We start from the raw sequence: 288,358 nt of genomic DNA on the forward strand, positions 1-288,358 counted from the left end.
ACTCAGAAGGATAGGGCAAAACTCTTAAATGACAATAACTTCATCGTAAGTCTGAGACACAAGATTTGTGGAAAGGGCAGTCTGAGTGCTTGAGGAAAGGTCCAACTTTGGATATGAGAGGCCAGCTGAGGAGAATACAGGTGGTGAAGCATCCACCCATGGCTTTAAACTTCTGCTACCTCACAGTGAAAAGATATGCCAAGGAACTACTCCAACTTAAAAGCGATCACTGTGCAGCTGAACGGATCCTGATAAAATGTTAAAATGGATAATCCATAGTAATTGTGCATTTTTGTTGCAATAGATAAGCAAGTTCTGGGAACCACAGCACTAATGCCCAATCAAGGTAGAAACCCTTAAACTATATGGTGAGGCCGTGCACAGTACTGGGTTCTGATCAACCTGATTAAAGCTGATGTTCCTCATCTTCTTACATAGTGTGGCTTAAGAAATAAATTGCAAGTGTAGGGCAAAAGAGCTAAAGCATACTTGTCCTGATTTAGCCGATATGAGGAAAACTATTTGTGTGAGTTTCCTACCTTACATGTGGGTGTTGGTTTAGTGGATCCTATCCATCCCAAACCGGATAAATGAAACTGTACAAGACAAATAACTTTTGTTTCCTGAACTCAGGCACTTAGTCATTAATAAGTAATTACTGCAGGTAAATGAGCCAAAACACTTCATAAAGCAATATTTTTTTTGTTTCTCAGCTATTGCATCTGCTGCTTTTCCACAACCACCTTAATATTAAAATGCTTCTCTTGGCATTGTGCCAGTCATGGAAGAAACAAGCTGGTTGAAGTAACCACATGCCAATCACAGTCACAGGGTTGCTCTACACACATTGAAATGTCTGGTTTATGGGAATAAGCTACTGCAGCTCCTATCATCAGGCAGCCAAATCTGTCGTGATTTGTGTGCACCAAGACAATTCAAGGTTTGTGTGCATAAAAATCCTGTTAGGCAGAGATCGAGATCTAAGGCGGAAGGACTCTCTGCCAAAGGGAGATTTTTTTTCCTGTGGTATGAAAAATAAAAAAAAAAAACAAGTCATTTAATTAAATGTCTCAGTATGTGGGTCTGGGTTGATGCTTTTATTTGCAAATATCCTGGAAAACTATCTGTTAGTTTCTGTAGCTTGACTTTGGGACAATTCAAGCTGGTGTTTTGTTTTTGTGATGGCTTGTGTAGACAGTGGTTCAGAAAAGAAAGCAGAGAACAAACATGTGGCCCATTTTTTCAGACCTGTCTGGGATGCGTATATGTGCTGGATGTGCAGTTTGTGTTGTTCCTTATATTCTTCCCATCCCATTGCCTGCTGACTACCTGCTGAAATGGCTACTTAAATAGGAAGCACTGCAACAGACTCTGTGACTGCATGCCCAAGTGTTTGAGAAGTTAATGCTTGCCTTCCCTGGCAAAGTCAAATTTTGAGTCAACTCAATAGTTTAAGTCAAATTTCTTCATGTGAACATTATCCCTGAAGCTTCTTTCTCACCTTCTTTTCTCAACCTAACCAAAATAAAACACTGAAATGCCTTTTGCAGCATCTTCAGTAATGAATTTATTTCTTTTAACTGGGAAAAAAAAGGCCTGTTGGTTTTCCTGGCAGAGTCAAAGGAGGTGACAGCTGCCATGCTCACACAGGCAACTGCATTAATTCATTGCAAAGGTTAAAAAGTAAAACAAATACCTAAAGCCCTGGCACAGATTTAATCTGGTCCATAAAAGTGCCAGAGAGAAGCCTTGGTTTCTAGTGAAAACAGCCCACAGAAGCCTATACTGGACATTAATCTGAAGGAAAATGGAACCAGAAGGGTTCTCAGGAGGGTGTCTATTTTTCCTCCCTGTTTAAAATCTCTGTCAAAATCAACCCTGAGATACATATGCCTAAAACCCCAGAGGTTTGCCAACCCACCTCTAAAAGGGACCAGGGCTCAGAGGTGATGTGGCTATAGTGCCTGCATCTGCTCCTCCAGCACATGTGCAGGTCAGTGCTGCACCACAGCATCGTGCCAGTGCCAGGCTGCTCAAGAGCTGGGAGGTTGTTGCTGTTGTGGCCATCTCTGCTTTACCTACAGAGGTTGTTCCTGTAAGTAAATGGTCAGGGGCTGTTGCTGCAGTAGGGATAGGCTGGTGACTAAAGTGGTTATTGGTAGTGTGGGAGTGTGATGGGGTCCTGTGGGGTCCTTGTTCAGAGGGGTGAAGCTATTTGGTGGATGTTGTTATGGACAAAGGGTTTGCAGATGAAAATTTGAGGGAGCGAATAAGACAGGAGAGAGGTTAGGGATGAATTTATTGTGGGAGCACCTTCCTCCTCAAATGGTGTGCTGTGTTAGTAAAAATAGCTCCATGTAATTAAAGAGGATCATCACCGGAGGTTGTCTCTGTGTCACCTGATACTGCTGTCAGTGTTGATAGCGGCATCCACATGCGTGGGTTTAGGAAGCCCAGGTTTAGCCTGTTCTTAGACATCTCCAGTGACAGAGGGTCTTCTCCTGAAAGTCTTTTGGTGCTTCACTAGGACATATCCTTCACCTGTGCCTTGTTCAGGAGGCAATTAATAGCATGTTTTTGGATTAGTCCCCAAGTGATGTCCAGTCTGATTGCAGCAAGAGGATCTCTTTGCATGAATGTAGGAAACTGCATATACTACATCTGATAGAATAAAATATGAGTGGAGGATTGCCTATTTGCTTTGAACTATAGCATGCTTCAGTTTGGGGAAAGCAAGTGGAAAAGTGAAAAAGACCCATCTTTAAAAAACACTGAAAAATCAATGAAAATACAAGAGCGGGATGTGTTAAAATCAGCTGGCTGTAATCCAGCAGCAGTATCCAACAGTCAAATCTCAGGGACAGGCTGCTACTGCCTGTGCTGATCTTTATCTGGTTGATCTTTTCTGCAATAAAATGTGCATTTGGCTTTTCTGTTGGTTCTGCCCATGATGTGAGTCTGTGGTGGTACTCCTGATGTGGAGTACGATGACAGACCCACATCACCATAACTCCATCTGAAACTGGTGCACAGATCTGGAGGATCTACTCTAGCTAAAATAAATATAAGTTTCCCATCTCTGGCAAAAGCTGTCACCTAACCATAGCAAGGGCTAGGGGCTGCTTTGGATGGCAATTTGAAGCCCCAGTCTGCCTGAAGCAATTTTAAGCCTCAGTCCTGTTAACAAGTATTAGCTGGACTGCTTCAAATCTTGCTCCACAGTTACCACCATCTCTTAGCTTTCATCAAAGAAAGGGTGAAGAAGATACTCATGGGTTGAGGTCCAGCAAGGCTGCTGGAACTCCATCCCCTTGATCTCCTTTCTGCAGAGCTCAGCCTGGGCCTGTGCAAGCACAGAACTTCTCTGAGAGCTCTTTTAGTTGCACTCTGCATGGAAAGTCACAGTACCGAAGCCCCTGCAAAGCTCTACAAATGCTATTTTTTTCATGCCCTCTTTTTGGAGCATCCTCACTGTCCTATACAGTTGGTTGTGGTTCTGTGACCCAGGCAGTGCTGCATAATCCCCAGATTCCCCTGTACTTTGGTAAATTCTAGAAAATCATTGTATCTGAGCAATGAGATGTTTGCAGCTAGACTGCGAGGTCTACTGACATGTCTGCATTCCTGGGAAGTGAGCATTAGTTGTAGGGAGGACAGACAAATTTTGGGGAGCTCATGCTGGCTCTTGCCTTGTTTAGAGCTGTGCTCATGTAAGGACACCAAAAGATGATGCACCAGGAACACAGCTGTGCTGTGACACTGAACTCGTGCTATACCAACACCGTGAATCTTTGGATAAATGATGGTGTAATGACATCAGTCACACTAATCTTCTGCTCTGCTGTGTACACCAAGTCTTGACCCTTTGTGGGACTCCCTTCCCACTGTTCCTTCCACAGCCACAGCAGCCATGCTCCAAAAAAATTAAGTAAGGCTAGAGCAGGCCATGTCTTTCCCTGCCTTCCCTTCTCCATCTCCCCCAGGCAACTTGACTCCCCTTAGCTTGGTGCTCATACAGGGACATGCTAGTGAGAGTCCATGGACAAGCCAGAATTGCAGATGAGACATTTCAATTTTGACAGGGTGCCACTTTCCAATGGAGCAGCTTCCTAGTCAGTCCTGCCCTATGATGGAATGGCCGTGGGGCAGCTTTACAGCTGGGTCTTTAGCCCAGGAGTTCTGCACCTTTCTTGAGCTGACTGGGTAATATGTGCCATGGGGAAGGAGTATGTGAACAGAGGAACCAGCTGACAGCAGATCTGTTCTGATGCCTTTGATGGTAAAAGTGCTAGGGAGGTATGGATCTGCATGTCACTGTCAACAGAAAGCTGCTGCGATGTTTTCCTCCTTGGACTATTATGCATACATTGAATTTCTGAGTCATAGGCTGACATTCCAGCAGATCAACTCATTTGCCCAGTATTGGAATAAGCCAGTGTACAAGCCTGAAATGGTGAGCTGGTTCTGTTTGCTCAGCTGATGGAAGTGTAGCAGTTGCTAATTCCATTGCATCCTCTCAAAGAAATAAAGGAGAAAATGAAACAACCAATGAGAGAGAATACAGAGAGACTCTGTATTGCTCTTTCCACTAACTATGCCCAAATGCAGGCAGACAGCTCTCTCCCCTCACTTCCCTGAGTGCAGAGTGTTTGCTTTATCTGGTGATGTAACTGCTAAATAATAGACAAACCTGGGATGAACTCTCCTACTTATTTCTGCGCGGGTGCACATATGGAGGAATCTTTCTGCATTTCCACTGGATTTTAACAGATTTATAACTAGAAATATGCCACTGCCCTCTGCTGGAAAAGCAGGAGCCAGACAAGAAGAAAAAAAAAAACCAGAGCAGAATCTTGTAAATATTATTGCATTTACTGCACTTGGTGCTGGAAACCCGTGAAATGCAGCAGGACAGGGACAGTCGGAGTCCTCTGACCACTGGACAGAGCAGGATCGACTCCCCTACCATGGCTGCCTTTTCCCCTCACTTTGGAGGGCTCCCAGATTGGGAGAAACCTGGCAGCAAAAGAAAACATCAGACTAGAGTTAGCAGGAGTTGCTCTTTCTCCTACACTTAATGTATAGAATACAGTTTGGACATTTGAGAACACTTTTATATCTAAAGGTATGGTTTTTAAGAACGCCCACCAGGAATAGTTGGGATAAAAAGTGCCAAGTCCAGACGATCTGTTACAATCTAAATAATCAAACTGGCATTTATTTGTAAGGTAGATCACTCAGCACACCTTGAGAAAACTGTGTCACTCAAAGTGCTGTGGTTAAGCACAGATGGTTGTGATTAAGCAATCCATATGGACAGCACCATCATGTGCACTCCCCATGAGTACTAAAACTGTTCTCTAGTGAGAACAACAGCAGCATTTGCTTTGAGTGAGAAGATGCATCTGAGGAAGGGTCATCCACGAGATTTATTTAACTATTTCTGGTGTGGTGCTTATCAGTCTGATTTCTTATCATGAGAGGAATTAGCTTCTTCCTGAACTGCAGAAATATTATTCTAGGTTAATCTTCAAGCATGGAAATGCTGGAAGTGTTGCCTTTAAGAACTATGACAGATTTTCAACTTAAAGCTGGAGAGACAAAAACAGTAGTTTAAATTGACATATGCACAAACAGCCACGGTGGTGTGTCCTACCTACGCCAATGGCCTTGTCTCTATTTTTGGTCAGGGTGACACAACCTGGGGAAGAGGCAAGAAATCATGTAAAAAGCATAAGATGCAAAGCAGGCCTTGGCAACTACCTTTTCCCTTCTTTCATTTTCAGTTTCCCTTTCTCTTCTTTTTTTCCCCCTTTCCCTTTCTCTAGCACTATATTGTCCTGAGGATGGAAGTGTCATGATGGTTCCAGGACATCTGACAAAATAAATGGACAGAGTAACCAAAGACCGGCTAAGTGGAAGGTGAAGGGGAAAACCTCCTTGGCACAGCAGCAGCTGGAGTTCTGGGCATGAAAGGTCTGCTCCCCAGACTGGTTTGCATGATTGACTTCCCTGGCATTAACTTTCAAGCCCTTTGCCTAATTTGCTGACCCTTATGTGGGTTTATGTCTTTACATACAGCAAATGCATAAAAACATACATTAAAACTTTTCATAATGACTCCATGAATGACACATTGCTGCCCTGTAACTCGGTAGCTGTCCCTGAAGTTACATAGATGTGTCTGATTATAGCTCAGCCTTTCAAAAGTAATAAAATTAAGTGGCATTTTATGTAACTCAATGGGTTACAGTAGGAAGCTGTTAACAGTAGAGGATTAAAATAAAATTGTTCTTGGTATTTAAAAAGTGATGAAATGAGGAGAAAAATAAATCCGCCCCCAAGAGCTGCAAATCATTCCTTACAAGTTTGGCATCTGCCAAAATTCTACTTGGGAAAAAAACCCCTGGGCTTCTTCCCTCAGAGGGTCCTCCCACACTCTGAGGCATAAAGCCCAAGGGTAGTGTTCACTGTCCACAGGCACACACAGACAGACTGTTCACAGGTGCACCCAGCAGCCTCATTATTAAGTGCCACTTTTCCCACAGGGTTCTTTTTAATGCTTTCTAAAAGGTATCACTGCTAAATCCTCATATTCTGTGCATTTTCTGTGATAAGACTTAAATGCAGGGGAGCAAATCTGACACATTTCAGGATATTTCCATCTTCTTTACAGGTAAGCAAATAAAGGTAGGCCATTAGTGTGTGACATTTATTGTTTATACATTAGTGTGTATTAATCAAGTGATTGACTGAATGAAAATTTTCAGCAATGATCAAATGAAATTATTTATAATGAGGGACTACATTCAGCTGGAGAGAAACATATAGAAAGGAGTAACTCCTGAGTTTTAGATTATTCATTTGCATTACTTTAAAATATCATCCCAGCATATTGACTGTTGTAATGATTTTCTTTTAATTTTGTTATATGACTGCCACTGTAAATAAATGAGATTGCACAACTTCCAGGCCATTCACTGAATGTGGCATTAAGTAAATTACAAAAGGGAAAGGCATATTCTGCAAAATGTCTTCCCCTGATGAGATGGAGTTAGTCTTGCACATTTATTTCCAACATTTTGGCTAAGTGTGTACCTGTCTCAAGTAAAAAACCACAAGATTATTTTCCAGAATTCCACTGTGTAATTTTTGCCATTAAACACTAAAAAGGAAAAATAAAAGTCAACCAGTCACTATTAAAAGACTTTAATTATTTGGAACACTAACATAAAAAATGTTTACTTGAAAAGGTTTCTTTCCATTTTAGTCCATCTTCAAAGCTGTTACATTATATTTCACTGACTAGTATCACAAATTACACTGACAAGTTTCCTCAAAGTTGCAAAAGATAGAGCTACAGTAAATTGTTTCACAAGTTATTTAGAAAAAAACATGTAAGAAATTATTCTTTCCCTCTTTGTCTATGATGAAGCAGAAACTTAGCATTAAAGTAAAAAGAACAGTCATTACAGTGCTAAGTATATTTGACATATTTAACCTCACAAATAAATAAATATGTACAAGGGAGGTTACAGCATGTCAACTGCAAAACAGAAGCTTTACATTGTAGAATTGAGAGCATTCAAGAGCAGCTAAGTGACACAGACAGTTTAAGATTACTACATGGTAGTAAAAAAAGAGAAAAAAATCTTAATTCAGCAAAAATACAGGTAGATGTACATTAAACTTACAGGTTACAGCTCAGCTTCATTCAGGATACTGTGTTTTTTTTTTTTTATCTGTTATGTTTTATTGATTCCTCATTTTTTTAAGGAATGTTTGGTTTTCCTTCTCTTCACTTTTGAACATCTTAATCAGGTAGAAATCTCACAGTAAGCTGCTATGTGAACACTATTACCTACAGTAGTTAAGCAAATGGAAAGATAAAATATAAGTTCAGCAAATGATGTACATAATCTCTGCCTAAATGATTTCAATTATTGAAGATACCTGACAACACTCATCACTGTTATTAATTACAGTTTGAGTGAATGGGGCTGACTTCCATTCATAGACACAAACGTATTTGCAGCTGTGAGGCCGAGGTTTGGTTCAGGTCCATGTAGTGACAGCAGTGTTCCTCATGGAATACATGGGGACATCCTCCTCCCACCAGGTGTTTGCAGCCAGGGCAAATGTGCCATTTGTGCGGTCACAGCATTAAATGATCTCTGCACACAAAAGCACGTGCAAAGAGCAGGGAAAGCACAAACCCACATCCCTAATCACTGAGCATCCACCTGCTTGGCAACTGAAAAATCTCAGCACAATTTTATGCTCTCTGAATTCAAATAATTAAATATGTGGCTAAAAATATTTTGGTTAAAAAAAGGGGTAATTTAAAAAATTAAAACATTCTCCTCTGAATGCAGTGCTTGGAAAAAACTTTTATGTTTCAGCATATGCCTTCAGAAACGTGCAGCTACAATTTTTATGAAGTTTGTCATGGGGTGAAACACAATTCATGAGGAGAGATGACCTTTTGGCACTCAAGGTCACTTGCTAATATGTCACACATTTATAGAGAGTAAAACAAGTAACATTTTATGCTCTTGTCTGTTCTCTGTGCACACCTCCCCCCCTACCCCCCAGTGCTATTATGGACACAGTATAGCAATGTGAAATTCCTTAATATTACCTCAACACTATTTAAACTCTGTGCATCCAAAAACCTCAAATCATGTCATTGAACAGGGCAACAGAGGGATACTGATAACATTACGTGCCCAGAAAGACGTTTATTTTTGGTAAACATGTTCCAGATTATCCTAATGTTGCAATGCCATCTGATGGAGGTGTCTATACACACAGTATATGTGAAGTACAGAGACTGACAAACTCATGGGTTTACAAATAATTAATCTTGCATTTAAATATTTAAACTTAAGTTTTAGCACCGTCTGTAGTTTTTAGATTGTCTCTTGTATGCATTGTGATATTTACTGTGTGTGTTATTATAGAAATATGTGTAGAGAGAGTTCTAGGTACATATTTATATATCTATATATAGTTGAATGTCTTTTTGTTATTTTGTTTTGTGAAGAGAACATTAAACATAGACTCGAGATGGAAGACACTACATTTCATACATACCAATCAATAAATGTTGAAACACAACTCTGTGTAAACTGTTTTTCTATGTATATGGATACAAATTTGTCTGCATTTACAGCATATGCTGTTTTGGTGACTAAGTCTATCTGATCAGGTCTATTTAGGCAAAAATAGTTTAAAATAGCCCTTTAAGTGGTGCTAGGGTTTTACTAATTTATGAATAAAGAGCACTAGACATTCAAGAAGCAAGAATCTAACAAATGCCATAGGGAAAATCCATATTTTTCAAAACAAAAAGACCATCAGCAAACTGCTCAATAAAAGCTTGCCTATACTGCATGACATGTCTGCTATTTTCTCCAGGAGTCAAGACTTCTGTTTGGATTATATAATTTAAAGTTGCTCTTCAGTCTTAAAAGATATTTACACAGGATTACAATTAGCTGTCCAGGCATCATGCTGGCTGGCACACATTTAAAAACAGCTCAATACCATGGTAAAAAATTGTCGTTTCCCACAACAGTAAAAACTTAAAAAAATCAGTCCTGAAGTGGAAGCTGTTTGCAGGAGAACACTATAAACTGGGAAAAAATAACTGAATGGGTCATACTCTGTGACATCCAATATTCTCAATTCCAGGAAAAATTTTTGTATTCCTTTGATTTAAAAATAACTCAGTAAATCAGAAACCGAGTTAGAATTTTGTGCTGCGACTAAATGTGTCAGACATGATGATATTTTTATAGAAGTTGTCGGAGTGAGGATTGCAGTATCCTTTGACTTTGTCAATAACCTGGTGGACAGGGATGATTGATGTCTGTTCTCCATCCTCTTGGGCAAATTTTGAAGATGGCTTGTCAAGGAAAACATTCTCTAAGAGGAGGAAAAAGCAACAAGAAATAGTTAGGGCTTCTTAAGCAAATTCATAGTTTAAAAGATGTGTCACTCTCACATTGATATGCCTTCAATTGCCACTACTGCTGAACTAAATTATTGCCCTAAAAGTCAGCAAAAAACTTTTTGGCTTGAGATTGCTTCTTCTAAATTCTTTTGAGATACATGGTTTTGTGGGCAGACTTTTCAGGTATCTCTTTAAATTATCCCTCTATTATTTTGCCTGAAGTGTTACTGACTCCTATGACCTTTTAATATATTCATTTGCTGCTGATGCTCTGAATCTTACAAACCAAAAACATTTTGATAGCACTGGATCTCCATAAATAGCATCTCCACGTTAAAGTACTGTAGAATGACTGTGAAAAGAATTATTTCAACAGTGGATGTTTTGAGCTATGCACAGAAATAATATAATCTGTGCTGAATTTAGCAGAGGATGTCTTTCATCCTAAAGCAGATAACCAGAGCCAAAACTTTGTGCTTGCCTGGCCTCACCTTGTTTTTTCCATAATGTGGAGGGTGCAGACTGAAAAGTGTAGGGAGGAAAAGATGCAACAACTGGGCCTCCCTTCAGAGTCCACAAACTAGATGTCAAGGGTGAAGGTGAAGAGGTAAAGAAGCAAGGCAATTCCCAGCCAGACTGGGAAAGTCTGCTTCGGTGGCTCTCATTAGTGTCATTCAGAGAATGGTCAGTAGGTAGAGCTAACGTAGCGAGAAATAAGAAGGAGAGAGCTTGTATCTAATTTTCTTAAGTATGCTGTCCTAACCAAGCTCTCTTTCTTATCTGTTCCACTGCAGTGAAGCTGGAGTTAATTCCCTGAACCTGGGCAAGATCTGTACCACTGTAAGCCAGCAGTAAGGTGGAGCACCCTGGGAAGTAACGTTTCTATAAGTGACATTTTTGATGGCTGTTTACAAGACCTTGGTGAAGTCATCTCCGAAAATTCCTTGTTAAAGGATCATTTAAGAATGAAGCATACTACTTGAACCAAGATTTCATTAAAAACTTTTCTTAGAAATAAACCAACTAGAAATAAAAAGAATAGTAACCCATCCCAGGAAATGTCATGATATCAAGCCATAGAAGAGCACGAAGTGTTGCAAAAGATAAATGGATTGCAGACAGAGAAATCAAAACAGTTTCACTCGTTAAAACAGAAAAAGGCATGTTTGAGGCTTATCAGGATGATTTTTCAAAGCACGCAAGAATGTTCATTAATTGCAGTGAGTAACACCATGTCCAATGGTGGAGTACTGAGAGCCTTTCAAATGTATGCATCTACTAACCAATGGCTTCACATCTACATACAGGGTCAAAATCTTGTATCCCTGAAGTGTGATCTGTATGACCAAATTCTCTGCAGAGATAGTCTTAGTTTCTAATTCACTGAAGGGTTACAGAGGGCATTTAAGGACTTTCTACAAGTAGTTTGGTTTGGGATTGTAGACAGCTGGGGCACAAGTTGCCGTAGTGACCTTTTTTGTTCACCCATGAGGGTTCATCCAATATTTGTGTTGGTGCGTTCTGCATTCAAGCAGCAATTCATAGGTTGGCTTTAAGTAATATATAATTCACCAAGAATAATTTTGGGTGCTAATGGATATAAAAATCTCAATGTCTAGAAGACTGGTCCAGTAATGGCTGTAGACCCAATATAAATATATAAAATTTTCTGTAATAACTTTGATAAATACTAAACAATCTTCTGCAACTCAATCATATTGTTTTTGCTTTTTAATGTATGCTTTGTGTATGGGTGTTTCAAGATAATCTCCTTTACCCAGACTACTGTACACAGGCATTAATGTCAGGACATTAATGTCTGTTTTCTAAAATGGGATGTTCTAAATGCTGTGTGCCCCATGCAGAGTGCAGACACCCAGAGTTTGAAGCATGCTTGTCCTTTGATTCTGCATCAGTGGTGCAAGATGTAATAGAAATAAGCAGCATTTCTGATTAGCAAAATCCTCTGCGTCAATGAGGACATCATGCAAGAAGCATCCCTCCACCCTGTTCCAACCATGCATTCAACAAAATCAATTCTCACTTTACCTGTAATGCTCCACCACTGATGAGGAAAGGGCCTTAGAAGACATTATCTACACCACAAACACATGAATGCTTGTGTCAATTCCAGGGAGCACATTATAACTGTATCAACAAGACTTGCCAAGACATGTAGCAATGGCATTCTTTGCCTGCAATTTAGCTAAATTGGCAAACTGGGAAGTTCAGCTGTATTAACAATCAGAATCTGAATATTATATTTTATTACTTTTATTATTTGTACACATGAGAAGATATGTCAGTATTTAAAAACCTAGTGTTATCAAAAATTCCTGTGGAGTATCACAGTAAGATGTGTATTTTGGAGAACAAAGTCAAATGTATTGAAATTACAAAAAATAAAAAGAACACTGTTGTATTCCCTTAATGTCCAAAAACCCTTCATATTAAAAACTTCAATTACATTAAGAACTGCAATCCTTTTTAGGAATAATTTATGCATGGGATTAAACTAATAATTTTTGAAGAATATATATGAGCGAGTTTCTTTTAACTTTACTACTTCTTTTCTGGAACAGTTTCTTTGTTTAACTTCAAGAACACTTTGCAAAAACTCTAGCACTATGTCTTCTTAATTGATAGTCTGATATTAAAGATGCTGTTTGTGGAAGACTGCTGGCAGAAGTGTTCCTGCAGGGAAGAGATGAATGAGCAGGGCAGCTGGGCACACTGCACACTGAACCTGGCAGCAGGGACTGGCAGCCCAGGGAGGCAGGCACTCGCCGTGTGCTCCCAGTGCAGTTGTGAATAGCAGCCCTGAGAGCAAGCTCAGGTGCTATCAGCCATCAGGAATGTCTAAGATACTTCTCATTTTTACTGTATTCAAAGCAGATGTACTTCCTGTATGTTCTCAACAAACAATAAAGTTTTAAACTATTAAAATGCCTGAAACACAATCCCTCATGCTAATGGACGCACTGAATCTTGGTCAGTGAGAAAACAACAGTGTAATTAATTTAAAAAAATGAGTGTTTGTGCCAAACTGAAGTAGGTAATGATCACAAATTAAAATAATAGAAAGTATTTCCTAGAAACTATGCCATGCATCAAGAAAGGTGAGTGTCCCATCATAACTGAGACACTGGGGGCTTAATGAAAATAATTAATACTTAAGAAACAACATAACTTTCCTTCTAATGAAATCATCTACTTCATATCTAAACATTTTTTCTGATAAATATTTTAAAACAAGTAAACACACCTCTGAGTTAAATATGTGCGCAGATTTTATTTCCACTATATTTATAAAAGAGTATTTATAATAATGCTATGTGACTTTACACAGGACAAAAACATGCACTCACAAAACCAGAGTAACAAAAAAATCTGAACTATATGAGTGACTTTCTGAAATATTATCTCAGACACAACCAAACTTGCAAATCATTCCAGCTGCTCTCTTTCTTTGCTCCCTTAAAGTCTTCTTAAAATGAGCATATTTTTATGTTATGAGTGGAATACAGATGATGCCTTTTATTACATATACCATTGATATCTAAATAAATAAGCAGTAGATATGGCTATTTGTAGAAATGCAAGACAATGCATACTCTGGGAACACAGTATCCATTTCGGAGTAGGCTCCATTTGTCGTTTCACTCACAAATGTTTTACAGTTAGATGAAAGGAGTTTAACCAAGACAATCAGCTGTGGACTTGGACACTGAAGACTTGATTCCTATTTCCAGCTGTACTGCCAGCTTTCATGTTACCTTGGGTGAAGAACGTCATCTCTCTGTGCTTTGGCTACCCTGTGTTTACAATAGGATAATAAGCAAAATTTGCTTTCATCAAGCCTATTTCATTCAGTATGGCAACATATGGAGATCAGATCTATATACTGGATGTACTGCACGTTGGGTAATGGTTCTTATTAAACAGTAACATATATTTTAAAAATACTGGCACTATATGAATTGATGACATTTTCTCTCTTTAACCTTGGGGTAGAAACACTTGCTGTGCCTTTAACACAAACCTATGTGCTCACAGATGCACTCAGTTGTAGTGTCAGAACTCACCTGTGTGGCTGTTTCGTTTGCAATATGTATTCGTCGTGGATTTTGATTTGGATGTTAGGTAGGTTGAATTGGAGCCGATGGAACTAGAGGATAAGGACTTCCCAAGATTATCGGAACTCTTCTTTATAATATTGGTTGCTGTTTTGCTCCAATCTAAAAATGATTGAGAAGTTTTACATAAATATCTATCATGATAAATGCCTAATTTGTTCAGTTATGATTACTTCAAATATCTGATGCATTTCCTAGTATTGCTTACAACAAATACCCCATCCTTTTCCTGTTAGGTATCTTCTTTGGTTCTTAAGAATGATAAAATTATTCTAATTTGATTCACTCTACTAAAACAATTGAAATTAGTGGCTCTAACATTATAACAATAGTTTGTCTGGACAGCAGAACTGCAAATATGACCTGGATTTCCAGAATGCAGAAGAGCAGAGAAGCTCTGTAGCAGTATATGGATACCAAACTTTCCTGACCTGAAGAACAATATCTAAAGGTGATAGGAAAGGGGTAGATAGGATCATTTACAGTGATCTTATCATCTGAGGGTTTGATCTGCTGCTGCTGCAGAAGAAGACAGTACATAATAACAGCTAGCTTGTTGTTTAGCATATTGGTGCACATTTTACATAATAAAGTTTATTCAGTAGTTCACATTTAAAGAATTTTGTCCAAACCATTAACACAACAGGCTCCTATGCTGGAACAACTTTCATAATTAAATGAAACAGCTAATACCAATAAACTGACTGAAGAAAAATAGCACTTAAAAATGCATCATAGGTGTCCCAATACCAGTAGAATAAAAGTATCTAACCACTTTTGTACCATACAATTGCATGTAAGTGCAGAAAGTTTCACAATTTAGTCATCTTGCTGTTATTCACCATACTTCAATGAAATTCACAAAATGGAAGTGAAGTCCAAGTCAAAGACATGTGGGCCACTTTAGTCTTGATTTAAATTAAGACACATACATCATACTAAATTATTGCTAGAGTGTTTAGGTAAGCAAATTCACATTTGACTTATATTTCACTGTTCTACCTGAAAACAGAACATGAGTTCTGGAGAGAACAGAGTTCATGCAGATTAAAACCAGCCCATGGAGATAAACTGGTTAATGCCAGACACAATGACATCACATTAACTATACCACTGAAATATTTAAATCCTTCATGTTTTTATTTCTACCATATTCACATCTACAAGCTGCCCAACAGCAGCATAAAAAAAAGGAAATAATTTGATCCATCTTTGTTTTTCAGTTCAGGAGTTACAGGATTAATCACATGGAAACTCAACATATGAAAAAATTTGGATGTCTGATCAGAATGAATATGATTTTCCTAGTTTGCATTAACCCTTTGAACTAATTGAAATAATTTCTTACTACAAAATGAAAGCTTATTGTAGAAAACAACAAGCTTATGCCATCTTACACCAGCTGTACATTTGAACACTGGTCATTGAACAAGAACCATATGAGAAAGAATTATATGGTCCAAATCACTACATCTGTCAGCAAAGGAAGAGATAGTTGCCTGAACAAAGCAGTTTCATGCCATCCAAGATGGCCAAAGGTGCAGGAAATTATACATATAGTGGCCTAAGCATTGGATTTTCCATGTGTCCAAACCAATGTCTCTCCATTCACTCTGACTGTTGCAGATGAAGGTGAACTTCAGTTCCAGAACCTAACTTGTTAAAGGAATTTTCTTTGTTTCCGAGTCTCTAAAATTCTCAGAATTCAATGGCAAAGGACAGGACAGTTTAAAAAAGCAAAGATAAAAGCAAAAGAAGTCATAAGATTCCTATGCAACTTTTTAGAATTGCTCCTACATCAGCTTAACAGTCCACACAATTAAAAGTCAACATATTTTAATATAGGGGAAAATGAGTAAGACTGGGTTCGGAATGACAAAGTTTGAATCTCTGGATTTTTTTTTTAATTTTTTTTTTTTTTTTTTTTAGGGTCTGATGGGCCTTCCAAAACCAGCATCCACATCTCTGGCTTACCTTGCATTATATTACAAGAACATATCAAGCTGTTTACCTGGACTTTTATAGACAACTGCAGCACCTAAGGAGGGGAGTTGTGAAGTGTCTTTACCTGAATTGTCTGCCAGTCGGAATCTGCCACAACAGAGGTGTCTCCTCCACTGTTTCTGCACATTTTCTTTCATAGCACAATGGAATACAAATATAAACAATCCTGTGACAAAAGCAAATAAACACCAAATGAAGCACGTATTTATAAACAGATTAACTGAAATTTGTAATCAGAAGACTATGAAGTACAAACAAAAAAATTAATTTTAATATTTTATTATTGTTATCCATGCATCATTTAAGAGGTATGGAAATTAACTAAAGTTTTCCCATCCTCTAGCTGCCATGTAAGTGTCTGGGATATGAGAATACAGAGATTAGTATGCCTTTTATTAGCATTGTTGATTTAGCTCAGTGTTCTTTTTTTTTTTTGTTGTTTTTTTTTTTTGTTTAGAGGAAAATGATTGAAAGGTCTTTGAAGCAAATGACTATTCTGCACTCAACAGGACTGCAAGAGAGAGACTGCAAAATAAATACCAACATTATTATATTTACAAGGAGATATTTTATCTCCTGTATGTACAGAACTATGGGCTGTATTCTTTTAAAACCAGACATCTTGTAAATGGCACTTAGGGGTATCCTAATATACTGGGTTGAGTGCTGGCCAAATGCTGAAAAAGCACACTTGGATTTTTGTGCATCACATGCATGTACTTGAATGATTATGGAAATGGTAAGAATACGCTCACATGTACTAATTAGGAGTCCAGCTGCTTACTTCCAAAGAAAACAAACAGATTTTCATATGCAATCGTAATAAATGTGTTTAAGAATGTTTTTGTAGGGTTGATTTTTCTCATGGAATTTTGAAGTTTTTATTTTTAAGACAGGAGACAAGTATCCTACTGTGTGATAAGGTAGGTCTTAGCAGATCATATATGTTCATCACCTATAGATGTACTTTGGAGCTGAATATAGTAGTTGCAAATACTCCTGAATCTTTTCAGGCTGTCACTGGCTGTGGAATCTTTTGTCGTTCTGTGGCTTAGCCTACTTCTTGTTTTACTTGTGCTGTTTTTGAGAGAGCCAACCTGAGGCAAAATGCTATTGCATGATTTTATCTTAGATGTGAATAAATGCTGCATAATGTGGGCAAACATGGTTAAGTGGCTTCGTCTAAAACCATTCCTTTATGATCATCCTGAATTGTTCTGTATACTAATGTCTACTATGTTTCAGCTGTCAGAAAACAATGGCAGGGTATAGCTTGGTTTATGTTTTGGATTATTATAATTATCTTCTCTCCTCCAAACTGCTGAGGTCTAATTTTGCACTAATGCATGTCATTGAACTGGACTTGTATTTGCTTATCAGGCCAGGTTGAGACCTCTGGAATCAGTTAACTTCAGGTAGGGACTGGGTCATGAGAGACAATCTTTCCAAAGTTTTTCAAGAGTTGATGGGGAAAAAAGGAAAAGCACATTTTAAAAAAGGCATGACCTTAATGCATCTCAAATGTAAACTCTCTTGGATTATGGTTACTGTATTTGCATTTGGTAAAATGTTTTTCTATGTGATTTTTTTAAAGCACAGAGGAAGTCCAATGCAACCTCTATCAGCTCTTACAGGACTGGAGATATGAAGTTGTTTGTGTCCTGAAATTCTTCTTGGGGCTTTTACACAGCTTACAAACTTGGTAAATTAATGCTAAATTAAAGTGCAGTGAATGTTCTGAATATTTAAAAAGAACATGCATATTCCACAGTAATGCAAAACAAATGTACTGCATTAAGTACTTTGCCTTTGCCCTGTCTGGGCTTGGTCTCCAGAATTTTTTTCTCTGTATTTCATTATTCATTAAGTTTACAATGTGCTTTTAGTAGTACAACTTTGGTTTTGGTTCCCAGAGACAAATCAGATTCTAGGCTTGGTTCTAACTTGGCTCTCACTTGAAAGTATTTGGCTTGTCCAGGCATATATATAAAATGAGCAGCCAAAAAAGAAATGTTCCCATATTTTTTACTCTGAGTGTCAAGGAGAGAGTGTCAAGAATTTCCTTTGTAGATGAAACAGCAAAGTACAGTAACACTAGCAGTTGCTGCAATTTGCTTTTTCATCACCAGTGCACAGAAAACTGCTGCTGGAAGCTGCTGGTATGGCTTGAAATACTACTCATGCAGCTTTCAAAAACATGAGAGAGAACAGATGTATTTACCAACATCTCCATAATTAAGCTGCAAATACTGATGAAAGACTTGCTATATTGAAATGCTTTTTGCTGCTAGGGAATGCTTTCTGATACAGATTTGCCCCATTCCATCTCCTTACTGCAACATGAACATTGCACCAGTTGTATAGGATTTTAAACATCCTCTTCCTTTATCCTTTAGCTTTGCCTAGCTCTTTCTGCCACAGCAAAAAGTACCTTCAGATAGAAGAGTTTTATCTCCAATTGCTTGATCTGACGTGACTGAGCATGACTGCATCATCATTGCTACCACAATCCATGAAAATCTCATCACTCTTCTTTCTACATTTACTTCTCATCTTTTTCAGTTTCATCTTCTGACTTAATTGCCTTCCAAATATTCATTTTCCATTAAAAAGTGCCATTACCCCACTTAGGCAGCATTGGTTAACCTTGTATGCACTCTGCACATACAAGCTTAATTGATTGCACTGGAAATTCTGGTTACAGAGAACTTGTTCAATTTGACCCTTGGCAAGGTTTTCAGAATTTAAGTTTTCTTCATGTTCTTCCCATACTTCTGATCTCTGTAGGCCTGTCTGAATATCTAACACAGACAAAATGCAGTAAATACTTCATTATGCTGCTAGGGGAGTATCAGAATCTATCCTTTGTAAAAAACAGTCTCTAGTAAAAACACCACATCCAAATGTTTTTTGTCATTTTGCTTAGCATTTTAAGTTGAAACTGACCCAAACAAAAACCCACAACATGATTCTCTTTCCATAAAAGCTCAATAAATCTTTCAGCACAGTAAATACATCTCAACTGTATCAGATAAAATCTGCACAGGGTGATATTAAGTACTTTTTCCGTAAAGAGAAGATATTTTGCTGACCGTAAGAAAATTTCATTTTTATCTCAATATTTGTATTGCATAATACACACTTCTTCAATGACATTCTTGAATTTGTTTTTTGAGTTTTTTTTTGTTGGTTTTTTTCCCCAGCAGATTTAATTTTTATGTCAATATGTGTGTGGCATAACACATGCGCTTTTAATGACCTTGGGGTTTTCTCTCCATTACATATTTAGTTGCTCTTTATAGGTGGATAAGGCAAGCACTGGTAGGGAATTTTATGGAAGTTGCAACATATGCAAATTTTAGCTCTGAGTTGAATATTTTTAAATGTCATCTATATCATTCTGTAATTTATAACGATTTGATTACAATTTACAGCATTTTTCAGAAAGATAAACTATGCTGGAAAAGTAAAATATCAAAATTTGAATAATGGAAAGAAAAATAAACTGACTGTAACAGTCATTGGATTTTTCTTAGGCAAAGAATATCCCATATGTCTCTGCTATCTCTCCACACTGACACAGGACTGAATTTTATTTTATGAGTTCCTCATGCCTTATATAAAATATTTATGAGTTTTACAGGTTCCCTACAGGAATAAAGTAAGGAAAAAGGCTTCCTATATTTGTTATAATCAGTGAAAGGAAATGCTGAAGGTCATACAGCGTGTATCTCAACAGAGAACACTGCAGAGTATTAGCCAGGAAGAGCTCTATTTATAATATAGTTAATTTTATGGAAAACGACATTGAAACTGTAATTAATTTACATAAGATATTCAAGTCACATGTAGTTGGTATTATTCCACATAAGGGGAAACTAATGATGGTTAAATATGAAAGGAGAACCTAGAGAGCTTGGATATGAGTTCCCCGGTCCAATCACCGGACATAGTATGCCTCAGAACAGTAACAGATCAAATACTGGTCGTTCGCAGAACAAAAATTCAGCTTACCTTGCAATGAATTGAAAATTGAGAAGAGGTACAGGAAAGCAAGAGTTAAAGGACCCCAGGCAAAAAATGCAAAGCCCCAGGTCATGCCCAGGAGGAAGGTCAGGCTGACCACGCTACGGAGGTTCCTCAGGATCTCTTCCTTCAGGCTCCGATTGGTTCTTTTCCCATTCCTCCCGCAGATTTGCACCATCACCACAATAAACATGGCGACATTCATTAGAAACATGATTCCAAAGTAGCCGGCACAAGTCACGTAAAAGACAACTTCGTTCTTGATCCAACAGCTGTAAAAAAATTAAAATAAAATAAAATAAAGGATCATTCTTGGTTAATGGCAACTATCCTCTAATTAATCATATGACTAAAGGAAAATGAGCCAATTTCTGATACCACTGATGCAGAAATATAATATAAAATGAAACATTTGTCCATCTTCTGTTTGGAAAAAGGATGAAGCCCAGAGGCATCTTAAGTGACTATGGCCTACAGTATGAGCATATGAGAAATCTGAGGACTGTACCAAATTTTATTCAAAACTAGTTAAAAAAGTAGGAAGTGGTGGGAACTGCATTCCCATAATGAAAAAAGCTCAGACTCAGTACAAAACATTTCACTGCTGTCATCTGTGTGAAGCATTGAGTGCTTTAGAAACAGAATGGGAAAACTTGGATCTTCAGTGTCAAAATCTCAAGTTTCTGCCACTGGAGCTGAAGAAGAACCTGAACATGACTGGAGAAGAAGCAGGACTTCTGAGGCAGCCTTTTGACAGTCAGCCATATGAGAGTTCTAACTAATTCCTCTTGCAGCAAATGGCCTGAATGCTCAGCATGATAATATAATAAAATTTTAAAAAATTAAAGTTTTATTTATCATAATGAGGCTTTGCCAGGAAAGGAAAAGAGCACTCACATAAAAAGTTTGGCATTTGGAGTTATTATCTGGACATCAAGAGAAGAACATAGAAGACTATTGAACTACATTGGCAAAAGGCTGCTTGATTTACAAAGGAAACTATTTTTATACAAATTCTTTCTTTGCTCTTACCTAGAAAATATACTTTTCATTTAAGACAAACCAAAACAAGTATTTTTATTTTATTTTTATGACAAAGCTTTTGCCAGAGGCATGTTTGTACGTGGCATTGGGTAATGCAGATTTCCCTCCAATTTTTCTAACAGACTTCTTCACATTACAGATTCTAATAATTCAGAGTTTTGCCTCTTTTTGCTTGTTTAATGCACCATTGACTTTTCCAAAACAACTATAAATGCTAAATTTTAAGAGATCAAAAGAAATACTCACAAGTCATCTCCTCCATGCCCGTTTATATCTCTGCCATATAACTGTTTGCCATAAACATGGCTTGCATTTGTATTAGCACTTGCAAAAACAATTGCTATCACCAGAGCTGGCAAACCTGTAACACAAGAAAACTTGTGAGCTATCAAATCTCCTAAAATTTCAAATTCACCATGCTAAGCTGAATTACTGATGTCTCCATCCCTATCACTTTAGTGCACAGCATCCTGAGAAAATTGCACTGAGAAGGTAGAAGGAAACAATTTTTCAAACAGTACAAATATGTAGAACTATCAAAGCAATTAACAGGCACTAATGAATAAGCCTTGTAAAGTTCTGTAAGGTAGAAGAAGTTTAGTATGTGATAAGGAAATTAAAGTAAAATAATAAACTAAAGTAAAATAATATCCCTTAATTTCCCAAAGTTAAATTTGCAGCTGCACAGAGGCTCTCATTATATAGTGAAAAGATTAATAAATTATTGTAAAAATCAGATCTACTGGAGGAATGGTATTAGGAATTTTTTGAGGGATTTTTTTAATGCTCATGTGAATTCATAAAGTTGTGTAACTGGGGTACATGAACTTAAACCTGAAATATCTCCACTGCTTCTCTCAACCACATTATATTATATACATCATATTATATTCTATATTATATAATATTATATACATCATATCATATTCTACAGCACTATACATATTATATGTGGTCCCTTTGCTTCCATAAAGCAAACTATGTATTTCTTAATAAAAAAGCAGAGTATCTGGAGAAAATAGACGACTATACAGAAGAAAACTCTGCAGAAAGGTACAGCTCACACAAAAGAAATGCATGTTTCCTGATATGCCTTATTTACATGTCTTATCCTTGCCATAACAGAACAGATTCAAAGGGGAAGAGGTTAATTTGCTTTTCCGACCACTCAGTCCTCGTCCTCTGCTGAGGTTGCCAAAGAGGATGCTAGTTGCCAATGGAAAGACATCAATTATCAGCTGTACTGAGGTCAGTGCTCTAGTCGTAAGGTTAATGGCTTTGCATTGTGTTGTATTATTTCAAACACAATATGCGCATTCAGGGAGAAACCACAGATTCCTGATACAGACAAAAATGAAGAATAAAAGTCTTGCTGCCTGAGCCTTGCAGTTATTTTTCAGTATTACTTTTTCCATTTCTGTCCTGCTGTGTACATTGCTTAGTGCAGCCAGGATCTCTTGGTGGTTTAAACACTGTGCTGAATCTCAAGAAAATTTTGGTTGTTTCTGATTACACAGTAGGCTTTGTGTTTGCTGGCAAGAAAATTCAAGCTGGAATTAAAGTTTTTGAAAGTCACTGCAAAACCTCCATAGGCTTTGCAGTAACTGCAAAAGTTTCTGCATTCATTGTGTGACACAGTTCTCCATCTCTGACATGACACTCACATTTCCCCTCTCCCACTCTGGCCTCTTTGGAAAACAAGACCAGTTTATCTGGTCTCTCTGCTTATTCTGGGGCTGGGAGCTGCCCTGGGTGGAGAGTGCCAGTGTATTTACACAGAATCACACAGGGGAACTCAGTGACAGAGAGGGCTGGCTGCATGCCGGCACTGCTGCAGGCTGGGGAAGGAAACCACACACTGATATAAATCCTACTCTGTATTTCTGATAGAGAGCTTTTATATAGCAGCATTTACAGAAAGCATTTTATACAGCAGCATACATCCTATGAAAATATTGCATCTACTGAACTCACCCCAGCCAATGATGCAAAACTTCAGTATGTATCGCCGTATATACGTGTTGAACACCTTCACTAGAGCAATGTACATGTGAACAGCTTCCAGTCCCATCCATGTAAAGGTGGCCAGAAGAAAAAAGTGCAAAAGTGCAGCTACAGCTATGCAGAGGCCGTCAATGTCAAAGGATGCAATCCAGCCATCAAGCAAAAAAATCAGGTTAAGAAAGAGCAGAGCTGTGCTCAGATTCATCAAGATTTTGGATGGATAATCTCTTCGTAGCTTCCTAGTGAGAGAAACATGTTACACATTATTAACTTGCTGCAATGACACAAACTACCTACTGCAGCTGGGTTTACCCCTTCACAAAGTCAATAAAAGCACAAGGGACTCCCTCCAGCTGGGTTTGTGCAGTAAGACATAGTGGTGTGTATTTCTGTGTGGGATTGCTGAAGGTTTCAGCTGCGTGTGGTGAGGGTAAACTACCAGTTCATTGGGTCCATAATGACCTAATGAGCTGCTGCAATATTTTAACAATGGACTTTTTTTATTTAAAAAACCCAACACCTTTCAAATAAAATATAAACAATATATATTATAATATAATATAAATAAATACGAACTATTTTAAATGAAAACAACAAAAAAAATATAGCTGACCAGAAGGTCCTCTGTGATCCTCTGTGATCTTTATATATATATATATATATATATATATACATGGCCTTATATGTTAGTTTTTGGAATATATTGTCCAGTGGATGTGGTTTTCTGTTTGTTTTTAAATAGGATCTTAGGAAGACTGAAGAACAAGTAATTTTTTTTAACTGATCCCCACTGAAATGTGGGTAATGAGGGGCAGCAAATAATTTCTACCAACTTTAACCAGAATACTATACCATAGGTAATGTAATAGGAATGCAATCATTGAAGATATTTAAAACTTGTAAAGTCCCTTCTTCAGCCCCCCCTTCCCCCTCCTGTCCCCAGAAAACTATGCTTTAGCAGCTACTATGTCCTATCCTGTTACTGGCAGAATGCTTTCTTTGTGTTGACATGACTTCATTTTCTCTTTTCACTGTTCACAGAACTGTACCACTTCAAAATTTTTGCTTTCTATTGAGCCACTTTCACATTTCAGCAGGACTTCTGTTGAAATTGTTGCAACACTTCACAATTTATTTTCATTTTATGTCTTTCCGCTTCTTTCTTAAGGGCTATAGAATGTAATTTCTCTAGTTGGAAATTTCTCTTTTTAAATTTGGAGTCTGTTATGCTCATGTAGGCAAGTTTTGGTTTGTTTTTATAAAAAGCCCGTTTGACAATTTAAAAATAATATCTATCTGTTCAAAATCTAGAGGATTCTGTCTTGCCAGAAGGACAATTTTGATACACATTCCCCTTATTCCCTGGTCTGAGCAGCACAATACATTAGAAACTGGAAGAAAGACTCTGAACTTATGTCTGCTTGAAAAAGTTTCCACTTTACAACACTTTGACGCTGATTTTGCAGGTTTGATTATTTTCAACTATAGACTTCTCCTCCTAGGCAAATAAACCACACTAACCACATAACTAACTTATTTTATTCTGCACACACAGGTACTTCTTTGTGATGTTCTTCACAGAATTAGTACTTACTCAAACGCAATGTATGTCAGAAGAGTTGCAGCTGAAAATATAGCAGATATTCCACAGCCTATGTAAGTGATAAAGGTCAGGACCTTGGTGTTCTGTGGGTCGATTTGCGTCACAGTTCTCTGAAGGTCCTGTGAGAGAGAAGAAAGAGACAACAGTTGTAGGCATCACTTTTGCTACGAGCACAGCACTCTTTCTTTCTTTCTTTCAGTCAAGTAAAACTGAAAAGCATTCTGGCAATACCACTGTAACCTTCACACTGGGGTTCATTTCGACTGTGTGTACTCAGTCTAGAGTTGTTACACCTCTCACTTCCTTCCCACAGCTCTTCAAAACATTGTGCTTTAAGTATTATAACTACTGGGAACAGCAGATAGAGCTGATTCTGATCCTTGTAATTCAGTACTGGGAATTAAAATGTCCTTCTCTGGAAAAGTGTCCAAACGTTTTAATTCTGTTGCTTGTATACAACTTTTTTCAGAAGATGTAATTTCTGGCCTTTTTGTTATTTACAGTCCATAGGAGTCAATGTAACTATTCATCTACAGGTGAAACAAAGGGCAAGATATTACATTTTGGATTTAGGGTCTGTTTTGACATAAGAACTACACTTTTAAATATAATTTGTCAGAAAAGTAGTGATAAAGACAACAGAAAAAAAAATTCAGAAATGAAGCAGGAACAGCCTATGGATTTTCTTTTTTTTCCCTGTCTGTAACTGTCACATGCTACCATCTGAGAATGAATGTCAGTGTTATTTCCTTTTTTTAAGGACAAGAAATTATGAGAATGTTCAGATTTATATTACTGTGGAGAAAATATGAGCAAGCACTAAGAGATGATTACGACAATTCTACAGTCATTTTCACTGTTGTCCCTAGCAAACCTAGCCAGCAAAAAGGAACATTAAATGCTACAAAACTTCGCATGCTTTGTAGGAAAAGGCAGGAGCAGTTTTTTCTTACTGTCCACACCAGCCTTATATGACAGTTTATTTATACATAAAGAGATTGTTCTTTGGAAATAACTTAGTATCTAAATTAAAGTCAGAAGAAATTATTATAATGCAAAAACAATTAGAATGGTCAAAACTATGTAAAAATCTATTGGAATGCAGCCCAAATTTAAAGACCTGCCTTATTTTCTACTGCCACTGAAGCATTCAGGGAAGAGAAGGGGCTCATTGAATATATCCTAAAGAAAGCCTTTTCTTAATCCCTCTGGGGATGAAAAGTGGAACAAGACCTTAATTTAACTTGCAAGAAGACACAAAGTTTGCGGCTTTTCCATATCTACGTCTCACATCTCAGCATGATGTGATGAGAGCAGTTCTATTAAGAAGGGTCTGGAAGGCCAAAGCTGAAAAAGTCAGCATTTGTGGCTCCCTTGTGTGGTTTAAGTCCTTTTTGACACTGCCACAAGTTACTTCAAACCCCAGATACTTCCACTTAGGAATTATTCCTGCTGTGACCAGAAGCCAACTGCAGCTATGTTTTACAGGCCAAAGAATGTTAATTTTAGCTGGAAAAAAAAATGTATCAGCCCATTGTTGAGCATAAAAAACGACCAAAAGTTCAGAAAAGATAGCACTATTCCATTTTTTTGTATTGGGAATTTTTTTCTCTGAAAAACACTTCACAAGTGCAAATTGCTGGAGGCAGCTGAAGGCTGGAGGCTATGCTGCTGAGGCTGAAGTGCCCCATATGGTTCCCTCTTTTATCTCCTGGACAGACACTTCTCTGCCAGCCACCCTGTCTGGAGACTTTGCTTAAGGCTCTGCCAGAGTATGGGCTACACGTTCTGTACCAGTGCTCCGTGAGCAGTCCTTTTCCCAGAGAAGGCCTGTAACATAAGGCATGCCCAAAACTGAGTAAAGCCAAGAAAGAAAACAGCCAATATGGGTTTACACATTGTGCAAAGGTGCCACTTCATAGTTTATGACATTAGATAAATATTGTCAAGGTTTGTGAACTAGAGTTGCAAGGGACAAGTCAGCCTTTTGACCTAAGGATGAAAGAGAATTTTTGTGCTCCCTTTACTTTTCATCCTCATTACTACTTCTGCTGTCTGGAGGATATTTTTCTTTCCCTGTTTTTCCCTACAATGAGTCTCTTTTCTTTTTGTTCTGAAAGCAGCATTTCTAACTATTTCTCATGCTTTTTTTTTTCTTTCTTTTTTATTTTTCTTTTTCCCCTGCAAGCAACTTCTTACTTTCTTAATCTGGACATTTCAAATAGACTTTCTTATTCACTTTCCTCTTGTTCCACACCTCCTTCCTCAGCTGCAGGTCACTTTTGGCAGATTATACTGTTAAGGGATATGTCAGAAATCCCCTGAAACTTAAGACTCATAAAGATCACTTTTTTTTCCTGTCTCTCTAGTGGAAATGGTAGTACTGGGCCTTGTTATATTAAGTTAGATAATATGCTATTTATATAATAATATACTATTTGTATTCTGGTATCACTCAGAAGTCTCAATCTCAGGTCTTTTGTGGCACAGTATTTTTAAAACATAGAAACATCTCATGGGTATGTTTTAATTATTTTAAAAATAATATTTATCAACTTTTAAAGAATTTAGTAATGATAATAATAATAAAAACAATAATATTCTTCCATTTCTAACTTTATTCATTATCTCATTCCTGAATCCTTATCATTAATACTTTGTTATGACAAGATAACTTTATGGTATTAAGGGGGAAATAATGTATTATTATTATTATTATAAATTATATCCAAAAGAAAGAATCCAAGTAACAAAAAATGAGAGTTGTCTTGACACCAGATAAAAGCTGTGTTCCTGTTCCTGGGAAAGGTAACTTGGTGAGTAGTGAGTTTTCCTACCATTAGGACCCCAAAATGTGTGAGGTGGTTGCATAAGCACACAGTTTCATTTTCATTGGATTCTGCATCCACCTGGCAGCCCGCAGGGTTCCAGCCACCACTGCCACCTGTGGAAATGAAACACGAAAAACTGGTGTCCAACAAACACGTCAACCTCTCTTTTAGCAGATTTCTCACTTCATCTTGTGCAGATGCAGAAGTGCTTTCTCAAATTGAATGAGCCAGCATTAAAAACAACTGCAAGAGAAGCAAGTGCAAGACTTCCTAGTTTATGCAAAGAATTTTCCCAGATGAGGAAAACTGGATGGAAATGGACTAGTAGTCCCAGAAATGGACTTCTGAGCAGAGGCAACAGATGGAGAAGTATAATAGAGGCAGGCAGCTTTTTGGTTAGTGAGTAAGATGTAGATCACGCATTAAGACACGCCTTAGTTTTACCCAATAATAAGATGGTTTTAGAACTACTTTATACCCCTCTGATGTGATGTCTACACCTGCCTGCTTCCCACTCATATATCCTCAGGCACATGAAAGCTTTTATGGCCCAGGAGCAGAGGGTCCCGCCCTTCCTCTCTGCAGCATGTAATGCAGAAGCTTAGAATGGGCAATCCCAATGATCTCTGGGGGCCTTACAAAAAAACATGAAGTGAGCTATTCCCAACCCACCTCACTTGAAAAGGCCATTATGAAAAACAAGTAGAATGATTTCAGTTTTAAAAAATCAATGTTAAAAAGTAAAATTTGTTTCTTTGTTCATTTTTTTCCCTGCCAAAATATTAGCTAGTTTTTTGAAATCATTCTTATTCTCTGACTCTTAATGACATTTTTCTCACAGCTCTTGAAAAAATCCAGGATAATTTTCTCTGTAACTTCAAGACAATAAAACACTCAAATTCAAGACATTCTCTAAAAAACTATGCAGAATACTGTGAAGATGTTCCAAAAACACTTAAAACTCTTCTCCACTCAAGCAGCCAGTGGGAATGGTTTCCTCCCCTCCCTGTGTGTTTCTCCTTTAATGTGATTATTGAGTTCAGCTTCCTAGTTTCCATGATTTTTTGCTTATTTTAATGGTCCTGAATTCTCCTCAGTTGGTCTGTCTCTATTTCCTAATTTGAAATACAAATTTGGATGTTAAACCTTTCTATCCAAAATCCTACAGGTCAATCTGTTTCATTGTAAGGAAGAGAAACATCTCAGCAGTGATCGCTGAAACAGAGACATCTGGAAATTCATCTCAGAGAACAACTTTGTGCAAAGGATTAAGAACCTGAGCAAAACATCACACACGAGTTTGGCAGTACTGACCATTCTTTGATGAAGAATGGTCTAAAATGTTGCTCTATTAATGTGTGTCTCCATATGTGACCATAAAAGCTTATAATCTGTAACAATCACCATCTTACACCTATATAACGCAGTTCTTAAAAAAAATGAACAGTTAAAAGTATGATTAAGAACCATTCATGTGTCAGAGTAGCATTATCATTTAATTTGCTCATATAGACCGAGAAGAGAAAAACTTCAGATACAAGAAAAAAATTGAAAAACTTAATTGAAAAATTTAAAATGTTAAAAACATTTACATTATAAACAAACTTTAAGAAGGACTATTTAAAATTTTCTGTTGCAAATAACTGTGCTACCCAGAAGAAATTATACACTTCATCAAGTGGACTTTATTGAATCCTGTAAGGATTGATTTGGAAGCAGAATAGACAATACTGTGACCAATTTTAAAACTCAGACATATTTATTCCCCTCATGAAAGAAATTACAGTATTTTCAAACTTACCATTTTTGTTCATATCCCAGAAGACACAAGTAGGTTTAGGATCTTCCTAAAAACAGATGTAAAAGTAGACTTTGTAAATCTCTTCAGACATACATCTCGCCAACATTTACAACACATGTTGCAATGCAAATATTTTCATTTAACGAGCAGAAGAATCCATATTGTTAGATTGTTGAAAATTTGTGTAATGTCAAATTAGAGGTTGTTTTCTGCTAGAAAGATGGATTTTTCCAAATTGCAAAACCTAGAGCACTGCTTCTATGTACTGTTCAACAGTTCCTTTTGCACATCCTCAGAATATGAAGTTTTCTTGTTACTGAAGTTATCCACAAATATGATGTCTTTATAGAATCTAAATACTTTTACCTGTTTACTTCCTTAGGGCTTCTCCATGAATCCTCTACATAAAGCTTGAAAATGTACAAATGCCTGCTGAACCCATGTGTAGGTTGTTTTTCCTCACCTTAAAATATTCATTGTAATGCAATGCAAGACAAAGTAATTGAACTGTGAAAATGACAAACCAGGTTTTCATTACATAAACAATTTACTTAGGTATTGCATTTTAACATTTTCTTTAATGTTTCAAGTGCTATTGCCTTTTTTGGATTATATACTGAGAACGGAGTCAAGCTCACACATTTTCTAACTGGAACAGTGTGTGCCAAAAGGTTGCATTTGGTCTATATTTCCCTAAATTTACTGTAGTCATCTTTTATTAATGTGTTTCTGTCCATTCCTCTGATGAAAACCACATAACAACAAAATAGTTCCGGGAACTATCAACAAAGCAAATAATGCTTAGTCAAAGAATTTAAGTAATTATGAAATTCCAGTGTAATAAATCATGTCCCTGGTCCCTGGTCATGAATATGGTCATCAACAAAGGTCTCACCTACAGTTATCTGCACAGAAATTACTTCTGAGGGGCAGAATCAATGGTTGTGCAGATAAATGTTAAGTCATAAATGGAGTGCAAATGTATGAGGATAGGAGAGATTATTTGCTTCTACTTTGTGCTTGCATGCTTTTGTTTGAGACTTCTTAATTTTGATTTGAGTTTGATTTTATTCAAAATCCATCTATATAAATCAGGCTATAATCTTAGCCTTTATCATATATAATCTGAATTTCTGTCCCTCTGAATAATCAGTCTTGTTTTACCTGAATTTTGGTATGCTTGATTGTAACCTTCACATAATCCTGAAGATCCTGAATGGTTAAGTTTCCAATACTGCATGCTACCACGAAACTGGTCAAATTGGCAGGATTTTCTGCATCCTTCAAGAGATTAAGAAAAATATAATAAGTGCTGACATGGCACTTAACATAAAAGCCAGAGTACACAGTTTCATTTTTTCAGCGTGCCAGAATAAGTAAGTTGTCAGCATTTCTGTACTTTTGATTGCACAGTATAAGAACATTATGTTTATAAAATCAAATTATGGGTTACCCTTATGGAAGCTTCCCTATTTTTCTTGTAGACATAAACATGCATAGACACAGTTATAGAGAGCAGTTAGAAGGCAAACAAAAAAATAACTCAAACAATGTGGCAGATAACAACCCATGATATGATTAGCTCATTTCTCTAAACAAGCATGAATGAGCTCACTTATCTTATTGTTGACACTGTCCTTTAGTAAAAGCAAAGGTTTTAGAGAATAAACCGTTTTCTGCATACAGTTGTTAAATCATCCTCAATCTTAAAATGAATGACTATGAAGTAGTAAACAAATTCAAAGCTGTTTCATACTGAAGGGTATAGCATTTTCTGTAAGGTCTTATTTGACAGGAATTCAAATAGAATTCTGACATTATCACTGACCAGTAGGATTTTTAACCTGCAGCTGACAATTTTCCAGAAGAGGTGGTTTCCTTGGAAACTAATTATTTATTGAAATGGAAGTGCATTAACAATGCTATTTTCTTTTGATAGGCTTCTATTGGAACCTGCATATTTAGATGCCTGGTTGGGAAGCTTGGTCACTGCCTGTGGCAGATCTTAAGTAAAGTAAATTCTTCTATTTCACTCACTTTCTCTCTCGAAATCTGGTCTGCCAAACTCCTGAACCCTTGATTCCTTCTGTTTAGGAGTTTTATTAACGTAACAAGACGTCAGGTTTCAGCTCATCACTGGGCTTGTGAGATCCCACCACTCATCAGAGATACAATAGCTTCCATTATTAGGTGGATATTATCCTGAGAAGAATATTTAATTTCCTAAGAACCATATCCATGAATTTTCAGAGACAGTATTTCAGATTATACTGAAACTTTGTAGCAAAATTTCCTAAAATCTTAAAAATTGAAGAGGAAAGAAAATGCAAATTTCTAGGCTGTTCTTAAGTATTCAGACAAGAAAAAGTCTCTTGGCTGCCACCTAAATTTGAACATCTGACAAAGTCTATGAAAGTCCTTGGACATATTTCCACAGGTTTCAGTAGATTCTGTCCATAGCAGAAAAGAAAAATGAGACACAGCTGGTTTCTTTAGTGAAGGCAGTTTAATATATTCTTATGTGTGCTTTAAAGTCAAATACAGATTACTACTTATTTAGCCATGAGGCTGTGCTCAGCTGAAGTTCAACAGTTCAGGCATAGATGTTTACAGTGAACACACCTGTGTTTGGTGAAGTGAATCCCACCCTGAACAGGTTTTATATAGTCCTCTAAATAATGGGACCGTCTTTAATGAATTACAAGCCAAAACCTACTGGAATTCTCTTAGCTGCAATACAATAACCCACCACCTCCAATGCTGCAAAGTATGTTTCACTGTTACATTGAATACTTTTAAGGAAGACAATTAATAGCATTCAGATATTTGTAATTGCACATGGAAGAAATATGAAATCCAATAAAAATAAAATACTCTTATACTAATGGATAAAGTTATTTGGTTTGAGATGGCATGTGGAGTTTATTTGTATGCCTTATTTTAATCCCCTTTTTCTTTAACTTTCTTTATTTTAAGACTTCCTAAAAATGTGAGGATTGTACATTTTTAATTCATTGTGTTAAACACATCACCCATGAAGAGTTTGAAAAACACACAAAAAATGAAAGGCATTTTAGATGTGAATTAAAGTGCAATTTTTATGGTTTTTGTTTTTCAATGGCTTATTAAGCACCAGTTAGAAACGCATTCTGGCACCATTAAGGGAAACATTCTAACTTAATATGATTTTATGCCATTATAACCAGCCTTCATGTGTATTCTTCTGGGTTTTTTTTAATTAAAGATATTCATCCTGTTTTTTCTCAAAAGCAGGCTTGAAACAAATAGAATTTAATATAAAAATACTTTGGGGTGTATTTCAGAAGGCAACTTTGGGTCATGGGTATTTTCTTGCCTAGATTATCTTAAGAATCTGGATACACTGCCAATAAAAACGATAATATAGGGACAATACAATACTATGGAGTTCTGCGGATGCACAAGAGCCAAAGGTCACTTGAAATTCTGATGGGAAAACAAACTCAAGTCTTCTGAGACACATTCTACAGTTCACCATGAAACAATGTTTCCTTCTTAATTAACTCCTTTTTTTTTTTTTTTTTTTTCCCCAAATAAGTGTGGTTTTGGTTTTCTTTTTCCAAGCTGCAAACTCTTCCTAATATTTTTGGCACCTACCATGCAGGAACTATTTACAATTACCATTTGATAAGACCCAAAAAATAAAACATCAAATTTACCCGAGCATGTTTAGGTTTCAGGTACAAGCATTGTTGTTCTTATTCCTATTAAAATATGGCATGCTTATGAGAACACAGGTATAAAGAATAGTGTATATATTTGAACAAAAGTTCACTGGCTGCTAACCATCAGCCCAGGGTTTCCAACTAAATATAAAGCAGTCAGCTGGATACGACTGCTAACCAGCTCTTAAAAGGAGAGTATTTGGCAGTGTGATATGCCAAATTACCTCCTGACATAAAAGAACCTGGCTCCACTAAAAATCAAGGAGTTATATTAATTAATTTTAACAGAATTAAAGGCTTTTTTAAAGGCTTTTGCTGCTTTCCTCTGATTTTAAGCAGTTGGGATACAGTTTTGCATAGATTACCCTGAGAAAAAGTTTATTTCACATGTGAGAGGAATTTGCAATTAAACCACTGACTTCAACTCAATTTGGGCACTTCAACTATTTTGCTGCTCTGAACATGAGTGTCTTTAGTGCCTACATTTGCTGTCATATTTTAATTCCTGTAACTCATGAAACAGGAAACTTTAAGCAGCTGGCTTTGATTTAATCTATCTGAAATTACTTCAAGCACATTAATGCTTACCTGAAAAAGACCATTTTTATTGAAGAAAGTAAACTGAGCCCTGGATATAACTTCAAACTCATCTTGACTTAAATTCTTCAGTAAACTTGGTGGCAGAACAACAGAAGCGATGGCACTTGTCTGATCCTTGTCAAAATCTATCTGTTAAATAAAAACAGCAGGAGAACATGTTCAAACTATAATAAAGAAACCACCTGTTGTCCACAACTGGGTTCACACTCTTAAACAGAAATATCTAGATATGGGACTAGAACCAAACAACAGTAAAATTCCTTGTGTCTATGTAAGAGTTGATACAATAAATAAGTTTTTTAAAGGCTAGAGAGGTTTGCCACTTTTCCAGCATGAGATCAGCCTTCTGCTACAAAAAGATATTAGAAAAAACCAACAAAAAAGCAAACTCCTCCACTGCTATAATGATGATTTGGAAATAATGAGATGGTAATTATGACAATCATAACCATTTTCAGTAACATTCAAGATGCTTTTCCTCATAGCAAACAATGCTGAGAATTAAAATATATGCTCTGAATCTTTCTTTGTTAAATTGTATTAGTTGACTTGATCTGTACATCTGAAATAATTTTTTTATGAGCCTTTATAGTTTCTCTGGAAAGGAGATTTAAAAATTATTAGTGTTGCTTTTCTGTATTTATTGTGCTATGTACCACAAAAGGGACACTTTCTGACATCCTATCAATTTAATCTTTATTCTCAATGTATCAGAAATCTAAAAGCCTTCTGTGGACCAGGAATATAACAAGTAAGTACAAATTAAAATAGGATGCAGACCTGCATTTTATTAGCAATTCTATGACCGATCACTTTCCTGCTGTGGACTACTCAAGGCGTGCCATCATATCCATTGAAGGAAGGGGAGCAAGCCACCTCACAGTGGCTCTATAGTAAAAACACTTCAGAATTTTACTGTGAGATATGGGAACTCCCACTACTGACTTCCCCAGAGGCATCCTGGCCATGTACTTATGCCTCTCATGGACAATTGTGTCATTCTAAAACCACCAATATCTAATAGAAAGTAAAAGTCATAGGCTATTGACAGATTTTTCATCCTTGGAAATCAGTAAGAAATAGCTCACTGACATCTCCTGACAGGGATAAATGTAGTTCAAACCCACGTTTTCAGAGGTTGATTCTGCCACAGTAAACAGAAAGTGTGTATGTGATAAAGATGTCCCATTAGGCACTGTCTGCAAATAGAGAAGAAGAGGTTTCCCCAAAGAAGCATGGATATATTACAGGAACAATTTAATAATATGAATCACCAAAACCTTAGTCAAAGGTTTGGCAAGAAACATAGACATAGGGGACTGAAATATAATCTTTCCATATTGCCATGGATAAATTTGCTTGATATCTACTTTAAGAAAAAAACACAAGGAAAAAAAAAAAATCTGGAAACATTCTGACATACAGCTTGAAGAGTTTAATGTTCCCTGACGAGCCTAGGATAGATCATCACATCACTGGTGAAAAACGTGGGCTTTCACAAGGGAATCTCCCTTCAGCAGGGATAGAAAGTATCTGACAGGCATGGAAAATATAAACGATGCCCACAGCTGCTATAACTTTCCTGGTAGGAAGGATGCTAAGTATTCTCAATCAGCTGTTGGAAATCTGAAAGTTTGAAAAGAAGCTCATGTTCCAATAGGAACATTATAAATAATTTGACCAAGTTTGGATTTTATGATTATTTAGACAGTGCTGTAATAAATGATTCCTGGACGAGAAAATTCCTGGATGTCCTCAAGCCACAGATGGTAATTCCTGTTCTATGTATGATCATCTAAAACCTGGCTTCAGAATTTTCCTTTCCTCTTTCCATAAATAAAGGATGAAAACTGCAGGAGAAACATTCCTTTGATAACAAAGAACTATTCAACTTCACAAACAGCTATTGAGCTTCATTAATATGAGAGCTAAAGAAAAGTAGATTTACAATCACCAAAAATTTATGATAAAATTGAGTGAAAGGAATTTTAGCTAAAATATCTAGGAATATAAATATGTGAAAACTCAAGTACATTAAATCTATTTTTATCTATTTAAACAAACATTTGAGTTTTGATCCAAAGTCTATATATATTCACAAGCCCTAAACCCTACTATATTAATTACTACTACTTTTTCTAGGAAGCAGACGTTTTTCTTCATTATTGTTTTGATTTTTACAGTATATAGTATCTTATAAAGTAATCAAACATTTATTAGGATTGTTGTGTTGCCAGCTTGCAGCAGGAATTAATTTGTTTCCATACAATACTTACACTCCAGTGATTAGTTTTTCACTGTTTTTATAATGTCATATTTTGTTTAATTCGGTTTTAGTTCCTTGGCCCAAATTATAGCAGATTTTTTCTCTTTCTGTGTAATATTTTCTGTGTGTTTCTCCAAGTAAGACTCACTGTGCTTAAATGGTTAAACACTCAGTAAATTGAGATTACATTACCTCTGTCACAGACTTTCTATGTAACTGAAAAAAGTTAAATTGCACTGCATTTTTAAAAGTATTTAGGTGCCTTAAGATGCAGACAGGCATGTAGTGAAATTTATAAATTTTTGGCACCTCATCACTACTGATTTCAAAAGAACCTTCGGAAAATCCTGTAGGTACTCATGTGCTTCTCAAGCAGTATTTCACATTTTAAGATGTCAGTTTTTTTCTATTTGTGGGAAAAAAACCTAAAGAAAATATTTTTGAGGTGATGATAAGTATCTTAGCTACAGTATCCTGTCTAGATACTGTAGCACTGTAAATTTTGTGTGATCTCTGTTCATTTTATTCTTAATGTCCAGGCTGGTCAAGCTCCACATGAATGACTTAAACTGCCTCTGATATCCTAAATGGTACAACCCAATCAACCTATATGTAGACAACTGGATTAGACTTAGGTTTCTTTTAGCACTAAATATTTTATCTGTACTGAAGAACTATTGTATCTGCAGCAATCTATATGTAGATACCTATATATAGGTATCTTATTTTAAGGCTTAAAGACATCAGAAGAGTTGTTAGATATTCTACAATGGTCAGTACCACAGATTGTTAAAGGTTATTTTCCTTTTTCACTAGAAAAAACCCCACAAAACTAAAAAAAGGTCAAGTGTGTTGTGGATTTATAAGTCAAATTACTTTTTATCTGCACGGAATGTGAGTTTATCTGTGTTTCCTGTCACTCAAGGAAATACTACATTAATCTGTTATCTGTTTGGATGATTGTAGGAAAAAGGAAATAGAAAGTAGGGGGAGAACTGGGAGTTGTAAGTGGATTTATAGGAACCACAGTAAACACACTTGGAACAACAGGCACATTTCACATTCAAGCACAGCTGATTGTTCTGTACCTGGAAATCAGATGCATTATTCTGTGGACTGACACTGAAAGCACCACCTTTGAATGAAGTTGAATTTATAGAAGACACTCCAAGTGCAAGATTCCGTGTTGAAATACTCATGGATGGTCCAGCAAAATGGATCTTTAAAGCCAAGGCATCAATTGTTTTTAGAGCTCTAAAAACAAAAATAAAAATTAGTCTGAAAATGGAATATAGAAAAACCCTCCACCTATGCTCTGAATGCTCTTCACATAACAAGATGATCCTCTTGTTACTGACAATGTTTCTATCACCCATCTGTGTATTCACACGGAGAGTGCTGGACTGTAAACTTATGCATGTCTCTTGAAAACAAAAGCTTTTGACTGACAGGAACTGTGTGATTACATATCACTGATCCTGAAATAATTTTCCAACAACACTTATATCTATGCTGTGTCTTGTATCAGAAGACTTCTTTTCCATCCAAATACTTTGTCATGCACACTAAAAGAAAAAATATTTATGTATCTATTTTGGAAAATTTTTTTTGATGGAAATCAGAAAATGTTGATTTTCTGGTTTGTCTATGTATGGAAGAATGAAACAGCCTTGCAGGTTGCTCTCAAAAGCTTTTCTCAATACTTACTCTGAAGATGAGGCTGCCAATACACTGTCTGAACTGGCTAGAATATTGGAAAAAATTGTCACCACGGTAGAACCCAGAGATTCATCGATTTCTTCATCATTCACAATTTTTTTGAGCTTCTGCACAACGTCATTTACTTTGTCTGAAGTCAGCTGCTGCCCCTCACCAGTGAGATTCAGAAGCTGATTAGCAATATCTGCTGCATTTTCTGTGAGCATACAGAATCAAGCAAAAAGAGAAAATAATGCATTAAAGTCCTGAAGTAATCAAGAAATACAAATTTTTATCATTGTTGAAAGCTAGGGTATGTTCTATGGTATTTGTAATGAATATAGAATTTCATAATTTTGTCAAATTTATAATTTTTTAAAAAAAGTATATGGAACCTGCTGATTATGTACTATCCTCATTGACTGTGTTGTGTCTTTGTTTTGATTTGAGTTTGTAAATCAGAACTACTATAGAAAGGGGTGATTAAATAAAAAAGAGAGGAATACAATGACTAGTATAGCTTTTTTTTCCCTCCTTATGCTATCCTTTTTTCTCACTGGGAAAAAGTTTCACTTTTGAAGTGAAACAAATGCATCCAAAGTCTCTATTACTGAAGTGTTCATTCTTTTAAGCTTTCTGAAGAAAGTCTGACCCACTTGCAAATGTTTCAGTTCTTTCAGAGGATGCTACTCTTACTTGTCAGAGGCCTGGAAAGCACAACACACAAGTAATTTTCATTGCAAGAATCTTCCTGATAACCAAAGTTTGATAGTGTGTCCAATGGCAAAACGTGTTAAACTCTAATTTTAATGCCACCTGGACAGAAAACTAATATAAGCACTAACCTTTAACAACATCAAAATATTTGAGATTTAATGGAATTTGCAAATAAGATTTTGAAAGATCAGCCTTCTTTAGTTTGCAACTAGTTGTGGGTTATTTTTTTATAATACAGTTTTATCATATATTTACTGTGGAATGTTCACTTTACATGACATGATGTTTCTCATATAATCTGACTACAAGTACCCAACTGACTGAATTAGGTAGCCAGGCTCCCCAGGACACCTCTATCAATGAAGAAAGAAAAAGAGGCTTCTCCAAGACAGCAATTCAGAACAAGAGCTTAGTGCAGGTGCTCTGCACATTATACATATGACTGCAGAATTCTCACCACTAGCTTTAGCACTAGAAAAGGTACCATAACATTGTTGTCATGTTATTTTATTACTCTTTCATGGCCAAAATTACATAAAAGGATAATTTAGAAACAGAGAATAAATCTGAAACTATCTGCTTGGAAGTCCAGTGAAGAAAGCAGGAGCCTTTCCCCTGGCAGCATTCAAAATATTTTAAAAATTGTCCTAAGAGGTAAGATACCACCTTCCTTTACTCTTGATTAAATTGCCTGAAGAGTTTGATTTAATTCAGCAATTGGTTTCCAGAGCTTTGAATGGGTGAGCTGAATTGAATTTGGGTGCACTTCCCCAGAGTTGAATTATCTACTTGGCACTGATTTTTCAGAAAGATTTTTAAACAACTTTGCATAAAGAGAAAATATATTCTTCCAAAGACATTAATATACCCACCTGTGCAATTTCTAAGATCAGGTTGACCCCAGTATGATGTATAATTCTGCAGACCCAAATAGCTAAAGAGGAAAAATTACAAAATTCACATGAAATATTGTTACAAAATTACATAAATATTTCATAATTCTTATGTAGGTGTCACAGTGGTCCACTCTTTTCAATTCCCAGTATTTGTAGCAACATGACCCCTAGCGAAACACAATAAATATACTTGACAGTGAAAGTAGATGATTGATTAAAAGATATTGCTGAGATAAATCCCAGTTTTTCAGCAGAAATTCTGGCCTTGTGTTTCAGGAAATACCAAAATATTGACACAAATGATTATGCCATTATTGTGGCCTAGTCACATGCTGTTTCTATAATTTCTCCTTGATATAAATGGCTTTGATCTAGCCAATAGCAAGACATACTACCTCTCTTAAGAACATGCACAGAAGCCATGTGAAATTATAGATTTATTCCACCAGTGAAAACTGGTAAATAACAGGGTAAATAACTATTGGATCCAAGTCCAAAGTTAGGGGCAGATATAAAGATTTTTTTTTTTTTTTTTTTTGCTTGTTTTTTAAAGCCTTACCATAGAAAAATACAGAATCACAGAATGGGTCAGGTTGGAAGAGACCACAGTGAATTTCTGGTCCAACTGCCCAACTCAAACAGGGTCATCCCAGAGCACATGGCACTGGATTGAGTCCAGACAGTTCTTGAGTAACTCCAGTGAGGGAGACTCCACACTCTCTCTGGGCAATCTAGTCTGGTGCTTGGTAACCCATGCAGTAAAGAAGTTCTTCCTCATAGTCAGGTGGGAATTCCTGTGCACCAGTTTCTGCTCACTGCCCCTTGTCCTATTGCCTGGCACCACTGAACAGAGCCTGGACCCATCCTCTTGACAGCCTCCCTTCAGATACTCATAGACATTGATGAGGTCCCCTCAGTCATCTCTTCTTAAGGCTGAACAGGCCCAGCTCCCTCAGCCTTTCCTTTTAGTAGAGATGCTTCAATCTCTTAATCGTATTTGTCACCCTGTAAAAATGGCTCCAAAATTAAACACACTTTTGCCTCAGTTTTCTTTAAAGACAATCATGTTGTCACAGCATGGACAAAAGGCAGGATGGTAAATGGGGAAAATTTACCCCTTTATTCATCATATGATAACATTATTCCTCAGCTGATCGCATTTATTGTAGCAGCACTGGTAATCACCTACTGTGGAATGCAGATGATTAGAAGAGACTTAGAAGAGTTTCCTCTTCTCTCCACACGAATCCCACCAGTGCTCCGTATTGGATAAGTTAGTGGAGGCAGAGGCAAGGAAGGCATAATACAGGGCAGAACACAGTAATTTGTTTTTATGGGAAGTGTTGTACACAATCAATGGTATAGTGTAGACCACAAATGAATAATAGAGATAAGCAATACTGAGACAGCAAAGCCAGAAACTTTAATTTTTTAATGATTCTGAGGTTCTGACATATAAACAATTTGATTTCTGCACTACCCTCTCTACAGCAAAAGTTGGTCAGTCAGATCAGTTCTTGTACAAGATTAGGAGTCTGAGGAAGTGAGTTATTTAAGTATAATGTGGGTTGCTTTCCTGTTTGGCACCAAAACTCAAAGCTGATTCATATCCATGTTACCATACTATTTGGAAAAATTAAGAGCTCTGGTCTTCTCAGAACATGTTCCAGATGCAATGTGGGTGGATAAGACTAATATATTGCATTTAATGGTAATCATCCTAAATACTGAAGGAATTAATTAATATTGCATCATCATAACCATGTTTAAGGCACTCAAAGGAGATCAAAGCCATAATGTTTGGGTAATATATAAACAGAAGTAATAATATTCCCACTTTACAAATAGGAAAAGGACATACAGAGTCAGTCTTTTGTAGATGTTTGCAAAAGAACCCTTACATTAGGGAAAATTTCTTAAACCTTAAAAACTCAAGTTCAAATCTTTAAGCAAAAGATTATCCCCACCTTCATTCTTTTACTTCTCCCCTAATGAGATGACATGCTTTGGATTAAACCAAATATACATCTCATCTTCATAGAGTTTTATTATACTTCTTACACAAGTCAGATAGCAGTGGTGGAGTGGTAGCAAATGTGAAGCTTTGAACACAGTAACACAAAGGTCATGGCCAAGTGCAAGGTCCTGAATGTGGGTCAGGGCAATTTCAAGTAAAAATAGAGGCTTGGGAGGAAAACAGATTGAAAGCAGCCCTGAAGAGAAGGACTCAGGAATGCTGGTGGAAGATGCAGCCCAGAAAGCCAATCATATGCTGGTTGCATTCAGCTGCATCCAGCTCTGGGGCCTGCAAGACAAGAAAAATGTGGACTTGCTGGATCAAGTCCAAAGCAGGCCCACAAAAATTATCAGAGGGCTGGAGAACCTCTCCTGTAAAGAAACTGAGAAAGTTGGGGTTATTCACCCTGGAGAAGAGAAAGCTCTGGGGAGTTTTCAGCATCTAAAGCGGGGTACAAGAGATCTGGAGGGACATTTTACAAGAGCATGTAGTGATAGGACAATGGCAAATGGTTTTAAATGGAAAGAGATTAGGTTCAGTTAGATATTAGAAAGAATTTTTTATTATTTTGAGGTTAGTGAGGCACAGGCACAGGTTGTCCAAGGAGGTTGTGGATGCCCCATCCTTGGAAGTGTTCTAGGCCAGGATGGATGGGGCTCTGACCAACTTGGTCTAGTGGGAAGTGTCCCTGCCCATGGCAGGGGGGTTTGGAACTAGATAATCTTTAGGTTCCCTTCCAACTCAAATCCATTCTATGATTCTATGACTTGAATAAAACAGTTTCATTCTGTCAGGAGATATTATTTTTATGGTCATGTTGAACATGTATTAATTGTGGGTCCCAATATGCCCTACAGAAGTGGTAGATGAGTTTTTTTTCTTATCAATGAAATACATACTATTACTGCTCCTACCTAATCTCTCACAGTATAGAAAAAGTCTTCCTGAAACAAAATACCAGCCAATGGCAACCATATATAACTAAATAATAACTATATAACCAGAAAGTTGCATCAGAAACAACTCAGCTTCTCAGATATTTGAACACCTACCAGGTTCTTGATGCAGTCTGAACTGAGCTCCCATGGCAAAATGTGAAGTTGGTCACAGTAGGCCTGGTATCTGGCCAAAAATAGTTTGGAGGGTTTTCTTCAGCTAAACATTTTTCTGTAAAAATGAGTATATCAGTGTTAATAGTAAATTTTGTCACCTAATCATCTTCCATTTGTTGTCCTCAGCTCATCAATCAACCTACAACACAAAATTTCCTTAAAATTAAATGCATGGTTGTTTGCAATAGAGGGATGCACAATGGGGGATTATCTATACTGCTGCTGCTCAAAGGCAAGACTTGAATGTGCATGCTGCATCCATCTGCACTCCAGCAGCCTCCTCCCTTCCAAAGGAAGGGCAATCTTTGGGAGAGGCTGAATGGGAAGAGATGAGAGCTAAAAGAAGATTGATTATGGGCAACTGTTGTCAGAAACACAAACACCATTGAGAAGTGGGAATGAGGGGCCTTGGAGGTCCAATATGTCTCACTTTATCTCTGGCTGTAAAGCATATTTTGTTATCCTCAAATCACCAGAGAAGCTTTCAGGAACTGTTCAAGCCTCTTTCAACCAGACAACAAGACACTGACTAAAGTGATTTGGACAACTTTTTGTTAAAAGAGCTATTTTGAGCATGGGTCTTTGAGATTAGTGGAACAACTAGGCTTATAGGGACAATTTAAAATCTGAAACCATCATACTGCTTGGAAATGTGTGATTATTTTAACACAGGAGATGCTTATTTATGAGTAAGTAAAAAAAAATATTGTTGTTTAACGAAGCTGAACACTACTTACCCACTGGATCAACATCCACAGTATGAAGTTGATACCCCTCTTCCATGGTTCTATTATTACTTATGAGCTTCTGTCGGATGTCTTCCTCTTCCAAATTGATGTTATTGGTAGAATTATAAACCAGAAGAGCCAAAGCACTAAAGCTGCAAAGAAAATTATCCAAGTGTTTCAGTCAGGAGAGCAGAGACCAAATGTGTGGAAATAAAAATATCTGACAAACTCTGGTTTTCTGCGTATGGAACACTGTCATGAAAACAGTGTTGCTCATTATCTGTAAATTAATATTTTTGTCTATATAAGGCCATGATGGCTGGGAAATTTAATCTTCTAGTTACCTTTAAAAAGCATATCATCAAAAGAGCTAAAAAATGTTTTCACAAGAGTTCAGAAGATGAAACGATAGAGTTGTGAGTTCTAAATGGTCCCTAATTAATTTTTAAAATCTGGTTGCTAACAGCTTAGGAACTTGAGAGTTGATTCATCCCACCTCACAAAACTTGTCAGGGTGGGTCAAGTCATCCTCCAGAGGATCCACCTCTACACTGACTACAGAGAAAGACTAGAAGATTAACAAAGAACAGATGCCTAACATTTAAATCTCTTAAGTTTTTTTATGGAGTGAAAAACACCCTGACATACTTCTGAAGCTTTTAGTCATAATTAGGAAAGTGGAGTTCCTCAGATGACTAATCGAAGTTTGAGCACTAGTTCTGTATTTTAGCCCACTGCTACTTTCTTGGACATCAGAAGTAGTTCAAAGTGCCCATGACTGTTTCCTGTGAATAAAATAAAACAGTCCCCACCCTTGTCCAAAAACATCGCTTTTTTGGAAGAGAAATTGTGAACAGCAAACCAGTTCTAGCAGGACACAGGAAATAAGCCCAGAGTGGAAGGCACAGAAATTTCCTCCTGGGACAAAAGGAAATGTTGGAGATGAGAATATGTCAGTACTCAAGAGCATTGCTTGGCTCTGGCTAGTAGGAGGTAAGCCACTAAAGCATGGAACATTGGATGTCCATGGAAGCCAAAATGTGGAAAAAAGGAGAAAGCAAACATGCTTTGGGCTGCCTTCATCTTAGCCTTGCCGTTGGATACCCATCAGCCTGAATAAAGACAGACCTTTGGAATGTGTGAGCTGTTCCTGGCAGCCTAGGCAGTGGTGGTGGCACTGCCAGCACACATACAGTGGGCAGGGCACACACCCATCAGGGGTGCTTTCACCTGTGGCCCCCTGTGCAAGAAAGCAACAGTGAGCCAAAAGGGCTTGTGGACTACAGGAGTAGCAGAAAAAATCTGTAGGGGTGCTGAAGAGGGCCAGCAGGGCTTTCAGGTATTCCATCCTAGAGACACCAGGACTTCAACTAAAAACATCTTTCAGAAAGACATCCCCATAATGACAGCTCAGAACTGCACTTTCCAGATGCGTCTAATTTTCTTGACATATTCACTGTTTTACTGGTAACATGTTGCTGGAGAAGAAAGATAAAAATGTGACCACCTGCAGGCTTGGCTTTCTCCTTTCCCTTGGATGTATTTTAACAGAGAAATTGCAGCTATCTTGGGCCAGGTCTCTCCTTCCCTGCTTCCAGAGATACTGAGTTCCTCCTAGCATTCCTTTGGTCTCTGTGGGGTGTTTAACATGTATATGGCAAATAGCCTCAGTAGGGTGGATATGCACTAGTAGGCTTTTGCTGTGTACCTCAGATATGTTACAAGCACAAACTTATTACGGCATTTATTTTTAGTAGAAGTAAGGAAATTGCCTACGGGATTGCCAATTCCTTCAGCCCTCCAGTACTTCATCCCCAGAGACTCCTGGCATTTAACCATCTTTCCTAAAAGATTCTGGCTTCATTAATCTACTCCCTTTACTTCAGAGGAGGAAAACTTAATATACTGATGCCACTCCCTACCTCAGCACTCTGGCTGCAGAACAGACATCCTGAACAGTCACCACTACTGCTTAGCTGCCTGTTTCAAGATTCCCAACTAACTGAAATTATATTTAATATCCATACCTGTGAGGAAGGACAATGCTGACAAAATAGAAGGGATAATGATAGATGAAGTAGAATTGGTTACAGTTACATTGAAAAATTACAGAGAAAAGTATTGATTATGAAGCACTGGCAAAAATAATCCCTTAAACCAATCTGTTGTTTTCTGAGAAACTCTTAAAACACAAGTCATGTATACTATATAATAAGAGCCTACTCCATAATATGATGAAAACAATTTCCACAAACTTTTCAGAATGACTCATGCTAGCTTCCCAGACTAAATAAATACCTTTTAACTTGACAGCTGACGCAATATGAAGTTCAGTGCTTCCCTTCCACTTTTGTCACACTCAGATCCCAGAGAGAAAATATTATAATAGTGAAGAGCAAATTGTCAATTTGGGAAACAGTAGGCCTGCACTCAAATAAATGGCAACACTGCCATGCTCTGCTGGTGTCATTGGATTTGCTACACCCAACTTTATATCTTTTATTGTGTGACATATAATGGAAGATAGATTCTCACAGCGGTAATCAATTACAAATTCCACATCATCTATAGTAACCTGTACTGCCAACATTACTGCCATCATTATAATTTAAAAAATGGGCAGTGGTGTAGGTAAACACAACAGGGATCAGTATGTTTCTCTTTTCTTTGACTGAAATGGTGACAGCTGGAGCAAGCAGGAAAGCTTGGGAAGACCAGTATCTATCCCACTTTGTCCTGGTCTGTTGAGCTAAGCTGGCTCAGAGAGGAATTGACAAAGCTGCATCCTCATCAGAGGCACAGGAGGCAGTGGTGGAGCCTGTGCTGCCATGGCCCGGACCACAAAGCCAGCTTTCTTCTCCAGCAGCGTGACTCAGAGCTATTCCAGGACAGTGTGCCTACACACAGGCTGTGGTCGCGCTGCTGCGCCCTGCGAGGAGCCCAGAGGAAGGATTAACAAACCACGCGAACCCTGCGGCACAGGCTGCCTTGCACCTGGAGAGATGCAGCTGGTAATTAGCAACGCACATTTCTCCTTTCTGTTGTACAGACAGGCAGAATTACTGAATTACTGTTGTTGTCAATAGTGATTTGTTTCACAAATCACTATTAGTTTGTTTCAGAGTTAGTGTAACTTGATTTAGAGAATATAAAGAACTATTTTTAAAGAACCTAAATACTTGCGGAATCTAAATTTCCACTAAAAGTCGCTAGGAATTTCAATGCTGACTACCCTGGCATATTTTAAATAGTTTTCAAGTGTCAACACTAAATTCTTTACTAATCTCACATTTATGTTGTCTCTGAAGATAAATGGTGATGGATAGCTATAACTGAAGACTGGCCGCACAGGTAGGACCACAGAGTCACTTGTGAAGTTTTAACTACTTCACATTAACTGGACATACAAAAAAGAGCTGACTGTTCCATAAATCACTCAGTGAAGATGCAACACAAAGAGCAGACAAAATCTGAGAAAACACGCAAAGACAGAAATAATTATGAAAGCAGAGGAAAACTAAAAGCATTCCACAGAAGCATCTGAGTTGTGAATAATCTTTTACTTGAGGTGATTTTGACTGCAATACATTAAAATGTTCAAAACAGAGAGCAAAAAAATATGACTTGCATAACAGACACATTTAAAGAAATGTCAAGGATGAAGAGTTTCCTTCCCCTGGAGAAGGTGATATTATAGTTAGAATATAAAATCTGAGACTTTATGACACAAAACTAAAAATTGAAGCTACTTTTTGGACTATTAAAAATAAAAGCATCCCAAGTCTTCCTTTTAAGTTAATGACCATTGTAGCAGAACAATTTTGCAAGCAGCATGGTCATGCCTCGTTCCTTGGCTTGTGTCTCTAGGTCTTGCTCCTCTGGTGTGGGAATACAATCAACTATGGCTTTTCAACATAAAGAACTTATAATATGTGCTAGTTTGGTATGAAGGCTATTCATTACTAGAGAATGTTGGAGAGTCAAACCAGAAAGGACTGGAATCCCTCACTTGGAACAGCCGGTCTTTGCTGAAATGAGTTTTTGGTTACACTTGCACTATGTTCTGGAATAATGAAGAAAATCCCCATTCCCTATTCCCCACTGCTTTTCTAAAAACAGCATCTAACAATGTCAGATCTATACTAAATCTAGTTAAAGTCAGTGGAAAGACAAAAGAAGTCACTGGAAGCTGGAAAAGGGCAGGAAGCTTCAGTAGGAGACTAAGAAGGGCTCATCCTTCAGTCACTCAAAAGGAAATCCCAAATTCTTCTATCTGTGATGAAGACTTTCTTCACAGGTCATGTCATCACAAGATGACAGCAGGGCATTGTGGAGAAACCTGAGAATTTTCACTTGGGATTTTTTTTTCGTTGGTTTTCCAAACAGAAATATTACACCTAATGTACATGTTACATGGCATTTTAAAATATTTCTTAGCCCTAGTAAAGGCTGTCCCTTACTACCTTTAGTAACACTGTGTGGACTAGAGGAGGGCCAGGTCCAAATCCTTCCTAAAGCCTCCCTGGTCAAAACCCAGAAAACTTTTGAAATAGAAACAGACATCACAGATATGTTAATTTATAACTAGAATAGAAAAGTTATTTCATAAATGTAATTTGAAGTAATCTACAAAGAATATAAAAGGCCTAATACTTTACTTAGGACTAGAAAAGCAAAATTATGCTGTTCTAGTGTTGCTAACTCTTGTCAAAACTATTACACAATCTAATTACCATTTTATCCAAGTGCATTACACTTTCCATTAAGCAAAACAACACCCAAGAACACAGCATGCAGGAGCCTGAATATGCCTCACTAACATTGGTGGCAAAACTCCCACAGACTTCAAAAGAGCAGGACTAGGCATGGGTAGCTCTGATTTCCTCCTTTCCTCTCTATTTTCATTCCCAATAAAAATGATTTCTGTTTAGGTTTAGTAGTTTTTAAGCCGCTGGCTACATGGCTACCACTGTGGTTTTTAATTTCGATGAGCTGTTTAACAGTACTAACATTAATATTATTTCCCATAGAAGGAGAAACTCAACACTGGAAATAGGCCAAAATTATGACAATCAAGCAGTGGAAGTTGGAACAAGCATAAACTTACTGTATGTTAAGCAGAGAAAAATTCATAAATTAATTAGGGCCTGAATTCTCAAAATTGCTTGCAAAATATGAGAAGAAAGGAGAAACAAGGGAGCTGAACTCTTTATTAAAGACCAATTCCCCTGCTGTGAGGCAGGTCTATGTAGTCATCTGACAAAATCTAGGATCAGTAGGACTTTTCTGAGAAAATCAGCAGCAGCAGTCACAGGAAGTTTTGACAAAGCTGCAGAGTCCTAAAGAGCAAAGAATTAATCATTCTTTATACACATTTTTAGTTTATCTACAAAATTGGTTCACTTGGATAAAATCCACAAATTAGTTTAATTTTCAAAGGTTTCTGCAAAAATAACGGGGACAAAGAAATAGCTATATCCATAGCTTATGCTATAGTCCTGTCTATTTTAAACAGCTGCCCTTTCTTGAAGAGGCAGAAACAGTAAAACCACAAGAAAAATTGAACACTGATATGAAGTCAAATATCTTTTATAAAACTCTGTCTATTAAAGTAGTTAATAATCTACCAAAGTATTAGCTTGATACATACTGCTGTCATGCAGAGATGTCACAGTATTAAAGGTGCTGATAATAATATGCACTTTTGGACTTGGCACTCTGTCTCTCATCGCTGGGTACATAAATGCCTAATAGGCAAGGTGTACTTTGGATTTCTGCAGCTCATACAACACAGCAATGAAAGAGCAACAATCCACTTCAATAATTTTGTTTTGTTTTGCTCTTCTTCAGAATGCAGTAGTTTAAAATATTTTTTGGAAAACACCTATTTTTAATGTGACAAAAAAAGCCAGCTTCCTACCTCCCACTTCCAGCTACTATTTCTTCTCTGAATCATTCTCTCTAATGATTCTTCCTCTTTCACATGCAAGAAGACTAGGTGGGGAGAGTGGCAGCTCAAGTTCCTTGATGAGAAAGCAGTGTGGTAAATAAGGGTAGAGAAAAGAGAAATGCATAGAACAGGTTTGTGGATGTTGTTTTGTTGCTTTTGGGTATTTTTTTAAACTGCTGTATATATAAAATACTAATCCAAAAGAAATGCAAAAAATATGTGATCTGAATTACAAGAATATTAATTAATGTAAAGAGAGGAAAAACCTTCTCCAACAACAATTTTAAGAATTATTATACTGTCTTGGAAATAGAAGGCTATGATCTTGTAGAAAATTCAGAAAAGAGAAATAAGGCTTAGTGAGTTAAGAGTTAGGACTAATATGTTCACTTCTGTAAAAGATAAAGTTAAGACCATAATACTTCTGTGTTAGGTCCTAAATTTTAACTGTGGAGTGAATTTCTGTTTAGATGAACATGAAGATAAATAGAACAAGAAATACTTAAAAACTAAGAGAAATAGTACAATGTCTAGGACTGCAACAGACTTATCCTTGACTATCCAAAATGAAGAAACAAGAAATATTTGGGCAGCTTTCCATAGGAATAATTTATAGGAAGATTAAATTAATATTAACTGCATGAAATCATACTGTGAGCAAGTTACATTGAAGAATTCAGACACAACATTTCAGTGAATCACCCAGGAAATTAGGAATTGCCATTATTTCCATCAGGTAGTAGTCTAAATAGATTTCTAAAATTTTAAATAGAATTCTAAATTCAATTTAGAATTTCTAACCTCTAAACTGCTAATTGTTTATACTCTCAAGTGTTACCCTAGCATCTTGCAGAATTTCCTAAGAATTCTATCCAGGAAAAATCTAAGGAAAGTCTAACAAAGAATCATGATAACAATTATCTGGAAGCAGTAGGAAAAGATGTTTGCTTTATGGATCTTCAAAAATTCAACAGATTTCTTCCCCACAAAATTCATAACAGATGTGTGAACCTCAAAGAAGTAAGGAACTGGTGACTAAACCCAGGAACACTGAAGACTGCTGGGAAGCTGATGCTTTTTTGGTTTCAGAATGGAGGGATGTACAATCATATATATATATACACACAGAAGACCTAAAGATGCTTCAACCTATTTTTTTTCCAATGTTTCTTCTGTAAGAGGTAAATGATGCATGAAAATGTATTCAATACATGAAAGCTACATGAAAAAAGGCAGAAAATCATGTGTATATATATTTCTATATATGTGTATGTACATAAACAGTGTGTAAAAAGCGTAATTTTTGCTAGTCAGATATCATGTAGGTCATGTAAATTTTTAATTATCCTTGCTTTATTTCATCTGGATTTCTATCTTGAGCAGGATCTTGACTTGTCTTTTTGTTTTGTTTTGTTTTGTTTTCTAAGAGAACATTCACAGCATGACACTCCTGATTATTTGGAGAACATTAAAATTTGGTGTGACGTGATCAGCATTTATACTAAATTATTCAGAATGATGAAAAAATGTAATTTGGCCTTGACACAAAATGCACTAAAGCCCACGAGAAGACTTGTTCCTCATTACATGAGGCCTTCCTTGAAAAATGACATATTATGAACATGTAATTCCATTGCCTCTGAAATTAAATATAATGAACAAAAGAAATAGAAATGGGGTTACTTCCCCATAAAAGTAATATGTCATGAGAAGTCATTTAGTGGCATATTCACTGTATGTCAAAAAGGAAGGGAAAGGAAAGGGAAATTACTAAAATAGTTTCTGCCTCTTCAACCTTTTTTTGAGTAGACTAGGAAGAAGAAAAAAAAAAAAAAACAGAGGGCAGGATGGTTGGAAGGATGGAAGGATGGATGGAACAAGAAGAAACTAGGTGTTCTTCTCAGCTGCTAGACTCATGAAAAGATACACGAATAAAGATGGAGAAAGCTTTATATTCCTCAGTAGGAATTGTTGGTAAGACCCAAGGTGCGGTCTCCACTTGAAAGGCGTTGCTGGCATAACCATATCATTTAGAAGTGTGAAAAAAAATCCTACCCACATCACTACACCCTACTGTAAATGTAGGTCAAGCAGCAAAATAGCCCATTCAGAGACTGGGCTTACAGTATAGCAGTTAAAAGGTTTTGCCAATAAAAACTGTCTTTCTGCTGTGGCTATGTGGGAAGGAGATACTACCTTTCCCCTTTCTGTAGATCTTTTCATGTCTAGGCAAACTCTTGAAAACTAGAGCACCACTAACTACTTCCTGATGGTAAATTGGGAATATTGGGCTCTAATATTAAAAAGCCCAACTTTTATTGCCATTATCATGGCAGTTCTCAAGAGTCAGCAGTTAAAATTCGTAACAGGACTTTTGCCTACACTGCAAACAGACACATCCCATAACCACTTATTGCCCCATCCTCAGAAGACTAATTATGTTTTCGTTTCCTCTTCTTAATTTGGTCCTAAGATTTCCTCCCTCTCCAGACATCCCTCAGAAATCAGCCTGCTGCTTTCAAAGAAGCTCATGGAGGCTATATTTTCAGGGGGCTGACCCATCTAACTTTCTCTGGTTGCCTTTGAGGTCGTTCCAACTCCAGCGCCTCCAAGCCCAGCAGTAGCCAGGAAATGAGAGCATATGGTAAATAGTTTAACTCACACTCCTTCAGCTTTCACTTCTTTTCAGTGTTTTCCATCTAGTAAGATGTCTATTAACTCAAGAGCGTCTGATTCAAGAGAACAAATGCAGAAACAGTGGACAGATACTAGTGTAGCTAAGCTTGCTGCTAAAGAAAGCTGGGTGTGTTGTACAACTTAAATATCCTTTATCTATTCAGTTTTGTGACAGATGAAATCTGAGTTCTGAAAAAATTATCTGTTAAGGTTTAAAGCATGATAGGTTTAAACCAAAACAAACATGACAACCAGTATTAGGTTTCTAAGAACATTCAGTACACTAAGATTGCTAGCAGTCATGTATTTACAGATCTGCAGCATATGCCAAATAATAGGCAACAAATCCAATAATAGACAATAAAGCCTGTTGTAAAGCCACTGGCAATAACAGCTGTTGCCTCTATTGAGAAAATGTCTTTCAAAATATTACCTTTTAATACTTCTTTTTTGTCTTGCTCCTTCTCTTATGGAGGAAGGGTGGATGCTATGAAAGAAACAGTCATTAATTAGAGTGGAATAATTCTCCAAAGGAATACAGCATAAATATCTCCCTCCTTAATTTACCTGATATTGACCACATACACAGTGTAATTCCAGTTCTGGAAAGTACGGTTCAGCTGAAAAACAGGAAGACATTGATCACATGAATGGCAAGATGTTAATGTGGCTCATTGTTGCTTAAAGCAGTATTAGAATTTCACCCTTTTGCCCTTTGAGAAATCCCCTTCAGCTCTGCAAAGCAAAGAGAACACTCTAATTTCAGTGAGGTGACTGTTGTACAACTGGTAGTGAGACATGTGGCTTTTTTGTGTGGCAGAAGGAAATCTGTATATGGTCATGACAGAGTGAACAGGTGAGTGCACAGGATCCTGACTTTTTCCTTTTCTCCCACTCTTCCACATCTTAAATACTAAGGTACACTTAGAATATATTTACTGAAAAAGCTAAAAAAATCGGCTAAATTTTCACCTGAAAGTCTTCAAACTTACGATGATCTTCTTTTCAGACCTTTGTGCCGAGCCACAACACCTTTGTACTCTTTATTCTGAGTGCTCAGTTTTCCTCCAAGAGACACCATTGCATACTCTTACACCTTTCTAGTTTCTTTGGCTCAGGCACCTATGTACTTTGCCTTGGTACTGCTGCTAAGGGAATAGCCTTGGCAGGTGTGGATGGCTGCAATTCTGTTTTGTAGATTACTATATATATATGTATATATTCATATATATTCTGGTTTAGGGATTCTTTAGCTTTTTAAATGAAAAAAAAAAAAAAAAACAACCCCAAAAAAAGAATAGTTGTTATAGTTCATTATATCATATTTTCACATAAATAGTTGGTATAAAGGTTTCACAAATTGTGTGAGAGGGACTAAGTGAACTGTCAAAAAGGACATAGAATATATTTATCCAGAAAAGAAGAACTTTTAGAGGCAAGAACTTCAAAAATCCCTCACCCAGAGAGGAGCTTATGTCTGCTAAAATGGGCTGAAAAACCACGGAGTACTAGAAACCTCAGGAGCTGACCTATGGCAGAAACCTTTTGAAGTAAGTGAACATTAAGATATATTGGAAAAGTTTATTGCCTCACACAAATCAACACAGCCTGGTGTTTCTATGATTTCTGCCACAATATAGCTTCAAAACCAAATTAGCACTTGGGAGAAAGTTTTTGTCCTGTATAATGATGTTGGAACTCAGACATGTACCTCTTTGGTGGACAATTCTGATTTCTCCAATACTTTCCAAAATCTCACTTACTATCTACATCTCTTAAGAAACAAGCTAGTATAGTGCAGACATTTCAAATTTTATCCATAGTGCTGAAGAGCGCCAGCTAGACCTCTATTTATTACTGCAAAAATAAATAAAAGAAAGATATTTTGAGAACCCATGTGAAGAGTTTTTTTGTTAGTCTCATTCTTTTTTTTCTGTTCCAACTCATAACAGTGATGGTACAGATTCATATATGCAATCACACAGGAAAGAAGATTTAACTTACCCATTCTGCAATGACATCATGTACTTTTGATACTGAGTTGGGGTTGGAACTAGAGACAACTATAGATATCCTGTAGAATAGCCCACCTGTTCATTAAAAACAGCATTATAATGTTAGAAACTGAGCAAATTTAGCTTATTAATAATGAGATTTTAGCTTCATTATTAATATAAAAACTGTGCTGAACCTCAGACAACATACATCTAAATAGTATTTTGCATATGCTTCTAATGTGGTGTGTAAAATCAAGTTCATGATGCTGTCAGGAATTTAAAAAATTATTATACTTAATGAAGTCTGCAAACACAGATAAATTCTGCTCCTAGACATATTGTTATAATATTGTTATAAATTCCAGAATTGAACCACTGCAGATTGGAGTTTAAATACTGTGAGAACAAATAAAGGTCATCAATTAATAGTAGCAAGGTAACTGAGGACAGAATTAGGTGTGAGAAGGGATATAGAGCTCTTGTTTCCAAAGTACAGGCTTGCTCTGAAGCCTGGCAGTGGCCAGACAGTAGAAGAACCCATATTAGCTTTACAAAACTGGCAGCTGAACAAACTACCTTTCAGTCACAAAATGTGTAACCCTTGGCTTGGTGCAATTTTATATTCAAAAAACTGTTTTGAAATGGCACTGGGTAAATATAAATTCTCCTTAAGCTCATGAGTGGGTAGGCAGCATTACAAGATTTCACATCTAATAAATAACGTCAATTCATTTCATAGTTATGCTCTGTGTTAAAAGTCTGTACTTTCCACAAGCCTATTTTTTTTCATTAAGCTACTCAACATTCTGTAAGCTCTAGCTGGGTAAAAATTCCCAGGATGTGGGGGAGATTTAAGAACTTCTGGATCAATTCACTTGCATTTATGTGTATTTGTGGCATTGCTTGGTTTTGGGCTGTTACCAAGGTTGTGGGTCTTGATCACAGATACATGCATTTATATAATCTTATGTAAATCTTACAGAGACACCACACAGGACAGAGCAGGACATGGCAATAATTATACAGAAATCCCTTTCTGTCTCTGATTGGAAAGGAATGGCTCTACCTTTCGGAATCTAAATAAAAGACCTTTTATTCTAAGTGGAGCAAATGTCATAATTTTACAACTTCATAGATAATTACTGTACAAGAGCTTGAAATAAAGGCACCTGGAAAAATATTTGAAGTCGGTATTTTCCAATTTAAGTATGCATGCATTGGTTACTATTCATGGAATGGTTGGAGTATTGTTCTTTCTTTACAATATGGAATTAATTATATGTATATTAAGATTGGTAAAAATATTCCTCTGCAATAAAACAGTAAAGAAGATGGTTTACTAGACACCTTCTTTGGTAAACTATAATAAAATTTTTGATATGAGCAGAATGAACTTTGTTTTGATGTACTGTCTTTTTTAACTCTCCTGAGGAGGCACACAAATTTGGTGCATAGTTTAATTGGAAAATGAGCTTTAGTTTATTATTACTGTGATAGTTTAAAAAAAGGATTAAAAATTAAGTCTTTGAAGAAGAAACTTGCACTTTGGGCAAATTGAAAACACTTGCAAGACCTAGATGTTCTTTGTATGTATATATCTCTGCATAAACATGTATTCAATTTTAAATCTATAATGTATCTTTTATATGTGCCCTACAGATACACACATACAGAAAGTGTGCATTAGATATACTCTCATAAACTCATATATAATTATAACCTTACTTAGAAAATTATGTATAGTGACAAAATCACCTTAACATAGGAATTTGCGAAATATTTTCAATATCATACACAGTAACTACAATCTAGGGGATAGCTTCAAGATCTCCACCAGATGGTGACGCAAAGCATGTTTTAATGAGGTAAAAAAAAAGAACAAGAACTAATCTGCATTTTAAAATACTCTCAGGAGACTGTAAATTAGATAGTAAAAACTAAAACTTAATCCCTCTTCAAATTAAACAGTTGAAATCCCACCTCAAAACGCTGAATGAAAAAAAAAAGAGTATAAATTTGGTGAAAAGTAGTCAAAGAAAATTTTAAAAAATGGAAAAAAATAACCTGGAAAACAATGCTCCCTACCCCTGCCACCTACTACAAAAATATAATGATCGATCAAATCTGAGTATATTTTAAAATTCTGTTTGGAAAGTTATCCAAACACTTAGTTTTGAAAAATCTTCTATTTTTGAAAATGAAACCCCCAAAAATGTGTCAGTAAAAAGCATTCATACACTCCCAAACAATAAACTGTCCTTAAATCATATAAAATACATGGAAACCAGTATCCTCACAGTCTCATGAGAGCTGTCTTAGAGAAGTACACAAATATGAGAAATCATACATTAATGACATTTACTATGACTAAGATGTTACAAATTCCCTTCTACTGTAATTGTATTATTATTCCAAAGCATGTTCATATGTTAAATGGTCCTACATCTAAAGGACAAAAGATAGCTACTTCTACATTTAGTCTACAAACTGAATATCTAATAGACAAGATGATCTGGGGTTTTTTCTACATCTAACTTAGTGGCTCGACATACTGTAGTGGAACTCAGGTCGACACAGGCAGCCCAGCTCAGTGGAGAAGTCACACAAACAAGGCAAAAGGACTGCAGCAGAGCTATCAAGTTGTTTCAGTGGTGGGTAAGAGGTGCTGTTTTGGCTTGTCCCAGATGGTAAATTGGCCAAGGAATTAACATGGGCTGAAACTGATGACTCATGGTACGTCACAGAAGAAGGTGATGTTTGGATCTGCATGAGAGAGTGATGGGTGGCTGCTGCAGCTGTTGTCAGAGTGCCTGTCGAGATGGTCTCTTTGTGTTGAATAAAAACTCGGCTATATGAAGATGGCAAAGGTACCACATAATTAATTATTGAACTTCTTGATGATTCCAGAACAGAAGAGATATTCGTAAGATGCCCATAATCAGCATTTTCAAAATCTGAGACATTAGCAGTAATGATAGATATTGCTTCTCTGTTCCTGCTAAAGGGTCCATGCACCTCCCCTTCGGAATTCCATTCAGAAAGCCTCGGTAGGTTTGTTGATGTCAGAACAGCAAAATCCCTTATGTCTTTATTATTGTCAATGATTTCTTGTTTTACTGCCCAAAGAGAGTATCTTGAACTATCCACTTGATTTTCAATGGAGTTTTGTCCTGAAACAGTTAGATAATTTCTTGGTGTTTCTGTTGTTGGCAAGTTTAACTCTTCTACATCCCACTGAGGGAGCAGGCTTGGATAAATTGTATCAAGGTGGTTCTGAAAACTTTGTGGGAGTGGAGGTGTGGAATAGCTGTTAGGGGCTACACTATCTCTGAATTTCGAGTCTGAATGAAGAAATTGCCTTAATTCCAAAGACACTGGAAAAAAGTCAGAACTCGTTGAACTGATGCTTTTTAAAAAAATACCTGCATCTTTTTGAACTTTACTTCTTGGTTTATCAATGGTATTTGTTATAGCATCATTCTCCAGAAGACTTTGAGACTGCAGTGTTCTGTGTGTTCTTGTACTGCTTATCAAACCGTTAACTATCCAAGTAATCTGAGTCCCAGGTGTACTAATCAAGATAGAAGCTCGGCTATTCCTTAAACCAGAAGGCTGAGTTCCTGAATATGTTGGAAATACAGAAACAGGCTGATGCTTATTGTTTAGGAAGGTCATGTCAGTTTGATCACTTACTATGTCAGTTTGAATTTGCATGTGCAAACTATCTGAGGAATTTTCAAGCACCTGATCAAAAGGGCTTACCTGTGCCCATATAGAGGACTGAATGTAAGGTGCTTCCAGGGAAGGAAAAGGAAAATCAAAATAAAATTCACTGTTGGAAGTCATAGATAGGTTTGCAAAGTTCATTGTTGACTGCAATTGTGGTATTGACTGGCCATTACTTTCTGAAATTCTCTTTGAAATGTGTGGAACAAATGAACTAAAGATTTGTGTTTCCAAAGTTGATACATGAGTAGAAAAATTAATTTCTTCAGCTCTGTGACCTAAAAATCTAATAGCAGGTGTTGGTTCAGAGATACTGTCAGACTTAACATATAAACTAATGGACAATCTCTCTGTTGGGGAAGAAAGAAGTTTATTAAATGAGAGACAGAAATTTTCTGATGGCTCCCCAGAAAACACTTGAGATGCTTCTTTTAAACGATGGGAAACAGTCCAGAAACTTGCTTTTAAAGAGGGGGATATATCTACGTATTTTGTTGGAAAATCCAAGTAATCTGAGTCCCAGGAGTCAGCAACTGGATTCATGTTCTCTGACTCTAATATGGAGAAAGCTGACTCTTCATTTTCATTACTACCATGAAATGCATTCAAATTATTCTCCAGTGCTCCATATCTGAGGGTCTCACTCGGATTTTGAAAGTATAATGAATGCTGTAAATAATGAGACCAGTAATTACTACTAGATATAAATATGCTATGACTTTTCAAATATGTGTCAGTCAACAGCTGTTGATAAACAGGCAGGGTTGTTACGACATGCTTATATGCTGAGCTTGTCCTGCCTGGTTCTACCAGAAATGATGAAAATGTTAATAGTTCTCTGCTGTGTCCTTGGACTGAATTTGTCACCTGTCTGTCATGCATAAATTTTGTGTATAATTTTTTCATGTTCTGAAAAACACTTGTTGGTTTTTCATGTAGAATCTCCACAGAGGTTAAATATGTAATGTCTCCTGAGTGATGCTCCTTAATGTGCACAGATTTTTTAAATTGAAATTCATTGTTTGCTGATAGTGTGGAAAATGTTTTTCTGTCAGCATTGCCTTCTATAATTTCCAAGTAAAAAATTTCAGGTACAAAGTCTAACAAATCTAACCTACTTTTTTGGAATGGCTTCTCATCTGGAGGTGATACTGACAAGCTAGAAAGAAAATTATGTCTGTCTTGTTGAATATCAGAAGTGATATGGTGATGAAATACAGGCTCATTCCACCAGTTCACAGGCTCCAAGACATTGCTTGTATGCATGAAATTGTTTGTGTCGCTGTTGGAGGATGAAATCCACAGAGTTTCTTTTTTGTGTTCGTACGCAGTGCCGCTGCTGCTGCCGCTAACAGGAGAGTGGAATGATGGCTCAGAGTCAGAAAGATGGAGCCTACTTGTCAAAGTCCTTGCTAGCTCTGTACAGGGATTTCTGCTGCAAAGAAGAGGAACTGCTGCATTCACAGGCGGCTCTGTAACTGCATCTGCTGCACCAGAAGTACCATGGAATGGACTTCTAGAATAATTCAAAATATTTTCATTTGGCAACTGATTCATTACAGTATTATCTAGGTTGATGTTTTCTGTAAAAGCAGACATGTTTTTGTTGCCGGTCTCCTCAGAAGAAGCTGGTATGGACAAAGTTGGAAGGAGCAAGCTGTATGGGTTTTTTCTCTCTGGGTTATCATCAGCTGAATTTTTATTGAAATGCAGAGGCCTTTGTTTCACTGGCCAAATAATTGGGGTTGAGATAATTCCTATTGTTTTGATCCCTTCTATCTTAGATTCTTGCTGCCTCTGTGGTCGTGAATGAGAAAATTCAGGTGAATGTCTCTTCATTCTGAAGATAACTGTAGCAGGAAGTCTGAATTCCTGCAGGTCTGTGTGTAGCAAGCCACATAGTTAATGGATTCAAGAAAATATATGTAACTTAACTCTCTGTTCTTGGTCTAAAAATCAACTTACCAAGAGTGGAAAATGATGCCTTTTAGCTGAGTGAAAGTTTAATTTGCTTCTAACCTAAGTGAACTTGGCTTATTTTCATAGTGTTTCTACCTTTTCTTGGGACTTTCAAAGCTAGAGAAAGGACTTCAATTGTCCCTTTTTTATTCATACTAATATTAATAAGATTAAGTTCATTCTGCCATCAAAAAAAAAAAAAAAAAAACCAGAGTTAACTGCTCATGGTGAACATTTTTGAGTGGCTCCACAAAAAAGAAGCAAACACTACTTGGAAGAAATTTTAAATATTTTCTTCTTACTTCTACAGCTTATTAAAACCAAACAGTCTGGATTCAGATAAATTCTTTCACATTATGCACTGTACTGCCTGATTGCCAATGTACAAGAAATATCTGCCAAGAGAAAAAATGCTCCAAGAGTTTAAAATCCTACAGTAAAAAATGATGAACTGGGGAAAAAAAACACCCAACCAAAAAAAAAAAAAAAAAGAAACCAAAAACCAAACCACAAACCCCACCCAGATTCTAATTTATTTCTGTGCAGTACACTGAAAAAATAAATCTTAAAAAAAATGTATACATTTAAGCCTATGATGAAAATTGGCAAAATCTATCTCTGTGTTTAACAACCAACTTTAACAATCTAATAAATATTTTAGCAGCACTTCACAAAATGATGCTCAGTCATTAGGAGACAGTGATATCACAGAATTTGAGAAAGCCTCAAAAGAAATCCTGGCTATATTCCTGTGCTAATAATAGGTTCTTTACTACCTTATTTTTTCCCTTAATCTTTCTAAATGAAAAGTAAACTATATCTGATACTGTCAACATTTTCCCTAGTAAAGTCTGATCCAGCTCTTCTTTAAGTCAGTGGAAAGATTTCTGTTGACTCAGTGGAAGTGGCTTTGCTCCATAGGAATGGTTCCACTTGGCTCCTGTGCCTGAGGAATGGCGAGGAACTAGTGAGGAACAGGCAATCCAAGCCTACTACCACTCTGGCTGTACAAGTGGGAGCTACACAACGTCTGACGATCTGCAGCCTTGAAATCCTTCAACAGCAGGGTTCTTTTCAGACCCTTTCTAAGCATCCCTCTCCCTTCCCTTTTTCTTTGCAATTCAATGGGTTACACACACCTTAAATACAATGGGTGACACAAAGTTAATCCCTTTCACAGAAGAGCCAGGCAAACATGAAACAAATAAACACTGAGTTTGGTTCTGTTCTCAGTTACACCATTCTGACATGGTCCAGAGAGCTAATCCTGACTTATTCAGTGTAAATGAGATCAGAACTGAGACATGACCTTTGACATTATGATGGTAGGAAAAACACACCTTAAAATACAACAAATTTGCTTTAGACACAGTACAAGGAAAAATGTAACACAGGATTTCTTACCATTGTTTGGCTTATCGTTTCTATTAGTATCGGGCATGTTAGTGGTGACAGTGGGTGGTGTAGGAGTAGTAGCATTTACAGTAGCTGGTAATAAAGATGAGAAAGAGGTGAACTTGAATGAAATATGAATGTTAATAAGGTAAGACAAAATGGGAACTATGCATGACAATGTAAAATGATACCATCTACACACAATGCCGCAAATGTTAAAAAAACACATTATTTTTTTCTGTACAAAGTGATGAATAGATATGAACTGAGGACCCAATCCTGCAATTCTCACTTGCACTGACTTCAGTGGGAATTTTGCCAGTGCAAATTTTGCACAGTCCTGCACTCTTTTCATAAACTCAAAATCCTCTCATGAGAGCCTTGGTTGTGTGAAGACCAGAAAATGGGTAAGTTCTAAGATGAGCGCACTTAGTATGTTGCTTGTGAAAAGAATCTTTGCCTCTCCTTAAATACTGAATATGACAAACAAATGAGAAACTAAAGCACTCATGCAAGGATTCACTTAACTCGACTGAACTCAAAACAAAGAAGAGAATTGAGATCAGGCTTGGAATAGTGAAGTAAAATATCTATTTTGAAAGCTTTATGAAGAAACTCAGCTGTACTGTTCCCATTAACACCAACAGGAGTCACTCCACAAAATCCTGGAGAACCAGCTGAATGCTTTTCAAAATTAGAAGGAGGAGCCAAACCTGAAAATTTCCCCCATGATGGACTGGGAGGGCATATGTGCCAGAAGAATTCAAAAATCATGCCACTGAATTTTCAAATAATGGTTTGGAAAATAATTTAGTTTTGTTCAGTAACTCCCAGAGAATGCAAATCCATTCACGGACAGATTTTTTCTTGAAAACCCTTATTTAAAATCTGAAGGTTGATATGGTAAAATCTCCCTGTGTTACATGGCTTTGGAAGATTTTGACCAAGAATCAACCTAGGAAGGTTAAGCAGTTATATTTTGGGCAAGAAATCACATTTTTTATGTTTTGCTAGGTTGATTTATCTAACCTTTTGAATTCAAAAGTCACAAACCTGTCACAGCTTAGGGAGCAGGTTCATGCTCAGGTTTCACTGAGACAAGAAAATTAGGGAAAGAGAAGAAAAAGTTGGGCATTGGAACAAACAGATTCTAACTGGGAAAGTGAGCATATAAAATGACACCTAGAAATAGAAAAAAAGCTCTTCCATGAAACTTCAGAGCAATATTGTCTGAGGAATAATTTACAAGGTTTCTTACATATTGGGTCTTAGCAGCCAATGCTGCTAAAGAAGGCATCTAATGAACAAAAATATTTACTAAGCATAATGGAAAAATCAGTTCTTTCATCAGACATAGCTGACATAACCTGGCATCCACAAACAATTTTACTGTTGTAATTGCACAACACCCAACAAACAAAGGAATTCAAACTGGCCTCTAAGTTTAGACAAAGCCTGTGGCATTGAGAGAAATAGACAAATAGACATATTTTTATAATTTTCATTATTATGACAATAATTATGATGGTGATGAGTGGGACAAAGCTGATTTGGCATCTTATTCCAAAGTGACAAGCTGAAACAAGGGACACTACCAAATACTTTTTTAAAGAAAGAGTATTACCTTCATGAAAATACTCATAGTCTTTATTGATGGTCTAAGAAGTTAAGAAGGCAAGTTTTAAAGGCAGCATCTTTTATCAGAGGCAATATCTACCAGACAAGTTAATAAAGCTGGGACAAAGGATGAGGTTTTCAGAAAAGCATGCTCGTTCAGCTGAAAGTGTGTCCATTTCTGCAGCCATATTATCTGATGTCATGAAAGACATTTTCTCCCTTCCATACCATGCCATTTTAAGGGAGGAAAACACTCAGAGATCTTCCAAAAGAATTGACAGTGATATATTTATACAGTGATACCCCTTACATATAAAAAGACTGACATTGAATAATTGTGGATGCATCATTTACCCAAACTATTTGAGGAGCAGTATTTAGATCATACTCTGCTTTCTGAATATCATGTCTGAAAATTACTGTTTAAAATCTGATTATGGACATTAATGGCATTTCACTTTCCCCATGGAGACTAGTACAATATGCTCCAAAAACTTGAACTAAATTTACCTCATGAACATCTGGGAAAAGCATACTGAAAACTGACATAGATCTCTTATTGCCTTTCCAAGTAGAGTGCATTTTACCTTTTATTTTTAAACTAAATCAAATTTACTTGAAAATATTTGTTTTGAAATAGTTTTGAGACTTCTTCTTTTCCTCTTATATTTTATTCACTCCTTCTTCCACCATTCATGTAGAAAGAGGTTACAAAGCTAGATATTTTTGCTGCAGTTGCTGCTGTAATTAAAGTTTAACATAGCATGCCAACACGTTGGAAGGCCTGGGTTCATGAAGGAAGGCATTGTGGAAACAGGTTAATGTTGCTCATCAAGCACTTTTTATGGAACTTCAGCATGTGAGCAGAACAGTACCAATTAACCATCCTTGCATGCCTATTGATTCATGTGACATGGAAATCTGTAGGGTTCACCCATTCCTTGCATTCAACTGAACTGACTTTTAAAAACACTTAATGAATTTTTATATGTGGTGATTTTTACATTATTAATCCATCACTAAGTGCCATAGCATGTGTTTCTTTCTCTAAAAGCTGCTGAATTTTGAAGTTTGATGGTACTTATTTTATACCTGCTAATCTCAAAGTACCTAGCCTCAAAATATCTTACTGAAAAAAAACCTGGATAAAAGCTAGCTTCTTTATTTACATCTGCTCTTTTTTTTTTTTTTTTTTTTTACATATTTACTTACTACTTATACTGGTTAATATTTTACTGTGAAAATGTACAGGAAGAAAAGAGGTGGACAAAGAAATAAAGGTAGTCAGCTAATTCAGCTTTGATATAACTGAGACTATTTGGAAAATTTATTATCAAGGGAGTGCTCACATTTTTTCCACATATTGTACGAACAGGACACCCACATGCTTGATGAGACTAAAGAATTCCTTTTCTTGCTATTTTTTATTGCTGCTCACCCTTTTATAAATGATAATAAAAAAGAAATGGAATAAAACCCTGAGGCAAATAAAGATTTCCCAAAGATGAACCTGTGAGAAGGATCTGGGTTTCTTACCTTGGCAAAGGCTTCCGAGGTTTGCACAACTGGTTGGTTCAATTGAAGAAGAGGGAATTAGATATGAGCCTTTAAAAGGAGAAATCAAATAATTTAGAAAGGGTTAGTTACTGGGCCTAAAACACATTATATTGCACAGTGACACATTCCTCTTTCTAATTTCTCTCGGGGCAAAACTGACACTGCCATTTGCCTATAAGACTTAAAAGTTTTCAGTTTCTGTTGCAGCTTGGGGATCCTTGAAAACCCTGCTGACTTGCAAGTTAGAGTCACTTACGTATCCTCCTGTGGTTTTCTTAGCTTTCACTAAATAACATCACATTACAGGAATTCAGCTTCTGTGTACTCTGTAAACTGGGTTTAAGCAAAGGGGTCAGTGTGGCCACGGGATTTATGTGATTTTTCATAACAACATGTGCCTTGGAGGAGTGACCACGCTCTGCTGCTGCAGCACTGGCTACCCAGCACACGCTTGTGAGTAATCTGCCTGGGACAGACACCAACCAGATAAAAGGTGATTAAACTTGCTTCTCTGCCCAGGGCAAGGGTGTGATTAATATGCTGGTATGCATGACTTATAAACAGATAATGTTATAAGTCTGTACCTCTACAGAATTATTCATAACAACAGGCATTACACTTTGATGATCTGGAGACAAAACCAAGGCACGTAAGAATGGCTACAGAAGAAGAATTGGTGCAACTGCATTAATTACACTTCATGTATCCCAGAGGTTCAGCTGAAGGTACAGCTGCCTTTGCACACTGTGTTGAACATAATGGGACCATAGAGCTCTGGCAAGATGTGAACCCACTAGGAGCTTTGCCCTTTTTTGTTTTGCTTTACCACTTCAGAATCATATTGACTCAATGAGGTTTTCTCATGAGACACACTATCCGTCCGTAAAATTAAGTAGCCACCACCCATCAGCTTGTAAAGATAGCTAAGAAAATATTTCCTGTGATGCAAGAACAAATGAAGCATGGAGCTTTGACACAGAAATTGTATCATGACACAGATACCTCTACCTGTATTGTCAACAAATATAGGGCGTAATTAAAACAACAAATATTAAATGATCCTCAACAAATATTAAATTTCACTGATTTTAAGAGATAGAGGCAAATTCACTTTCTTGGTACACTTCTTATGAACTCCAGGAAGGATGTTCTAAGTGAGTGTACTATCCCCTGCATGAGGTGGGCTTTTTCTCCCAAAAAAAATTCATTAATATTAAACAGTCAATATCTAAACTACTCTGTTTCATCCCTGTTGTGTAACATCAAAAGATGACCTGAGACTCGGCTGGAAATACTGTGGATGTTCATATTTTCTTCACTGAATATTTAAAACAAGATTGTGATTTTATTTGGTGAAACTAAAAAAAAAAAAATAAAATCCAAATTTACAAAACATTTAAGTCAGAAGACTACTGCATTGAGTTTACATGGCAAGTGTTTGGCAGCAAGGGGGTTACAGGAGTAGTTCTCTAAGAAGCCTCTCACAGAAGCTTTCCCTATGTCCAAAGGAGCCAATGCCAGCCAGCTCCAAGATGGATATGTTGGCCAAGGCTGAGCCTGTAAGCAGCAATGGTAGTGTCTCTGGGATAATGGATTTTAAAAGGGGGGAAAGTTACTGCACAGCAGCAATTGCAGCCAAGAGAGGAGCGAGAATGTGTGAGAGCAAAATTCCACAGACACCAAGGCCAGTGAGGAAGGAGGGGCAGGAGGTGCTCCAGGTGCCTGAGCTCAGATTCCCCTGTAGCCCGTGGTGCAGATCATGGTGAGGCAGCTGTGCCTCTGCAGCCCATGGAGGTCCATGGTGGAGCAGAGATCCACCTGCAGCCTGTGGAGGACCACATGCTATAACTGGTGGATGCCTGAAGGAGGCTGTTACCCCATGGAAAACTGGCACTGGAGAAGACTCCTGGCAGTAGCTGTGGACCAATGAAGACAGGAGCCCATTCTGGAGCAGGTTTGCTGACAGGACTTGTGACCCCATGAACCTATGTTACAGACACATTGTGTGTGATACATTTCCCATCAGATGTCTAAAACTCAGACATCAATATCTGCTTGTTATGCTAGAGGTTATAGTCAGTGGAGAGGAACAGACACTCCTACAGCAAAATAACTTTGACTTCACTGAGACATCTCTTCCAGGATGAAAAGCATTGACCTGTGGAATAGCCTTTTGATTCCACTATTCATAAACAGCACTGAGGGCAATTATCTTAGCCCGAATCATTGGCCAGCTGCCTATAAGGCAGACACATCCCACACTGAGTTAAATCTGAGAGTGAAATTAAGGATTCCTTTGGACTTGGGAATGAAGAACTCATTAAATGCACATGAGAAAAAAAACCAAAACAATTGCAGGCATGGACTGATATGTGGCCTTGTTACCCTTAAAATGAGTAGATCATATTCTGCCATAGCTGTAGCCAGTGGAGGCTTCAGAATCAGAATCAGAAATTGATTAAATGCTCCTAAATTTGCCTGCACTGAACTCTGAACTGGTGGGCAATAGCCATATTTCTATCATTACCTAGGTTACTTGTTTTAAAATAAGTCTGGATACCTAGGCTGTGAATGCATACCTTTACATGCAATCTGCACAAAGGTATGGCAATAAAAACAGAATTCTGTCAAGTCTTATGCAAACATCCCACCACAACTGTGCAGCTGTGGAAACATTAGTCTAAAGAATAAACTAACAAAAAGTAAAACCATGAAATGATTATCTGAAACAATTTGCTGGTGTTTTATGCCTCATAAATCTACTTGTAAAAGCTTTGTCTGAAAAACCATAAAAATAATACCCCTTGAAAATGTAAGCACTGTTCAGGCAAAGATATGTTGAGATCACTGCTAAATGCTTGGTTTGCTTTTTTTTAAAGTTACAGGCCACTTCCTGGTGAAGCATTATTGGAGCTGTGTGAAAAACTATTTTCTGCATAAATCCTTTCACTGCTGTTAAATGAAGCCTAATCAGAGTCAGCTCCCCAGTGTCAGTGGTTTATTCATGGTTGATAGCCTGACTCATCAACTCTCCTGTTGAAGGCTGATTTTACAAAGAAGGCTTTTACTTGAGAGGAGGAAGGGAAGACAATTCTAACAATTTAATCTCTGGGATTAGTAACCATCTCTGAAATGGCACTGCACCCAGAATTTTCTTTTAGGAATATTATGGCTCAGAAAAGCCTAGATCACAGAGGATGATTTCATGTCAAGGAAATAAAAAGACTGGCTAGTGAGTCAGTTTCCTCATAGGCTTATTTAGAGACAACAACATTTATATGTAGATATATTTTAAATTACTTGAATAGATACTGAGCCTGAAGTAGGAACACTAACATATTTTTTCTTAAACAATGTTCTGCTGCAGGAAAACTACTGATAACTCACATCCCAGGGAATAAACTTGTGGAATGAAAAAAATTCTATCTATAATATCACAGCTGTGTTATTATATTTATAACTTAGGATTGTACATTCTTTAGCAGAAAGAAGAACAAGACTCCTACTCCAGTCAAAATTAAATGAGATTGTAGCTTTTACAGAGATAGGTTGCTTGGTAAAAGTGTTATGGTAGACATCATGGTGTAACAGCGCAAGATTTGGTGTCCCAGCGATTTTTTGGGAAGTTATTCTCTACCATATCAGTTTATACTGATGAAATAGAAACAACTTTTTTGTCTAGAAAAAATGTTTTTGTTCATCACTTGTGGTCAGATCAGCCTTTTCTTTGTTCTGGTAGAAAGGTGAAGGTACTGAGGTGTTTGTGGTTTCATACAGGTGTTGCTTAATGTTTTTTTAGCAGAGGCATGTTGAGATCTTTCTCAGTAGTTCTAAGCTGTGAATGAATATACAATACTTTGATAAGAGTACAATAAAGTAGCAAAGCAACTTTTTTAGCCACCTTAATCCTTCAAGAACTATTAGATACAAAATAGAATGCCTTAGTGATGGCAGCTTCTCTTCTCATCTAAGGATTCTCAGAATGCTGACAGATGCTCTGTCAAATACACAAAAAAATACTCCAGGACATTTATGTAAATCAAGTGTCTGAGCCATAAAATAAGAATAGGTTGGTAAATGTATTGAAATTTATCTTCTGGAGTAATCTACAGGAAAAAACGCCTTCAGTAAGTACCAGTTAAAAAAAAAGGACGAATAATATGTCATTATGAAGAAAAAATATTATGATTTTGATCTCAAACTCTTCCTTCCTGTACACCTCTTTCAATTTAATATTTTATTCTAGTTTCCTGTCACCTATGCTTTTGTCATTGCTTTTGCTGGCTCTGCATATACAACATATGGGCTCCTCTGGCTAATCAAAGGGCCAAAGGGCAGGTACCAAAACATTTGGTAATTAATTAGCTAATATATATTTTCTTCTCCAGAGACCACAGTAATCTTATTTGAGGCTAGTAGGTACTTGCCATTATCCCCCTTTTGTATGAGCCAATAAGAGTGTTTAGGAAATTTTTGATCTGCAGATCTTTTCCAGCAGCAACTTAATACACTTAGGAGGCTTGTTCCTTTCCTTTAAGGAATCAACTCCATACCCTTTCAAAGCCTCTGTATAGTAAGAGTCAGGCTAAACTGTAATAAAGGTAATACCTTGCTGTTTTTCTTCCATGGGAGTGTTCTCATTTTTTTCCATCTTGGTATGTGGTATGTTCAGCACAATACAGAAGAGTGGGGGGGGGGAGAAAAAGCAAAAAAGTTTTGGCAAGGCATACTCACCGCAACTCAAATTGTTTTCTGCTTTCAGCGCTGAAGTTGGAATACTCCAGAATTCATTTTCCCAGTCTACAATGTTTCCTTTCACATCGCAGCTGAGGTTGGCCAGTGTTTGCGCATTCATGGTGAAATTCCAGAGGCGGAAGTTGTAAATGTCCCCATTTAGAGAGCTCACTTCATTGCTGCTAGAGCCCAGCACCAGCCTCCCATTTCCAGGGATAACTTTGTCAAAGACCTCTGGACAGTCCACCACATGATAGGTGCTTTTGGCATATATACCTATAGAGCCCGACAAGCTGTCCCATACAACACAGAGCTGTTGAAAGGTTCCTGTGAAAAACTCTGCATTTCGGGGCAATGCATTCTTAAGGATACACTGTGTGCCTGAGATAGACAGAAAATGGCCTTTTGTGGTCTTCCCAAAACTGAAGACCTCTCTCAACAATGCATCAGTGTAGGAGAAAACCTTCCAGTCATCGTTGTCATCACTGTTGCCCTTGGTTGCTTCAAAGCACAGTGTAAACTGTCTAAGCTCTGGCACTGAGATGGTCTCTGCCACAGACACAGCATCGATGTCAGGAACCTGGGGAATGATGACTTTCTGATTCCTCAGAGACACAGCAACTAGAACCAAGAGCAGATACATAAACTATTTTAAAAAATTTCATCATATAGGAATATAGGCAGACTGGCAGCAGGGGTTGAAGCAACATTCATTAAATCAAACATTCATCAGGTCATTTTTATCAATGTAATATACCAGCAGTGCACACCAAGGGGAATTTGACTTGGGAGTGCACTCAGCTGAAAATATGCAGCAATCTTTTCAATGCCATAGAGAATGCTGTGTGACACCCAGTTAACTCCCTAAGTTGCGTTAAGAGCAATATTAGGACATACTACCTACTGACCTCCAACTCTGCTTCAGCTCACTTAATGAAAATTACTTCTCATTCATCTAGTAAGGATGCATTAAGCAATGGAATAAACCAGTTATTTGAAAAACACAGTACAAAACTTGCTTTTAAGATATATTTTAATTACTTGTCTGTATGACTGCATTACACCAGTGAAGTTCAGGCCTTCCTTCTTTTAAATATTGCAACAGAAGAAAGACCCCATTACATTCCTTGGCAAACTGAAGCCTTTTGTTGCTGAATTCAGTGAATGGGTATTTCTCTACAGCATTAGGCATCATCTCATTTTGTCCCCAACAGCTTTCTGATCAAATACTGCAATCGTGTGCTCATGAATATTTCTATCCAAGCTGTTTCCTATTTACTAACAATTGGGTCAGCAGTTTTGGACTTCGCACAAGTATCCAGAAATTTCTAGTCCTACAGCAAATTATGTATTGCTGTAAGGGAATTTAGGCAGAATTGCTCTAATTGTTCCTAAGTATACTTATTTGCATGAGCAAAATGACAGCCATGAAATGAGAAAGTACCACATGATACATACTTTTTCCCCATGAGTACATGAATGACAATTCTGTTCACTGTATTTCGGAGAACATTATTTTTCAAAAGAGAATGTTAATATGCTCAGTTTTATTGTCACATATATGGCAGCACAATTCTTCCAGCAAATTTCTCCACAGAAAAGTTTCCGGCTACCAGACATGCAAAGGTGTCAGACTGCAACAGGCCTCGGTTTTACTTCTGGCTCCTCAGTTCTGCCTCAGACCCCTATCTCCCGCAAATGTCTGCTACCTCTTAAACATTTTCACAGTGTATATGCTGGAAGTGAAACTGTTTCTTGAAGAAGGTGAAGAATAACTGCCACAGTAGTTAATTCCCAGTCTCCGCTGGGATTTATCAGTGATGTCACAACACTTATACTAATACTACAACTATTCTCTTCTCAGATTTAAATAAAACCCTTTCAAACATGACAGTGTGAGACATGAGGGATGGGTGACTGTCACGCCATACCCAGGAAAGACACATATAGATGGTGTATAAGAATTCTGTATTGTCTGTGGTACTGCAAATTCCCTTTGCCAGCTGCTTGCAAAGACTCTGAGCTCCAAACTACCATATTTGGATATACACAAGAACATAATTCGACCAATGTATTACATAGTAAAATAACATAAAGCATTGCATATTATCTGCCAACCCAGCAACTGCATAATGGGAGGGAAGAGAGAAAAATACTGGGCTTTTATAGTTACTGGATATACTTCATAGATTTATTTTTTCTTCCCAAGGGAAAAAGCATGCTGTAACAATTTTATAGATAGAAAATGCGTTCAACTCTCCATTGAAAACAGGAGCATTTTTTTAGCGGGTTAATTATACTGTAAGCTCCTTTACGTAACATGGAAAGTGTTCCAGAAGAAGCATAAGGATGCATGACTCAAAAAAGAAGAAAGCTTATTCACATGAGTACTGTCCAGACCAGGTGGCCAGAAAAGTTATGGACCACCTGGTCCCATTTAAACAGTACAGAAATATAAATAAATGGAAAGGATTTTCCTCCTCTGCTGAAGAAGTCTACTCAGTTTTGCTCTATTCATCATACAGATTTAACCACTGGCATCTTTCCCATATACTGAAAACACAAAACTGACAAGTATTTTGTCCACATGGAGAAAACTGAATGCTGCCATCAATATTAAGTGCAGATTTCTTTCCTGGTTGCTGCTGCACAGTCAGTCACCACATTGATGAATTTAAATGTTAGTATCAGGAAAACTTATTCTCTGAGGAAGAATATACATATATTTTTGGAATACTCATCCAGGTGTTTCAGAATACTTTCAGAATGATGCTATTTTTTTTTCTTAGGAGGATCCTGAGATTAGCTCAGTTGGTTAGAAGATGGTGCAAATAATGCCAGGATTGTGGGTTTGATCCCTGTATGGGCCATTCACTCCATAGCTGAACTTCGTTATTCTTCTGGGTCCCTTCCAACTCAGACTGTTCTGTGATCACTGGATTTAAATGGGCTTGGGTTTTTTTTGACACATTTTCTTACAAAGAAGGCACAAACCTCTACCTTACCTGCGTCTCACTGTCTCATGTCTCATACACCCCTTCAAACATAAGCAAGCCAGGAGCCCTTAGGCTCTGTTTTCCAAGCCCTTTACAAGCAGGGCACACTGGTCTCCTGCCAGCTGATGGGCTTTTCAGTATAGTCTGGTGCTTAAGGAGTGCCTTATGCTGTTTCTAGCTCCCCTGCTTTCACCTTCCCTGTCACTGATGCTGGTAGAAATGTGTCAAAATTTAATGAGGTCCGCAAGTGTCCACATACCAAGTATGTTTGGCAGTGTTTTGTTACTACCTCAGTGAATTGTGCTTTTAATCTGGGCCACTTCAGTCCTGTTTAACTGTATGCTAAATTGCCTCAAGCACTGCTGTACTAACACAGGTCTGTTTGCTCTCCTTCCTCCCCTTTTGGGAACTGACTTCTACTGTCTGATGGAGTTATTACTTACAGTTAAGCATTACTAGGAAATTATTTACTATGACAGATCCTCAGCTGTGCAAATTGACATAATTCCCCTAAGACTGGCAAAACTAGATTGGTTTACTGCAGCTGAGGATATGGCCTGTCCATCTGCTATTGTGTGTTGTAGGAGGTGGCAGGCAGGAAACAAACATTTGTGTGGGTGGCCAATTTGATACGGACAACGGGACTCTGCAAAACTCAGTTTGAAACTTACATAAAACTGAGCAGTCACACAAAAGCTGTTCTATTCCCCTGCTAATTCTCTCCTACAACTCACTCTCTTATGTCTGTCTTTCCTCACATGTATTTTGTCTTGTGTACATACTGCATATTAGGATGCTTGTATCACTAATGTCTTTGTAAACTACATTTCTAGATAGTAAATTGTGTCTTTGAATGGCCTTTTACTTTCCAGTTTTGCATTACTTTGTGAAATTCAAAGTGGAACAATTTTATTATTATATAAAAAATATAATTTCTTAGAAATAGAAAAAATATAACAGCATCCCCCTATTTCTGGGAGAAATTAATGCTTTTGCTGCCGTATCACGTTGTTAGTAGTCAAAGATGGTGTCAGTTTGAACTACAAGCTTTGAAGCTTCATGTGAAGTGAGGGCGTGTGCAAATTTTCACACGACATGAAGTGAAGGGGCATGCAATCTTTTGGATGGCTTTGGAAACTCTTTGCAAGCATAGCAGAGCATAGTACAGGCATCTGACATGTGGATGTGTTGTCATTTCAGTGTGTGTGCATATTGATGTACTATTTTCCACATGCATTTATAACTTGAAAGGAAAGCAGTACATTTTGATACCTTTTCCCAGACCTTGCTCTGTATCCATTTCCAAGTTAAGTTTTATTATAATCTTGGTCTGTAACTATGATCTGAAAGTAACTCAATTGCACAACTATGAGCAATAAGTAAAAGATAGTAATAATTTTCCCTAGAAGAATGCAGACAGCTCTCCCAGCATCCACAGTCAAAATCAAGAGGTCAAGTGAAAGTTACACATGGAGTAATGAAACCAAATGAAGTCAGTCTCAAACTAGGTGCTTAACAGCACAGCTTAACACAGAGCTTCTGAACTAATATATATGCAAAATATTAAAATATAAGTCACTGGTGAATGTCTTCAATACTTTTACTCCTATTGGAGAATAGCCTTCTTTTTCAAAATAAAAGGCTGTCTTCCAAGACTATTTAATTTTGATGGTGCTATCCATGAGCATAATGTACTATTCAATTTGGAGGCAATACTCTTGCTTCCATTATAATACATATCTGTGGGTATATACACACAGTGTTCTCTGCCCATGTTCGTACACCTCTCCTTTCCTTATTGAACACAGCTGAGGTCAACATTTCATCTTTTAATTCCAATTGTAACTCATCTCTTACAGTGATACTTAAACATTAAAATATTAAATATTTTGCATAATTTGACTGTATATGATTTTTTGTGATCTATTTGATTTTCCAACGTCTTACAATACAGCAAGAGTTTTGTTAATTTCAAATAGAGAAGCCTTTCAGAAAATTTGCTTTGACTTTCATAAGAAAACAGATGTTCCTACAATTATTACTATATATTTTTGTCAGCATAAAAGGACCTCAGTAGAGAGAAGTATTTTTAGCTTCTCTGTGATGCTACCTTTTTTCTTTTCAGGACTGCAACAGATTTTGATGATGTAATCATGCCTACTATTGTCTTATGATTCCTGGGATGTACTATCTTAATTATTTTAAAATATATGAAATGCGTAATAAATATTTTAAAACAACCATGAGGAAGATGTACTTGTGACTAAAGACAGAACTGCCAAACTTCCCTGCTCTGTTTTTTATACCAAGCTAACCTGCAGAACATCACTGTACTACAACAATATAAAGATAAATGCAGTACTAGTATTCAGTTAAAGGTGTGCAACCACTATAAAAAGGAAGTCTACTGAGAGCATGCAACTGTAAGCTATAACCCTGAAGTGGAATGAATAGTGAGCCACACACGGGGCCTGTCAGTGACTGTCCTGAATGTCTTTCATTACCTCACTGCCTTTACTGTCTAATTAATTCTAATTAATGCTCTAATCAGAAATTATTTGTATGCTTACCTTCTAGGGAAAAAAGCATGAGCATCTTTTTAAAACCTTTAAAACCATTGTTATATATTTAGGGAAGGGAAAGAAAGGTCATGGAACTGGAATGACAGGTAGCCATTCTGCAGTATCAGCTCATCCCTGGGAGTTTGTTCCAGAGGCTGGATGAACTCTGAGAAGTTCTGCTTTCTGCAATAACTTCTCCCCACTGCTGGGAGTTACACTGGGCCAGAGGTCCAGGCTGACCTTTCTGGCTCAACTAAGTTGCCCCTCATGCTCTCCTTTAAGTTTCTATGTCCCTCTGCAGGTGTGCTGACCCAGAAGACACCTATCCTGCTTCTGAATCCTCCAGCAAAAATTGGCAGGGAGAGAATTGTTAGGCCTAAAATCTTTGCATGTAAAAAGTTTTTCTAACACACTTCTTGTCATGTCCTGGAATAAAAAAATTTTGATCCAAAGAAAAATAAATTAGCTAATAAAAGACACAAGATAACCCTGTAAAGTGCAGCCTCACTCATCCAGTCTCTTCTCATGGAGGACTTGGCTCCTTTGGGAAGTGTGATTATAATCCTTATAGGACATTTCCTTGTAACATCTATAAAGGGATGAAATGCTTTGGACTTACTTACTTCGTACATAGCTGGCATTAAAACCTTTCTTTTGGATACTGAAGTCGCTTTTAAATGACACAATCATCTCATTTCCAGTGGAATTATAGGATAATCCTTTGGCAGTGATGCCACAAAGGTTCATTGGGCTTTCTCCATTGTCTAATGTCAGTGAATCATAAATGCAGCCCGGAGCTTCTTCAATGTCGAAATCAATAAATGTTAGCTGTATGATAAATCCATGAGGTGCTCGGATGATCCACTTGCACGCTTGGCTGTTGGGATAGTCACTGGGGAAGCATGGTGAAGTGAAAACTCCAGAGGGGTCAGTTAGCACAGTCCTACAGTCATAGCATCCGTGAGCTGACAATGAAAACACAGAAAAGCTGGAGGTCAGGCAGAGACATAACTTAAGAATAAAGTAACAATCAGCACAAGAACTAAATGTACATCTATACAGGCAAATAGAGATGGGAGGAAGAAAGGCAGAAAAAGGCCTTGTTTCTTGTGGGGAAAATGTTGGAGGAGTAGGATAGCAAAAGCATATTTTATGTAAGAAATCCTATAGCAAAGAAATATAAATTATATTGCTAAACAATAATTTGTGCACATGATATACATATATATATTTACCATATATATTGGCCTGATAAAGTGAAAGCAATGTTTTTCAATTCAGAAAGGCAAATTGTAAAACTGCAACTTCCAAAAAGATGACTGGTATCATTCAGATTTTTTGGCTGCTGGTCTGATGCTGACTGTAGGTTCTCCCAACAGCTCTATGACATGCTGCTGTTTCCAGAGTAGTGTCCCTGGAAAGGAGCAACAAGAGTTGGCCTGAAGAGCAGCAGAAGCAGAAGTACCTGAAGGTTAGTCATCTTCATTTTCAGCTGATGCATTCCACAACACCCAGAAGGGTAGCAGTGAGCTACTGGCTTTTGATTCAACAGTAAATTACTGTGTCCTTCCCATGCTGACTCAGCTCCATTGCCATATTTGTGGCAGTCAGGCTTTAAGAAATTCTTACCCTATTTGTCATACTCCTTTGCTCACCTGCTGTGTTTACCCTTGAGAATTTCAAGCCCAGTTAGTCCCCAGGGTTGCATTTCTTATTTGGTTAACATTTGCTCATTTATCATATATTTGCTTAGTGTATTATATGATATAATTACTGTGAACTGCTTGCTGCTAAAATCTGTAACAATTTGCCAAAGCAGCACTGAACAAAATAGATGAGAACTGAATATCACCAAGAGATAACCAAAGAAACTAAATGGCCCATTTATGCTGAATTACTTTGCAAACATTTCATCAAGCCACAACCCTGTGTCAAATCTTACAAGGATGAAAAAACATGCATTACTAGTTGCCCAAACTAAAAACAACTTAAAAAGTTGTTGAGTGTAAATTACATACAGAACAGTTATAAAATAAGAATAAATGGAACTAATTCCTCCAAAGAGTCCTTGATGTTTCTTTGCAGACAGGGTCCTGATATTTTTCAGTTACATTTAAATGGTGTTTGGCCTGAACAAGTGAACACTGACTCTGTGAAGTTGAATGCCAAAAATGCAGTTTACATCTGCAGCTAGAATTGAGAGGTATATTTTACATAGTTTTTATAATTTTTATTTGCAAAGCACAAATTCATGTGTCCCCAGTGAGGTAAAGAGACTGTTTGGGCTCTCAGAGCCAAATGAAGGCTGGTTACACTTGGAAAGCTCAGTGGAGCATTTCTTTGTTCAAGTGAGAAAAAAAGATTGTCTGAAAGATTTGCAGGTAGCTTTGGGAAGCAGTGCTACTGGAATTCGAAAATTTGATCTGTGTAGTACAAACAAAACCCTGTCCATTTTTTATTTCCCTGCAAATCTTTACAGTCAAAGGACTATGCTCACCTGCACTGCAATCCTGGTGTTCCATTTATTAACCAGAGAGGGAATATTTACTTATTAGTGACATTATAAGACATTCCCAAACCAGAGAAAATATGCTACTTGTCAGTAAAAGTGTATGTCCCTAATTGGTAGAATATTACACTCAAGCCGAGACTGAAAAAGTCAAATTTGTCCATCTGAGCGAACTCTGAGGTTCTTTGTGTTTATTAATTCTATTGATCATCAGCAACCAAAAAACAGGACTCAACTTTTCTATTTATCTCTTTCTCTTGAGTATTTATCATTGTTTCTAGGCTGTGTAAAAAGAAAAAGCCAGTACATATAACAAAAAATACTCTTATCCCTGATTTCACTGTAAATATTAAAATATAAATGTTATTTATGATTTTTTAATAATATAATCTTTGCAGTAATGTATTCTCACTATTACATCCATATTGTTTCGTTGATTTTACAGAACTAATGCAAAAAAACTTAGCCCCTAAATTTAGGTTGGAAAATAAGTGCTTGAAACTTAGCATGCACAGAAGAAACAGATTTGGTAAGTAAAATAGTTGGGTTTTTGTTTTAAGTGGGTTGGGTCCATTTTGGTATAGCAGCTATTCTGTCCATGACTGCAATTTGAAGGAGAAATATCCTGTTTTCATGCAAATGTCCACAGTAGTAAGTAAAAAGAAAAGAAAACAAACAACAAAACTATATATAAACAGAATGGTTTTAAATGGAACGTTTTGCACAGCTTCTCATGAGACAGTTATTTTTCTATAAACATCACCTATTTTACTCATTAAAGAGAAAAATTGCTGTGGCAACGTTAGGCTGTCAGCCAAAGCTGACAGATATTTTGCAATCCCATTGGCCCAGAGCAGTACTGAACTGTGGAGAATGAATACTTGTTGCAATATACACCACAAACATTTCTAGAAGCAATCCAAGATATTTTGTTGATTTTAATGGGAATAAATTTAGCTATGATATTCCTGGTTAGGAGCCCCACATATCCAGAATCTGCCTGTCAAGTAAGTTTTACCACCACAGACCAAAGGAAATTCACTGTCTAAATTATAATATATGATAAAGGCCTTTCTCTCTCTCTCCCCCTCCATTCTTTCCCAAACCAAAATGAACACCTCTTTCAAATAGTGATACCACGGACTTAATTTCAATATTTCTTAAATTGAAAGCTTCACTGGGCAGTTAATTTGTTTCCATCATGAGAATACACTGCACTATGGTTTCCGTTTCATAATATTTTTTTTTCTGCATCATACTCATACCTGCTATAGTAAAGAATATTAAAGTATTTAGTGTGATACTTCAACTGAAAAGGGAAATTATTAAATTCCACTGGAGCTAGTTAGAGCTTTCACCAAAGTTATATGTGATTCAAAAATGTTGACTTCAGAAGTGGAATAGACTGTAGGGGAAATGGCTTTTTCCTATCATGGCATGGAGATAATGGGTAAAAATGGAAAAACTTTCCACAGATTTTTAGTGCTTCATCAATGAAATGAAACTTCTGATTTTCCTTAACTACTTTGTATTTGTACAGGGTTTTATATGCGCAAAGCACACTACCAATGACTTTAAACTGTAGCTGGGAGAGCGCTTTGACAATCTGGCCCACTGTAGAAAATCCAAAAATTAGTATATAGTGCCCAATGGAAAACTGTGGTCAAAGCAATTTGACCACTTTTAATAATAACTTATCAGTAAAAGCAGGAATAGAATCTCATTTTCACAGTTGCCAGTTTTCCTAACCATGAAACCATTTACTCTCTTCTAGGAATTTCCTGACTATTTTACATATATACCTTTTAACTTGTGCGAGGCAGAAAATACCCTATCCTACTCTTTCATACACAATGCTCAATCATCTGAAGACTGCCCTAAAACCAAGGGGCTAAGGAAAGCATATCAGACTCATTGAGTCCACCACACAATCAGTCATGTGTACATGCAAACCTCATATCTTATGAAACAAAATTAATTGTCCAGCTTGTTCTGTCCACTAATTTTGCCTCTTTAGAGTCCCAGCACTGAATTCCATCATATGAACTCATCAAGACAACTGTAAGTACCGAAATACACAATTTCAAAAGCAACTTTCATGAGTCATTTGTGGCAAGCTAAAGCCACAGCCAGACACAGAACTACAATGCCTAACTGCAGATTTGGGAAGGAAACATTCTCCATACATTCTTATCCCATATGTACATACTTCTCTTTTTAACTTTTTTTTCTAGAATGACTAATACACTCCAGCCTTTGCCTCCAGAATCTGTGCTAATAATCATATTTTCCTCTAATTTCTCTACTTCTCTCCATTGCCATTTTTTACCCATAAAACCTGTGTTTTGTCCTATTATACTCAGTATTTCTTTCTCAGGCATGAGTTTTGACCTCTACTTCTCCATGTGCTTTCATTTCTGCACTTATCCAACCTTGGTAACGTGCTGGACAACAAATTTTGTTCAGCCAAGAATTTTTACAAGAGTGCAAAAGCAATCCAGTTTGGAACACTGTCTATTTCATCCTTAAAGAGACAAATTTTTTGAAGGTTAGGATCAAATGAAAAGAAGGTCACTGTGGGGGAAAAAAGTCCTTATTTCAGTTTGTGCATTATCCAGGTTTTTTTCACACTAAGTTACGCTTTGCACTGGAACTTTCTTTTCACAGCTGAAGCATGCAGCATTTCCCACCCAACAGGAGTGTAAATGACTCCACATGCTTAGGCAGTAGCACAGGATACCAATGACAGCTGGGGTGGGTTGTAGTAACACTACCAGTATATTTTTTTTAATACATTAAAAGGTTCCCTCATAAAACAGAATGCTCCTGGGTTTCATTTTGGCATAAAATTTAAATCTACTTCTCTCTGTGGATGATACAATTTTTATATGAAAATATCCTGAAATAAATCTATGTAGCTCTGGAATTGAATTTTTAGAAAGAAAACCCAAATATTTTATGTTAACTCTAGTAATATTCAAGTGAACAAGAAAATCTGCCCTGCCCAACAGAATTAGGCCAATTCTAAACCACAGAAAATCTTAGCTAGAATGCCTAGCTCTTTAGACATAAAAAACCAGTACAGAATTAATTATAATTTGCTTTCATGTTGACATCCGATAACTTTTAAGCACTTTACATACATTTTAAAAGGCAGTATTAACAAACATGGTCACTTGAACTGGGCAAGCACAGGAGGTGACACAGCAGAGGCACTTGCAAGTGTGTGGTGATGCCCAAAATAAAAGAGAAAATTTACAATCATTTTGTGTCACAGCATAAAAAAAACATCTAGTTAGATGAACATTGGGTGGAAAAAAGTTTTGCTTTGTAAGAAGCAATTAATTGTTCAGGGTTTTTCTATTTCAAGGATATCACAACACTAATATGGCCAAACATTAGGTTAGATGTATTTATGACTGCAAATAGATGGGTGAATGAGGTCAGCAATGGGCACACCTGCAGACAAGCAGAAGGAAGGGCCAAACCACCAAGATGTGGGTGGGCTGGAATGGCTACAGAACAAACAAACCTGTGTTATTCCAGCAAGACACAAACACCAAACCAAAAACAGCTATCCTATGGCATAGGCCTGGACAGTAGCTTATCTTCACCTCAAAAATAATTTTGAATGTAAAGGCAATCTGTAGATCTAGAAAACTGTCCATATACAAAGTGGGAGCATATTAATTGCAAAGAAATGTCCCATCATTCACTCTGAACATAAAGTAGTACTCTCCTCTGCTTACATTTAAGCTAGTAATGAGATAAAACCTTTTAGATTTATTTATGCAAAACAGGAATCCTAGCACTCTTCTGAAGCCTCTGCAGACCAAACCATGTACTCTGCTCTCTGTGTAACCCACACTTTTGATTGAATTAGGTCTGGGAAAGTTCAAATGAGGAGATGTGGCAGGTTTATTTTTACTTTTTTATTTACTTTCCAAATTGTAGAAGCTGTATGATCTCTCAAAAAGATCTTTATTCTGCTACACTATGCTGATAAAAATTACTATGCACCATACCTAATTTAACGTTTGCAGATACTGTAATTATCAAATTAAACAGAGAATCCTAATTCTATTAAAACATTCAGATTTAAAAATAAAATAAAGGATTATTTCTGGAAAAAATAGAAAGGAAGTAAGACTCATTCTGATGTGTACAAAAGTTTGTCCCTTCACAAACAATGTTATTGGGTTGAGGTCTATTGCTTGGAAATATGACTGTGATTGCGTATAAATGCAGATATCCCTGGATTTGTCATCATCATATGGAACAATATCTACTTTGCCATTTCTACAACATCTCTGAAGTTTCTAAAAATTTCTCCAACAGCTATAAATTTCCTAAAGTGTTGAGCAAATCCTATAACCTCACAGATATGCTTTGAATTTAAGCATGGACTTAAAATTCAGCAACTGCTTAAAGTCCTTTCCTACACAATGGTGCCTTTGAGTTTGTATTTGAAGTTTTGCTGTCCTGTCTTCAGCCTTGCAGCCCCCTCAAGGCTGAACGGGAGAGCATGACTCCATAACTGCTGCTCTCTGAAAACCACACGTGTGCCATTCTCTCTAGGTCTGACCATTTTCTTTTCTCTTTCAATGAAAGGAGTAACAACTGGACCAACACTGGCAAACACCCATTCAGGGAGAGAGATCCACTCTCAAACACAGAGGATGCTAATGGAAATGTGGTTTCTATGTAATTAAGTAATGTGGATTGAATTTGGTGGGACAAGGAGATTGATTTTTTACACCAAACTGCAATGAAATAGTTCCTTCCAGACTTTGAATTTCTTCACCAAATTACTTTATGCCTAAAGACCAGGAAAGGTGAGGTTTAATTCTAAGTCAGCCATGAACTTCCTAAAAATATCCTTTTATTCCCTGGCCTCCCCACTTAAAAATATAAACTTTATTCCTCTGTGTAGGGTTCAAACCCATTCCACCACCCTTTGTTAGCAGGATGGTATGCTAACTTTCAGCTCTGCAAAGGCATCAGTAACAGGCTTTGATGATGGACATTTTGGGTGTGGAGAAATATATTTCAATTCACCCTTGAGTTTTCTTAAATTTCTCCAAACACTGAACAGTCAAACTGCAGGTCATAAAAACCCCAGGCAGTGTAGTGTGGGTCATCAAAAAATGGAACTTAATAAAATTTAAATAATTTTCTAAAATATTCCTAATTAAAAAAAAAATTATTAATAGCTATAGAATACAGAGATTTCCCAACAGGATAAGCATTACACATTTTTCTGTGAAATCACCTGCATAGACTCATCAGTAATATAACCAGCATATTTTATAAAATAAAATTTTATAAGCTTTATATGAGTGAAACTTTACATTATTCTTCTGCAACACATAATAAGATGTATTTTGCAGAGTACAAGAACAATAAAGTTGTAGTTAGCAAGAATCTTTTTTATCTGTGTTACTCTTAATTTGCAAATGTGACTCTTTTCATTGATTTGTGAGGAATCACTATTTTAAAAACTCAGTCCAGACTCTCATTCTGCATCATTCCCATTGCCTCATCTTCACAGTACTCCTTGTACCCAGCAAGAATTTAAAGCCTCCATATTCCTGACTGGAAATAGCACATAACCCTGGCAGAGTCTTTTATAATTCAATGAAAGACAAGATTGTGCTCTCACAAAATAATTCAACAATTTGGTTTTGGCCACTGAAGCCAGGAGACAAAGAGTGTACTATGCCCTGGCCAGTCCTATCAGCTTGCCTTGCATCATCATTTGCTGATGCATTAGGTCTTGTAACATGCTTTAAATGGATAAACTGGTTGGCATACCTAGGAATAATAAAATGTAAGGAAAAAAAAATCTCCTTACAGGCTAGTACAGAGACGTATATGAAAGTGTAATTGTTGACTATGAATTCACTTATTATTTCTGCTTCCTGTTGCTCTAGCCCATATTGCTTATCAGTTTATTAAAAAATTATATTTGTCATCACATTGAATTAGAACTGATTATTTTCTCTCTTTTGTAAGACAAGAACAAAGCACTTAATGAAATTATATGTGGCAAATTGAAAACTGATAAAAGACAATATTTTCTCTTACATAACAATGACAGCCTGTGAAACTCAAGCCGAAAACTATCAAAGCAGGGAACATAAAACTCAGAAATGCACAGACATTTTCCTAAGTATATAACAGGATCTCTGAATCCCTCCAGACATAAAATAATTGATGGGACATAACTGTAGACATTGTAAACTTCATGGCTTATGTTTAAAATTAATCTTAATCAACTGTCCAGGAACAGTATCAATAGCTCCACCTTGGTCATGGACACAATCCCAGTCTCCTGCCCATATGGCTGCGGCTCAAGGCCAGCCCAGACAGGTCTTCTCCAAACTCTTCCTGGGTACGGCTGCGCAGCCAGCACAGGTCAGAGCCCATTCCCAGCATGAAACCTGGATGCAGCTACCCCGGTTTTTGGAACTACGTGCACTTGAGACACAGCATGAGCTGCCTCTGAGGCAGACAGCAACCCTGGGCATATCCCATTTACTGGAGTAAAAGTGGCCATGGCACTGTGGGAGAGCAGACGAAGCCACGTGAGGCCGAACACAAGGCTCTATCTTGTGTATCTTTCATAGGAGCCAATTGAGCAGTTCTCATTAGTTTTGATGTTCCAACACTACACAGAAATCTGGGAGAAACAGGTGGTATTACATCCTGTTTCTAACACGATAATCAAAATTATCTTTCAGGATACACTTGAGATCAGTAGCAGTAATAATGTAACAAAAAAATCAGGAAGAGCGAAGTTTAATTTTCAGATCAGGTTAAGATTAGAAAAGCAGACATTAGAATAGTAAATTACTGACTTGGGAAGCATTTACCATGAACACAGGCAGTAACCAGCTACTACTAAATCCAGGAGCAGGTTTTTCACTAAAACCAGAGATCATCGGAAGCTGATTTGCGCTTCCTCTTGACACAACTGTGTGACATGGTCCGACACCGAGAGAGATTATGTTATTAATTTTTTCATAAAGAAATATATAAGCAACAGCTTGATTGCTGATCTTTTTATTAGGCACACAGATGGACTGGAACTGTACACAGGTTTAAGGTGCACCATTCATATGCAGGCTGTTGACACTTTGGATAGGACATTTCAGGGAACTGACATCTTGACTTCTCAAGATTAGCATCCTAGTCCTTAAAGGAGTCATCCAAGTACTGACATTATCAGTATTTGTAATGTGCTGGATCTCTACATCTTTATGATAGTCTTGGAAAGGTAGGAGCTGAAGCTGTTGAGTGGGATGCCAGCACAATACAGAGACCATTAGAGATTCAGTGTATTTCATGATATTCCCCTTTACCCCCAGACCTCATTTTATGCTGGAATTCAGTAGGTATTTATTTCTGTAGGGTTATCATTGCCAGTAAAAATGCTCTGACCCCTCTTGATCACTCTAGCACAGATATCCTACTCCCTGACAGCAACTGACTTTATCACAGCAGTGACTCCAGCAGGTTTTGATTGATCTGGGAAATTGAGGGAACCAGCTACAATAGAAGAAAATACGTTTAGAGCCAGGGTGGGGGCCCTCCACTGCCTGTTTCCCCTTAGTTGTTTGGGTTTGTGCCAATGAAAATGGAAGTGGAAACAAACACACTGACTGGGTAAATCAGCCCTGACCCATATGAGTGGAGTTCACAGTGTAGACAAAGTTATGGATTTCCCCCAGAGGGAGGGGGTAATGTGAAAATCCTGTGTTACACCCATTGTAACTTAAGAATATTTTCATTGGCATTCCTGTGATAATCTTATAAAAATAACAGAATTGACTTGCTAGTTTTGGCTTGAGTTGGACTTTTTTTTTTCCACAAAGAAGCAGAAGTTTGGGACAAAGAAAGGTATTGACAGTTCAGTTTAGATATGCTGGTTAAAAAGGCATTAACTAGTAAATATACAGGTGCATATATTAAGCACATAAACTAGCATACATGTAAATAAAAATAAATTAAGTCAGGGAAGGGATAGGGTGGGAACAGGTGAGAGGTTTTTTGTGAGGTTGCTGCATGTAATCTAATGTTTTTCAATCTGGGATCTATATTTCATGCTCCATCATGAATCATGCTAGGATTTACAGGAGGAATGGTCATCAAGAATGTTTTACTTTTGTCTGCTGCACTGGCTCCTAGCTGTTCTGCTGCTGCATTGTTACAATGAAGATCACATCCTCAGCTGGAGTAAACTGATGGGTGCAGTTAAATTCAATACCAGGCTACACAAACCAAAGAGCTGCATGGCTAAATACATTCCAAGGTATCACTTGTGCAAACACATGTCACACTTCTCTGGGAAGTAGTTAAAAAGAATGAGTGGGAAAAGAGCTGACAATCTTTTAATGAGGAAGAGTGGTTTGTAGAAGCGTGAGTTCCCACCAAACTGTACAGATATGGATTAAAACGAGATATGGGTTAAAATAATGTTACAGTTAGGCACAGGTTATCTTGGTAAACCCCAGTCATACAGAAGCACACATTTCTTCTACATATACATTGGAAACAGACAAAAGAATTTGTTAGGATTAAATTCTTGGGTAACAGAATATTCTGTTATTCTGTACAGTGAAAGGATAAAATACTGAATTTTTACCAGGTGCTTTACCCAGCGAATCCAACACACACCCAATATCCACAGCAGTTTACATTTGATCTATGATGCATTCAAAATATTTATTGTTTATAAGAGTTCAATTGCAGAGTTTTCTTTCCAAGGCTTCGATGTTGGAATCTCTTTTCTGGCTGCTACTATCAATATTCTGAATAGTCATAATTTCTAAGTCCTATGAAGACCTTTAGAAAACACAAGGCAGCAGGGCTTTTGTATGGTTTATCAATTATTCTTCAAGCTTTGTCTGTTTACAGGTCAAATTTTGTGTCTAGATATTCTTTTAGAATTTTTAGCTATTCCAGAAAATCTGGTATGGATTATGTGGATCTCTTGCAGTAGATGTTGAAACTACATTTTGCTGTTGTTTAACAAATTACAGAAATTATGAAAAATTAATTTACACTGGAATTCACTATTATAATAAAATACCAAGGCATTCTAGACATACTGGGAAGCATCAACTCAAAACTGATTTCACACAGAGCCTTTGAAACACTTTAAGCATTTTATTACTTGTCCTCTCTAAGAGTTTTTGAAGTAACTATTTCAGTATTATTTGGGCTACTTATATTTCAGTACTTTAGTGTTTTCTGGGTCCTTTTACTATATTATTAAAAATAGATACTGTTGTTAATATATTTGTTTCATTTGATCTGCAAGATGTAGCAATCTAAGTCAAAAAAACTGGGATTTTTTTAACATTACAAATTTATAGAGTTTTTTCTATTACACACATAAATATTCTATTCTCCCCATCACAGAAAATCAGCCATTCTTTCACCTTCCACAGACAATAACATTCAGACAATACCACAATGAGCTCTGTTCAGACCAAACTGAAAAGATGTCCTGAATAAGGATATCAGGTATTTTCTTGTACACTTTCAATGGAAGGGTGAGGAGACTGGAAAGGGTTAGAGCCTCTTTGCTAAGCCAAGATTTCAACTTTCCTACTTCATTTAGGCACTTTCTGCAAGCAGTCCAGCTACACAAGTAAAAGTGAGATCAGAAATGACTTCTCAGTAATTGAGAAGCAATTCTTTTTCACTGATGAGAACAGACTCAGAATAATGTCATGTACAATATGGCAGACTAATATCTATTGTAGGAGGGAAGTGTGTACATTTTGGACATTTAATGCTACTCTGATATCTCTAATGCTGTTTTTTTATCTATATTTACAAACAAGCCATTCATTGTAATTTTGAATAATTTCAGTTATACACCATCTAAAACTGCTTTCTTATCATATTGTTTTTATCAGATGTAAAGATGGAAGGGATTGGCATACCTAAGTCAAAACAGTAATTACTTCACTGATGTATTGTTAGTTTCCACCCCTGGTATGTTGGTGTATTTCTCCTCACATTACAGCTGAAAAGAAAACTTTGTGAACACAGACTGCAAAGTCTTGTGCTGAACAGCCAAGTGTCTCCTTATTGCTTCCATTAAGCTTACAATGACTGATCTTTGTGTGACTATACCCAAACCTTTTATTTTTCACCAGTCTGGGCTATGTGATTTATTTTTCTAACCTCCATCCAGTACTGCAACTGCTCTAGACACTGAACTCCCACTGCAATCAATCAAAAATTCTCCCCACACATTCCAGTGCTTTTTCCAACAGTAAAGCCTTTTTCTACAACTTCTTTGAAGAAAAATATTCCATGGATGAATGGATTTCAAAATTAGGAATTTGATCCTGATCAAACTACATATATTTAACTCCTTGAGTATGGATATTATGTGCCCCACTCCCTTTTTTTGCATCTTGCTTCCTTACTGAAAGAAACCCTCAAACTGACAGGGATCAGATCAGAAAAAAATTAACTGTGTCCTTTTTTTTCAACTATGACTAATTACCACATAAAACCTGAAAATATTCTCTCCTTAATCAAGAAAAACTATGACAAGCTTGACTAAGTTTGGCTTTAAAATCTCTCTATTAGATTCTAAAATGCTTTGTCTTCTTTTTAGAATTTGTCTACTCTAAATCTTAAAGAACAGGTTTACAGATATTGGTGTGATGTTTTTTAAACATGTCTCCAAAAGGTTAAACTGGTCTCTGTTAAAAACATATGCAGCACTTAGTTACACAATACTAGACAATTTAAATCTCAAATACCATGAGAAATCAATTCTTAACTGAAAGAGGAATTCTGAAAATAGACTTCTTGTTTGTTTGGGGAAACTTCTTGTTTCTCCAAATCAAAATCAGCAAGTTATTCAGCTTAATTTAAGAGGAAGAGTGCTTTCTTAGTCTCAGGAGAACTTGCTTCAAATGAAGGAATTTATTTTCTGTGATGGTTCTGCAGTCATCAGCATGATTTGAAAACAACATCTAGAGCACTTGCCATTTAATGGAAACTGCAGTTTTACAATTGACTTGCTCTGCAATTTCTGAAACCAAACCAAGCCAATCAAGCAAAGGAAACCTCTTTCATGAATCTGTTATTTACATATGAAGCAGACAGGAAAAAGGTATTTTGTTAGCTCTGGAGACACTGTTTAAGGAGGTTTTAAAAGATTAGGAAGTATAATGACAGGTGCACAGTGTTCCTTAATATGAGACGGGAAGTGAGTATGAGAAAATTTTATGGCATCATCCTTCTATAAAACTAAGTGAACAAAGTGTACTCTCTTAAAAATCACTATTCAGTCACATTTACAACCAAGTATTGTCCCTTCACTTGACCTTTAACACATTGTACTGCATTAATTGCCTTAACTATTCAATTAAAGAAAGCCAAGTACTGGGTTGCTCCCATATTCCTTCTGTGTGAGGTTATTTTTTAAAATATCTTCCCAAAATATTAAACTCTGCCATTGTTTTGTATTCAACAAAGCTCTGAAGTTCAAGCAAGCCAACATGTGTCATCATCTCAAAACCTGACATCCTCACTGTGCAACTTTTCAGCTAATCTTTCTAGCAAAATCTACCTCAGCATACACCAGTGACCACAGCACTCTCCTCAACACCATTTCCAACACCACTGTTTCCAACATTTCAACTGTTTTCAATGAAAGCCTATTTCAAAGCCACAATGAACAAGACATATTCTTATTTAGAGTTGGAGTCCATTTATCAATTTTCTCTGTCTCTGCACCCAAAATATGAAATAATACGAATATGAAAATAATTTGAGTATCTAGGCAGATTATCTGGACACCTCCAAGAACTGAAGCCCACTTTGATTTCAAGTTTTCTAGTGCTGAAATTCTCAAACCCACTAAGATTGACTCCTTGAGGATAATAAGCCCTGGGTCTTCCAGTGATGAAGCCTGGCAGAGATCAAAATTGAAATAGACCTAATAAAAGGAGTAAATATGGAAGAGACACTAATCAAATTCTAATATTGAAAATTTGACCATGAAGTTCCAAGAGAGCTTACAATTCCCACTGCTTTCACATTACTTACCTTTTACTATAGTTTTTAAGCACAATTACTCTGATTCTGCAGATATGGAAAATCTTAACATTTGCAATACTGTAATTTTTGAGCTATAATTTTTGGCAATAACAAAACTAAGAAGCAAACCGTTAAAAGTAAATATACTTTTACTCATGACCACAGGTTTATGATTATGAAGAGTTAACTGCAAGGTTTGAAGGGAGAATCAGAGAGAAATATCTCAGTGTTACAGAACAAAGTGATTAACAGAAAAGCAATTTTCCATGTATGACAATTAATAAAAATGCAGCAAAATATAAAGCATATGCCCATTGCTATGGTACATGCCATGTTACCAGTATGACTCTTCAAAATGCAGCAAGTAGAGCTGCAAGGTGTTTAAACTCACCTCCTGCAAGAATAGAATAAATGAGTGTTCTTGAGTTCTCTTTTTTTTTTTTTTTGCCTAATTTGTACACACTTGCTGTGTAAACTATTAAACTGCAAACTGTAAACTTGAGTTCATAAATGAACCCATTCATGACTTCTACCTCCGCTCTTTTAGTGGTTATCTCAGTGACCACTTCCATGCATTGAAGATTTACTTCTGGGGCTACTGAAGTGTATCAGTGCAGTGTTCAAAAGTAGTCTGAGGACACTGGTGGGAACAGTGGTTATCTCCCATATCTGCATCCTATCAGACTGTCAAGTAGAAAGTTACCATGAATGCCATTCACTGTTGTTCACCCAGATATTTTAGACATTTTATCAGAAGTGCAGAGGAACACTTAAAAATAGTAATTTGGGGTAATAAGTTTAAAAGTTTTGAAGAAGCAGGTTTGTTTAAACATATTAAACAAATAACACATCAAATATATCTGATTCTCTTTATTTCAGTTCAACATCTAATGCTAATTGAAAGCTTTTCTCCTTTCATTATCCTTGGCCAGACCATCTAGTTTTAGGCTTCATTCAAAACTCAACAGAAATGCTCTCACAGCAGGATTTGGCCTTTAGACTCACACATGAAAAACAATAATTGACAATAACAAAACCTCGTCAGGTGACCTGAGTGCTGGTATTACACAGTTTCTGTCATAGAAACAAACTACCGACCTTAGGATCCTCACACACAAAGTTCAGCAGAAATATAGAAGTTGTTTAAGGTGAACACCTAAAGCATGGGTTTAGCAAGTTTTTATATGAAAAGCATACTACCTATGAGTGACTACAATACCTGAGCAGAAAACAGCAGGCAACAGAGTGGAGAAAGCTGTTCTTAGTCCTTTGTATTAATAAATCTAGAGTGTTAATTTTAAATCATTCAAGGTGGTCCCTACCAGGCATACACAATGCAGAAAAAAATCTACAGAAACAAGAAGTAATCTGAAAATTGTTCCAGCATCAGTGCCCTATGTCCCTCTAACATATATTTGAATGTAGAAAGTAATAAAAACTGTAAGATAATGAAGGAGATCACAGTATTTTTATAGAGGGAGGGAAAAACATTAATACAAGGCCTCTTTTGGGCCATGTGCTACCTTTATAGCCATAGTGTTCAAAAAGGCAAGATGTGGTCTAAAAACATATAACTGTTGTTCAGTGTGTTTTGGCTCTAAAACAGAGTCCCAAAAGGAATACTACAGACACTGAAAAGAAGATAAGGCAGAGCAAAACACCACTTGCTAAGTCATTGTATCATGATACTCACAGAAGAATGGATCACAAAAAAAGGGAACAAAAGTGGACTTCTTTCCCTAGTGGGGAAAAAAGTGAGGGCTGTATCTGACTCTCTTTGTCTCCTAATAGTGTGTCCTTCTGAATATGATATACTATGTCCTGATAGGAATTAGGAAGAGGCATATTAATGTTGCACTGTGTAGGCTGGAACCTGCTTTATAGACCTGCTTAAACATATACTTAACAAGTTGGTTCCTTTGCCATACCATGAGATTTTTTTAGAGGGCTTATTTAACTCAATGAAGCAAGAGAAGAATGAGTCATGAGTGATTTCATAACAGCTCTGCAGAAATTAGTCCAACACCATGGCTGTAGGAGAGCTAAGCTGGACAGGCTGTGAAAGCACAGAGAAACAAGGAGAAAGAGTCATAAACTCACAAAGAGCCAGAAGCACAGAGTAAAAAGGATAAAGCCTGTATAAACAGGAAATAAAGGAAGTCTTGCATTTCAACCTGATCATGTTGTCTAACTCCTATGGATAAGAAAAACTGAAAAATTCCTTTCACACTATGTATGTGCATAACCAAATAGTCATTTTATTCTACAGTCATGTCCATCTAAATCCACCTTGCTATTGTCCTGTAATAGCATTATTTCTTCCACAAAAGCCAGTGACTAAGCCCAGAACTGTGGTAGACTCCCATGGCAAGATGGCAGAATTTTTAGGCAGGTCATCTGACTTTGGTCAGGAGCTCAGTCAATAAAACTTAGTGATTACTCTCTTCAGGGTTTTTCTATTAAGGATTCTCAGCTATTAGATCAATTAAACTACAGTCAATATAAAAAGCTCCTTAGGGAAAGTATTCCTTCTTATTCTCAATACTCTAGTTGACCCTAGAGCCAAGGTCTACAAAACTGCTGCTGGTCTAGAGTTAAAAATTTATTGTACCTACTTCCTTAAGAGACAGGCTATTCCAGATCGCCTAGTTCTTATGAAATCTATTAAATCTATTTTAGTAGCTGTGTGGTTGGCACTAGCATCAATCATTGCAAGTTTTTCAGCAGAAGTTGCTGAGCAGTGCGTGCAAACCAACAGGGAACACTTCAGTATGGTTCAGGATAGTTTCAGTACAGCTCTCCCACAGCCTGCATGGAAAAGCTGAGAAATGTTTTACATATCTGCAAGCGTTAAGCCTAATATGAACCTTACGAGCCTAGTCAGCTGATCCAGACATTAATTGGGTGCAGCAAATATTAAGTGAAATACTAAAAAAATGATAGGTGTAATCAGCCTTCTGAAAATAAGTAGTATAGGAATATTTAGATGGGAAGGGTTTTTTTTTAGGAAAAAAAAGGAAAAAAAGAAATCTCCTTCAAAAAATATTCTTCAAAGTAGTTTCTGATAAGTGTAAAAACATTTGATTGCTATTGCCTTTAAAACTTTTAGAAAGCCCTTTCTTAAATAATGAAGAAAATTCAAAACAATTACTTAAAATTTTGCTTTAATTTTCAGAGCAATTTTTTTCTCCATCATTAAAACACTTAAGCCAGAATTTTTATCCTTTTGCTTTTCTTTAAAATTAATATGCCTTCAAGTTTCAACAAAAACAATATATTTTGGGGAGAAAAATCAATCTTATTTAATAACAGCAACTCATCCAAAATAGCTTTCCAGTAACTCTGATATCTTCTTTCTCTTTGTAGTTTTCTTAAGTGTTATTATACAGCACATTCTGCGGTGAGACAGAGTGCTGGAGATCCATTTGTAGTATGAAAAGCTTTTGGGTGTGCTAGACAGCTCTCCTGTTTCTCTCATGACTGCTGGCTTTTCTCCATTCAGGCATTCGGATCACCTCCTGTAGTCAGACTCAAATCTATTCAGCCAGAACAGCCAAAACAGGCTCTGACAGTCTGCAGGACTAACAGCAATTACAACATTTTGTAGTGTGTGGTAATTGAGTCATTATGATCAGGCTGCAACATCTACATGAAGGAAAAGTTCTTATAATAGCTCTGATGGTAACTGCTTGCATATTTTCTTCAGTCTGGACCAGTTATGAAAGCTGCAGAGCAGTGCTTAATGGTCGGCTGGAATGTGTTCCTTCCAACAGAGTCACTCCAGTACCACTTGCATGTCTGCAATGCCATATAAACAAAAAGGTGATGTCAGCCTGCTCTAAATGCCCCTGAAACTGTGGTCACCTGTTCCACTATTGGAGATACCACACTGTGCTACAGAGTAGTAATGGTGGCAAGTCTTACAACTCTTTTCAGATCATCTGGTAAGTCTGCTTCAGCCTGAACTCTAAACATAACTACAACCTAGTGCCAGCAGCAATTTTAAGCAGTTTTTAATTATGGAAATGGCAGAGGGTTGTTTGTAAGTAATCAGACAACTCCTAGATTCTTCACCAACTATGACTTGCAAACACTTGCCAGAAATGAGTTCATTTATAACCAGACAGAGAATTGCACCTTTTCTTTCTAGCTTCCTGACTCTATGGAAGTGTTATATCTGAGGCAACTGATGAAACAAATGCAAAATAATAACAGAGGCATGAATATAAATAATTCAGCCTAAAAGAGCTGATCATACTAAACCTTCCAAGTGGGATAAATCAATACCACCATGCTGATATTCAAACCTTATCAATAGGGTAAGAATGGTCTTACTTTGCCTGTCTGTAGAAAAAGGGTTATGAGGAAGGCACTCCAGCAAAGTATAAGGGACAGAGTGGGCTGAGTGATACAGGCATGATGCAGAGTTATCATGAGAGGTCTGGAAAGCCAGCCTTGCAGCACCCACTGCTTTTATCACTACAAGGTGATAAAAGTGTCAACCATATGTTCACATCCCTTCCCTAATGGCAGCAAAGCAGCCCTACACCTTATGTAGCAGGAGTACATCAGGTCTGCTACCTACAGCAGAATTCTGCTCGATGCAACTGTCTGCTCTACCTGAAGCTAGTCCTTCTCCAAGGACTATATCCCTGACACTAACCAAAGGCCCAGTTTCATTTAAAAATTCAAAGTTGCAGCTACAATGGGAAACCACCTTATTGTGGTTGTAATCTGCAACTCTTAGCACAGATGCAATGCGAAATGTTATTACTTCATGAAAAATTATGACAATAAAAGTTCCCATTTCCAGTGCACAAATATTTAACTTTACTTTTTCTCATCATTAAATCTCCTTTAAGCCAATTTTGTTTATCCCTGCACATGAAAACCTTGCTACTTCATTTACAAGCAACAAGCTGCCCTGTTCTAAGAAAGCAATTACTTTACAGGAAGTAATAGCATCAGAAGTGTCTTGCCATTTGGATTACTGAAAAAACAAAACTAGCACAACAGTGTTATCTTCTGCTTAGAGCTGACGTCTGCATGGTCTTTCAAATAGAAGGGTCTAAAAATCTGATGTCTGAACCAGCTGATTGCTGACCTGCCTACCAATAAGAAATAATCTATGTGATCATATCTGAGTTGATACGAGGTTATGCCAAAGTGCTCTGTCCTTTTAGAGAGAGGTAGGACTACTAGTCCTACAGCTACGAGATCTGCACTGTGCAGAATGACAGGTTTTTTCCCTCATTTGTAAGGAAGAACTCATAGCACATATAGTGGATTGCAGACTATCTCGGTTCCTTCTGCACCACAGCTTCTTTCTGCCTCTTCTGCATTTCAGAAGAAAAAAAGAAATGAATCCATTCCTTCTGCAGTTTTCCCCCCTTCACAGTCTGAGGGAAAAACAGTCATTTGACACTTTCAACAGGGTGTGGGAGGGTGGTCTAGCTATTCGTTGAACTGAAAGGGTTGTTTTGCTAATGTTCACAGATGTGAGGAATTACCACTCGAGCCGCTTGAAGTTTTCATTACATTTTAATAGAGGACCTGAAGTACCACTCAGTCCTTTCCACTGCTTGTCAACATGATCAAACACATATTATTATTTTCAGGCCCATTTTTACCAGATGCAGTCTTAGTCTAGAGCAGGAGTGTAATTACAAGTCATACATCCTAAAGATTTGCTAATAACATTAACACCTGGACAGTTTGCTAGTAACAGGCAGTCAAGTAAAATTAGTTTACCACAATTTTTCCCTCTGACCAGACCAGTGCCTTGGCTACCACAAAGGATCTGTGGTACAAGAGATGCTAGAATTAGTGGACACCTGGATAAATAAAATCTATTTGGGGAGTCAACATGACTTCTGTAAAGTCACATTTTGTCTTATAAACTTCTTGGAGTTCTCTGCAGGCTTCAGTTGTGCTATGTGGGCTAATATGACCCAGTTGACATATTTCCCTTGAATATCCAGAAAATTTCTGGCGAAGAGTTTCACCATAAGCTTTAAAGGCCATTAAGAAGCCATTGTATAAAAAGCAAAGTTTTGGCATGGATAAGTACTTATGGATAAGTAACTGGTTAAGAAGTAGGGCATTGGAGCAAATGTGAAGGTGTAGAAACACAAAAAAATCACCAGCAGAATCCCACAGGCATCTTTGCAGGAATTCACACTAATTAGTGTATCCAGAAAGTATCTGGAAAAGCAGTAGAAGAGTACAGACAAAGTTTGCTGCTAAAGGAAAACTGCCACAGATGTTAGATACCTTGAAGGCAAACTGTAAAGAAGAGAAAAATGAGTCCCTTATAAGACAGTGACTAGGCAATAAAGTGACAAATAAAATTCAACATAGATAAGCATGACAATGCCCTAAGTGCACTAAAAGCCCTTAATTGGCTTTCAGTTCTTGCTGGATATATGCTGTAGGTATATCTGCCTCTGGCCTTTGTCTCTGGCTGCTCCTAACAAGACTCTCTGGATGCTCCCCAGACCTGCTTTTTTCCTCACCCTGTCTGTTAACCCAGCCCAGATATGGTGACACTGTGTCCAGTCAGCGAGGACCTTGTCTGTGCTGGGGTCAGCCTGGCTTCTAGATCCTTCTCCATCATGGGCAACTGAGCACCTGCAACTCCCAGCTAGGCGACAGCCCAGGGCACATGTGGATGTCCCAGCCTGGGTTTAATGAAGCTGTTGAGCCACAGGAGGAGGATGCGTGGGTGCGGGTCCTGAGTGGACATGGCCAGGGCAAAAAGGGAGGAGCCAGGTACTCTCAAGCTGGGAAAGAGACAATGTCACGGAGAACAAAAAAAGGTTTACAAAATCTCTGTAGGTGACAGGGAAAAGAGATAAGGAGTACCTGCTCACTGTCATCACTTAGTGACCCTTTGTTGTAGAAGCCAGTTTCAAAGGAGAACAAGGTGGTTCTCCATACCGTAGGAAATGGACACATGGCACTCCCTGCCTGAGGACCACTGTGGATGTTCAAAAGGAGCGGGCAACTAGTTGGCAGAAATCCACTGCAGACCAAACAGGCAAGCCATGCCAGCCTCAGTTAGATTTGCATTCCCAAAATGGAAAGAGTTGAAGACTGGGAGTTTTGTGGAGAAGTATCAAGTACATAGGCTTTGCTTTAACTCTTCTACTTCAGATGCCCAGATATGAACACTGGGCTGGTTTGACCCCATCTTAAAGTAACAGACCTGCATCTCTTCCAAGGGCAGATGGCCATCAAGACTTTATCCATAGTAATAGGAAAGAAATATTTCATGCAATCTGTAATCTGAAAACTGATACAGTTATTAAACATTTCATAATTTCTAGAAGACTCATTTGTCTTACTACTAGCTACATGTCTGGAGAGTAAGAAAAACAACCTCAGCTCTAAAGGAAATCCTTTTTGAATCTGGTGTCTTAAGAATTATGATCCTTGTTCTTTTTGAGGATGTTGGCACTGAAGGCACTAAGGAAGCAGGGGGTGCTTGGCACTGCATGCCAGTTCCAGTCTTTCATCTAGCAGACTATCTTGACATCAAAGATATCCTACCCTTTAATAACTGTATTTTGAATTTTACTTTATTTATTACTGAAGAAGTAGGAATCTCTCCACAAAGCTCTGGGCACCCTGCCATTACCACGGATATACAGAAAGATTGTATGCATTTCAGAGAACCCCATTTCCTAGAAAAATGCCACCTCCCCTCAAACACAGGACCTGCTTGTCCAGACAAAAACACTCCCAGGTGCTCGTTCAGAAGATAACACTGCAGAAGTAAAAGCCTTAACATCATTTCCCTAGATAGATATTCTCTTGCCACTCTTTTGCTAGCAGTAATATTGACTTCTCTATTCCTAATGCCCAGTGTTTTGTTTCCCATTTCCAAAAGGACAACACAAACCAATCTCCAATAAACTAAAATTGCATTGCCTTAAAAACAAACACAAAAAGCAAACAAGCAAGTTAAAACCTCCCCCAAACCCAAACCAAACTGCACCCATGCATTACTCTGGAGAAAATAGCAGAGAAGATAAAGAAATTATACTTTTAAGCCTGACCAGAAATTCCCCTGAAGATATACATAGAATAAAAAAATGAAGTGCAAAAAAATCTTTCAAGTGATAGGAGCATGCTGGAAAGACAACAGCAAAATATGTCTCTATTCTTTTTTTTCCTTTTTTATTATTAAGTCTGTGTTCTGGTTTTACATAGGTTGTACCAAAACATGCTGCAATTGTTCTGACTGCTGGATCATTCAAAGGCTGCAATAAATAATTAAATGAAAAAGAAAGTTCTAGTCCTAAGAAAATTGCTTCACAGGGAAGTAATTTGATTATTCCAATCACTGTCATCTTCAGCTTCTTAAAATGTCACAAAAATATAGTGGAGAACAACTTGATTAAGTGGGATGCATGAAACAAGAAAAATAAGTAAGTTACATTTTTTTAAGAGGACTTTCTTCTCTGCATATGGGATACATTAGCATTCTAACTACACATCTCTAAGAGTAATTATAGTTTTATCTACATATACACAGACATCTCAACAATATAAACCCCTCCCAGAAAAAGACACATTAGGGTTGCACAATCAAGGACGACTGAAGTTAGGAAATGCCAGAGTTAACCTTCCTCTGGCCCTTGTGCACAGATAATTGAAAAAAAAATCTTCAATTACATAATCACATACTACTGTTTTTGCAGGATCTCATTCAGTGCACAGGAAGGACAAACCCCATGAAATAAGCAACTTTGCAGTATCCTGCTTTACTTCTGTACTTCAGTGTGTTACCCTCAACCTTGAAGTGATTCCAGCTCTCTCCTGAGGCATTATCACTGACTTCCTCATGAGCTCTTCTGTGGTGTTCATTAGTATAACATTGGAACCTTCCTCCAACAATTATTTTATTAAATAAACTTATAATATGGCTGTGATGGAAGAATTATTCTTAAACTCATTTCACAGAAGGATATCTGGAGAATATCAAGTTCAGAGAAAATCTTCTGATGTTAGGAATCTCAGACATGCAAGATCTAACTTACTTGTGATTTGCAGTACTATATAGATGTTAATATAGTCAAACACAGCTCCTATTCACCTCAACAGCAATCAGAGACACAAATCATTCTGTAGGTTTAAATTAGAGACAGAAACTGGGACACATTAAAGACAGGCATGAAATTCATTTGCTGAGCCACCGACAACAGAAAATAGAGACAGAATTCAGTTTTCTAGCACAGCGTTCAGCCACTCTTGCCATGAGATCTCTTTGCAATCCAGTTCCTCATTCAGTGTGCATACTTTACCTCTGGCCACACTTTAAGCAAAGACCTTAAAAACTATGTTCATTTTCAGCCTCCTGGCATGTCTACTTTGTACAAAACTGAAGGCCAGTGAAAAAAAGCAGGTGGCTTTGTAAAACACCCTCCAAGATCACCATGGATATGAAAATGAAAAAATCCATAGGCAAGATGAATTCTTCAAATCTGTTATTTCCTAATTACCGTGTTGACAGCTTTCTAGACTTACTTTTATCTATTATATTAATAAAGTTTTATTCTAGTATTTACAATAAGTCAAATTTGAAAACTACACTTGTGTGACAATCAAAGGAAACCTTCCCCGCTGGTCTATCACACAGGTTTCTGACATATCAACTAAACTAGCAACTGCAGCTTCTAGATTATAATTCTCTATTTCACTAGCTGAATCCCAAGCTTTTCCTCACCTCCACATAAGACAGAAAATTACTGCAAAATACATTAATCTCTTACTCTTTGTCAGAATTGGTGTGATTAAAAGGTTGTGTTACTTTAAAGCAGTAACAGACAAGTAAGAGCCATTTAATAGCATGTGGGATTTCAGAAATAAACATACTGTGTTATAATTAGAAAAGATAGATTACAAGGATACGGCATTGCCCACCTATAATTGGGAGCCTGGATATTTACTCTCTTATTGCTGCTGATAAAGAGGTGCTCACAATGAAAGTAATTATTCATTCAAGTCTCATACAGATATAATTTTCCATGACCAAAACCTATACTAAATAACATAATTTACTTAAAGTGTGGACAAAGGCTTTGTGCTCTATGGCTTGATTTATAAATCTGTCAGTGCACACAGGAGATCCACCTGCACAATCCAAATAAACACAATACCATGTTTCTGTATGGACGTTTGTCCTTAAATTTATACGAAATGTTAGTTCAGCATTTGCTTCTGTTGAAGTTTAAGATGTATCATAAACATATAATGTTTTAGGATCATTTTTATCTGTCATTTTTGTAACTTATAGTAATTGCATTTTTTAAAGTAACATCAAAGGACAAGTCAAGTAGCTTTATTTATGGCAGTACACAAACACAGGGTAATGGTTGGTGCTACCTCCAGACTATGTATCTCCAGCAGTGATAATCCCAACCAGTACTTACTTATGAAAGCTCATGTTACATGGAGAAAAATAATAAAATACCACCATTATTATTTAATATTTATCTTATGAATTTTGCTGTCAATCCTCTTTGAGCTGCATTATAGCTTTAAAAACAAAACAGGCAGATTTTTAATCTTATTGAAAGCTTCATATGTGTAATGCATAGCATAACCCCAAGAAAGGTCCATAAGGGGACATAGGAATGTATTTCCCAGATCAGTGTTTAGACTGGGCATAATGGTCTTTAGCAGTTTTCATAATTGCTGACAAATTGGTAAGTATAGCCCAACAGTGGTAGATAACACTGCAGGATATCTCTCTGCTTCCCAAGTAACTGGTTCTTGAATGTATCTAGCACCCTGTATAGCACCTTGGCCATACAAAGTCTACTTGCGCAGCATTTGACTGTCATGTTTACTATCATCAGTATTTGTAGACACACTTCCATGTTTACACATTGACACCATAATTATTATGAGGAATGAAGAAAGAGGAATAAATGGGGACTGTTGTGAGGGCCAGTATAAAAAACTGAACCACAAACATACAGAGAATTAAATTATGACAAAATATAAAGAACAAATTGCAAGTACAACAGAAGAGCTTCCTGTCAAGGAAAAAAAAAATTAATCAACTGCTATTAAGTAATTTATGTTTGTGACTCACAATGGTCACGTTTTGATGACCAGAGTCTAATTTAAAACCTTTTTGTTATTACAGTACATAAGATTATTTTTCCATCTGCTGTCAGATTTCTTATATTGAATTCTGTGAAGGGAAACAAAATCAAAATCTAATGTCAAATACCACAAATTGCTAAAAGACCTGATTTCCCTTTTTTTTTTAATTTTTTTTAATTTTTTTTTTGGTAAGTTTGGCTTGATCTCTCCTAATAAAAGATGTTTCTTTGGATTTTCACATATTTCAAGTGAATAAACACAGTAGCTGATTAAGATAAGAAGCACTGTAGACCTCACCCTAAAGATTAAAACTCTGGCCAGGCTGAGCTGTCTTCTCACTAGAAACACACGCACTAAATTAAAATATGAGGAAAGCTCAAAATATCATGCCACTATAATCAAAAGTAATTCACTTAAAAAGGAAAAACACAGCTTTCCTCTGTGCACTAGGATTAAAAAAAAAAAAAGAGTGGATATCTGGATTCCTATGATATTTTAACTGACTCTGACAGTTACTGAAAAATCCTCAAACTGATGTAGTAAACCTTGCTGAAAAAGAGTGATAGAGCAAAAATGCTTGCTTTTCCTTGGCTCAGTTTTTGAGACTGCTGAGAATATTCATTTAACACTGAATCTCAGGGAATCTGAGGTGCTCTGACCCCCACAAACAGTACCATGTCCCCCCAAAAAAAGCAGAACAGTGCTGAAAGGAAAAGGCTTTCAGTATCAGTCTTTCCAGAAGAGTTTGTACATCTGAATTTTTTCTAGAGCTCAAGCCAATTCTTAAGTACCAAGAAAGGATTCACATGACATGGGGATTACACAGACAAAAAGCAGAATACAAAAACCTCTTCCATTTCACTGAGTGAGATCACAGTTATCTGCAGACAAAATCCACAAGTTACAACATGTAATCATTGCCAAGTGTACACAGCAACTCTTCTTTTGTTCTTTAAGCCTTTTTCCTTTCTGAACACTGAACAGTGATGCAGCACCATGCAAATTAAACCTTTTAAAGCCATGGGGCAGAACTTCAGCTTCCTCTGACACAGGAGCACTGCTTGGCCAAGACACAAACTTCCACATAGTTTCTGTTTGGACATTTGGGGAGGGATTTTCTGAAGAGCTCCACAGTGATGTAACTCTGCCCTGGACTGTGCCCTGCACTGACTTTGGTGGGACCCAGTAAAATGAATGTTATGCAATCCATGGAGGAGCCACCAGAATATACACAGCTGAACATCCACTTAAGAATTTTCTTATATTTTAGTCCAGAAGTTTTGTAAAAACTATTTGAAGATTAAAGTAGATTTGTCTCAATTTCCCCATTCCTAAGCATAAAAAAGGACAGGACACACCTTCTATGAAATTATTTCATTATTTTCTCAATTATGTTATTAGAAAGTTATTTTCATTTACTTTCTTGGAAAGAATACTTATTTAAGAAAATTAATGCTTTTAAGAGAGTATGGCAAAAAATTTAAATTAATCTTGTAATTTTCTCCTTCAGATTCAAAGTATTTATTACACCAGAAAAATTATTAGGATGATAAGGCAAGATAAATGTTTTGAAAACAATAGCTTTAAAAACTGGACTCTTCTCAGCTACATTTCTGGCATCTGCTACATTCCATTGCTATGATGTGCTATTCAGAAAAGATTTATGAAGCCAAGCATTTTTTTCCTAAGATCTTGAGTTCAGTTATTGATTCTATGATTAAATCGCCAGTAATTCAATTTTGTTAAGCTCTAAAAAAAAAGAACAACATCAAATACTTTTGTTGAAAGTAATAGCCAAAGGAGTCAGTAAGCACAGGAGTTGTGTACAACAGAATACTTATATCACACACATCAACATTGCCAATAAATAAGGAAAAACACCCACCCAAAACTAAAGACAACTATGCCAGATATTACTTGCAGGTAACTAGATCTTGGTCAGAGACTTAGAAACTTAACATTTGTTATTACCCACATAAAAAATATATGTATATTTTATTAGAGAGAGGGAGTGTATACATAGAAAGATGTTTGCCTTTTTAATCCTCAGTAGTATCTTTTGATTTACTATTCTACGAGTGCTACTTCTGCCTTTTTGAGTTCCACAGAGACCTTTCAGGAATGAAGAAGGGTTGAATACAATTCACTTGTATAGCAGTGAAATAATCACTTAATAGTGGAGCAATTCCTCATATGCAGAGATAGAGGGAAGGCCTGACTGGCAGCATTTCTGTATACAATGCCTTTGCCAGTTCCAGTGGCAAGATTTTAGCAGAAGCACAGCCAATTCAAAAAACGACCAAAACACTAGACATCACGGAAATGGTATAAGGCCAAAATCTGACTGGCCAAAGAAAAAAAAAGCCCCACACTTTATAAACCAGTTACATAATAAACTGTAACCAGAGCAGCTAGTGCACATCTGATGCACCAGGATTACCCCATGTGAGGGAGGAGGCCCATTGTTGGTATTGTTACGCTTCCTTTAAGCACCTTTATCGGTCAAACAATTTTTTTTAAAACCCCACAACTTCTAACCCATTGTACAAATGATGTAGTTTTTATTTTTATGTGTATATTACATATATACATGAAATATAACGATTCTTTAACTCAAAGTTAAAACCTAAGATAAGTTAACATTATATGGGTGATTTGCTATTCAAATCATTGGATAGGTGGGCACCCACACCCAGAATAAAATCTCTCTGTTATTTTAGATTTCATTACAAAATAAACACTACTGTTCCTTTTTGTAATTTTAACAACTCATCAAACAAGTGATTTCAGGATTTTTTGTATACTTTTAGTTTCTATAAAATGCAGTATAATATGTGAATATCATACTTTGGATATGGAAGATATTTAGACAGAATCAGAAGAAGAAAAAAATATTCAAAATTTAAACCCATTTATAGACTTTTCCTGTAAATTCAAGATAATGAGAAAAACCAGTTGCCCTCACACTTAAAAAAAGTCACAGAGGACTGGGTCACTTGTACAAATGACTCTGTGATAACTTCAACCATGAGGTCTTTCTCTCCACCTAAAAAGCAAGTTCTGATTAAAAAATGCCTTGAGTTTCATAGTATGGATTTGTCACTGCACAGTTCTTAATTAAAAGAGCTCTGAGAAGCCAGAGCATGCATCTGAACAAAACAAACTCTGTTTGAGACAGGGAGTTGCAGCTTTCTGTCTGACACCCATTAAGGAGCATATTCATCACTGAAAAAAGCTGGAACTAGGAAAAAATCTGATTGCATTTTATGCTTTCAAAAATTAAATTAGCTGTGTGAACATCTTTTCATGGATCTACCCTGTGTTCACGGATCTACCCTGCAAGCTCTTGCAGACACTCAGCTTTGGAAAAAACTGTTTTAGGAGTCAGTTGGACTGCTTTGGGTATATCCAGAAGAAAAATGGTTTCAAAAATAGGAACTTTTTGTCACTTTTTGAGTAAATTATTTTCCAATACATACTTTTTCAGTCTACAAGAACTTTTCAAACATTAATTTCTCAAAAATATGTCATACTGACACTTCGATACAATATTAACTGTCTTAACATCTTAATTAATACATCTGTAGTTTTAGAGGATTATGCAATCTGAGATACCACTGTGATGGCCTCTATTGTCAGTTTTGACTATTTTTTACACTGGAATTTGGACAAAACAGTAAATAACTGAAAATATGTTCAGAAATTTCTGAAAAGAAAATTCACAGAATGGGAATTGGTAAGTATCTTTGGGAGCTGAAATCTTGACAACAATTAGCAAAATCGTTTCCAAATAACAAATTGAAAACAGTCAACATACTGCTCAAGCAGCTGTAGCCCCAGAGAATAGGGGGAAAAAATAAACAAAAAACCTCTACAAAACCTACAACATGAAAGATCATAAAAGACAAGCACAAATTCATAGTGGTACCAAAAATACAGGACTAGAGTAGGGTTTAGAGCGTAAAGTGGCTTGATCTTTTCAGAGATGGCAATTAAAATTAACTTGTGTCAAAGACATTTGGAGGCCAGACTACATAGGCAGACTTCTAACTCTGAATTATGCACTTAATTTTCCTGTACTGAAGCAAGAGTTAGAGCTTAGTCTGTCATTTACAGGAACTGAGCAGACCAACAAGCACTGAACCCAGACAAAACAAGAGGAGCTTCTGGAAACTCTCCTTTCCTTTGATCTGCATGCTGATAGAATTATAAATGTCCTCATGGCTTTATTAAAATAAATCGTATTATCACATCTAGGGCAGGAAAAGTAGTTTGGTTCAAGATATCACAGCAAGGGATGTACTTCTCCAATGTAACTTATCACTATTACTTTAATATTTTTGTTAACTTTGTAGAAACTGTTCACAGTCTATAGCTAAAATACTTTATTTTCATCCCACAGCAGAGATACTTTTCTCTTCCATGATGAGAGAAAGAAATTCAGAAAGAGTAGCTGTGAATAATATAATCAGATGTTTTTCATACACAGTCACAATTCCCTCACTTTTTTTCCCTAATTTTTCAAAAATAAATGTAGTATTTTTTTTTCATTTTACTATTGTATATCTATCTCAGACATCTCTGTGTTGTGGTTGTGTGAAAATGTAAATTCTAACATTTCTTTATCACAAAGTGATAACTGAGGCCGTGATTTGGCAAGCATTACATGCTACACCTTGTGCAAAAAGCTTAAGCAATCCCACTAAGTAAACAAATACTATGTCCCAGCAAAAGTAATCATGGACATTAAAATAGGCATCTAAAATCTGCAAGATCAGCCCTTCTGATTAATTGAGAAATGCTAACTTTACAGTGGTAATTACTCACTTCTAAAACATCAACTAGGATATGAAATCAATAATTGTAATTACTCAGTATTAATTGTGATACCTATTGAAATGCACATCAAAAATTGCTAGACTTGTATGTTAGGAACTTTTACCTGGAAACTTCTATTTCTAGTTAAAACCTTCACTTCACCATACAATGCTTCTCACATTAGTAATCCACAGGAGAAAAAAGTGTCATTTGCAAAGTCTCCGTTTTTTAGTAAGAAAAAACCACATTTTGTTCTAAAATTTTCTTTCACTTTATTGAGAGAAGCTGACACATACAATCAAAAACTAATTTTTTCATATGATAACCTCTATCAGGGCAGCCTTTGCTAAAGCACAGTCCAGATGACCACAAGTCATTTGAGTCTATTTTCGGATATACTGCTAAGGTAAGTACTTTTATTATGTGTTGTGATAAATAGTATTGACAAATATTCAAGCTTGTCTTGGCTATGTTTTTTTTAATTTCTAACAGTAAACAGATAAAATGAGGTAAAAATAATTTACAAAGAGATTCTAAAATACTGTAGGTTGTAAAGATTGGGCCTTCTCTGACAGGTTGTTCTTTTTTTGAAGGTATACTCTTTATAGAAGGCACACTCTTTATAGAAGGCACATTATTTAACCTTTGTTCCAATAAAGGAGTGCAGAGACCCTGTACAATGAGGTCATATCCAGCTTAGAAATGCCTGAGCACATTCCATATCAGTTTGTCTGCAAGGACATATCAGAAAAGGGGGAAAAAAATCACTGTGCTTTTAAGGCAGTATTGTCATGGTTAATGCAAAGAGGTTGAAACATTTAAGGAAGGGAAAAGAATTATAAACACCATAAAAAGATTATAGCTAAAAAAAGTAAACAGAGGGAATGAAAGGTAGGTTCCTGTGAAATTCATTTTAACAGTAATTTACTTTTATATTAACAAACTGGCAACTAGGGAAAATACAAGAAAGCCGACTAGCAGCTTTTTCTCTGAAAGATTTGTATGAACAGAAATTCTGAACACATGCCTCAAGCCAGCAAAACTTTAGATATCAAACAGAACATAGAAGAGATAGCTTATGTTTTGTTTAAGCTAAATTAAAATATACATTAAAAAAACAACAACCTGACAGACAAAGAGGAAAGAATAAAAAAAACTTGGAGCAATTCATTAAATACATAAATTCCTTCTGACTAATCTCTCAGTTACTCATGATTTATGTATGCCTCTGTAAGGAAACACTGCCAGACTGAATATTTTTTCCAAACTTTTTAAATTTCTTGATGTTTTCCATAACTTTCAGAAATAAGAATTTCCATGACTGAGTCAGGGACAGAACTATCAGTCACATTTACCCTGCTCAGCAATAAATGCACACCCACTCCCACCCCTGGGATGCCATGAGAGGAGTTGGACAAAGCACCAATAACAACCTCATAAAACCACCCCCTGCTGTACGAGAGGATTGTGCCGACTGGCTGGGTTAATGCCTTGGCACTTGGGTTCTTGCTCTGCACATGGTAAGAAGGAGGAAGATAAGGGAATGTGCTGACATTCATTTCACCACTTGCCCAGTGATAGGATCTTTGGCCCCTGTCTGGCGTAGGCAGCTTGAGATCTGTGGAGGAAACCCACACTTCCTGACGTGGCTGTGCCAGATAAAGTCCAATCCATTTTCACTATGTCACTAACTCTTGCTGCTAGCGCTGGTGGCATGAGCAATACTTCCTACCATGCTGACTTCCCATCTCTTATTGGGCTTCTGAACCCACAGATTCACCCTGATATACTCCCATAAACAAGGGAGGACGTTAATCCCTCCCTTATCTACACAACACAATTAAGGAGCATAACAAAGATGATCTTATATTGTGGATCATCATCAGACGTGGGTGAAGGACCTGCCTTCTGATTATTTTTTTCTTGATGAATTAAATACAGCACAAAATTTTGCTTTGAATCAACACTAAAATTAAGATTTCAGGGGCTGTAACAGAATTGAAATATACACTTTGGTGAAATCTGGAGAATTGATTAAACTGCTCTAAAGACATGGAATGTGACTACAGACACCAGTGCACTTTACTGATGGATGACCAAAAGGACAAAGGTTCATTCTGGCATTAGCTACAGCTACAGTAATTTTGTGAGAACATCAACATGGAGCATAATGCAGAAATAGTGTAGTAATAATTACAGGTGCCCTTATGGCTTTATTAAAATAAATATTTTTCACATTCTGAATAAAACTAAATATGGTTGCACAGCAGTCAAAACTTAAAATATTTAATTACTCTTATGTAATTATAAGTCTACTAATGACATAAGAAGGTGAAAACTCTTATGAGGATGTTGCCATCTCCTCAAATGTTCAAGTGTTCAAAACTCTGAAAGTCCAGTGCTGACAAGACAATTGATAATTAGACTGGAAAATAATTATGCTAACTGCAATCTGCACTTAAAGTCACTGAGAAAACTCCAGCTCTGCTCCTGAGTTACCACAGGGAGCACAGACAACTCCAAAAGACAGCACAATATTGAAACAATAGACATTTTATTATGACAGCAGAAAAGCAAAAAAGCAAGGTGGGGACTAAATTGAATGTTTTTGTGAGGTTACACACGCCTGAAGCAACTGATTTTTCCTTTCCATACCGAACTGCTGCTTCTTTATGCCAGATAAATTGAAATTGTGACAGGACAAACACAAAATCAATTTTTTAGGCAAAGCAAAAGCGCTGTCATATTCCAAGATGTGCGATTTCCAGTGGGTCTTCTGATTTCCAGTGGGTCTTCTAATGTCCCAGATTTTAATCAAAATAGATTCTACAGGATAATGATTAAGAAGGAACTATAGATATTAGGAAAGTTTGGAAGTTATATAATGTATTTCTCAGCTCCAGGGAAAGAGGACTGTAGATTTAAGCAGTTTCTGGTAGATATTACTATATTCCCAGGAACTGAGATTTTCCAGTCTTTCTTGACATCTATCTCACTGCTACCTAAACCTTTTGATGAGATGTCCTCCCCTCATTTATCTTCCTGTAATTTAAGCCCATTTCTTTTTGACCTTTCAACTTGTAAATATCAGTCTATCCCTTCCCAATGCACCTACCTCCTTAAATATTCTCAGTTCTTATGCATTCCCCCTTTTGTCTATTATAGACCAAAAAATTTTAGTTCTTTCTGTCTGCCTTCATTAGTTACATTTTCTAGAACTCTGTTCACTCTATTTGTTCTCTCCTGGGCTTTCTGAAACAAATGAAATGTACATACAAACAAAAAGTTAGGAATATCTGAGTCTCCTATAAAAGCAGATTTAACTAATTCTGTTTAAAACACACCCATTCTAACATCTCAGCTCCCATGCAGCACTTTCACTGGAAGATAGGCAAGCTTTTTACAAGGGAGGCCAGACACACTCATCACAGGGAAATTGAGGCACAGCTAAATGAGCCACATAAGACCATCAGGGACATCTACCCCAGATAGGAGTGGGACTCTGACAAGTCACTAACTGAGCTGTGCAGTAACCTACCCCTGACCCACAACACATGGCCTGAAGCCAGTGTGCCCAAACCCTTATGACTGCTGAGATCTTAACTAAAGTACACACTACATTTTTATCGTTTTTTACCTCTTAATAATTTCTTTCCGTTTCAAGTGTCACAATCCATCCATTGATTCCTTTGAGGTATCAGACTTTTAGTTTTGGATTTCACTCCACTTGTGCACCTGCTTGTCAGTACCTTACCAATCTGTGGCTGAATATTCTTTCCGCAGACCATCTCACTCCTGTTCTAAGATTTCTGCTCTGTGACCCCTCTCCTAAGCTTTGCTTGTGAAAGCAGGCCCAGTACTGCAGTTTTACTCAAACCAAACTAAAAAATTATTACTTTTGCATTTTTTCATGTCACAGTGTGACTGATATCTTTATCTTTAAATAATCCATATAACCTGGACCTGATGATCTTAATCGCTTGCTTGTATGTAACCTCCTCTGGGCAAAGCTTAATAAGCACCAATAGCTTTCTAAGCTTACAGCTCACTAGAGAATCTGGATGAATGTCAGGCTTTTATGAGATTTCTACTGTAAATTCAATCAAGCTTAAGCTGCCAGAGAGATTATGAATACCATATGAATCCACAGCCAAAGTGACCAATACCTTTTAAGAACATGAAATAAAAAATGCAGGAGCAGCAGTGTTTCCTGCTTTGTCTGTCTTGCCCTATTAGAAAAGGCAGATAAAAAGACTCCATTTTGCAGCATAACCTATGCTTTTACATCAACATAAAAAGAAATATGAACCCTGAGGGTCTACAGGCAAGCACTGCCAAATGACAGGTTCCTGTAAAGGTAAATGTCTCATTTTCATTTCAGTCAATTATTAACAGCAGACTACCTATCATCTCCTTCACTACTGAACAGCAAATATCTTTGTATTGAACCTGGGCATTTCCAAAGTACCTTATTTGTCTACTTATCATTCAGGCAGACAGGGAAATATATTTTCCATTTATTACAAGTTTAGAAGATTTCAAATCTACTCCTATGGAGGCAAGAAAGGAAAAGCCCCCACAGAGACACACTTGAGGCTGGAACACTTAGGCTGCTTTTACCAATCCAATGGCACCAATCATTTTATTGCTGAAGAAGTTAGCCAGGGGCATATATGATTTTATAGAAGTGTATCTTGGAGTTTGGCACAGGGTTTTTGACCTTACTTGTTCAGCACCAGCACAGCTAGCCAAGGTGCAATTACCTGAATGCACGGGTGAGTTTGTGTTGGCTTTCCCTGTCCTCACAGCATACTGACTGGAACCTTCTGGCCCATGGGGCTTAGGTTGCTGTGTCACCTGCACTTTCAGTTATCAGTTATCTGTTATGAAGAGGAATTAGCAAAGGATAATAAATTTGGCATCCTGGTGTTCTAGTCACCAGGTAAAGCACAGAGCAGATGTAAATTAGAGGAGGTTTAGCTGATTTACTTTGTGCTAAGAATGGCAGCGGCATGGTCCAAGATCAAGTATGGACCAGGATCATGGGGACAAAAAATCAATCAGTCAATGGAGCCACAGGTGAGAGCAGATCCCAAATGCATTTCTGGCTACAGTTTAACAGAAATGGAAAACACCTATTAAAGTGACATGAATATGGAAAGTGCTACTGCACAGCGACAACATTGTTTTGTCTCTTAAAAAAAAGTGTAGGTTTTAAAAATTCAAAAAAAGCACTTTTATAAAATGGAAAAACATTACCAAAGAAGTTAGAAGCCCTTTCTATATATATAAACAATCTTTTTTTCCAAATGGCAAGCCTGCCAAAGCAAAACTACCCATCTGATACAGAATTAGCTGGGCACCACAAGCTGCTCCAAAATTTTCATATGCTCCAGAATAAACTCCAGACATCTTTTTTCCAGCAAAGCAGCTGGATCTCCTAAAATACTTTGCACTTCAGTGGTTAGGACATTTACTAAATGAAATCTCTCATTCATAAGTTTAAAGAAAACAGTCAGAATGTTACATTATTCTGTGCTGAAGTGTACAGATCAAGATGATGTCAAGTTTAAACTGATAGTTCTTTACAGTGTAGAGTTATCTTACATATAACTTGCATGTACTTTGCTGAAGAATGTTTCTATTATTTGAGTCATACAGGCTTTCTAAAATAATAAGCACACTCCAGGTATTTTACCACTTTGAAGTGCAGTGAAGGGTTATTAAATACAAAATCTGCAGGCACAAATAGTACTGTGGAAAATGGAAGAACTACATGATTGCCCACGGAATTTCAACAACCAGAAGAATTTCAAAAGAGGCAGGCAATAACAAGGTAAACATAAAGAAAGAATAAAATTAAAGAATTCAAAGAAAAAATTCAAAGGAAAGAAAATAGTAACAATTAATAACAGAAAAACTGTAAAAAATGGCAAGAAGAAAATTCAGCAGTAGCAACACAAGACCCAAACTATAAAATCACACATAGTGATCATAATGCATCACTTTCATCAAAGTGTTATATTGTACAGAATTCAGCCATACATAAGCATAATCCTTGGTCATTAAAACTTTGGTTCCCAGATCATTTATTTATGCAAGAAGATAAATTGCTGACTTACCTGCTTGCTGCATGCATATAATATATGTGGTAAGCAAGCAGAGACAGCGCTGCAGCTTCCATTTCCAGTGATAGCACCACATTTCACTTACATGGGACATCCTGTGGGAAAAAAGAAAAGCAAACAAGAATTCAGGGAGATTTATAAGACACTAAAATGAAGTAGACTTTGTTGTTAGTCAAACTAGTAACTTGCAGTAAATAAAGTAGTGAAAATTATGGATTGCCCCAATATTGCTTAAATAGAGACAAAAGTCTGCTAAAAAGGGTCAGAAATTATGTTGTCTTATTCTCAACAGACAGCAAAATGGAAGATTGGTCAGCACTGGGCTTCTAAGCAGATATATGTGGGTGGTATTTTAGTAAAAGAAATAAGAAGCACCGTCTGAAAGAGTTAAGGTATAGGAGTAAAGGTGATTTTTTAAAAATATATGAAATGTATTTTTTGAAATATGAAATTTTACACATATTAACACATTTATTCTATTTATTTATACATAATATATATTTGTTATTAACAAAATAAATATGGTAGATGATAATTTGCCTCTGCCCTTAACAAAGCTTTCCATTTTTCAGTTCTAATGTTTTGACAACTATGATATTTTCTGCTGACAACTTTTATGAAAATCCTGAAACCTTCCTTGCCAAAATCTAGGAGCTCACCTGTGCTGCCAGAGGAGTCAGGGACACCTTGATTATTTAATAAATTAAATGCAATTATAGAAAAGTCTCTACCAATTATAGCTTGAAGTTAAAGTTGCCTTTCCCTTGCAGCCTAGAGGATATTTAACGGCTAAACCAAAATGCTTCCTCCATTGTGGGCAGAGCAGGAAGCAAAACTCTTAATAAACTTCTTCATACCTTTAACCATGCATCCAAAATGAATGGTGCTCTACTACATTCACATCTCATTTTATTCAGCAAGTTAGCAGAAAGCAAAAGGAAGTAAAAAGTAACGAAATAAAACATGCATTATTTTGACCAACTTTCTTCTCCTATTTGGTGATGATAAATGGCTTTTGTTCAGTAAGATATTATCTACCTATACTGAGGAAGATAAAGACAAAACTCTTCCTTTTTCCTCACATATATTGTTGTGAACACACCAGCACCAGCTGAGCGCAAATATAAAACCTTTCCAGTGTAAGATTCTGTTTATTGCCAAAGTGGAAACCAATGCAGCAAGATAAACCACTGTAAAGGAACAAGTAATATTTCAGCTTTAAAAGTAGTAATTCATCAAAGCACTCCTGTGGGCTAGATGCCAATGGGCCCAGGTAAATGACACTTCAGCAGACTGCTGCGATCAGTTAGGCTTCCCTTGAGTGCACTGTTACACAGCACAGGTATCCGATTACAAAAGTAGTTCAGTTCTTTGTGGGTATTTGTATCAAATTAGGAATCTGAAGCAGATTTATTTTTTCTGAGATACTGTAAAGTCAAACTTAACAAGTGTTGAAGACAAGCTCAGAAAACATGGGGCTCCGAAGTACAAAAATCTCTTTGATTAAGCCAGACATACAAAATAACTGGATTATCAAACAATAGAATTATTGTCCTTCCACTTAGTGATCCAGAAATCCCTATTAAAATCTCAGACAACAGAAAGATGAGGTTTTGGAACTGTTACTTTTCAATGTATGTAATTCATAAATCCACAATAACTTTAATATTGATTTAGAAAATTGAATTTAAAAGAAGTTCTTTGAAGACATCAAAACAGTTACACACACACTCAAACATATAGGGCATACATATATACTCACAGAGTGGGAAAAAGGAAATGTTTGGGCTAACAGCATGACACACCAGAGGTACAAAAGAATTTTCCTGTTCCTACAGAAGAGTTTGCAGGTACTAATGAGATACATGGCATCCTGCTGCTTAATCTAGCAACACAAACCTGTAGAAGCAAGTTGCATTACTGGTTTTTGTTGCTGGTTTGTTTTGAGCAAGCACATTTAACGGTTATCAGACTAGGAAACAAAAAATTATTTATTAATTCAGAATAATTATGTGTTGATTTCCATCAAACTGATAAATGGTCTGTATCATCACTTTTGACATCTTTGTGAGCTCAGACAAAGGTTTTGCTCATTTAGTAACTGGAGAATCCAAAACACCATATTTAAGATACTCAGGGAAAAATAACACTACAAGCTTCTGCTACTTACTGGTGTGAATATATCCAGCCACATTTCCTCTAGTGCCTTTTTGAAAAAACGTGAAATTCTATGTTAGTCTGAAAGAGGTATTTAATTTGGCCAATTTCTATTTGTTACTGTTTACTTGCACTGCGGTAATGCTTACAAGCCAGTACTCTGTGGTACTCCAGAGTGATAGTTTATAGTCTGTTTCCTCACCCTCACCCATGTAAAAAGTGCTAGTCAAGAAAGATTTCAAGAACATGGATAAGCAACAACAGGGCAGAGGATAAATAAGTGCAAACAATAAGGCAGAAAGGCATAGCTATAAATAATTTTCCCCAGAGTAAAAAGGTAGATAATTGCTATTAAAAAATATACAGTTCTCCACCAAAATAAATAAACAAAACAAATATATAAAAAATATCAAACTGTCTTCTCCACTTCTCCACCATTGAAGGATAAAACAATTCTCTTTATACCATGTTGTCTCGGTTGACAAGAAAAAGGTTTATCAAACTCTGACAAAAATGAACACAGAAGCACACACTACCAAAACACACCACTAACATGCGTACCATGAGTCAGATCTGTTTCTTTTGGAGAGGATTGCTGAAAAACTGTTTTACAAAGCATAACCACTAGCTGAGTGCTATAAATTAGTGAGGAAATCAGTTATTTATATGTTCCTAGGATCTTGCAGAGCCAAAAAGTGAAAATTCAGAAAGCTGATTTCTCACAGCCTTACACTGTGATGTGTAACACTCCTGTTCACACAAGAAGTTGTCAGGGATGGAAGTCAGATAATTGCCAACAAAAAGGCTTTTTCCACAACAAAATCCATCCCTGATATTTTTATAATTTGACATTTCAGACAATTATGATAAGGTGTTGTAATAACTGATAAATACTTCCCAGGCTTTAAAAAACACAACTTAGTTGCAGATGTTATTCATCTCTTAGTAGCCACCATATTTATTTTAAGGTTCTTTTTACTAGTGTTAATCAACATCTAGAAGTAAATACAAACAGCATATGAATAATTCAACAGAAAAATCAGCAAACAGTTCTTAGATTGTTTATGCTTATCAAGGCCCCCTCACATATAGCTTATATGGCCTCCTGACAGCACTGATTTGATGGCCCAAGAGACCTCTTTGGTCTTGTGTTCTTATTTTAAATACAATTATAAAGATATGTTCTATCATTTAATATTCATTAACAGCACAGGGGATGGATATCAGAACAGCAATATAGTAAAACATACCAGGAGTTTAGGTAAGCAAAGGGATGGACCCTGTAACAAAGAGATGGATCTGTAAAAAAGGTCTCAGAAGAGATGGATTATTTCAGTCTTTGTGTTTGGTTACACAAACATTGCTGAACATAGTTCTTCTCTATTTTGTATCAGTTTAAAGGAAAAAACCCTGCTTTGTCACCAGCTGGTAACAGACTAGCAGCTCTGAAGAAATCACTCTAGATTGTCACAGAACAAAAACGTTTCACCCAACATATGTGGGAATTATTAGGACACCTATGGTAGGAGTATACTACATGTGGATACAGTCTAAAACCAGCAATCCCTCTTAACTTTTTGGGGGGGTTTTGAGGGTTTTGGCCTTCTGTGGAGTCTGATTCTTTTGAAGTCTGAAGTACTAATTTTCCTATGGATTTGCATTTCCCAGTACAGACACTGTGTGACATGACCATCTATGCACTCCAGATACCAATTCAGTACAGTCTAGTCCACAGCTACTTTCATTTCCTATAACATAGGGAGACAATGAGCTTATTCACAATTCATTTCAGAAGAGAAAAATAGACATGTAAATTATCTAAACCCTAAATGGGTAGTAACTTGACACAGTTCAAGATGGAATTACTGGGAATTTTGCTACATCCAGCTACTAAATCTTTTATTCTACATGTCAGCAGCCAGCTAGCAGACAAAATAGCATTGCCTTTTAGGGAATTTACAGTTCTGCAGGACAACATACATAAAATGTGAATAATGCTGGAGTATTTCATTTGTAGATCGTACCATCCCAAAACATGCAATACAAATTTGAATACACCATCTTCTGTGTTCAAAACTTTGTCAAAATTCCCTGGAGTAGGATGTGAATTCTGCCTCAGGCATGCTGACATGACTTTTTTTGTCTTTGACATGTCTAAAGCTATTAAGGAAAAATGTTGCTGACACTTTAAAATTAAAAGAAGGATAACATCAATTTCATATTTTTTTTCACACAGATTGTAAACAAAAATATTTTATTCTTAATCACTCCCAAGTTGAACTGCAAGTGAAAGATGATTGTAACTCACAGTTTAGTTCCCCAAGATTAATAGAGAAGTTGATTTTAACTTTGAAACTATTGCTTTAAACTGTACATGAATGTCTTGAAAGACTAATTACACAATACCCCTTAAAACTTTCATTTTGTTAAGCACTACTTGTTCCTAATTATTCTTACAGCCAGCTTTGAAAACACCCTCATGCTCATCAAAAGAGACACTGCCTTTTAATTTAAAAAGTATCAGCCCTATCAGATCCATCTAAGTCCCTTGGCTTTCCTTTCAAAGGGAACTTTTCCCAGTTGCAGGCAACAAATGGGCTGGCTGTTTCCAATCCGGTAGCACCGCAACACTAAATCCTTAGGAAAGCCTGATTTCTGCCATAACTTGACGGCGCAGTGTGAGAACCCCCTGCTCTTTTCACTTGTACTGACTCCATCCCCAGGTTCTCGCTTCCTGGCTGTGAACGCACCGAGGGAACGCCGAGCCCCAGACCTCAGTATCTCGCCTTACCTTCGGCGAGTGACAGCCGGTAGAGGAGAAATATCCCCGGGAAGGCGTGCGGAGGCCGGGGCACTGTCCGGCAGGAGGGGGAGCCCCCGCCCGCCCCTCGCCCGCCGAGAGTGGCGGAGCCCGGCGCTGCCCCCGCTCCGTGCGCTGCCGAGTCGCGCCGGGGATGCGAATGCTTTGTGAAGCCCGCCCTGCCCTCCCTCTCCCCTGCTTTTTCCCTAATTGCGCTGGCACTTCACCTGGAAGGCTGCCCGTGGTGCCAGGGCTCCTCGACGTGAGCGGCCGCGGCCCCGAGCCGAGGGGCCGGGGCCGGGAGGATGCGGGGGCACCGCCGCTCAGGGCAGGCGGCCAGCGGGGCCAAGTGTTTGGCTGCTAGTCCGCAAGCACGGGGAAATCCACCAGACCGGCGCTAAGGACGGTGTTAGGGCGCCCTGGAAAGGCAGCGGCCGCCCGGGAGCCGGCCGGGCGGCCGCCGACGGACACGGAGCCCGGACGGGGCAGAGCCTTGCCAGCCCTGCCCTCCGAGCTCCCGGCCTGAAGCCTCCCCGTTTCCCCATTCCTTCAGCCCTACCTAGCTGCACGGCTCAGCGCTGACATTACTCACCCCCTACCGTGGGTGGCGGGGAAGCCCTGCCCGGGCTCCTGGCCCCTCGATGCAGCCCGCGGGGCTATCGGCGCTGCCCCAGCGCCCCGGGCAGCCGCAGCCCTCGTCCCGGAGCTCGGAGAAGAGACTTACATGGTGACATTACGGGGCGGCTCTCCTCCGGGTCTCAGCAAGCATCCCCCCGCGCTGCCGCTCGCTCTGCCTCTGGCCCGCTCCCTCGCCGGCTCCCCGCAAAGGTCATCGCTCCTTGCCCACCTCTCTTCCACGCCCGCGCCGATCCGCCCCTCCTCCGCCGCGATGCTTCTCCCACCCCGCCGCGGCGGGACCTGCCTCTCTCTTTGCACCAGTCGGGGAAACTTCGGCGTGAGGGAAGCCGCCCCCGCGGAGGGCAGGGGCCGCCCCGCCCGCTCCCCGCGTCCCGCAGTCAGGTGGCGGCCCCGGCGCGGCCCCGCGGGCTGGCCCGGCCCGCCGCGCTCCGGGGCAGGACGGGCCCGGCCCGCCGCCGCCACCGGGGCCGAGCCCCTCGCCAGGAGCGGCTGCTGGGACCGGCGCGCCGCTCTGGGGAGAGGGATGCCCACCCCCGCCCGGGAAAGGCGCTCCGCGGGCGGCACCGCACGGCACCTTCCAGGCTGGCACGGCCGTGCAGCCACCCGGCTCACTGTTCGGGGGCTGGGCCGGGGGCGTGCAGTCCCCAGGGACCCCTCAGGAGATGCAGCCGCAAGCCCAAAGCCAAAGGACATGGGCAGCCTCAGAGAAGATTCCGTGCTGGGGGCACTGCCCTTGCCGCTCACAGCGCCCTGAGCGTGCAGCACCTCGCAGCACCCCGGTGGCAGCAGGGCCCCGGGGACAAGCACACCCTGCACGCCCACCACACTGCGCACTGCAGGGGAAACGCGCATAAGCCCACCTGCTCGCCTTAAGAAAAAAAACCTGTCCCATTGTGTCCCAGAGCTGCTGGCACAGACTCCGAGGCATTTAAAGTGTGTCAGTTTCCTCTGAAGCACCTTTGAAGCACACTAGGGACACAAGATGGGTGGGGTGGAGGTGCGCGGCTCTGACCCACTTTAAAGCGTCCGAGGCAGAGTGCTGCTCCCATAGAATGCTGGCCCACACCTCACTCCTGGGTAGCGTTCTTGGAGGATGGTAGTTTGCACCATTTGCTAATGATGCTGAGTTGCTTTGCTCAATTGAAATCTGTAGGACATGGAACTGCACTACAGGTAGACAGGAAAGCATTGAAAATATAGAAAGGGGAAAACAAAAGGTCATTAGAGAAATCCAAAATTTTCACAGTACTCCATGGATCTGAATAGGTAGGATTAGGAAGGATGGGGCAATAAAGGACCTGGCACAGCAAATCATTCAACGAAGTTATCAGCATGCAATGGCAGTAAAAAGCAAACAGTCCCCATAAAAAAAAAAAAAAAGAAAAAAAAAAAAAGAAAACATTGATAAATTTTTCATGAACTTTATACTGAACATTAATATTCACTTATTCTGGTCAATTTTCATTCTCTGTCCTTAAAACAAATCTATAGGCTTGTTTTCATTGTAAATTCCTGGCACTGAACATGGGCACAAGAACTGCTGGGACTGGCTTAGCCAAATCCACCTGGGCAATGGTGCAGGCTTGGACAATGCCAACCCACAAGTTCTTGCTGCTGGGTTCATTGTACACCTGCAGATTATTGCATTCACCTTATGTGCACAGCAAAGTCTGTGCTTCTAGAATGCACTGCACTCACTGTACATGAGCTCACTATCTCCCGGGCATATTGAACCCACCTGTATGAGATGTACACAGTAAATCAAGAGCATCTGGAAGAAATCAATCTGCCATTCATGCCCAGATTAGTGATACATGCGTAGCGTTTATCTGCTGGCGTTGGAAACTTACATCTTCCTTTCCTACTCGGAAGGCATTAGGGGTGACTGCAATTCCAGAACCTGGCAGTCAAGCTGGAAAAAAAAGACAAAAAAAAAGACAAAAAAAAAAAAAAAAGGATTTTTCCTGTCATGTTTTTGTTCAGCCATTCCTTGGTTAATTCTCCTGTTCTGATTTTGCTCTCATGCACTTTTGCAAACATCAATCTGCTTACCTCTCCACAGCAGGAGCACTGCTGCTTCTGGATCTCAAACTGAACACTGCCCAGCGAGAAATACCTGTGACGTCCAGTGGGAATAATGTACAGTGCAGATTTTCTGGACAATGAAGTAGCACGTTTCTGAAGACAGTTTCAGAGCTGCACAGCAGTGAAGGGAACCCAATCACTAAAGAGAAAATGCTGATCATTATCTGGCAGCAGCTCACTGTGCCACATCTGCCTTTAATCAATAGTGAAACAACTTGGCATGGAGTGGATAGTTGGAGAGGGCTGTATTTCTGGCTGCTGCTTAGCAAGTGAGAGTTTCTGTGTAGATCACAGTGATTTTAAGATCTGTGTCTCAGCATGAGAAGCCACAGGCTACATTACAACGCCCAACTCAGGTTAACATTGCAGGCTGTCTTTTGCATAATGTGATTAAGAAGGAAGAAATTACAGAAGTCTGGGAAGCAGTGCTTTAACTAGGATTCTTTATATTGATATCTAGTGAGCAGCACCTGCAGAAAGTCAAGCAGCTGTTTTTATTCTTTTCTTACCACATCTGTAGTCACAATGTTGCTTTACATTTATTTTTATTACACCTCAAGCAAGTGGGGTCTGAATATTCTTAGGTGCAGGGGTAGCATATTCAAATATTGCAGTGTTTAATGAATATTCTGAGATGATTAGTGAAATATTTTGCATGAATTTATGGGCCCTGATTTTTTATGGCTTTGTTCATGTGTTTCTCTAAACTTATGGCTGGCGTGATTTCCTAGTATTTTGTGCAACTTTGCATCAACTCATTGAAATATCTTATTAAAATGTTAAAGAATGTTTCATGAAATAATAGTATGAAATACCAATTTTATGTCTGGATACTTCATTTTAATATTTGAGACACATGATTTGCCAACGAGCTTTTGTTTTGAAAATCTCTTCTATGTTATAACAATTGCATTTAGGAAAATCTGTGTTTATTTTCTAGTGAAGTGCAAATACTGAGGCTTTATTGCTTGTAACAGTGTAAAAGAGAAAACAACCTGAAACAATAAAAAGGAAGCTGAAAATATTAGTGCATGACAAGTGCTATAAGCTCATGAAGAAAATTCAAGATCATATGCATTCTCAAAAATTCTAGGGAAAAAAAAATTGGGTTGCATTCTACAAGTATTACTGGCTTTCTGTCTGATCATTCTCATGTCTTGAAGAAAAATGTTACACAGCTGAGTCCAAAAGTTCAAAGGTGAGCTCCTAAATGCTGGTTTGAGGATAGAGGTTTGGGTATCAGTCTAAAAGGTAAAGTAGCAGAATTGATGTGAATTGTTGGTAACAACAGTTCGCATCAATTAAAGGATTCAAGAATTCACATCAATCCAATAATTACTTCAAACTTTTGACATATAGCTCTGTTTCACAATGCTTTTACATAAACTGATCTCATAAATTACATACAGTAATCTCTCTTGCAGCTTTTCCTTTTTGAGAATCTTTTGTCCCTCTAAAGACAACTCAACTAGCTCCCAGATTTCCCAGGAGAAATGAACCTTGTTCACCCCTTCCTGGGCCATTCTCACAGTCCGGAAGACAATCTGACCAAACCTCCTAGTTTTTCTACTTTCAGAAGGTCTCTAAGCATCTTATATCTCCTTATTTTCCCTTATCTGAGAGAGTAAGGGCCTTACCTTTCTGTTTCATGTGTAAACGCAGCACCAACAGGATCAGGAGTGTCTTTTTCTTTATTTGGTTTTGTTGGGGTTTTGGAGTAGGTTTTTTTGGGGGGGGTTTATTTTTGTTTTGTTTGTTTGTTTGTTTTTGTTTTTCTGGAGAGTTGTTTTCCTCCAGATTTAAAGTGCCATTCAGACAGGGCTCACTCCCATTAGTAAGATGCTGAAGAGGTGTCAAGTCAGTTTTCACTGTGGGCCTTAATGCAGTGGCTTCACCTAAGTGCTGGGCAGAGATGGCTGGATGCTGGGCGGGTAAGCATGTCTTAGAGGTTTCTAACCTAGTAGATAGGGTGAAATAGCACACAGTTTCTATGCTTAACCAAGTACAGAGCCAGAATGATTTCCAAGAACCTGGAAAGCAAGGGAGTTGTGATGACTGTATCAGCTAATGTCCTTAAGTGAAACTGCCTGCAAATGATTGCACTGACCTATATGTCCTTGAATTTAAGTATTTGTCTCCTGAAAACAAGCATAAAGTGAATTGTAACTCTAACATATTTCTACAATGCATGTGCAGGATTTCAAAGGCTAACATACACTCGTATGTTTATCTTATTTGGAACTTTCTCTATGTGCTTTCATGTGCAGAAAACTTATGCTATGAAATATTTCCTGTTAGGGAGGTTACCACCAGCTAAAATGCTGTGCTTTGTGCCAGATGAGATGTCTTTGATGAAGTGCTGAGAGCATGGCATATTCAGTGCCTGCACACACTGCACTCCATAAAATTCTGAAAAGTTTGTGACCTCAAACAAAGCAAGAGACACATCATGCAGCAAATTAATTTGGATAGTTTTCACAAAACATTTCATGTCTTTGATCACTGTCTTGTTTTCTGAGCCCATTTCTACTCCTTATTTCCAAGCACTCCAGGGGTCCTGAACCTTAGCCTGCTGGGGCATGCTGCCACTGGTGTTTTTCCACACATTTCTGATCTGTGGGGGTGGGAGGATGCTGGAAGTCCCTGCTTCCTGAGCTTTCATTTCTATAAAGGGGAAGAGGAACCTCATAACATTTTTGTAGCTTCAGATGAATGAACTTGGGAGTGGTGCTCACTTTGCATGGTGATGCACTCTTACTATAAAGGACTCTGTAGGTTGACTTTGTAATCTGTAAAGAGGAACCTGCAGCTGGTGTCTGGTGTTCAAACAGGAAGATAAATGTGGAAGAAAGAGCTTGTAGAATCAGAGGACATGCTAAGAGAATCTGTCATTCATGGTGTGATACAAAGCACAGTGGGTAAAGGCTCAGTGGTGAAAAGAAGGGCTTCAACAAGAGGTAATTCATCTCTGCCAGGTACACTTTGAGCTAAATAGATACCAACCAACAAATATAATTTTGTAAAATCACTTATCTATCAATTCTTTTGTCTAGAAATATGCCTCTGTGGCTACAAGTCATTTCAATGCTGTTCATCACCAGCTAAACTGCCCCATCTCCTCAGCAGATGAACTCTGAAATTAGAGCTATTTAGAAAAGGTAACACTGAGAGCTAGGATGTCTCCCAGAGTGTTGGTACTGGGAAGAAACACACTGATAATTCTGTACAAGACCATTTTCCCACCAAGATCTGTGTACAACCTACTCATAAATGAACAAATAATTGACTGTAATTAATACTCATCACTGAAAGATTCTAAAATGGCACCAAATTTAAGTTTTTCTCCACATATGTTATTTCATGAATAGCCAAATTCTAAGGAGTTTCAACTGAGCAGGCTATATTTTTATGGTATCAGCTGACTTAATTCATCTCTAATTCTGGATTCTTGATCTTTTTTTCAGTCATTCCTTGGCCAGTTTGGAGGAGTTAAAAAAAATCCATTCTTCACCTATTTTAAGAACCCAACTTTTCCTTTTATACAATTTCTGGGCAGGATTTATCACTTCCGTTTTCTGTCCAGATGTTAAAAATTTGGAACAACTGGAAGAAAAGCTGATCTCATGGTATTTCCATCAGGTTCCACTAATGGAACAACTGGAAACCTCATGAGGAAAGCCCTTCTCTTAAGTCTTCAGACTAGTTTTGCAGACTCAAGAGATTAGGAAACTTTGGATAAGTTTTGAGTAAGTATTGAAATATTTGGATGCTTATCAGAACAGAAGAACTGCACGAAATTCATTCATCATTTTTTATAATAATAGCACAAGTAAAAAAATCATAGGATCACATAGAAATTGAAAAAACTGTATGTAAATCATAATAAATTAATAATTTTCCATGTCATAAAAATAATATACATCCATGCAGAATGGAAATTAGATGTTAAATGTAATATTACATTCAAAGAAGGGTTCAAAGAGCTGAATTGTAGGGTGAAAGCAGAAAGCATTTTCATTTTGCATGAATTCATGAAGCATTTTCATTTAAGAAAATGAAAGAAAAAATGAGCCAGTAATGTTCATGATTAACTATCCACAGCTCTTTTGGAACCTATCACTGTGCTCAGGCTGAAACAGCAGGAATTTCACACCAATGTTTTAAAACATTACTGCAAAGTAATTTTTTTGGGGATATGATTAAAAGTCCTTGCAATTCCAGTTTTCAATAAATTATACAGCAAACCCAACCAAACAAAAATACCCAATATTTTTTCAGAAGTATGCGAAAATTTGACCTGCCTTCAGAATTTAAAATCCATTTCCTGTGCATATGCATTATGATAAATAACAGAAGCATGTACTATCTGTTCCACAAGATGAAGAAATGAGCCTGAAGAACATGATGGAGTGATACAGGTAACACTTTGTATCACAGACTTCAATTCCTCAAACTAAATGATTAGGAATTCTTTAAAGGCTGAACTAAGTAGGACAGACTCAGGTGTGAATTTGGAGTAGTGATTAAATCAATGCTTTGGACTCACAGGCTCCATCAGTATGAGAACAGTTAATTGAAATTAAGAAGTGCTTTCCATTAAAAGAATGATCTGAGAAAAACAGTCCAAACCCTGAAATTTTCAATGTACATTTTGAATTTCCTTCACCATTATATCTGAATGGTTGATTATACAGTATCCTTGAGTGAATACATGAATTTACTGTAATGTTCCGAGAAGGGAGCTGAAAGACAGAGATATTTAGGGCAGAATTACAGAAAAGTACCCCCATAATAAATGTTCATCCTAAAAGTCTTAGGGTAATATTTTCCCTTGTGGTTTTTGTGCTATATTTATCATATTTCTGAATTTTTAAAAATGCTTTCTTGTAGAGCTCAGTCTTTCTCATAGTAAAAATTAATAGGAAAGTGGAAGTGCATCAGTAGTGATTTTTTTTTTTCAATCTAAAACACTGCAGCAGCAGTAGGAACAAGTTTTTCATAACACTCTTAAAATGCTTTTTGTCTGCCTTCAGTTCCTTTCCCATGTGTTGGTTCCCTTTTCTCACTGGTTGCAGGTATTGCATGCAATGAAGAGGCATCTCAAATTCTAAAAATAATTGTGATTCTTGTAGGTGCATGTATAGACTCCTATCAGGGATCACAGCTGGAACCTGGAGAAGGCTGTGGTAGAACTGAAAAGTTATATATATTGTTATATGGCTACTTAACCATATCCAGCTCACTGAGCTACACTTGAAACTGGATCACCCACCTCCAGAACCTCCAGGTAAGCAGCCGTACCTTACTCCAAGCTGACCTGACACCAATACAACCTTCTGCAACTACAGAAGAAAAAGCTGTGAGGGAAAGCAGATAATCTGAAACAGGTTATAATTTATTTACTCAAAAGAATAACATTGAGATGAGCCAAAATGAGCTCAAAATCACTGGGTTAATGTTTATTTGTCTCACCCAAACACGAATTTTTCCATATGATGATGGAAAAAAAAAAAAAATCCACACCTCTGCTGACCTCCTGGCTATTTCTTCTTTGTGTCTTCTCTTTTCCTTTCACAAACAGATTATAATTGAAAACAAAGGTAAAAGTCAGTGAAAAACCCCTGAAAAGCAAAGGCACAACCTCATTAGGAGAGTGCTACTGGAACAGGAGTACGTTTTTGTGATTGTGGGGGATGAGAGCTATCAGTGGTTCCACAGACCAGCTGCAAAACAGGGAAAGGAAGTCAGCAGTGGAAAAACAAACACCAAAGCTTTATGGACAGCTTTAATTCAGAATTGTCATGGAAGACCTAGTCCAGCGTCTGAACATGTTCAAATCATTGTGAAAGCTGAGCTAGATACATGGTTTTGATTTATTTATTTTTAAACACTGCTGTAAGTCTCATCATAGAAACAAGACTTCCTCTATTTGTACTGCAGTGTCAATGTTCAGTCCCCTGAATTTTTCATTTAGTGAGGGGTAATGAAGACTATGTTTATAGGCTGTTCTTTTTACTTGTCATAGCCCAAGTCACACTTAATTTTCTTTTTAAATATTTTAAATCCTATGTGAAATTTTATGCATTTTCTTTAGTTTTTACTGTATAGTAAGACATAGTAAAAGATCATATAATATAGTCTCAGGAACAGAATTAATGTAATATTATAGTGTTATTTCTATTGGGCATGTGTTATATCAATACTTTTTTCCTTAATTTAAGAGAGAGTGCATGGGAAAAAGAATTGAGGTTCATGAGGAATATGTTTCTCATATTCCTATTTCTTCATGAGGAATGAATAAGCCCTGGAAAATTTTGTGGGGAAGGGGAAAGAAATAAAGAATATCTTCTTCCCTAACTCAAAATTAGGGCTTGACAAGTCACAGGAAAATATGTGAAGGGAAAAGGACATATTTTCCATTTAACCCTGTATGAAATTTTGGTGCTTTATTCTTACAACTATAATTTTTTTGAGCCCTTTTTCCCATTCTTTCTTTTCTACCCTGCTTCCCCCTCTTCCCTGACCCTTCTCACTGCATCTTTCCTCTACAAATAGTTAATCTTCAATTATAGATTCCAAAATAAATGCTATTCAACTTCACCCTATATTAAGACCTACTTAAATGAAAAAAAAAAAAATACAACATAGCTTTTAAATTATCAAAACCTGTATTTTGCATGTGTTTTGAAAAATAGTAAGATTAATATAAGTTTGAGGGGGGAAAAAAACCCAGAAAACACAAACTCCAAGCTTGTATTACCTAGGTATATTCAGTCATTTCCCTGAATTGTACTGAAACTTTCCAAACATCAGAGAAAGAACAAACTGTATTCTAGAACAGTCAGTCAAGTCCTCTATGTGAAAAAAAAAAAAAAAAAAAACCCAAAAAAAACCCTTGCTTCTAATTTTTTCTTATTTTTTAAGTGCTGTTTTTCCTTTGTTTGGAACAAGTTGTAGCCTCAGTAGAGGTGTCTCCTGTACTCTTTTCCTGGAACTGGGGAACGTTTATTTCCCTAAACATTTGGGATATATGGCAGTATTAGGGATTATATGGGCATACAAAATAATCCTGCTGGCTGTACCGTGACTGCCAGGAGGAGTTTAAGGGCAGATGTAGCTGGCAGTGTGACCCTCCCCACACCACATCCCTCTCCCCTGCACTGAGGTTAGAAAGGGACGGGACAGCCCTACCAGTGAAACAACTGGAGCAAGGGATGGTGGCTTTCCCAGAGCAAACTCCAGCCTGTGGCAAGAAGTCACCCATCACTTACTGAAGCCAGGAGCCAGCTTTGCTCACGGACCAGGACACTAGAGGAGAGGACAGATCCACAGCACAGGAACTGGGGACACTTCAGTGTTCCTGTGGCTTGCTTTGTATTTCAGATGTGAGGTCTAGCTAATCATGAGAGCTGCTATTTCTTATATGCTTCAAATCTTATATAATAGCACTTACTAGGGTTACTGTACTTCTAAGGTAAAAAGAAATGATCAAAATCTCTCTTAATAATATTAATTACTGATTACTTATGTACACTCTTAATCTCGGAAATCTATTACAAGGAACAGTGTGACAGAGAGAAACCACTACAAATAATGTAAATTTAGGTACAAGTGTAAATATTCAAGATTCACAAAGATAAAGGTGTTTGAACATCATTCCCATTTAGCTTTCTTATTGTGCTATTTTAAATTATTTTCATTAAAAGTAGGCAGTCATGAGAATGCAGAGGGTTAAAGAACAAATTCAAAAGAAATGTCTTGTATGAAACTATCTGAACTTTGTTTAATAATATTTTTTGATAATCCACAAAGATTAATTAAAAAACATACAGTAATTCTTTTGAAGTTCACCATTTTCATTATGATGTTGAAATGTCTTCCTGCAGCTAACCTTTGTCTAATGTATCCTGAACATACTTATTTATTTTTTCAAATTGAAAAGGAAATTCAGACAGTTGAATGGTAGTGCTGCTTATAAATTTCACAACACTAGTATAGACAGAAATTTATTAAACTAGAGGTATTTGGCATACCAGTTTGAGTTAATGATTCAGCAGCTCAAATATGTCCCTAAAGCAATGATTTCATATACAGGTTCTTTTATGTCCTAAGTTGTTGGAGTCCAGCTCTCAATGACTTGGTTTTACCATCATCACATCATAGCTCCAAACATCTGCCTTGAGATCTCTATTTAAAGTCTCAGTGGAGAGGTGAATGGGACTGCAGTAAGGGTCAACCTCCTTCCTATGGGAATCACACACCTTAGGGACAAGACATGTTAGCCCTATGACTGGGAAGGCACCAGTGTCTGCCCCAAACTCCTGCTTTGAAAAGGTCTGCAGTGCTGGAATCCCACTTTCAAATAACTGCCTTAGCACTTCAGATTTAAAGTAGTGTGCTAAATATATTAATACATTTGAAGAGTTATTCTGTGTATCACTACATGATCCTACCATAAAAAACTACTTCATTTAGATATTGAGAGTGGGTGCTGCCCTTCGTCTCCTCTTGTGAAAGATGCTCCCTCCCTGTCCCCTCTCTGCCCTTCCTTGTGCCTTTTTGGAGGATGAAAACGGAAGTGGCACTATATCCACAGAGCACACAGGGGCTTCCTAAAAATCCTTCTACCCACCAGCATGCAGCACTCCACCTTCTCCTTGCTCAATAATAGGCAACTGTTATTTGGCTCCACCCTGCACTGGAATTTCCCACAGATTCTTAGCAATTAAGGCACATGTAAATAAAGGAGTGCAAACCCCTAACCACTACTGAAGAAAAAGGGTGAGTGTATGAGGTGGCACAAGACAAACATCTAAGGGTGACTAAGAAGATACAGAAAATCTCAGGAGGTAGGAACTTCAGAGAGAAGATGCAGGGAAAATGGTAGGAGCACTGCAAATGGAAATACAGCTACAGGGTAAAAAGGCAAGGGACATTGCAGTGAGAAGAGAATGGCAGATGATTGAAGAATATACAGAAGGAGAATGCTAACTTAAACTGGAAAATCATAAAAACCTGAAAAATATGAAATAAACCTTGCATTTACTAAAATTAAAATTATAAGATCAAAATAAAAAGGGTGCGAAAAAGATGTGCAAAAACTTGGTCTTGGAGTTCATACACCACAAGCATTTTTGGAAATATTTTAACAATGTAACTGTAAATGCACTTTTCAGATCACTGTTCTTCAGTATCACACCTACTATGTGAGAATGTGTGTGTAGAGATAATGTCCAGTATAGTAACTATTGTAAAGATGAGCCATCTAAATCATGAAAAGCCATGAATTTACAATCATTACATCCTTCCTACATTTCTCATTCCTTTCTTTTTTATGAAATGGAGACATCCATTAAGCTCAAAATTGAGGAAAATTGAGCTGAATCTGTCTGGAATGACTCCTAACACCATGTAGTTCAATAGTCAGCAAGACATTAAGTGGGGCTTTTTTTAGAGTTTCCATAGATAGCCAGCTCAGATTCAGAAAGGTCTGAACACCCCAAATTCATATGAAGTCAGTAAGAAGAGTGTCTATTTAAGTTGCTCTCCATATCTTCCCCCTTTATCTTGTATCAGAACTTCCTCTATTGTTAAAAACAATCTCCAGCCAAAAATTAAGGTTTTTTTTTCCTGAGTTATAATAACTAAATAACTTTGTATTATTGACATAGACATTTCAAAAGACAAGAAGAATCATTATGATGTCTCCAGTGATGGTTATTGATGACAGTCTCTTGAAGCTGTAACATTGTTCTTAATTTCTTTGCTCTCAGTAATTTATCTGTTGGGGATTTTTTTCTGGCATCTGTTACTACTTAAGCTTCTGAAAGCACAGCTAAAAGAGCATAACAGAATCTTAAGATGTCATCAGCTTGGCTGTAACACTGGATCTCAGGACAGGTTACTGATTTCAAACAGTACTTATATTGCAATCAGCAATGGAAATAATTTGAAACTGCTCTGCCTACACAAGCAGAATGATTCCCCCTGAGGTTAAGGGAAAGGTTCCCACTGACTTCAACAGGCTTTGATTAAGCTGTGAATAAGGATCTGAACAGGGTAAATACTGGTGACAGAATCTGGGGCTCTGCCAGATAAACACAGAAAGAGATGGGGAATTTCAGAATGCTTTGTTCCTGGAAGAGAGGAGACTTTCTATCCTTTGTTTTTTAGCTCTAATTAACACCGTCCAAAAAAAAGGTCAGGAGAAAAGAAACAGGAGAAAAGACTGAATTTTCTTTTGCCCTCAAATGTTAAAGAGAATGTGAGTACACTTGTGAGAAATGTTTTGTTTTAAACACTCTTTACTAAAAGTGACAACAATCAAAATATAAGAAGGTATGACGTAGTCAGTGGTGTTAGAACCCATGGACAATTCTTATAAAAAAGGTTTTGGGTTGTATGAGAGATTGTACACTGGAGAATTCCATTCCCCATCAGCATCTAGTCTGTACATGTTTGGAAATATTCTGACAATAAGTTCTGGGACATCCTCTTCGATACAATAAGCAACATTACCCCTCCTTTTTATCCAGTTTGGGAATATTAAGGGCCAAGGAATATCCCTTTATTGAATGCTTCATTTTAATGAGATTAGAGTAAGACACCCTTCTAAAAGCTGATTTTGTGTGGGGGCACATAAAAAAATTGCAATTTATACTGACTAATGCTTCTCTTAATTTTCCATTGGTTTTCATCTTTTTGAATAATCTAATTGTTAATATTTTATGAATTATACTAGCTTAAAAAATTGTTACAAAGCACCTTGAAAGCAATTTCTATACTAGACCAGAATTAAACACACTGACTTATTTTCAAAAACATGGCGATGTGGGGACATGGTCTAGTGATGGGCATGGCTGTGCTGGTTTAACAGCTGACTTGATCTTAGAGGTCTTTTCCAACCAAAATGATTTTATGATTCTTTAGGCTGTCTATGTATTGAAACCATTATATTAGGAACTCCAAGCTCTTAAATATTGTATTCTTTAGACCATCAGTGAATTTTTGTCTTCAACCATTTTCTGCTCAAGCAATTTGCAGTAAAAACCAGCAAATGTGGCCACTGTATTAAATTTAAATTTATTATATTAATGTGACATACTGCTGTTTTTAAGAACTAACAAATATATAAATTTTGCCAGAAAACCAGGTTTCAACAAGAATTGGTACAGGGAAGCACGTTCCTATTGTTCAAGACTGTGAATTTTCAGTGCAGAGGAAGACATTTGTCCTTTTCAGAGCCAGAAAGCACATTCATCTTTCCCAGTGTCGGCAAATACATGCAATTTACACATTACTGTCTCAGCTTCTGAAAAAAATTTGGCCCTTGAGGCTTTCTTCTTCAGAAAATACAGTTAAGCTTTCCACTAACTTTTTTTTTTTTTCTTTTTAATATGGTGGGAATAACTTAAAAGCAGATAGGAACCACAATTTAAAAATCCCTTGACTGTAACCCAGTCACCACATCCCAAGACTTAGCAGGAAAATAATTTGGTAATACAGTAGGGTTGCCTTATCATGGCATGCCTAAAAAAGGTCTCTACAATTAGATTATTAAAGCTGGGGCCAAATTCAGTTCAATTTTAATTAATAATGCAGAAGTTGTTGCAGGTAAGTTGGATGCAAGTTTTTGTATTCTAATTGATGAAATGAGCCTTGATGACACTGAAGGTTCTCCGATTTGGGTTTTTTTAAGCATGGAATAAGTTTTTACTTTAAATGCATAGTAGATTTGCCTGAGCAAATGCCTGAGCTTTTGGGTTTATTTTCTCTTGAGGTAATAGCTCTTGGCAACTCACCAAGCCTTTTCTATTTGCTTTGCATAAGAAACAGCAAGACCATATGAGTATTCTATGTGTGTGTGTATAGGATATATCTGAATATATTTTGTTCATAAAACACATTTTCTCTGAGGAGAAGCTCATTTGTACTAACTACTCACACAAATATATATATACATAATATATATATATATGTGTGTGTGTGTGTGAGTAATAATTAATAATAATTACTTAATCCTTTTTCTGCATAGGGACTGAAAGAAACTGAGAACTCATAGATGCACACTATAAAAATAGTGCTGTATTCTAATAATTATGAGGAAAAACAATCATCTTGTTAATGTGGGTTGCTCAAGTAAAATATTACCTTAACAAAGGAGCTAAGAATCCACTGTGTCTGTAAAGATATAAATGCATTCTAGTTTATTATTTTAGTTCTAGCTTATGATGGAATTACTCATTTAAATTACAGATGTAATAAAAACTAGTCTTGCACAGCCCAGTCAATAAAATCACCAAGACAACTGTTAAAATACAGAATCCAAGTGAGAGTAATATTGTCTAACCAATAATCTATGTTCCCTCAGTTAATGGTTTATCTATGTATCTCTCCTTGTATTTCAAGCTGCCTGAACCATGGAAAATGTAGATTTTAATAATTCTTATCATAGCCATGAAGCACTAAAATTTCAAAATTGTCTTCTGTTTGACAGATGCAGGACTCGCTCCCCATGGTGTTGATACCCAACAATGAGAGAAATTACCTGGAAAATTTCTGATACCTACATTGGTAGGTAGTATGGTCTTATTTCCAACACTTCTCTTCACAAAACGTCTTCCTCCCATGACCCTCACTGTGCTGTGGAGACCCCAGTCCTGAAGCCTCCTTTACATCCCAATTAACAGCACTCTTCCCTGCAGTGCCTAGGGCAATGCAGCCTTAAATCCTCTCTTTTTTTCCCATTCTGCTTTCCTCTTTGTTGGAGCAAATGATTTCCCATACTGTTTTTTTTCAGACACCAGCATCTCTTTTCCTTCACACACTTTCTGTCCCAGCCTGCCTCACTGCCTCCTCAAACTCCGCAGGTAGATCTGTTAAACGCAGGAGGCAAGCTGGCAGAAGCCAGCTGAAAGAAAGACAGCTGACAGAACTTAACCAGTCTGTGGGCTGTTCTTAGAGGAGCTGTAGGAATCTGGTTTATTAAACCCACATTGACAACCCTTCATTCTGGCTCTGAATGAAACCTGTGGGGTAACCTATTTCACGCCAATGCAAGGGAGCATTCAGCACCCATACTCAGACATTTAAGAGCAGTAGGTGCTGGGCAAAGAAGGAACAGAGAAAGAAATAGAAGGGGATGTTGCCTGGGACATGGCTGGAGATACACTCTTGGGAGGAAGGGCTCCAGCAACGAAGTAGTTATGGCTTTGAAGGATTTCAGCTATGGGCAACCTATGTCAGAGCAGGGACACACCAGAAGGACTCGCACTGGGGCAGAGGACAGCAGGTGGAGTAGAGAAAAAAGAGTAAACAAGGAGTGTCAGAAAGTAACCATTATTCACCAGTGCCGATTTCATACAGTGCCTTGTTGTAGAGTCTGGGACAGTATCAGGTGGTCAAAATGAGGACAGTTGAAACCAGGAAGAGTAGAGAAATTATATTTGACTGAAGGTAAACCTAGGAAAGGGGAAGGAAAATCAATTGTTAAATCAATTATTAGAAGCTTATGTTGACAAGCAATAAAAAAAAAAAAAAAAAGAATCATTGAATGATTTGAGTTGGAAGAGACCTTAAAGAGCATGTAGTTCCAGCCCTGTTGCTATGGGTAGGAACACCTTCAACTAGATCAAGTTGCTCAAAACTCCATGTAGCCTGACCTTGGACACTTTGAGGGATGGGACATCCACAGCTTCTCTGGGCAACCTGGCCCAGTGCCTCACCATTCTTAAAGTAAAGAATTTCTTCCAAATATCTAACTTAAATCTGCCTGCTTTCAGTTTAAAGCCATCACCCCTTGTCCTATGCTCTTGTAAAACTTTCTCCATCTGGCTTTTAGGTATTTGAAGGTTGCTGTAAGGCCTCCCCAGAGCCTTCTCCAGGCAGAACAATCTCAACTCTCTCAGCGCTGAGCACCTTCATAGGAGAGGTTCTTCAGCTCCTTGGCTATCTTCATTGTGCTCCTTAGACCTGTGTCAACAGGTCCATGTTCTCCTTATGTTGAGGACCCCAGAGCTGGATGCAGCACTGCAGATGGGGTCTCACCAGAGCAGAACAGAGGAGCAGAATCCTCTCCCTCACTCTGCTGGCCACACTGCTTTGGATGCAGCCCAGGACACAATTGGTTTTCTGGGCTGCAAGTGCCCATTGCCGGGTCACATTGAGCTTCTCATCCACCAACAAAGCCCTTCTCAGAGAGGTTTTCAATTTGACACTGTTTTGTCTGCAACAGATTTGGAGTCCCCTTGTTTTATTTACCAGCCACTGTAAGCACTTTATTCCATCTTACCCTTCTACTTCTCATATGCAAGAATGTTCCTCCCTATTTCAAAATAAGCCCAAGCATTTTTCAAAAAGTTTCAGGTACAATTGTGAGCTTCACTAAATCTACTAAATAGAAATTCCAGCAGCGGCTAAATCACTGCTGATTTTGTTAACTGTGTGCATGCCACTAATAAACATGTTGAATTTCACATACTGAGAAAACACGGACAAAACCTTATTCCATGCAAACTGAGGCTTATTTTTATGAAAAGCCAGTTACATTTATATGTACACATATATAAAAACATCTAAACCCAAATTCCTATTATGCAACTGGCATTATCATGTTTATTGGCCATTTTTCAAAATAATGAGAAGCATTTTTATCCAGTATGGCACTTTAATATAACATGGTGAAATGTGAAGAGAATAATGAAATTCAGTACTAAAGAATTTGACATATAACTCTTGACATACCCTGTTATGAACTTTAAGATAGGAAAGTGCAATTTCCCTGTGTAAACTTATTTTAGGCTTAATCTAATCAGAATGATCGTAAACCAGTGATTCACAAGTTATGTGTGTACACCTTATGATTATATTGTTCTTAGTCATGGAGTTTATTGTTCTTAGAGTCACATAGTTCCTTTTACTCCAGGAGAAACTATTCTAAAGTAGTTGATAGTCTATGGTTTGCCCGTATTTCTTCAGAAGATCCTTTCAGTAGCCAGGGCAGTTTATGTTGTCTGCACAGAAACAGAGTAGACTTCCCTTAAATGGCCATCAAATGACTGAAGGAAAACCTTCTTGTAATGGTTGTCATGACCATTTATAATATTTGTTAGTTTTTCATCCACTTCTACTTTTTCCTTTAAAGAATGACCAAAAAAGAGAATAAATCACAACTTAATTCAATCACAGCAAGCAAAGGATGGAAACAGACCCCGCAGAATTGTTGTAGTTCTTTTCTCTCTTAAGAATGATACTGGCATCTAAACAAGGAAAATTTGAGGAGGAGAAAGAATCTGGCTTTCATTTTTTGGAGGTATAACAGTATGTCTACAGAGACAATAATACATCCATCTCCACAATGGCTTTGGCAGTCATCCTTTGGTCTCAATTTCCTGTTACACAGTTTCAAAATTCAAGGTACAAATGCTCTCTCTTCCTCTTTCAATCTCCCTTCCCCTCTTCCTGCCCAAAGAATGAATGAAGTTTCAGCCTTCAGGAACCCTATTCCCTGAAACAAGTTATGCATCATTCAGACCGGGCTCTCCTGGCTTCTTTCCCCTCACTGCTCCTAGGAATCCAAATGGTTTTCTGAGCTATTCTGTCACGATCAAACCCACTTGTTTTCACATTAGCACAGCATCAGTTCACTTTGATGCCAAGGAGGTTTTTATCCTATCCTTTATGGAATTATATCCACCTTCCTGACTAGAGTCTGCTGCTGCAATGACATGAGGCAAGGGCTGCAACAGAGCTTAACTCTTCACCTTACCTCTCTTTCTGATACCGAATCTCACTACCTCCTTCAGTTGGAATGTATATTGCTTAATCTTTCTCTCTAAAAAAAATGCCTTTGAACATGCTGGTTGTAGGTTCTTCACTGCATGCAGCAGTCCTGCCACATTTACTGAAAGCTGCATAGGACAATAGCTGTTAGATTCCATTACAGGATCTCAAGACAGCCCAAACCTTTGTGGTGGATCTGGGAGTGAGTGTACTGAACACCCAATAAGACCTTTTACCCATAGTGGCATTCACAAACACAGTCTATGACCTGGTGACTCTGAAGACAGGTTGTTGGATCTTGTAGATAAATTAGAAAAAGACTAAAGCATTTGAAAATTCTTTGCCCTTACTAAGGTTGTTTGCCTTGAGCAATCGTGCAACCTTCAATTTCTTCCTCCAGGTTTTCAGGCCTGAGACAGTCTGGTCAAGACAAGAAGTTAAGATGGTCTCTTTTCTGCCTTTGAGCTGCAGCCCCCTGAAGAAACCCCATGGCACAAAGCACTCTTGAGAAATCAGAGCAACTTTCTTTTACATATGCATCTGTATGATCAAAAATTCAGATTTTTTTTTGTTTTCAGTATCTGAAAGCATTAGTGGGACACTGTCTTTACTCTCCACAGATCTTTCCAGGAGAGTGGAATGGCAGACATTTGCATACAATCTTCCACTCTGTGGTTCAAGAAATTAGAGCTATTTTTTTTCAATGAAAGTCTGTATTACCCTTCCTTCTAGGCTAAAATATTGGTATTGTCTTTCTCTTGAGATAAATTTTCTTGGCTGTTGCTCCAGTTTAGGTGACTTGCGGAAGAGCTTCTAAAACTTTTGGGCTTCCTTCCAAAATCTTTTTTACTTTGTCGGATGACAAACTAGGACATGGGAACGGAAAATTTACTTGACTTTATCCTGTCAGTGTAAGAAATTATGTTTTTGGTTTTTTCTGTTGTGTGCCAAGATTCTGCCTTCTATCTGGATGTATTTGTCAGCAGGACCCAAAGTTTACAACACAATCCTCCCCTCATTATGAGTGACAAAATGCATCTGAGTGTGGTAGGGATGAGCATTTCTATCTTGTCTTTTACCAGACATATCAGCAAGAACTCTCCCTCCACCTTTAATTGGAAATAAATTAATGGTATAGTGGAGAAATATCTCAGGTTTCCATTATGCAAAGTGGTAGCCTGTTAATAATCAAGTTTCCAGCTGAAGGATGGTAGAACCAACACGCAAACGCTTAGAGACTACATTTTCCCACAGAGCAGATATACATCTAATAAAATGTGTGAAATACAGCAAGGATGAGATAGGAAGGTTTGCCTTGAGGCCTTTTTGAGGACTATACATTTGTAACACAAATAGTTTTCTCTGCAATAAATGTAAATACCACTGAAAGACAGGGTGAGAATATGCCAGAATAAACCTAATTGTTTTTGATAGATACTTCCAGACTGTTTAGTCTCTTCTGCGTTGTATTTCCAGCACACTTCTGGTAAGTTAAAGTCCTCAACTACCCCTCTGTTCATAAAATTAAAAAAAAAAAAGCCAATATATTACTGTTCAGATTTAGAATTTAAGTTTTTAATTCTCCCCTAAAATGGCCCTAAGTGATGGGCCATTTTTAATTTACCAACATTACAGAGTCATGTGAAACAATTGATAAAGTGTACTTCACTAGTCAAGAATCAAGCTTCTAAAGGTATTTCACTTTGCAATAGATTCAAATATATTTGTCAAATATAACTTTTGCAAGTAAGTAGCTATAATTTTCTGTCCATGTTTGGAGCCTCCCTTGACTTTCTTTCTCCTCATTGATCCAAGTCAATCCTTTCTCTTATTTGTGCTTCTTTCCCTGTTGCACATGAGAATTTTTCCACGACTGGGAATGCCTGGTGCAGTCTATTTCATAGATGCATGTACTGCTTGGCTTCCATTAGAAAAATAATTTATGGAGGATAGAGCAATATTTAATTATGTTATTGATTTAATTGCACTCCACTGGACACATGGGATCCACGTGCACATCTCGGTTTTCATTTAGTTCTTTGTTTTATTGCAAAAGACATTTATCTGGCTAGATGCAACTATCGATCTATATACCAGTTCATTTATTTGGTAACTGAAAATTTAAAATACTAGACAGTATTATTCATTAAGATTTGATGGAAAAAAAAGAGGGAAATTAAATATAAGGATAATTCCAGAAGTAAAGAACACTCAAAAGGAGGAGAAAAAAAAAGAAAAAAAGATTGTTGCATGTCCTCAACTGAGACAACAGGTGAATCATACCCTAGCACACACCTGCTAATGCTGAAATAGTGTACATCCACCTGGAGGGAAGGCTCCCTCCAGATGTTAGTAAAATGCCTACTGATGCTCCTAAAAGGTTATTGATGCAACTGCTTACATAGTTTTATCAAAACCAGAAATTGTACGCAGATGACACTAAGGTGTCACTGAATGCTATTATCAAATACTATCTGAACTACACAAATCAGCTACTGAATTACTGGATTTGATGTAGCAAGTAGTCAATAAATTCCAGAGCCAGGACAACAGATACACTGGTGTGTGTATCCTCCCAATATTAAACTGTATGTAAAGCAAGAATACTTGAAAGAGAAGGCTGTGCTATTGTCTGTCATTAACAAGGCTATGATTGTTAGAGACCTCAGCACTAAGATTTAATTAAATGAATACAAATACAGACTGAATACAGGCAGTTCCACAATAGGAAGAGACTTAGGGAGCAGCATAGAGGCAGTTATAAGGAAGGACTTACTTTTCTTGCCTAATTTACTATTTCCAGTTATTGCTTATAAATCTTTCATGTCAGAGCATTGCCATTAATGAAAGTATTTGTGTTTACTGCTTTTTACAGTTTCCTCGGAAACTAACACATTATTTATCTTCTCTAGAACTAATAACTATAGCACTAATATCCTGGTTATAAAGAGATGGCTGCAGTCTAGACAAAGCCAGTTTAAACTCAACTTTAGTTCAATCAACAACAAATAAAGGCTAAAAGTGCAATTAAGAGAATCAGACTATGCTGAAAAGTAAAGCATGTCTTTAAACACCCTTAACAAGTACAGCTGAGAAGTGTAAATGTAGCAGAAATATGGGCAGATTAATTTGTTTGTTTGGTTTGATTTGTTGGGGTGTTTATTTTGTTAAAATCTTCTATCTTCCCCATTTCTTCAGGTAACAGTCAAATTATTATCCAAATTATTATTAATTAAAATCCATCTTTTCTCACTTAAAAAAAAAAAAATATTTTGCACTAGAATTAATTACATTCTATGCCTAACAGGTATTCAGGCACCTCTTGCAGACTGCATACTGCTTCAGCAAAATTTCCAGATTCAAACTTCATTGCTGATGGCATGCACATTACCTGGGATGGAAGATTAGAAATGTGGTTCCAGAAATTTCTGGGATAAAGCTAGCTGTGACAGATATATGTTACTACCTCTATATAGAGATGAAAACTAGAAGGCAGTGAGGAAAATACAGTGCAGCTTGAGATGGGAATACATTGCATGAAATTTGCTACATAGGCTCACTGGCTTCAGTGAATCTGTGTAGAATTTCTGTTGCACAGTGTTTGAAAATTGTGTTTGCATTTAGCCATAGTGTATCTGTAGGATAAAAAAATTACATTTATTATAATTATTGGTTTAGCACAAGTTCCACATCAGTATTGAAATACAAAAGCTGATAAACTCTTTTCTTCCTTCAAGACACAGTTATTTTAAAAGAACCTTATCTAAAGTGCAGGAAATTCACAGGAATAATTTACTTTTAAAATACCTTAATTAAAAAAACCTACTTGTTACATTTCGGCTAGAGATCTACTACAGAAATACATCTGATACCAAATACTTCTCTACACAGGATTTGTTAAAAATGTTTTTGCACACACTCTTTGAAAAACAAGAAACATTTGGGCAGCTAAACTGGATTTGGTATGGCTCCAAAAGTGCTTCAGTGCACATTAGTTTCAAAACTGAACAATTACTGTGTAGCAGAAAAAATGCCATTTTGATCTAAGGGGAAGAAACAGAGCATGATCAGTGACTAAAGTTTATTTGCTAGTAGAAAATGCAGATTTAGTGTCACAGAAATAATATTCTTAAAATAAGCTTTTCTTCAGTAAAGGGCATCAACAAAATGCTTAATTTGGCAGACAAAGGAGTAATTGAGGACACTGTTACTTCACTGTTAAGAGAATCAGTCTAATTTACTGATTTAAGCATAATCTGAATACTTAAACAGTAACACACAGATAACAGCATTTTCATAAACCCTGGTCCAGGAAGCACCATAAACAACTTGCTGCAACCACTTGCAGTACTGCTGGCAGTGAGGCACCCCAACACAGGCTGCTGCTGCTGCTCTAACACTCATTAGCCCAGACCAGGAGAGATAACCAGCCATGCTGAAACCCAAGCTTCCAGTTTTGTGTTAGAAGTATTAAAGTAACTTAGACCATGGTTACTTTTGCTGCAATAATGCCCCTCACTTGAAGCTATTCAAAAATACCCTTGCTTTGCACATGGAAACAAAGCGCTCTCTTCTGGCTTTATCAGTTGGTCTAAATATTTGGGATTTCAACAGTCTGGGGAGTGGGAAAATGATATTTACACTACCCACCTTTAAGCACTTAATGTACTTCCTTCCCCCTCCTTGTCTCCAATGTCTGCCAGGTTTACATTTGCTGCAGCTATAGCACTTCTGTCTCCTCTGGGAACAGAACACCAGAAATGGAGTATCGCCTCTAGCTTTGTGATAAGTGGCAAGGAAACAGGATGTAAATTCACATGACAAGTACTCACTTAATAATTTCTCATAAATGATAGTCCTATTATACTTGATACTAAACAGGGAAAATGTGTGTACAAACAGAGCCATTAATCTATTTCAAGTCATCTGTAGAGAAATACTGTAAGGATCAGGTTCTCATTACTTAATTAATTTTTATTGTCCACACGCTTGTGCAAGATTATGGTGTAAGATGGCAACATCAACAATTCTGGTGAAACAACTGAAGAGGGATATCAGAGAATACCACTATACAAGGAATTTATCTACAGAAAGCTATCGGTGCCACCAAAACTATCACTGAGATAAGGAATGTTAATATCAAACCTGGAGACCTTTGGAATGGACAGTGTTTGATCAGTAAGTACAAAGACACCAAAGTTTACAAATACATTTCTTTCCCTAAATTCTACACACTTACAACTCCAGTTCTCATAGACCACACATAGTTGAAGCTTCCTCATTTTGTCTTAGGATCTGTAGAGGTACATGAGATTTGGTCCACGGAACAGCCTGGGCAGACAGGTAATTTAAACTGAACTGGTATCAGCCTGGTATTTTGTAAACGGAGAAGCTTTAATACTACATACCAGGGAAAGGCAAATATTTAGCTTCTCTGTGGGCATTTTAGAATGGATTATGATGATTCTAAAGTTTTATTCTATATTGTATCATACTTTCATATATGCAACAATTAACTCTTACTACTTGGATATAAGACGAGGTGGAAATATGAACTACGACAAAAATGAGTCTTTAATTCTTTATAGACGTTGGGTGAAAACATGCCATAAATTTCATACAGCCCCGTACTGTGTTCCACCAGCACAATTCACACTATGGCCTCACTATTTATCCTTTTCTTACACATCTAGTAAGTTTAATAGTCTGACCCTATGACATGTCACTAAAGCCAATTCTCTCCAGTGAAAATAATAATGAAATTTTCTAGTCATAGAAGAGAGAAACTGCTTGACAATTAAAACTCCCACTTATCTGGAGTGCTTTAAAGTTACTGTTACACTGCCTGTTTTCATTTTCAGATAATGTGTCAGTGTATCTCTCCAGAATTGGTGTGTTAAAAAGACACAATTTTAATAATGTCTTCTAGAGAGTTAAAGTATCATCTGAAATTCCTTATCTCACTTGGACAATTAATTGTTCCTATTCCACTCATTTACTTGTTTACACACTCTTTATTTTTCATTGTGATAATTTACACAGTGTATGGTAGTATACAGCCTTAATTTGTGTCAATGTGCTCAGCCAGGTCTAAAGCACAGCTAAAACTCAAAACAAGAGTAGAGTCGCAGTATGAAATTCGAAGAACAAACACTAATGAAGAGTTGGTTTAGGCTTTAAGAAATAATTATATTCATTTAATTCCAGGAATTGATAACTTGTTCTCTAATGCAGTTGTGCTAGATTTATTAAAAAAATAGATTTATAAAGCAACCTTTTAACTGGACACAGATCTCATGCTATGGTTGTTGCTCAAATGGTAAGGACATGGTTTAGCGATGGACTTGGCAGTGCTGGGTTAACAATTCTATGATCTGTGATTCTCTTCTTACATTTGGATAACTCAAATGCCATGAGGAACAAGCTGTGTGTGTTCTGTATAGTCCCCTAGAAATTATGAGTTTTTAGACATGTTTCTGTAATGTTTAGTATCCATGACAGGTTATGGAAAATAGAATTTACCCAGATATCCTGCCCTCAAATAACTCAAAGGAAATATATTGTTTCCAGTTTTTTCCTTCTTCACCACTGACATAATTTGTGTCTAAATTACTGCATTAGTATACTGGAGAATCAAAGGTTCTGCATTTATATAAAACACATATTAGAACATAAATATTTGTTCATGCTTAGTGAACAAACATTTTTCTGGAGACAAATGAACATAATCTTTTGTACACCAATGCCATGTTCCTATGGTAATACAGTAAGATATACTAGAACTTTACCATTAAAAAAATTTATGATTAATTAATTGTATCAGGTGAAGCAAGAAGCACTTGATTGTTGAATCTTTTATGAATTTGGTTCCTTTCAACAGAAACTTTTCTTGAAATTTACCAGTTTCATTAAGCTTGTGCTATAGAAAATAAAAAAAATGCTTAAGAGATGAAGGGTCAGTACTTGAATGAGAATTTACTGGTAAAATAAAATATAAACTTTAAATATTATAATATAGGTCCATCACAGAAACAAAGTAAAGTGTAGATTTTTTTATTTCCTCTTGCTGCTAGTTCCATGTTAGTGATCATTTGTAAAGTAATCACATAAAAACGCACAGGTCTGCCTTTAGAAGTTCAGATCCTTTATGAAGGCAGGAAAGTCAAAGCTCTGTCTGATCCTCTTCTCTGCATGCCTCCTAGTTTTGCCAAGGAAGCAGTACAGAATAACTGTTGACTCCAAATCGGCAAGGGTAGGAAGTCTAATTAGTCTGCAAAGGGATGGACATTCCTTTGTAGTCTGACAGTGGATACACTTCAACACAGTTGTACACTCAACATTTTTTAAAAAGGGAGCTTTGTAAAATTCTGGCATGCTTACATCCTGTTTCTTTTGCAATGCATCATACTGTGGCCAGAAGCACTGCTATTGTATATCCATCAGAGCAACTTCCAAGATTAAATTAATACATACTTAAATCTTATTTTGTTTTCAAAATAGCACACCATTTTGAAAGAAATTAGTCCAAACTAAAGATAAAAAAAACCCCAAAAATCCCAAAACATAAAAGCAACACACCTGTTTAATAGATAAACACTCTAGAAAGAAAGCTGCAGTTATGTAGGGGAATAACAGTCAGAGCTAAGCAAAACTCAGGGATGCTGCTTGATACAAAGGCCTGCTTTCAACTCCCTCTTTGGTTAATGAGGTTTGTAACATCAGGTTTTGCTATCCAAGAATCTTCTAAAAGAAAGCAAAACCCAATCAAAATGGAATCTGCACAACAAAATACCAATTCTTGCTCTTTCCCCTAAACTAGTCTTGGTTCACTGGAATGTCGTTTTGGTAAATTTAGTGAAGTTTCACATCCCAAACTGTAATTAGAGAAAATAAACAATTATATCTTAAGAAATAATATTCTCAAAATTACAGTGGAAGGAATAACTGAAAAAATAGTATTGGCCAATGTGGAATAAGGCTATATTAAGAAAAAAATTATAATCAGTGAAGCAATTTTCTCCTTGCAGTTTACCAATTGCCTGTTTTGTATAAGATGCTCAAGAAAAATACAGTAAAGAGAAAAACAGAAAAATCACCTTTGTTGACTTTTAATCACTCCAGCAAGAGCTAGGCTGCTTTGACTAAGAATGTCTGCCTGCAAAACAAAGTGAGTAGTGGAAACTTGTATCCAAATAAAATAAACCCAGGAAATTCTGGAGCATGCCAATGTCATGGCACTCTCCCAAGTGTCCAAATAGGGTTATGTCAACCCCTATCAATTACAACTTCCATTCTCAAGCAAATCTCAGAAATGGCAAATACAGGGATAGGTACAAACGTGACAGAGAAAAATACATAGTTCTTTTTATACCTTGTGGTCCACAGATACCAGACCCTGGTATTGTAAAGGGAATGGTCAAAATCATAACAATCATTGATGACATTTGTTCTTTCTATACTTTGAACCTGTCATCAAAGATTTGGAATCACAGTTTTATAGCTAAAGTTTTCACAACAAATTAAGTCTTGAAACTTTGAACTGATATTTCAGAGTATGTTTTTGTTCTAATAATTTTTGCTTCCACTTAAGCCAATCTGGATAGAAGTTCCCCAGCATCCTCAAAATATACCCCCCCATCCTTTTCCTCTCTTCTCTTTTACATGCTCTGAAATCACATATCACCAAAGAATATCTGTCCAGTCTCCATGAACCCACCGTTCCTGCAGCAGTTAACAGGGCTTCAAAGAAATCACACTTGCAGCTAGGCAAAATCCAACACAAATTTGTATGAATGTGCTCCACCTCAAGAGAATACACCAAATTATTCACCAGCCAACTCACACAATTGTTACAACACAATGTTAGTAAAAGAACCCCTACTGACAAGTCTGAAGTACCTGCCATTCCTGTTGCTGCACTGTAGGGGTGGGATTTGGTTGCTTTCAAATTGTTTGTGACTTGTTCATGACATATGGCAACAAACACGCTGGCTACATGCATGGAACAGTAATTTAAAGCAGTCAGACAGTGGTAAACAGAATAGGAAGAATAATTTTTATTCCATATAAATGCTCATTTTGCATAATCTCTGCAGAGAAGTCCATATACTTAGTGAAAGTCCTGATTTTGTCCCCTTGGAAGTGCTAATTTCATCATTTAAGTCAAAGATCCCTATGGCTCTAGATTTCTCCTCCCATATACAGAAAGTTTGACACCTAGACACTAAATTAGATATGACAGAATCAGACATTACTAAAACAGAGACCAATGTTCATACACTGAAATTTATTAGTTTTCTTTTCATTCAGAATTGGACCAAGTAATTTTCTTCTCTCCCTGCCTAGTTTAATGACACTAATCAAATTCTGTGCTGCCGGGAAAAGGAATCACTGAAGAAGTGCTTATCTGCATTTAATAGCTGAATGCTTGCAACAAATTCCAGTGTGATCATTGGCTTGTTTGTGAATGCCATAACACAGGTTATGAACCTGCATTTAGTGGCAAGTGTAGCATTTAAAGAAATGCCAGATAGAAATGGATGTACTATGTTTGAATGTTTATGAAGCAAATAACCAATCTGCATCAACACTTCCTAAATGTTTTACTTTGCCTCTACCTTAAAACACCAGTAATTAGTTGAGCACATTAACTTAGTAATGAATAAAAAACTGAATAATAAAGGCACGTGCAAATCTCTCATTCTGGACGATCAAATGAATCAACAGTGTAATCCACTATGAAAATTATTTGAAGAATGAGTGAATTGTGTTGGTATAGTTTCCCCTCCTACTTCCAGCCTCTCTTATATTCTACTACTGTGAGACTTCAAAAACATAAAACTTAGGTTTCAGCTAGACCTTGCCAGACAGAAATATTAATTACATTAAAAAACTCTTAAAATGAAGCACATATTCCCACACAGAATAAAACCAGAATCTCACAGTATTGAAACAAGCATACATGTCTCCCCAAATACTTACAGCAAAAAAGATATAGGCAGTTACATTTTTGACATATTTTTATTTTAGAATGTGGGCTAATTTTTCTTTTCTTCCATACACTTCTGTGTGGAAATTCTTGTGTGAGATGTGCTTTCCATATAAAGTCCTTTTACTGGGCCCTACCAGAGCATAGCTGGAAAAAAGGATGACTATGAGAAGTCCCCCTAAATTTTCTATCATTTTATATTTTGCAGGTACATTAAGTTTGTCATTTACATTGCATCTGCATGAACAGGATCTGCTGTAGTCATTTTAGTAATGACATATGATGAGCCACAGATTGCATTAGCAAGTTACAAGGGAATGGGAGTCTCGTGGAAGGAGTTCTAGCAGACAAACAAAAAACTGTTTTTTATTTTTAAACATATCTAAGGTTACCAGGTGTCAAACACTGGAGATAAATGGCACACAGAATTACATTAGATCAAAGTCACAACACGCAGAAAATAAACAACTGTTTAGTGAATCGCACTCAACAAAAAGATCAGATTTAGTATTATTTAGAGTGCAGGGAAGTCCTCTAGTTACAAGAAGTGTCAAGCAGCTATCCTTATTAAAATGACCACTTCATTATACAGATGCTAAAAATTCCTCACTGTGTGATAAAGTTTCTTCAGGAATTAGGATGCACAAAGAGTAGACATTAATGCATGTGCTCTGGTAATCTCCTGAGAAGCCCAAGGAATCGCATGAAAATTGCTTTGTGCCAAATTCCAGAAAAAATTATTTAGCGAGTCTTCAAATGTTACCAAGTCTTTGACAGGTCCTACTAAACAAAGCCACTCAGTTCAGCAGTAGACATGGTTCATGTCTGGTCACATGAACAAAATAAGCCTCTTTTGGAGTCTTTTGTACTTTTGGTTTAAATTCTTGGTTTTCTGAGTATTTTGAAGCTAGCCACCCAATGAGACCCAGTCAGCAGGACCTTTGCTTTGGAGTGATGATGAAGGAACCTACCAAGATACAGACTGATAAAACATACTATCCTTGCAAAGTACTTTTGCCTACTTCTGCCACTTGATGCCACAATTTTGAAAAACTACTTTAAATCTAAGCCTTAATAGAGAGTTTCAGAAAAATAGCTGAAAAAAAAAGTCAGTATAAAGATTATGAGATTAGAGCCTCCACTCTGGAGAGCTGTCAGCATATCACACCTGGATCCATTAATTCCATTGCTATTGTTCTCATATTTTACTCAACACAAGCAAAGCTTTCTGAACATAGCAAACACTTATGTACATGAGCACTCTTACTGCCTTACTAAGACCATTCCAATGGATAGAGTTACTCAGGCAAGTAAGTGTAGGATGAAGGCCAGATGTGTGTGGTTTCTGTTGCCAAAAGCTGTTGAGCTGAAGTGCAGCAGTTATGAGTACCTGCATGCCTCTTTTACAAACACAGAATTAGTATTGACACTGAATGAAGTATTTTTTTTCCCAAGACTGTGCAGATACACTTGATAAACTTCAGAACAAAAGAAATATTGTTTTTGACAACAGCGTACAGAGATTTCATTACGGGCTCCTTCCTACAAAGCTGAATTGAAACCAGGAGATATGGACTCTATCTTGAGCAGTGCCATTTCTTAACAATATGCTATACATAACAATCTTTGAAAAGCTTTTCATACTGCAAATTGGAAAGGTGTTTGCATTGAGAAGTATGCCAACTGTGGGTAGTCTTTCATAGTCACAAGCAAATGCACATTAGGTATTGAATTAATACAATCTATAAATATCTCCTCATTCTACCCACTGTTATCCATAAAAATACTTACAATCCATTGTAGCAAACATTAGTCCTAATACAGATAAAATTATGGGGAAAATATTTTCCCACTGCAAAACACTGGGAGAAATCAGGTCATCACGATGTCTCCAGTTCTGCAATACCTTTTTCAAAAGTAACATCTCCAGGTATTTTGGAAGATGGACCATTACTCAGGGTCTAGCAAAAGCCAGAAAAACCTTCCCAAAAGCCTTGACAAATCAAAAGTTTAACTCTAGAATAATTTCAGTCTTGCAATCCACAAGTTTATCAAGATGGCTTAAAATAAATGCTTTATCATTAACACCTTAAGAAAGCCATTCTGTACCCATGGTTAATCTTTTCTCAATTAACAAGATTTGTACCATCTCAGTAGCCCCACTTTGCATCTTGTACTGGTAAATAACTTTCATCAATAATGATCAGAATCAAACCCACCAAGTGACAATGTACTTTTTGTACTGATACAATCTCATCAAATGCATACTAAATTCACATTATGAACAGCGTTGTTTCTGTTTCCAGTATCCTAATTTTTGTTTAAAAAAACACAGTCTTGTAGAACCTAAGAAAATTTCATTGTGTTTTGTGTTTTCAGTTTCACTCCATTCTAATCCTTTAGTTAAAATCACAGAATTTTCCCCAGTTCTCTGCAGGTCTTGCAATACTTCCCCAACTTCATCTCATTCGCAAATTATGTCTGACTTAAATGGTGACCTCAACCTAAGTCACTGGTATGTGAAAGAGGATGTACCCCTAGACTGATCTCTCTCATTTAGATTCTGAAAATAATTTAGAATTTACTGCAATCTCTTTTTCCACCAGCTTTAATCTGTTTTTCAATTCTCATGTTAATGTTTAGAACAGAGGTTATTTTGGACTTCTGATAAATGCAACATTTTAAGATTTGCATTAGATGCTGCTATATATATTCCTGTCTGTCATTTACAACTGTAATGTTTCCATATCTCTAATCTTCTAACTTCTGCCCATGGTTTCCTAAATTATCCTATCAAATTTTTTTCCATTTCTTCTTCTAGTGGGTTGACCTTGGCAAGACATTAGGTGTCCACCAAGCCACTCTATCACTCCCCTTCCAGGAGAGAAGGGGAGAGAAAATAAGATCGAAAACAACTAGTGGGTTGAAATAAGGAAAAAAAAAACCCAACGAAACCAAACCAAGCAAAAAACCACCAGCTCTCTGCCTCACCTAGAAATTCTATTTATTTGGGGAACTTATTATAGTGATCAGCCCAGCTGTTCTCGTTACTTGTCAGAATTACAAAATCCTGACTATATTAACAAGTATTAAACCTAAATAATCTTATTTTGCAGATGGGCTATTTGAGGCAAAGGAAAGTTTATAATTGCATGAACTACTTAGATTCGTTTGTTGGGCTCTGACTTGTGAAATCGCTCTGAGTAGAGTTAATTTCCATATATCCTTCCTCAGATGTTGTAGTCATACTGCTGCCAAAGAGACTCTGAAGCTCTTCGAAGAAGGGAAGTACAATGACTACCTCTTTCTTTACAGCACATACCAGCTAAAACCCAGACCAGATAATCTTCGCAAATTACCCAAGAATGCCTAAACATGTGGGCTATCACTCAGACTTAGCATTGTATCAAACTACAGCAATCAGACTCACCATTGTATTAAACGACAGCAACCTCCTCCCAGCTATGGGAACACCACAGATTAAACAGACACTGAAAATGGGGAAGCAAATCAAAACAGGAAGAAAGCACAAAATCAGAAGATAGCATTTTAAGGCAGACATCTAGTTCTCTGCAGATACTAGGCATTAACTTATGCAATCTCCCAAGTTCTCCAAAAGGGCACATCAAGTCAATTTTAATTACTTAATAAATATTACATATTTAACAAGCACAGATTCTTAGGATGAGAGGATCTACTCTCCGTTTTCAGAATGCTGTCAACTTGTATTTTTTTTGCTTCCCTTTTGTAGCTAAGCTTAAGATTCTGCTATCATTTTGTCAACTAGGTTAACTTTCTCCTGTGCTGTAACTCATATTTGTTCGTCTGCATTTAAAAAAAGTTATGTTTTTTTCCTCTGTCATTCTAGTGCTCCTTCCCACCTCTCCTATCCCCCTGTAATCTTCTACCTTTAGATCCAGCACTTTTTCTCTTCACTTTCAAGTTTCTAAAGAGATCAGATAACCTCATTACAGTCACTGTCCTGCTCCCATTCCATGTGGGATTTTAAGTATTTCTTGTTTTCTTCTGCAATCACTTCAGTGCCCCCTCTCATTCTGTGAAGAATGCAATTTCTTTTTCTCCCCTGGCATATGCCTTCCCTCTTTCAAGTTTGTTTTCAATGCTTTTTTAAATAAGTTTCCTATTCTGAGATCATTTAGGGCATTACAACAGTGTCTATAATCAGACTATTCCAATACTCTTGTAAGCCAAGGAGAGCTCTGCTGGCAGCACTATACTCTTTTCTTGATTGATAGTGAAATATCTAATGGAAATTTGTGTTTTGTTAATACAGCTGTGCATTGAAAGGTGATGATGCAGTAAGAAAAAAGCATTGCTCCTTTTCCCAACAAACTTGGTTAAAATTCCAACATTTAAAAATAGATACTGAGGTGATTGTGAAAAACAGTTGCTGTCAGAACCAGGATGCTTTGGTGGTTTAGAAACTTGGCATAAACGCCTAGGTTTTCCTAGCCCAGATATCCTGGCTCAGGCTCTAATTCCATAAACCACCCAACAAAGGATATTGTAAAAGTACGCAAGAATTACACTTTATATAAGCATGGGCACTTTCCAATCTCAATCAAAACATTAGCACAAAGACTTTAAAATAACAGAAACTACATTTGAGCTTTTGTAAATTTAACTTCTTCTGAATTTGTGTTCTCATTCTTTTTGTACTGGGCTCCTATTTTACCCATGAAAAAAGAAATTGACATGAAAAGAAGTTGACATGAAAAAGAAGAAAAACAAAGATCATTCATTTGGAATACCACACAATTAAATGCTAACTTTTGGTCCTATGTATGCTAGTACATTTAAAACCTCACATTAAGAACAACATTTGTCAGCAGTATCTATATATATATTTGTATCTGACATTGTCCCAACACTAGTAAAGGAGGTAATAATAGTTTTTTTTGAATGGCATTCCTATGGCTCACCATTGAATTTACATGCATTACATAACACATGCACTGATGTCTGAACACAAACCACCTCTACCCCCCAGTTCTGCTTCAGGCAGGAAGTTTCTCTGCTATTAGTTTCTCATAGGTCAGTGTTACACAGTCTCAAATATTAAGTGTTACAATCACATTCTGGAATGTGATCATACTTAAGTCTGTGCTTCTGAAACTTTACTTACAAAGGACACTTAAATATTCCCCCTGAAATTACTTGAAAAATTTGAGAACACTGCTTTCAGTATTAGTCAATCCAATTCATTTGAAAAAACCTTCATGTTTCATAAAGGATGACCTCCTCCGCAAAGCATTTTTTAAAGACTTCTGTAGGAATCCTGAAGTATAATATGGAACTTTCCCTGGAGAGAAATGAAAATACAAAGAACTGCAAAAACATAAAGCCTTTTAAGCAACAGATACCGAACAGACTGACTAAAATTCTAGCTTGAATAAGCAGTAAAACTGAACATGGAATACCTGATAAAAATCTGACAGATGCCTTTCTCCTTTCTTAAGAAACACTAAGGACACTGAGAACTCACAATCCAAAGGAGAATGGCCAACAAATATGTAAGTGGCAGTCAGACTGAAAAGCAGAGTTGTTAACTGTAGCATGGAACAAAATCAGCACTCTGTTTAATGCTGTACTTCTTTGTATAGGGAAGCAGTTGAGAGAACCTATGTGTTTTTACTTTATCACTCAGAATGCCTGTAAAATGAACCAGTCAACACTTAAAAACTCACACAATATTTAACAATGGGGCCATAAATTTCAGTGCCTGCCACAAATTCCAATTTGGAATAGTTATAGCCTATGTACCTATATTCCCCTGACATTTTCAAATATATACACTATTTGAACTGTTCTGCAACACTGGTTTGTACTTTTGGGCTATCTGCTGTAGTTGAAGCTGTCCCAGAGGCTATACTTAATGGAATGGAAATGCTTTGCTATAATATACTTTAGGCATCAGTTTAGAGGAGAAATATTCAGCCTGTTACATCAAAAATCATCACCTTAAAGATGGGGTTTAAAACATGGTTTTGTGAGCTGTTACAAAACTTCCCAATTAATAAATAAATTATTACAGCAAAATTATTTTATGGAAAATAAATTCAATAGGTTATGTCAGACCACATAACCTATTGAATTTATTTTCCATAAAATGATGAAAAATAAAGGCAATAGGTTATGTGGTCTGAAAGTTGGTATTAGGATATGTTACATTTTACATGAAATTTTATATAGTAAGTCTTCTAAAATTTATTAATTTATTTCCAGAAAGAATGTCTTGCTAGCTTATCTAAGAAATTTTTAAACCTTTGTGTTACTGTTTTCATCTTCATTCCCCTTAGAAACACTTATTTTAATTTTTTTTCTAGGCAGAAGACAGCAGATGGGCAAATCATCAAACAAACTGCTTATGGGCTTATGGCTTTTGCATTGCTTATAACTTTTTTACTGATGATTCCCTGGTTTCCTAGAGGAACCAACAGATACAATATAATAATGACCAACAGAAAATATTTTATACCCTTTAAGAAATACTTACATTTTCATTTTCAAGCATAGTTATGTATTACATTTCAGATAATTCCATTGTAAAAAACCCCAACAACTTTAATTCAAAAGCTTCAAATCAATACAACATTATACCTTATTTATTTTTGCATGTAATACAAAAGCCCCAAAGTTCTTTTTTATTATTTTATAAATAGAAATAGGAAAACTAAACTTCTGGGGGTTGAAGCTGGTTTTAAAAATAGTAGTATGATCCTGAAATGAAAGAAACTTCTGACAATTTTATAGCAATGCTATATATACTTTATATCAATGCTACAGGGTAAACTGACAACTATATATGCAGAAGACTTTGCAGTAATTAATACTGAAGTGAGAGATCTATCTTTCATGAAACACCGTACAAAATACAGACTTACTGCTCAGGTCTGTACAGCATTACTGTCAAAAAACTTTCAGATAGTTTTATTCTAAATTTCCCCACGCGATTAAAATCTAACCCAAGTGACTGTCCAGATTAGCATGCTATACCACATCTGAAAGCAACACAAAAATTATCACATTTTATCTAGTAAGTCTCAGTCAACTACAGTGTTTAAGCATCGTTTAAGTTTCATATTATCCATGTGAAATCTGCTGTCAAAGACACTACACACGTTAAGGGATACAACCAGCTAAACTTTAATTCATGCTTGTTTTGTTTTCTTTTCCTCATCTTTTTGCTTTGAATATAAGACTTGTTTTAGTCACTCCAAAGCAGTGCAGCTATAAATAACATGGACTTGATCCAGCAGCTTGGAAAGACAGAGAGATCAGATAAAATGCCATTAAAATTATTATATATATCAGACATGCTTTATGGTGTACTCAATTATGTCATGTCAGTTAAAAGACTGCATATTCTTTCTTTTAAACAGGATGGGGGGATTTTTAACAATGAAGAGCTCTATAACTGCAGTGGTAGACCTCATGAAGACTCAAAATTCAGTTTCCAAGATATTTTAATTAAATCTCAAGTCCAAAAAGTTTTCACAACAAAGCAGACAGGAAAAATATTAGTTGGAAATACAAAGCTCTATGACACTAATACCAGAGATGAACCTATAGTGTTTTAGTGGCAGAAGAACAAGCATTTTTCCAGCCTCTTAAAAAGATGGAACAGTTTTGTTCTTTTAATAGGTCTTCCTGAAAGTTCAAATTATTTAGAATCTCTGCCTCCAGTTTTGGGATCATTGTTGGTAAATATTAGTATTTTCTCTTAATTACCCATACAGATACATAAAATTCTAAGTGTTCAGAAGGAGCAAGAACCCATAATAAAGAATACATGTAGTAGTCCATACACCTGTGGGGTATTAAATTGGAACACCATCAAAATTACTCCCTCTGAAGTATCAAGAGATGTTTTTTTCCAGCACATTTTCAAATGAAATACAAATGTCCTCAAGACTCCCTCAACTTAGACTTATGTCTCAGATCATACAAATACTGAAATAATTTATGTATAGAAAAGTCCTTCCCAATGTGGACTTGTCAACCTTCTCATATTAAGCCTCTAATTTCAGGAGGAAAGCACTCATCCATTTTAGTTACCATTTTAAAGCTATTATACCTATTAAATAATTGTTTGCAATAATAAACCGGGAGTAATAATTTTAACAGAACATCCTAATTCTCAAGTTTTTTACAGTGAGCATTTTCCAGTTCTGATAATCCAAATATTGCAAAATGAATTCTAACTCTTGAGTGGTGTTCACAGTACTTTCTTCAATATTTTGCATACATCAAGCCACTGCATTCATGTTTCAAGCTCCACTGTCTGTAAAATGAAAACAGAGATTTAGACTGTACCATTAATTGCTAATCTGATGCTGAAGCAGTGGTTTCATAGTCATGAGTGATGGGATTGACAATTTCTGTGTAACTCCACTTCCCTAACAGGTACAGTAATAAACTGTTAGTTCTTTAGGCGAAAGACATGAATCTGTTGGATTAAAGCTTCATTCTCTCCCTGTAATGAGTAACTTGAGGGCCTTCTGTAGATTTTGCACAGCAGTGCTCACATCTTCATACTGCAATGCACTGCCAGCATATTTGCAATATTTTTGAGCTCTGGCGAAGTCCTCTGGAGTCAAGCGGACTTCTCCTGCAAAAACATAAGTATTACAAAGTTACTACAAAGGAAATCTGACTTAAGTTTCCTTTTTTATGATTTTTATGTTTTACTGATGCTTGTGGCAATATTATGAAAACCAGGCTAATATTGTGGTAATATTATGAAGACCAAGCTACAGCATTTCTTCTGTTCTGCCCTGCTCTCTTTTCTTTCCATTCATATAAAGCTTAACTTCTTTGCTATTGAAAAATGTGAGGACCTTTCTAAAGACTGGTATTTGCATGACCCAGTGCCTTTCAAAAGTAAGCCAATACCTTTGAGAAAGATTTGTTCTTCATCTAAGACAGTAAAGGAGAGCTTTTATATGACATTAAGTTAGCTGTAATCATGTTACAACCTGCAAGAAACAAGGACAGTGCTTTTTGTGTTTACAGCATAATTACTCTGCTTTCTTTTACGAATAATTCCTTCTCAACTGGAATAACTTTTCAGAATATGGAAGCATTTCTCACTGGTGTGTTTTCACACATTTTATGTTTCTGTTATTCCAAATAATTTTTGTTTCCAATTTTATGAAAGATGAAAACAAGATTGAAGTCATGAAATGCACCCATTTTTGTAATACTGGAGAACACTAGCCAGAAATATTCCCATAATATAATATAAACCAAATATTACTTCTTAATCAGAGTATTTTCTTGCTGTAAATTAAAACTTTAGGAATTCTGTAGTACTCAAACACATGCATTAAGTCTTGGAGAAGACATAGCAGGGACTTAAGCTCTAACTGGGGGAAGATTTTATATGTGAATAGTTTCACTGATGTGGGTGCAAAATAAAGCAGAGCTATGGTACTGTACCTCCTACCACCCACAAATCCACTGGGAGTTTTAAAGCTAATCCCATGCCACTCCAATGATGGACAAATTTATATATGTCCAAATACGGACAAATTATAAAATCTTTACTCAGGTTCTTTCAAAACAAATTGTAAATGATGGATTTCTATGGGCAGAGATAAATAATTATATAAAACACTAAAGATTATGTATATATTTAATAACTTCCCACACAATCTGGTATAAGCACTGAATAGATTTCACAGATTGAGAGAAAATGTGCTTTTAAATGCACCACACATTTTACATAAAATTTAGTTAAACAAAGATTTAGCTCTTGAAGTACATTTTACTCTTAAGCAACTACATGAATTATATGAACATACTTAAAGTCATTTTTTATGGCGCAATTTCCATCAGCTGGATCCTTTCTTTCAAAATAGAACTGTTAGCAATACTGTGAGAATGTTTACTAAAGAATCTCTATTCTTATCAAAAAATGTCTATTATATTTGCTTTTCCTTCCCCCAGTCTTACTATTTAAGAACAGTTTTTGAACAAATAAAAAGGAAAACTGGGAATATTAAAAAATTAGCCTCGTCTGCTGGTTTTCAAAACAACCCTACCCAAGTAAAATCAGAAAGGTAAGCACTCTGAGGGTTAATTTCATAATTTTTAAAAATATGCTCTAGAACTCCACTTTCAATAAATAAATATAACCATTGAGGGACATAAAAACTTGGTGGGCTCATTATGATTGCAACGTATATTAGTTTTATGCTTAGTAAGTAAAGCCACATTAAATCCCTTAAAATACATACACATGTGAGTAAATACACACGAGGGAGTGCACAAACACAGACACACACCTTGGGTATTTTGTACCTCAGGAAAATCACAGACTAAAAGCATCTGGGGTCAATCTGTGACCACATTACTGAACATCTCTAAGAAATTAAAAAGACCAAGTTTCCCTCAAAGTAGCTTTATGCTATGATGCCAAAAGAAACTACAAAATCATTCTTTAAAAACTGGCCAAGGCATCAGTCCAGTATTCAAATAATTTATTGGAAGCAAGCCTAAATTCACCCGTCTAATCTTATTTTTACAGTATGAGCTCTATTAATGTTTTGCTGGCATAAAGCCTTATTTATTATGAAATCTACCTCAGATGCTATTATGACAAAATGTGAGGGGAAAAAAATTATTAGTTTCAAATTTATAAACCAAAGTTTATACAGTAAGAGGGTTGATCTTTTGATGTGCTCTGTAGCCTGAGCTCCTATTGAAGCCAATACCTCACAATGGAAAAGCAAAATAGAAACAAACCAGCTCTCTGTTCTGAAGTTTTACAAATAACATAAAACTTAACTGCAATGACTGTACTTACATCAAAGGTATAATCACAAGAGCTATTAACCTACTTCAATTTACATATTCAAAGGTCAAGCAGTTTAGGAGGAAATGCCCTGGGGGTCCTGGTGGGTACTGATCTGCCCATGAGCCAATAATCCGTCCTTGTGGCTAGAGTGCCAATGGCATCCTGTCCTGCATTAGGAAGAGTATTGCCAGCAGGCGGATGGAAATGATCCTGACACTTTCAGGTACATGTTGAGTGCCATGTCCAGTTCTGGGTTCCTCAGCACAAGAGAGACAGACTGACATCCTGGAGACAGTCCAGCAAAGGGCCACAAAGACGACTAAGGGCATGGAGCACGAGAAATGTCCAAGAAAGCTGGGACTGTTCAGCCTAGACAAGAGAGAGCTCAGGGGGATCTTGTATCAAGGATATAAATACCTGAATAGAGTGTATTAAAAGGACAGAGCCAGGCTTTTTTCAGTGATGCCCAGTGACAAGACCAGAGGCTGAAGCACAGGAGGATCCTGTCTCAACATCAGGAAATAGTTTTACTCTGAGGGTGACCAGGGTCTGGGACAGGTTGCCCAGAGAGGTTGTGCTGTCTGTCCCTAGAGAGATTCAAAACCTATTTTTCGAACTAGCAGTAACATTTTTTCTCAAACTCCTTCATGCAGGAAATTAAACCACAGGGAGAGTGCACAGGCAGGGGGAAACACAAAAGACATGGTCCCGAGTGACTGGTTGTACATGACCCTTCCTTGAGCAGAAGGGTTGGACCACGTCCTGAAGTCCTTTCCAACCTCAAGTATCCAGTGACTCTTTGCTCTAAAAAAGCCCAACAACACTGAGATACAAAAGGTACACTGTATTTATTCTGAAATAAACCTGCTTCCTCTGGTAATCTGAAATTTTTAGGACTGTAGTTATATTAGTGGAACATAACAGGGATATGGAATCTGTAACAACAAGCATGATTCTTTTAGTTTAAGAGAAACACAAAGTGAAACCGATTTGACAAGAGCTGCTGAAATAATTTTGGGAAAAAATAACAGTTTTAGAATAAAAGTAATGTGCATTTTACATAGATATATCTTTTCCCTTAAATAATTAAATAATCCTTTTCTACCATTCAGATATTTTTTCCTTTTCACAATGCCCAAATATAAGGCAGATGATTTAAGAACATTTCAGTCATACAAACTGATACATAAAAACAGTGATGGAAAAGGTAGCAAATGGTTTTTGAAACATGATACTCTTTTTACCATTAAATCACTTGAAATATTTGAAATGTATGTACTAAAGGATTTATTTTTAAGATCATGAAAACGCATTCAATGTCAAATTATTATTTCTACTTTGTGTGTAGAATATCAAACATTCTACATACAAATACAATGGACAAATGCCTTCTTTATACTATGCCACCTGTGAAAGGGACAATATGGCAACATAAGAAGATCTTGTAAAATCTGTATAGCACAACTGTGAATGCCTTTAGTGTTAGCAAAATCTAGGGGTAATAAATTTTTAAGACAACTATACCAGAGAAGTGCACACACATGTACACGAAGTTGCTGCATAATTCTACATTCTGTTGTCAGACACATTAACTCATGCTTACACGAAAAGGCTTTGACACTTTCAAAAGTCAGTGTTAAACTCTGAAACCTGTTCCCACAGGACAGGACAACTACTGAAAGATGTATGCTAACTAAAAATCAAAGAACACTATTCCTTTAACTTCCTTTGATAAAATATGCTACTCCTCTCTATCAAAAATTTTTCTCCCATAACAGCATTAATCAGGCTTCCCCCATGTTATGGGAAGCAAAGCATTTATCTTTAAAATATATATTTCACCTTACTATAAGAAAGAGTCTTGAAGGAATATGTGGAATATCCTGTTTGACTATGCCTATACTACCATATTCAACGTTGCCAAGAAAGGCGTCTCAGCACTCAAACTTGACTGTCTGCAGTGTCAAACTGCTGGAACAGATTCCAGTATGGTTTTGGCCCATGCAAACTAGCACTTTCCCAAACAATTCCTGGGCATGACTTGTGGTCAGAGCAAGCTACAGACCATTCAATATGAGCAGTCTTAACAAGCTACCTTGTTTAGGTTTAGAAGTTTAATAATATTAATGTGAGAGGTTCTGTGCCAGCTGTTCTCTGTGCCAAATATTTGTAAGCATGTATAACTTGGCTAGCATGGACACAGGCACTGTGTCTAAATCCTGGAACAAATCTATCTTGCACTTGCACTCTGTGGACCTACTGGATGGAGGGCAACATTGATCCCTCCTTCCCGTGCAAAGGAAACCTCAGTTGCACAGGAATGGTACACACCTCAATACACAGCAAGGATCTAGCCTAGATATGTCAGTAACAGGAAAGGGCTCATGGCTCCTATAGTTTTGTACATCCCCTAACAGATACAGGCATTTTTCCATCTAGTTATGGGTTAGAGAACAAAGCTGCTGTTAGCATAGAAAAGACCCCTCAGCAGCACAAGAAGAATGCACAAGACAGTGACAGGCAAGGACATTACTGTCACTCTCAAGCTTTTTAACTCCACACATGCAAAGAAAACTCTCACTGTACCTCTGCTGACACATCCCCTGCACCCTGCATAATTGACAGTGTTTTCTAAGCTTTCAAACCAAGAACCTGTATGACCTTTATCATCTCTTTGCATGCACTTCTGCAGCACTCCCTTATAAGAATGTAATACTTTGAGCTGTTACAAGACCCAAACTTGTAGAAACACAACAGATGTGCAGATGAGGAATGCAGGCATGCAAATACTCAGGTTAGATCAAGTTAAGAGATTTATCATGGTGCTTAGCAAGGGTCTTAATCTCTTAATTACACAATACTACTTATCAAGCATTCTCATAAACACAGTTAATTCCTTCTTATTTATGTACTTATTAAATCAACTTATCTCAGATAGGTGGTAAAAGGGAGCAATGCACTCACACAATTCAGATATTGAATAATAGAACGTCGTAAACTTAAAAAAAGTTTAAGTTTCAGTCAAAATTATGACATTTTGACATTATGACAACCAGAAGCAAACATTCAAACCAAGAAATGATGATTAAAATTTTCAGAGTAGTTACCATAAAACCTGGCACAATGACTGTCTAGAAGATCATGATAAGCTAGTTAAAAATGAAACCTTTTCTTCCTAACACCACAAAATTTGTCTTCCAACTAGCAATTACTATGACAAGGCTTAAGTAAAGCTTTGAGCCATTTCAGTTGAGGAGCTACCAAAACCCCTACAGCACTCCCCAAAACTCAGAAACTCTCACCAAGTTAGAATGTTACAGCTACAGGTCTGAGGTGTTGTTTACAATGAGTTACTGCCTCAGAGACATTAGTGCCAGCTCAGCTGGCCAGGGCATGGTGCTAAAAATGCCAAGGTTGTGGGGCTGATCCCTGCATGGGCCATTCACTTCACAGTTGGACTCAATCCTTCTGGGCCCCTTCCAGCTCGACTATCCTGTAATTCTGTGATTACAGTAATAAGCCAGAAAAACTGTAGCACCTATAGTATCATTTGCTCTTCAAGAGAATACTGAAGGTTAATATGTCTCTCAATGGCAAATTTTGCTATTTTTAAGACATCGTCTGTAAAAATGGCTAATATATTAGAATGGAAATATCCTTAAGCATTTTTTATGTCAGCAGATTAAAAACAAGTATTGAATTCCTCCTATAGCATTTGACTGAAGCAAAAATGCTTTTTCAGTAAAGCTATTTTAACAAAGACACAGTCTTCAATGACATAATAAAGTAACTGAGTATCTGTAAGTCATAAAATACAAGAACATACCTATCTAAACTTTGTAGTCATAACAGGCAATGTTTTACTGTTGTTAGTACTAGAACGTAATATAGCAATTATGTATAATATTGTATACTAATATATACTATCAGGTTTCCCTGATGAGGATAAACTGTAGGGGAGAATATGAACAGATTTTCTACCAGGACTCTTAGACCTCCTCCTCATTCAACATCCATGTTACACTGCCAACAAAAATTTGATTATTACAAACAGATGTAATGTAAGGGTTTTATTTTTTTACACTCTTTTCTCTTTTCCATGGACAGTAAAATTCTTAGAAAATAGCTAACTCTTTGTCCATATGTAGATGAGTGTTCAAATGAAAATCTAGGATGATTCCAGCTTTATTGTCAGTTACTATTCTTTCACAAGCCAGGGTTTCCCCCAGGTTAGCCCTTATGTGTATGTGTATACTTCAAAGCATGGAATATGAGAGCAGACATAAAATACATATGATATAGTTATCAGTGATTTCAACATCAAAGACAGATGACATCTTAGAAGATAAAAGCCTTGATTAAATGGTACATCAAAAAACATCATTAGCAGTACCTTACAAATTGATTGTTTCATTTAACACAAGTACTACTTCCAGTCAGGAAGCACACTATTATTCTGTACAAAAACATAATTTGAATGTTTTATGAATTATTTTATGAAATTAATAAGTAACTTACATCCTGAGCCCGTAGAATAAATTTTAAGTAAAGGGAATGTATATTAATTACAAATAATGCAATTTACGAATTCTATCAGGAATATAGGCTTTGCAAAATATGTAAGAACTGCACCCGAGAAGCAACAATATAAATAATAAAAAGCCTCATGCAATGCTAGGTCATTAGTTCAAAGCAGCCAGACAGACAACACTATATTGTAACAGCCTTCAGAAACTACTAACATCTTAGCAACAATGTTTAGATGTTGACCATTCCTTTTAAAATGGATTGTGTTCAGATAATAGTGACAATATTTCTCAAACTTCTTCCTTCAGGGCAGGGGAGACACAGAGGACACAGTATGTCCATGTACAACAATACAAATGCCACAAGCTTACCAGCAGACTGAGCACTGTAAAGGGAAGGATCAACCAGAGGAATATTCTGAGGAGCAGGCTGAATGGTGTTACTTGTCACTCCTGCAAACCAATACAAAAAAATGAACTTGGATTATTTTTATTTATTGACTTTAAAAGTAAGCAAAAAACCTTACCTGTTCTGTACACAGAACAGATACACCTTATGATTTTCAAATTAAACAGCTGATAGCATACTAATTCTGAAACTGTGTAACAAATAATTTAAATGCTTTCACTTCAAATATGACTGCTTTATAAAATAAAACAGAAGAATGTACAGACTGTCATCCATTTTACCAGTACAGGATTTCACAGAAATTTAATTTCAGGCATTAAAAAAGTAAGAAAATACTAGTCCAAGAGACGCTGGTTACCCAAAAGTATTGCAGAAAGCCTGCTAAACAAAAGTGTGAGTAACCCTTTATATTTCAAACTTAAATTCTACATTCTAATATCAGAACCAGTCTTTATTATTATATTTTAAAGCCCAGTGCCAGTCACCTCACACGTGCAAACGATCTCCTTCCTAATTCCTTTGAAAACAATCAGTGAGAATAAAAAAAGCTAAAAAGGGAAACAATGTTGCTAGAAGAAGAAACTGCACTTTATGCTGTGAAGCATTCTTGTACCTGCATTCTCATTTTAAGTACACTCATTTGCTTTGATCCAAAACTGTATTTCTGCAGTATGTCCATAACATACCAGACTAGCATAAAGTTAATTCTACAACATTGCTGTCTAGGAGGAAGGTATAATTACTTTTCTAAATCCCATCACTCCACTGAATGATTGGTGGGGTTAAAACTATGTAATGTACATTGGAATTCATATATTCCAACAAAGTATGCACTCCCTAATTTTCAGATCCTCCCACATCCAAAAAAACCCCCACCTATCTGAAGGATTTCCCTTTGATAAAGCTGAAAAAACCAGCATCCTGAACTCTTCATAGGGTGAAGCATTTTTAAAAAGAGAAAGTAAAAGAAAAGGAGGGATTGTGTGACAAAAAGTATCTTGTACATTTGAAATATAAAAATGTATCTGAATAATAAGTGATCACCAGGATTGAAAAAAAAATTAATTTTTAGTCTTATTAATCATTAATTAATAATTCTACTCTATGATTATTAAAAAAGGTCCCATAAGATAAAAAAGTTGTACTCACTAATCACTTAATTTTTTTTTTTAATTAATAAATACAGCATCTGAGAAGGAATTCCAGATGCTGTATTTAATTAATAAATACAGCATCTGGAATTCTGAAGAACTTGGTTTTTGGTCCAAATACTATACATAATAATACGAAGGATGTAGGAGCCAATACATTTAGCCAATGTTTAGCCATAGGGACAAATTCCCATTAATGATAACATCTGAAGTCAATCGCACTAAAGCACTGGGGAAAACAGGCAGAAGCCAAACCAAACCAGTATGATTGGTACATCAGCTATATTGCTATAGGGTTGTAGCAATTTCAACAATGTTGATAAGCTCTCGCATGAAGAACAGCAACCTATCGGCACAGGGAAAGCTACGTATGAAATGAAGTAATACAATTCCACCTACAAACTGAAAGACTCAAAATTGTGCTTTACAGTACAGACGTTGCAATACAACATCATTTTACTGATTTAAGAAAAGACAAATAAATTCTGTCTGCAGGAACAGTCACTACCTTGGTCCATATATGTCTTCTGTAAAAGTGCTCCAAACTATGACTGCCATATTTTAAGAAAACATTAAAAATATTTCCAGTGACATTTTTATGATTTTAGCTTATGAAGACGCTTTTGTCACACAATATTATGCTATTTTACTTTCTATGTGATGAATTAAAGTTTGGGCAAAAATTCATCTCCCATTAAAGGCATGGATTTCTCAGGTGTGATTTGGACATACCTGTGTTATGAGGTACTTCAGCTGGAGTGTTGGCTGGTGCATGGGCACCTGGTGGTATATGTATGCCAGTGTAATTACTAGTTGGTGTATTGTTAGATTCATATGTAGATGATGATGATGGAGCTGTTCCACTATGGACAGAAGACGACCCTGCTTCTTCCTTTTCAGCATCTGCTAAAATCATACAAAATAGGAATTACTGCAACTACTATGTATAAACACTTGAAAACTTTGGCTTTCCTTAACATCTCCTTTCAAATTTGTATTGGTAAAAAAATTGCCACCACACAGCATGATATAAAACATCAACCCAAAACCACAGAGGGTCGATTTGAAAAGCTAAAAAGCAACATATCAGACAACAAAGATCTAGAAATTCATACTTTCAAAGATCTCTTCTGTTCAACTTGAAGAATCATTTCCTTACCTGTCTGAATATAAGCTATCTCATTAGAACAATTGTTATACCGTCACGTTCTGGATCCATAGAAGCTGAACAAGTTATTACAAATATGCAGTAATCTACATTTTAACATATACATGAATCAGAATATGGAAAACAGTATTTGCTTTACAAACTCTTCATAAAAGGCTAGACAGTGCCAATTTTTTTAACCCAAATCAAACCACAAATAAGTAAGAACCAAGAGGAACTTTGGGAAAGTAATACCAAACAAGAAACTAAGTGCAGCTTAGCCAAGTCATAATTGCATCTAGAACAACTAGAATACATAATGAGCTATAAGAATAATAAGGTTCAATATATCCCACAGCATGTACAAAGATCATACGTATTTTTCAATCTAGTCATGTTTTTAAGGTTCTGATCTACTTTATTTAATACTGCTTTAAAGGCTAAGGATCCAGTCAATTCAGAATATATGGCTGATTCCTGCTTCTTCATTTGAATTAAGTTCAGTTAAAAGAACTGATGTCATTTACTGTGTATACATTCACCTGTATCAATAATGTCAGATGGAACAACTAGTAATTGCTTATTTAACAGCCAGTGCTTGAAAGGGAACAAAAAAATATGGGAGAACAGAACATATATGTGTGTAGAGCTAGCAAAAGAGATATTTTAAAAGAAATTCACATTGATCTTCAACTACACAAGACTATGAGTTATGCAAACACTTCCGCTGATTAATAATTAAATGGTCTACTATTAAAAATATTGCTATAATAAATATCAGAATTGTTTCCCATGTAAGTCTTTTTATCTCCCAGAAAAAAATTCACATGCTACCTTTAGGAAAAAAATGCCTAAATACCTTTTAATTAACAATACAATTTACTAATAAAAAAGGCTACAAAGCAGAGTAAAATCAAGTATTGTTATTAGAGCATTTTTACTGGACTTTAATAAATACACTCTGGTTTTATGGCACAATTTCTGACACATGCAAATGAACACCTGACAGGTTTTTGGAAGACAAAAAACATCTTAAGGTGCCAGATCTTTCTTTTGCTGTATTTCATGTTTGTAACTCATACTGCAATATTGTGTGGCTAATATGCATGGAAATAAAATTAAATGTGTGAAAACTGGTGAAAAGAAGGTGAGATTCAAGAGTAAACATTGCATATGCTATTGTTTAAATAATAATGATAGGAAACAAAAATGATAGGAAATAAACATGAAATAAAAATTATAGGAAACCATTGCTTGAATGCTGTATTTTTCACTGGTTTTGGTGTCAACCGAAAAAAAAAAAAAAACAGCTTCAGAAAAGAAAGTGAACAAAACCAGAAGTTTATTATACATAATATGAGTGAAATAGTTACGTACAACACTCATAATGCTGTCTGAAGGTGAGGCTGCCGAATATTACTTGTAACACTGTTACCAATTATTTGCAGCTTGGGCAAATTGTAGCCAAGCTAGGATTTTGGGAAAGCTGTTGTAAAAATTACTAAGCAACTTTTGATGATGAGGCAGTGAGGAAAATGTGTTTCCACTGTCCTTGGTATCTCAGCTGTGAGAAATTACTTGTAAATTCATGCCCATATTTAAGCCGTTAATGCATTTATTCCTTTATTCTGCCCCTTGCACTTTCCTGTTGCCCTCATCTGGTTCTCAAGGCACATTCAGATTTCCTTCTCTGCACTAGGATTACATGTCCGATATCTGCAACCCTTTGCCACATACTTGTGTCACTTGCACTGCTCCCATTTTCTCTCCAAGCCATTCCCAGTTTCAGCTTCTAACTTCCTCACTGCACAGTTCAGGGTCTCTACTTGCTCCTGTACCAGTGCAAAGCCGTGGTCAACACTGGCCACGGAAGACATGAACCCAAAGGGTTAAAGTCTGGCAATGTCAAAAACAACCCAAAAAAGTGTTAGGAGTGCTAACCACCAGTAATAGCAGTGCCTGCAAGAGGCAAATTCACAAATGAGGAATCCACTTTTAAATCAGGTATATGTATCAAAAGATTATGCTCAAATGTTTGATTTGCTCATTGTGCAACTGGCCAGTGTTAAAACTGTATTACACATAAAAGTAGTTTTGTTTAAGTTAACTCTCCTTAGGTCTTTAAAGTGCCCAAATATCATAAAAGCATTGTAACTATTCTTTTAGCAAAGCAAATATTTAAAATATTCTTTATCAAAGACTAAAGTATTAGAAACAGTTTAAGATATCCACTCTCAGTATTTGTGCATCGCTTTCAACAGTAGTGCCAGATAAAAGGATTTCAGCCTGCTATAAAAGAACATTTAAATCAACAGAGGTTTTAAATTCTATGGTTAGAATGTACATAATATAACTGAAAAAAAAATATTTTTGAGGGAATGGGAAAGAATGCTACAAAATTAATAAATTAAATAATTTTCTCATGCAGCGGTAATAACCTAGAATTCAAAATTCCTTACAATTTTCTTAAAAATGCTGAAACTAGGCTGTGAAACAGTGACACAATTGTTTTACATTTCATTTCAGCTCCAGCTGAGTTTCTTGGCTTGGAATCTCATCAGCTTTTGTACTGGAATCCCAGCATAATGAATTAACAAGCTCTTTAAATTTTCTGCAGAGCTACAGTATACCCAGATCACCTGTTTGTGGTTTTCAAAATTATTTATTTACTGAAGGTAAGATTTTGTGAAATAATCACCCCAGCCCCATAACTAACCATCCAAAGATACTTTTATATACACAGAGGATTCTCAAGGCTTGATGGCATTCCCTTTCCAGTGTAAGCAAGCACAGATCATGACTTAATTTCAGCAGCCAAGTGCAATAAATATAAAATTAGCAATTTTTTTTTTTAAGGAGCCCAGACTCCTCCAGTTCTCTGGAATCCTGTTTTTCATGAGTTCAGAGAATTATAATCTATCAATATATTTTTCTTCCCTTTGTCTCATTCTGCTGTGTTGTTTCTCTTTTGCTTGAGGTGCTGCTGAAAGATTCACAATGTCAGGTTCTATATGAACCTTGCTTTTAAAAAATGAAACCAAATATGTATTTTTTTTCCACAACATTGAGAAAAGAACTCAAAAATCCACCAACTTTTCCCATATTGTTCTTTTTACTAGTTGGAACTATTAAGGTTTTCTGAAATTCTGAAATAGAAATGTAGCCTACATATTATATATTGCAATGAAGGTGATTAAATTTAATGTATTTACTATGGTTATAATATGGCTATTTAGGAACTTTTTTCTATTTCCACTTTTTTTCCCAGTAGTTTAAAACTTTGTTGAATGACCTAGGGCTAATGCTAAGTAACCTCTATGTGTATTCTAGGACTTGTATTCCAACTGCATTAATAAATTAAGCATATAATTTTTAGGTTTCCATGGTGGCATCCTGACAAAAGCATCCATAAATCCAATAGCAGAACTGCAAAAAGCATGCCTATGTACTGTAAAAACATCTCCAAGAGTTACAGTATGGTTTTCAAGAATCACAAAAAAAAAAAAAAACACTCTGGAAAAAAATGGTAATTTGTCAAGCTACAGAGACCTAGTTTCACTCTGTTTAAACAGACTTTTTCCACATGCGAGGGGAGGAAGAAAATGAGCAAGCAGAAAGGAATGGGGAAGGTCCAGTCATACATTCAAACAATACTGCTTTTCTTCTTATGATGCACAAAGAGGAACTGAAACTCTTTTGTACTGATTCTTCTCATAAAAATTAATTTGCATAAAATTTTTGTCTTGATTATGAGAGACATCATGAACACCTACACCATGGAGCTAACCATAAAAAATAAACATCAACATGTATTTTTCATTTCATTTCTTAGAAAATTAGTAGTGTGAGAAATAATCTCTCTACATGAAATACAATTCAACAACAAAATAAACAAAGTATTGTCAAGTTACAAATCTTGCAAGCTCCCTATCAAAAAGGATGTTAAAATTTTGATTCACTCAGCATTTGCATCCCTTTTAAGCTGCATGTAAACATAACCTGGAAATTAAAGCAATTGTCTTTACCAATTCCCATTACCACCTGTAATGAACTGCAACGAATATCAAGGATTTGAGGAAAGCCTGAATTCTGCTTCCCTTCTTACAACAGTTTCTTTTGTTGCCTTGAGCAAGTCAGTCACTTCTGCGCATTAATAAAATGAAGAAAGAGTCTATTTGTTGCTCTGTTGAGAAATAATTAGCTTCTACAAATTGCACACATGGATTTTTAGCAGAAGTTTTGTAATGTTTACTTAGAAATTCTATTTTTGCACTTGTTTAAAATTCATAGTTCGCTTCACATACTCAGGTCAGCTTTACCACACTATGAGCCAGACCACTAAAAGAGCATTAATGTAAAGCTGAAAATATTTCATTGAACTATTCATTACATTCAATATAACAAGAGATTTTTCTCTCACATCTTGCATTCTCCATTAAATCATCAATCTGGTGTATTTTGACAAAGATGAAGAGATGTATGCAGTTGGAGTTGCATCATAAGTATCTCTGGCTACAGCTATGTAGCCAGAAAGTAGTACAGCTATGAAGCTATGGAAACTACCTTGGAAAAGACTGTATGTTGAAGAAGAAATTAGTTTGCTAATGCTTCACTTCAAATACAGCTGTGCCTAGACTGGAGCATATTTCAGTGGGTAAGATACCCATTCCAGTGTTTAAGTCTGTAGGGTGCCTTTAGGTTAGGAAAACATAATAACAAGAACAAACAAGTAGCTTGGAAATAAAACTATCATACTCAGTATTTGTTCACAAATATTTGAATTTACTTATGTTGCAGTGTTTCTGGAGCACTAATATAAATAGTATTTTATCCAGGAAATTGCAAATAAATTATATTTGGCACCCAGGCTCTTAGACGCTATAAAGATAATAATAAACTGAAACAGATATGTTTGGTACACATTCTCCTTAAAAAAAAAAAATCATGATTAATATCCTTTTTTTTTTTTTAATGTAACACTGTCCAGGACATATAAATTACAATGTGGAGATGCATCAAAATGTGTAACTGCATGATGAAAAGATTGAGAACCAGAAGATAAACTAGTTTTCTAATGTTTTGACATGTTTAAAATGAAAGTACTGAGTAGAAAATTACATGGCTACTCATAACTTATTAGAAGTAAATTAAAAGTTCAGACGTCAAAATTCACTCAATACTCAGGTATAGACCCCAAACACAAATGCATGCAAACAAACAAATAATTACTATTATGCGCATATACATTTACATTTCATGTGTGTGCACAAATATAAATACACTGGTCATCTATATTTATACATACATGCACAAACTATATGTAGCCAGCCCCATAAGGTGGCTCTACAGGTTAGATACATACTCTACAAGCTAGATCTCTTTTGCACTGTAGATTTGTTAATTGACCCTTTTTATTTGGAGTAATTTCTATTACTAAATCCAAGCTTAAGATATAAATTAACATTAACTTAATTGACAAGCCACAAAGTCTCATGTGCCAGCTCAGAAGAAAATTACAAACTGTTTGATGGCCTCAGTTGTTCCACTAGGTTTGCCAAGAATGATACACTGATGTTGTCATACAGAATTAATCTGTTTTAATCTGAATAGTGAAAATATCCATTCCAATGACATCCTATCTCTTAAGAGATCAACCTTTGAAATTTGTATTCAATCTGCATTGAGGTAAAAAGCAAAGAAACTGGTCACTACCAAAACCAATGAAACTGATCACTATCTAAAGCAAAACAACTTGTTCTGACACACATTGAGTTTGGTTAAGTGGATGTCCTTGGAAATTATGTCCTTAACTGTTAGATAAAGTGGGAACCTCACTGAATCCTGTACAGAGAACTCAGATAACCAGAGGAAGCAATTGAAAACATGAAGAAAAGGAAGATGAGTGAGAAAGAGGCAGAAAATCCAACTCAGTAAGAGTAGACCATAAACCTGTTTTGAAACTGACATTATTACACAGGGAGAAAGAGATGTCTCACAAGCAGGTCTTTGCTTTGAAGTTAAAATTCATTTGCCATCAGTCCATTTGTAACTCCTACTTAAATTCTGAGAGAGGATAAACTGGCAAAGGGACCCTAACTTTACAGAACAGATATAAATGAAGGACTGTGGTTAGTTTTAAAGAAATTTATGGTTCTGGCTCAAAGCTGACAATGTCTTCTTAGAGAGTAGCTGTATTTAAAGTAATAATCTCACTACAAGCAAGTATTTTATTAAATAAGTCAATCACACAGTAAGGTGCAATAAAAATAACAGCAAGAGAAGCTGAAAAGAAGGCAGCTCATTGTGAATGGAACATCAAGCTGGGAAGCTGTGCTTCCTGAGGGGTGCTCTCTGAAGAACTGTGCATACCACCAGTTCACCTTGGCACAGCCTTCCGCTCTCTTGAAGAAAAGGGAAACACGTACCAAAACTCTCTCCTTCCATTCCAATGGGGCCAGGCTGAGGAGTCTCTCCATTCTTTAAGCAGTTGTGAATGTAGGCTGCCTTCCACCTGGCATACTTTCTGTGCTGGGCATTCTGCGGGGAGGGAAAAGGCCAGCCATTTTAACCACTCACTTCTGCAAATTAATGCATTCAAAACAGAAATACAAACATCTTTTCCACTTTCTCTGCTGTCATTTGACACCCTTTTAAAGAAAAAAGTGCAAAATTAATATGTGAACTACAAAAAATAATTAAAATAACAGCTCTAACAAGATCTCAGCGTGAAAGGAAAGTGTTGAGATCTTCAATTAGTGCAGCATATCAGGAAAAGGAAATAAATTATACCAAGAACATCTCATATGAAAGACATAGCACTGTGTAGCAATTACTGACATGAAGTAATGAAGAAAGCTCCCCATCTCCATAAACTTTGATGATTATTTACTTTAGATTTAAATACTTGAAACTTAAAATGCTACTGCTGCTGATCAGAAAGATGAAATAATTTCTAATTATATTATTTTATAATTTAAAATTTTATTTAAAACCATGAATACAGAAAGGTTGATGTAACTGCAGATTAATGTGATTTGTTTGTAATATTCTATAACATTAAGATTTTCCATTTTGTTTTCTAAAATATACTTTACTGTTCCTAGGTACAACTTTTAACATGTCAGAACATGAAAGGAAGATTGGCCACTTTGTATCTCCTGGGAAAAAAGAAATCCAGGAAGAGCTATCAATTGAAAGATATATTAAACTGATTATGCAAATCAACTACTTTGCCAATAGTTGTATGGGAAACAACTAGTTCTGACAGTTATGAGGTAATATAAATCAAGGATCAAGGCTGAATATAAACATTAGAAATGTGGAAGGATGAGTGGAATAACTTGCCCAGATGCATAATTCAGGTTGAGACAGCATGCCTCACACCAACACCAGAATTTTAAAAATTCATTTTTTATTTAAAAAAATTAAAAATTATTTTGGAAATTAAATCCAAAGTTTATAAGAAATTAATAAACTGAAATTCAATACTGTACTTCATAAAGCGTATTGCACTGTCATCAGGGTAGAGAGACACAGTACAAAAGGTATCTCCAGCAAGCTCCCTTGCTCATATTTAATACATTGTATCACCCAGGACGCTCACACAGTCCAAGACAAACATCTGGCCTTCATTTTTGAAAACAAGGTGTTCTCCAGAAAAAAAAAAGCCTATTCTGATTACGTATTTATTAAAATGCATTCACTCTACGTCAAAATGAAAAGTGCAATTGGAAAATACGGCTTTCTGTTAAACTTTCTTTTAATAATAATTTCTGGTCAGTCTATGTTACAGATTAAATCCCTTCATTTTTTAACAAACACTCTAGAAGCCACAAAATGCAGAGAACACATACCCAGTGTATGCTACTTTTAGGAAAGATTATTACGGAATATTTAAGAGCCTGTACATCTCCCCTCTATTCTAATATGGCAATTATTTATTGACAAAGTGTGAAGATGCAGCTGTATCAGGGGCCCATGCCAGGTGCTGGCAGCTCAGCCTGGCAGGAGCTGTGTCTGTGAGGAGAGAGAGGCCAGGGCTGCCCCATGCTGGATAAAACCAGCCCCAGAGCACCCAGCTCGGGACACAGCTGAGTCCCTCGGCCATCTGGTGGTGCCCTTGGGAGAGCGTATTTAGGGACAGGCCAAGCACCCCCAACCCCTGCACGCAAGGATGGATGGAGTGAGGAGAATGGAACCAAGTGTTTCATGTCTGTCCTGCATCCTGACTGCAAAGCTTATCATTTCAGAACTGAGAAGTGAAATGCTGTTGGTTTTAGTTTGTTTTTAACATGCACTGCTGTCCCTTTCCAGAAGGCTGCCCTATTGAATTAATGTTACTACTGAGGTAAATGAAAAGAATGCTGCTATCCCAGAGCTTCCTACTGCTCTGATCTAAGCTGTGTCTTGTAAAACACATCTTCCAGAAAATCCTTTTGCCTAATTCTAATATGGAGATATAGAACAACCACTCTTCATCTGTGACACAATCCATTCATTCTATCCAATAATCAATCACCTGCCATTTAAAAACATACATATTATGCTCAACATCCATTCTCTAGGTGTCAAATATCTCCTTTCTGTGCCTTCTGCTGTTGCTTTAAAAACCTTTTAATAGTTGATAGTCCACATATGAAGGCAATTTCAATTACCCATTATAAAAATAAACAGGAGGTCTGAATATAGATGTCATACTCTATAACCAGGTGCCAGGCTGAATTTCATTTAGGCTGAAAAAAACTTCTACAAAAGTCTAAGACAGTCAGGTCATACTTCTCCCATCACCCCTTCACATGAGAATGGATAAGGAAACGGTTGAAATGTAATGATGCTATACAGGGGAGCAAATATTTTCTGTATTTCCTGTACATTCTCTTTTACCATTGGTGTTCATCAATTAAACAAAATGAGAAAATTCTGTTTCTTTCCAATTACAAAGCATTTCTGTCCTTTCAGCATCAACAATAAAAAAACCCAACATACAACAGAAAATGTACCACTGCTATTCTGCACTGACATTTGTAACAATTTCTTCCATCTTCAGAGCAGGATTGCTTCAGGTACTGAGGACTCAACTGATCAACACACTGTCCTATGCACTGAATTCCTACAGACTAAGATGGATTTTTTTCAGTCCAATTCAATGTGCAAATATGCATTCACCCTCTGGCTCTAAGAAATGTTATTGCTGGATCTAGTAAAGGATGTCAGGGTACAGAGAAGACAGTTTGAAGAGAATACATCAAAAAACAAACTTATTTCTGCTTCTCAATAAGATGAAAATTTTGTATTGGTAGAGTCTCAAGCTATGGAAGGTGGAGAATATTGCAGGAACTCTTCACCAAGCATTTCTCTTGGGTAAGACCTATCTTTAGCATCTACACTTACATCCTATAGTATTTCAGAGGTGCACCACTATCAAGTCCATGCTTTTACCTTCTTTCCAATATTTACAGATGAAAGTAGTCACAACAACTGCATTTTAAACTGAGCAAGTATGATTGCACTTTAGGCACACTTACCAGATTGGGGATTTACATACAGGATGCTAAGCCTGTGAATTTCAACCAGGACAAAGGAGGACAAAGCTAGGAACCTTGCATCATTTTTCCCCCTATATGCATTCTCACTTGCTCAATGCAATGCTTTGAGTTTCTAACTGATTCTTGTCATGAAGCATCTTCTAATAGATCTTCTACTATTTCATCTACAATTTATTTTAAATACTAAGCATGATTCTTTATGGCTTTCTAACAAGTATTTGGCTATACTGTTCTTTGACATTCCTATTCACGACATATAAAAGCAATGTCTGTGCTTGGAAAAACAATCAGATAATGCACTCATATGCCTGACACTTACCTCTTCAGAGAGCTCCCCAAATACTGTAAGAACATCTATCAGGAGACTTGCAGTATAAAAGGACTTTATCATGTTTCTGCAAAAAAGAAAGCATTTTGCTAACTTGGCTATGTCAGTCTCTCAAAATTACATTTTAGGCATTGTAATCTTAGGCCATACTGGCTTATTTCAAGCCAAATGTTGCTTTTTTTTTTCTTTTAATCTGATCTTACAGAAGCTGCTTCATAATATTTAAATCTAGCAATATTGATTAGTCTTCTAACTACTATGCAGAAAATATTCAGTGTTTTTTAAAACTGGTTACGTGTTCTGCACTTCATTTCTAGCTTGGAATTTGTAGGACATCAGAAATCCTGTATTAGCTTAGAAAATTGCTGTAAACCAAAAAAATTGTTGTAAACCAAAACATAATGGATCATCACAACTATTTTACTATCACTGGTCATTAGAAACTGTAACATGCTTGATAAAACAAAGCACAATATTAGCCTGTGGTTTTAGAAGGCTTGCCAATAGGTATGCCACTCCCTAAGGAACATAAGGAGGAGGATACCAGTTAATGTGTGAAGTTAGAGACCTAAAAGTAGTAACAAATTGAGTTTTCCAGAAGAGAAAAGAATGTATTAAAGTCTGATTCTTGCTTCCATTCAAATTAGAGTTTGGATATTCACATTCCCTGAGCAGTATCTTCAGATAAGAAAAAAAAAGATTTTCACCTACTTATGAAATTGCCCAGCTCTGTCTTCATTGTCTGCATACAAAAACATTTTCAAGGCATAATTCTCCACATGAGCAGAGCCAACAATTTCCTGAGTAATTGCTTCATTATCACCAAATTGCTTTTTCATCTGAAAAATGTTGGAAAAATACATTAATTACTTTATTAGACCTTAGCAATTCTGCAAACACAATAAGAACCTGCTGATTTAAACAAAGTCAAGTAAAATTTTAAAATAAACAACTTACACCTTGTTTTACAAATCTGCAGCTTCTAACATAACAAATTCTAAAAGCAGCATGTGAAAGAGACCGCACATTCTTTTGGAGACAGAAATATTATGAATAAGTAGCTCTGAATCTTTGGTCAAAAAATGCTTAGAAAAACCACCAACACCCCAATATTTTCTCCCCCAAGTTAAAAATAAACACAACTTCAATGCTGTGGAGGAACAGCTACAGATATTTTTCCCCTTAGTATCTGAAAGACCCGGCACCCTGAAGCCTGTGTCAAGATTCAACACAGTTCAACTGGTAATGCATGCTTTATAAAGGTGCTGTAGATCAGAGCCATCATATATCTCTTTTCTTGTAAGGTTATTTCACTGCAGTTCATTATATCTTTCAAAGTATCTGAGTCCTACCTCAACCGGTCTAGTGACCTATGGATTTACTGGAATTTTCAGTGTAAGCAGAGTATTTCAATTCAAAGAACGCTTTTCAAAAATATTAGAGTACCAGAAATCTCAGGTTTCCTAATAAAAATCAGTAAAGCAAACAACCCTCTAACAGTTACAACAGGTGGATTTACAGCTTCTGAATAGGCTTACTGTTTGCACATAAGGAAATCTCAGGTTATCCTTAGAGAACAAAAACAGGAACACTGCATGATACTAACCTGCAGCCTTTATTTTGCCAAAAGATTTAAAAACAATCTCTGAATGGCAGTTATTTTTTCACTGTGCGTGCGAAGAAAATTTTAATCATGCAGGCAGCATTTCCATAGTTTTTAGATTGCTGCCAACTTTCTAAGACATAGAATGTTGCCAGAAAAGTTACTTCACTTCAGTAATTAAACATAAGTTTCCCAAATAGAATTTTAAATTTAAAGGCTTTAATCAAACTACTATATGTGGTTTTCAAAAAGTATTTGTTTTATGAAGCGTAATTTTCTTGTGAAACTACCAAAATTCATGTGTTCAAATGAAACACTCAGACACTGAAACAAACTAAGGAAGAAAACTGCATACACATATATTTTCCTAACCTATCTGTATACCTCACTCAGAAAAGAACTGATTACTTGACCTGATGTTCGATTATTTCAAACACACAACTGACACTGTTACTTACACTTCTAAAAGTACTAAAGTTAACCAAGCTGTTTAATGTTGAAATTATCCTTTACACAATTCAATACAGTAGTACTGGTGTTTTAAACGCTGAAACAAAACTTCAACCTAAAACTCAAGGCATTTAGGCTTAAGCTTAAAAAACAGTTAAACCGCACCCCTCTGCGCCCCCTGGTGGTTACGGGCAGACTCGAAACAGCAGCTCCTAAATTACAGCAGGGGTCCAACTTTTCCATAAACCCCAACTTCCTGGCTCCAAAACTGCTCTGTTAGACTTGACTAGGAGTTCTCTCTCCATCCTTCAACCACCCGGATACATAGAATAATCTTCAATACCTGTGCGTGAGTTGTCATACAGACAATCTTACCAGTAACCAAAAGGTTAAACTACAGATTTTTGCTGCTGTTTTAGTCATTTCAATTTCAAAACAGAAGGGATAACTGAATGCAGATTAACTGCTGCAGTACCACAGGTAACCCAGCAAATCCCAACATTTCTTAGGAAATGAAGAGCAAAATCCTTTTGAGTTTTAATCTCACCTCTGCTGCTATCTGTCTCTTCCTTTGAACACGTAACCTAGTCCTATTAAAGACATCAAAATCCGATGAAATAACACACCAAGAAATCACTGTACACTGAATTTTCCATTGCAAAAAATCAGTGATAAAAAAGCAAGAAACACAAGGAAAAAAAAAAAAAAAAGACAAATGGTTCATATTTCATTTTTTTTCCAAAGACTCACAGAATGGTTTGGATTAGAAAGGACCTTAAGCGTCATCTAGTTCTAACTCCCCTGCTGTGAGCAGGAATGCCATTCACTAGAAGAGGTTGCTCAGGACCTATCCAACCTGGCCTGGAATACTTCTGTGGACGAGTGATCCATCTTTCATAACTGAAAGATGGGTCTTTCAAACTGAAACTCTTATACTAGTTCCACACAAACTCTTCAGGCACTGCTAGACTTTGGATGGAATCAGCAATACTGAACAAAAAAAGAACTGCTGCTTCATTTTTCAATACTACTTTCTCCTTCCAAATGAGCACTTAGATCTCAGAATCAAAAAACCTCTTCCTTTGAGAATGCTGAAAACTACAGGGTGTGAACATAAACAGCTCCTGGAACTTAAACTGACCATCTGTACAACTTTACCTTTCTTTGTTTAACTCTCTTTTATTTAAGGCTTTTTAATAGTATCAGATCTATTCAGAAGAGCGTGGCATAGCTATCCCTTACCCACACAGATCAGACTGTGCTCACAACAATTTATAAAATAAAATCTCCAATCTGTAACACAGGATACAATCAGAAGTATCTTTATCTGTTGAAGAATATTTTTTAAATCTCCCTGGATACAAGTCTAGGTTAGAGATTTCAAAAGCATCCATGGACTAAGTTATTAAGTCCTACAGCAGTTAAAATAACTAAACTTCAAGGAATCAAAGGCAAATCAATTAAAAAAAGTCTTCCAGAACACCTGCATTAACTTAATAATAAATTGATTTGTCATGGGAATATGTATAAATAAAGCATTGCAATTTATGCTATCTACACAAAATCTTATGGCAAAATTTTAATTATATTTGTGCATGTATACACGCATAGAGCTTTATCTCCTTCCAATCCTTCTGCAATTTATTACATACAACTCAGGCTCATGCAGTATGCTTGCATGTAGAATAGCTGCAGAGAAGAGACAGTATTTCCAGAAACTAAAATAAAAATTGTATTAGTATCATGATTATTTTTGAGGAAAGCAATAAATTCTACTTACAGCTTCCAATTGATCCATAAGTTTGCATAAAAATTTACGGCATTCTGGCGTTTTACTATCAATCTTCATCCCTGTCTGCATTGCATACAAACGACCTTGAAATGATACAAAACACACAAAAAACACTGAAAGTCATTATCTAAGGCAGAACCCTTAAGCAAACAATACAATGCCCCCCAACAAACCTGAAAGACAAACTCATGATTTAACCATATACTGACTCCAGTACTAGTGAACAGTGGCAGCAAAATATAAGGTTTGGCCTTGCAGGAGATAGTTTTGGGAGATTCATGTTTTATTTTTCCCCAATGACTATTACTACTCACTTTAAAGTAATGTTTGTGTCACTGTTTTGCAATATCAAGTGCTTTTATAAACTACCACCACCCTTACTTGCAACTTACCCAAATAGGAACTTCAAATTGATTTGAGAGAGCACACGGATATAAATGGAACTTCATCTAGCATGAGGCATTTATCCTTTAAACAGTTGAACAAATGGTATTAAGCACCTACTATCTCCATGTATATGCATACATAGCATCAAAACACTCAAGACACAAACCTGATCTTTACATCAGGCAAGACATTCTTTATTGAACTTCCCTTCCGAGTTGCCAGTTTTTAGTAAGATCTTGAACATGAATGATTAACATCTTCTGATTAAAAATTATCTTTTTACTACCAAAAAACTGTGAGTTTTAGATTTGCACATGGCAGAATTTATAGGCTTGATAAAACTGTGGGCAAATGTAAGCAAGCATTATTTGCTAGGATTAACACACACCGAGAAGGGAAAATAGCCAGAAACATACAGTAATCAAATGCAGAACATTTACCACAAAATATATTCCTCTAATTCTCACTTCTGACTCTCAAGGGAGTCCTACAAAACACTCTCAAATCCAGAGTTTAGGAATCAAAAGCTGTAACTCCACCAAATATTGTTATGAGGTAGTTATTATGGAATATCCCATGTCCTTCTTGCAGGACAGAGTTCTGCAAGCAATCATAACTTGCCTCACAGCTTTAGAATCTCGTTCCTCCCAAGCACCTCTTCATACACTAGAGAATCTTTTCCCTTCAAATTACCTCAGTAAACATGAATATAACACAACTGCTATCACATTGCACTTATCCTCATGCTTGCTGCAGAAGAAAACATATTACACTCACAGGCTTGTCTGCCTTTTCCATCTATTAGAAATTTGTCTCATAAGATTCAATCTCTTTCTACAAAACTTAAGATTCTGCTGGTGAGTGACATAATTTAACTAATTTTTCTGGATTTTAAAGTTTTATTTTCTATTTTACATACAACTGAGTGTTCAAACCAGACTAAGCATAGATAGCTTATTGGGGACCGCAAAGCTCCCTTATTTTTGAATGTTAAAGCTGCTGGGTTGCCTAACCATTTAAAGACATTCTCCCTGAAAAATAAAATACTTGTGCTCTCCAGGGCCTCTCTATTTTTACTATTACAATATATAGAAGGATCTAACATCTTCATATTCAAGTTTTCAGCAAAGAACAACCAAGTGGAAATCCTGAACAAGACTAAAGGAATTAGTAAAAACTTAAGAACAACTAGAATGCTTGAAAAATTTCTAGGTAGGTTTCATCAAGTGACAACATTACTATTAAGTTAATTAAGCCCACCAATATATCTTCAGGATGATGACATGTTAATGTTAAACATTACAAAACTAGCACATGTAAGGTTGAAATTAGATTTCAAAGACAGTCAAACACAGAGAGAGAAAGAATTGTATCCAAGGTACTAAAATTAATATGAAAAGCAATCATAAATTAAAATACCATCATTACACGACAAGGAGCTAATTCGCAGTCTTCAATTAAATTGATTTTTAAGTACATACTTGATTGTAAGCTCTCTTGAAACCACTTCAGGGTATAATTTAACAATATAAAACAAGAACTAATGTAAGGTTGCTAAACCTATGAGCCATCTAGATCACTTATTTCTTTTTGATGGATGCTAAGATCAGATATTTTCAGAGGCAAATAAATTAATTTTATACTGATATACATTAGGGTGACAAATTCAAAATACATTTGTTCATTATGGGATATAGATTTATCTTACTTGCTGAAGTATGCATCTTCAGATCTCATCCATAACTCATTTACATAAAAATAACTCTGTTTCCATATAAATGGATTTTGAAAATGTCTTTAGCCTTTATCAGTTTAAAAATTAAAATATCTTCTATGTTCTAACTTATCTGCATGTGGGTTTTTCCACTCTCAATGCAGATACATCCATTCAAATCACGAAAGCCAGATAATTTCTCCTTCACTAATATCCAAAGGGGTGTATTTACAGGACTGAGACATCTGTACACTTTGTATAAAGCCCTGAAAAAAACACTTCTCTCCCCAATTAGGATTTCAGTGGCTTAAAAAGACTAAGACTCCTTCAGGCACTCCAATGAACAAGTGCAGAACAACTCTCGAACACATAGAAATCACATGTCAGAGAACAACAGTTAGAGAAACAAGAAAATTGTTTTTCTTGTCTATATATAACTTTACACTGTGGGTGACACCAAGAAATCTTCCACACCAACACCTTCCTCCTAACAAAAGATTTTACGACCAAGGTACCCAAGGGTCGTAGGTTGTTAAAAATCAAATACTATTATCCAAAGCACAGACTGTCAAAGAGTGAAGGTGCTCTCACAGCAGCAGCTCTAAGATACCAGGAACAGAGACATCCTAGAGACAGACCATTAATGTCACCTGAGATAAGATTAAATGTGTTCCACCTGTCACAGCAATTATATTGCTGTACCACAGAACAGACCACAGTAGACAGTTACTACACGCAGCCCCCAAGTCCCACTTTGTATCACTGCCTATAGAAATTGTTAAAATTTCCTGAAAGATCTTATTAACTAGCAAAAGGTCAAAGCACACTTCAGTTACTGAATAAGAGAGTCAACTGTGATCTTTAAAAGTTTTTGAAGTCTGTAATTTTTGCATGCTCACTTCTTCACATACACTTACTCTGAAAGAAGAACTAACCTGGTGCAGACACATGCCTCTGATGAGGCTGTTGTTCCTATAAAGGCAAGCAAAAGCTACTCCTTTTTTTGTCAATTAAGTGGTCATCAAGAAAGAGCACAATGTCTGTGAAAACAACTATTGACAAAGCATCACTACCTAGTAGCATTCAGAGCCAAAAAAAGTCTTGACTCAGATATTATTGATAAAACACTGATAAAACTTGATTTCAATGAAAGATGAGGGAACCTTCAGGTCAGGAAATGCAAAGCAGACACCACCAGTCAAAATCTCCACAAACATCTGTTTCAGTTGATGAACTGAAGAAAGAAAAGAAAAGTACACTCTACCAGTTTGAATCTCATCTCAGTGACACACAGAATGTTAAACATGTTTAGGTACACTTACTACTTTACTCAGAGCTGCTCTAGTCAGAAGTAGGACTTTGGGATTGAAAACTCCTATCATTAAACTTACAAATCAAACAGAAGGTGAAATAATTGAAAAACTGAAAGAATTGGGGATTTCTAGAGAAAGAAAAAAATTTCTATGAAGAGAAGGAAATAAATTGGTATTTATCTTGAAAGACAATACTAAAATAAATATAATAACCTTTTAATGGTTTAAAATTTTGCTTTTGAAATTATCTGTATGAAGAGCAATATGGGAGTGAATCTGAAAGCAGTAAGCAATCCTTTGCCTTACTGCTGATGACAGGAAAAAGCATCTACTAGTTATACTTTTTCCATTTTTGAGTATTACTATATCATATTCAAAAGGAAAAAAATTTAATCTATTTCCAAATGCAAGTTCCTCCACATCTGTGTCTGCTGTTATCTTCTCTGCTCTAATTTTGAAATGTCCCAAGTATTCTACAAGAAGACTACCTGTAAGACTATTTTGAACTACCACCTTTGCCATTTAAGGTGTTCTCTTGCATATCTTTTGTGTGTGCTTGATCACACAAGTATTACTTATTGTAAAGATACATGATTGTAACTGAAAAATATGTTTTCATGTAGTGAAGGAAATCTATTAATGTCCCTTACCTGCCTAACTTGCAGCAAACGGGCAAATGCACCTCATTACTAAATTTTCAGCAGCAAGAGCAAAACATACCTTTCCTTTGTTAATATAATCAGTCAAATTTTAAACTAGCAATTAATGGTCAAAGAACTGTCCTCCATGTTTATGTTGACAAGTAATCTCAGTAGCAAATAACTCATGAATGAGAGGTCAAAAGTTTACTGCCTTCAAGATCTCCACTAAGAAAGTCAACAGTGACAGGAGTTCAGTTGCCCTCTTCCTCCACATCTAGAAGAAAACAAATTATTTACATTCCATGAAATACAGTTGTTCTTGTTTCTGCAATATTGCAAAAGCAATGGACATTATTATTACTATGCTTGCTAAATCACAAAACTTTTACTTTAATGGAAGTGGTTCAATTTCTAGTAAGTGTAAAGTGATCTCCTGAACAATACAGATGCCACGAAAGAAATCCTCAAAATGTTATTTATTACAAATGCACTGCTTTACCTTATAGAATACCACACTTGAAAGACCATTTTACATCAAAATAATTTTAGCTTTCTCTTCAGAACTTCTCTATATATTGAACAAAATGTTTAAAGTGCATGTCCCTAATGACCAGTAACACACGGTTAAAACTAAAGAACTTGACTTACAGGAGGCATTTGTTTAGGAACTTCTAATAAAAGAAAATCCTCTGTGAAGAGCCAAGCTTCTGAAAATGTTGATGTAAAAGAAAACTAAACCCATACAATGTAGCTGCAAAAAATTTAATGTTTTAAAGGCTAAATTTATATGAAGAATGTAAACAATCTTGGAATTAAGTGATCTGTATTTCTTATCTCTCTTCACTATTTATGATTATGATCTGGAATATCTGGGAACAGATGAATGAAGTTATTCCACCTTTTTGTTTTATGCACCCAGTTTTATAATAGATACAACTGGTTTTTGCCCCCTCTATTCAAACTAAGTAGCAAAAAAATAATTTTATGTGGCCAACAAAGTAGTACTGTATGTGCAGAAGTTAAAGTACTAAGGAGGTAAAGGAGGCTACAGAGAGCTAATGTTTAAATATTAAATAACATCAGAAGCAGAGCTAAAGTCACTTGTAATTTTGCACACAAAGACACAACTGTTTTGCCAATTATTAACTAAGAGAGTTTGCTCAGAGTTTGTAGACAGGACATTTATCTTCAAATTCATAAAGACTTGGCAAGTAATCATTCTCACAAAAATGTTTTGCCAAGACAACTACAAAATATACATCTTGATTTGCTGCCCTTAATCTTTGTTCAGTAAATACTAAGTGTGGGTGTGCTGGCTGGAATTATACAGTGAGTTTTACAGAAACTTCTCTGCCTTTATGTCACGTAATACCATGTTATTTTTCCTTTGCTAATACACAGCACAATTTCAGAGCAAGTATTTTGTCTCTAGTATGTGCCAGACATTCATTCCTCATACGCAGTAAGTTACTCCAGATTTATGTTTGGATAACAACTGAAACTCCCCTCGCTCCCATTTTAAACTAACTTTGTGCCAAGTAAAAAATACTGGAGAACAAAAGTTCCAGCCAACAAGTATGCACAATAGGTTGATTCTCTATCTTCTAAATTCTGTCCTACTACCCATCTTTCTTTTTCCTGGTCTAACAGGATCAAAAGATTATACTTTTTTCCTGTGTGTATTTAATTCTCTAGCATAGAAAATAAATTATTAGCAACTCTAATATTTTTGACATTTGATAGTAAAAAGTGACATAAAATAGTAACAAATAACATTGCAATAAATTTTAGCAATATTTTGATTCTGATTAAGGGATAAAACCTTTACCAGGCCATAATTTATTACTCATTCATATTCTACATCCCTTTGTCAAACCACTGACAGAAAAACACTTGTTAAATGCCCAGTACAGGAAGTCAACAGCTGGAATACAAATGTGGGATGCAAAGGCCACAAAGACATTAAATTGAATTCTACTCGAATCCAAAACTAATGGAAACATTTTTATATAAAAATGTATTACTCTTGTTCTCATAAACATGAATGTGTCATAAATATATTTCTATATGGCTAAGTCCAAGTTGCCTGAATTCAAAGATTCCAGAGAAACAAAATTAATTTCAAACACTTATTTTCAACTAGAATTAACTTGGGGAAATCTGTAATAAAAAAAAATATAATGCAAAAGTGGGGAAAACTAAGACTACAAAAATATAGTTAAGAAACTCAACAGAAGATAGACCCTCTTGTCCTCCCAGATCCTTCTATAGTATTCTAAATGTTACTGAAGAAAATGAGTGGATAACAGGATAGTATGTTACATGCTAGACAAATTTTATTAAGTCAAAACGATCTCAACTGCTCCTTAGAACTCCTGATGTTGGAGTAACTCCCCTTACAATTCACTAACTATAATAAGAAGAAATTATAGACATGCTAAATAGGTGAAACAGAATTTCCAATGACAAACACAACTGGTAACTATTAAGGTTAGATGACAAAACAAATAGTAATATCTATTATGAATCTCAGGAAATTATTGTATTCTACACTACCACACTTCAGTCTGGTTTAATGACTTATTTTGGTCTTGTAAGATTTGAGTAAGAGTATATAAGCTTTTCTACAATATTTAAACTACTCATATTTTTAAAAGCTGGTCTTTACAGCTATTTCCAATTAAAAATATTTCCAATTAAAACAGAAAAACTACATTAAATAGGATTTATAGCAATTGAGATCTCTAGAATGTGAATAGAAGGTAGCTACTCTGGATTAGTTGTGATCAAGTCATGAAGCTAAAACAGCTTTTAGTGATTAGAGCGCAAATCTCAAACACCCTCTTGTTTAAACTGGAAGAAGCCTATTTCATGTCTTTAAACTGCTCTGTGAGGTGAACCAAAGCACCCTCGGTGACCATGAGATAAGCTTCCAAAGTGTACTCCTGACCATACTGGCTACCAACATCCACAGCTGAATTAGGAGAAGTGCTGCCAGCAGGTTGAGGTAAGCGTTCTTTCTGTTCCGCTCAGCACTGGTGTGGCACACCTGCAGCCCAGGGCTCCCTGTACAAGACATGGGAAGAGCCACAAGGCTGATGAAAAACTAGGGGCATGTCACACCAGGAAAGGCAGAGAGCTCAGACTGTTTAAGTCTTGAAAAGCAAAGGATCAGAGGGTTTTATCACCATGTGTAAAATACCTGACTGAGAGGAGGGTGACAGCGGGGACTGAAGACAAAGCCAGACCCTTCTCAGTGGTGTCCAGTGACAGGACGAGAAGCAATGGCTCAAAATTAAATACAAGAAATCCTATTTAAAAATAAAAAAAATATTCTACTGTCCATGTAAAGCAGTCATGGAGACACCATCCCTGGGGATGTTCAAAAACTGCCTGCACATAATCCTGACCAACCTGCCCTAGTGATTATGCTCAGAGCAGGGCACTGCACAAGATGATGTACAAAATCCTCCAACCTCAGCAACTTTGTGATTCTGCAAATCAGAATGCTGATGTTGATGCATCCTTTCTTCAAAGACAGCAGCAAACCTCGGGCAGGAAAAGACAGTTGTTAATTCTACTTCCAGAGGTTCAAGTTGAGTAAATATATAGCAAAAAATGGTGAACTTTATGGTGGAAAAATGCAGCTTAGTATATTTACGCTATACAAGTGAAATTTAGGAGTTCAACACAAATACATGTAACTCAGAAAAGGTTTCACCCTCTGAAGTACACTTGTTCTCTATGTTCTCATTCCTATCTCTGTTAGAACAGATTATTTAAAAATATTACCTATGTAATCAAAGCAAAGCTGTTTAGGGCTTTGCTTTGATTACATAGGTAATCATCTTAAGTTAATATCATCTTAATTTAAGTTAATATCATCTTAATTTTTGCCACTACCTACAGTCTGCTTCAAGGATTGTGGGGTTTATGCAATTATCTTTGTTATTTCTACCACTCTTTTGGTAGGAATGTCTCCACAGACAAAGCAGTTTTAACAGCACAGTCTTCCCCAGTTACAAATCTTTGAAATAATCAGAGCAAGTAAACAGACTGACTGAAAGCAGAAAAAAAATAGAAAGCAAAGGGAAAAGTATAAATTGAGAAAAATATTTAGCTTGTACTCATAGCAGAATCAAAACAAGTGTCACAGTATACCATGAAATTGGTATTTACTTAAATATCCAACTTAAACATATTAACTTACCCTGAGTAAAGAACAGATTAAATCTATTCTTCTGTATGCAAGCTCTAATAAAAACCTTTAAAACATCTGTTGTATTAGTAGCCCACAAAAAAGTTTCCTGCCACCAGCAATATGAGAATATGGAAAATGTACTTTTACAAATGGACTATATAAAACTAGTACAAAAGACAAATATTTAAACTAGAAAGCTCAGATATTTGATCGTATTAGATATGGAATTCTACAAGTACATTTTTTTAGGCAGTTCAATTCCACAATGTCCCAATATAAATGAGGTCACTAAGTATGTCCTGAATATCTCCAAATACAGCAAATACCAGTTACTTTTAATTTTACTAATATTTCTTAATTACATGCATCTTCAAAATTAGTCATTCCAAATGCACAAAGATACAATAAAAATTGAATAATTGAAAAGCTTAATCAAAATATTTGACCATTATTAGTAATTTTCATCAAGAAGGACTAATTGGATTGGCAAAGGAAAAAATAATGGTATTTCAGTTGTAAAATTGCACAGTAACTATATTTCTCGAATTTTTAGTCTGGCCATAAACTTCACAGTCCTGTTCTTTCATAATAATGATACTAAAAAACTCTTATAATTTGTATGCAGAGAGAAGCTTGTTTCACAGGTGTCTGACTACACTTGAAAGTGACAAGCCAGTCACATTTAACAGGTGGATATTTCTGTTAAAAGCTGAATTATTTTTGGTTCAAGAGGTTGTCAACTAGATGTGGAATAAAAGCTGCCTTTTGCTTTTCTCTCTCACTTGATCTCACAAAACCACAAATGTTAAGAGTATGGAAGAGTACATACAAGAGTATGGAAGCATTTCTCTGATGCTTTTCCATCTCAAGAATTAAAAATTGAGTATTTTTTCATGCCTCTTTTATACAGATCATACCTACTGATACTACATTATTGTTTTCTGATGTTTAGTAGACTGTAAAGCAAAAATCACCACACTTTGCTTTTTGAAAGTTACTAGAAACATTATTTCTCACATGAATTTATTGACTATTCAAACACTGTTCATGAAACCTCAGTCCTTCTCTGGCAACTCATTGGCATTCTCTCAATACTTTTGAATTAGAACATCAATGTTCAGTAAGTACAGACTACTGCTTATCTTTGCAAAGAGATTAACAATGCAAAGAGAAGGTTGAAACAACAGTCATTAATGAAAATCTTGCTTTTAATTCTAAATTTGAAGTTTTTGGAAGATAGAGCTACCTCTCAAACCTTGCAATTTGTAAAATGAAAAATAAACAACTCATCAGTGCAACTTCTTATGCCAAAGCTGGAGACACGATTTCTTCAGTTATTACAGGCCAGAGATTTTTTTTATCAGAGCCTGCCTCCTTGTGTCTGCAAAATAACATTTCAAAGTAGTCAAACAGTTAGATTCAAGTAAATTTTTAACATAAGGAAGTTAAGAATGAACAATAAAGGATTACACAGGATTACCAACAATTAATCAGTTTTTCAATTTTTGCAATGTGGAAGTACCACAACAAGAAGTGTTGTGTTAGAGTGTACAAGAACACAAATGTTCAGCATTTTACTTGTCATGTGAAAAATTATGTGGCAGTTGAAAAAGACAAATAATCCCTGCTGTAGCTATTTATATTGTGTAAAACAGTTTAATGTTAATTAAATTAGTTTCTGTAAATCAACATACACCAGCAATACAAAAAATGGGAGTCCTGCCTTTGCTCCCAGCCACTGCGTCTTGTTTCTTTTCTTTGTCTGTATGGGAACACAGCTGTTTAAGCAGCACTAAGTTGGCCTGGCTGAAAAATAACTTATTATTGTCTTTCATCATACAATTAATTCAACATTCGCTTTTAAAGCAGTCTAGGGTTGGGAATGAGAGACCAGATAAGGACTACAGTATTTTCTTTGGGTGCTAGCTAATTTATGCTAGCTAATGTTCAAAATGTACTACAACACAAGAGGAAAAAAAAGGCAAATAAATAATGTAACTGTCACATAAATTCCCAGCTTTAAGAGTACACCTACAGCACCTATGATGAGAGACAAAAACATTAACAAGAACAGTAAGTAGTTTCTCTGAAAATTTTATTGCTAAGCTATAGAAAGCAATATTTTATCCTGCAAACACATCTTGCCAGAGATCACTTGCTTAATTTGTGTCACAGGTCTTATTATTAGACATATAAAAATGAAATTTAACAAAAATTAAGATATATCAAAACCTAGCATACATATGCCCATACTGCAAATTACTGTGCCATGGCAACATTAGTAATATTGTGACTGAAGCTTTTTCCGGGGTATGAACCACTTATGGCAACATTCCAAAGCTATAAACACATCACTGCTTAGACTGATGGTTACATCCACTAGCTAACCAAGGATCCCCTCACAGAGTGGCTGCGTAAGCAGCTTTGTGACAGAGCACTAAGCCCCTTCAGGGTGTGCTCTGCTGTGCCTCACCAGCCCCCTGGTTTTGGGACATGCAGGGTGCCAGGCAAGTGCCTGCAGATAAGCCTGGCGGGGAAGCACCAGCACAGAGAACACTGCACAGTAAGAGTTTTCTAGCACACACAGAGTATTCCTCACTCTGCTCCTTCCACACAATACATTATATAAAATGTACAGAGCTCCTCTGAAACCTATTTCAAAGGCTCCACAAAGAGATGCTCACGTTTTTCAGTGAACTTTTTTCAGTGAAGCATCTAATGAAAAGCGTTGCTTTAACCCTACATAAATCCACATGACTTTCAAAACATTATCTGAAATGAATCCTGAAATCTTTATGTATACCCTGCTCTACACTTCTAAAAAATCTATCTTTTTAGTAAAGCTTTCATTATTCATAGCGTGCTAGGAGTATGTACAGTACATTTTTTTTGACAGTAGCAATATTAATAATTAATATTTTGGGATTCCATGTAATTATGCCAAACCCATGATGTTAAAAATTAATGTTTCATAAACCTTACTTTTGCTTCAAAGCCAGAACCAAATGAAGAAAAAAACAACTACGGAACACGAGTACTGCATTTCTGTCAATCCAGACAAACTCATCCAACATGGGAGGAAATAAGTGTCATCAGTGGAATACAAGTGAAAACAAATTCTTCTCCTTTGTGTATTAAAAAAACCAAAGGAACGGAGCAAGACCTAAGTAAAAAAAGAGGTGTCAATGCATTTTACTTTATGTAATACTGTAATTAAACAGATACCGGTAGAATATAGTCTTTGCTATATTCAGTAATGAACCAGATGTTTTGAAGTAGCCATATGGAAAAAAAAAAAAAAATCACACTACTTAGGATAGAGAAGGCAAATCTACAGAAAATTGTAATTATCCAACACAGGCATTTTTTTCCTCTATACTAAGACCTAAGTTTCAGAATGTAAAAGACAAAGAAAAGTGGAGATCGTACACTGAAACATTTCTGGTTTAGAAGAGACTTATATTTTATCACCTACACTAATGCATGTCTTTCTCTTGTATAGCCAGACAATGCACTGCAGCTAACAGAAAAATCCAAAGAAATAATGAAAAATAAAATAAATCCCAGTGCAACTTGACCTAGCTGGTGCTTCCTGCCTCACAGTGTCACCTGTCCTGTGTTTTCCCAGTAAATAAAGAGCGAGTACTACTGAGAACACCCAGTGTTCTAATATGTGGCTACCTCACCTTCCGGGCTGCACTTTTCCACATTAGCACACTATTCCTGTGTAACACAGAAAAGGTAAAATTATTCTTCACAAATTATTCTCAGACAGCAGTTTTTTCAGAACTATCTGAAACCTGAATTTCACTAATTCATTCCTGTACAATAAGATCACCTTACGAGGAAAAAACTAGTTCTACAGCTATTTTTTATTTAATTCTTCTTGAAGACAAGCCAAGTAACCCCTCGAATGACCTCGTATCTCAATAAAAATACCAATCCTGTGATGACCAATCTTCCTTTTCCTTAAGGGTGACTGATCAACAACATAAACATATATTACTGGTGATCTGCTAGTCTTGGACCCCTTTACAAGTGTGGCTTAACTGTAACAGAAATTTAAGACTAACAGCAAGCTTGTATTTCTTAATTCACTACGCAAAATCTTTTAAAAAGGCTCACAGTCCATGCTGACAACCATTAGCTTAGAAACCACATCAGCTTGAAAAATCTACATATTAATTTGCAAGTTTTACAGTAAGGTTTTGCTGTGTTCATTTCAGCGAAGGAGCACACAAAAAAGCAAACCACTCCCTCCGAGAACTCCGAGAAAGTGACAAAGCCTCATCGGCAAGAAAATGAAAGCTTCTATCATCACTAAAGAGTCTCAAACTCAAAAATACTCATTCAGGGTTACACATGACAGAAGGGAGGTATTTTCAGGAGAACACAAAAACTCTGAGGAACTTGTTGAATGTTCTTTCCTGCCGTACTGGTTAGGAGTGTCCCATCAGGACCACTGTACACGGCGCCGTGCCCGCAGGCGGCCGGGCAGCCGGAACCGGCTGAACGCCGCAGGCACGGAGGGGCGGAAAGGCGGGCGGGGCCGCGGCGGCAGCCCAAGCACGCCGCGACCACCGCGCACCGCCCAGAGGTGGGGCCTTCCCCCGCCCCGCGCACCCACGGGCATGCCGGGCGGGCAGGGGAGGAGCGCCCCGCCCGGTGCGGCGGCGGCCGGGCCGGGCCCGGCGGGACGGCGCCGCGGCCGCCTCCTCACTCACAGTAGTACGCCACCACGGGCTCGCGCTTGTCCAGCTCCTGCGCGGTCCGCAGATGGTGCTGGATGCTCTTGAGCTGCGGCGGCAGCGGGGGCAGCGCCGGGGCCGCCATGGCGCGGGCGGCGGCGCGCGGGTCTCGCGGGTCTCGCTCCCGGGGCTGGCGCGCGCCGCTTCCGCTTCCGGCGCGGGCGCCGTGGGCGGGCGGGCGGCGGCGCGCGGGGAGCGCCCCCTGCCGGCCAGGAGGGGGCGGGCGGGGCTGTCCGTCCGTCTGTCCATTCGTCCGTCTGTCTGTGGGGACCTACAGCCTCAAACGCCACCTTCGCGGCCCCTTAGTGCTTGAAACGCGCCCTACAGCGGCCGTGAGGAAGGGCTGGGACTTGGGGGCGGTCGGGGCCGCTCCCTGGCTCACCGGCTGCCAGGGCTCAGCAGTGATGCCCTCCCCGTCCCTTCTGCCTCCCTTCCTCTGGCAGGACAGCCCAGAGAGCTGTGCAGACCTGGCCTTTGCAGGCACGCCTGCAAGTAAAATCCCTTCTCAGATTGAAACTCCTTCTCAATGGGCTGCGCCAAGGCTTGCTAAGGCCCGTGAGGCCCTTGGGGTCTGAGCTGTACCTTTACTTCTGGGCCTCTGCCTTCATCTCCAAAAACTCGTCTGCAAAAATTGGATTAGTTACCTGGTATGCAGCAAGACAATAAATACACACTCGAGATACTGATTGTTCATTTCAGAGTGGTGTGAGCCTGGATGTTTGGGGGTATTCCATAAATCAAGCACGCCAACTATCAGCACTTTACTATTTATACATTTTAGCAAACAGGCTGCTTTGTTTTTTAATAAGAGAGCAATAGTTCTCTTATTAGTTTTCTCTATTCTGTTAGTTAATGATTCTCTTGCTTCTTCTGCTGATTAGTGAGCATGTTAGGCTTTCTTATTTGAGTCACTCGGTTTCTTGGGTCACTGGTCCATGAGTTGGTGGCCAGGATTTCCCCCTGCCAGAATCACCTTTTACCCAGTCAGAGCTGATTGCAGCACAGTAGCTGAGCGGTCTAATTAGTTTCTTCCTTATTTTGTGAGTTCTGCCAAAGGCCCTGTGGCCTGTAAATTCTGCATTCCTTGTGTCAATTACCGGTGGGCATTCTTCTTCCCAAGCTTTGTTAACCTCCCCCAGGGTCTGAGATGGATGAAGGATGTCAAGCTCTAAACCTGGCAAACAATGTAAATCTGGTAAACAAGGCAATTCTACTACCAAGTGATTTGTTTTTCTAACACTTGGACATCGGTTAAAGCTTGCTTGTTAGCTGCTGTCTGTCTGTTTTCACAGATTAAATCTCCCTTGATTAAGCTTGAAAGTATTCGAAGATTAAACATCAAAGAAAATCCTTTCTTAAGAAAATGTAAATTATTCCACATTTTGCAATACTACCATGGCCTAGCTAATAGGACTGGGCTGCTTCCTGGCAGCTATCAGAAAGTCTGTCAGCCCTGGAACATGCATCTCATAGGATCACCACTTCCCAGATTAGTTTTCCTCAGAGGAACCGCCAGGGATTTCTGGTTTTGCAGAGAGGGGATAAGAACAGCACAAGAAATGTGAACTGTTGAAGCAAAATGGTTTCAAATGGATCTCAAAAGTTGCAATGTAAATTATTTTAGTGTCTATCACCTCATTCTGATGGCATAGTTAAAACTATTTTTACATTTCTTTTAGGTAGCCCTTTTGCCAAACCTCTTCTTGATCTCAAAGCATCTATTTGCGAAGGAAGAGAATGTCAGTGCTCCAGGGCATAAGGAAGGGTGCATGTTGGAGGGAGGCACAGTGTAGGAGAGGTGGCTGCATTGTCTCATTGCTGACATGGGAGTGTGCCAGAAAGGGAACAGAAGGGAAATGATGTCTGAACAGAAGAGAGGAATCCATGAAAGGAATAGAACAAGGAGTGGTTACAGGACTGGGATGCTGTGGTGCTATACTAGAAGCTGGTAGGAAGGTATAGCTGGCCCAGAGCAGCTATACCTTTGATGTAAATGCAATCACATCACAATTACAGCTCTTTGTTATGTGAGAAAGAAAATGGTCATGATGTCTGACTAGAGACAAAACTGACTGCAAACACATGAGCTGGGGATTGCTTTGAGTGCTCTCTGTGAAAATTAGGTGGCTAGAGTATGGTGGAAAACAATGAAAAAGTCAAAGAAGCACTTACAGTGTGAACCTGATATAAGCAACAAAATGCTTCCTCAGTGTTCTGGGAGACAGGACTTCATGTTCACTGTGTAAAGAAATAGAATTGAATCAAAGAATCCCCGGCTGTATTATAAATTCCTTTTTAATGGCAAAAACAAAACAAAACAAAAAAGCCTTATGATCGTCTCAAATACTTGCTAAGCCTTTGAGCAAAAATCAGCTCAACACTGAGAAATGCATGAAGGCATGTCAGTCTCGGAGGGAGTAAGAGTGGAAGGAAGCTGATAGAAAACTGTAAATGATGAAAGTGGTGGGAGTTTGGAAGACTAAGCAAAAGGAAAGTTTATACTCACTTGAGAACACAATGAGCACCAGGAAAACAAATGGCAAATATAGGAAAGAGAAGTGTTGACATCCATGGGGAAATGATTTCTTTACATGGACATAGTATCTCCATCAACGTGTTCCAGAAACTAATGGCAGAATCAGGCATAGAAAAACATTTGCAGTAAAAGGCAATAATGCACTTTTTTTTTTTTAATTAAAGAGTGAGGAATTTGACAATTTTAACTCCACAGGAAATGCAGAAAAAAAAATCAGTGTATCTGATTTAGAAGAAGGATAATTTTTAATATGTTCCAGAATTTGACCACAAAGAGAAAGGCCATGGTGGTGAGTAACGCAGCTCCTAAAGCACTCCAGGGATCCTCAGACAGTCCCATCCCAGTACTTGTTCTCCAAGGCTCTTGATGGTAACAAGAACTTAAAGTACTCCTGAGGGTTTGTGGGTTTTGGCACTCTTCTGACCCTTCTGAAGTGTTTGGAAATTTAAAGAAGAACTACAAGCAATGACATATTGAGCACCAGGGAAATACTGACAAGGTTGTGATTAAGTTATTTTATTATTATACAAATAACTGATGAAGTGTACCATTGGTAACAACTGTACCTAGCAAATGAAAGTAAATTATTTTTCTTAGTAGTTTGTATGTTTTTATAAATAATTTTTTTACCTGTTACAAGTTTCAATTTGAAAGAATAATTCCAGATGTATATTGACATATACAGTGAAAACAAACATGTATCAACCAAAGAACATGGCATATTATGCAAACAAGAAGTCAGCACAGTGATTTTTATTTCACTTGCAATGCTTGGAAATATAAAATAATTAGTTTAATATTGCATAAAGCTGATATCTTTGACTGGACATTTAAGATAACATATAACTTATTTCCATAGGGAAAAAATAATATTAATGCTTTAATATAGCAAATGTATTTAAATACTTCGTTTTGTTCTTCATCAGCATATATAGAAAACTACACGTCTAGTTGTAGCCCACTTTGTTTTAAATGGCACAGATTCAATCAAATCCAAAACACCTAAAACTTGCTGTTCCATTTATTTAGCAGGTTTACTTTTGTGGGTGAGAATTACAAGGCTATGATAATTCAACTGTGTTTGGGAGTTATTAACTATAACACTTCATGGTAAAACAGTTGGTAATAATTTTTCCAGAATTTTTAAAATATTTCTGAAATTGCCCAAATTATGTTATCAGGATCTCAGCTTTTTATGTTTGAAAAACAGATGGAAAATGTTTGATTGTTATTATAGCTATTTGTATAATTTTATACAGGAAACTACCTCCTCCTTTCTGATTCTGAAATCTATTTTCTTTCCTTTATTTCACTTCATCACAAGGAAATCACTTCTAAATTTAATATACTTATTAGACCTTAAGAAGAAGCTGTTGCACAAAAAAACATTTGATGCCTATAAAAAGTTTAAGTCCTAACCTAACCCAATACACTTACTTCATCAAATAATTTTAATATGCAGAATTCTTTTTTAACTGTTATTCCAGCAGCTTGCTATTGTTATTCCAACTGTTATTTCAGTCAGAGCAAGAAAAAGTTAGATGTGATACAAACAGCAGAAAATTCTGTGGGCCCAATTCTGCAGTCACACACAAGCAAAACGCATTGAAATCAAATTATGATTGGGCCTAGGAAATGCTTTCTCCAAGATTGACACTTTGAAGACGCTTATGCAAAATTGTTAAAATGCCCTTTTCCTCCTTCAAAATGTGATCAATACTAAATTGGTAAAAATCTTCTCCATGGTAAGCCAAAACACAATGAGGCGTTGCAGTCAGCACAATGAATACCATACTACTGTCTCACTTTTAAAAGGAGATTCTGAGCCAGCAGGTTACAGTAGCTGAGCATCTGCAAAGTAAGCTGGTATCCATGGATATGTTGTCACCACAGCCTGACCAAGAGTCTGCCCCTGGGGGCTGAGTTGCAGGCTGCATCTCAGTGGCACTTCTTGGGAAGATGTTTGAATGCTTGCTGGTACCCAGAGAGTATCCACTATTATTGTTCAAGTCTCAAGCCATAAGAACACGTAAAAAATTTGCAATTTTTCCTAGAAGGGCAATGGCCTTATTAACTCAGATGGCATGTGTTCAGAAAAGCTGCGAATAGAAGTGTGTTTATAAATAACCGTCTTCCTCAAACACAGACACTCCTCTGGAGGCAGAACTATCATAGGTGGCAGGTCATGAAAATATACTGCTCTTGGAGATTTTAGTGCCTTTGACCTTGAGATGGAAACAAAGATTATTTTCATAGTGTGCAAGTTTTTAGATGAGGAGTCTGTGTCAAGTGACTATTCTGTCTCAGTAATCATGAGTGTGGGTCTTTTCTGCAGCACTGCATAGAGGGCAGAAGATGTTTTTCTGCTGTGGTTTGAAATCATTGTTACAAAACTGCAGGTGGACAGAGCAGTAAATGAGTGTGAGTTGACATCACTGAGTTTTTAAGAAACCTAGCCTTCTACATGAGATCTCAAAAATTTCAGCAACACACAGGATCACTGTAATCACAGTAAATGTGTACATTGCAATAAGAAAGATTGTCTTTTCAAAGTGCTCTGGCACCATGCATCGGGTAATGTTAAACTTTTTATCCAGTGCTCCCACATCACACATGTAGATTGCATTCACTTTGAAACCAAAGAGCTGAATCTGAAGCCAAAAAGCCACAACTTCAAGGACAATCCTTAAGAAAACAGAGAAAATATAAAAACCAGTGTAGGATGACTTTTGGAGAATATCTTCCTGTTTGATGCTCTTACAAGCAGCATAAAGGTGAAAAATGGCTCCAGGTACCAGTACAATCACCAGCTGTAATGCCCAGAATACCTAAAATGTAGCAGAAATGTACCTGTCAGCTCATTTACAACTGCTTTGGAACAGCTAATACACATGCATATCATAACATTTTGCAAGTCTGTTTTTAATATATATCAAATGTATAAAAGCTTAGATGACAATAAAGGTAAAAAGCAGTGATATTTTGATTTGAAAAGTTTAGTTGGGTTCTGAAACATAAGTATCATTTTGGAAGGACAGGAAACACAGCTCCGTATTTAGTCACAGCTAAAGGGATATTAAAAGGAAAATACTAATGAAAAAAGCTAGTGATAATTAGCATAGTCAGTACTTATATGGAACAATTATGCTTTAGTTTTTGCAGTTTACTTGCTTCACATTGGATTTTTGCCATGAAAAAAAAAACAGAAAAATATAATTACCTGAGGAGTTATAGGTCTGAACTGGTTGTAGCAAAAAAGATTAACCTCTCTCTTGTCTGGGTCACAGCTGAAATGCAAGGCCTCATTTCCATAAACAGCAAAGCCCAAAACACCAAGGAAAAACATTCGAATTGAGCCAAAAAAAAGAGTGTGGAATTGTCCAATTACTGTTGGCGGCCTGAGCTGCAAATCAGAGGGTTCATTCGACATAAAAAACCAAAAATGAACAGTGTTATTGTTGGAGGTCTACTAGCTCTTTTTCATTATCCAGAATATTTATTTTATTCTACTTGCTTTAAAGAAGACAGTGTGCCTATGAAGGGTGCAGTAGCCCTCTAACAAAATAATATTCTTAATAATACAATGCTACGAACTTTACATAAACGTTAATTTCTCTAGCACTTGCCAGTTCATTTGTTTCAGTGCCTTCATCTGTATTCCACTGCTGCAGAAGGCGCCAGACGGAGCTGAGCGCTTCGACCCAAAGTCTATTCGTTTTGCTGTTGTACTGATTCATTCACATAACGTCAGGTGATGGCAAAGCACGGACCGCCGTGCCACCATCAAACCTAACTATGCTTAGAGCCGTACTTATTCCCGCAAATTAACAGTTCGGCTTCCCCAGAGGGGCAACTGCCTCCCCGCCCCGGCCGCCCGCCCCGCCGTGCCGGGCCGGGAGAGCAGGCGGGCGGGGGCCCCGCAGCCCGTGCGGGGCGGGGGCGCGGCGCGACCCCCGCGCGGTTTGGGGCCGGACCCAAAAGGGGTCGCGTACTCACACATCCCTCCGAGAAGCTCCGGATGTAGTTGGGGGACATGGCTGGGGAAGGTGCCCTGTGTGGGCGGCAGTGGCCGGAGCCGGAGCCCGCCCTGGCCCCGACCCCGACCCCGACCCCGGCCCCGGCTCGCTCCGCCCTTTGTCCCCGGGCGGGCCCCCGCGCTCGGGCCGGCAGCGGGCGCAGCAAAAGCGGGGCCGGCCGGCGCCCGCCGATAATCCCCGGGCAGCACCGTCAGCAGCGCCTGCCGCCACCGCCGCCCGCTGCGCACCTGCCCCTGCCCCGCTGGCCCACGCCGGCCTTCGCCGCCCCGGGGTACCCGCTGTACCGACCACCGCCCCCGCCCCGGCCCATCCCCGTCCCGGTTGAGGCCCTGGCGCAGCGCGCTCGGGGCTGCCGCTGGCGGGAAGAGCCGGGAGCCGGCTAGCTGGAGCGTCCAGAGCTCATCAACTTTAATATAACTTAAAGTCCCATAAAGATGCAGCAGGGCTTGGAACTGTAGATCCACGATTCTGAATTCAAACAAACAGAAATTGAATGAAAACAATATTAACCACTTCACAATTGCTATAAATAGCTTTATGGCAATAATCACTACTAAAAATTGGCCAGCATACTCAGTATGCAGAATTGAAGCAGCTCCAGAAGAGCTGTGCATGCGAGTCCACGCATGTGACAGACACTCCTGCTGGTAAACTGCCGCAAGGAAGTACTTCAACTCAGTGGTTTGAACCCAGTGGGAGTTCTGGGAGAAGATGGAGAGTGGAAGGATGGAGATAGGAAACCAGTAAAAGGGAAATGCTAATTTGTCATTCACTCAGTGTTACGCAGTAGTCTATTTGGCATGCACAGGAAAGTGAAATCAGGTCACAAAATCCAGAGAGGGGCAGTTATTCTTTTACCTCTAAACTCAAAAGACAGCCTCCCTTGTAACTGGCTGCAGCATGACTTCAAGCTGATGTATCAAAAAGCATTGTTTCCCGTGAGAGGTGTCCCTGCAGAAAGCAGTTCAGGAATGCCCTGGGAGACTGCAATTGTTTAAGGCAGGGCATTTTCCCAGAGCTCACTGCTCCCGCATGTAAATGAGTGTATGGCCATCATTTGTTGTAGTCTCCCCAGTTCCAGAAAGTTCTCTATTTTCAGTTCCCCCATTGGTTCCCTCAGAAAACTATTCCTTCCCTTCTCCCTCATTGGTCCTGTTCATGTCACCCCATCCCTGCTCCTCCCCTGAACCTTTCCGTCATTGGGCAGTTTATACCTTAACCGCGCCGATCTTTCCCCAGTTGAATACCTTGGCCCCTCCTTCCCCAGTTTCTCTTGTAGCCTTCCCCTTCATGTGAGGTTGTCTCCCTGTTCCTAGTTTCCCATCCTCTGCCTCTCCTTCACAGGGTCTTTGGCATACAAAGCAAAGATTGCCATATATTCCTTTGCTAGTACTTCTGCAGAGACTTTTTCATTTGGACACCACAATTTTCCATTTTTCTTACGTGTTGACCTGTCATTAATTAGGAGATCTTTCACAATGAAATTTGCAGCAACAGATTTCATTGGAGAAGCAAACTGGTCTGGAGCAAACATAGAAATATGACCCAAAGAGAACAAGGGAGTTAGAAGCTGTTCTGGTACATCAGCATTCAAACTTGTACTAAGAGGCTGAAAGATCTATGCAAGTTGTACTTCTTTATTTAAAAATATGCCATGTATACAGTGAACAGCTTGTTTTGCCTGATGAGGATTGCCTCTTTTTGCTTTCTGATGCAAAATCGGAATTAGTGTTTATCTTATGTATGGCACATCTGATTCTATTTTGTGACCCATCTTCCTGAAAATCTGTACGGCTACCTCAGCTACTGTATCATCTTCCATCCTAAGGTGCTGCAGTAGAGAGTCATAGGTCTCTGCAGAGTGGAATGAGGGATGTGTGAAGGACAGAACCTTGAGAATTTCAAGTCCTGCATGAATAGGAATATCAGAACTTACACCCTCTCTTCATCATCAGCTGTCCCCTCTATGGATTTATTCATTAATTTTGCTAGTGCACTAACGGCTTCTGAGTCAATATGTACAGGGGCAATTCTTTCCAAAAGAAATTTGACCATTTTCAGAAAAAGATTTGTTGGCTGCTTAGGATTTGCAAGTTTCCGGGCTATCTCCCTCACACAGACATTTACAAGAACATGTAGGGCTAATTAACAGTTCAAGCTGGGACCTAAGTTTCTCATCATTATCCAAAACTTGATTGAATTTCTCCACAAAATCTTTTTCTTTTCCAGGATCTGGAAGGTTTTTTGCTACGCTTTGGGACATTCAGCAGATCTGCGGAACCATCACGTGGATCGGACCTCTCCTGGGACTAACCACGGAGGAACCAGCACCACATTTTAATCTTCTGAGAGGAGATGGTGACCTGATCTCCCTGCGTGAATTAACACCGGACACCTGTGGAGCCCTAGAGAGAGTCGCTGATGCCCTGAAGTCCCGCCAAGCTCACCGCGTGGACAAGTCCCTCCCCTTGAAATCTGTATATTGGAGTGCATCTGGAAGAGCAATGGCCACACTGCTGACACCAGCCCTGGCGATACCATCTTAAGGCACTCCAGAGCACTTGGATTGCTGCCACCGTACTCATCATCTTTCTGTGGTTTCAAGCAGTAGAAGGATGGTTTGTTCCACAGCCCAAAGAAAACATCCGGATCAAACTTGCAAAGGCCCTCAAACAGGATAACTTCTGCATGGCCATGGGCAGTGTGGAGGACCTACTTTCTACATGTCTTGTGGGAGTTTCCCTGTCACAAGGGGACCACCCTTATGTAGGTAGGAAACCCAACCCTGTAGACTGCTGGGACAATTGGACGAGGATTTTGTCACATGGCACCACAGGAGCCCCAGGAATTGGACTTACTGGGCTCCTCAAGGGTGACATATTTAAATAAAAACCCTCACTCAAAGATTGGCAACAGCTACAAGGCTTTAGGAACAAAAATGTCTCACCCTACAACAAAACATATATGATCAAGTGGTGCAGTTACACCAGTGATATATTGTCCGAGTCCTCTTTGTTTCCCAGGGAGCTCCCCAAGGGAGTGTTTCTTATCTGCAATGACAGTGTATGGGCTGGGATCCCCTCTAAGATTGAAGGGCGTCCCTGTAGCCTTGGCCAGATTACTACTCTGACACCCAACAAGACCCAAATTCTTGATTGGAAGAGGGAGAGACAATTGGCACACAAAAAGAGATCCTACAGTCAATTTGAGCCCAATTGTGATCCCCAAATATATAATTGGGTTACGTCTAAGATGGTGGCTGCATCTATATTTCTGCCATGGTATGCAACAGTCAAGGCCCTCAGTGAGCTTTCTCACCTAGGTTGTTGGCTTAGTAAGCAGGCCAATGCCACATCCGCCGCCTTATCAGGTCTCTTGGTGGACGAGGAAACCACCAGGCATGCCACACTGCAAAACAGAGCCACCATCAATTTTTTATTACTAGCCCATGGCCACAGTTGTGAAGACTTTGAGGGACTATGTTGTTTTAACATCTCTTTGAAGAGCACATCCGGACACAAGTGGAAAACATCAAGACAGAAAGTCGGGCTATAGACATCATGAATAAAATGTTCACACAGTGGGGTGACTCTGGGTGGGTGGCCTCAATCCTTAAAGGATTGTTGTGGATCTTAAAATTTTCATAGTGTCCATCGCCCTGACGTTTTTTTTAAAAGGACCCTTGTAAAGACTTTGGGGGACGTTTATTTAATAAACAGAAAAGGGGGAGATGTGGGAGGTGCCCCTGGGGAGACCAATTCAGGAATGCCCTGGGAGACTGCAATTGTTTAAGGCAGGGCATTTTCCCAGAGCTCACTGCTCCCTCATGTAAATGAGTGTATGGCTATCATTTGTTGTAGTCTCCTCAATTCCAGAAAATTCCCTGTTTTTGGTTCCCCCATTGGTTCCCTCAGAAAACCATTCCTTCCCTTCTCCCTCATTGGTCCTGTTCATGTCACCCCATCCCTGCTCCTCCCCTGAACCTTTCCATCATTGGGCAGTTTATACCTTAAACAGGCCGATCTTTCCCCAGTTAAATACCCTGGCCCCTCCTTCCCCAGTTTCTCTTGTAGCCTTCCCCTTCATGTGAGGTTGTCTCCCTGTTCCTGTTCCCCTGTCCTCTGCCTCTCCTTCAATAAATCCATGTGGATCTTAACAGCTTGAGAGTCCTCTCGTCTTTGGTGGAGTTTCATTACTCTGTCTTGGCACCTGTTTACTAGCCAGCAGTGGGTCACCCTGTTGGACCTGGTCTGGGGCAGCCCGCAGTTCCTCTGTCATGGATGCTCATAGGCATGGAAGCATAGGCAGAAGGGAAATGATGGGAATCGGTGTTCATTGTATGCATAGATTTAGCTGTTGTATCTCTAAAAGGTGCCTCAATGACTGTATTAATGACATGGTCAAAATAACTGTTTTAAGACATCAGAACATCCTTTGTAAAGGGAACCCAACCTGCATCCACTGAAGTAGGTAAATTACAAAAAAGGTGAAAAGTACTCCAATAAGTGCATTTACAGTTAATTAATTAGTTGCTGATTAATATAATATAATATAATATAATATAATATAATATAATATAATATATAAATATAGTAATTAATAAGTTATTTAGAGCTCCTAGTTCAGGCAGTTAATTAAATGTGTCCCCTGGAGCACTGTAAAAGATGCTGTATTGGTAGCACTCAGACTGGGTTTCCAGATGTTTTTAATGCAATCTACTGCTCTGCTGCATAGAGAAAATGCTGAGGTTTGTGTATGTCAAATGAGCTAAAAGCAATAATGTCTCTCAGTGGTGTGTGATCTGCAGTAAAGTACTGTGGTTCTCATTGTGGTGACTAATTTTAACCAAAATGCAGTGATTTTGGTTACAGTGAATTGTTTTTCAATACATATGGAGCTTAATTATAATCCAAATGCAATTCTAGTGTTACGACAGTACTATGAAATGACTAAAAATTAGTTCAGCATGTTTAATACCAGTAATATTTCAATAATTTAATTATTTTTAAATGTGAACAATCAGCCTTAGTAACAGTATAGACACTTGAATCTCTGTCCTGTGATAAAGGTGCTAAAGAAGACTTAGCTGGCAATGCTCTGATTTTTTTTTTTTTTTCTATGAACATGTAAGGAATAAATAAAAAATAATTCTGGAGAGGTTGTCAGATGAACCAAATACAAACTCCATGGCTGTCTGCAGTAAATCTCCACTGAGTGTGATGAATGGGTCCACAATAATATTGTCACTTTCTTTGAAGTGGCTCCAGTGTCCTGTGAGCTCAAGCACAAGAATCCCATTATCTTTGCTAGGAGGAACTAATAGCAATGTTTTTCTTTTATCATGTGTGCTCAATAATGTGCTTAACACCATATTAGGAGAATAACTTGAGATGCAAATAGAGTAAGCTGGCATTGTGCAGTCCTTTTGAGTGCAGTCTGCCGAGGGAAGTCAAGCCATTTCTTGAGACTTCCTTGACAGAAAGTCATTATTTGTTTTGAATCTGTAGGAGCAGCTGTCTGTTAGTTTTCTATCATGGACAAATGGGATGGAAGATGTTGATATCACATTTGTTTCTAAGTGAGTCTGAAGCCTGGATTTTGACTCCAGTTTGCAGCTCAGCGGTTTGCTCTTTAATCTTTTAATGAGTTGAAGTCCTACTGAATGAATACAGTAAAACAAATGGAAGTTAAATGCATGCATAAAGCTGCAGTTGTGCGTAGAGGGATGACCTGCATGTTTAACATTAAGCACCCAATTAATTCCTTTATTAATGTGGTTAAATGTAACAGCACCTGTTACCCTTGTGCCATGAAAAAAATCAGCACCATGAAAATGGTACAAAAATTGAATTGGTATCAATAGGATAAGGTTTTTTTTCCCAAAAGAGAATTTGCATGAATATTGAAGAAATCCAGTTCTGCCAGCTTTCCAGCTTTGTCTAGTGCTAGAAGCACCTGAATTTCCATTTTGTTTTGCAGAGTTCCCTCCATCCAGATAAGAAAGCTTCTATTGAAATAACAAGAAAAAAACCCATGAGTTACTTTAGGCTATTGTACATTTGACTGCCTGGAAGAAGTCACTCTCTGCTACAATGCATGCCCACTTTCCAGCTGTACCTACTGGTGTGTGATACTACAAAATTTATTGAAGGTTTGGTTCCTAATGCTCAGTTTTTAGATTCAGGTAGTATTTGTTCCTTGGTTGTTGCTTTGTTTCTTTTAAAAATTTGACTGATTATCAGGCCTTCAAACATGATCACTTCAGGGCTCCATTGAACCCAGTTTTCATTTAATGTGCAAGTACACATACTTATCTAAAGTAGTTTTGGTGGCAGATATGCTTGGTTCTTCCTGGGATTACACGTGTTGTGATGTGCAAATCTGGAATTAGCTCTGGAATTATCAAGTGCCTTGAGCTGCATAAATGTGTGAAAAGAGTGTTTTTTCCTGTCTGACCCACTTCTCGGTAGAGGGCATTTTTGAGATATGTGCACATGAGTTCCTCATTCCTACATGAGCTGATTATGAATCCCTACATTTGGGAATTACTGATGAAGAAGTTTTTCCTCTCATGGTTCCAAGTGGTTGTGGTTTCTCCCCTATGGTGTTGCACTCCCACATGCACTCCATCTGTGGTGGCTGATTATGCCTGTGCAATTTCTTTCCCACTGGGAAGATTCACCTATGGCACTCTCTCCCTCACTCTTGTGCCAAATACTGTCAGAGCTGCACAATGAAATTATCTCTAGGCTGCAATCTGAAATAACATCTAGGCATGGGTAGTCTCTTGTTTGAAAAGAGAATGATGAACAGTTTGTATGTGGCGATCTGAATTCAACTGGTTTATGTCAGGCTCTGTGGATCTTCCCCACACACAGCTTTTTACCTCTGCAGGAAATTATATTTATACTGGTTGAATATAATAACTGGTTGATTCATATTCATACTGCAGTCTAAGCATTATCTAACTTTCTGGTTTCCCTGAGCTGGAGTCACTCTCTTCAAAGCTTATTTCCTTGCTGTTAGAGTTCTAAAAAATATAGAGTAGATAAAATCAAGTACTGATAAAAATCAGGAATGTAAATTTCTACTGAAAGTATTTCTATTTCTTCAACCTTAAGAATTCCATCCTGTGGACTAAAGGACAGATAAAATTCACTAGGATAGAAGAAATTCTCCTGAAAGGCAGCAGCAGGAGTGGTAGTGTTGTGAAACAAAAATCAGTGGGTCTCACCTCTCTCCATGCAAACTGAAATAAGTTTATATCAATAGAAGTTTTTAAAGTGCAAAAAGACTCAACTTCCCCCTGTCCCAAGAAAATCAATATTAACGACAAGTTGAATTTAAACTATTCTCCCAATGGGAATCATATTGTTTGCTGATATATAAACCTGTTTTCAAACAAATTAGCAAAAGGACTATACACAGAGTGTTAAACTTGGAGAGTTAAAGACTTATATTGGATCCAGCCAATGGGAACCAAAAAGAGAGATCTGGAGTGTTAACAGAAATGTGACTATCATGATCTTAGAAAATTTCACATATGCTCAACAAAATGGAGGGTCACAGCAATTTATATAAATATGTAAGCCATCAGTAAGGCTGCCTCAGAGGGAGCTGAATTTAAAACTGTGTGGAAGGAACTTGATCAGTAACAAGAATCACTTCCAGAGGAGCTCTGTGATGATTCTGATGAGCTGCTTAGTGGTAAAGTTTATCATCAGCTTATCTAGCCTGATTCTTTCTGAGGCCTAGCACTGTTTGGGTTCAAACAAATTACTCAGCATTATATGGATCAGTAATTTACACAACTTTAACATATATATTAAGGGATTTGAGAAGAGTGATAATGATCAATGAATAGATAGAGAAAAGTAAGTTTAAAGAAACATTCTTTTTTTATATAATCTTAGTAAAAGTTTGTTTACTACATAATTGCTGATTTAATTCCTACACTAGACAGCATGCCATAGACAGGCCATGCACATGTGACATGCTTTGCTTCTGATATTTCAGTGGTCAGATTCTCCATAGACCTGTCATAAACTCATAGAGCTTCAAGAGAACTGCTGTAGTAATATGAACAAGCTAGTTCTCCACAAGCTCATGAATACTCTCTTTTGAGAAAAAGAAATAAAGGAATCAGTCTGCAGAGCATGTTACTGGAAAATGCTGTTATTTTACCTTAACATTTTGTCTTGGAAACTTCAGTCCAACGGGTCTGCCTGTCTTCCAGCATATTTACATGACTACTTACATTCATGGCTTCTGCTGGAGACAGATGGACCTGTTTGGAAAGCCTATACATTTACAGGCCCTCGGAAGTAAAAGACATTACCTCACTGAAAAGCAAGAAACATTAGAGACAAATTCTACTCTTCAAAGAGGCAAACAAAATTCATTCTCCACTCTGCTATACCATTTGCAGAGTAAGTCATAGATAGAACACATCACCTGTCCCCCTTTCCATAGTCAAGACCACTGTGAAATGCAGCTTCACAAATCAAACCTTAAAACTTTAAACACAGCTGATGCCTTTAAGTAAGATCTATACACAACCCACAGCTGGATGTCAGGAATAAAATCTCTTCATTCTCACGCCCCTCGCTCCCTGCCACCCTGCGTTTCAAAGCACTGTGGTTTCACCTAAGATGCTGAAAGACGATGTTCCGGGGGCGATCCTGCGTTCTGTCCGACGTGTCGGACAGCTCCCCGGCTTGCCGGGCAGAGCCTGGCGGGGGCTGCTTTGGGTGGTCAGCGGCGGGGACACAGGCTTCCCTCTCCCCTCCCACTCACCGCGTCGTGCCCATCGCGCTCAGGGGCTCCCGCGGGACAACGGCGGCTCCGGGATCCGCCTCTGCCTTCCCGCAAGATCCACCTCGGTGGCGCGGGGCTGGGGCGAGGGCAGGAGGAGGGGCGGGGCGGGGCGGGGCGGGCGCTCCGCTGTCAGGTATAAGGCGGTGCAGCGGAGTGAGGAGCGGGCTCGCTCCGCGGCTCGCCGCTGCCCCGGTGCCGCGGCCGGGCAGCACCCGCGCCGCTGGACAGCGCGGGCGCTCCGCGGGGGCGGCGGCCGCACCGCGCCTTCGCCGCAGCGGCGCGGCCAGCGCGCTCCCGGGGCGGCTGTTCCCACCGCATTCTCTGCCCCCAGGCCCAGCATCTCCTGTCCCCCAGGAGAGGCTTGTCCGAAGAGCCGAGGGACAGCGCACGGGAGGTTTTGTTTCCTTCCCCGGCCACCGCACCGGCGGACATTCCTCTGCATTTCTTAAGGGAGAAAACTCGGCAAAGAAGGGGTAGGAAGAAAGGCAGTAGGGAATGGGGGGGGAAAGTTAATTGACTTACTTGCAGAGAGTTGAAGCTTTCCTTTGGCTCCCGCTGCACGTTGCACTGGAGACCTTCAGTCCACGCGAGGCTGTAGGATGGAGCCAGAGCCCCCGCCCGAGCTCGCAGCAATGCCCCTCGGGGAGAATGGGAGTGTCCGCCTGCTGCCCGACACAGCCCTGCTGTCCCCGGGGAGAGGCACGGCCATATTCATCATCCGCTGTGTGATCCCTTCTCTTTACCTGCTCATCATCACTGTCGGCTTGCTGGGCAACATCACTCTCGTGAAGATCTTCATTTCCAGCAGTGCCATGAGAAGTGTGCCCAACATCTTCATCTCCAGCCTCGCTGCTGGTGATCTGCTCCTGCTAGTGACCTGTGTGCCTGTGGATGCCTCCCGGTATTTCTCTGAAGAGTGGCTCTTTGGAGAAGTAGGATGCAAGCTCATCCCTGTCATCCAGCTGACCTCTGTTGGTGTCTCTGTCTTCACCCTCACCGCCCTCAGTGCTGACAGGTAGGAAAGTTGGGCTGCCACTTCAGCTCTCTGCAGCTTGGGCTAAGGCTGGATGAAAGGTAAAGCACCTCCCTAGATAAGGCATCTGTGGTTTGCAATCCCTTAATTCCGACCTGTGAGGTGCCCATGCTTCTTCCCTCACTGACTGATGGCAGGGGGCACTAACTGAAGTTAAAGGGTATCTGGAAATGGCTGTGCCTGGCCCTAGCTTGCAGGGTGTTGATTTTAGCCCTGTCTTCTGCACCTCTGGGATGGTCCTGTAACAGTCCATATATTGGAATTTTACTCATTGGAGTAAGGTTTTAGATGCCAAATAAGACCGTTGCCAAGTCACAGTGTTGTCCACACGCAGTGGGTGACTTAAACCAAGTTAGGCACAGATGTATTTTAAATCAGTTTATTTCTTTTTGCTGAGAAGGTGTACACGTGTGTGTATGTGTGTCTGTGCCTTAGTAGAGAGCAGGTTACCAGAGGTGACTGCCAGAACTAGCTTAGCTTTTGGGAATTCAGTGACACCAAATTGTTCTATTTTAATTATCAATCTTAAACTTTTGTTCAAACTATTCTTACGGTCTTCGGAACTTTTAGAAAAGAAGAAGAAAAAAAGGAAATACCCCCAAACAAACTTGAAAGTAACACTTTTTTCTCCAATACTTGTCAAATTAGGAAGAAACAAAGAGCTGGATCCCCAGTTTTTCCTCCCAATTTCTGTGAATGGGTACTTAAGGAATTTATAGACACTGAGTGGCTGTAGGACTATGCTTCAGGCTCTGAAAGACAAAACTTTGCAGTGTAATTGCAAATTTAAATTATATGAAATTATCTTTATTTTTTTTATATAAGTAATTTTTTTGGGCAGAAATGAAAACATTTAATTCCTTCTCCATAGAAATTCACCCATTTTCTTTTGTTGTGTTTTGAACTGAGCCCCTTCATTATATTGGTGCATGATGTAAAGAGTTGAGTTTAGAAATACATTTTCACACTTAGAGTAATGTTTAAGATGTTAATGTTAGTGTTTAAAACTTTTAATAATTTATTTTCTGTTGTTTTTTTTTTTTTCTTTTTTTTTCCTTAGCTAATCCAGTCCATTGCTTGATTTCACTTGAGTGTAGTCTTCAGTGAACATTCATTTCAGTTCTATTTGAATCAGGACCTAACATATTTGTCTGTAAAGACTGTAACTTGTGAAAATGGATTATGGTTTTGAAGAAGAGCTTGCAAAACATATCTTAAAATGAATACCTGTAACTCTCTGATTACCTCAGTTAAATAGTATTTCAAAATCTGTCCTTACAGATCCAAGGAAACCCTGCAATTCTCTTTCTGCTCTATTTCCACTCCTTAGTATCTTGTGGTGTACATCATATTTGTAAAGTGAAGAAGTTAGTGGAGATAATTTCTCTAGAGAAATGTAATGTGAGGGAATGCTAGTAATTGAATTTTTAAGGATTCATTCATTTGCTTTTTATATAGCTTTGGAATATTCACTGTTTGATTTTTCCAGATAATTTTAAAATCCCTCTTTTTATATCAGTGGAGTCAAGAATTTATAATACTGACTCTGCTTATGCTTAATGCATCTAGAATTGCACGTACTAAAAAACAGTTACAGTTTGTGTGCTGAGACCAAATAAGCTCATAATAAATACATTTCTCCAGCATTTTGGACTCCACAGTATATGCCAATATCATAAATGGTTATACTAGGAATTTGCAGTGTTTCTTTAAACTCGTAGTTTTACTTTAGGTCACTGAGAATAAAAAACTTTTATTTTCCTGTCAGATTATCTTCCACTGACTTCAGAGACCAATCTCCTAGGTCCCCGGAGACTGCTGAGTGAAGCTGGCTGAACTTTCAGTGGTGTCTGGGTTGGAGTCAGATCTACTCTTTGTACAACACTTTGTACAACACTTGTGCTGAACTAGAGGGGAGGCACTGGTGTGGAGGGGTTTCTGTGACACTAATCTGTAGCCAGATTCTAATGTGTGTTGTAACTACATCAGTTTTGGGTGGCTATGATGGCAGATGAGAAGTGTTGGCTGCATCCTGCACCCAAGAGGTGCTGAAGAGGTCAGGTCTGGCTGCAGGCAATGTTTTCTCCAGATAAATGAATCTAGGGTAGGATGTAAGCAGTTATGACACCAAGAGGGCTCCATTATAATCCAGTATTTGGTCTGGTACACAATGTCTTCTTAGTGGCCCTTTCTTTCACAAATAATGTTCAAAGTACATTAAAATGTACTTTCAATTAAAGCCGTTCCTGGTTTTTGCTTCTTGTAACCAGGAGACTGTATAGAATGCCAGACATTGATTACACTAAAGAACAGATTTAGGAATATGTAGGATTCTTTGGAGCATGCCTGTGTAAATTAGGATAAAGGAGGTTGTCTTGGTTTCCACAGATGAATTAATACTTATTGTTTATGTTGAAATTCTGCATAACAATTATTTCAGAAGTAGCTATGGAAGCTACAAACTCTGAATGATTGTTGCTAACAAATTGAAGGAAGAAAAAAGTAATACTTTTAGTAGTATTAAAAGTACTACTACTTTAGTAAAAGTAGTAGTATAAAATTGTATATATGTATTTTCTAAAGTTGCTGGATTTCATACAGATTTTTTTTTTTGTCACAGAAGTCCTTCTCAGCAATAATGTTTCAGTGTGACAAACATGCACCTTTTATTTGGAAAGCTTCATTACCTTGTATTGAGATTATTTGAGTTTTTGTTTGGGAGCTTTTGTGTGTGTGTGTACAAATGTAATATGTAATTTTTAACAATACTTTCCAGACTTCCCTTCCATGCAGATGGAATTTAGCAGCATATCTGCCTGAGGTTGCCCATCCCCATCTCAGGAATAGCAGCTGGTCCTTCCCAGCCCTGAGCTCCTGGAGGTCTGGCTGCCAGGTGTGGGGAGTGGTGCCCTGCTGCAGCCCCACATGTGTTAGGGTGGGAGGTCAGTGGTGCAGGTGGGGATGGTGGCAGCAGAGATGATGCAGTGATGGTGCTGGTGGCACAGGATTTTGGTATCAGAGCAGGATGCAATCTCCCTATCCTATGGCATGGAGAAGGCAGCACAGGAGATGTGCTGCTGAGCCAGCTGTCCCTTCTCACTGCCACACAGGATATGTAGGGACAGCAACCTAGCCCTCATGGCCACTAGTTTTCTTTATTGTGGAGAGACCAGGGCACCTTTACAAATCTTAATATTTCTCTTGTTTATAAAACCAAAGAAAAAAAAGAGGGTGGCAACAGAAAAAAAAAAAATAGACTGGATGACAAATGAGAAAGAGGAAGAGGGCTGAAAGACAAAAATGTGCCAAAAAAAGAGGAGAGCTAAAGGGACGCTCCCTTTTGCACTCAACACACCCTGAAAGTTCCCAGAGCTGGTGCATGATGGCCAGGGATGCACTTCCTAAAGATGTGGTGGGATAAGAATTGAAAAATGGGGCCTTGATGAACTTGTTTCTCCAGAGGCTATGGACTGCAGTTTTGGCAAGGGTTAGTGGATGTTGATGAGAAACTCTCAAGACTTGGTGTGTAGTCTTTGATAAGGAGGATAAAAATAAAGAAGTGAGAAGTGTTTGCCAGAGGGACTGCAGCATGACACACATGAAGAAAATATGTGCCAGCATCTCCTCACTGCAAAAACGGCAGAAGCCAGGGATGAACCTGACTTGAACCATCCAATGAACTTGCTTATTGCTGCATTGGTTCACAATGGACCATACATTTAGCTCAAAAGGCAAACTGGCCCAATAGGGCTCCTCATCTTATTCTCAGGTTGAGGGATCTTGCTGTTTTGTGCATGGGAAAGAGTCAAAGTAGGGCAAAAACTTAATCGGGGAGGCATGGAAAGGTATTTCCAGGTTTTTTCAGAGTTAGAGGTCTGGATGGCATTTTAACCTTGGTGTGAATTAAGACTGGGTGCTACAGTGTGCACCTCTGTAAATGTGTTAGCTCTAATGCAATTCTGCTGCACTCTAATGGAGACAGCAAAGCTGAACTCACCCTAATATAATTGGAATAGCATCGTATTTGCTTTCTTCCACAGTAATGTGACATAAAGACATATTTGATGAGACAAATACTTGATTAACAGGTAACAGTTTGAAAATTTAAATTCATATGTAAGTAGCTAAATATAGTGCCTGACATGCTTTAAATGTATTCTATAAATTTTCATAGCTAAGCTATTTGCTCCTTCTATTTTTTTTCCTTTATTGATTTGGAAGACTGCAATCTGTATTGTAAAACAATCTAAAATATTTTTTGAAAATTTGCACTCTGTGCTGACTTCTGATGACATCTGATAGCGAAATCTCTTTTGGCTCAGTTTATTGATCTATTATCTCCTTTCTTTTGGGAACTTTGAAAATGTTCTGATGTGTGAAAAGCTGCCCTAGTAACTGGGTTTTTAATTAGTAATATTACTTTAATGAAAACTTTTTATTTTTCTCATAATGTATTTTTAGTTTTTCTTTTATTATGGCAGATGCTGATTCAGGCTGAAATACAATGACTGTATTGAAAAATATAAATGAAAAAATATAAAATCCTCCTTTCTTATTGCATGTAGTAGAGCAGGTGAAGCAGGACAGTGGACATGATTTCCTTTTGAGCTCTAATCGTTGATATTCAGGAACTAAGGAGTCCTTATGAGGAAAATAGTATTAAATGATATATTGAAAATTACTTATAATTAACCAAAGAATAAAGAAAAAATATTCAAAGGTAAAATGGAAGATTATAAGTGAAAAACAATGCCTTAGCTGTACACAGTGGATAGGAAAACAAAAATACATGGACCAAGTAGAACTATGAGATTCTCTAAGTATATATTTTAGATATTGAATGAATAAATTAGTGAAGTACATTAAAATAAATGATGTTCCAGATGTTTCTCTCACTGTAGGCTGTAGCAGTATGGTTATAATTATGCAATAATGGACAATGCAAAAGAAATTTAAGAGAGGTTTGGCAAGCTTTATCTGTCACATTTTTTCAACTTGCCTTTTAGTTCTTATATGCAAACTTGACTCTCAAAATAAAGCTTCCCAGAAGATCTTTGTCAAATTAAACTATGAGGCCTGTCCCCACACAATAACTTCCCAATTAATTTATATCCATCTTATGCAGATAAAAGGAGTATGATGTAAAATATTCCAGGAAAACAGATGGTAGAACCACCCCCTCCCCAACAGTGCAGAAAGATTTTTATGTCTGGAGTAGATTAAGGTGTTAACTATTCTAGGATAATATTGCCCAAGCCGGGCAATTCAAATCAGCTGTTGGAGAAGTTCCTTTTGTGACTGTGTTTTCACAGCTGAAAAGGATTTCTCAGCATTTTCCTGCCGAGTTAGGCAACTGTTTCTCAAACTTCATACAGACACATACATCTGTTAAACTCCTGCCTTTGTACATGTCCCGTGTGTACTCTCCAACCCATACAGAAACAGCATAGATTGAGGATGGTGAAGGGAGAAATGGCTGTGGTGTTTATCCCAGTCAGTGATCAATGCAGTGCCTGTGTTGTGCTGGCAGAAGTCTCTTCATTTTAACTATTGCTGTTTAGATTGCCTTTTATAGGCTGCAGCCTAAACACAGAGAAACAGCTTCAAACCTCCCGTTTCCTGCTTTTTTGAGCTAGTCAGTAAAAGCTTGTGTCTGTGATTGACAAAATACCTGCTAAACAGCAGATCCAGCCCCATTCTTAATGAGCATGTATATCACCGTTAATTTATTTTATTTGTTTGCCCCTCAGCATCATGTGGTACATCCTTTCCTTATCTATTACACTGCAATTGGTTAATATGAATTGGAATGCTGGAATTCTCAAGTCAGCATTTAGCAGATCATCAGAAATTATGTCAAAGATCAAGTATGCTCTACCAATGCTTTGTCTAGGGAAAAGATTTCAGATGGTAAGTTTGTTAGAAAATAAATAATACATCTCTGTATATGTGTGCAGTGTGATATAACTCTTCAATATTTTCCTGAAAGGGATAATTTGAGTCCTAATTTTAAAATGTTTAATTACAGAAGAACTTGTATATTTATGATATGAGTTCTGCTGCAGAACCAGACTATATATTTCTGACACTAAATTATTTTATGGGTTTTTATATGTATTAATGAAACAAGGTATACGCAGTCACAATCCCTAGGTCTAAACATGTTCCACCAGCAACTTCTAAACCATGCTGAGATTCAGTATAATTTGACAGTGTAATTACAAATAGAAAGTAAGTTCTTACAAGTTTATTAAATTTGAAGAAATAAGATGAATGCTATTTGTTGTCTGTTGTAACGCGGGCAGCTTCTCTCGCCGCGATACCCAGAGCGGTGGCGTGCTGGGCGGCAGGAGGGAAGAGAACGGGCGACCGCTCCCCCTGCAAAACTCTGCAGTCCCAGTTGTCGGTGCGGGGACAGACGGAGGCAACACGGGACGTGGGGATGAACAGGATGGTTTTATTCTTTATCCAACACCCTCTGGGGAGGGCGAGCAAAGGTTTTATACAGGAACTTAGGAGGAGGGGTTTAGGAACAGCAACCAATGAGGGCAGGGCTGGGGAGGAGTCTAAGGAGGGACTAACATAGCACAAACCTATCAGGGGAAACAGGGGAGGGGAAACATAAAGTAACCAACAGGGTGTTGAGCCTCACGAAATAGACAGGGAATGCTCTGGAAGCAGGGGAGGAGGCTGAGAGGAATGACAGGGAATGTTCTGGGGAAAGGGGCAGGGAAAGGGAGGATTGACAACTTGGAGAGGAGGGGGTTAGGGAAGAGCTTGGGAAGATTGACAACTGGGGAAGGGAGGAGATTAAGGGGAGGTTGAACCTACACAGAACAAATATCAAATTAAAGAAAAACACACCACAACAGTTGTCTACTGAAGAGAAGCATATTTTGGAATTAAGATGACACAACTTTTCAGTTATCAGCAAAAATAACCCCAAGACAAACAGTCCACATAAGCTTTTCATAATTGTATCTGCTGCATGTAGATTTGTGTATTTCCAGCTTTGTATGAGCATATATCAAAATAAAATTGTGGTGTGTGTGCAAACAGGAGAGAAATGGGTTATTCTGATATGTTGTCATTATACCTCATATAATTTTGTTTTTTTTTCTTTCACATGATTATTCCACATATTGTTTCCTTTTTTCCCAACTGCTTTTCATAGTATTGTTTAAATAATAGTTTCATGCTTGTGTTTTGGCTCCAAATTTGTTTGATTAAATGTATATTAAGGATTACTACATTCACTTTTCCCTCTATAATGTTTTTATATTTCTTTTTTTAACCAGGGTGTGTACTTGTACTTTCCATCTATACTGATTCCAGGGCAGACGAAGATCAGAAGCTGCAAATAAAATTGAACTGGAAAGGTGTTTAAAAGTGAGAGAGTAGAGCTTTTAGATGATAATACTAGAGAAAATAAATGAATTTGATGATTTTTGAATTTAGAAATTAGAGATTTAGGGTCTAGATTCTCAAATGGGAAAACCTAAGTCTGTTCTAGATATATTAATAGGGGTTTGGTTATTTAATTCTTCCTGGCTTGTAACATTTCTAAAAATCACCTGACCATGTAATGTTCTTCACAACAGTGTGTTATCTGCTGTGGCGTGGGTTATAACTGAATTAATCAGTGAAATGGGAGAAATTGTTTTGTAACAACAAAAATTTTATAAACTGGCATTAAGCAAATTTTACACTTGGGATTTCTTCTTTCAGACACTCTAGTTTCTGTAACTGATATTTTTATTGACCTTCTGATTCAGCAGTGATGATTTTATGATATGTTTTTTATTCAAGTATATATAGATATTTTTGCTGAGAGACATGCAGTAAGCACATAGGAAATACGCAGACAGCATGTAACTCTGTCTCGTCAGCCTAAAGGTTAGGGTATCAATGGGATTTGGATCAAGCTTATTTGGAGAAATGGATTTCTTTTTTTCTCAAAGTCCTTAGACCCTTCAGGATTAAGACTGTAAGCCGTGAAAGAATTAAACAAGGTTAGTTGTGGTTTTCTAAGTTTTTTTAAAAGGAGAACAGATAACCAGGGGACAAAGCCAAAAAGTACCTAAGTGTGTCCAGGCTGCACATTGCAAGGCCTAATATCTAGCCTAGGTACTAACTTTCCTCATCCTATCCACTCCTTCTGAGCAGAATCCAAAATCCAGAATTCCAAATTAATGTTGGAATGTGATTAATCATCCAGAAAGGTGATAGCAGCCAAGAGAATACACATGCTAAGCTTCCTTATGCTTCCTCCTGGGAAATAGTATAGGCAGTTGCTTTTGTGATGCAGCGGGCTAAGAATAAAGTTCTCTTCTCACAGGTGAAATGTTAATTTTGAGCCACTGTCTAGCAGTGGGTTGGGATGGGCCAGCCCATCATGTCTTTTTTATGCACGTACATATATCTGTATATATCTATCTACATATGCACAAACCCTTATTCAACAGTAGCAGAGCATGGGACTGAGGACTGGCAGTCAGACACTTGTCAAAATGGTTATGTAAAGGTCCAAGATATGGTTTGACCTGGATCAATCAGTATTCTCTAAACAATTTCTAGGCATGATTCAGGATTAAACACAAGCCCAGTGGCCATTACCAACAGAAATGTGAACTGCCTAATTTGTTTGGATGTGGTGGTCTTGTAGTGGGCAATTAATGAAATTAATTAAATAGTCATGGATGTTTAGCCAATGGCACTTGGCCTCCAGGCCTAAATATATACTATGTCACTGTTTAGTTTGCTCATACAGATGTAGCTTATATGTATCTTTATTAGATTTGGTTCTCCTCTCTCCTCTCCTTCTTTTCACAGTAGAAACTTTGAGAAACTGCAACTCTAATGAAGACGTGTTAGTCTGTCTTAAGATGTGTTAAAACATGTTCATCAGTGACTTGAAATTATCAAACTTAAATATAAATTTACTGGAAATATTCAAATATATGAACTTTTCTGAATAACAGCTGCTGAAACAACTTACTAATCCTGATTTCAGGAGCAGAATTGAACAAATTAATTATGGTACCTTTAACTAGTGCTTTTAACTAGTGCAGATATAAATGAATAGCTTTGAAGAAGCAAAGTCCAGATTGCAGGCAATGAGCTGGCATTGCAGGATTTGCACAAGCTTGTAAGAAGCTAATGTGAGGCAAATAGCAAGTAGCAGAAGTAGAAATAGAGGAAAAAATTAAAAGGAAAGATAAAATTTCTCCTCTGAGATGCTGGGTGGACAGGACAGGTAATAGAATTCATGCAGAAAAATACCCTTCCACCATCCTGGGAAACTTCTGGTTTGATTCTTTTCAAGGTGGAGAAATCATCAACAAGTGTTGAACTGTTATTGATAGTTTTTGGCTCAGCAGAGTGTATTTTTACAGAGTGGAAAACTTTTTCCACTTAGGCAAATCTTAAGATTTTCCCCCTGAGAAACACAGAACACATGTCATTGACATTGACATTAAGTGTGTTTACACATGGTCTTCTAGTCTGCATTTCAAATACTGTTCATTATATTCACTATCAGACCTCAGAAATGCTCATTCCTGAGTGAATGCAATTCTCTGCTCTCCAGAGATAAGCACAGAATAAAAATATCGATATTACCCAAAAAAAGAGAGAAATGTACTTTACATTTCAAGAATTTTTTATAAAAATAAAAATAGAACAATGCACATCTCAAGTTAAATGATAAAATGATCCCACAATGTTTTCAGCTAGATAAATTGTTGTCCTCTTAATGATTCAGCTGGAGTTGAGCCAATTGAACTGCCCATACAAGGAAAAGGGTCCCATCCAAAATTTCATTTTACTGCAGTCGAGTGGACTTCAACTGGACATGATATGGGTATTTTTAACAAATACTGGTTATAGAAACAGGTTTCTTTTTCAGATATACTTATAAGCTCTTATGTTGTTAAAATTTTTGTGTTTGAAAGCACCATGCAGGGACACAATAAAAGACTACCATGTGAATGGTTTTGATAAATTACTCTAGTTTGCAGGAAATACAGTTGCACAACAACATCACTTTAGAAAGCTTATTTATAATGAGGCAAATAATACCAAGCCCTCCAGCTCCAGGATTAAAAGGAAAATTTAAAAAAAGTAATGTGAAACTTCCCTGCCTGAACCGTGTCTCTGCCTGGCTTCTGACACTTCATTATATTTATTTTCATTGTGAATTTCATGTAGGAAATTAGGTGATAAATCAGGGTCCTATTTGTGGTAGGTACTATATAAGCAGCAACAAGAAGGAAGTCCTTGACCTGAAGGACTTCTAAAAAACGACAAGACACCATGCAGAATCAAAAGAGCAAGGAGATATTGAGGCTAATCTAGTTAGAATGGTAGGCTATTTTCCAGTGACTACCTAAGTATTGACTAGTTGTTTGGGGGTTTTCTTTTTAGTTTTTTTAAGGTCATCACAACAAAGTACTCTAGAAAAAGTGGTAGGAAAGCAAAGGAAGGACAGCATAGGTCTAGTAAAGGAGCACCTTCTTTTGAAATCAGCTGTGTGGGAGGGAAACAGCATTGTGGATGCAGCAGAAACAGGAGTAGAGCTTTCCATTCTAATTTGGAGCTGAGAAATAACTTTTTGAAAACAAAGATTAGGAGAAGTAAATAAAATAGATTGGAGTTTAGAAGGTAGCAAAATGTTATATCTCTGGAGAAAGAGGATATTATTTTCATGAATTTATTTTGGGATTGTGTAGAAGGGAGGAGATTGCTTTTAAATGGAAAAGAACACTATACAAAAAAAAAATTTGCTGAAGGAGAGTGGGTAAGTTTGTGCTTGTGTCTGTTGGCAGAAACCGCAGCTCCAAAGATAGGAAGGGCTTTCTGAGTGGGGGTCCCTTCGTCAGCAGGGATAATGATAGAGGACATAGGAAGACAGAATTTACATGACAGCTTTTAATTAAAACCAAATGCATATTTATAATTATTTCCTGAACTTCTTGGCAACTTATAATGTGCTCTTTTTTCATCAGTGAAGTAAAAGAAAAGATGAATTTACTTACTAATTTGACTAATTTGCACAATTAGTCTAATTTACTGACATTGTTTTTATTGATGGAACATATGGTGTTTGTAATTTGAATGGTTGGTAGCATGTTTTAGCCTTACACTGGTTTTATACAAAGGAAGAGGTTGGTTTTTCACTTTGGGAACTTTTCATTACAATCAGTTTATGTTTTATTTTATCTGTAACCTGTTTCTTTTCACTCTACAGCTTTTAAAAGATATAAACAAGATGACAAGCTTTTTGTAAAACACAGTGCATTTTTCTTGACACTGAGTACTGTGAAAGGCTGAGTAGTAGGAAGAGTGCCACCTTGTAGTCAGTAAAGTAGCAAGTTGAATGAAAGAAGCTTTTTTTTTTTGCACTAAACTCAGCTGTTTTGTGAAAAAGGGCACTCTGCTTCAATGCCTTTCCACTTGGAGTATATTATGGGTCAGGGAAAAGCATACTATTTGCTGAAACATCAATATATGCTGAAGTACAAATGTATGTCACATCTTCTACTAATGTAAAGACTTCTGAAAAAGTCTTCCATTTAGAGATTAACTAGGCCAGTTTGCTGCTAAAACAATTATTTGTGACATGGTCATTTACTTGGGTCATAGGACTGTGGTCAAAATATTTTGAAGTGATGGAATGGAAAAGGAGAGGAAAAAAAGCTGTACTACAAAACTTAATTTTTACCCAATTTCCTTAACCTACCCCAAAATCCCCAAACCAGCTCTTCCCTAAGAAAGCAAACTTTTTAAAAAACGAGCAGATGTAAGGACTTGACATTTCCTCAAAAATAGAGGGTCTGTCTTTTTGTAATGAAATAAAGAGAGACAGCAATAGGAAGCAATTATTGAATAATAACGTCACAGTTTGTGCTGGGGAGTATTCATGCTTTGTGCAGAAACTTCTGTCCTTCCTGTGGCAATATAAAGACTTTCTTTACACCTTGGTGTCCAGGGAGTTTCTCACTGCGTCTTAGGAGAAATGGTAAATATAAATTAACAGAGACAGTTTGCTGTTTTGTTTTCTACTCCATGATAGGGGTGAAAATATAGTAAAAATTCTCTGAAATTCTGTGAATTTAGAGAGGATATGAACATTAATAGCCATTTTTTTTTAGTTATTTAATGATCAAACAATTTATCACACACCTGAGAAAGACAACTCCAAAGCACATTTTGACTCACATATTCTCTGAAGAAAAGGCTTCCTTGGGTACTGTTACAGTTCTCTGCTCCAGATGTTTTCATGGCATAGCCAGTTGCAGACATCTGCTTAAGTTGTTGAGGGGCTATGAACTACCTGTCAGGACCTGCAAATTAGCCCTAAGAGGTATATGGGATCACAGCGCCATTTATCAGCATTCCCTTCAGCAACCACATTATATTTGAGTATAAACTAATCCTTGGGAAGTATTTAGACAATTGCTCATACCCGTACATATTTGTGCATCATGTATATCTATCTACATACATGGATATAGAATTTTATCACAAAGTAGAGGCTTCTAACTTACTGTCCTCCTTAATCTAAGCTCATTATGTATCTAACAGAGAAAAAAACCAAGCCAACTAGAGGGTGATTTAATATACATAAAATCTGAATCACTTTTTGAAAGTGATTCATACTTCTCCAGAGACTACAAACACCTGAGGATGAACAAAGTTATGTACTTGGGAGTATGAATCTCTCCTGACTCCCCTTATCCTATTAAACTTTTTCTTGACTATTAAAGAAGATTAATTCTTTCAATTTCTCAAAATGTGCGCTCTTTCAGAAAAAATCACAGCCATCCCAAATCAAATTGAAAGTAGAAACAAAAAAATTAATGCACTTAAGAAAAATCTCATGAGCTCCCATATTGTCACAGCTTAGACAAAATGAAATGTTTTGTTTAAAATTTAGTTTTTAATAAAAACATTAAAGCATAATTTACTTACATTAAAAAAATTTAAATAAATTAAAAATCTAAGTGGAACTTTAAGGTATCCTTGAAATATTTTTCTCAAATTCTATTTGTTCTTATAACATTTTCTTGTGGAAAGTTTGACTTTATATCACCTTCTGCAGTGATTTTTTTTTTTTTTTAATAAAAGAATTCCTGACCAAAGTCTACTTCTATTAATTTATTTTATTTTACTCTAGATAGATATTTCCATTCTCCTCAATTCTTCCTGTTTCCATTGCAGGGGCTATGAAATTATCAGTTCCAGAAAGGTTTATATGCAGTCATATATTAGGAGACAGTTTTGCAAAATGCAGTGTATAGAGCAGCAGCTTCCAACTATTGATGTGGAAATGTTTACTTTATGTAAGCATTTAATACTTTCTGCACAGGTCCTTGCTTGACTTTACAAAGATGCAGATATTATTTGAGGGGGGCTGGGAGTGTCCTAGAGTGGGAAAGTTCTGGTGGAAGCAAGAGGGAGCCCTGGGCTTCAGGAGCTGAGGAAAGAAAGAAGGAAATACTAGGTGTCCATGTGCTGCTGTATGTGGAGTATGGAGGTAGATGCACACGTGGAGATTTGCTGAAGGTATTTGGAGAAGCAAAGAGCCATGGCTGATTCACTTTCACCACACTGGCACAGAATGCACACCTACAGGCACAGGTTGTATCCAGGTCTCCTTCTCCCTCCTCTGATGAATGTATACAAAAAAAGGTGGAGATTTAGAGAGTGCAAGTTAGATTACCAGCCCCTTGACATTTCAAATAAGAAAAAAAATGACATTATTTTAATCAAAGATGTGAAGTATGCTTGTGAATTGCATGTTGAATTTGAATAACTTTTAATTTGTATCTGCATTTTGGTCAATTTCAGGTATAAAGCAATTGTAAATCCCATGGATATCCAGACCTCCAGTGCAGTGCTATGGACCTGTCTCAAAGCCACTGCCATCTGGGTAATCTCCATGCTCCTGGCAATTCCTGAAGCAGTGTTCTCCGAACTGGCTCACATCAATGACACAGATAATGCCACTTTCACAGCATGCATACCATACCCCATGACAGATGACATGCATCCGAAGATCCACTCTGTGCTGCTTTTCCTTGTGTATTTCCTTGTCCCTCTTGTAATTATCAGTATCTACTACTATCATATTGCAAAGAGTTTAATAAAAAGTGCTCACAACATCCCTGGGGAGCAGAGTGAACATTCCAAAAGACAGGTAAGTAATTTGCTTTTTACATCCTGGTAAAAGATCTGTGTGCTGTGTACACTTCTAAATGAAAGTAAAGGAATTATAGCATCCAAATTGTTGGATTTTGCAGAGTATTAGTTCAGTTTCCACATGAAATAAACCAAGGATTATCTCAAGATTTTCCTTGTTTTCATGCTTACTCAATATTAAGCCCAGTATGTAAATGAATATGAACAAGGAAAATTATAAATCCACTGCCATGAATGCACATTTCTAACAGCAAATGAGATTAGTATATATGTTTGTATGTGCTGTTACTGTCACATTACTTGTATTCTTACTGAGAACTGATGTTTTCATAGTTAGTGATGGTGGCTTCACCTGTCTCTATAGGCAGTCATTTTAGGAAAGAAACCTTACATGAATGTTTTGAGAATTGTCCTTTTGTGCTTGGAAATGAGAATACTTACATAGGCAGGGAAAACTTTCCTTAGGGGATCTGAGATTGTTTTCAGATGAAGGAGTGCTGGAAATGTGAACATAGAGCATTAACTGATTTTTTTTTTTTTTTTAACTTTCTTGGATGCAATCCTAAACTTGTACTTTTCTAGTATCCTTTCTGTTAGAGATGCTATAAAACTCTTGGTATAGATTCTGTATATCTTTGAGACAAAGCATTTTAAAATGCTGTACAAAGCCAATCTTCCCCGTAAGGCACAGGAAGCAATACGATAGTAACATTAGCAGGAGTACACATATGTACAAACAACAGCTTTTGCAGTGAAAGTGCCTCAGCTGCTTTAAAAAAGCATTAGTACTGATAGATAAAAATACTTATGCAATTTAAACAGTTTTGAATTGTTTTCTCTACCAGTAATTTAGAAAACTACTTGCATACTCTCAGAAATCTATTTGCATGCACACATTCTTTTACAAAGACTACATTCCTTTACATTTTGAGCAGCATTTCATTTCTGCTCTAGTCTGTTTCTTGTCAAAAGTGCATACATATTAGCACTTCATGTATTATTTTATTTCCCTGTGAAATATAGAGAGCCTTTTGGCTGAACCCTCTGGATGGAAACAATATTTAATTTATACCACATTTCTGAACTCACATGTATTTTCGAAGTAAGAACACATTTTTTCATTCTACTTAGTTTTTTTTTCTCTTTGTTAATCTATGAGGCTCTGAAGAATAGAAAATTCTGGTGAACATACATATCTCCCAGCAAGAGGAAATAAATTCAGACTATTGCTATCAGCTCATGTTTCTTTAAGCCAAATATAATATTCATATTATACTTCTGCACCTTTTAGTCTGCTGTTGCAATCTGAGTGCAAATACTATCAAATCTGAATGTTAAAGTTTTCCATCTTTTTTGATTTCCCCAGTTTTTTTGTTTAGATAGACCCAAGAATATTTCAAGATTAATTTTGCAGGTTTTGAAAAAATGTTAGAATAAATTCACTTGGTTTTTTTTTTCCCCAGAAAATTGAGCAGAGTAGAAAACTTTCCTTCCTCGGCAAAATTTTCATGCCTGACATAAATAACAATTCTTTTAGAAGGAGTATGGGGAAATTTTCTGCCTCTCTTTAGTGACTTCTACCTGGCCAGTTTATCTCCTCTCAGTTTGGAACCTCTGTGTAGGCTCCTATCCTGCCATTTTTTCAGCCACTCTCAGTATCTGCAATGAAATCTGTTATACCTTAGCACTGCAATTAAGATACATTTTGTGATCTTATTGCAATTAATGGAACGTTTCACCTTACCCTGGAATTAAGATGCTTTGGATGGTGTAATACAATTTTGGTGGTTTCCCAAGGAGAGAGGTGCAAACTGAGGCCCTCAGTGAAAAACAAAGGGATGTAAGTAGCACTGTATAGCTAACACCTTAGTAATGTCTATCTCATGGTATCTCTAGATTTTGAAGCCAGAAACTATTTCTAAATAGCCCTTTAACTAAAACTTAAGTTTTGAGCAAGCACTGAGATCTTATCAGAAAAGGTTATGTTTCATAACATCCTTTGGTGCATGTACAGGTTAAAAGTCAGTGAGTGCTTCCTTGGGTCATGAATCTCTCTTGCTGTGTGTATCATATAGAAAGAGCAACCTTCTGTAACTGCAAGCAGCTAAGAAAGTTCACTGAAAGAGGAAAAGGAAAGTAAATGCGATAGCAAAAGTAATTCAGGACCTGAAGGAAGAATTTTTCCTGGCCTTACTCATGACAATTGCTGAAGCTAATACAGCAAAATGCTGCATATTTTAATTAAGTCTGTTATGTGGTGTAGTTCTATTCCTTGTTGTTCATTTGTGTTCTCTTCATCTTTTTAGATGGAAACTCGGAAGCGTCTGGCAAAAATTGTTTTAGTTTTTGTTGGCTTCTTTGCTATCTGCTGGTTTCCTAACCATGTGCTATACATGTACAGATCTTTTAATTATGATAAGATTGATCCATCAATGGGACATATGGTTGTTACCTTAGTGGCCCGAGTGCTAAGCTTCTGCAACTCTTGTGTCAACCCATTTGCACTGTATTTCCTCAGTGAGAGTTTTAGAAGACATTTCAACAACCAGCTCCGCTGCAGGAAGAAAGCTCAGAAAGAGAGATCTGCCAGCTACTTGTGCAACTCTTCTGCCATTCAAATGACTTCCCTGAAAAGCAATACCAGGAACACAGTAACTACCATGACACAACTGAATGGGCACAACTTGAAACAAGAAATGTCATTATGATCAAATGAGTGTGATTTTTGACTCTGAAACAAATCTGAACTTTTCCTTTTCAGCTTGTAAGTCACTTTTGGCTCTTGTTTTTAGACAGTCCTCAGAAGAGAGGCTCTGTTAAATTCTGGCTAATCTGAGGTTGTTTCACATTGTCTGACTCTTAGAAGTGAAGAATATGTTTTATTGTCAAAACTAAACTGACTGACAATATTGTACTTTAAAGGAGATGCTGATATATGTTTAACATAAAGGAAAGCAGTGTATCTGATAAAAAGTATTGCTTTAAAAAGTATAAATTTTCTGATATGAAAAGATGTATTTTTAACTGAATATTGATCCAGGCTTATGTTTTGCTTTAATAGATTTTGCATGACTTTAGCTCTGTGGTGTGTGTGCTAGCTTTGCTTATTAAGACTGTTAGGCATTTTGGAGTCCATTAAACTTTTATTTTTAATTTATTTTTTCTTTAATCAGCTCACATGTTAGCACGGGTAGTCAGATAGACACAATGAATGAAGCTTATTGCCACTACTTATAAAAGGCTGTTCATATAAAAGTTTGAAGGGGGGTGTCAGAGTTGAATCCCCCTTTATACAGTGGCATTGAATCTGACAAATAATCATTCCCAAGCCAGGTGAGAGGTTAGCTTTCATGTTTGAGCTCCAGAGGGAAGGTGCTCACAGTGTCTTTCTTAGAAGGGGCAGTAATAGCAGACAAAGGCATCTTGTGGAAGTAGTTTTTTATGGTCAGTTCATGAGCCAAATGTAATTTTAAGTATGTTTTTCTTTACAGTTGGGTGGAACTGCTCCAGCACAGATCTGTCTCTGTCACAACACTGTATCCTGTACTTCTGCAGTGACTTCTGTAAGGTGAATACTAGAGAGTACACTAGAAATTTAGATTGGACTTCGGAATTAGTTGCTAGTCTTATAATTTCAAAAGCTGAAGTGCTAATGCAGTGTATCAGTTCATTGTTCCCTTTGCCCTTGATAATACACTTGCACATATTTAGTTCTGTTTGTAACTCTCTGAACCACTTGAAGTTCAAAATTTCTTTTGAAATTCCTCTTTCTTCAAGACTAGTTATATCCGTACACAAATTTTTAAAGAAATGAGAACTTATATTGATGTAAACTGTAAGTGTTCTAGCTAATTACCTGGAAAAATAAAAAATCCCTGGTTGTAACCACTCAATAGGGAAAGTAACAGATTGAAGTTCTTAATGTCAACCAGCCAGTGAGATCTATAGGAGAATATAATGTAGTTAAAGTGGTATGCAGCATTCAAATGAGAAAACCTATTAAGTTCAGTTTAGACTGGCTCCATATGGCCTACACGAGCTGGTTGCAGTTGCCCCGTGACTTCAGTGGCTCCTTAGAATTATTTATTGGAGGAGTGGCTCCTCTCTATTTATACAGAGGAGCTGATTAACATGAACTTGTAAATCTATGTGGAATGGTTTAGAATCCCTGCTGTGGGATGGGGAGGAGAAATTTGAGGCACAAAAGGTTCATATCAAGGGTTAAGATGGTAAAAATTTGCTAGAAACAGCAATGAAATAAGCAACAAACAATAGCAACAATATTCATAAGAGAGTGTTTTAAAAATTATTAAGAAGTGAAAGATTCACATGCAATCACTTACCACAGGGAACTTAGCACAACCCGGACCACTCACTTTGCCATTGGCCTGACTGGAAGGAACCCATCCCTCCCCTGCCCCTTTCTTTGGCATGAGGTAGTATAGAGTAACCTTGGGGTCCTGGTCATGTCCCTCCTGACTACTGCAGAAATGAACCCTTTTCTGGCTGGAACGAGGACACATCCATAACTGCTTGACGCTGCTTCAACCTCCTTTTTCTTAATTTTGCCTCTTCTCTTTCTTCATGCCTTTGTTTTGTGTGAGGCCACATGTTCTCAGAACTACTTCTAAATTTTATATCACTAATTCTTCCTGGATGCCAGACAAAGCTTTGGAGTCTGCTCTTCTGATCAGTCTCGAGTGCTTTTCACTCACAAATATTTTACACCTGCAAAGCACTAATGCTAAAAGTCTTCCTTTGTCAATTCTTGATGTTTATCATTGACTGTGATCAAGTTTTCTGTTTATTTCTGCTGGGTTTTTTGTGGTACCATGCTCCTTATTTTGCTTGACAATCTTTCTACACTGCATAGCCTTTCACAGAACTTTGAAATCCATTACAGTTTTTATTTCCTAAATTAATTTTTCTGATGTGGACATTACCAGATGATATTTTTCCCTACTGGAAAAATAATAATCTAATTCATAGGAATTTGTAGAAGATGTGATGCTTCTGTTTGTTTCATGCTCTCCAAACAATGTCTTAAACTGCTGTGTGTGGTGTGAACAGTATGAAACCAGCTTTCTGGCAGAATGGAAAGCTACAGTCTGTTCCTTTATATTGTAAGGGGAAGGTGTTCAGAGGTAGACTATAACTCCTTCTTGTCAGGAAATCAGGATGGTTTTGCTTCATTATTTCCCAGACCTAATATTCAAAGTCTGTTTCAAGTAAGTTAACTAAATTTTATATAGGTCCTTTCAAATTCTTGTAGCATGGTGTGGGGGAATTAGTTAATCTGTTGGAAGCTTTACTAGGCATGTTGCTAACCCAATGTACACATTTTAGAAGTGTCAGTGTGCTTCTGTACATGTTGTATATAAGCTGTATGTATAAAGCTGTTTTCAGACAACTTTGCTTGCTAACAATTAAAATGAAAGTAGAATGCATTTTATGAAATATTTTCTTCTAACTGTAGTCAAAGGAACAAAGAAAATCTGTAAATAAGATCATGTCAGCTTTTCATATACTACATTGAGACCTTTGCCAAAATAGTTGTTAAAATGCCATCTGTTTTTCTTTTTCTGTTATAAAAATTGTCTTATTTCAGAAAAATCAGTTATTTTCTCTCTTCCTCTCCTGAGTTTTGAGATGGTTTCTTTAAAAAATATTTTTGCAGTGATTGAGAAAACTACCATTCCTTCTTAGTCTTTGAAAAATGAGAGAATAGAGGTATTTACTGTTTCCTCCATGTAAGACATTTTTTTTTTTGTAGACTAGAGCTAGTATAACATAAGTCTGATAGCATCTTCTCACTCCATCCTGTCAATACTAGGAATTTTATGTACACTGCTGAATCCTGAAATGTCAGTATGGCTAAATTCTCAACCAACCTGAGATATCTCATTTAGTGTTACACTGTGAGGTGATAATTATCTTCAACAAAGCCACTTCACTTACAATACAGGGCAAATTTTTACAGCACACCTGCCCCATGGATATTTTCTTAACTCAGCCAAGACAGACTTACAGAAACTATGGCCCAGGAATTAGCAGGGCTGATTGAGAGGTAATAAACCATGCTCAGAGGGGGAAAGGGATAAGACCAGGCTACTAGAGATCAGTCTAGAGGTAGCAGGCTTCTTACGGAGGCAAAACCATTAGCCCAGCTGAAGTGCATCTACACCAATGCACACAGTATGAGCAGCAAGCACAAGAAGCTGGGAGCCATTGTACAACAGGAAAGTTATGTATTTGCTATCATGGAAATATGCTGGGATGACTCTCATGACTGGAGTGCTGCACTGGATTCCTGTAAGTCCTTTAGGAGACACAGGCAAAGCTGGAAATGTGGTAGGGTGAAACTGCATGTGCCTGTGGGCAAAGATCAGGGGGAAGGTCAGCAGGGTGGACATCATGGTGGTGAGAGTTGTTATATTCCGTTCAACCAGGATGAACAAGAGAGGAGGCATTTTACAAGCAGCTGGCTGAAGTCTCATGATTGTTGACCCTTGTATTCATGGGTGACTTCAACTTGCCAGATGTCTTCTGGAAGCACAACACAGCAAAGAGGAAACAATCTAGGAAGTTACTGGAGTGTATGGAAGACAACTTATTAACACAACTAGTAAATGAGCCTTCCAGAGAAAGTGTACTGCTAGACCTGTTGTTTGGTGGGTGATTTGGTAGTCAGTAGTTATCTTGGACATAGTGGCCAGGAAATGTTAGAGTTTCAGTACTGGGTGGAATAAGGAGACGTATTAGCAGAACTTCCACCTTGGACTTCCAATGAGCAGACTTTGGCCTGTTTAGGAGACTTATTGACAGAGTCTCCTCAGTAGTCCCTTCAGATCAGTATTCAGTTCTGAAGTGCATAGGAGTTTGGAAAGGCTGGATGTACTTTAAAAAGGAATTTTAAAATATTTAGGACCAGGCTGCCCTCAACTGTAGAAAGACGAGTCATCAGGGAAAAATACCAGCCTGATTAAACAGAGAATTTGGGCTGGAATTTAGGGGAAAAAAAGAGAATCTATCATCTCTGGAACAAGGGTCAGGTAACTTGCGAGGACTATAAGGATATTCAAGGTTATGTAGGGAGAAGATGAGAAAAGCCAAACTAGAATTTGGATGTATTTTATGAGATGTGAAAGTCTGGAGTTAGAACTAAGGGTAGATGACCTCAAGACAGTGCAATATAATCAGTGTGATCTAAAACCACTGCCAATTCTAAAATTAGAAAGTACTTTTACTTTTGAACATCCCAATGTCTGCAACTAAATGTTGCTGAGCTCCCATCAGCTTTGCATGTCTGAGAGCAGGTTTACTTAACCTCTGTAACCGTGCACACATCTCAGAACAGCACGGCATAGCTTTAGGTGGGCTCGTGAATCTACAGCATCTTCTCCAATCTGATTCTGTGGCTATGAAGAATGGAGCTGTCAGCAGCAGAGGAGGTATCTAACTGTAGTAGAGAATGAGAGAAATGGCAAATATTAAAGCTTTCACTGTGCACCAGCCTCTGTTAAATGCTTCTTCTATGTCTACACAGTGTTTGCTTTCTTTTCCTCTGATGGCAAAACCTGGTATGTTTGACACATTTGATTATTACCACTTTCGTACAGATACAGATCAAATAAAACACATGGACTGTAGTAGATTTCCACACAATGAAGGAATGACAGTGTTCTGACAGTGTTCTAAACCATCTTTTTCTCCCGGGAGTGATATGGGCATCATTATAACCTTTTGAGCCAGGTAATAGTCCTACCAGAGGGGATGTGTTACTGAATCTGCTGGTAACCAGGGAGCTAGCTGGGGATATCAAGATTGGAGGCAGTCTGGGCCACTGGTGGATTTTGCTGTCTGTAGGAATATGGGTGAAGTAAGGAGTAAGGTTAGACCCCTGAACTTTAGGAAAGCAGAATTTAAGTTTTTCAAGGAGATAGTCAGTGGGATCCCTGGGATACTGCCCTCAGGGACAATGAGCTAGCTGGAACTGAGCTGGTATACTTTTAAGGATGTCTTTTACAGGATGCAATAGTTAGCAATCCCCAGGAGTAAGAAATAGGGCAAGGAAGGCAAGGGATCATTATGGCTGAGTCGGGAACTGTTTGTCAAACTACAGGGAAATAAGCACATACATAGATAGTATAAATAATGACAGATAACCTGCAAAGAATGTAGAGATGAAGTTTGGTTGTGTAAGGGAGGGGATGAGGAAGGCCAAGGTGAAGAAGCTGTAACTGAACCTGGCAAGGAACTTAAAAATAACAGGAAGAGCTTCTACAGGGATATTAACCAGAAAAAAGGAGTCAAAGGTGTACCCCCTGATAAAAAATGATGGAAAACTGGTAGCAACAAATGAGAAGACTGAGGTACCCAACTACATCTTTGCCTCAGTCTTCAATGTCAGCCTCTCTTCATGCATATCTCAAGGGGATGGACAGCAGGATGAGGACTGGGGGAGTGAAGTCCCTCCCACTGTAAAGGTCAGTTCATAACCACCTGAGGAACTCAAATGTAAGTCAATGGGATCTGATGAGACACATCCCAGAGTCCTGAGGGAATTGACTGATGTATTTACCAAGTCACTTTTCTAAGTTTGTTTGAAAAGATGGTTTTTTTTCAAAGATCTTGTTTCCTAAGATGTTTGAAAAGTCATAGCAGCTAGGTAAAGTCCCAGGAGTAAAAGGGAAAAAGACAGCCAGTGAGAAAGATGGAGACTATTTACAAGATCATATAGTGACAGGACAAAGGAGAATGGGATCAAATGGAAAGAAAATTATGAGGCACCAGAAAAGGTTTTCCACAGAGGTTGTGGATGCCCCACCTCTGGAATTGCTCAAGACTAGGTTGGATAGAGCTCTGAGCAACCTGGTTTAGTGAAAGGTGTCCCTGCCTACAGCAGAGTACTGGAACTAGATGATCTTTAAGGTGCCTTCCATTAATTTATGATATATGGTTGCTATAGCAGTCTAGCTCAGCTGCAGACCAGAGCACAGACAAAGAAGAAAAGGCTAAAATCAGTGGTGTGTCTCTTAACTTTTGAGTGAGACATTATTAATATAATTACTTCTAGGACCACAAACTCTTCCATTCCCACAGGACTTCTCTTTATGCACTGCAAAGGGAAGGAGATAAACATAGTGAGCATCACTGTAAATCCAGTATTTACTTATTTTGGAGATCTTTGCTTTGCCACTTGAAAAATTACCTTTTACCATGGTTTTCTTGAATGCTCTGTGTGTTGTTTACAGAGGACAGCAGTTTTGTGGGTTTTACTTTTATTGAAAAAAAGTGTCTGCATCACCCTAGCAGTTCCTATCACAAGAAGTCAGGCTACATTTTCCAGTGTACTGACCAGTGCTAACAACAGGCTCAAAAATACATTTCAATTAAACATCAAAGCTTCAAATCAGCTTATACCTGGAAAGGATTTAGTAGCTGCTGACCAGAAAAACAGCTAATCAAGATGTATTTCAGAATAATATTATTAAAACCTGAGCAGATGCAAACTCCCAGTTTGACTCTATTGCCCACAAGTGCAATAGAGAACAGAGACTACGTGCAGAGAGGAGGAAATGATCCTTTTACACAGTATGCATGGGAGGACCAGCATGATGCTGATCACACCCTGTGAGACTTCCTGTGAGGGCAAGCACATGCTAGGAATTTAACTTCTAAACTGCTCTTCAAAGATGTAAAGATGTTTTATGATTATTTTATAATGACAGTAGCAGCCTGAATTGGGTTTAAAAAAAGGGAGCTCATTGCTAAGGTGTTTTTGGTAGTTTTTAACAGTATGTAATCAACCACTGTATTGAAGACATTAAGATGATGGAACAAAGTATAGAGAAGAGCAACAGAGCTGGTGAAGGGCATGAAGCACAAATCAGTTTACAATGGATATTTGGAAAAAAATCACAGAAGGGTTTGTAAAGCACTGAAACAGACTTCCCAGGGAAGTGGTGGAGTCACCAGACCTGGAAGTTCAGAAAACATGTGGCTACAGCACTTCAGGAGTGTTTAGGGGTGAACATGGGTGCTGCTGCTGGGTTGATGGTTGGACTGGGTGATCTTAGAGGGCTTTTCCAACCTTAACTCTATGGGTGTATGAATGCTGCAGATCAATTATTGTTTACATGGTGTGTTGTAGAGTCTTTCCTCCTCTTTAGGAACACTCATTAGCTTTCTGTGGCAGTGCTTGGATTGTAGATGCAAGTGTGATCTGAGATGTTATGTGGTGATGTACAGTATCAGCATTCAGTGACATTCAGCTGCTAACAAGCAGAGCTGTTGGCAATTCCCATGACATATTAGCTCTGCAATCAGACATGTAACTGGAGAAAATAAATACAATAAATACATTTTTAAGCTTCTTGTATGTAAGAGAATGACAGGAGCTTTCCATTACAGAGAAAAACAAAAGTTTTTTACATCTTAACAAACACAGTACTTGTTACCTTACTGCCATCTAGCTAACCTGCCAAACCTTGTCATCATGTTGATCATCCAGATGATTATTCTTAAAATATAGATTATTATCCTACAGAAACCATTTTGAAAACAAAAAGGGATTTTTGGAGAAAAAAGCTTGAGCTTAACAAACTAACCTAAGTCCACATCAAATTATCTTATAGAAAGTGCTAATCAGGTAGGTAAATAATTACTATTTAATTGTTAACATTTCCTATTAAACATTAAAAAATAAGGAATGGCAGCATTTCGTGACACAAAATTTGACCAAAAATTATTAGAGCATGAGTCAAGAAGGGCCATTTGTTTAGGCCTCTGTTTCTTTACTGTTTTGAACCCTTCTGATCCTCCATTGTCTTGTACCTTATGTTGTGCCTTATGTAGAGAGAGCATGAAGATACTTTCTGCTGTAAATTCTAGACACGTAATTAATTAGAAATCTCAGATAAAAACCCTTAAAAGCATCAGGAATTCCCTCGAAGAAAAATGGTGGAAATAAGAAAATAGTCTGGATCTCTGTGTTATTTTGTTGTTGGGGATTTTAAAATAAATTTTATTTTAATGGATTCACATATACCTTAGAAATATTTGTTAAAACCTCATTTTAAGTTTTGAATAACTAGATATCATGAGTTTAGAAACATTGTTTTGGGCTCAAATTGGTGTGAATACAAAATAGGAAACCTTATTTTGTATTTTCTAGGAAGGTTTTCTTGTACAAAGGAATTAATGTGATACTGGTCTTTCTGAAAGATCTTCTAATTTTCTTCTTTATCTTTCCAATAGAAAGTCTCAGGACCTGAAATATAACATCAATTTATGCATATTTATTCTTAGCAGTGTAAAGCCATAGTAAATATATAGTAAAATAGGCATTCTTATATGACTTTTTAAAAAAAAATTATCAAATAAATATGGAGAAAATAATAAGGTAGTTTTTCAAATTTCTTGTGGATTATAAATCAGACCATATGGGACTGAGTATCCATTGCACTACTTCAGCAGTTACCTCAATTTCAGTATAATTGGATTCTAATTAAATTTTACTTTTGGAAAAAGGCAGCTAAAAATTAAATCTTAAGAGCTTTATGTTTCAAGCTGAGAACATGTTGGCAAGTGTTCATTGTAATAAGCCTGTTAAAAATCCATTTATTCATCTCATTTAGCTCCTATAATTCCCACAGAAGCACAAAACCAACAAAGAACAACTAGAAACCAAAGTGTCCTTTGTGATGCTTTCCACTAGGATTGTCTTAAAAATGAAAATTGCTCCCAAGAAAAGAAATTATGCAAAAGATATCAACAATTGTTTCTTGAAAATATCACATTTTATATGAAAAAACAAATTTTAAACCTTTTAAGAAAAAATATATTTCTTAAATCTAAGCAAAAAAGCAGAGAAAAATCAGATACTTTACTTAATGACAGAGATTTTCTGGTTTTGAGAAGAAGAACATTTCCATTTATCTCAGTTGGTCAGAGCACAGTGCTAACAATGTGATGGTTGTGAGTTTGATCCCCATATGGGCCATTCACTTAAGCACTTGACTTATGATCTCTGTGAGTCCAACTCAGACTATTCTGTGATTCTATGACCCTGTGAACCCAAACTGCCCAGTTCAAACTCTCTGGCATAAATCTTAAATTTAGGGAACTATTTGACAGTCCCTATGCAGAAGTTATATGTGTAAAAGGTCAAGTTTTAAGGGATCTGTAGTGTATACTGCTAATTTTTACTAGAGAATTGCCTTTATATTTAGCAACATTATGTATAGCTTTTATTTAATGTGAAAGATATTGATATGAACAAGCAAAACACAGTAATTTGACTGAAAGGCAGAAAGCAAAAGTGCTTATTCCATCAGTCTGTCAGATGAAAATAAAGGTATTTTCTGACACAGTCTAATATCAGACACTGAACGAGCCATGGTGCATCAGAACACCTCAGTGTTTTCCCAGAGCTTGCACAATGGCAGAACTAAGAGAATGTTTCAATGCAAAAGCAGTTTCTCTTCTTACAGAAGCAAAAATATACACAGCAGGTATAGTCCTTGGGCACACCCTTCAGACATGCCAGAAAGATTAAAACGTTCCTTTTTGTAGCTGTCTTTCATGTAATCCTGTTGGATCAATGCTTGCATGCAGTACTCATAAAGAATAAGAGAAAATGTCAAGTCTGTGACTTCTACATTCTCTTGTGTTTTCAAAAATGCAGCAAACAATGTCTGCTAAGTGAGCAGAAAATACTGCTAGAGGTGTAATCAATGGGAAAAAACTCATCTTGCAATCCATCTGTTTCACACTTTTTTGCTGTGACAAATAGGTTTGAAAAGACACAAAATTGTCACATCCATAATTACAGAGAATCAGAATAAATCTCACACCTGATACTGCTGAGTAGACACTCCCATAGGACTGCTGTGGGCTTTTGTACCCTTCAGAGACTGTGTTGCCTTATGGCATTGGTCAGAAGTGGGAATGGATAACAGCACCAGACTCACAAGGAAAATGCACTTGACAAAACCCCACAAAACCAGATCATTATCAGTCTTCTGAGGAATCAATTAACATCTTAAATATGAATCATGTTAATTTAACATAACAAAATTAATGTAAAAATTAAGAATCTGCTTCAGCTGGCTATAATTATTCATTCAAATGCAGTCTAGAGATATCTTCCAAGATTGGTATTAATTTTATTTGCAACCCACTCCACCTAGCATAGACATGTAATTCACCTTCTACTGGGTGTGCTGCTCCGTATGTCTATGCCCTCATCCAGAGTTATGCACAGCCTGAATGCCTGGATATTTATGCAGTCCTTTAAAAGAAAGGTGCTTGCTGGGCACTTATAAATGAGCCCACATTGTTTTCTGTAAACAGTCCTTTCTCACTAAAATCTTCAGAACTGTTACAGAAAATAAGCTTGGAAATCCTTCTTGCTTTTGAAGACTCATTAACAGAAGAATCCCATAATCTTCAAGTTATGGTGTTCTGCCAGGAAAGGTAGGCATACCTCTGTAAGACCAGTGCTGAAAGCAGAAGTGGTTGAATATCTCTGAGAACACTGTATCACTATCATAGTACATGAGTCACTGATAACCCCCCAAAAAACCTGCTCTTCTATGTCAGGATAAAAGTTTGATCAGTCAGTCCTGCAGCCTTTCCTGTGCAATTCAATAGCTGCTCAGCATGCCCAACAAGCTGAGCATTACACATGCTCTTATGAGGGTGCTACAGTGGCACGCTCACCCAGAAGGAGGAATTCCTCTGTCATGGGATGAGGAAATAATGAAAGAAGACAATAAGAAGGTACCAGAGAAGAAGCCCCTAAAGTTCCTTAAAATAGGAGACATTACTCTGAAAACCTGACTTGGTTTCATTCTGACTTAGAGTCCAAGTGGAAGCATACTTCAGGGACTTCACTGTATTTTCTTAGGTTATGGGGAACTAGAACAAGTTGATGCTATATATGCACATCTTCTTGGTAGGGAAGTCCTTTCTATAGGAAGATGATTGGTTTAAGGGTGACATGAACAAACAGAAAGAATAGCAATACATCACTGGGGATTTTGGATAGAAATTGAGCTTTTTTTCTTCCTTTCAGCAGGCATTTCTAACTGTGTATTGCAATGTAATGCACACACAAAGATTTTCCATTCTGTCAGGCATTCTGATTGTTCACACCATGAGAAACATCTGGACAATTTAATATGCTGCAGTTTGTGCTGTAGCAGTTAAGAGAACTATTTTTTGTTCCTGTTTAAATTCACTAAGTTTTTCAACTCTACAAGAGAAAGAAAAAACCCCAAGCTAGAAATTAGTCGTTTATACAGTAATATTATGATAGAAATACTTTAAAAGAAAATGGGAGGACTACGATATTCTCAATCTGTTTTTACATCCCCAGGCTATGGCGATAAATAATACTTGGCTTTTCCTCTCCTTCCCCATTCCAGTGGCAAAGTTATTGTTGCTCTTTCTGGAAAAACTCCATGGTGCAAATAACAGGACAAACTTATTTTCACCATGATGGGAATTGAAGACAAAACCTTAATTTAAAAAAATAATGGTCCTCATAAGATTATAATTTTATGGATGGGGAAAGAAGGCATCTGAGACCAGCCTTTAAGTCTTAAGAGATAATATATGAGACTTCACAGGCTATGCAGAACTAACTTTACCTCCAAGATGTTTACGGTGTTTAGGCAGGAAAATTCCTGAAGCTGTCTGCAGCCTATGTGCTGGAGGATGTAGCAATTACCAGAGTATTGTGCTGATATGAAGCTGGGATATAGGTAGGACATTCACTTAGACCTGAAAGTTGGAAAATCTCTAAAAATACAAGACATTATTACTGCACCAGTATTCCTTCCAGGAAGAAAAAATATATAAAAATGTTAAGGCTGGTTTTGAAACCTCACCACACAGAAGGAGTTCTAGTAAAAAGGAAAGTTCTCTTTTTAGCCATTAAAAAAAAAATTAGAAGAATGGTAGGTCTTTGTGGTAGGACCCTCACTGTGATCTAGATGAGTACTTTATTAGAAGTATGACAGAGAGAGGAAAGTAGCTGAGAAGGTAGGCAAAAGGACCTTAAAACACTATTATTTACTTTTAAAAGTAAATCCCAGCATACTGTATTGACTGAAGAGGTCCTATATTTGTTTTAAAAGCGTTACTGAAATAGGACACTGTTACTTTACTGAGACCAGATAAAGGAAATTTCAAGGGCAGATCACGTCTGGAAAAATTCTCAAACTATTGTGGCTCCAAAGAAGATGGAGAAGCATGAAGCTCCCAGTGCATGAATGTGTCTTTTGTGCTGACTGAACCAACCTGATCTTGCTGAAAAAAAACAGCCTCGGGAGAACTGGCACCCACAGTACATGTCCCATCGTGGACACCAGCTGAGCAGTCTGACATAAGGACAGCTTGTATTCAGGGCTTTCAGGCATGCAAGATATGAAGGCAGCAATGTGCTGGTGCTCTGGTCCCTTCTGGGGCTGTGTGGTTCAGCTGAGTAGACCTTACACTCCCTAAACATCTTCTGTGCTTGTCTTATGCACAGATTGGAAACTGCTGATGGATACACTAGACCTCCACTAAGTCCTTTATTATGTACACCTGACGGTCACAGGCTCTGTCTCTGGGCACAGTTCAGCAGAACAGAATCATGGCCCACGATGAGAGTCCAAACACTCCCTTAACACACACACACACACACACAGAGAGAGAGAGAGAGAGAGACAGACATGAAGCACTGGTAAGAATTAATGCTGAGTGGAGTGCCTTGGTGAAAATTATCATCAGCAGTAAATCTCACCAGAACTGTTAGTTTAAAATCTTTTATGTGTTAGTCACACATCTAGTCTTGGGTAGTTTTAGATGTGTTACAGTGCAAGTCACTGCTGAGAGGTTCCACTAGTCCGGTGTGATGAACACAGATACAATAATTACACAGAATTGTAGAATGGGTTGGAAGGAACCTTAAAGAGCATCTAATTCCAGCCCCTGCCAAGGGCAGGGAACCTCTCAGGAGACCAGGTTGCTCAAAACCCTGTCCAATGTGCTCTTGGACAGCATCACATATAGGGAGTACACAACCCCTGAACAGCCTTTCCCAATGCCTCACCACCTTCACAGAAAATAATTTCTCCCAAATAGCTAATCTAAACCAACCTTCCTTCTGTTTGAGGCTATTCCCCCTCCTTGTCCTGTCACTACATGCCCCTGTGAAAAGTCCATCTCCAGCTCTCTTGTAGAACCCCTTCATTACTGGAAAACTGCTATAATTTTTTTCCAGATTGAGTAACTCCAAGTCTCTCAACCTTTCTTTGTAGGAGAGGTGCTCCAGCCTGCTGGTCAACTTTGTGGCTCTCCTCTGGACTCAGTACAGGAGGTTTAAATTCTTCTTAAATTTGGCCTCCAGAGCTGGACACAGTACTCCTGGTGGGATCCCACAAGAGCAGAGTAGAGGGCAAGATTCCTTCCCTCGACCTGCTGGCAGTGCTGCTTTTGATGCAGCCCAGGATCTGGGAGACTTTCTGGGCTGCAAGTGCACACTTCTAGCTCATGTCTAGAATCTTGTCCACCAGCACCCTCACATCCTTCTCAGCAGGGCTGCTCATGACCTGTTCATCCCCAAGTCTGTACTGATATCAGGGGTTGCCATGACCCAGGTGCAGGACCTTGCAATTGCCCCTGTTTAACTTCAGGAGGTTTATGCAGGTCCTCACAAGCTATGGCAGCAGCTCTCTGGCCACAGAGAGGAATGCACAAGTTTCCCAAGCATTGTCCTGGGAAAGGCTGTGAGATCAGAGAAAAGAAGGAGAAACAATTCTTATCTTCACTTGCTGCACCTGTTGCTGTGAATATGTGGAATGTGTTATGGAGGTTTGTTTACTAAAGGGTGATTTCTTAATTGGCCAATGATGATGGTGTTTGGATTGAAGGACCAATTGGGCCCACCTGTATCATGACTGTCTATAAGGGCAATGGTTTTCTGAATAATTATAGTATAATAAAGTGATTGATCAGCCTTCTGAGAGTCATGGAGTCAATGCTAATTATTACCTGGCTGAGGGCCTGCAATGACAACAAGCTTCTCAAAGTCTTTCTGGATTGCATCCTTCCACTCCAGCATGTGGACTACCTCGTGTAGCTTGGTGTTGCTGAATTTGCTTAGGGTGCACTCAATCCCACTGTCCATGTTGCTTATAAAGATGTTAAACAGCGCTGGAAGGGTGCAGTCTTTTCCTGGGCATGATGTGTTTTAAGATAAATATCATCCATTTTATTTCCTTTTCTTTCACCAGCTTCTCTATTTTTCCTGGAAATATGTGTGCATGCAGTATCTTTGAAGGCTCCCACTCTTTCTTGGTGTTTTAAGCATTAACAGAATGAAACTAGTGCTAATAAGAATAATGTCATGTTATCAATTTCTTAAGTCAGAAAGTAACATTAGAAAAATATTTTCATTACATTCTACTCAAAATATCTGCTACATAACTCTTATTCATTTCTGTAAATGTTGAAAAATAAATTGGTTACTTTTTGTGTACTCTATGACTCCCAGTGATTTACCATTCAGGAAATAACACTGAGGTTTGAGAGCCTGAATTTTACCCGTCTTGTGGTTTATTTCTATATGAACATTTTACAAACTTAGACTTACTGTCTCCTGCACTGAGCTGACAAGTAGATGTACCATTAAACCATATAAACATTAATTTATGAAATATTTTCCTTTCTCCCTTCCTTTCTTGGCGTGATAAATGAAACCTTAGAACAAAAAAATGTTGTTACCAACAATGCCTCAGCTTTCACTTGAAGAGTATCTTTGATAAATTGACAAAAAGTGTGTTGCTTGATTTGTCATTCCCTATCTATAAAACTATTCTATTCAGCTGTTAAAAAGGGAAAGAATAATATGCAGAAAGGTGGTTATTATGTAAAAAAGAAGGGAGAAAATCAGAAGCCTAGTCCCTAGTTTGCATATATTAACCTTAATCCTCTCCCCTAAGTACAATATTCTTTACCTAGAACATATAATAATTTTTTTTTCCTCAGATGGACCTTGCATTTCCAAAAACTGTCAGCAGTTTCCTTGTTCCCAGATTTCATGCTCATTCAGCCGTTGGCATATATGTAATGACTCTCAGGAAGAGGGTTGATTAGTACATACTATCATAGCTTTTCAAATTAAGGCTTTTTCTCCAAGAGTGTGAACTTCACATTTTGGTAGCAATCTATGAAGGATTAAACTTGTAGTTGACACAGCTGAATAGGATTTGAAGTTACATAATCCCTAAAAAGTGGCCTCTCAAACTTTTTTGCCAGTTCACTTCCCCAGAATAATATTTCATAATCAATCTCAAACCTATTTTTTTTCAGAAGTTTTTGATGTAGCACTTTTAAGCAGAATTTTTGCTTTTTATAAGTTTTTGGCAGATATTCTGGGTCTGCACAAATATACTCTATTTTGATGCAGGATTTCCAAAGTATTCATGTACTCGGAACTGAACAAAAAGGTGTCCAAATATATGTTTCTCTCAAGTAATTAATCCTCTATCTGTTTGCCTAAAGCCAACTCTTTTGTTATTTTGATGGTTTTTCATCAATATAAGCAATGAAAAGATTTTTCTTGGGAGGAAGAAATGAAGAGTCAACCCTGCAAAGAGAGTAATATTCTCTGTTGGGCAAAAGGATGGTCTTTTGATGTCAAAAAACCATCACATCGATGTCAACAGCGATGTGATGGACCAAAAGTAGCTGTGGTTTAGTCCATCACTCATGGCTGAAGTGACTGCAACTGTCTAAGATACAGATAAAGACAAAGGTCATCTTTGAGAGGAAGTATTTCCTGAATGCCCTTATAGAGATTACAAAAATCAGGAATGCATCACAATGGGCACTCATTAACTAAGTAGACAAGGAGTTAAAACCTATACAGTGAGATTCAACACCTAAATGTTTTTCAGTAGTGTACTCTTCCAACCTACCACATCCTCTGGAGATTCACAACAAGTTTAACTCTGATAATTCTCCAATTAGATTTCTGATTAATATGCAAAGGATATACTCCCATCTTAATTTCCATGCTTTAGTTTAACTTTTATAAAACATGTGTTTCACTAAACCTGTCAGGGAAGCCAACAATCCTAGCAAAGTATGGACCACAAGCAGTTTCCACACATTGTACTGAATCGTAGATCCTAAATCTGAAGCAAGAGTTACCCACTAGAAAAAAGACAGCAATCTGCTTGTGACCATCTTGGCTTGAGTAAATGACAAAAGTGAATGGGAGAGGAAGGAAAGAATGATTAAGCTGCTTGCCAGCATTACATAGAGTGAAGTAGGTGTTCAAAGATAGACTAGCTGTGAAGAATAGGGAGATGCCAAGAGTCACAGGGATGTGAGAGGACACACAGGAAAGGCTGGGATAGGCAGATGAAACCAACCAGTGACCTGTGATGGGTTAGCCTGAAGGTATGGAACAGGCAGCAGTGATCTTGGAGGCAGGAACTTGGGTAAGGGGAAGCTGAAGCTGCCTGGTGAGTGTCAGTAGGCTGCTGTCACATAAGCCTTTTGTCCCTGCAGAAGCTCTCATAGCTTCAAGGAAGACAGCTATACTGAGATAATGACTGTGTGATAAAACCATGCAGCACCTGTGGGACTTCTGACAGCTGCTGTATCAGCTTGATTTGTTTTCAATTTACTGTATATTGTTTTCTGGGAAAAAGATCTAGCTGGGAAGCAAGGAGGAAGGTTGCTTATTTCTAGGTGATGCTGCCTGACACTTTCTGGAATCTTCATCCCCTGAAAGAAACTCTGAAGGGAGGAAATCTGCATGTAGTGATTGCTGCCTGCTCCAGGATGGTGTAGATGAATTGAGGCGAGAGATCTCTGAAGGCTGCTCTTGGGGAATGAGGTTTATTGGGGATGCAGAAAGGTCCTGCCTCGGGCTGCCAGATGCAGCAGGTGGTGAGGCTTAAGGAGGTGGGGGAGGGGAGAGACAAAAGGATGCTCTAGGAGAGGGGAAGTTCCAAGAGAGGGGAAGAAGTTCCAAGAAGACATCTGGCCCCTCAGAGCCCCCTTTTCAAGGAGCTTCAAGGTGGACTGGGACAAGGCATGGGCCAATGGGGTTACAGACACTTCATGTTTTAGGGGAGGGACAGAGGTGCGGGGTGAACCATACATCTTTTTGGGGTGAGATGGAACAGTCCACTTGACCCCAGGAACCATCCATGGGCAGGGGCATTGTCTGGCTAGCAGGGAGGACTGTTTTATCTTGGCTGTATTATTTATGAATAATTATATTTATCTATCATCTGCAACATCTGCAGATTGTGCACAAATCACCTGATGCCTTAATTTTCTAAAAGTGATTAAATATGTTGATTCTAGCAGGGGATGGTGGATAGTGTCATCTCTCAGTACATGGTCAACGAAGCCAGTCAGCCCAAATCCTCCAGGATCCATGCTCCAGGGAACATCAAGGTATTTTCTGCAAGAGCTTCCACAATATAGGCAGAGAATGTACTCCCGAGACTACCTTTTGAATAGGCAGGCTCAAACAATGAATAGGACAGAAGCTTTGTGTGCCTTTGCTGGAAGCTCCAGATGCTGGTTCTTTGACAGCTGCTCCCTATCACTGCAAGTTTTTTATTACTTGCAGAATAAGCTGGCTGTCCTACATATGTCTGCCTAAAAAACACCTGGCAGCTAAAATTAGCTAATTGGGAGCCAATAATCTTTGGTCAGTGTGTTGCAGGGTCTTTTATATTTCAGCTCATTCTTTGAGGCAGTACAAACTAAGAGAAAGCTGCTTCAGATGAAAAACTAGTTTAAAGCTGCTCTAGGTAATGTCCCTGTCACTGCCAGTTGCAGTGCAGAAAGGAGTCTGGCACAGAAGGGCAGTGTAGACTTATCCCAGAGGTGTATTAATGATTTTGCAAGGAGAACTTTCTGCCTTAACGGGAGATAGACTTCATCTTTCAATAATAGAAATATACATTTTCTTGCTGTATTTCACTCTAGCTATTTTATTAATTTATTTATTTTCCATGGTGGACACTCAGTTGTGCTCCAAGGGAAACCTTCTGTTAATGATAGCCACTGAATAGCATGGAACAGCAGAGATGAAATGTCAGTAGTTCTTACCAGGAAGGGTAGGTGCTTGGTTTCCTACCATTCTTTACCTCAGCCTGCTAACTCATATGAGAGCTACAAGAATGCTCTTCCATCACTGGGATTAGTTGTTCTATTTCAGCTGCCACACCATGGAAATGCCTTTTTCAAGGACCAAGGAACCTGAAATTGAAAGACAGTTTAGGCATTCTTTTCTCACTGAATTACTTGCAAATGATGATAGAAACATGAGCAAACACATTTTCAGTAATGTGATAAGAAAGAGCTAAACTAAGGGATGTGCTGTTGTAGAAAAAAGGGGATGATTATAAGTTAAGTATCTTTCACTTAGATCTGAATATGTAGATCCACTTTGATGAGTTAACAAAATCTGTTGCCTTTTCAACACAGTATTAGTTCTTAATAATATTAAAGGCATTTGATTTCTTTGACTGGGAAGAAAGCCAATCTTAATCAAAAGCACTGTAAATACTAGTCTAATCCCTTTCTCTGATTTGTTTTCCAGGTATTAATACAATATTTCTATGCATTTCTATTTCTTTCAATGCTTTGCCAACACATGAGAGAACAGTCCTCTGGGAGGTAGCTTATTTTAGGTTCAAAAAAAGGTTGCTGCAACTACTCTCCTAATCTCCTGATTCATTACAGAGACACCATGTGGGTTTTGACAGCATGTGTTACTATTATTACAATTATTGTAGCCAAGAGTGAACAGAAAAAAAGAAAGGAGGGGGAAGAATAGTAGAAAGAGGATATAGAAAAAAAAATACAGAATCATCATAGTGGAAGGAAAATAAAATCAGTTTTAAAAATCTGTTCTATCTAGTCATCATAGCTCCTTCACAGGTAATAGACTTGTATAATTTTATGTGAATTCAATCACAAGATTAAATCGCAAGGAAGAATGTGTTGCTTAAACACATTGAAACCACTTTTTTAACTTCCAAAATTTTCATGTTGTTAATAAGTGACCTTATTAACAGCTCTGGGAGGTAATTTGGAAAAGTTAAAGGAAAAGCAAAAAGGAGACTTGAGCTCAGCTATTTGTTCAGGTCACCAGGACACAAAGTAGAAATCACAGCCCTAATGTAGGCATCTTGTACAGATACATTCTTTAATGCAATACACGGCTAAACAAAAAAAGAGAGGGTTGATCCCATCTGTCTCACCCATCATTCTTGCTCTCTGTATTTCCTTCTAGAGTCACAATTTCATTTTAAAGCAACCTATTCCCAAATATTTTATGCTTTCCTGGGAATTTGTTACACATTTTGTTGTTTTATATGGTATATCAACTGTTAATATTTATCATCTACTAATGCAAAATCATGTTCTAATCTATTGTTGTGTAACACAATTCTTTGATATCATCCTCAATGTACTGACTTATTCCTCTATATTAACATATGATTTTAACTTGAATCTTCATAGTTCTTCTTTTAAAGAATCTTTTTTACTTAATTTAATATTCTTGATGTTAGAATTTTGCACTAGCATTTGTTAAAACTTTGGCCTTGGCAGCTAACAGAACATAAAAAATACAGTTTGTAGGGATTATCTTGAAAAGATCTATATGCTTATGTACATATATAGTCACTATGATTTCTATAGAATACATCTATTTTAAAAAAATGAAACAGTACCTGTTTGAGTGATTACTTAACTGTTGGTATAAGTGTAGCTTCTTTACTTGTTTCAGTTTTGCAGGTGAAATTTGTTCTCAATAGAGTGACCATTGGGAGTGGTTTCTTTAGGTGACTTCTGTAATTGGGAATGCCAGGTGAAAAAAAAATCAGAGTAATTTCTGACATATTTTAAGTATGGCACAGGGTTCAAAGACTGCTATAGGCAATGAGGAGAAGGGTGTATTTTATGGGGTAAATTTAATAACACTGTCCCAACTGGCTTCAGAATTCTGCAATAATTATGATAACTGGGATAAAATAAACCCAGTAACAAAAGCCACATGCACCTGCTCATGTTTCAGCAGTGTAAAATATAAGTACAATGGGATATGTGTAATGGTGGCCCCCCCTTTGCTATGGCAAGTGATCCCCCAGTAGCCAAGCTGCCACACAGCACTGATTCAACAGGTTCTGCAGATGGGGTAGGTTTTTCTTCCACTGACACCTTTCCCAAGAGACAGATAGTAGTGCCTAAATATTTTCTTGGTTCTAAACATATGCTTGTGTATCACAGTTATGTGAGTGAATACAGTATGGCCATTTCAGTGTGCACTCAATATATTAAAAAATCATAACTTATTTTAAAAATATTATTTTTTAAGTTGTTTTATGTTCACTGGGAGTACACATACTTGATTTCTTCTAATAATGAATGTGAAAACAATTAGGCCTATTTCAGTTGAAATTTCCAAAGAAAAACCAGATCTTTTAAATATCCATGGTCTTGTTACATTTTCACAGGAATTTATTTCTCTTTCAGATATAATTTGACCCAAAATGCTTAAAACCAAGCAGTTCCCACTATCAAATTTACTACCTACAGTGCTTACATGAACCCTTACAGGGAGCAGCTACTGAAGCTGCAATAAGTGATCTGATTCCCAAGAATCACTGCATTTGGGGACTGTTTTATACTGATTTCAAACAGTCAAGCACTGAGTCTAAAAATAGTATTACAATCAAGTCACAATTTAAGTACCATACAGTCATTAGGACACCTTTTATTGCAGATGTTGGTAGCCTGCTGCACCATGATTTATCAGCATTCATGCTTAAGGACAGCTCTCATGATCATCTACTTTTTTATTAGATAATTTAAACCTATTTTTCTATACAGATTAAGAATAAGTGCTATTTAAAAAATTCACTTTAGAATTAAGTGAATCAGAGTTTAATTTAGGGAAATTAGAAATAATTACTCCACAAAAACTAGAACTGCGAAGACCTAACTTGAATATTCCAGTCTGGGGAAGAGATGAGTCATCCATTTTGCATTGCAGGTGCTAAATGAATATGTTTGACTTTACTATCACCCAGAAGAACCTATCAGCTCAGTGTAAAAGAAGTGTCTTCACCTATACTGTATTTTTCTGAAAGAGTGTCACACAATGAGAAACATAGGGATCTGAAATTTAATGAAAAAGACAAAACTAAAGTGAACCTGTAAGGTAAGTATGGGGTGTAAGGAAAACCTACGTGATCACTAAGACAGAAAAAAATTATACAAAGATATTCTATCAGGTCCCACTCATAAAATATTGTCTAATTAATGGAAAATAAAGTTTTCATAGTTGATGCCACTGTCTAACTTTTCATGACACCTTCTTTTTTCAAAGTTAAAATACTCAGTTGTTGAGTGACACAGATTTATTTCTCATCATATAAATGAAAGAGAAAATGTTTCTTGAGATGTGACAAGAACAGTACCTCTCCCTGATATTGTCCTAGTAAAAATAAATAAAACAGGAAGAAACAGCTCATACCTTCTTATATTTTTTAACTGTATGTTATATTTCCATTTCTAATGTTGGCTGACTAACTCCATCAAGAACTTTTCTTCCAACTAATTTGCATACTTACTGGAGCTTTTGAACATTTGTACAAGTAGTTAGCCTTAAATGAACAAGAAAGAACTTCATTAAAAGTCAATTTCCAGACAAAGAGGTTTTTATTCCATGAAATATGCTTCAATCAAATCCATCACTGAACAAATCCATTATGTTCCCTTCCAACTCAGCATATTCTATGATTTATATGTTCCAGCAAGCTTTGAGCTCTGTGAGCAAGTTGGAAACCAAGCCTTCTGGTAGGCAGAACTCTCTTTCTTCTTTCAACATGGTCTGCAATGGGCCTGATGAAGTATCATAATCCAATATATTCGGGTCTCTGTTCATAGTTAATAAGCACCACGGTTGGTTTAGAAAAAGGATTAAGTTACTGCCTTAGGTTTACTGCATGCCTCCTTCCTAGTTCCATTATTTGGTCTGGTATCAATCAGAGAGTCACTAAACCATGACTTACCTAGTGGGAAAACTAGGAAAAACTAAGAGCTACAAAGAAGAGGAACATGTCAGCCAGCAAGGAAAGGTGGTACCAGTGCTAGTCCCTTCCACTACTGATGGCAAAACACTTGGAGATGGGAAACAGTATAAGATGGAATGAAGCATTTCAATTTCACAGCCACTCTTCTATCTAAGAACATACTAGAAATATTTTTTTTTCGTGAGCAGCTTATTATTGTAGTATTGGCAATTCCCACATTGGCCCTAACTGAGGTTTCATTAGGATTACTGTCAACAATATTTTGCTGAGTGGAAACAGATAAAATTGGTCTGATTCTCAGCCCTTCCAGTGAGGCCCATTTTACATGTTAAGATCAGATTAGGGAGAGATGCCTCTGCCTGAATTAAGGTGCAAAGGCAACCATATGATGACAAGATACAGATTTTATTTAACATATATTTTATTTAACAAGAAATGTGAGGAAGAGAGCTAGGAATAGGAAATTATTATTATTATTATTATTTTATTTATTACTACTACTATTTCTTCTTCATCTTAGTATTCTTATTTTTCTTCTTTTACTTCTAATTATTTCCTGTTATTGCTACTATTTTTTCTTATGTTATTCTTCTTATTATTTTTTTATTATACTTACATTTTTGTTCTTATCCTTTTTCTTCTTCTCATTTATTACTACCATTTTTTACATCGTGTGATTCTGATTCAGACTCTGATTACTTTTTTCTTTTTCTAATTATTCTTATTTCTGTTCTTAGTCCTTTTTCTGTTTTTGGTTTTGTTTTGGGGGGAGAGTGGGTTCTATTTTTTTGTTTGGGTTGTTTTTTCTCTTTTTTTTTTTTTTTTTTTTTTTTTTTTTTTTTTTTTTTTTTTTACTACTACTACTGTTTATTAATATCAACTCCTATTTGGTTTGGATGAATTGTGTGTGTTGCAGTCCTGCAGTGTGCAGTGGGGTCCTGGGAGCCGTACCTCCTGTCTGTGCCCATTCCTCATGGATAAAATCCCAAAGGATCACAAGTAAATCCTTTTAGGAAGGGAGTAAATGGCCTTAGATTCCACTAGGAGTGGTTCTGATTAAATATCAGAAACAATTTTCCCCTCTCAGAGTAGTCAGGCATTGGAAGAAGTGACTCAGGGAGGTGGTGGAGTCACTATCTCTGGAAGTCTTCAAGAGCCATCTGGATGTGGCAGCTGGGGACATGGTTTAGGGGTGATGCTGGTGGTTCTGGGGTCATAGTGGAACTGGATGACTTCCAAGTCTCTTCTCTCCCTGGTGACTCTCTGATTCATTGCTGAGTCACCTGGCAACAACCCATGGGCGCCGGTTTGGGGCTGGCCACATGGGTAACACTTGGTCTTCAGAAGACCCGCTCGGGGTGATCCAAAGCAGCTGGGGCTTGCTCAGCCCGCAAGGACATGTCCAGGCAGAGGCAGCCGGTGTGGCTCCCTCAGGAGCCGGGGCAGGTGGCACCAGCTGCCAGCTGTGGGGCCCAGCCTGGCGCTGGCAGCGGGCACTGATTTTCTGGCTGTGTTGCCAGGCAGGGGCAGCAGAAGAGGCTGTGGGTGCCTACAGCACAAGCCAGAGGTGGGAGGGATGCTTCCGAGGGGAAGCTGGCTGCTGGCTGAGGGCCTGGGCTCCCAGCTGAGGGGCTGGGGCAGCTGCCCAGGCTTCACCTTTGGATACTTCCCCGTAGGTACTGGCATCTCCAGGGGCCAGCTCTTGCTCACTGCAGGCTTCTCTGTGGAACACTTTCTCATAACTACCAGCATTTCCCTGGGACAGCTCTGGATCACTGCGAGCTTCTGCTTGGGAATCTTCCCAGTAGATACCAGCATCTCCTGGTGTTAGCTCTGGCTCACTGTAGGTTTCCCTTTGGGGCACTTGGTGGTAGCTACAAGACTCTCCTGGGGACACTTGCTCACTGCAGGCTTTCATTGGGACACTTTCTTGTAGCTAGCAGCATTTCCTGTGGAGAGCTCTGGCTCACTGCAGGCTTGCCCTTGGGATACTTCCCAGTAGCTACTGGCATCTCTGGGGTCCTGCTTTACCTCACTGCATGCTTCCCCTTTACAGCACTTCCTGATAGACACTGTCATCCTCTGGGACCAACTGTGGCTCACTGCAAGCTTCCCCTTGGGATATTTCCTTGGTAGCTACCAGCTTCTCCTTCAAGTCTGCTGTGGCTCACTGCAAGCTTTCCTATGGGATATGTTCTAGTAGCTACCAGCATCTCCTGAGGACAGTACTCGCTCACTGCAGGCTTCCCATTGGAAAAACTTCCCGGTAGATACCAGCATGTCCTTGAGACAGCTCTGGCTCACTACAGGCTTCCCTTTGGGACACCTCTGGTGTCTACTATCATCTCCCTGGGTCAGCTCTGCCTCATTACAGGCTTTTCCTTATGACACATCCAGCTATCTACTGTCATTCCCTGGGGACGGCTCTGGCTCACTGCAGGCTTTTACTTTTGATACATTCTGGTAGCTAGGAGATTCTCTTGGGATCAACTCCCGTTTAATGCAGGCTTCCCCCTGGGAAGCTTCCTAATAGCTACCAGCAGCTCCCTGGGACAGCTCTGGTTCACTGCAGGCTTCCCCTTGGGACATTTCCTGGTAGTGCCCAGCATTTCCCTGGGATATCTCTGGCTCACTGCAAGATTCCCCTTTGAATTCTCCCAGGTAGCTACCAGCATCTCACTGCGGAGTGCTCTCACTCACTGCAGGCTTCCCCTTGGAAAACTTCAGAATAGACACTGCTGTCTCCTGGGGACAACTCTGTCTCATGGCAGGCTTCCCCTTGGGATGCATCCTGGTACTTGAGAATGTTACCTTCTGATACAAAGTGATATATTCAGCATTTCCCTGGGGTCAGCTTCTGCTCAGTGCAGGCTTCCCCCTTGGAAATTCTTTGTAAAAACCATCATCTCCTGTGGTCAGCTCTGGCTCTGCGCAGGCCTTCCCTTGGGTCACTTCTTGTTATTTGTTCCTTTCTCCTTTAGATAGCTCTTGGTCTTCTGCCTTATCCAGCTGGGAAAGCTCAAGCTTGTCAGCCAAACCCCCTCCTCGCTGTCTTCCTGTGGCAGTACTGAGCCCCCTTCTGCTTCCTCCTGCTGCTCACTGAGGGTGTGCACTCCCAGGGGGCTTGGGGAGTGGCTGGGGGGACAGCAAGGGCTGTGCAGGATAGAAATCCAGACCTCTTCCCTTCATCCTTGAGCTGCTGTTTCTAATTGTGCAGCTGTGCTCTGCTCCAGGTCCCTGTGTTCTGCTGGCTGGTGGCCAGATGCCTGAATCTACAGCACAGCCTTGCTCATACTAATGTTCCATGCTAAGTCCAGCAGAGCCTGGCTGCAGCCTGGGGCGCTGAGTGGGGCAGGGACTGGGCTCTCTGTCCCTGCTGATGGCACCTTCTCAGTGAGGGCAGGAGAATTTCTAATATTTATTTCTACTATACCTTCTTCTCATTTTATTCTCATTGTTATTCTGATTCTGATATTCTTGCTCTTTTATTCATTCCATGACACCCCACTCTCTCAAGCATGCACACATTTTTTTGCATGAATACTTCACTTGTTTATTTTAAAGGGAGATTGAGAGGTAGAGATGTTTTTGAAGGAACCTAGACATGTTCAAAGGAAAAGCAAGGTCTTAAACACAAATTTGCCTTTTGGGAAGCCTGTTGGTGAGTGAACAAACAGCTAAATGCAATCCTACTTGCAACATGCCTAAGGGAACATCTGAAAGGGAAAGCATGCATAACCTTCATGGGAGCACAGAGATACAAAATCATGTGTTTATCTGATTGTTCTAAGTGTATTAATTTTGTTCTTGTTCTTTACTGTTACATTCAAGCACTTTCTGTGCTATTCTTTTCTCCTGAATCCTATTTCATGCTCTTGTATTAATTGTGCAAATAGCCAGCAGTACATTTGTAGAAGAGGCCATAACATTTAAATTTTTTATTGCTAAGGAATCTCCAATGAAGATTTTTCCAAGGCTTAAATAATACTCTGTGTTTCTTGGGGTGAAAAAAGAGATGTAGTGGGGAAGCCTGAAATAACATTAATTGAGAAGAACTTTAAAAGCTGGCTCAGTTTTTGAAGTCAGTTTCCTATAACAGAAAATTTAACCACTCATATTTAGTCTCTAATAAAGAGATATAAATTCTCACTTTAAATAATGGATAATTACAGTCATTGTGGCTCCAAAATCTGCCTTGCCAATGAATACCATTGACCAGATGTTTGATACACTGGATGAGCTTTCCTTCGGCTATTTAAATTAATGCTGGATTACACTTAATTACCTTAATCAGTGTAATTCTATTATCATCTCCCTCAATGACAAAATCTTGATTTATCTGTTTGAAAAATAGATGGCTGTGAGCAGGCACCTGACAGCTTTTGAAGAAGAATGACCTTTAACATGAAGCTAAAGAGGATGTTTGCTCTTATTTATGCTTGGGGGAAGTTCAGCTCATGTGCTCTCAGATTTCTTTCTGAGAAGGAAATTTGTGTTAGACACACAAGCACTCTAGCAATGTTTTCTGATACTGTAGGGCCTGCAGGTATTATGAGTCTAAGTCTAGCATTAGAAAATAATTCTGATGCCACACATGGTTGTTTTAGTCATTAGCTTTTGTCATTTTGAGTTGAAGATGTCACCATCTTCTGATGGCTCGACCTGGAAGACTAAGCAGCTTCAAGCTACTAAACAGACACTACAAAGAATAATTCAAAACATTTTGAATATTTTGGAATTTAATATTCGATCTCACATTATGTTTGGATTAAGTTAATTTCTCCCTATTGTTAAAAAGTGTCACTTATTAATACAGCCCTTCCTTTTCCAGAGGTCCATGCAGCGTGCTGTCTACTTTCTTCTGCATGATGGCCTGTAACAAATAACTTTTGTCTCCCTTCTGACAAAAACTGCAGCCCGACATGCTAGCATTGTCACCTTTAAAGAGTTCTACCATTTTACCTTGTGAATACCAAGTTCTTGCTTCCCTAGCCACAGGGGAGGAAGGATGAGGAAAAGGAGTGTCATGAGTGTGGGCTCCTGTCACTTCAAAGTCCATGTTTCATTAAGGCAGGGAATTTAAACTCTTCCTTTCTACTTTGAAAAGCATTTAATTTGCCCTAATTTACAGTAGCAGCAGCACTCCAGTATGTGTGGCTATATGAGCAGAAAACCTAGAGTGTCCTGAGGGCTCCAGTTCCATATTTTGTCAGCTGTTTGCCTGATAAGAAGAGCCATATATCCTCAAGACATACAAGTATGCCTTTGCATACTTACATAGTTCCTGCCAGTGAGCATGATTTAGACTTCTGGGGTGCAGCCTTTTAATTCTGGACTGATGAAGCAATGAAATCACATCCCTGCATTTTCAATAACATGGCAAACCACCACATAATTTTGCAGTTACAGTATATTTTTTTTTTCCAAAAATTTAATCAGTTCAGGAGATACAGATATTTTGTGAGTTTTATTCCCTAATCCATGATTTCAGCACTTTAGTTAGATTATATCAGTAATAAGTATATCACACAGTGACACAATATATTGGCTTACAAAATTTATGTGGAAGCAATATCTTATTTATATTTTTATGCTTAATTTTGAGGTTAAAATTTAAAATATTAGAAGGTTTTCTTTGATATATGACTGACCTTTTCTAGTAGGGACCTGTGAAAATAAAAACAATTTACATTTTTCTTTACTTTCTTGCACCTATTTCAATACCATAGTTTTTTCCTTTCTGTTTCTATCTGTAAAGAAAAAAAAAACAGCTTGAGCTGTCTTTTTTATTGCATTATAACAAAATACTAAGTACAGTGTCCTCTTGTTTTATCTTGATGAAATAATATTTGTTACATTTCAACACAGCATTTTGATAGCAAATAGTATTTGTTTTAAGAATAACCACATATAGTTTTTGTTATAATCACCTCATAAAAAGCCTATTCTCTGCAATTTTAAGACAATGTTCTCAGCAAGCGCCTGAAATATCACAAAGAATGATATCCTGGTGAGAGGAAGCAAAAGACAGATTCCTCTCAGCAAAATGCAAATTAATTTCACAGGGTTTTGCTCAATACAGCAAAGGGAAAAAGGGAACCATAGCAACATAAGCAAGCAAGAAGCTGTTGTTGACTGATACAACTGAGACAAAAATTAAAGGGCAAAATCAATAGTGTTCAAAGTTTGCAAGCAAAGATGTGATCATCATTCAAATTCTACATTTGGATTCCGAGCTCATACAAAATCAGGTATGAAGGTCACCAATAAGTAAATTTGAAAACTCTGGGTTGCATTTCTATCCTGATATAACAAATTTTAGTAACTGGAAGGATGCCTTGTGAAATGCAATCTTTGTGCAATGTGTAGAGTGTTTGGTGGTAATTTCCCCAGTTCCTGGAGATTCAGTGAATTAGAAAGATAATCTACTGTGCTGGTTGCTACTGCATATCTTACACTGATTAACAATCCTGATCTTTTTCTGTAGATGGCCTGTCATGACACCAGCACTAAATGCTGTTTTACTTCTCCTGCAGACTGGACATTATTTTGCTTGGAGAGTCACAATCTTGGAAATAATAACAGAAAAATTCAGACTGGATTTAATCCATAAAGAAGTGATAGCAGACAAGATTATTAATGGCAGCCACTGTAGCTTCCTGTGTGGGGAAAGAACAACAAAAAAACCCTCCAGAAGTGAAAAAATCCCCCCCCTCCACCCCGAATATATCTGTTTTACAATATCATCAATAACAAATTTACAATAACATCAGTTTGAATTGAGATAATGACTTTGGCTGATAGAGGCTCTGTAAAACACAAAGCCTTTGAGTAAGCAGTTTGATTTGTACTTTATTGCCTTCAGATTGAAATCTGGCATTTATGCTCAAGACAATTAGATGCTGGCTGACCTGAAGCTCTTTCATTAATAAGAAATAAGAGGTGAATAGACTACCTAGTGTAGGAATTTCCATTGAAGATTTTCAAGGAGTGGTTTTCAGTGCAACATGGCTCAATATACTGATCAGTAAGCAAGAACCAGATTAAAAAAAATACCAGTTTACACATTAGACAAAGAGTCTAGTGTTATCCTTATTTATAGAAGGAGGGAATTAGAAAATGCATGGCTTTACCTCTGTAAATGGCTTTTTTTTCCTATGGAAAGAATACACTGAATCCTATGGCTTTACACATTTTTAGAAGGATTGTGAAAATTTGCACACAGGGAGGGTATAAGACTAAGACTAGAAGTGATGAATGATCTGTAAAACATGGCTTTCTTCCAAAGAATTGAAGGGTTCCCAATTTTTTTAGTATGTTTATTGAAAGTAAGAGAGGCAGTGTGATTCAGTTTTAAAAGCATCTTCAGGAAGAAAAAATGGTAGGTATTTTAGGATTTTTTCCAGCTCACTTAAAAAAAAAAAAAAAGTAATGAAAGTAAATGTTCTGGACTTAAAGCTGTATAATTTAGATGAGGAAAAATAGGAATACTTTTTAAAAAGCTATAATTACTCAATTAGCCAAACCACCGAGATAAACTGTAAATATTAACGAGAACAGTATTTTTATTATCACATTTATTCTTGAGATCTTCAAATGAAGTTTGAATTATTTCTGGGAATACATGAATACATATTGGCCAATTTCAAATTACTGAGGTTAATATGGAAATAATGGAGAGAAATTCAAGATACACTAGAAGTCAAAGAACTGGCTAGTTCTTCCTAGCTTTCAAGTTTTTCATCAGCATTTCCAAATCTACCTTTTTAAACCAGTTCAGTAGCAATATAGCCACTGTATTCAGTAGCAATACATGGAACAGACCTAAGGGATGTGTGTGTGTGTGTGTGTGTGTGTGTGTGTGTGTGTGTGTGTGTGCGTGTGTGTAAATTAGTAGTGGTGAAAAGGGGAAAAAGGTTTCTGTACATCTCCTGCAATACTTTTCTCTCTCCTTTCCTTTCTTCCTCCAAAAAATTTCATGGTCATTTCCTAACAGTCAGCTTGCAGTGAGAAGGATTTATCTTAGAAAGATAAGGAAGGTTGATGGAGGTAATACTTAGCAATATGGTTTTATGTCTGATTCACCCACACCACTTGTCAGTTCAGCTGATCAATTCATAAAGCTTATTGAAGGAGATGGGGAAAGGCTGCTTCCATATACAAATATGGATGTAAGTATGATCCAGCTATATAATCTGGACCGTGGTAATACACCCCACTAATTTCTACTGCAAAATGCAAAGCCTGAGCAGATGGACAGTCTGAACAGTACTGTAGCTGACATCAAGACTTTGCTTATATCACTAGAATTATGGCAGTGTCTTGCCAAGCAAAGGACTTGCAATGCAGAGTGAGCTTATATTCCCTCATGCTTTTAAATCTGCCATGGACAGTCTTGTATAATTTTTTTTTAAAGCACAGTTGCAACATTTTAAAGTTCTGATTTTTAAAACAAATCAGCCTAGGATTAGAAAACTGTCTTAATCAAGCAAATATTTCTTCATGCAGAAGGTTACCTCATTTTTTAGTTACTGAAGGCTTTGTACAAATAGAAGGGAATTCATTTTGCAATGGGCAAATCTGAGCAGACTGGGAGCAGCCAGGGATAGCTGGAACATTTGTACAGTTTGATGAAAGCTTCTGATTAATTTAATATCTTCAGAAGCAGCAGATACTGTGGATTATTAATGCTTCACATACCTGAAAGCATGCTTGTGGTACCAATGGAGACCAAGGCAGGGAGTCCTGAATTTATCATTGGACACAAGCTCACCTGGTGCAGCCGCAGTGCCTGGCAGGTGTGGGAGGTCACATCCATAGCAGGAGATGCTGTCTGGAGGCAGGGTGTGCTAGTTCAGAGGCAGCCTTGGGTGCACAGAACTTCCAGGCTGTCAGCCTCCATGGGTTGAGTAATGGTAGCAATAGTCTGAGAGGTCTGCAGGCACAAAACTCGTCTGGGAAACATTAACTCCTCAGTGAACTATACTGAAGCATTAACTTCAGCAATGTATCACTTGCAGTCTTGATAATTTTGCTGAAACTTCCCTCCTAAATGCCTGTGCATGTAAAATTGATTGTTTATGATGCAGCTTTTACATGAGAATGCCCTGTTATCACATGCTGTGTCATGTATGTTTTCTTTCTAGATCTGTACCAACAGTATTTTCTTCAAGCTAATTTTCCTTGCTTATCTTATTTTTCTTCCCTGTTTACTTATAACAGTTATTTCCAAGCTGTTTGAAGTCAGCAGAAACACTACTAGAGACTTCAAAAGAACCTGAATGTGTTTTCAAGAACAGATCAGAATGTGCCTCCTGTGCTGGAGGATCAATTAACCCAGGGAATGTGAAGTGCAAGCAGAGACAGCACCAGGCTCGGTCATTTCCCACAGAAAAGCATAATTCTTCTGAGCAGAGAAGATAATTTGTGCAGATTACCTGCCATGTCTGGGGAGGTGTGTTTAGGGTGGCATTGATCAGTCTAAGAAGGCAGAAACCATTTCAATTTGTGACTGGTGACGAGTTTATAGAATTAAAAAGTTTGCTCATGGAAATAGCTATACATCTTGTTTCTAATACATCTTTGCACTGAAAATGTATCCTGAATTAAATCTGATTCGGTCTGATTTCAGTGAATCTGCTAGTTAATGTTTCTATTCCACAGTCCCATGCTTCCCCCCACAGAGCCTGATTGATTTTAAAGCAGACACAATGCATTTCTCTTTACCATTGACCCACTTCTTAAGCCAGCTTGACTTAGTTGTGATGTCTTAAGCAATGTGACACACTTACTAAGCTGATGTTCTAATTGCCTCATCTGGGATGGCACTAATTATTGCCAAACCAGGTTGTTTGTTTGTTTTTGTTTTGGGTTTTTTTTTTTTTTTAAATCACCGCTCCAAGAATGTTGGCCACTTATATCCATATGCTTTATGATTTTCTAGTGTATTCACATATATCAGCTGTTTTTTTCTTGTGCAAGGGAAAATGCTCTCAGTCTGCTTTGAAAAACACATCTACATTAATCCTCGCTGCAAGGCTAAAATTTATGAACTTAGTGGCATTGGTTGATTGTCATAAAATCAACTAAATGTATCTGCAGTTTTCTGTGTTTATTGGTCTATTAATTATAACTCATTTAATTGTCTTTGTGACTTTTGCATTGCAACTGTCTTATCAGTCTTATCAGTTGCCATTGAACTTGTCTTATGCAATAGAATGCATTTGCTGCTTAGATTTACAAATAGTCTATAAAGCAAGATCCCATTAAATCCGTGTGCATATTGGTTTCTACTTTAATTCTTATCATGCCTCCATTTCATGATAAACAAGCACAGACACTGCTCAGGGAGTGATTTTCTGATTACAGATATTTGAAGAGAAATGAAATATTTTTTTTTTTTAATTCACTTGGGAGAAAATTCCCTTTTAAACATGAATAGGAACTTATACTGAAAGGATAACTTAGGCAAAGTTAGTGATAATTTATGTTGTGAATAGAATTATGATCTAAATTGTACATACAGAATCCCAACAATTTACTTGAGCAATTTGCCTGAGGCTAATGTGCTTCCTTGACTGGTGATGTGAGTCCGTGAGCTCTGTGTTTTAAATAATATTACCCATATAATTAATATAGATTGAGGAGATGTTCAGAATTATAATGAATATGGTAACTCTTAATCTAAATAGATAATTATATCAGGAGGAAAGAATTAGCCAAATTGTGCTGGGTTTTGGCAGACACTAACATTGGATTGCTATATGTGGCTTCATTTGTCCCCAGCTGATACAGGCGACCCAGTCTCCAGAGACAAACAGATGTACACAGTTCACTCTGTCACCTGGTTCACTGTCTTCTTGTCTGTGATACTGTTCTTTTGACAACAAGCTGCTGCTGGCAGAAATTTGGCACACAGCTCATGAGCAAAGCATGTAGGCATTTATCTGAGCACACAGCAAAGATTTGGAATATTGAAATATTTTTTTAAGTTCTTTCACCCCACCGCCCTAATTTTGTGTGCATTTTAATTAACCAAAGCTCTCTGAAGCCAAAGCATTAAGGTTCAGGGGAAAGTTGTTACTTTGGATTCAGCTACTAGAGTTTTAGCCTCTTGGAAACAGTTAAAAATTTTAAGTTAATTTTGGAAGATTTTGATGCCAATAATCTGCCTACCCTCTCTCACTTTGGACTTGCCTGTTTTAAATTTCACTGCACACTGGTTTAGTACTTGCTTGTGCCAAGCTACTAATAACTAGTAATAATTTTAATAAGAATTACCTAAAACTAGGCCAAAAATGTTCCTCATTTGGCAAAGAAAATACACATGCCTGTTATGAAACTACAAAGATTTTTCCAACACTATAAAATCCCTAGAAGCAGGGAGTCTTTACAGAGGCAAATCTTTCAAAAAAAGAATCTTGGTTCAAAGTTTCAAAGATGCTCAAATCAAAATAAAGATCAAGACTTCATATGTCATAAATGCAGAACATATATATGCACATACATATGAGTGTCTCTCTCTCCGTATATTAGCTTGTAGCATATTATTTCTTTTTGTTATGTTATATATCAAGTAATAAAATCAAATTATGTGCATATGTGTGTATAGACATGCATATTTTATATGTGTAGTCTTTAGGTATAAAATATAATATACACATAGTGTATAAATACATGTATATAAACATATATAATATTATGAACAAAGCATGAGGCTCTGAATATCTTTTATGCTGCCTGTTTATTGACTGCTTTCTTCTTAATTCTGTCCTTTCCTAACTTTACTCTGAATCACCTATGAAAATGCTGTTTCTACAAAACTTATAAAATCTAATATATTGTTGCAGCCACTACATGACCTCTTCAAATTCTTGTGTATCAAAAAATGTATTTTTTGAGGGGTGCAAATATGCTTGGAAAAAAAATCTGTGTCCCTTTTACCCAAGTCTTCTCCTCTTTCTACTTTCACAGGTTGTTTGGAAAATTAAAGGATAACTTTCATGCTACTAATTTTCCTGTAAACCCTAGTGAGGACTAACAACTTTCCTTGTGGTGGAAGATATAGTGTCTTACAACTTCCTCACCCCAGAGAATCGGGTTCTTTGGTGGATTCATAACACTCATTTTCAGTAGTGCCTAATCAAAAAGTATAGGGACAGTAGGACTGAAAATAACAACAAAATTAAAATAATTTTGTATTTGGTGTGTGCAAAGAATCCTTAACTCTTGGCAATTGTAATAACAATTTTATAATATAGACCTTAATCATGGTCCCCTCTGTTTTTATCAGGTTTCTATCAGAATAGTGTACTTTCACTTTTTGTGGGCAAAACAATGTGAACTCTAATTTTTCTTGAAGTCTTCATATTACTAAAATTATTCATAGATAAAAAATTAAAACTTTTTCCATATTCAAGCAATATTAGGCAGGAATATAATTCAGAACTATAATTACAGTTATATTAAACTTTTTTTTGCAATTAAAATGAAGTTATAAAACCCTTCTGTATTTATTACAGATGCATAGATGAAATGACTCATTAAGGCTGGAAAAAACTTCCAAGATCACTGTGTCCAATCTTTGAACAAACACCACCACACCAACTGAAAGCAGCTGAGCACCATGTCTAGTTGTTTCTTGAACACTTCTGGGGATGGTGACTCCACGTCTTTCCTGGGCAGCTTGTTCCAATTCTTAACCACCTTTTCAGTGAAAAAATCCTTCCTGATGTCTAACCTGAACCTTCCCTTGTGAACCTTGAGGCTGTGCTCTCTTGTCCTGTTGCTGGTTGCCTGGGAGAAGAGGCTGATCCCTACCTGGCTACAGCTCCTTTCAGGTGGTTATAGAGAGTGAGAAGGTCCCCCTGGGCCTTCTCTTCTCCAGGCTTAACACCCCTTAGCTCCCTCAGCCACTTCTCATAGGACTGATTCTCTAGACCCTTCACCAATTCTGTTGTCCTTCTCTGGAATTGTTCCATCTCCTCATTATCTTTCTTTTGGTGAAGGGCCCAGAACTGGACATCAGATTCTAGCTGTGGCCTCACCAGTGCTAAGTACAGCGGGAGAATCCTTGCCCTAGCCCTGCTGGCTAAACTGTTTTTGTTACAGGTCAGGGTGCCATTGGCACTTTTGGTCACTTGGGCACATGATGGATCATGTTTAGCTGCTGACCAGCACCTCAGGTCCTTTTCTGCTGTGCAGCTTTTCAACCACTCTGCCTCAAGTGCTGCACAGAGTTGTTGTGACTCAAGGCTAATGACCAGCACTCTGTCTTGTTGAACCTCATACTGTTGGCTTTGCCATACTGATCCAGCTTGTCCAGATCCCTCTGCAGAGCCTTCCTGCCTTCCAGCAGATCAAGACACCAGTCCTGCCCAACTTGGTGTCACCTGCATTATTGTTGTAATGTCTTAAACTGCAACATCCATTAAAACTTTCTACTTTTAATGACCTTTGAATGAAACCCCCAGTGTTTTACTTGCTTTTAATTTGGATTGAATTCCACTGTTTCAGAGCATTTTACAAAAACAGACACTCAAACACACAGGAGAAATTCTCCAATAGGAGATGAAATTTATATGTAGTCTACCAGTTAGACTACTCCATGACTCATGGAATGACATGCATGGTGAGTTTATAAAATCAAGCTTGTAACAAAGAGGCCAAATGGGAGGTTTAATTTGTAAGACAAACAATTGTAATCCCTGCATATTGTTGTGTTTGTGCAAAGTATTTATGTCATCTTTCCACTACATAATTAAGCTAAACTAAATTTTCACCTTAATGAATCCCCAAAGTAAGTCACTAACTTCCAATGACTTTCACCACCAATGTCCAAACACCCACAGAGCTGAATATTAAATAAATAATGCAAAAATCTAGACATTTTGCAGCTGCATCAGTAAAAACCTTTAGTGGCTGAAGTATTCTACAGGCTGGAACTCCTTTCGTTATGAAGTAAGCTCAGACAGCTGCAGCAACTGACTGGTGATGTAGCTAAAAATCCATAAAATTCTTTGGGACAGATTTTTTTGTTCCTATTATCAACTTATAGTATTACATATTGTTAAGAATGAAAGACTCCTGACAGGATGAGTTTAGGGCCAACACATGCTTTGAAGATGAGAGCTCAGTGTAATTGCAATGTAATCAGTATAAGCAATAGATAACATCCCTTACAATATTGAGCAAACAGAAAATTGCCTTTATAGTCTTTATTTCTATGGTCTTTATTCCTTTTAAACAGAAATTATTTTCAATTAAAAAAAATGCACAGTAGACAAAAATTCAGTATTATATAAGCCTATGATTTGTAATTAAGTAGGAAAATTGTGCCTCCTCTCCTTTTCTCACATGTGCACTGCAATCACATCGCATCCTCCCCTCATTTTCATATCAAAATAGTAAGGGAAATGAAGCAGAAGAAACTCATCATGTCTTCCTTGTCAAGCATGAGAAGTAGGCGGCTCTACAGGCTATATAAATTATCTGCCATTTTCCTATGGCCAGGAAATTAATTTGCAACTGTTTTTAAAACTTTTAGTGATCATCAAAATAAGTTAGCATTCAGAAGTACTGAAGTACAACAACATAGAAAAAGAAACCCTATACTTAACTTCTTATGCCTTATCTTATGTGCTAGTTGCAGTCTTATCTCTGATACAGTCCTAGCTAGGAGGAAAAATAGAGATTTTAGCTGATAACGAGTGGATACTTAGTTCTCAAATAACAAGCTTGAAGCTACTTTTGTCAGTTTTCCAGTAGTGCAAGAGAATTAGGGTCTGGAGCCTGAAAAAATTCTGCCTTGAGTCTTGTCTCACTGACCTGAGTCTCTGTCCATTACACAGTTCTGGCCATTTACTGTGACCCTGAAATCAAATGCAGATGTGTAAGACATATGTTTGTCATGAGGTCTGCAGTGTATGCTTGGAGGTTCCTTTGGAAGGCACAACAGCCACTGATCAGACTCATCAGCCTGTGCTTGGCTCAGCTGCTCCCAAAGCTGGGAATTTGAACTGCTTGGCAACCTTTAGATATCAAAACCACATTGCTATTTGTGTGACTCTGCCCAGCAATGGGAGCTGTTCTAGAGCTGCTCACAAACTGCAGGAGATTTAAGGGCCACAGATCAGTTGCCTTACACCACATCACTTGGTGTCCCCAAATCTGCTTTACTTGGTGACTGTCAATGGGAAAGGGGAGTGTTTCATTCAAACCCTCACTTGATGCAAATCAGTATCACCCATGTGAGCAAAGCAATAGCACTGTATGCTGGCCCATGCTGTGTTTTGCTCTTTGAAGTGCATTTTCCTCTCCATTAAATGTTAGGGACTCTCACAGGCCAAAAGTATTACTTTACATTTCCAAAAGCATGTTTTATTCATGTGTTAATAATGCCCTAGATAATTTAATATAATATATCCTTAACTTGCTATTTAATGCAAATAACATAACTATCATAAAGAAGCACACATAATTTTATGCAAAGAGCATTCTAGCTGTCTATTCCTGATATCCATATGAAAAGCTGCTACTCTGATATATCTTCTGGACTAATTATTTATTTTTATACATTTCAGACCTACTTGATTGAATTAAAAAAACCTCAAGAAAATATATTAGCTAAATTTAGCCTAATCACAAAGCTTTTTCTTGAAAAGGTTTCTTTCAGAACATACATAGAATCGGGGCTGTTTAGCATTTCAAAAAGAACGAATGTTCTCTAGAGACTTTTTTCTCATTTGTTGTTTTCGTTTGTAAGCCTATTGTTTATCTTGAAAACATTGTTCTGTTGTACGGGAAATTATTAATTTCCTCTGTCTGTTTCCATTTTTCATATGCTTGCTCTGTGATTTTCAGGCTCTGTTGCTTCCTTTTAGTTGCTCTACCATTTTCATGGGAGAGGAGAAAAATGCTGCCCATTTTTATTTAATGATTCTTTTCAATTTTCCCTCCCCTGTTACATTTGTGCAAGTCCTGTCTTACCTTTTTTTTGCTATTTTCTCTCAGAATTCCATTGATATGAATTTCAAGAGTATTTTAAATATTTTTTTCTTGACACAGCATCATTGCATTTTTCTAATTTCACTAGTGAAGAAACAGATTTAACCAACAAGATCTGATCATCAAACGTGTTTTGTAATGAAAGGATTATACTGAGGGAAACACCTTCTGGGGGAAAGCTGTAACATTGACTTACACTTTTATTTACTACCAATGCTATTTGAAAAGAAAGGGAAAAGGGGGGATAATTTTATATATTTCCACTTACACACTCTCAGTTTCTGCTACAATGATGCCAAGGAGATGATTTTCAGAAAAGTGATGGGGATGGGGGTAAATTTAGTCAGGAATCCTAAATGAAGTGCACCAATGTGTAGAACACTGAGTGACACTGAGCGCACATGGAAAGGTCTTTTACCAGGGTTCTGGTTGGATTTTATATGACTACACATGGGAAAATGTGTCAAACCATCAAGGTCAGTGTGTCTTTTTTCAGTTCAATCATGTCAACAGCCTTTGATAATGCCGATTATCCTGTGTGATTGTATTTTGTGTATTACTCTAGATCACAGCTATGTGAATCACATCTCTTTATTTACCACAAAACCTTTTTAAGAAGCAGGAAGAAATTACTTTTTATGTTGTATCTGTTAGCAGAGAAAAAATAATGAGTAAACATGGGAAGATTTACTTTGCAGGGTATTGCAAGGCAGGAGGCATATTAGGGATATAGGTTCAAAGGAGCCATGCAGGAAAGATCCATATCCCAGGGAAAACCGAGAATCTATTTCAGAGAAATGACTTTATATAGAAAAGTGGGAACAACTGAGTAACATTTTCAAAAGTTACACTCTAAAACTTGAGGAAATCCCTTTGAAATCTGTTCTAATTCCACTTTCAAAATTCAGAAATCACAAAAGAAATGTAATTTCTGTAAGTTTTCTTAATGCCATTGAGTGATATTTCACTGTCAGACATGGGGAATGTCAGAGGTGTTGCTTTTAATTTGGGTATATGGAGGTGACCCCTCCCAAAGAGCTTTATACTCCTTGGTCATGTCTTTCTGAACATTTCCCTCCTGGTCCTGCAAGGCCTCAACCAGCCCTCTGTATATTGAAAGATGTTTTTCTTATAATTTCTTAAATCTCTAACCACTGAAATTTATATTCACCAAAGGCATCATAAAATGTAGTGGGAATTATGAAAATTTGGTAGATACAGGAAAGAGTTATGATAAACAATCATAAGATAGCACAGAAGATCCAGGCTAACCAAAATGTAGTCCTTCAGTAAAAGCTGGTATTTAGTTCATTTAATGCCTCTTATGAAAAATGTCTTAGCTTTTGTGTGTGTGTTTTTTTTTAACATTTTTACTTCTTTACCACTTTTTTTTTTTTTTTAATGAAACTGAGGGAATGTTGGCATGCTACAGATCTGTATTTTTTTTTTTTTTTCTTTGCTGTAGGATATAGTGTTCTGTTAGGTGAGATACAAATATTCACATCCGTAGTGATATCAGCTTATCTTGTAAGGATGTAAGTTCATGTTCAAGGCTGCTTTGTAATTAAAGGTGGTTTAAGTTATTTTGGTTACCCAGCTGTGTCTCTTGCACTTAAAACAGATACCTGGGAAAAAAATCTCGGAGCTTGAGCGCCAGTGTGATGGCAAGGTGAAAAACAAAAAAAAAACTGAACCAAAACCTAAAAAGTTTCAGTTTACAACTTATTCAAAACCCAAATTTAATGCTCAGTCTTAAGGACAGAGCTATTTCTGAATGCTCTCATTACTGAATTTACTGGAGCCAGAGGCAAGCAGTGCTACTCCATTTCAAAGTCACACGCAATGCAGCACTTTGCCACAAAGCTGTTAGAACTCCAACAGATGGAAGTATTGAGTCATCTTGTATTTCCTAACACATTTCTAGAGCTGTCACGTCATCAGGTTGGTCAAACCTGTGGGTTTGATTGGCCCCTGTCAGTTCTTGTCACACCTGTGCTCGCATAGCACCAGAGAAGAGTGACTATCAGAAGCGAGATACTTCCATCTTCTATTCCAAGGATGACATTTGCTTATCCTGTCCTGTATACATAGAGTTGGAAGATGCAGTAACACTACAGATCTTCCTGTCTTCTTGTCAAAATGCACTCTTCTGTTGTACACATTTGACTATTGTACAAATGTCTGACTATAACGAACAGTCAAGTTTTGTAATACATGTAAGCAGTCATTAAGCACACTATGCTTTTTAAATCCATTTGTAACTTGCATATTTATCTTGCCTTCTTTGTAATTGCAATGAAATAGAGTTTCAGATTATTATTTACCTGCTGTGTTAGCAGGTAAACAATTAGCACGTTCCTAATAGCTTCAAAATGGGAAACGAAAGCTGAACGTCTTAGTCTAATTAACAGTTCATGTCACACTTTACAGGAACTTGTTGCTTTTGGCAGAGTTAAGAGCCAATAAAATTAAATTCATAATGGTCATATTAGGGTGACAGACTTTAAAATGTAATTAGTAAAAAAATGTAATTAGTAAAAAATGTAATTTGACTTCTGGAGAGACTGCTATCTGAGGAAGAGGGGGATATTACATTATGTTCAGGAGATTGATGGAAAAGAAAGAAAATAAAACTGCATCCTTCATAGTGCAAATTTGTACCAAGTAGAAGCTGGATTCATTTTCACTGGCATTATAATGTATAAAGATCACACAAAAGGGAATGGTGGTTTAGATGTTTCCTGAACACAGTAGTTTGAGAATAGCAAGTGGCATCCAGTTAACATTGTCAGGGAGGCATGAAAATCCTCATTTGTACGTCTTTCAGCACCTCCTTGAAGGATTAATCTAATTGTATCACTGAAGATCCTCTGAATTCTGCCTGGGAATTGTCAGCTTTGTTCTAATTAAATAGGAGCCTTGGAAGAGAACTAGTCTTGAAATTTATTACAAAGAGTGAATTCTTCATTGCTTTTCAGAAATAGGTGTTCTTGTCCCTGGCAGAAATACTTCCTTCCTGTCCTTCCTCTGGTAAAAGGCCTATGGTTGCTCACATAAATCTGTCTGATTTTGACGCTGGTATTAACCTTGAGTCCTGCTCTTTATGTTTTTCCCTTTGTATGCATTTTTCAAAATGTTTTCTTTTATTTCCTACTTGCCATATGATATCCTTGAATACTGGTCTCTGCTCCACTGACTTTTTTTTTTATTTTTTGGGAGGGGTGTGCAGGCCAGGGGGCTAACTAGTATTTTCTTTTTTACCTCACTATCACTTTTTTCCCCTTAACATTCTTCTTGAAACATTCATAAATGTTTCAAGGTTCCTATTTAATTAGATACCGGCTAACTATTCTCAGAGATTTAGGTGAGATTCAGTGATATTCTCATGTTACTAAACAAACAGTGAAAGTGCTAAAGAATGATCAGATGGTTTAAGTACCAGAAATATGAAGGAGATTTTGGTCTTTGTAACTGAAATGCGTTCACAGTAAGAACTACCCTAGGCAGATGGAGACTGTGTGTGTACTGGAACAATAGATTTTTACATCTGTTATGATTATAGGGGAGCTCTGTTAAGGAAAGAGGTTGGGAGTTGTGTTGGTACCCGAGGAGAAGAAAGTCAGTTATACAAAAAACTTAAATGTATGAAAGACTAACAAGCAGCAGGAAATCAAACCAAATAAAAGTGCAAATTTTCATAAGAATAATAGAAAACTACATAAAGGTAAAGACAAGACTTTTTCCATGGGGATTCTAAAAGGGATAATAATCAATAAAATACAGCTACAATGCTTCTAAAGTTGCTTTAAAGAAACAAAACACTTAATACTATTTATCCAAAATAATGCGGCAAAATATGGTAACAGAATATAATGAGACTTGCAAACCCACCGATCTTCATGCCACTGCAGACAACAGAAGATTTGTGTGTATTAGTCAAAGAGTTTACATTGAAAAACACCAGGAGATGTTTAGTTTCAAAGAAGTCCACCTTCATTTTGGATAGAGAAGCAAAATCTTCAAATGTTTTAAAATGGAAAAAAGTCTAGACTCTCCAGTCATTTGCACATTAGCACATACAACTGGCACAAACTTCAGTTTTTTCCTGGCTTGGCTTGCCACAGAGCAGCTATCTGGCACCTACCTCCTCATGAGTTAACATTTTAATCCTGACCTACAGACAGGTCATCAGCATGAAACACAGGACATTTGAGGAAGGAGATTCTGACCTGACAGCTCTAGACAGACTCATTCCCTCTAGAATTTTTCTGACCTTCAGCTGCTGTTCCAGACTTTCTGTCTCCATCTCTTCTATTTGCCCCTCTGTTCACTCTATCCTTCCACTTTTGCAGCTTGGCAAATCCATAAAATACATGGCTAAACTCTGACATACCATGCAGACTTACTGCAGAGATCTGCCCATTCATCTTCTTTATTATTTTAAGGAGCACTAACTGCTCCATCTCCTGAGTGAAAAGCAAAGTTCTGATGTGTTCATTGTGTTCCATCTCTAATCCTCATAGATTCAGATGATTCTTGGATCTCAGTCATTAGCAGCTTTCATTACAGTACTATTTGTAGAAACTTTTTTTCTCTCCAAAAGGCCAACACTTGCTAATTTCTAAAAAAAAAAAAAAAAAAAAATAAAACCAAACTAAAACAATCCTGAAAATAGTTTAAGCATTCATTGTTGCTTAATATGTAAGCTTACTTAGATTGGCTAAATGGATCAACAGAGCACATTTTAGTTCAAATGGCTCCTAGAGAAAAGTGGAGCTATTCCAAGCCTCTTGGCTTTCCTGACACATATGGAACTTCTGCCTGACAGCTTCTACTAACTAGTTTTCAATTGTACCACAACTGTTATTGCAAACTATAAAGACTGAATTTCTTCTTCTGGGTTACACTTGCACAAATTTTTAGCAGAATTGCTTTGTCAAAAAAGAAGGAGTGAACGTCTGCAGCAATTTGTCTCTGTAATCAAGAGGTTCTATCCTGTACCAAAACAACCATGGCAACCTTTTGCAAAATGACTATTAACCAGTAACATCAACCAAAGGTCAGTTGTTTGGACAGAGGTGCTTTGGTTCTGGCCATTAAATACATGGAGGCAATGGAGAAAATGCAGTGCCTCGTGGTTCAGTTATAAATGGCACAGAGCTGGGATTTTGGTCCTGTTGTTGCAGAGGTGTACCAAGTAGCTGACCACCAGAGGGTTGCACCACCAACCATCTCCAAATGGACAACAACACTGAGGCTGCAGAGACTGTGCTCTGGCTTTCTTTCCCTGCACAGATTCAGACTGGCACAGTCGGGCGGCTGCTGCAGACGTCTCTGGGTGAAAGAAAGGTGGCTTTGTAACACTGAGAAGAGCTGGGGTAGAGCCAGAGCATCTCAGTGCTGTGCCAAGGTGTGGCAGATTTCTTGTCACGCCTCTCCAGAGTTAAAGGCTCACTTGCACTGTGGGAGAGAATCAGATGCATTCTGTTTTTTGTGAAACAACAAAAAGGCCTCTATTTTTCCCCAATGTCTTTTATAATTTTATTACCAAATCTCCCCTATGAGTTCTTCCTCTGAGTGATCATTTTCAGTTCCAGAGGCCTTTTATGTCATATGTTTTTCCTGCTATTCAGACATAAGAATATAGTTTGATCCTTCTCATCCTTTAGGATTTAAAAGCAGCTGAAACACCACTGTAAAACTCATTCTTGACCTTTCAGTATACAGAATAATATATCAGTCTCTTTTTTCCACAATGGAATCCACTGAGAATTCATTTTCTTTTAAAAGATGGCCGCTTATGGTGGCAGACCTGTTTGTATACTGACACCTTTCTAGAGACAGAAGTATTATTTTTCTGATAATCTTTCAAAAGTTCTTTGGCAATTCAGTATGCCTGAGTTAGTTCCATAACTTGCAACTATATATATTCTATTTATATATAACTATATATATATATTTGCAGGCAGAAATGCCTTTTAGAAAAAATTGATCCTAGCACAATGAGCAACAGACCTGTGAACTTTACTAAGATCCCCCTTAAAACATGAATGTAAGATGCTTCCATTTTAAATGCAAGTAAAAATGGAAGTTTAAATGGAAATTTTAGTTCCATTAAAAGTAGATACAAGTAAGACGTATTTATTTCCATTAATATTAAGGTAGTAAGATATTTCTGCTTGGTCTGGCTTTGCTTTTGTAAATAAACCAAATTTTCTGTTGTAATTTCTAATTCGGAATGGTAATAATGCCTACAGTACAGGACCCTGTTCTAACTGAGGGAATGCAATTTTCAGAATTATTATTGTAGATGGCAAAGATCATACCCAACATATTTTCTTCTGTCATAGTTCCTTTACAGATTTTATAATACTAAAAAAGTTTTTACTGATTGCAAAGTTTTTACTGAATGAGCCAAGATTCGCAAGGAAAAAAATAAAATGAGAAGATATAATTGAAAATTGTGCCCTAATACACACAAGGAAAAAAAATAATATTGCATAGATCATCTTGAGGTTTTGTAAGATACTGTCAGAATTCAATTTCTGTGCTAATTCTAGCAAAAGTTAATTTAAAACTTTCCTTGGAATGTGACTTTAGAGAGAGCTGAAGTTGTTCCACAACACTAGAAATCCAGCCATCAGTCTCGCCATGCATATGATTCCATTTTTTGGATCCATGTAACTAAGAATGAGAACTCTTGATTCCGGGTTCACCACTGAGACTGACTTCCGTTTTAAATGGCTGTGTACCTCCTGCCCCTCTCTTGCATCCTGTACAATTTACTTGTAAGACAGAAGTGCATGGCTCATCCTAGGTCATAAAACAGTTCTGTACCTCATGCTGGAGCAGGAAATGAGATGAGTAAATGCACAGACCAGCTTAGTTTTCTGGAAAAGCAAAAAGGTCTTTCTGGAAGAGAAAACAGTAATTATGAACATGCCTGTGTCTTGAAATGCATCATGATGGAGATATAAATCTCTTAGGTAGAAACCAGCTCAGGAGATAAATTTGCCTCTCCTTGTGTAGCACGGAACAGCACTATGCAAATTTAAATGCTTCAAGCTATAGGCTGTGTACTTGTGAATTCATAATCATAGTATAATGTGTACTGCACAAATGTATTTATACTGTATTCAGACCATGGATAATTTAGGTGTTACTGAAGTGGATATCTGCACCAGCATCCCCATTTACAGGTTGTATGAAAAGTCAAACCTGTTATATATGTCTGTGTGATTCCAAGCAGAGCAAATTTGTTTGTTGTTTTTCTTCATCATTTATTTAAATCTCTGAAGGAATCACAGCATAATAATCTATGAGAATTACTAAGCCCTTTTATTTTTATTTTGATTAACTTCTGTAAAAGGAACTTGCCTAGATTTTAGGCAGATAGAATGACTTCATTGCACATGTCATCACATTTACACAATCTTTCTCTAATATTTTAATTAACACAGATACAATTGCTGATAGTGCACTTATTTTCATTTTATTACAAGTGAGGGTCAGGATTTCCAGAGTGACCCAGAAAATTTAATGAAACAGCAAACTTATATGGTTTTAAACTGATTGGATTTTTCTGCATCTAGCTATCTCAGATTATTTTAAATAGATTTTTTAAGCAAATTTTACATTCATGTAACAATATACTTCAAAAATGAACTGCAAATAAATACAATGGTGAATGAGATGGTCCAACATCTCATTCCCAACAGATTTTCTATTTGGACAGCATCTGATTAAGAAGCTCCACTTCTGCTTAACAATCGTTAACTGCCTCTGACGAGTGTCTGCCTGGAAATATACTGAAAATATAATCCTTGGCCCTAATACAGCAAGCAACATCTGCTTAGGTTTTGACTAAAACAAGCACAGCCAGAATTTTTGATGTCAAGATAATGACTTTGGATCTTAAAAAGGCAGACCTTGCAGCAGTTTTCCACATTAGCTTTCAATTTTCTGAGCTTCACAGCTATATATACACATCCATCTAAACCATGGGCAGAAAAGTGAAGGTGATATGTCATTGCAGAAAGTCAATATCTGAAGTCTTTGCAGATTGCAATGGTTGCATAAAATACTGCTCCAATAAACTTGGGACATTGTAAACATGACATTATAAATAATATGCCACTAGACATTGGTGAGGATACCATTAGCTTTCAGTACATTCTATGTACGTTTGTTCTAATAAGTTCCTTGTTTTTTTTCTTGACTAACAACATTGCTGATTAATGAATAGATACTTCATCTAATTATTATGAATCTGACATTGCTTAAATTTTATTATTTTTTTAATAGAAATTCAGCTTAAAAATTGTTAGTTTCAATTAGTTAGTTCTAGAAATCTATCTTTGCTCATTTAAAATACAATTCAGTGAAAAAATTTCCATAAGAAAAAGAAAAAATTAGAACCACACTGAAATAAAAACATCTATTTTACCTCCATAAAAGAATAAGACAATTTTGAAATGGTTCATATAAATATAGGAAAAGCAAAAAGCTTTGAGTTAAAAGCACTAAAATATATATTTTAGTAGAGCTGAAGAGGAATTTTATGATGAAAAGTAAGGCTTACTATTTGAGCTGGTTAGTAAAATTTTAAAAAGCCAATTTGTGTGATACTAATCTTTTGTCCTCTGAATGTCCAAAAAAACCCCTATATTTCCATATTTTCTATTTCATACTTTGTCCCTTCACCTTGGTTCACAAGACAGGCAAGGAACATAAGTGTAAATAAAGATATCTGACAAGTTAAACTGTGCCCTTTGGAATATGAATAAAATACTACAGGTGGATTTCTCTGCTGTATTTTATAGTCTAGCCATTTAAAGGCAGTTTTTCAGTGATGTGAAATCAAACACTGTTCACAACATTCCAGCAGAAACACACAGTCCACACATGCAGTATTACAAAATGGGCACCCTGAAATATTAATACTGCATAGTGAATTGCCAGAATTATTAAAGCTGTTGTTACTCTACTGCTCAATGCATTGAGATGCAGAGACCCCCAGACACCAGCTTCACTACTGTATCAACCCAAAATTCTAAGTTGTTCAGCCATAGCAGAAAGCTAAAACACGTGCGCTCTTCCTCTTCAGTATGGGAAGTTTCTAAGGCACAGTGCAAGAACAATGCAGATTTATGGTTTCCTATATTCACATCTATCTCTTCTGTGCTCCTTTACTAATTGCACTGGGTTGGTTGCATGATGCAGCATGGATGACACTTCTGTCATTGTGGAGTGGCTGTTTCACAGCTGCTACAACCACATCAAAATCACGGAATTATAGAATCTCCTGAGTTGGAATGGACTCAAAAGTATCACTGAAGTCCAGTCCTTGGTCCTGCACAGGGCAGCCCTGAGAATCACCCAAGAATCACCATGTGCCTGAGAGCAATGCTCAATCACTTCTTGAGCTCCATCAGGCTTGGTTCTGTGGCCACTTCCCTAGAGACCTTGTTTCAGTGACAAATCTTTGCCTTATAACTAGCCTAAACTTCCCCTGACACAGCTTCATTCCATTCCCTTGTGTCCTCTCACTGTCACCAGAGACAAGAATTCAGTACCTGCCCCTCCACCTCCTCTCACAAGAAAAATGTTTTAAGATGGAAATTATCTCATCTGCGAACTTTTAGAAAGATTAAAATAAAATAAAATAAAATAAAATAAAATAAAATAAAATAACAAAATAAATAAAATAAAATAAAATAAAACAAAACACAATACTTTTATAGCTACCTGAAAGACATGAAGGATATTTGTTGTTTGAAGATCTTTTGATAACCATGAGAAATTATTCTGTTTGCAAGAAGGCATGTAATCTATTTAAGGAGAAAAAAAAAACAACACTGCAGTGATGAAAAAAATTAGTGTGTGAGTGGCTTCTGGCACCTTCTTTGCTCTGTGGCTTTAGAAGGAAGCAGTTCAACATCATGACCTGCTTGCACATTTTTTGAAAGAGAGGTCTCCCAGGCCTACAAGCAGCATGCAGAATGAACAGTGGCAGGATAACAGGTAATATTTAGCCCACTAGAACAGATTAAAATGAACTAATTCTGGAGCTTATAACAACGGGTTGCTAGTATTATAATGGTCGGGTTAAAGAATTCAACTCATAAGAAAAGGAGAAATTAATGTGTAGGTTTTATCAAGTGTTCACCAACAATTACACAGAGTAACAAAAGACTACCAGATTGTCCTGGGAAGGACAAATATTTCAGTGCAGATGTTTTCAAGGACCAGTTCTTGTTTCAATAGAAAACAAAATGGATTAGTTGATGGAAGCTTCAGCATCAGATCAGGCATTAAAACCTAAGCTAATACTATTTAAGGAAATGCTTGGTGTATCTGAGGACAGAAGCAAAGCTGAGATCTACCACAAAAAGGGTAAAATTTCACACTGAAAGGCAAAAAAAAAAAAAAAGAAAATGTTGTGTGGAGTTACCTTAATTAAAATCTTAAGATGCTCATAATTTATTGCAGAAGGTACAACTGAACTGCTGCTTTTTGAAAGAGACTGAGTTATTCAGTTACCCCCAAGCTGAGTGCACCCCACTATCACTAGCTAGAATTTTTTTCTTAATGGACAGGCAGTCTTAGCTAAGTATAACAAGAGTCAGAAGCAGAAGTATAATCCTTGGTAATTGATTTTAATAGTTTAATCACTGTAGCAGAAAATTATGCCTAATCTTTTACTTTCAATTTATTTTCTTCAGTTATTGGTTTTAATATGATTTTCTTCACAAGATTAAAGAGCTATTTGATGACTGGTAGTTTTTTACCTGTAAAGAAACATATATTTTGTAAGTAGATAATTTCATCATCCTTTTGAATTTTAAAGATGCAATCCCTCATTAATTTTTTTATTCTGTTCTCAGCATTGTCTCATTTCTTTTGCACTTCTAAACTTATGAAGACTAGAACTAGATTTATTACTCTACTGCCATCTCATTATAGTTTGGATTTTGCAGAAGCTGTGCTACATTCTAACAGTATGCTGTTTTTCAGCACACAGAATATTGTTATTCCCACAGATTTATTACTTTGCATTTGCCATACTGAAACATTGCGCTTAAGCAAATTTCATTTGACAAACAATTCAGAGAAGTCTCTCTGATCACTCTCTCCTTATCAGTATTTACCAGTTTGTCAGCTCTGTGTCATCTGCAAATATTGGACTGCTTTTATGTCCTTCTCATCACTGAGGTATTGAGAGCTTTCAGTCTACTATAGTACTGTAAATGCTAGAAATACATCTCTTTTATGATGATTCCCTCTTGAGAATGGCATTTTGTCATCATTGTTTCTATATATTCAAATCTATTAAATTCATGCTTCATGGATGCTGTGTCTACTAATTTTTTAATCAGACTGTTGAGCAGCACTCAGATGAATGCCTTGGTTCTGCCTGTATTGTGTCTGTCTCTGTGATGTCTTTATGTGCTGTAATTGAAATCCCCTCCAAGGATATCACATTTGTTTGACAAGATCTTTTTTCCATAAGAATGTGTTGACTTATATACCTTATTTACTTTCTCTTTAGTTCTCTATGAAATAATCTCAATTATTTATATTTTTTACAGGTATACTGGCCAGACCACAGTCCTGCAGACCAAGTGTCAGATACATAAAGAGAGCTATGAAATATTGGCTATTCCAGGTTCAGCTGCCACAAGAGCTGGGTCTGGGATTTCTCAGTAGTGTAATGTACAGCACTTGTCACCCTTCAGACCAAGCCCCCTTTCAATGGAGCAGTCATAGTTTGGAGTGCTGGGGAGTCCAGGAACTTGAACACTCCTCCAGACTTTACTGAAAAAAGCATCAGTGAAATAATCATCTCCTTGGTCAACACTTTGTTACTCTGGGCAAATTATCTGTATTTCCTTAGCTTACATTATTTCACCCCCATCCACACTGTTGATTAAAGCCTTCCTTAAGTAGTCATATAATGAAAAGCACTTTGACATTCATATGTAATAAAATATTTCCTTGCTTCTTTTCAAGTAAAAATCAGAAATATTATTTATACGGTTCACACCATTATATTTAATGGAATTTTGGTATCCATTCCCTATTCAGGTATTCAGTCTCTTTTCTCCTTTGAAGCTGTAAATCTACAGTGTACTATAGTTTTATAAAAAGTCAGAGCTTGCCTGTATATTCATGGTATTGGTCAGAAACAGCTTATAATATGTTTGTTTTGTGGTGTACACTAAAGGCATCTTCTAATTGAAAGAGTTGTCCTCTTGTTATACTTGTCTCATTTTCAATCGCTGCTTTATTTGCCAAGTCTGTAACAAAAAAAAAAAAAAAAAAACAAAAAAAAAAAAACAAAACCAAACCAACCAACCAAACAAACAAAACCCAGATAAAATTTATTGTTTTAATTCTCCCCGGATGGGGAGTGAACACTTTCATCCTGAAACCTTGAGGATATAAATTTCTTCCTCAAAGCATACAAGCCTGATTTTCTGCTGGCTCACATTGCGAGAAAATGAACCGTGTGTTATCCCTGCTTAATGTCTTCTCTTTGCAGCATGTATCCCTGTGTGTGTGGGCACATGGTAAACTGCATTCCCTGTAAGTTTTACACCTTTCTCTTTCAGGTGAGAGGGTAGAAGTCTCATTCATACATTTTTTGAATTTCATTAATAACCTGGATCTGAAAGCATGCACAGAGACCAGTACCAGACTGCTGTCTCATCCGAACAAATCAAGTACTCTGGCAATCTCAAATTGGACTCAAAGCACACTGTGCAGGAGCAGTTTTTTTGTGTATCTTCATAGCTAGAGTGCTGTTTCTGCATAATGTGTTACTCTTGACTTAGAGTAAAGCATATGATTTTATCTCTTTTTAATTTTTTTTTGTATTCTTTTAGGTACAAATATCTGTTACAAATGAAGGAAGTATCCTTGGCAGGGAAGAGAGCATGGACCTTGGTGTGTCTTAGGTTGGAGCAATTGGATCAAATGTATTTGATCACAAGAATTTAATTTTGATAGTTTTTGCAGCACTGAGAACACTGGTACTGCAGAGGAATATTATAATTTGTTTATTTTACATGTATTGCTTCTGCAGAGGTTGACTAAAAGTTTTAAAAGTAATGAAACTGTGAGAATTTCCATAGAAATCGGGATCTTGCAACATATCCTTCCATGTTCTAAATTCTCAGGAAACTCATTCCACAGCTGTAGCTGGTTTATTTCCAGCACTTTCCATTTCCTGGGCTTTGTAAGGTGTATTGCCAAAAGCATTAAAATCTAATCTAAAATAAAATGCAATAAGTGAGTGTAAAGAACAAAAAATGGGAAAAGGAACTTAACACAAATGGCTTTCTTGAGTTTTGATTAAACTGAGGCATTTCAGTCAGTCTCCTTGAAAGCTTGTTCTTCAGATTTGGAACTATGAAGAGGAGAACAGCAATAATTTAAAAGTGCTTATTGTTTTATGCAGAAGTTTTTTGTGTCTGAAAAGGAAAACTGTATTATCTAAAAATAACTTAAATGGTTGTTTACACTGCATTGCTTATATTACTCTGGTAATGCATTTCTGTACTCTACGCTTGGATAATATCTATATAATTTCAAAATTAACAGAGATGCAGAGATGAAATAGCTTAAGAGATATTCTTCACAGTTTGTGATAGTAATGAACATACCAGTACAAGAGTCTGAATAAATTCAGTGTGAAGTAAATCCTTTTTTCTTATTCATAAGATTCTGAATACCTGGAAGTGTTCCCAATGCTAATTTTGAGGAAGTCTGTGAGTGGACACTGAATATTGTATTCTACTTTTCAATAACTTTCTGAGACATTGACGGGCTGTTTTTGCAAAGAGTAACAGTAAAAATGTTTTGGTCTGTCCCTTGGATGACTTTTTTTTGGGGAGGCTTGCATGTATTTCTCAGTTTTACTCATAGAACATAATAAATGGATGTTGGATTTTCAGTGCCCTGGAGCAGAGTCATTGCTGTGTGATTTCAAGTTTGTGCAAATGCCTGTACTGTAGCTTAACCAAGACTGATGGCAACTTGTGTCTCCTGCTGTTAATTTCATAGCACTATGGAATCAGCACTAACAACCAGCTGGTGTTTTATCCTGTTTAAAGATATCATGGATACAAACTGCCCCCAGTTAATCCATCTGCAAGGGTATTTTGCCTATGTACTTCAACATAGGCAAATGTTCAAGCTGTAGCACTGCAAGTGTGAAAGTGCTGCAGTTTCCATGTTCCATGTGGTAGTAGAATACCCAAAACCAAAGCCTGGCAAGTCTCACAAGACCTTGCCTGCATTTATGAGGCTGTAAAAAACTACTCTGTGCCAGACCAGAAACAATTGAAAGGAAAGTGCAAGTACTAAAAATTGTCATCACGTTGAAGATGTGGAAACAAAGAAAAGAAATTAAAGAGTTTGGCACTCACATCCTATTGGAATTTAATGGGACTTAAACTTCTCATACTCAGACAGAAATCTTAAATTTGGGACCATCTTTTGTAAAAATTTTACATATTGAATGAAGGCATGCATACAGTCATGTCCTCAGGAGCATCCTGGCTGCTCAGCACAGTGACATTCCTATGTTACAGCTGGAGCCAATTAATACTGAAAGTGGGTAAAGTGTTTCAAATCCTCTCCTACATTTTTCTTAGATGTTGTTTACTGTCAATGAATCAAAATTATCTGACCATTTAAGAGTACTTAATATCTATATTTGTTCTTAATCAGGAGGTAAAAATAGCTAATAGTATACTGCTGTCCTATATTAATCATGAACAATTTTATCTCATGTCTGAAAAAATGTACAAATGGGAATTGTCTGAAAGTCTTCCTTCACAAAAGTTGCAGCAATTTAATTGAATCTTTATTAATGATAAAGATAAAAGTATATTTCTAATCCTTCATTTATTATTAAAAATACTTTTAAAAGAGCTTTTAAGATGTTTATTTTTGAAATCTTCACACAAATATTTTCAGAGGACATTGACAACAGAATTGTTTTTCTATTAAATAGTTTCTATAGAGGCTAAAATAAAAGACTCCATGATTTTTTAATCCAGCTGGTGTAGCTATGTTTGAAAGCAGGACTTGAAATAAAGCAGTAAAAATAGCTGTGGGTTGTATATATACAAACTCTATTTAACATTATGGGGTATATTAAAACCTTGTCAGAAAAAGTAACTACAACCCTGACACTTTGTGAAAGAACTTGGTGTAATGAAGAGATTAATTTACCAACTTTTTGTGTTCCCAGAGGAGAGCAGTACAGTGAGTTAATAATATAACAGTATAATAGTATAATGTAATATAAAATTATACAATATAACATAATAAAATGGTATCATTAATTATAAAATTTTATCAATTAGTAGTCCAAAGGAAGAGTTGCAAGCCTGTAGTGATCCCAGTGTGAAGACTCCCAGTTAAATCAGTTCCCTCAAACTACTTTCCAGACCCAACATTTTCCAGAAACAATATTATAATCCTCTTGACTAGCAAATTCCTTGAGTTCTTTTCTGTATTAATCAAACATTTTTTCACTCTCTTCCCAATAGATGCAGTAAAGAGACAATGATCATGGTAAAAAATGGCTTAATAGCATTCTTGCCTCTTCCCAAAGACTGTCAAACGTCTCCTTACAATGTGATCCCACTGTGTTAATAGCTGCCTAATTAGAATTCCATGCAGCTCTTTGAAAGCAGAGCATGTTTATCACACGATGATATGCACTGTATTTTAATGTGCTGCCTCACTCCTATTAACCAAATGTTGCATTTGTTTGATACCAACAGTGCTATATATAATTGCTAATGGTCTCATGATGCTAATACATTCAGTTACTCCTCATGTATAACTTTTTTCTTGTAAAATGCTTCATTGTTGTAGCTAGATCTAGCAAGTATGCTCTGGTATATAACTTCTCATTTGGAGAAAGCAGTGAGAGGGTTGTCCTGTCAGATGGGATTTTGCACAAAGTATCCTGGGCAATTGTTCAGACATGAGGGAAAATGTTATGATGCTTCTATCCCAAGAACTTCTTGATGCCAAATAAATAAGCCAAGTGTGGCAAACTGATCTGTGCTCCCCTGTGTTAGCATTAATGGAAAACATCTGAAAAGCTTACACTGGGATTTACCCATAAGTGTGGGCACGGATCTGTGGGGAATTGTGCCTCTACTTAACATACAATGCCTTCCAGTGTCAGAAATATCAAACATTATCTCTGCCCTTGTGCTCAGCTGTCCTGTCATGAATAAAACATCTGGGAATGGAACTTCAATCATTTATTGATTTTGTCTCATTTTCACAGAATAAGATCACTGATGTCTCTCGTGTGTCAATCAAGATGCCTAGAAGAGGGATCTTCAATCATTCTTTTTCCATCTCTGAAATTTCAGCATTTCACCGAGCTTTTTCTTACAAAATATGTATTTAAACAGAGCATGTTTCATTGCTTCTCTACATAACATATAACATATGATAAAACTGTCTTTAGGACAGCTATTTAATTTCATACATAAATCTCACTTTTTTTTTTTTTCTCTACTTCTTTTCCTCACCCGCTGCACCGTTAGTTATGACCATAAAACAGTCAGTTAAGATTGAAAGATTTGGTTATAGTGTAAACTTCTAGCAGCACAATTTCACTCACTTTATCTTTCTATAATCTTTTTTAAAGCTAAAGCCACTGCTGAATATGAAGTAAAACATCACTGTTACTAAGTCCAAAAGAATTTTAGAGAGGGTCCTGAGTCTCAAAGCTTGAAGACTTAGGAAGTCCTTTACAGATACTACCTACTAAATCAGGAAAAAATCAAACAAATGTTAATTGGAAAAAAAAAAGAAGAAATAACATCTGTTTGGGAAAGATCTAAACCAACAGCAGCTAATCTCTTCAAGTAGATACCTAGAAGACATTATGCTCAGACATCGAAAACTTATATGAAAAGGGAATGACAATGTTCTACACAAGCTAGTCTCAGTCTGTGCTGTGGGAGGATATCTACTTATAATGTAAAGGATGAACTTGACAGCAAATTTTGGCATGTTGAATTTGGTAATTTTTAAATCTCATTCTTATATTCGGGGAACTAAACTTAATATAACTTGTAGTTAGTGTGCATGACTACATTTATATCTAATCTGAATAGAGGTGAAGCACAAAGTATTTCTGAGCATTCCCTTTTAAATAGTCATCCCTAAGGTAAATTGTTTGTGTGACAGGCAGGGTTCACAGTGTTAGTGGTGTGAATGTTTGACTACACAGGCTAACTCTGCTTAGTGGGTAGTTTGAACATAATGGTAATTAATGGCGTTCAGAACATGTCCATAGCAGGAACATGCCAATACAAATCATGTCAATATAGACAAGGCTGTGTTTCCAATAAATATTTTCAGCTTCTGATGAGAGAATATGGCAATTGCTAGGTTCACAGGATGGTGTAAAGGATTGTAAGGGACCACTAAAGGCCATATAGTCCATCCTCTGGCTCAACACAGGTCCAATTAGAGCAATCTGTACAGTACCTTATGTGAAGGATAGCCACAGTTTCTCCTATAAATCTACCTTTCAATTAATGCAGATGATGAGTGAAAAAACCCCAAACATACATTAATTTTCCATGCAGACCTTTTTCTCAAGGAAAGTTCAGTGCTGTGTTCTGAACTACTCCAGTCTGAACTGCAGGCACTGAACTTGATCTCAGTTCTAAAACAGGCCACGAATGCTGGGACTTAATTTTCCAGTGTTGTTTTTCTCCTTCCATTTTCATCAGGGCAGAAGGGTTTTTCTTAACCCTGTGAGATATTTGGTGAAAGGGTTGTATCCTTCTATGCTGGTAGAATGAGACTAGCGTGTCAGGGTCCTCCTCCTCTTGGCTTCATGGATCCTAGCTTGGCATAATGAGGCTGCGAAGAATTCACAGAGGCACAGTGAGAAGCTCACTCTAATGAGGCATCAGATCACTGCATGGAACAAAGCACAAGATTATTTTTAAATACCATGTCCCTGTTCACATCAGTTCAAATGACAGGCAGATATATTTTTAATGAAGCATTTTTACACTAATTAGTTTCATATCAAAAAGCTAAACAATATGAAATAAATGAGAAAAACTAACAATTTCTTTTAAGAATGAAATTACTACAATACAGATTAAAGCAAGACAAATGTTCTTGTATAATATATGTTCTGAGATAACTTCATTGTCAGGTACAGGATATAACTTTTGGTCTTTGATATGGATGAGAGATGTCCATCTTTCATTTGCAAATTTATTTTAAGACCAGAGAAGAAAGACTGGAGACAGGAGAGTTGGGAAATAAGATGGATGATATTAGACTTTCATTAGAAAAAGAATGAAGAAAAAATGGACCAGAAGAGTAATCTAACTGACAAAGAAAGAGAAAATATATATTAAAATGTTGTTTTCTTAATCAAATGGGTAAGTACTGAATATCCAAGGACTTTCCTGCTGGCATAAATGAGATGTTCATAATTCTTTTCTAATGCCACAGCACTGAGGAGCAAAACAATATATTTTCAGCTTCACCTCCCCTCAGAGTGTTGATGTTGTTCCTGTTCTGAAGAAAGGGAACAAAATTTAAAGAGCAACAGCTGGCAAGGATTTTAGAACAGAAAAGTGGGAACATAAGGAGTAAGAGAAATATGAACATAAAAAGCATGAGACTGTAAAACAAAATATTGTGGGAAACCAGAAGAGGAAAGAATTGGACAAAGGGGGAAGAAAACAGCAAATGTGATCACTGAATGTCCCAAAAAGGAATACAAAAAGCAGAGAGCATTGAACCATCAATCCATCACAAGGGACCCCATTTAATAGACAAATTTTAATGAATATTCCTGTAGTTAGTTAAGATGGTGTGCTTTGAAGAAGAGAGGACTTATATAAATATATTTATGATTTTAGGCTGTGCTGCTTTGACCCTAGTGGGATGGCAGCTGCCCATCAAAGTTGCTCTATCACTTCCCTCCTCAGCTGCACGGGGAAGAGGAAACACAGCTCATTGGTCAAGATAAGGAAGAGACCAGTTCCCACCATGGGCATGACAGATTTGACTTGAGGAAAACTTGATTTAATTCATTGCAAATCGAATAAGAGTAGGATAATGAGAAATAAACCCAAATCTAAAAAACATCTTTTACCTACATCTCCCTTCTTGCTAGACTTTACTGCGCTCCCTATTTTCTCTCCCTCCTCTTCCCCTACAGTGCAGGGCAATGTGGAATGGGGGATTCAAACAATTTATCACATATTGTTTGTGCCATTCCTTCCTCTTCTGGGGTAGGACTCCTCACATGCCCCTGCTCCAGTGGGTCCCTTCCACGGGATGCACTCCTCAGGCACAGCCTTCTCCAAGATGGGTCCCCCATGGGGTTCCAAGTCCTGCCAGCAAACCTGCTTTTTTGTGGCTTTCACTTTCCATGGGTCCAGAGATTCTGACAGGACCTGCTCCAGCATTTGTTTCCCCTGGGGCCACAGCCACCTTCAGGCATCCACCTGCTGCACTGGGGGGTCCTCCATGGGCTGCAGGTGGATCTCTGCTCCATGGTGGACTTCCATGGATTGCAGGGGAACATCCTGCCTCAGCACAGTCTGTACCATGGGCTGCAGGAGAATCTGTTCTAGTTCTGGGACATCTCCTCCCTCTCCTGTTACTGTGATCTTGGTGTCTGCAGGACTCTTTCTCTCTCCTGTCCTGCTGATGCTACTCTTATGCAAGTTTTTTTCCCCTTCTTAACTATGTTACCCCAGAGATGCTACCACCATTGCTGATGGGTCTTGGCCAGTGAGGGGCCAGCTGGCATCGGCTCCATTGAACATAAGGGAAACTTCTCGTAGTTTTGCACAGCAGCCAAACCTGAAGGCAAAACCTTTCCACACAGATCCAATACATGGACAACTGACTGCTCGTTGTAACTCTGATTGTATTCAGTGGAAATTTTGCCACTCTGTAGTCTGTTAATATTAAAGTGAAAAATAAAGGATAAAAATGACTTGTTGTGCAAGCAATGATGCCACATAGGTGGCGGATTACCCTGGAAGATTTAGGGTTGAGGATATATTTTTGAAAAAATTGACCTAAAAGTTGTATTTTATACAGCTTAATAATAGCTAGTGATATTGAGCTGAGAATAACTGAGAAGATGGATTTTATTCTATAAATAAGTGGAAATAAATGTTGGGATGAAGCAAAAAGTTCTCCTTTTTCTTCAAAAGACAAAAGCAGTGAGGCAGTGAAAAAAAATCCCTAAGAGATGAGCTTGACAGTGCTGTGATAATGTATAGTCAGTGCTGTGGTACATGTACTGTAAAAAAAAAAAAAAATCTTCTTCTTGTGTGTTGCATCTTCACATCCAGAGCAAGATTCTGGAAGTTCTGTGGGTTGGGAGCTGCACAGGTACAGCGCCTTTCCTCATGTGAAAAAGTGGGTCACCATCATGTGTTTCATGAACATTATTGTGCCATTGGCTAAGGAGGATGCTCCTCTCTCAAGTTTTATACAGTTGGTAAGCTACCTTACCTGTTCAGAAAAATTCTGTGGATCTTTTCTTAGAAGTAAAAAGTACTAAGTATTGTTAAAAAAAGTCTACCAAATTTATGAACAGTTAAGCCATGCTAGTTTACAAACTATACATAATAATAATTAACTTTTGAAGCCCCAAGTTATTTTCTTTTAAGTTTTTTAAATATCAATGATCAGTACATATTCATTAGTTCCCTTCCTATTCATAACATATGGCTCTGTTATTTATTGGGGTCCTTTCTATTCAGAACAGGTAATTTTAGTGAGAACCACACATTTCTAAAAATGTGCTAAATTCTGTGATTTTACGTGACAAATTTTACCCACTTGTGATACCGTTTCATAAAGGCATTTTTCATTTTTTATTAATTGAAAATTAGAATATATTAATGTTATTTATAGGTTGAACAGTGATGCAGTCACAAGCATGAAGATTAGAGATTCAAATATTGTATGTGAACACAGATATATGTCTTCCATTAGGGGAGGGAAACTGCTTTATAGATTTTCAGAGGCATCTCCAAGTTAACAAATACTTGAGCTTAGGTGTCTGTCTCTTAACTCCCGGTGAGAGGATTACCTCTTGGTAGACTTCTGAAAGCTTTTCAACAAGCTACTGTGAGTTGCATATGAAAAAAATAAGCAACTGGAGATGCATTTAAATGGAAGATTGTTAAAAACATACTCTCATTAAATCAGTTCTATGTATAAAGCCATGAAATCTGTTTTTCCCCTTCTCTGGATCTGAAAAAACTTCCTGCTATGTCTAGACTCAATAAATGTAGCTTTTCTTCCCCCCATAAATTATTGAAGCTACTTGAAGCATCTCAGCTCTGTTCATTTCTGCTATTCTTTTTCTTCTCATAGCTCCTTGAGAACATAGACCAAAAATGTTTCTTTAGACACTGTTCATATCTAAAAAAACAGATGTCAAGTAATTAAGAAAGAGATACCTGGCCTTGTCACTCAGGAGATCAGACATGCTGAATGTAAACATAGTCATGAAAATTGACCGGGAGGAATACCTACTAGACCCCAGAATTTCTGTAAGGGACACATGCAGCTGAACTCTTGAGTAAAGAATTTGGTTGACTTCCTGCCTACTATGGCACACAAACAGTCTTTCACCTACAGTGTGTTGCGAAAGACTTACAATAAACTGCACTCTCAGTGACCTAATAACAAACATTAATGAAACCTACTGTTAAAAAGACCCCAAACCAAACCAAAACCCACAAAAATTCTCAGATGTTTTGAACATGATTTCCAGCAAGTTTATTTCTGAATATGCATGTTGGTATATCTGTAAGAAATGGCCGGTTACAACAATGAAGATTGTGCTGTCTGCTTTTGTAGAATTTTCCCATTGTAAATGCACTTTAAAATAAAAATAGAAATTAAAATTTAAAGAATTTCTTGTTTTTTGAATTCTGAAATGATACATTAAAAATGCTTAGTGTGTGCAGTTCATTATTGAAAAAGCATGTAATTATTTTGCTCTTTAATAAAACATACACTAAAATATTGTGGACTTGAATAAATAAAACAAAGCATGCAGAGATTGCTACCATAATTAAAAAGTAAGAAGATATTTGATTATATTGCTTTAAAAGTGAAAGGAATTGCAGTGGCTGATATTTCTCAGTAATTACAAGTCCTGAAGATATTTTGTTCTCCCTAAAAAAGAGGACTAAACAAATCCTGTAAGTCATTACATTTGCATAATGACTTTCAAAGTTTAGCGTTTGGAAACTCTCAGGAATAACTGCTGGTTAAATGAGAATGAGTGACCAAACAAACTTAATTTTTAAAGACAATCCATTCTAGAACGTAATCTGAAAACTCATTTGTTAATTTGAAAAATAATTTGAGATTATTTATTGATATTACTTTTTATTTTTTTTTGTTCTAAATACATAAAATCCCACTACTTGGATTTATATTTGTTCAATACCTATAGGGTTTAATGAAGACCTCTCACTCAAAAATGCTTTTGTTCCACTTTGTATTGCTACAGCAGATAATTTTGGACATTGAAATTTTGCAAACTGCTACGCTAGGTAACAGTGCTAGGTTTTAACACAGGCAATAATTTTCGAGGAAGAAACAGTAAAATACCATGTGTGAAAATGGAATGACTTTTCAGCCTTAAGAATTTTTTTTATAAGGAGCCCATTTACAATTAGTCAATTTCTAAATGAAATTAAAGTTAAGTAACTTAAAATATAATTTATACAAAAAATTTTGTCATAATCATAATATGTATTATAAAAAGTTTTGGATTCAGTTTTCACCTGTTATTTGGATAACTATTTAATTAATCTAATTAAATTTACTTAATTTAATCTCAAATTAAATTTACTTCTAATTTATGTTAAGAATAATTAATAACTTTCAGCATCTAATAAGCAATACCTATGCAGCACAAAAGAGCTGGGGCAAAATATTTAAAGGCATCAGGATAAAAATTATGTTTTATACAGCTGAATAACCTTGAATTTCTGTAAGTAAAGGAAATGTTACAGAAAAGCTTTATTACTTTTCAGTTACTGGATTTTCTCTACTACTTTTTCCAATTTGTGGTCAAAAGCACCTTTCCAAGATTAAAAAAAACATACTGTGTAATCCAAAATGCAGAATAGGCAGCTGGAAAGATTCAAATACCAAGCCCACAGGCAGAGGGATTGCAAAATTTAACAGACTTTTTCAGGATGTCCAAGACAACATATATTAACCAAAGAAGAAATATATAAATCATAGGATCATATCACAGAATAAATATTCTCTTCTTGAGCTGAAGTAGAACTTACTAACAGCTCCCTGTCATAGGGAGCTGTTAGTAAGTCACTCACTTTTCATTTCTAATCTACCCTTGTGGATGAAGCGACATAAAAAGTCAACAATTAAAAGGCAATTAAAAGTAACTTCCAAGGAAAACAATAAGCAAAGATAATTGACATATACTATCAAAGTTAGGCTCTTTGTCACTAGAAATGAACTTCATAACAATTTCCTAAAATAGCAGCAATTTATATTGGCTATATCCTCTATATGTATGATGCACATCTGCTGTGTGTGTATGCACCCACAGAAACATTTACATATATGTAAATGTTTACAGATGTAGGCAATGCAATTGGGCACACAGAAATGTGCCCAATAGCACATTTACATGTGCCGTCAGGTATGTACACATGCAAAGCAACACTTTTTCCATTAGTAGTGTCCTGGACCATATGGATGTATATACACTTATATATATGTGTATATGCTTACATATATACATAGACACACATAGATACATAAACCGTAGGCTATTAATGATAGCTATATACTTTATTAATAGTTTGTAACTGCTTTTCTACTACTAAAGGTAGCTTTATTACTGCTAAATCTGACTACTTCTAAGGCTTGATCTTACACTAGTTCGTTGTTAATATACCCTAATATAGAGAGTGTACTCTACAAGAATGTTTGTTGATTAGATATTTATGAGGAAAAATAGCTGATCTTACAGCTTGATTTCTAGAGGATATCAGTGGACATGGCAGTTTAAATTACATTTTCTGTATTTGGCCAAGCTAACTAATTTCCTATATTTTCATAGTCAGTTGTGAAAACATTGCCCAGTGTGCATAGGAATCATATACTTGCAACACCCAGAGAGGGTCAGGAAGCACAGATCAAAAAATCCAGTAGCATCTGATAGCCTTGCAATACAATCCCAAAGAAACTCTGTTCTGAAGGCAAGAAAATTACATGGTGATGTTGGAAATTCAAACATGAGACATAAGCAGACATCTGATTGCTTCACAGGTCAGGCCCAAGCTGTTCATGTGGTGCTTTGGAAGACCAGAGTTATCCACTTGTGTCATGGGCAGTAGCACATGTGGACTTGCCCATGCTCCGCCCATCCAAACCTTGAGAAGGTGTTCTGCTGAGCATGTCCATGCTCTCAACAGCAGCCTGCGAGGATTTCCAGGGGATTTCTTAAAAGTAAAAAAAGTGGGTTGGCTGTAGATGTTGACTTGCTAAATCAATTGACCTAAGAATTACAGAAAAGTGTTTTGCTTTATGGGTCATTTTATATCTTGTAAGGAAAACTGGAGGGAAAAGGAGAAGTGCAGCCTTGATGGAGAAAGAAATGGAAGCAACTGTTTGGAAAAGGGAGGTTTGAAGCAACATTTCCCAGTAAATCACGGTCTCAATATCCCACAAACCAAACATTATGTGATGTTACCCCAGGAAAATATTTATACTTATTTCAAAACTTTTCCTGAGAATGATACACACAAACACCAGCTGTGTTCTATTTCTGTTTTCCTTCTTTCTTCTTTGCTACCTATATTCCTTGTTTTAGCTGAACTGTTTAAAACGCCTCTTATCAAGCTCTGGAAATTTTCTTATTCTAATTTAAAGACAGTCAGAAGGATTTGGGATTTTGCCTCTCAAGATTTGCATGTATTATTTTGATGTTTGGGAAAAATATGCAATGATTTCCTCACAATTTCTAGTCACAGGAAGATTTCTCATGTCCCTCCTGTAGTTCCACACAGATAACAAAATATTTGGAGATCACGGAGTCAAAAATTCATTAAAATATCCCTTAATATTTAAATTGTTTCTTAAAAATGTAGATTAATTGGTATTAAAACTATTTTAGAACAGCTAAACCTTTACTGGGGAGCACAAACCATAGGTACAGACTAACGTAACCTATGTTACACAGTAGGATTAGCAGTAAAGAAAAACAAGTACATTTTATATTCTAGGGGTTGCCTACTGAATCCTACAGTGCGACAAAATCAGAAGTCTTTTTCCCAGTATAAATCGATATTTTTTTTATGTCCTGTGGGTGTCAGAATAAAAGTGAAACTTGATGAAAATTGTAGCTTGAGAAAGTATCGTGGCAGCCATCACATCAGTTCCTTTTCCAAGACACAGTAATTCTCTGGATTTTTGAAGTGAAGACTGAAATAGAGAGAAGGACTTCTAGCTGCACACTTTCTGCTTCTTTTGAGATACAAGAAAGAGCTCAGTATGCCTTCATCTATGTTTCAGAACCAGGCCCATTTCTGATTTTTTCACAGCACTTAAATTATTTCTGGAATCCACTGCCAGCATACATCCCTGAGATCAGCTCCTTAGTCCACATAAGAAGCTAACAGTTCTATGCACAACTAGGCATGCAGTCTTGTCTAAAGAATTTGGAACGATGAAGTAATGATATTCCTTTAGTTTGAGGCATAAGTCTATAGCAGAGATTATTGAGAGAGGAAAAGAAATTTTCCTTTTGGGCAGGCTATTCCACCATGAGATTTCCTCTATCTTTCTTTTGCTGAAACATCTGCTGTACTAGAATTATTTTTATGGCTCCCAGTGTGAATCTTTCATTACTCATTGTGGCAGACATAATTTATAAAACAGAGTCCATAATCACATTTTTCACATCACTCCTTTAAGGTCATACATACTTACATGTCAGGTCCAGTGCTAGTGAATGAATACCTTAAATGTAATTTCTCAGCTGCCACATCTAGCTTCTTGGCAGTAGCCAGGCTGGTTAAAACCCCGAGTCACACTTGTCACAGATATATATTGGCCAGAAAAACCACAAGGCCTTTATGCTCCAATTTAATTTCTTTAAAGGAAGTGGAGAGATGCTTTCTTCATTAGAATGTGACATGGCCACCAACTTTCAGCTCAGGAACCCAAGATGTGGTGGCTGCACACATTTCTATCAATCCTTCCACTTTTATAGTATGGTTTATATAGCGAGCAATAGGAAACCAAGGTTTTCTGGAGGAGTTTCTCCCCCACTGTCCATTTATGAGCAAGTAATGCTCAGAGGGAACAGATGAGTATATCAGAGCAGTCAGTGTTTGTGCCCTTATACCAAAGCAGAATATTTCTTGGTAAGTTTGTCTTCTCAGTAAGTTTAGTGTGGTCCTCTGGACAAAACATTCCTGGCAGGTATGTGGTTTGAAGTCTGTCACACCACCACCACCCAGTGCTGGAGGAAAAGCTTCTAGTACCTTAAAATGTATTTGAGCTATAAACTAATATTATTCTTAGTTGTATGTATTTGAACATATTTTGGATGTATTTTCTTGGATAATTTTTGGTATCTTGGATATTTTTCAATGCATACTAGGGAACTTACTCTACTTCCAAATCTTATCTAAAAAAGATTATTGTAACCGCAGGTAAATCAGAAACAAGCACAGAAATAAGGTTGCTACCCACTTTTAAACAAAAGGTTAACTGTGTTACTTGACTCTGATGCACAGAAGTAATTGATGTTGCCAACGTGTGAGCACTGGTGTAACTGCTTTCTCAGGAGGCACTTATCCTCCTGCAGCAGTTATCAGGCTCTTTAGCGGCAATGAAATCAGGATACACGAGCAATCCCAGGTCTATGACTTCCACAAGACTGCAAACATCATTCACCTATGAATAAAATATTTCCCAAGTTATTGTAATCCAAACTGGGATTATCTTTTAGATCATAAAGTGTCTAACAAACTCTGTTAACACAAGTGCAGAGACCAGACGGATGTTTATCATCCAGCAACTGAAGTGGATGGACTGTTAAATCTCACAAGCCTTTGTTCTGACACACTGCAGCTGGGTCTGCTAGACCCAATCACATCTGAGAAGTATTTGGAAGAAGTAAGCTATGAAACTTGACATCACATCATTTTCATTGAGAAGTCAACTGGTAAAATTCATAACATGGTTACTGTGAAAATCTTATCCTTTCCCTGATTTTACGTCAAGGGATGGTACTGTCCTGGGTTCTGGGTGATTAAGGGCATCCTTGGTGCAAGAAGTCTGGAGAAAAGTACAGACCTT

The 288,358-nt window shown here is 37.3% G+C and overlaps 4 protein-coding genes and 1 long non-coding RNA gene across 18 annotated transcripts; 1 reads left to right on the plus strand and 4 right to left on the minus strand.

Annotated features, from left to right (window-relative positions):
- Window positions 1–7,193: 7,193 nt before the first annotated feature.
- Window positions 7,194–116,832, minus strand: ADGRG6 (adhesion G protein-coupled receptor G6). Of its 7 annotated transcripts, XM_085575288.1 has the most exons (26): window positions 116,643–116,776; window positions 110,956–111,056; window positions 74,937–75,278; window positions 68,757–69,377; window positions 64,002–64,070; window positions 60,858–60,941; window positions 53,776–53,861; window positions 52,339–52,391; window positions 52,205–52,258; window positions 43,155–43,297; window positions 42,358–42,472; window positions 39,265–39,326; window positions 37,685–37,892; window positions 37,066–37,231; window positions 33,700–33,840; window positions 30,572–30,688; window positions 29,408–29,453; window positions 27,613–27,719; window positions 24,767–24,894; window positions 23,143–23,411; window positions 21,415–21,529; window positions 20,113–20,396; window positions 16,163–16,264; window positions 14,044–14,196; window positions 12,008–12,054; window positions 8,376–9,930 (listed from the first exon to the last, which is right to left on the minus strand). In XM_085575288.1, coding segments are annotated over exons 1-25 (3,582 nt in total). In that variant the 5' UTR covers window positions 116,645–116,776; the 3' UTR covers window positions 8,376–9,930; window positions 12,008–12,040. The 7 variants fall into 7 exon arrangements, with proteins under 7 accessions (XP_085431416.1, XP_085431413.1, XP_085431418.1 ...); XM_085575290.1 differs by lacking the exon at window positions 12,008–12,054 and having other exon boundaries at window positions 7,194–9,930; window positions 116,643–116,800; XM_085575287.1 differs by lacking the exon at window positions 12,008–12,054 and having other exon boundaries at window positions 7,194–9,930; window positions 116,766–116,788.
- A 238-nt stretch (window positions 116,833–117,070) lies between these two features.
- On the minus strand, window positions 117,071–150,497 carry LOC146767919 (uncharacterized). The gene is made up of 3 exons (XR_014953789.1): window positions 147,841–150,497; window positions 118,610–132,103; window positions 117,071–118,469 (listed from the first exon to the last, which is right to left on the minus strand). It is a non-coding gene; the product is annotated as an uncharacterized LOC146767919 (long non-coding RNA).
- Window positions 150,498–151,879: 1,382 nt separating this feature from the next.
- On the minus strand, window positions 151,880–189,340 carry VTA1 (vesicle trafficking 1). Of its 7 annotated transcripts, none has more exons than XM_085575294.1 (10): window positions 189,164–189,340; window positions 185,686–185,820; window positions 180,318–180,512; window positions 176,172–176,266; window positions 173,050–173,177; window positions 172,330–172,405; window positions 168,891–169,002; window positions 162,051–162,224; window positions 160,131–160,211; window positions 151,880–153,042 (listed from the first exon to the last, which is right to left on the minus strand). In XM_085575294.1, the coding sequence occupies exons 4-10, from the start codon at window positions 176,250–176,252 to the stop codon at window positions 152,897–152,899; spliced, it is 798 nt and encodes a 265-aa protein (XP_085431420.1). In that variant the 5' UTR covers window positions 176,253–176,266; window positions 180,318–180,512; window positions 185,686–185,820; window positions 189,164–189,340; the 3' UTR covers window positions 151,880–152,896. The 7 variants fall into 7 exon arrangements, with proteins under 7 accessions (XP_085431420.1, XP_085431423.1, XP_085431421.1 ...); XM_085575297.1 differs by lacking the exon at window positions 180,318–180,512 and adding an exon at window positions 187,422–187,602 and having other exon boundaries at window positions 162,051–162,221; XM_085575295.1 differs by lacking the exon at window positions 180,318–180,512 and adding an exon at window positions 187,422–187,602.
- Window positions 189,341–192,223: 2,883 nt separating this feature from the next.
- GJE1 (gap junction protein epsilon 1) lies at window positions 192,224–200,254 on the minus strand. The gene is made up of 3 exons (XM_021553057.4): window positions 195,720–200,254; window positions 194,944–195,126; window positions 192,224–194,551 (listed from the first exon to the last, which is right to left on the minus strand). The coding sequence occupies exons 1-3, from the start codon at window positions 195,756–195,758 to the stop codon at window positions 194,156–194,158; spliced, it is 618 nt and encodes a 205-aa protein (XP_021408732.2). The 5' UTR covers window positions 195,759–200,254; the 3' UTR covers window positions 192,224–194,155.
- Window positions 200,255–204,755: 4,501 nt separating this feature from the next.
- NMBR (neuromedin B receptor) lies at window positions 204,756–225,259 on the plus strand. Of its 2 annotated transcripts, XR_014953788.1 has the most exons (4): window positions 204,756–205,592; window positions 219,462–219,810; window positions 222,119–222,576; window positions 223,304–225,259. XR_014953788.1 is itself a non-coding variant. In XM_021553075.4 (3 exons), the coding sequence occupies exons 1-3, from the start codon at window positions 205,177–205,179 to the stop codon at window positions 222,518–222,520; spliced, it is 1,167 nt and encodes a 388-aa protein (XP_021408750.1). In that variant the 5' UTR covers window positions 204,756–205,176; the 3' UTR covers window positions 222,521–225,259. The 2 variants fall into 2 exon arrangements, 1 of the variants encoding a protein (XP_021408750.1); XM_021553075.4 differs by having other exon boundaries at window positions 222,119–225,259.
- Window positions 225,260–288,358: the final 63,099 nt, after the last annotated feature.

Source organism: Lonchura striata, chromosome 3 (assembly GCF_050655825.1).
Source record: "Lonchura striata isolate lonStrDom1 chromosome 3, ASM5065582v1, whole genome shotgun sequence".
Taxonomy (NCBI): domain Eukaryota; kingdom Metazoa; phylum Chordata; class Aves; order Passeriformes; family Estrildidae; genus Lonchura; species Lonchura striata.

Coding starts and splice junctions, on each gene's coding strand:
- GJE1 (XM_021553057.4), bottom strand. CDS start 195,758: ATGTCCCCCAACTACATCCGGAGCTTCTCGGAGGGATGT. Junction 195,127..195,719: donor GGAGCTTCTCGGAGGGATGT/GTGAGTACGCGA, acceptor TCTGATTTGCAG/CTCAGGCCGCCAACAGTAAT. Junction 194,552..194,943: donor TCAGACCTATAACTCCTCAG/GTAATTATATTT, acceptor GCTACATTTTAG/GTATTCTGGGCATTACAGCT.
- NMBR (XM_021553075.4), top strand. CDS start 205,177: ATGGAGCCAGAGCCCCCGCCCGAGCTCGCAGCAATGCCCCTCGGGGAG. Junction 205,593..219,461: donor ACCGCCCTCAGTGCTGACAG/GTAGGAAAGTTG, acceptor GGTCAATTTCAG/GTATAAAGCAATTGTAAATC. Junction 219,811..222,118: donor GTGAACATTCCAAAAGACAG/GTAAGTAATTTG, acceptor TCATCTTTTTAG/ATGGAAACTCGGAAGCGTCT.
- VTA1 (XM_021553166.4), bottom strand. CDS start 189,272: ATGGCGGCCCCGGCGCTGCCCCCGCTGCCGCCGCAGCTCAAGAGCATC. Junction 160,212..162,050: donor TGAAGTACCTCATAACACAG/GTATGTCCAAAT, acceptor ATTGGTTTGCAG/GAGTGACAAGTAACACCATT. Junction 153,043..160,130: donor TTACAGTGCTCAGTCTGCTG/GTAAGCTTGTGG, acceptor ATGTTTTTGCAG/GAGAAGTCCGCTTGACTCCA.
- ADGRG6 (XM_085575290.1), bottom strand. Junction 43,298..52,204: donor CAAAAAAGAAGTATTAAAAG/GTAATATTTTGA, acceptor TTTTCTTTGCAG/CTTTAGTGCTTTGGCTCTTC. Junction 30,689..33,699: donor ATAAAAATGGTCTTTTTCAG/GTAAGCATTAAT, acceptor AATCTCTTGAAG/GATGCAGAAAATCCTGCCAA.